Here is a 252,980-nt window from a genome sequence, read left to right on the forward strand (position 1 = left end):
AAACGTCAATTAACGAACATATTTAATGTGTGTAAGAGAGTGGCTGGGGTCCCGTCGTCAGGCCAATGGTGCGGGACATGTCAACATTAGAGCGCCTGTCCAGAATATAACAGTTTGTTATCAATTCGGTCTCACTGTCAATGGGTAAGTGGAAATAGGGACAGTTATAGCTCCACATGCGAACATGAATGGATACATTGCTCAGCATGAGAATGATCGGTCTCCGGGAAGAAAACACGGTGACCAGACTGGGCAAGACCAATTTCTGAACGTTTAGTTACCGAGAAAATATGTTTTTTGTTGTGCTTTGCGCTCGCGGATCTCCAGGGGGCAGCGAATTCGGTGAACCCTACGGGGAGAGTGACATCCTAAACGGAACGCACAGATTATCCCCCCTCCTCCACGTCCCTCATACACACTCCAACCCCCCACACATAGACACACCCACATAGACCCTCCTCAAACCATCTTAATGATATTGGTGCCACCATGTGAAACGTCCTCTCTAAAAAAAATTGCCTCATTACAACTTTCAGGAGGGAATACCCCGATCATCGCTCTGCCCCTTTGACCATTCTGTCCATACGTTTTCATACAGATGCTGCGGGGAGCTGCAAAGTCGAGAACAAGTCAAACATTCCATCATATGCCTTTGCGCTGGCGGCGGTGGTACCTCTCCTGATCATTGCTGTAGTGATAGCTGTTGTGAGGCGGCGCCAAAAGTCAGGTAACCAGGCTCACCCTGCGTTTGGCGAATTCTTTGATAACTGTGCGACAAACGAGGGCGGAAAAGTGGGGTTTAAGCTCCCCTCTGTCGCTGAAGTAATTGGGCGTTGAACTGGGCACAGCGTGAAATTAGTGGTGCAGCCCACATCGTCGGCTCGCCCACAGCGAGTGGGTTGGGATAAAGATTAAGAAGCAAATTAAGCCATTCGTTCAGCTCGTTAATGCGTCTGTTCTCACCTTACTTTCCTCACAGCCGCTCCAGAGCAGCCCGCCAGGTAAGTGGCTAACAGAGAACTACATACTTAATATCAGGAAAGCAATTTTATTGGCCCTTGCTGTTGCGTTGAATGTCTAAATTTACTGATGTTCCCTTTTGCTTCAGGTCAGATCGACTATACGCAGAGGTCAAAGGTGCAGGTGGGTTACAGAATGAGTCACTTTTAATAAACCACACACATTGATACTTTGACATTACTTTGACTTCTGATCGGTAGTTTGGCTAAGTCAATTATCTACCATTTGTAATCTGGCACTCCACCAGTAACTAGAGAATAAAAGCTTAAAATGACTTGGAAGAAAATCCAGGAAGGAAATGTGGAGTTTATTTTTTAACTCACTAAGATGGTGTGATCTGATAGGTATTGTCTGATGAAATGATGGAAGCGGAATTAGGACCAATTTTCAAAAGGAAATTGGATATGTGCTTAAAAACGGACAAGTTGAGGTTAGGTAGAACTAGTAGGGAAAGAGCAATAATTTGGCAGCACTTTCAGACTCAGAAAAAACAACTTGGACCAAATGGCCTCTATCTTTCCGAAATGACTTTACGTTTCAGTAACTCCACTTTCCAGAACAGATTTAATTGAAATATGAAATACACCTTGGTTACAAAGTCACAGAATCACAGAACTGTTAAGGCGCAGAAGGGGGCCATTCAGCCCCTCATGTCTGGACCGGCTTTCCAAACGGGCAAGATCACCTAGTGCTACGCACCAGTATTTTAATCCCTCTTGAATGCCTCGATTGACCCTGCCTCCACCACACTTCAAGGTAGTGCATTCCAGACCCCAACCACTCGCATTAGCTTATTCAGCAAATAATTTTAAATCTGTATCCTCTCTCTTGATCCTTTGATGAGCAGGTACAGTTTCTCTCTATCTACTCTGTCCAGCCCCCTCATGATTTTGAGCATCTCCATCAAATCTTCTCTCAGCCTTCTTCTCACCAAGGAGAACAGTCCCAAACTCTCCAATATATCCTCATAACTGAAGTTTCTCATCCCTGAAACCATTCTTGTAAACCTCTTCTACACTCCCTCCAATACGTTCACATCCTTCCCATAGTGTGGCGTCCAGAACTGTACACAATACCGAGCTGAGGTCTAATTAGTGCCTTGTATACGTTCAGCATAACATCCTTCCTCTTGTACTCTACGACTTTATTAATAAAGCTCAGAATAGTACATAATTTCATTAAGTCAAGTGAAAGTATTAATGGGCTAATATTATGGCTCATGATATATTTTTAAAAGATCTTCTCACTCATTTCTATGGTGAAATATGTGAAGTATTGTAATAGCGCTGCAATGTTGAGAACCATGTTGTAATGTAAGAAAATGTCCCAGACATCACTCTATTCAAATAAGAGTGTTTCATGCACCCAAATCAAACAGTTTTGTCCACACATTTAAAGTCAGCGATTAAACTGGGCATATAATTGGCATATGAACACGCTACCTCTATATTGTACAAACAAAACGGGCGTTCTTTCATTTTTATTGTATTCATTCATGGGGATATGGACTTCGCTGGTTGGCCCAGCATTTATTGTTCATCCCTAATTGCCCTGAATGGCTTGATAGGCCATTGCAGAGCATATTTAAGAGTCCACCTGCAGTCACATATAGGCCAATCCCAGTAAGTATTTCAGTTTTCCTTCCCTAAAGGGCCATTACAAAGAGAACAAAGAATATTACAGCACAGGAATAGGCCCTTTGGCCCACCAAGCCTGCGGCGATCCAGATTCCTTATTTAGACCCACAACTTATTGCCCAGATGATCTGTATCGCTCCATTCCCTGCCCGTTCATGTGTCTCAAGATACATCTTCAATGTTGCTAGCCTGCCTGCACCCATCACCTCCACTGGCAATGCGCAATAGGCACCCACCACCCTCTGCATGAAACAAAAATCCCCGCACATCTCCCCTAAACTTTCCCTTCTCACCTAGATCCCGAGCCCCTTGTAATTGAGCCTTCCACCCTCGGAAAAAGCTTCAGACTATTCACCCTGTCTATACCTCTCGTAGTTTTGTGGAGCTCAAATAGATCTCCCCTCAGCCTCCATCTTTCCAACGAAAACAGTCCGAGTTTATTCAACCACACCTCATAGCTGACGCCCTCCTGACAAGGCAACATCCTGATGAACTTCCTTTTCACGATCTCCAAAGATTCCACGTCCTTCTGGTAGCATGGCGACCAGAACTGCACGCAATATTCCAAATGTGGGCGAACTAAAATTTTGTACAATTGTAACATGACCTGCTAACACTTTATTCAATGCCCAGACTGATTAAGCCAAATGTGCCGTATGCCTTCTTGACCACCTTATCCAGCTGCATTGCCACTTTCATGGAACTATGGACCTGGATGACAAGAACCCCCTGAATGCTCCTAAGGGTTCTGCCATTTACTGTACAATTCATACCTGAATTTGATCTTCCAAAATGCATCACCTCGCATTTGTCTGGATGGAACTCCATCTGCCATTTCTCTGCCCAACTCTCTAGTCTATCGATACTCTGCTGTATTCTCTGAAAGTCCCCCCTCACTGTCTGCAACTCCACCTATCTTAGCGTCATCTGCAAACTTGCTAATCAGACCATCTACATTTTCCTCCAGATCATTTATATATGTTACAAATAACACTGGTCCCAGCAGTGATCCATGTGTAACCACTAGTTACAGATCTGCATTCTGATAATTTCCCTTCCATGCTACTCTCTGTCTCCTGTTGCCAAGCTAGTTCTTTATCCATCAAGCTAGCACACCCCGAATCCATGCTACTTTACCTTTTGTACCTGTCTGTCACGAGGGACCTTGTCAAACGCCTTACTAAAGTCCATGTAAACAATATCTATAGCCTTTCCCTCATCAATTAATTTTGTCACCTCCTCAAAAAGCACTATCACGTTGGGAACATATCATTCCACACAAAACCATGTTGCCTATCACTAACAAGTCGATTCACTTCCAAATGTGAATACATTCTGCCCATCAGTATCTTTAAAAACAGCTTCCCCACGACTGAAGTCAAACTCACCGGTCTATATTTACCTGGATTATCCTGGCTTTCCTTCGTAAACAAAAAGAAGAATTGGCTATTCTCCTTTGTTCTGGAATCTCACCTGTGGTCTAGGATGATGTAAATGTATCTGTTAAGGCCCCAGCTATTTTCTCTCTTGCCTCCCACAGTAACCTGAGATATTCCCCATCCGGCCCAGTACATTTGTCTACCTTAATGCATTTTAAATCCTTCATTATGTTGACATGTCACAAACCCATCCCTAACCTCAACATGCGTTGTGTCCCTTCCCTTGATGAATACCGATGCAAAGTACACAAAAAGGATTTCACCCACTTCCTCTGACTCCACGTATAACTTTCCTCCTTTGTCCTTGTGTGGGCGCTTCTTGTGTATGTATAAAAAGCCTTAGGAGTTTCCTTGACCCTACTTTCCAATTACATTTCATGGCCCCTTTTAGCCGTCCTAACTGCCCGTTTGAGTTTGTTCCTACTTTTCCTATATTCTTCAATAACTTTGTCTGTTTTTAGTTGCCTGGACCTAATGTATGCTTCCATTTTTTTAAACTTGTGTCACAATTTCCTCTGTCATCAATGGTTTCCTAATCTTCCCATTCCTAACCTTCATTTTCGAAGGGCCATGCCTGTCCTGCACTCTAATCAACTGCTCTTTAAAAGACTCCCACGTATCAAATGCAGATTTGCCCTCAGACAGCCACTCCTAATCCGCATACTTCAGCTCTTGCCGAATTTTGTTATGGTTGGCTTTACCCCAAATTAGCACCCTCAGTCGAAGGCCACACTTGTCCTTATCCATGACTATTCAAAAACGTACAGAATTCTGATCACTATTCCCAATATGTTCCCCTACTGAAACATTGATCACCTGACGGGGCTCATTCCCCAATACCAGGTCCAGTGAGCCACCCCCCCCCCCCCCCAACACCCCCGGTTGGACTAGCAACATACTGTTTCAAAAAAAAAACTCCTGGACACAGCTAACAAACTGCTCTCGATCCAAACCCTTGGCACTAAGGGAGTCCTAGTTAATATATTATAAATTAAAATTGCCGACCACAACATCTTTACAGAATCTGACTACATATCTACTCCTCTGTATCTTGCTGTTGGGAGGCCTATGATCCAACACCAACATTGTGATTGCATCCTTCCTATTTGTGAGCTCTGCCCATAATAGCTCACTACAGGATCCCTCGAAGATGTCTTCCCACATCACAGCTTTGTTATGTTCCCTAACCAATAATGCAACTCCTTCATCCTTTCTGCTGCCTCCTCTGTCTCATATAAAACATCAATATCCAGGAATGTGAAGCTGCTAGTCTTGTCCCTCCTTTAAACATGTCTCCATAATAGTAACAATGTCATGATTTCCCACATTAATGCAGGCTCATCCATCTTACCGTTTATTCTTGATTCGTTGAAGTAAACTCATGTTGGACCTCCAACTGAGTTCAGCGACCTCTCCCTGCTTGCTGTCCCTCTTAGCTATATTTTTATTAGTCTATAGCTCATTCGCAGACGCCACACTGGATAGCCTGCTGCTCCGGTTCCCACTCACCTGCCATACCAGTTTAAGCTCTCCCTCGAATCATATTCGCAAACCTCCCATCCAGGATATTGCTGACCCTCCAGCTTAGGTGCAACCCGTCCTTCTTTTACAGGTCCCGCCTTGCATGGAAGGCATCCCAATGAGCCACATATTTGACGTGCTCCCCCTACATCTGCTACTTCGCCACGTGTTCAACTGTAGTTTCTCTCTGCTCCTAGATTCACTCACACGTGGTATGGGGAGTAATCCTGAAATTACTACCGTAGATCTCCTGCATTTTCGTTTACTATCTAACTCCCTCTAGTGTCTTTTAAGGACCTTGCTGCACTTCCAGTCATTTGGACAATGGCATCTTGCTGTCTGTCCTCTCGTTCCAGCATGCCCTATACACGCTCAGAGGCATTCATTAACCTGGCACCAGGGAAACATCACGCCATTCTGGGATCTCCTTCACGACCTCAGAAGCCCCCATACTTGCCCTTGAATATCGAATCCCCAATGTTTGCACGCCCCCCACCCCCAAACCCACGTATAGCAGGGCTAGCCGTAGTGCCACAGCTCTGGCTACTGCTGCTGCTGTCACCTGATGGGCCACCCATTCATCAGTATCCAAAACGGAATACTTGTTAGAGAGGGGTTCAGTCACAAGGGGCTCCTGCACTGACTGCCTGCCCCGTCTAGATTTCAACCATCTATCCTCCTGAACCTTAGGTGTTACCTCGTCTCTATGCCTTCTATCTATTATGCTTTTACCATTTCATTGCTCCTAAGTATCTCCAGCTGCTGCTCAAACCAATCCTTTCAGTCAGCAAGTGCAGCTAGATACACTTCCCGCAAATGTAATTGCCAGGGATGCTGTTAGCATCCATAATTGGCCAGATGTCACAGGCGGAATACCCCACCAACTGCCAAGACCAACCCTCTATTAAATACTAAATTACTTTAATAGATTGAAAATACTCCTGAGGACGTACTCACCAATCAGCTGCCTTCTTAACTCCACACTCAGAAGAGTATTCCTTGCAGGTCTGGTGCACTCGTAAAGAGCAGTCCTTCTCCCACATTTTTTTTTGGGGGGGGGCGGGGTTTGAGGAGGAGGGAGGGATAGAAACACTACAGCGATGTAATGTTTGGCGCTATTCCGTTATTTTGCAGTGGATCCTCCTCAATCTCCTTCCAAGTTGTGGTGACTGCGCTGATTTCTCCCAAAATTCTCTTAGTACCACCATCTAGTGGACGTTGTTTCTCCTGTTGAGCGCAAGGGTCCTTCTCCTCAGTTCCCTTCCAAATTGCGGTGACTGCACTGATTTCTCCCTGAATGCTTCTCAGTACCACCCTCTGTTGGAACCGGGTGCGTTTTCAGGACAATGGTTTAATTGTCCTCATTCGATATTTATTTATTGAAATCAAATTTCAGGATCTGCTGTGCCGGGGATTCGACCCTGTGTCCCTAAAGTATTACCCCGGGTCTCTGGACAAAAACAATCCACTCCGCTACTGCCTCCCCATTGCCTCATTGCATATTTAAAAAAAAGTATTTTCCATTGTCCATGATGTTAAATCCTATCATATATTGCAAAAACATAACGGCCGTGGAGCCTTGGAGAGAAAGAGATAACAGAGCTCTGAAGAACTCAACAGGACTCGATTTTCATTCATTCTGTTTCTCTCCCCACGGATGCTGCCACAACTGCTGGATTCTTTCAACATTTTTTGTTTATGTCGCAGATTTCCAGCATCCGCACTATTTTGCTTTATACCTATCATTGCATTGTGTTCTACCAATTAGGTTCTGTTAAACGTTATAATATTATGTTACAATGTATCGTATTGCATTTGATTGTATTGTCTATTCAAATACAATATATACCTCTGCTTACTCCTCTGTTTTACAGAGACCAATTGTGTCAGCTTCGAGCGCAGCACAAATCAGGTATGTTGGGTTATTCATGTCTTCGCTAAACCTCGTTAATTGTTACTTCAGCTAAATTATAATGCAAAAACTATTCTCTTCATTAACTCTGCAAAACTAAAACAACTAAAATTGAAACGCGGTTTGAGGACTTCAGCTGTTCCTTTCGAGGATGTAAGTCAGATGCCCTGCTTGCCACGCAGGCGCAGAGCTTGCATTACGGCTCGTCCCAAAGTCAACTCTCACGCACAGTGGCGGCAAATTGAAAAATAAGAGAAATGGGGAATAAGATAGCAGAATTCCAGAGACAGTCATTAAGGGGTTGGGACACAATATGATCAGGGATAGTCAGCATGGCTTTGTGAAGGGTAGGTCATGCCTCACAAACCTTATTGAATTCTTTGAGAAGGTGACTTAACAGGTAGACGAGGGTAGAGCAGCTGATGTGGTGTATGTGGATTTCAGCAAAGCGTTTGATAAGGTTCCCCACGGTAGGCTATTGCAGAAAATACGGAGGCTGGGGATTGAGGGTGATTTAGAGATGTGGATCAGAAATTGGCTAGCTGAAAGAAGACAGAGGATGGTGGTTGATGGGAAATGTTCAGAATGGAGTTCAGTTACAAGTGGAGTACCACAAGGATCTGTTCTGGGGCCGTTGCTGTTTGTCATTTTTATCAATGACCGAGAGGAAGGCGCAGAAGGGTGGGTGAGTAAATTTGCAGACGATACTAAAGTCGGTGGTGTTGTCGATAGTGTGGAAGGATGTAGCAGGTTACAGAGGGATATAGATAAGATGCAGAGCTGGGCTGAGAGGTGGCAAATGGAGTTTAATGTAGAGAAGTGTGAGGTGATTCACTTTGGAAGGAATAACAGGAATGCGGAATATTTGGCTAATGGTAAAGTTCTTGAAAGTGTGGATGAGCAGAGGGATCTAGGTGTCCATGTACATCGATTCCTGAAAGTTGCCACCCAGGTTGATAGGGTTGTGAAGAAGGCCTATGGAGTGTTGGCCTTTATTGGTAGAGGGATTGAGTTCCGGAGTCGGGAGGTCATGTTGCAGCTGTACAGAACTCTGGTACGGCCGCATTTGGAGTATTGCGTACAGTTCTGGTCACCGCATTATAGGAAGGACGTGGAGGCTTTGGAGCGGGTGCAGAGGAGATTTACCAGGATTTTGCCTGGTATGGAGGGAAAATCTTATGAGGAAAGGCTGATGGACTTGAGGTTGTTTTCGTTGGAGAGAAGAAGGTTAAGAGGAGACTTAATAGAGGCATACAAAATGATCAGGGGGTTGGATAGGGTGGACAGTGAGAGCCTTCTCCCGCGGATGGATATGGCTGGCACGAGGGGACATAACTTTAAACTGAGGGGTAATAGATATAGGACGGAGGTCAGAGGTAGGTTCTTTACGCAAAGAGTAGTGAGGCCGTGGAATGCCCTACCTGCTACAGTAGTGAACTCGCCAACATTGAGGGCATTTAAAAGTTTATTGGATAAACATATGGATGATAATGGCATAGTGTAGGTTAGATGGCTTTTGTTTCGGTGCAACATCGTGGGCCGAAGGGCCTGTACTGCGCTGTATTGTTCTATGTTCTATGTTCTATGTATTGGGCTGCGGATCGAGGGTTCCCATCGTTGTGTGCCTCTTCCTCCTCGCTGCTCTCCTCCTGGTGTTGAGGCTGTGGTCAGGGGCGGGCGGCACCAGAGGGACGCGCATCATCGCCAGGACATCGTGCAAGACACAAGACAAGATGCATTATTGGACCCTGGGTTAGGTTGGTGGGTAGTGATGGTAGAGGGGGATGGGTGGTGGTGGTGTGGGAGGCTGGTTGTGGGTGATGCTGTTGGAGGGGCAGGTGAGGGTGGGGTTGTTAAGGGAGCAGTGTGTGCGTGTGCTGAGCGGCAATGGAGGTGGTTGCGGGAGTAGTGCCATGTGTGCCATGGGGAACTACAACCCAGTGGGGTCTCACTTGCTCGCCCGATGCCATCTTCTGCTTCGTTGATTGCCCTCTTCCTGGGCCCACTGACCATGTCCAGTGCTCTCTGCGCTGCTGCGGTAAGGGGCCAGAGGTCTAGTGGTCCCAATCCAGTATTTTCCCTCTCACGGCGGTTGTGGGCCAACATCTGCTAGAGGTGGGGGGTGCGGGGGTGGGGGGTGGGGGGGGGGACAGTAAATGCACAGTGTTACACAGTCAGACGCATGCAGAACAGGTTGTGTTCATCTGGGGGCCTTGTTGGCCAGGGAACATGGCCATGGCAGCCTGTTTGTGTGCTGGCAGGTGCTGCAGGATGGTGGTTTGTGTGCCCGCTGGATGGTGGGGGGTGGGTGGGTTGGTGTTAAGGGTGTTTGGGGCAGTGGGTAGTGCCAGCTGCAGAGCGCTGTCTACTTACCGGGATCGCGCTGAGTTCATGCAGTTTCTTACGGCACTGTTGGCCAGTCCATGTGGTCTTGCCCACATCACAAATAGCGAGCTGGATTCTCCGCCCTGCCGTGCCAGATTTCAGGTTCAGCACGCCGGCAGGGTGCTCTGTTTCGCCGGCTGGTCAATGGGATTTTCCATTGTGGGGTAGCCTCACACCGTTGGGAAACCCCCGGGCTGGCAGCAAAACGGAGCATCCCGACACCGGACAATCCAGCAGTATCTCCCCCCTGTGCCCAGGCCCGGTTTACGACAGCGTGTCCCTTCCATCCTGGGCTACAGAGTAGCCCGCCTCTTCTCCATGGCGTCCAGTAGTGTCTCCAGTTCTGCATCGGTGAAATGGGTGTCGCTCTTCTTGCTGCGATCTTGTTGGTTGGGATGAATGTGTGTGGGGAGTGGAGTGCTTATATGCGGCTGCACCTTTTCAGCCTCTCGTGTATCAATCCCAACTCAGGAAAATTAGACACTGATTTTCATTGGAATAGGTCGAGATCCACGTGGCGCTTCTGCAGCCCATTAATGGTTGAGGAATTGTTTTGGGAATGGCGCCAATTTTCCTGTCACAGAAGACCACTGATTCAGTCCCGGCAACAACACTTATTTTCTGAAATGAGGGTCCTGCTGAACGTTTTTCCAAGCATTGATCTATCGATGCCAGATACAAGGGTTGTGGTTCTGAGAGGGTCTAACAGGAGAGACTTTGTTTCCTTAGACTGCTGCGAATCATCGGGCGTATCTAGCCCAGCATGTTCAGTCATTGAGTATATTGAAGACTGAGATGGGGGAGATTATCCAAGGGGAAATCAAGGGTTATGGGGAGTGGGCTGCAATGTGGAGCTGAACATAAGCTATGATCTTATTAAATAGCAAGGCATGCGTGCCGGAATGTATGTCCCTACCATGGGGCCACTGTTCATACGTTTGGAGTGTGACTTGCTTGTATATACATACGTTTTTACAACATGTTTCCAAGTATTTTCTATCAACGCAGACTAATTCCTTATTTATTTTCGTTATAAATTTTATTTAATGCTGCAATCTTTGGCGCAATTAAGTATATCCAAAAGAGCAGAAATACTTTGTGGTGCCGCCTACTTCACTATACCAGGTGTAGTAGGTGTCATAGGCAATCTTCGACGCTGTTTATTGAGAATGCTTGAAGGGTTGAATTGTAGTTGATTGAGACTGCACAGTATGCCTTAGTCTGTGAAAGAGTTGTTGCACTGTCATTAATTCACAACGTTGTGTCCACTTTGAAATATTCCATCCATAACTGATACATTTTACGCACAATAGAGGGAGGGAGGTGATAAGATGCAATACGCCCAGCTGAATCTGCAGAAGAGCCGCCGAACAGCAGAGTACCGCCTGAACCAACAAGCTGTGCTATATGCCATGGTCAAGTAAGCAGAACGGCTGCAACTAGCCCGTGATTGTTCCACCTGATCTTCAGTTGTTGATTGGGGGAAGCCGCTATTGAAGAACCAGACGAATTTTTGTCCTTCCACCTTACTGAGCGGGATTCATCCACGTGGAGCACAAGTTACGAGAATGTGGATTGTCCAATGTTATAGCACAAAGATCGTTGGAAATAATTTTGGACATTGTGGCACATTTGTATGAAATGTATTTTCCCCCTGTATTCGGCATTGCTATCCTATCTGAATAAACAGGTTCATAGCTCTTTCAAAATTGATGTCAACAACATAACCACTTTGCTGCCCCCACCACCACCAGCACCACCACCCACCTTCACCTCCCAGGTCGAAGGACATGTCAGTTGAATGTTTTTTTAAAAACCTAATATGAATTACTGTCCCCGTCAACAAGCTTTCGTCGACCCCATGAGTGTTATCATAATTTTAAACTGCATTTAAAATTTTCGTGATCGAAGTTCTCGCCAGTCGACATATCCTGTTGATTTTTCATTTGACCTTTTTCTCCCGATTTAAAATATATGTTCTATATTAAGTTTAAGAGAAGAGTAATTTCTGCGAGGAATATCTCCCTATTTCTCTGATGACGTTGGCGCAAGATCAGTGTAACTGTGAATAAATATGTAATTCCTAATGTTAAGGGCTGCCTGGTAGCACAAGTGGATAGCACTATCGCTTCACAGCGCCAGGGTCCCAGGCTCTATTCCCCGCTGGGTCACTGTCTGAGCGGAGTCTGCACGTTCTCCCCGTGTCTGCGTGGGTTTCCTCCGGGTGCTCCAGTTTCCTGCCACAGTCCAAAGGCGTGCAGGTTAGGTGGATTGGCCATGCTAAATTCCCTTAGTGTCCAAAAAGGTTAGGAGCGGTTTTCCAGTTACGGGAATAGGAAGGAATTGAGGGCTTAAGTGGGTCGGTGCACTCTTGGTGGACGAACTGCCTCCTTCTGCACTGTATGTTCTATGTTGAGTTCCATTGAAAGTCCACCAAAGTCAAGGTGGGAAATTGGAGAGGAGGGGGTAGTATCGCCCTGACAACTATTTCCTGTTGCATGTGTACTACAGTTCATTTTGTAGAAGGCCACAATATGTCACAGATATAGGTTGAAAGGTAGTAGGTTTTGGACTGAGATGAGGAAGAACTACTTCCTGCAGAGGGTGGTCAACTTGTGGAACTCGCTGCCCCATTGCGTGGTAGAATCACAGCCATTAAATGATTTCAAAAAGGAGGTAGATGCATTTCTGATTTAAAAAACGGGTTAAATGGATATAGGGAACAGATGGGGAGAAGACGAGGAAGCGATTAGCCATGACCTGATTGAATGGCAGAGCAGGCTTGAAGGGCTGAGTCGCCTTTTTCTGCTCCTAATTCCTGTATTCGTATGTTCCTAAAACTCTTCCTATCCAACACCACCTCAGATAAAAGATAGATGCCAGCTTTCAATATCCAGATGTTACTCTTATGGGAAGCCCCAACCCCTCCAAAATAATTTGCCGCTGTTCCTTCTATTTATCATCATGGAAATGAAGTCCAGCGCTTCATGTTTCTCCGGTGTGAAAAATCCAATCTTTACCCCCTCCTTTCCTCCTCTTCTCAGATTTAATGCTCATACTGTGAAAGCCAAGATGTACCCAATGCTCGCCGCTACCTCGCGACAAAACAATGCAACAAATATGCAACAAACATGGTTTCTCAAACAATAAATGAGCATATCGTCATCTTTTGGTTCGGAGTGGGTCGCTTGAGGAGGAAATTGTGCTGAACTGTATAATCATAGAATAGAATAACAGAAACCCAACAGTGCCATTCGGCCTCTCCAATCTTCACCGACCTTCTGAAAGAGCACCCTACCCATATCCAATCACTGGTCCACCCTGCCCTATTCCCATAACCGAACCTGAACACTGAGGCTTAATTTAGCATGTTTAGTCCAGAGCTTGGGACTGTGGGAGGAAACAGAAGCACCCGGAGGAAACCCACGCAGACCTGGCGAGATTGCAAATTCCACGCAAATGGTCACCCATGGACGGAATTGAACCCTGGTGCTGTGAGCCAGTACCACTGTGCTGCCACGCCGCCCCATCGGTGGGACATTTTCCATCCATTTTAAATGGGTCTACGGCATGTCAGAGTCTAGGAGCCACTTACATTGAGATATTGAGAGAACAAATTCAGGGACCACTTACACTGGGACACAGAATCCAGGGGCTCTTACACTGAGAGCCAAAATCCAGGGACCACTTTCAACGAGAGAGAAAATCAAGGGACTATTTATACTGAGTAACAAAACCCAACGGGCACATTCACTGATAGATCAAATCCAACACTGCTTACACTGAGGCACAGAATGCATGGATCACTTACATTTAGAGACAGATCCACAGACCAGTTAAACTGAGACACCTAATCCAGTGACCACATACACTGACACACCAAATCCAGGGGCCACTTACACCGAGAGATCAAATCCAGGGGCGAATTAAATTGAGAGACAAAATCCAGGGACCAGCTACACTGAGAGACGGAATTAAAGGACCACTTAGACTGACGGGCAGAATCCAGAGACTACTAAAAAGGAGGTACGAAATGCAGGGACTACTTACTTTGAGACCTTACATTAAGCTTTCTCAAGTTGAGCTTGTAACCTGTGAAAAGGCACCGAACTCCCAAAGGAGGCCAGTTCTCTTTCCCCTGCAGGCTAGGGGTTCAACACGTATAGGGGCACTTAGAGTAAGAATCAATGTGCTCCGGCCCCACTCCTGATGCCCATCCACCAATCTGCCAATCTCTGGGTAATGGCCAGTTGTTCGATTGTCAGTGCAAACAAGGGCGCAGATAGCAGGAACACCTGACATTCCACTGTGCAGCTGGAAGTATTTGGATCTGGTGGCGTTCGCCTCAATGCTCACTGTCGGAGCACTGGACAGGAGCTTCACCCACATGGTGAACCGTACTCCGCACCTAAACACTTCAAGCACCTCCATGAGATACCTCCAATCTACTCAATCAAAGGCTTTCTCAGCAGCCAGGGAGACGATCGCCTCTGGTGTCCTCACCCGGATGTGGCCCATTATTACATTCAGCAGGTGTCTGATGTTCACTGTTAGTTGCCTTCCCGCTAAGATCTTCTTTGATCACTTCTGGCAGACAGCTCTTCAGGCGCCTTGCCACTGCTTTTGCTCGGTAATTTGCATCAGCACTTAGGATAGAGATGAGCCTATATTGTTCACACTCTGCCGGGTGTTTGTCCCTTTTGAAGATCAATGATATCGAGGGCTGGACATCTCCTGTAGGTGCGGGGCCAGCGTTGCTCGGAAATTGTTGTAAATATCTGTCGGAATACACCTGGTCCTGGTACTTTCCCTGACTGCATGGAATTGATATATTCCACTATTTCAGCCGCCCTAGCGGTTCTTCCAGCCTTTCCTTCCTGTCTTCCCCTGCCATCGGGAGGTCCAGTCTGTCGAGAAACTATTCCATCCGTGAGACATCTAGGAGGTGTATAGCCCTTGGTAAAAGTTTGTAAAGGCCTCGTTAACCTCTATTGGGTCAGCTACCATCTTACCCTTTCTGTCCCTAACTTGTAATTTCTCTTTCATTGCTGCCTGTTTTCTCATCTGATATGCCAGCATGCGGCTGGTGTGTCTTCTTGTTCGTCGAAGGCGCCCCAGTGTCTAATGGAGCTGGCGGACTTTCCTCCATGTGGAAAGCAGCTTTTTCCTTTCCGCCAGCAGCTCCATGGTTGGGGCCGCGGAGTACCGCCGATCCACCTCCAGTAATAAAGTCGGTCAACTGCTGTCCTTTCTTTCTTGTCCCTAACGGCCCTATAGGCTATGATTTCACCCCTGATCACCACCCTGGTCATTCACCCTGATCAGTGCCTCCGAGAACGTGGAGGGTGAGACCTCCCCATTTTGGTTGCAGGATACATCACTAGCTTGGCATATTTTGGCACAGAATTCTTCATTGACGATTAGCTCTATCCAGGCTATGTGGGGCTGTGGGGCGGTGCTGGGCCTTTCTCCCACCTCACGCTTATGTGATGCAGTAACACGGTCGCAGGTTATAATTGAGGATTATTCTGCCTTTGTTGCCGCTTGAATCACACTTTTTCTTACAACAAAGACATCTATCAATGAGTAGGCCTCGCGCATGTGGGAGAGGAAGGAGAATTATTTTTTTCTCAGGTGGTGAAACCTTCAGGGATCTACCAGCAACCCTCCTGCCAAATCTGCTCCATGAAGATGCTCATGTCTCGTGCGTGACATGGTTCCTGTCCTGGAGTTGGATCTGTCCAGTGTCGGGGCTGGTACACAGTTAAAGCACCGCCCCCCATAAATCGGTGGGTGTCCAGGTCTGGTGTTGCGGCCATCACTTTGTTAATGAATTCTCCGTCATCCAAGTTCAGGGTGTATTTTCCCAGACTACCGGGGTCCCTTCCAGGGCACCGTTAACCATCACATGATGCCGCATTGGGTCCGTCGCTGTGCTCATTGTTGTGAATGACACTGTCCTGTTGAATAGTATGGCCAACTCCCTTGTCCTGGTATCGGAACATGAATGAGATGTTTGTCCCACCCAGCCCTTCCTTACCCGCTGTCAGTCTCTCTTAGGCGTGTTTCCTGGAGGGAAGCTACGTCCACCCTTAGACTCTTGAGATGGGCGAAGACTCTGGATCTCTTTACCGGCCTGTTACCGTTCCATGTTACTATCTGGATGGGTGGGGGGGGGGCTGCCGCCCTCTTGTGGGGTCGACCATACTGACCCTGCGGGTCTGGTCCTGTTCGGGTGGACCTGCCCTCCCTCACGGGCCATTCAAGATGGCCACTGGCTACTTCCTCTTTTTCTCTATCTCTACGTGTTGTCTGCTGCAACCACGTTCTATCCCCCTTCCCCTTACCCGAACGCCTCTCAGTTTCTCCCTTCATATCCCCTGCCCACCTAGGACACTCTCTTCCTTGGTTTAACTCCCTTCTCTGCAACCCCGGTCCCCCGTTCTTTGCCCATTCTTTCCCATGCATTTCTGACATTTCCCTCTATTCTTCCAGGTACTCCCTCCCTCCCGGTAGGTGGGCCGCGGCCTCCTCCTTTTATGTTCTCCCGTACACCACCTTATTCGTTGTTGTCGAGGCTTTCATACTAGGCAGGTTCATCAATTTAACCCCCGCCGACCACTCCCGGGATGTCGCAGTAATGTTCCTTCTCCTGGTATGTTAGCAGTAGCTTGGCAAAGTACAGAACTCCTAACTGCACCCCACTTTTGTACCGGGTGGATTTGGCACTATTGAATTCGACACGACGCTTGGCCGGGTCTGGCCCAATATCCGTTCATATCCCCTCCCCTCCTACCCCATAGAGGCTGCTTTAGCACAGTGGGCTAAACAGCTGGCTTTTAATGCAGAACGTGGCCAGCAGTGTGGGTTTAATTCCCGTACCGGTCTCCCCGAACAGGCGCTGGAATGTGGCGGCGGGCTTTTCACAGTAACTTCATTGAAGCCTACTTGTGTCAATAAGTGATTATTATTATTCTATCTTGGTACAATGGTTGGAATGTCCTTACATTTGCACCCTCTCATGCTTCCCACCCTCCTCAAGATCCGCTCTTCACCTGGCACCTGTGGAGCCCCATGACTATCGCCCGTGGTGGTTCTCTCTGGTCCGTGCCGAAACAACTTGAGAGTGCGGTCTACCTCCAGGGGCTTGACGAAACCCTCTTCGGTAACCAACTTCGGCGTTAGTTACTCCGTTGCCTTCCTCGCCTCCATTCCTTCCAGGAGGCCAAGATTTTCAAATTCTTTCGACACGATCTGTTCTCTTGTTGACTTTGTCCTTTAGCACCATCTGAGTTCTGGCCAGTCTCATCACCTGAGCCGTGTGTGCTGCAATTCGGTCCCCATGGTCCGTGGTGGCCTTCTCGAGGCCGCTGATCGCTGTCTCTTGGGTCTCTAGGCTGCGCTCCATGTTGGCCATTGCCTCCGCCATGGGGACCGTCGCGGCTTCCACTGCCATTTCCGCGGCTGCCAGGAGGTCTCTTCTACTCTCCTCCCTGTGTATCTGGAAATCGGAGGTGATGAAGCACTCAAGCTTTTCCATCAGAGCCGGGTCGCTTCCATTGCCACCTCGTGCGGCTGCCGGTACTTTTGGTGCTCGTATGATGGGGTTAAAAGGCCGTAGTTGAGGACAGAGCGCTTTTCGTGCGACTGCTCAGATGTTGGCTGCCACCAGAAGTCTCCTGTCTGAACTACTTACCATATTTATAGCTATGCTTCCCTGAAAACCTGCTCCTTTACCAATTTCAGCATGTTTGTTAATAGCGATCACCAAAATGTCCTGCTCCGCAAGGCATCCTCATCGGAGCCTATTTCAGGAAGAGCTAAAAATGAAGTGTACAAAATATAAGACGGTGGATTGATCCAACCTACCCCCCCCCCCCCCCTCGCCCCTCGCACCCCCGCCCCCCCCCCCCCCCCCACGCCAAACCCGCCCCGCCTCGCAACCGATAGAAGATTTGCACTGCTGGTGTTCCAATGTAATATCAATGGCCCTCCCTCACGGGCCATTCAAGATGGCCACTGGCTACTTCCTCTTTTTCTCTATCTCTACGTGTTGTCTGCTGCAACCACGTTCTATCCCCCTTCCCCTTACCCGAACGCCTCTCAGTTTCTCCCTTCATATCCCCTGCCCACCTAGGACACTCTCTTCCTTGGTTTAACTCCCTTCTCTGCAACCCCGGTCCCCCGTTCTTTGCCCATTCTTTCCCATGCATTTCTGACATTTCCCTCTATTCTTCCAGGTACTCCCTCCCTCCCGGTAGGTGGGCCGCGGCCTCCTCCTTTTATGTTCTCCCGTACACCACCTTATTCGTTGTTGTCGAGGCTTTCATACTAGGCAGGTTCATCAATTTAACCCCCGCCGACCACTCCCGGGATGTCGCAGTAATGTTCCTTCTCCTGGTATGTTAGCAGTAGCTTGGCAAAGTACAGAACTCCTAACTGCACCCCACTTTTGTACCGGGTGGATTTGGCACTATTGAATTCGACACGACGCTTGGCCGGGTCTGGCCCAATATCCGTTCATATCCCCTCCCCTCCTACCCCATAGAGGCTGCTTTAGCACAGTGGGCTAAACAGCTGGCTTTTAATGCAGAACGTGGCCAGCAGTGTGGGTTTAATTCCCGTACCGGTCTCCCCGAACAGGCGCTGGAATGTGGCGGCGGGCTTTTCACAGTAACTTCATTGAAGCCTACTTGTGTCAATAAGTGATTATTATTATTCTATCTTGGTACAATGGTTGGAATGTCCTTACATTTGCACCCTCTCATGCTTCCCACCCTCCTCAAGATCCGCTCTTCACCTGGCACCTGTGGAGCCCCATGACTATCGCCCGTGGTGGTTCTCTCTGGTCCGTGCCGAAACAACTTGAGAGTGCGGTCTACCTCCAGGGGCTTGACGAAACCCTCTTCGGTAACCAACTTCGGCGTTAGTTACTCCGTTGCCTTCCTCGCCTCCATTCCTTCCAGGAGGCCAAGATTTTCAAATTCTTTCGACACGATCTGTTCTCTTGTTGACTTTGTCCTTTAGCACCATCTGAGTTCTGGCCAGTCTCATCACCTGAGCCGTGTGTGCTGCAATTCGGTCCCCATGGTCCGTGGTGGCCTTCTCGAGGCCGCTGATCGCTGTCTCTTGGGTCTCTAGGCTGCGCTCCATGTTGGCCATTGCCTCCGCCATGGGGACCGTCGCGGCTTCCACTGCCATTTCCGCGGCTGCCAGGAGGTCTCTTCTACTCTCCTCCCTGTGTATCTGGAAATCGGAGGTGATGAAGCACTCAAGCTTTTCCATCAGAGCCGGGTCGCTTCCATTGCCACCTCGTGCGGCTGCCGGTACTTTTGGTGCTCGTATGATGGGGTTAAAAGGCCGTAGTTGAGGACAGAGCGCTTTTCGTGCGACTGCTCAGATGTTGGCTGCCACCAGAAGTCTCCTGTCTGAACTACTTACCATATTTATAGCTATGCTTCCCTGAAAACCTGCTCCTTTACCAATTTCAGCATGTTTGTTAATAGCGATCACCAAAATGTCCTGCTCCGCAAGGCATCCTCATCGGAGCCTATTTCAGGAAGAGCTAAAAATGAAGTGTACAAAATATAAGACGGTGGATTGATCCAACCTACCCCCCCCCCCCTCGCCCCTCGCACCCCCGCCCCCCCCCCCCCCCCCCCACGCCAAACCCGCCCCGCCTCGCAACCGATAGAAGATTTGCACTGCTGGTGTTCCAATGTAATCGACTATGCTCTCCATTTCCCCCCTAATTTTATTTCAATTGTTGATGCATTTTCCGAGGGCGGCACAGTGGTTAGCACTACTGACTCACAGCGCCAGAGACCTGGGTTCGATTCTGGCCGTGGGTGACTATGTGGGTTTTCTCCATGTGCTCCGGCATCTTCTCACAGTCCAAAGATGTATAGGTTAGTGGTAATGGTCATGATCAATTGTCCCTTTGTGCCCAAGGATGTGCAGGTCAGGTGGGATTACGGCGATAACGCGGGGTGTGGGGTGGGGGAGAGTACCCTGGCCAGGGGAGCGTCTATTGGCCGAATGGCCTCTTTCTGCACTGTAGGAATTCTATTGTTCTATGGCTTAGGTCACTTGGCCCCTCGAGTCTGCTCTGCCATTCAATGTCTTCATGGCCGATCATCTATCTCAACACCGTACTCCACGCACTCTGCCCATACCTCTTGACACCTTTGGAGTCCAAAAATAGATCTATGTTCTATCTTAAATACGTTGAGTGACTTGGTGAATTCCATAGGTTCACCGCCCTCTGCGTGAAGAGGTTTCTAAATGGCCTACCTCGAGACTGTGATCCTTTCTTCTAGATTCCCTCAGTGAATAGCGAACTTCAATCCTGCATCCTGTCTGTTCAACTCAAGTCGAAATTTTATATATTCGACATAAGCAATATTTGGATTTTCTTTGAACAGACATGATACACTCTGTTCCCTTGATTTACCTTATTTGTCACCGAAAGAGCAAACAACACTAGATGGCGCTATTTGCTCCATTGCCAACCCCGCCATCAATTAATCGGTGTGGGAACAGCAGCTCTTTGCTTCAGATGAAGCACTCAGAGCCCTGGGTGGGGGGGTGGGGGGGGGGGGGGGCAAAGGATACAGAGTGGTCCGGTAGTGCAGCTTTGCAATGGGTTGGAGGGAATATACTACTGCACTGCGCTTGAAATGTTCCATCTATGTTTAAGGGGCATCTTGACAAATACATGAATAGGATGGGAATAGAGGGATACGGACCCAGGAAGTGTAGAAAATTGTAGTTTAGTCGGGCAGCATGGTCGGCACGGGCTTGGAGGGCCGAAGGGCCTGTTCCTTTGCTGTACATTTCTTTGTTCTTTGTTCTTTATCTGTGCACTTCCAGAGAAAAGGCGACTGTCAAAAGTTGTTTGACAAATATTCTTGGAACAACCTTGGGAAATTTTATTAGCCAAGACCAATTTCAGCCAAATTGTCTTGAAAATATCACGAGCACACGGATACAATTCCAAAAACTGAATTAGAATCGCGGATTGCATTACATGCACAGCGGTACAAATGTCAGCTATTAGGAGAACATTAGCGTAAGCCTTTCTCTGTTCTACTCACTGATAGTTGTGTTTCATTTTCCCAGTCCCTGGAATCATCAACAGAAAATACTTGACGTCAAAGTCATCCAGACTCGAAACGTTACCTCCATTCTCTCTCCACAGACGCTGTCAGACCTGCTGCGATTCCCCAATATTCATATACCAGCACCCGCAGTAATTTTGTTTTAACCTGGAATCATTATCTCCACCACACTCCCTAAGTCCAGAAGATATACGAGCAGAATTAGGCCATTCTGCCCATCGAATCTTCTCCACCATTCCATCATGCCTGATATGTTTCTCATCCTCATTTTCCTGCCTTCTCCCCATAATCGCTGATCCCCATATTAATTAAGAAATTCCCTTATTGATCAAGAACACCAGATTTGTGTTTGAAGTGCTACTACCTACAGGGCTACAGACGAAGAGTTGGAAGGTGGAATTAGATAGAATAGTTATTTCATAGAATATAAGAACATAATACCTAGGAGCAGGAGTAGGCAATGTAGCCTCTCTAGCCTGCCCCGCAGTTCAATACGATGATGGTTGATCTCATCACGATAGCGGATTCCAGACCCCAAACAACGGCTGTGTGAAAAACTTTTTTAACACATCCCATTTGGTTCTTTTGCAAATCACTTCACATCTGCGCCCTCGCGCTCTGGACCCGTTGACGAGCGAGAACTGCTTCAGTCACTATTATTTTCAATGCAGAAGACCACAATCACAGGAGGTAGATAGCGTGTGCGTTTTTATGCACAGATCTGCTGTGTTTGTTTCACCTGCCTTTGCACAAACACTTTGGAATTTACCGGCAGAGGAAGGCAGAGGGCAGTCGCTGAGAATTTATTTTGTCAATCTTGCAGCCGGGATGCTATAAATACTTTGCAACGATTTCTAATTCTGAAGGGAGAAAGCGTACAGGCACAAAACTTGCCTTGGAAACTCGTGTCTTGTACGTTGCATTCAGTTCATTCTACCTGCCAAAAATAACAGCGCTGGCTTGCAGCTAATTGCACAAGGTACAAATAACGCAATTTCTGCGGGGGTCGGTGAGGGCAGGTTGAGGAGTGGCCCCCGCCTCGAGCGAGACCGGCAGAAACGGGGTAAAGTGAGAGAGAGTGGACTTGTTTCATAACAAGCGGATTGCAAAACATAGCAACACAATTATCCCGGAGGGTGAATTGGTTAACGCCAGCGCGAGAAATTCCAAAATGTATTCATATTGCCATAGGATCGACCTCGAATATCAGTACGAAATATCTGTGCGGTGGTCTATTTTATACGGAGTGGCACAGGGGGCTAATACTGCGCGTCCTCACCAGCACGAACTTTACCAATTTCGGTGTCATATTTCGTCTGAAATAGTTCTCAGGATCTGCAATGGCTCACAGAGTTTCTCTTCATACATTTACGACGTCTGGAGGCGCAGAAAGCCATGGGAGGAAAAAAATAACCATTTGTGGAGCACGGATACTCCATGTGCTCACCAAGGGGAGGATAAAGAGCGAGCTGACCTTCGCACTCTCAACTGCGTTTCCGAGGGTGCCGCCTCCGCGATGATCGAAAGAATGATGTTTAACAAACGCCAACATCTGGATCTTTGTAATTCGCTCAAAGGGCAGCTGAATTCTAGGCGTATATTGTGGGCACTCACCCTTTGCTCTGGTAGGTGGTTTCAGCCAGCGAATAACATCCAATTTGAGATAGAGATGAGGATGGAGCAATGTATTCGCTCAGAGAGTAGGACATTTGTGGAATTCTTTACCGTAGACATCTGTAAAAGCTGCGTCCTTAAGTACGTTCCAAGCTGAGATAGACAGTACGGGAATCAAGGGTTATGGGGATAAGTCGGAAAAGTGGAGATGAAGATTCTCATATCAGAACAGTCATGCTTTCATTTAATGGGGCAGCAGAGTCGATGGGCCCAATGGCAAACTTCTGCTACAACATGCTGTTGTCTTACGGTCTAAACCGTGCCTGGGAAATGCATCATAACTCAATGAGTATCACAGGGAATAGCGCTACTTCGGAATCCACGCCGGTAAATCTCGCGTGAAAGAAAAGTGATTTTTTAAATATTAATTAATTTGTGCAATGCTAGCTAGGACAACTGTTCTTGCCTATCCCTAATAGCCCGTTCAGAGGGTGGTGGTGAGCTGCCTTCTTGATCCACTGCAATCCATGTATTGTAGGCACATCCACCGTGCTGTTAGTGAGGGAGTTCCAAGATTTTGACTCCAGGCAGTTTCGCTGGAGTTAATTGGGAATGAATGTTGGGTCAAGGCACTAGACACTGCTCCGGTCTTCGTAGAATGGCATTGTAACACCAACTTCAACTGGCTGGACACACAGAGAGCTATCAACTCCCTGATGGACAGAACAGTATCTCTAGCTCTCATCACTCCTCTGGAACAACACATGGGATAGGAACCTAAATTACAGTTCTGCAGAAATGTCATTCAGATCTAAAACATTAACAAAGCTTGTCTCACCTCAAATGCTGCCAGATATGCTGAGTTTATTCAGCATATTCTGTTGTCATTTGATAAATAATATGTTGTTGTAGTGAGGCTCCAATGTTAATGGATTAGCGTATAAAAGTAACGAAGTGCTGTTGCAACTGTTTTGGGCATTAGTCAGATCACGTCTGGAGTACTGTGTACAGTTTGGGTGCCCTTACTTGAGGAAGGACATTAGAGACAGTTCAGAGAAGGTTCACTACATTGATTCCAGGAATGAAGGACTTGTTGTATGAAGAGAGATTACGCAGTTTAGGTCTATGTTCACTCGAACTGACGAGAAGAAGATATCTAATCGGGGTATATAAAATGCTAAAGGGGGTTGACAATGTAGACGTAGATGTTTCCCCTTGTTTGACATTTTAGGAGAAGAGGCCATAGTTTTATGCTGAGGGGTGACAGATTTACAACCGAAATTAGGACGAATTACTTCACTCAAAGGGTCGTGAATCAATGGATTATGTACCCCAGGATGCAGTGGAAGCCGGGGCATTAGACACATTTCAGGTGGAGATAACTGGGTTTTTAATTAGTAGCGGTATGAAGGATTAAGGCGAGTGGGCAGGCATGGACAAGGGATCAGCCATGATCGTATTAAATGGTGGAGCAGCTTCAAGGGACAGATTTGTCTTCCCCTGCTTCTAGTTCTTATGTGAGGTTTGTGATCTCTGTTCCATTTGATGAATAACTGGGTTGCAAACATGCAATACCAATGAAATCGGATGCCATTGTTCTTTTATTTTTTTATTTATGGTGCCGGAGTTTTCAATTGTGATTAATGAACGAGGGTATTGGACCAGAATGGTGAGAATGTTCTCCTTCAACGTCTGTACGAAAAATAACACGTCAGAGGGAGACATAAAAAAGCTAACGTGAAAAATTGCAAGTTATTCGAAGCTTCATTCAAATAACAGAAGTAAATTGGATGGAGCCTATAAGGCGTCTGGGAATTTGCTGCTAGTTGTACTGTTGTTTCAGATGCACGGATGCATAAGGTCGATTGTCGGAAGGTTGTGATTGTATTGGAGAGATAGAGGATGAGATTTACCAGGGTGATGCCTGTGCTGTTGGGTTGGAGCTATGAGAAATGATTGTATGGACTGCTCTCTTTAAATTAAGCTCTGTAGAAGGGTGATTTGGACCCAGAAAGTTAAGTTTATCTCTCTCCACAGACGCTGTCAGACCTGTTGAGTTTGGCCACCAGTTTAGTTTTTATTTGAGATTTTGAGCATCTGTAGTCATTGCTTTTCTTTGAATAGGCTGGGGCTGATTTCCTCGGAGCAGCGAAGGTTATGAAGGAACCTGATAAAGGGCTAGATGGCTTAGATAGGGTAGATAGGAAAGGGGTCTTTCCCCCTTTAATAACATAGGGCCATAGATTTAAGGGAAGAGGTAGAAGGCCAAGAGGGAAGTTAAAGAGAAATGTATTCACCCAGAGGGTGAAGGGAGTCTGGAACTCACTGCCGCAAAGGGTAGTTGAGTCAAGAATTCTCGGAACAGTTATGAAGTATTTAGATATTCACTTGCACTACCATAACCTCCACGGTTATGGACAATGCGCCGGAAAATATGAGAAATGTAGAGCGGCAAGGGCATGACGCAACGAATGACATCCATCCGTGTTGTGAAAGTCTTTGAATTAGCGACTTAAATTGACCCCAGTTGGAGAAGTCCCCGCTCCCCGCCACCAATCCTACCGTGGCGGATTTTATGAGGACATTATATGGGCGAGATTCCCCAGTTTCCCAGTTCGCTGGCAGCGGGATTCGAAACTCCCGCCGTTTGAAAATGAGATTTCCGATTGAAGGCACTCCAATCCGGCGGGAAGCCCGCGGCCGGGGGCGTGCTGCTGGCGGGAAAATTGAATCGCAATTGACGGGACCGGTTTTCCCCGCCGGCGGAGCGGCTGTAGAATTGCGCGGTTCGCTGCAAATACAGCCAACATGGCCATCTTTACTCGGCTTAGAAACTACCTTCGCACCTGCACCCTCCCACGGTCTTTGGAATAATGTCCATAGGGGCCTTCTTCACACAGGGCTTCCAGGATGTCAACTGGTTTATCATGTTCTTTGTACCCCAACCGTTCATTTTCATGGGCTGAAACAAGGTTTCACGCTTCCATGTGCTTCAGATATTGTCTTATTCATATATTAACAGGAATGGTTGCAGGAAACATCACAGTCGCCCAAAACCCAATCTTCAGTCATGCCACTGAGGGGCAGTCTGTACTGCTGAACTGCACGTAAGACGGGCCCTCGGGAGTCGGTGTCTTCAAATGGTACAAAAACACCAAAGACGTACCGGAAATCAGCGAGCAATCTGTGGAATTCAGAGGGCGAATGTCTCGAGCAAGTGCAGAGGTCTTCAGAGCAAAGAGGGAGGCTTTTATTACTATGCCAGACTCAATGCCTTACGATTCAGGGATATACTACTGCCACGTGAAGGTGCTGGTGAGCTGCCTTCTTCAACCGTTACAGTCTAAGGAGCTTTGGGAGTTATTAAGATCATGATCCCAATTAATAGGCGTAGGTAATATTATTGACAAAGTAACTAAAACGCCATAATCTGTAGTTCTCTTCACCCATTAAAATGGCTTGGAATGCAATTACATGAAACGTTTAAGGAGGTGCGTGAGGTAACCATCAAGTGGCCTGCTTTAATCTGCATGGTGTGGCTTTCTAAGTGGTGGTGGAGTTGCATTGTCCAGGTAACCGGAGTGTATACCATCCCACCCTTGACTTGTTCCTTTTAGATGGTAGGCAGCCTTTGGGAGTCAGGAGTAGAATTAATTGCGGCAACATTTCTATCCTGTGACTTGCTCTTTTATCCATTGCATTTATATTGCTGATCAACTTCAATTTCAGATCAATGCTAACCCCCAGGATATTTGATAACGGGAGGGTTTTGCGATGGTAATTCCATTGAATGTTAAGGGGAGGAGACGACATTCCTTTTTGTTGGAAATGAACATTGTTTCACAGTTATGTAAATAATTAAGATCACGATCCCAATTCATAGACATAGGTAATATTATTGATAACGTGATTAATCAGCACAAACCAGGATGCCATCTAGGTCTTTTTGTGTATGGACACAGATTGATCTGTGTCTAAGGAGATGCGCTTGGCACTGAAGATCAAACAATCATCTGCAATTATCTCAATTTCTAACTTTGTAACAGAGGAAAGGCCAATGATGAAGGAGCTGAAAATAGTTCTTTGCACGCTAGAGGTATCATCATAGATTTAAAAGAAGGTTTTTAAATTTACCAATTTCTGGCATTGGAGACAACGAATTGTAGAGAAAAAGAAAATGATCGAGCAAGATAAGAGCTGGTGTATATAGGGGCTGTTCAGCACAGGGCAAAATCGCTGGCTTTGAAAGCAGACCTAGGCAGGCCAGCAGCACGGTTCGATCCCCGTACCAGACTCCCCGAACAGGAGCCGGAGTGTGGCGACTAGGGGCTTTTCACAGTAACTTCATTGAAGCCTACTCGTGACAATAAGCGATTTTCATTTCATTTTTCATTCATGTATGGCCGCATGGAAAAGTTTCATGTAAGTCCAAATTGCATTGCTTTAATACTATCAGCCAGTTTGCATGTTAGGCCATGAAGTCATTTAGGTGATATTAGCCAAGGAAAATTTCAAGGATGAGTGCATTGACGTTTCTGCATTATTGATGGGGGATCACACTTTGAATCCGAACAACTCCAAATCCTAGTACAGGAAATATAACGAGAAGAATTTTTTAGGAAATTATATTTACATTAGTAGCATGAAACAAGACTTTTGTAGATTGTTTATAAGACCATATACATTCGTGTACATTGACTAGTTACATAGTTAATACTAGGCATTTGCAGGTTGACAGAGGTTGGGTTGGTTGATTATATAAGCCAGGCTGGTAATGTTAGACGTTTTAGTTGCTGTGATATGAAGAGTCTAAAGTTCTGTGCCTTTTACACAAACACACATTTATTTCATTCCAACAGCCTTTGCACAAATCTCTAACTATAAAGCACCTGACAGAGGCCACCTGAAGCCCCTTTACATATCAGTGTCAATTAATGGATACTTAACATAAATTAGACAACTAATTGCAATGTCTCTTAACCCATTACTTAACAGTCTCCCCTTCCTTGGAGAAAAAAATAATTAGGTGAAAACAAAATATCAAGAAACTCAAAAACACACACATGATCCCCCCCCCCCTTTTTTTTGTTTGGACGATAAAGGAAAAAAACAGTCACAGAAACTTCATTCACAATATCCAAACGTTTCTGTGAACTTGCCCCTCTTTTCGTAAAACAGTCTGACAGTTGATAGCTCCTGTCGACCCATTTAATTTTTGTTGTTTCCCCTCTCTCCAACATCTGCTTCAAACTTGCGATGTCTATCCGTAACCTCATTTCATTGACACTTTTGTAGAGTGCATATTTTCCCACAGGGATTTATTGTCAATGTGACAGTCAATGTTATCAATGTGGTTTATTACCCAAATCCCAAAATTTCTGTCAATATCATACTTATATAAAAGGCCATATCCACCGCCTCTACAAGGCTTAACGTCTCAGCAGCCAAAGTGCTTTTTTAACCACTCTCCTTATTTTCTTTGCTTCCCACACAAGCAGGCAACATTTACCATGTTCCCCAAAAGGAAAATTATAAAACCTCCTGCGCTTGAAACCCCATCACATAAATTTGCATAGGACGCATCACTATAAACTATGAGTTTCAAGTGCCTAAGGTCACCTAAAACCGGGAACTTCAAAACACACTCCTGCATTTTTAGTTTGGCAAACGCTTTATTTGCTCTTATTATGTCTTCCACTTTGGGATCATTCATTTTTGTACTCAACTCTAAGACATTAAAACTCACATCCGGTCTAGTCTGTCTACCTAACCAGGTCAGTTGCCCAATTAAACTTCGCAGTTGCTCTTTTTCTGTCTTTGACACCATTGCATCTTTTTGTGCAACTTGGCCACGACTAATTGCTATTGGGCTGATGCTTTCCAAATAAGATTGTTGACGTAAAGTTACCCCTAACGTAGTCTGTCCAATTTCCAGTCCAATATATTTAAATGCACCGGAAGCCTGACTTCCAACCCTGAATTCTTTCCTCAAACCAGAGGTTCCAATAGTTTCAAAATCACTAGTCCCACCCCACAAAAAATCATCGACATGCATCATAAAAATGCCAGAAAGATTTCCTTTATAGTGCCAGTAAAACATTGGAGGATCTGCTTTCAAATGGCAACAGCCTAACTTTAACAAAACTGACCTTACCGAAAAATACCAGACTCTAGAGGCATCATTTAATCCATTTCCACATTTGTTCAACTTCCAGAGTACCCCTTCTGTGTTAGCTGCTTCTTTAGGAGGATGGAGAAAAATGTTACTCTGGAGCTGATGTCGCTGTAAAAAGGCAGCTTTTATATCTATAGATTTGCATTCCCATGCCTTTGTGGCTAATAGAGCCAAGAACATCTTTATAATAACCTTTCCTGCTGTACGTGAATCTACCCTTAAATCCTGACCTTCTAAGTTTTTTTCAAATCTCCTTGCCACAAGCCTGGCCTTTGCCTTATAAGTTGCATCCATAGAACATAGAACAGGCCCTTCGGCCCTCGATGTTGCGCCGACCTGTGAAACCACTCTAAAGCCCATCTACACTATTCCCTTATCGTTCATATGTCTATCCAATGACCATTTGGATGCCCTTAGTGTTGGCGAGTCCACTATTGTTGCAGGCAGGGCATTCCACGCCCTTACTACTCTCTGAGTAAAGAACCTCTGATATCTGTCTTATATCTATCTCCCCTCAATTTAAAGGTATGCCGCCTCGTGCTGGACCACCATCTGAGGAAAAAGGCTATCACTGTCCACCTTATCCAATCCTCTAATCATCTTGCATGCCTCAATTAAGTCACCTCTTAACCTTCTTCTCTCTGACGAAAACGGCCTCAGGTCCCTCAGCCTTTCCTCATAAGATGTTCCCTCCATACCAGGCAACATTCTGGTAAATCTCCTCTGCACCCTTTCCAATGCTTCCACATCCTTCCTATAATGCGGTGACCAGAATTGCACGCAATACTCCGAATGCGGTCGCACCGGAGTTTTGTACAGCTGCAACATGACCTCATGGCTCCGAAACTCAATCCCTCTACCAATAAAGGCTAACACACCGTACACCTTCTTAACAACCCTCTCAACCTGGGTGGCAACTTTCAGGGATCTATGTACATGGACAGCGAGATCTCTCTGTTCATCCACACTGCCAAGAATCTTACCATTAGCCCAGTACTCTGTCTTCCTGTTAATCCTTCCAAAATGAATCACCTCCCACTTTTTTGCATTAAACTCCATTTGCCACCTCTCAGCCCAGCGCTGCAGCTTATCTATGTCCCTCTGTAACTTGTAACATCCTTCCGCACTGTCCACAACTCCACCGACTTTAGTGTCATCTGCAAATTTACACACCCATCCTTCTAAGCCCTCCTCCAGGTCATTTAAAAAACTGACAAGCAGCAGTGGCCCCAAAACTAATTCTTGTGGTACACCACTAGTAACTGGACACCAGTCTGGACATTTCCCATCAACCACCACCCTTTGTCTTCTTCCAGCTAGCTAATTTCTGATCCAAACTGCTAAATCACCCTGAATCCCATGCCTCCGTACTTTCTGAAGTAGCCTACCGTGAGGAACCTCATCAAATGCTTTACTGAAATCCATATACACCACATCAACTGCTTTACCCTCATCCACCTGTTTGGTCACCTTCTCAAATAACTCAATAAGGTTTGTGAGGCACGACCTACCCTTCACAAAACCGTGTTGACTATCTCTAATCAAATTATTCTTTCCAGGTGATTATACATCCTATCTCTCATAAACATTTCCAAGATTTTGCCCGCAACAGAAGTAAGGCTCACTGGTCTATAGTTACTGGGGTTGTCTCTACTCCCCTTCTTGAACAAGGGGACACTATTTGCTATCCTCCAGTCTTCTGGCACCACTCCTGTAGACAAAGATGACTTAAAGATCAAAGGCTCAGCAATTTCCTCCCTAGCTTCCCCGAGAATCCTAGGATAAATCTCATCCGGCCCAGGGGACTTACCTATTTTCACACTTTCCAGAATTGCTAACACCTCGTCCTTATGAACCTCAAGCCCTTCTAGTCTTGTAGCCTGAATCTCAATATTCTCCTCGACAACATTGTCTTTTTCCTGTGTGAATACTGACGAACCTCTCCTACCTGCTCGGACTCCAATCACAACTTCCCGCTACTGTCCTTGACTGGCCCGAGTCTTACCCTAGTTATTCGTTTATTCCTGACATATCTATAGAAAGCTTTAGGGTTATCCTTGATCCTACCTGCCAAAGACTTCTCATTTCCCCTCCTGGCTCTTCTTGGCTCTCTCTTTAGGACCTTCCTAGCTAACTTGTAACTCTCGAGCGCCCTAACTGAACCTTCTTGTCTCATCTTTACATAAGCCTCCTTCTTCCTCTTCACAAGTGTTTCGACTGCTTTAGTAAACCACGGTTCCCTTGCTTGACCACTTCCCCCCTGCCTGACAGGCACATACTTGTCAAGGACATGCAGTAGCTGTTCCTTGAACAAGCTCCACATTTCCATTGTGCCCATTCCCAGCACTTTTCCTCTCCATCCGATGCATCCTAAGTGTTTCCTCATCGCATCATAATTGCCTTACCCCCCGATATAGCACTTGCCCTGCGGTATATACTTATCCCTTTCCATCACTAAAGTGAACGGAATGGAATTGTGGTCACTATCACCAAAGTGCTCACCTACCTCCAAATGTAACACCTGTCCTGGTTTATTACCCAGTACCAAATCCAATATGGCCTCACCTCTCGTTGGCCTATCTACATACTGTGTCAGGAAACCCTCTTGCACACATTGGACAAAAACAGACCCATCTAAAGTACTCGAACTATAGCGTTTTCAGTCAGTATTTGGAAAGTTAATGTCCAAGAGCTGGTGCAAACTCGATGGGCCGAATGGCCTCCTTCTGCACTGTGAATTCTATGATCTAAAGTAATCGAACTATAGTGTTTCCCGTCAATATTTGGAAAGTTAAAGTCCCCCATAACAACTATCCTGTTGTTTTCGCTCCTATCCAGAATCATCTTTGCAATCCTTTCCTCTACATCTCTGGAACTTTTCGGAGGCCTATAGAAAACCCCTAACAGGGCGACCTCTCCTTTCATGTTTCTAACCTCAGCCCATACTACCTCAGTAGACGAGTCCTCATCAAACGTCCTTTCTGCCACCGTAATACTGTCCTTGACTAACAATGCCACCCCTCCCCCTCTTTTACCACCTTCCCTAAGCTAACTGAAATATCTAAACCCCGGCATCTGCAACAACCATTCCTGTCCCTGCTCTTTCCATGTCTCCGAAATGGCCACAACATCGAAGTCCTAGGTACCAACCCATGCAGCAAGTTCACCCACCTTATTCCGGGTGCTCCTGGCATTGAAGAAGACACACTTTAAACCACCTTCCTGCCTGCTGGTACACTCCTGCAACTTTGAAACCTTACTCATGACCTCACTACTCTCAATCTCCTGTATACTGGAGCTACAATTTTGGTTCCCATGCCCCTGCTGAACGAGTTTAAACACTCCCGAAGAGCATTAGCAAATTCCCCTCCCCCCTCCTCCCCAAGATATTGGTACCCCTCTGGTCCAGGTGTAGAGCATCCCGTTTGTAGAGGTCCCACGGACCCCAGAATGAGCCCCAATTATCCTGAAATCTGAAACCCTCCCTCCTGCACCATCCCTGTAGCCACGTGTTCAATGCCTCTCTCGCCCTATTCCTCATCTCGCTATCAAGCGGCACCGGTAGCAACCCAGAGATAATAACTCTGTTTGTCCTAGATCTAAGTTTCCACCCTAGCTCCCTGAATTCCTGCCTTACATCCCTATCCCTTTTGCTACCTATGTCGTTGGTACCTATGTGGACCACGACTTTGGGCTGCTCCCCCTCTCCCCCTTAAGGATCCCGAAAACACGATCTGAGACATCACTCACCCTGGCACCTGGGAGGCAACACACCAACCGCGAGTCTCTCTCGTTCCCACAGAATCTATCCCCCTAACTATAGAGTTGCCAATGGCTAATGCTCTACTGCTCTCCCCCCTTTCCTTCTGAGCAACAGGGACAGACACCGTGCCAGAGACCTGTACCCCATGGTTTACCCCTGGTAAGTCCCGCCCCCCCCCAACAGTATCCAAAGGGGTATACTTGTTACTAAGGGGAATGACCACAGGGGATCCCTGTACTGACTGCTTCCTCCCAGCCTCTCTCACCGTCACCCATCTATCTTTATTCTTCGGAGTAACTACATCCCTGAAGCTTCTATCTATGACCATCTTTGCTTCCCGAATGATCCAAAGTTCATCCAGCTCCAGCTCCAGTTCCCTAACGCGGTTTCTGAGGAGCTGGAGATGGGTGCACTTTCCACAGATGAAATCAGCAGGGACAGTGACGGCGTCCCTCACCTCAAACATTCTGCAGGAGGAACATTGCACTACCTTCCCTGCCAACCCCTCTAGATAAAACAAGGAAAAAGAAAGAAAGAGCTTACCTGTTATTCACTCCCCTTCTCAGCAAGCACTCACTCAGCAACCTCTGCGCCTCGCACGATAACACCAGCCAATGGACTTATTATTTTGCTGTGATGTCACTTCTGAATTGTTTTTTAATTTCAGCCTGCTGTCCAGAGGTGTCCCTCGCAGTGCCCGCTCTTTTCAAATCTCCGTGACTCTCAGCTCCCGCACTTTTTAAATCTCTGCGACTCACAGTTCCTGCTCTTTTCAAATCTCCAATGTGTTCCATTGTGTGCAGTGTTACTCTCCTTATCTATGAAAGGAGCGAATACAGTGAAGATTCGCGAGGCTGATTGGTGGGTTGACATTGTGGTGTGACCAAAAGAACTAGGAGCAGGAGAAGGCAATTCAGTCCCTGGAGCCGGCTCCGCCGTTCAGTACTATCATGGTCGATTCGCTCTCAGCCTCAACCCCACTGTCCTGTCCGTTCTCCATAACCCTTCAACCCATTTCGAATGTTAAAAGTGTTTATCTCCTCCTTCAACTTTCTCAGTGATCAGGCATCCACCGCACACTGGGGTAGTGAATTCCACAGGTTTACGGCCCTTTAACAGAAATAATTTTTCCTAATGTATGTTTTAAATCTGATACCCTTTACTCTTATGCGCTGGAATATGGCATTGAAATCGAGGATCAGCCATGATCATGTCGAATGGAGGCCTAGGCTCGAAGGGCCGAACAGCCTACTCCTGTTTCTTTATGTTTTAATGCGAAAGAATAAAAATAATTGTCTTTCAAATAACTCAAAACAATATCACTGAGGCTCCAACCAATATATTATAAAGATAAATGTATTGACTCAGATTTGACCGGAGTTTAACTGGTACTTTGAATGAATTTCCTATTATTTTCAAATAAATTGATGAAGTAAATACCGAAGACATGTTTCACTGGAAGAAGGCTGCGTCAAGAAGTGGGTTTAAAATCCCGAAGTAAGAGCCTCAACATTCATAAAAGGTTAGATAAATCTTCGTAATCAAATGGCATCCTTCTGCACTGTAAATTCTATGATTCTATGAAATGGCATTAGAGGTGTGAAACTCCCGTTAAAACAAAAGTGGTGCGAGTGCATTTAACAATTTTTAATCTAAGACGGAAACATTTCTGTTAGTCCAGGATGGAAAGGGACTCACATTCAAAGCATGTAAATGAAGGCAGGTTGCCGATCAGCCATTGTGTAATTCAAAGAATAAACATACTTAAGGGGCTGCATGGTGTCATGCTGATCTTATGTAGCATCCTGGAGACGAAATTCATCATCGGCTGCAGCACAAAGCAATTCCCGTTGTACTGTCTGCTTGACATGTGTGTAACTTGAATTCCTGCTGTAGCCTTAAACCGCTTACAGTAATGCGCTCAGCCAAATTTTCCTTTCTATTGAAGTCAGTGGAATTGGCTACTATAGTGTCATTTTAAAACATGACGCTTATTTCATGACACTGCAATTTTTGGTAACATATCTCGCAAGCATCGTCCTACTTACAATGAATCTTGATTTAACCCTGAAGTAACTTAATGCAATACTTTATTTTTAAACGAATGCCATCAGATCACATTCATGGTGTTATTCTTTGCAGTTCCAATGCTTTTCTCTACCCGATAAATAAACTACATAGGGACTATTTTATCTTAAATGCATGGCATGAAACCACTCCAGTGCAAATGCCAGCCATTTTAGAAAACGCCTGATATGATGTTCACAACGTTCAATGTTATTGAATCCAGACTGCTTTTATTGTGGGAGACCAGTTCACGACTCACATACATATTTTGACAGCATGAAAGAAACACATCCGAACCAGGAGCAGAAGTAGTCCAGTCTGCATTACCATTTAAACAGTTCATGATTGACTTGAACGTAACCTCAAATCTGCACCCTGCCTACTTCCGATAAACTGTCACCACATTGCTTAATACGAATCTATCCACCTCTGCCTTAAAGATATCCAAATACTCTGCTTGCAATACCTTTTCGGGAAGATAGTTCCAGAGGCTCACGACCCTTCGAGTGAAATAAATTATCCTTATATCCATATCAAATAGGCAACGCCTTATTTTGAAAATGTGACAAATGATTCTAGATCATCCCACAAGAGGAGAAGATGCCGGCATTGGACTGGGGTGAGCACAGTAAGAGGTCTTATAACCAGAACAAAGTCCAACTTGTTTGCTTGGAATCACTAGCTTTCGGAGCGTAGCTCCTTCATCAGAAGACTAACGTTCCTTAACTATCCATGGTCAAAATCCAGGAATTCCCTCCCTAACAGCACTGTGGGTGTACCTACACCACATGGGCTTAAGCCGTTGAAGAAGACCAGCTTCCGAAGGGGAATGATGGATGAGCATAAATGTTGGGCCTAGCCAGTGACGCCCACATCCCGTAAATGAATTTGGTAGACCTCTGCACCTTGCTCCTTGCGGTTAACTGGGAACCAAATCAAATATGTGAATTTTCCAACCACCAGACCAGGTTGCAGCCAGTGAAGCACTTTTGAAGCTCAGTTACTGTGGAAAAGTGGGGAAGGTCGCAGCAAGTTTGCAAACAAGAGCAGGTCATCTGTTTTAGTGATGGTGCTTGCCCAACGACGATTGCTCAGAGAGCAGAGGATAACAGTTCCGCTTTGCTTTGAAGCATTATGGTGGGTTCCTTCACAACTTCCTGAAAGGCCATATGAAGCCTTTTTGTTACATGTTATCCAATAATGCGCACCCCTATTATCCAATAATGCACACCTCCATATTATCCAATAATGCGCACCTCCATATTATCCAATAATGCGCACCTCCGAGCGTACATGGCTCCCAAAGTACAAGACTGGAGTGAATTTTGAACTCCAACGCACGAACAAACGAGATACGAGCTCAGGTAGACCATTCGGCACCTCAAAACCTGTTCTTGCTTTTGGAAACACAGTGTTTGATCTTTTGTGTTTCAAGTTCTTAATTCCCCAAATACCTCCAAAAGCATTTGATTCCATCCTCCAACCACAATCTATCTACCTCCGCCTTAACAATATTCAGTGACCCCGCTTCCACCGTCTTCTGAGGCAGCGAGTTCCAACGTCGCACAGCCCTTTAAGAGACAGTTCCCCTTAACTCTGTCCGTAATGGACGGCCCCTAATTTTAAAATAGCGTGCTCTTATTATGGACTCCAACATCTACCAGCATCTACCTTGTGAAGACAATTTTGAGATCTTTGAAACTTCAAACAAAACACTCACACTCTTCTAAACTCTACGTTCCAAAAGTCCCTTCACGGGGCTTTGCAAAGCATTACAATTAAGAGGCAATATTTCTACTACCTCGCCAAGGATAATACACACACGGATCTAATGAGCGCTACAAAATAGTTGATGTAAATGTCTAATCTCTCAAAATGAAATAACAATATTGGCACCCGATTGGAATTCAGTCAGCAAGCTCATTGATCACAATACATAGTGTTGTTTCTATTCTTACAGGGAAATGGCATAAGGTACCAACACTGTGCATCATATTGAATTGACACTGCACTTGGCCGGTTCGACCGCCCGGTTTCTGCCGGCCAATGGTCCGATCCGCCCCCACCGTGTCCGATTACACACCCCCGCCCTCCACCAGGTTCCATCACCACCCCAACCGGGTGTGCCTCCCACCACTCCCCCACCGTACCGCCTCTCTCGAATCCGGTGCGACCCGCGACCCCCAATTTCGTCGGAGATTGCCCCCCTGCGGAAGTACTGTCTTAGTACTGTCTTAAATACAGACCCACCTGAAATGTTGGCCCGAATTGAAAAGTGAACAGTTGGGAACTCACGTGTCAGTCTACATGGGCCCTGACCACCTGCATCTGCTGAAAAAACACATTTCCCTCTCTACAGCTGGTAAATTACATTCTTCACATTAATTATTTAGGGAGGGAATGGGGGCGGGTAAAATCGATATTTTCGCAGATGACACAAGAATTATTGGTGTGCTAAGTACCAAGGGTAAAAGCTCTCGACTACAGAGCGATACAGACGGGCTGTTCAGGTGGGCAGAACACTGGCAAATAGAATGTAACCATGAAAAGAGTGAGGTGATGCATTTTGGGAGGACCAATAAGGAAAGGGAATGGATTATGAACGGTAGGAGACTGGGATGTACAGACGAGCAGAGGGACCTCGGGGTGCATGTCCACAGGTTGCTGAAGTCAGCAGATCAGGTAGATAAATGGGTTAAGTAAGAAGGCATATGGGAAACTTACCTTTATTAGCTAAGGCAGAGAATATAAGAGCAATGAGATTATGATAAAACCCGTTTCTCCTTAGTGGAGCAGTCAATAAGTTGTCATACCCCTATGGCAAGGTGCAAGATATTTAGAGAGTATTTGAGGAAAACCGTTTTAGGGTAGTGGGAATCTGGAACTCAACCTGAAAGGGTGGCAGAGGGATGCGAAACACTATAACATTCAAAACTACGGACCAAGTGTTGGGAAAATGGATTTGATCAGCAAGCTGCTCGGTGGTGAATATAGACACAATGGGGCTGAAGGATCGCTTTATGTATGACCTGCTGCCTTATTGCAGGATGTGCTTTTTCAGAATAGAATCGTAGAATTATAGAAATGTTGCAGCACAAAAGGAGACTAATCTGCTTATCTAGTCAATGCCAGCTCGAAGGCACGAAGTTTCCCTTTCTAATCTCACCTCTCTGCACCCAGTCCATAGTCCTGTAGCATAGAGCACTTAAGATGCAGATCTAGGTACATTTTAAAAGAGTTTAGGCTCTCTGCCTCCACCGCAACTCGGGCAGCGAATTCTAGACTCGCATTACCCAATGCGTAAAACATGTTCTTTCTCATCACCTCTCTACACCTTCTGTCACTTATCTTGAATCATGTGCCCTGGTTCGAGAATTGTTCACCAAGGGAAATAATTTTATCCTACCCTCCCAAATTTTTCCGGCATAATTTCAATTAATTCACCACTCAGCCTTGTTTTTTTTACAAGGAATATAGGGCAGCACGGTAGCACAGTGGACAGCACTGTTGCTTCATAGCTCCAGGATTCCTGGTTCAATTCCCGGCTTGGGTCACTGTCTGTGCGGAGTCTGCACGTTCTCCCCTTGTCTGTGTGGGTTTCCTCCGGGTCCTCTGGTTTCCTCCCACAAGTCCAGAAAGACGTCTGATAGGTAATTTGGACATTGTGAATTCTTCCTCTGTGTACCCAAACAGGTGCCGGAATGTGGCGACTTGGGGCTTTACACAGTAACTTCATTGTAGTGTTAATGTAAGGCTACTTGTGGCAATAAATATTATTATTTTAACCCTAATGTAACGAATCTCTACTCGTAGTCGCGCTTTTCTAGCCCTGCCAACATTTTTGAAAACCTACTCTGCACTGTGGCCAGACCAATAACCTCGTTCTTGTAATGTGGCGACCAGAACTGCACACAATATTCCAGTGCGGCCTCACCAGTGTTCCATACAATTCTAACATTATATCCTTACTTTTATACTCTGTACCTCTGTCAATGAAGGAGAGCAGTCCATATGCTTACTTAAAAAAACTGTCTACTTGAACTGCTGCCTTTAGGGATCTGTGTACCTCTTACACCAATATCTCTTACTTCGTCTGCCCTCTTAGTATATTCCCATTTATTGTGTACTCCCTTCAACTGTTTGACCTCCCTAAATGCATGACCGCACATTTCTCTGTCTTATATTCCATCTGCCACTTTATTACCCCCTCCGCCAGTCCATCGATATCAATTTGAAGAATATAGCTAACAAACTGTCTAACACTCAGTAAATCACGGTCTCATCTAACGAGCCAATCATGCTCGTTAATATATAAGAAAAATCGTTAATATATAACACAAATAGTAAGTGTCCCAACACTGAGCCCTGTGGAACACCATTTGAAACAACTTTCCAATTGCAAGGGTACCCATCGACCTTTGTTTCCTGTTACTAAGCCAACTTTTTATCAAGTTGACCATATTGACCTGTATCCCATGGGCTTTCACTTTCTTGACCAACCTGCCATGTGGAACCTTTTCAAACGACTTGCTAAAATCTGTGTATACTGCATCCAATGCATCAACTCTACTTGTCACTTCCTCAAATAATTCACTGAAATTTGTGAGGCAAGACCTTCCTTTGTCAAATCCATGCCTACTAACTCTGACCAGTCCATGCCGTTCTGTGTGACAGTTAACCCTGTCTCTCAGGATTTATTCAACTAATTTGCCAACCACTGATATAAGATTAACTGGCCTATAATTGTTTGGCATTTCCTTCGATACTTTTTAAACAATGCTACCAGATTTGCATATTTCCACTCCTTCGGTACCTCCCCTGTGCCTGGTGAAGATTGGAAAATCAACCGCAGAGCATCTGCTATTCTCCATGAGCTCCTTCAGTAGCCTCAGAAATAATCCTTCTGGTCGTAACGAGTCATCAACATTCAAGGATTTTAATTATTTGAGTGCTTCCTCTCTCTTCATGATTATCCCATCCAGTAACTCATAGTGTTCCTCTTCGACTACTTTATCTGCATCATCCATTTCCTTTATAAACAAGGAGACAAAATATTCATTACATACATTCCCACAGCCCCTGCATGTACATACAAGTTCCATTCTTCACCTCTTCGTTTTCCTCAACTAACCTTTTACCATTAATATGTTGGTCAAACACGTTTGGGTTTTCTTTAACTTTATTTGTTAATCTGTTTTCATGCCTTCTATTTCATTTCCTAATTTTCTTTACGGCTTCGTCCCTGCACTTTCTATACTCGTGTAGACTACCTGCAATGCTCAGTTCTATACGCCTATTGTACACTTCCTTTTTCTATTTGATCTTCCCCTATATTGCTGTAGACAAGTAGGGGATGGGGGGGGGGGGGGGGGGGGGGTTCTAGATTTGGCAGTAGGGCTGTTATTTTTCGAGAGGACATGTCTCCTTTGAACATTTAGGATCTCTCCTTTTAGTGCTTCCCACTGGTTCTCCACAGATGTATCCTCTAGTCATGCTGGCCAGTCCACCTCAGCCAAGTCCCTCTCGTTTCTACAAAACTTTACTTCCCCCAGTTCAAAATTGTTACTCCTGCTTTATGTCTGTCCTTTTACATGGTGATACTGCATCAATCTGAATTGTGATATGGTCGGCAACTGTCACTTTATCCACTTGTCCTCCTTCGTTCCCGAAAATTAGGTCTAGAATTGCATCTCCTTTCGGTGGCTTTGTCACGAATTAGATAAAATTAGATGTGACTCTGAATACAGTGTATGAATCTTTCTCCCTCAGTTCCCCTTATATTGTTTGATTCCCAATTGATATTGGGATAGTTAAAGTATCTTACTATTACTGACCTTTTGTTCTTAAGGCAGAAATTTGCCTACATTTTTGCTCTTCGAAATCCATTTCACAATTTGGGGTCTTTTCTCCTGCTGTTTGTTGGCCAACGGCTACGTGAAGGACATCGCTATCGTGGTATGAATCTTCCTGACAGTATCTAATTACAATCGCAGATAAAGAGAGTCGACAATGAATAGTTAAAACAGGATTCAGTCACTTCTAGGAATGAGGTTTGAGAGTGGGAATTCAGAAAATGGACGGTTCAGAGAATAAATTAGTTTGTTTAAGCAATAGAGAGAATTTGACAATGCCAATGTTGAATAGAATAAAATATCAGGCTCCAACATACCATAAGTTCATGAATTTAGGGAACTCAAAGTTAACCTTAATCATATTTAACAGGATGGTGACAGAGCCCAGAACCAGGATTCACAGTCTGAGTATAGGGGGGGAAGGCCATTTAGTACTGAGATGAGGAGCAATTCCTTCACCCAGAGAGTGGTGAGCCTGACGAATTCGCTACCAAGGAAAGCGTGAGGGGAGGGGGGGGGGGGGATGGGCATTTTGAAGCGGAGTTAGGTATAGCTCTTGAGGTTAATGGGATCAAAGGTTGGGCGGGATCAGGTCACTAAGTGGAATGGCCGAGCACGTTCGAGGGGCTCGAATGGCCTACTCTTGCTCCTAGTTTCGTTTTTATGTTTCCATGTAATTCAATGAAGGGAGGATGAACTCTCGTTTTGTGGAATTTCCACGTCAATCACTGAAAAGTTTCTTTCCCGAAATCCCACTTTCCCGGTTCTTGTTTAAAGAAATATATTTCGTATCCCTCCCAAGCCTTCCTGTTCTGCTAAAATATAATCGATGTGAAATGTCCTCTCTGCAGGGGCTGTTTGACCTTTGCTGCCATTTCTCAACTGTTGGCCCATTGTCATCATCCGCCGTGTTTGGTTATGGTTCTGTTACAAATGCAGCTGCTATTTGACATTCCAAATCATGATTCAGAGCATTCTTATGATGACAGAACTAACGTCCAGTGAATCTGCACTTGGATTTGACTTTATGACTGGTGAAGATTTGCAGTCCTCTGAGGCGAATTGCTAACCTTGTACTAAGCTTAGCACATCTCCTGCACGCGTGTTGTGTGACACGCAGTGTCACTATTTTGATATACGCCATCGTTTGACAAGTGCGGCGCGTGAGCAGCACTGACTTTTTTTCCAGGATATAAGCACATCATGGATCGATGATTAACTTAATTAAGTCCAAAGGCCACAGCAATTACAGAAAAGGTTTGTAACTGGTGGCATTTCCAGGCTATCCATTCCACTTGTAACTGAGCTTCTCTGCTGTGTCAGGTAATTAAAGTAGTCCAGCCCGCATCACGTGGCAATGGAATTCGCAATGTTACCCACAGGTAAACCCAACAGATGTCCATGCAAACCCGGGTGTTAATCGCACCGCAACCTTGTCTATCCCCGGCGTGGGTACTTTATTCCTTAGTCATCGAGGTGCTTAACTCTTCCTTCCGGACAATTTTCAATCATCCCCGAACTATCTTTATACACATCAATTAGGTTCATTCCTACACTGTTATAACAAATAATATAATGTATATTATAATATATAACATATTAGAAATTTCAACGAATCTACAGCATCACTCATTTCTACTTTTAACATAAAGCGGGAATAAGCATCACCTAACTTAGGTCCATTGTTTTTCCTGCCCTATGTGGCCGGGGGCGATTCGTTATTATTGTTATTATTACTCATTATACATGAATGATACATTATACATTTCTGATTGGAGGGCTGTGACTAGTGGTGTTCCGCAGGGATCAGTGCTGGTACCTTTGCTGTTCGTAGTATATATAAATGATTTGGAGGAAAATGTAACTGGTCTGATTTGTAAGTTTGCGGACGACGCAAAGCTTGGTGGAATTACAGATAGCGATGAGGACTGTCAGAGGATACAGCAGGATTCAGATCGTTTGGAGACTTGGGCGGCGAGATGGGAAATGGAGCTTAATCCGGACAAATGTGAAGTAATGCATTATGGAAGATCTGATACAGGTAGGGAATAGACAGTGAATGGTAGAACCCTTAAGAGTATTAACAGTCAGAGATATTTTGGTGTACAGGTCCACAGGTTACTGAAAGGGGCAACAGAGGTGGAGAAGGTAGTCAAGAATGCATTCGTTATGCTTGCCTTCATTGGCCCGGTGCATTGAGTATAAAAATGAGCAAGTCACGTTGTCGTTGTATAGAACCTTATTTTGGCCACACTTGGAGTATAGTGTCCAATTCTGACTGCCATACTACCAGAAGGATGTGGAGTCTATGGAGAGGGTGCAGACGAGATTTACCAGGATGTTGCCTGTTATGGAGGGCTTTAGCTATGAGGAGAGTTTGAATAAACTTGGTTTGTTCTCACTGGAACGAAGGAGGTTGAGGGGCGACCTGATAGAGGTCTACAAAATTGTGGAGGGGCATAGACTGAGTGGATTGTCAGAGACTTTTCCCCAGGGTAGAGGGGCCCCAGGAATGGTAGGCCTAACATACGATGAACGTCTGAGGATCCTGGGATTATATTCATTGGAGTTTAGGAGGTTGAGGGGAGATCTAATAGAAACTTACAAGATAATGAATGGCTTAGAGAAGGTGGATGTAGGGAAGTTGTTTCCATTAGCAGGGGAGTCTAGGACCCGGGGGCACAGCCTTACAATAAAAGGGAGTCACTTTAGAACAGAGATGAGGAGAAATTTCTTCAGCCAGAGAGTGGTGGGTATGTGGAATTTATTGCTACAGAGGGCGGTGGAGGCCGGGACGTTGAGTGTCTTTAAGACAGAAGTTGATAAATTCTTGATTTCTCGAGGAATTAAGGGCTATGGAGAGAGAGCGGGTAAATGGAGTTGAAATCAGCAATGATTGAATGGTGGAGTGGACTCGATGGGCCGAATGGCCTTACTTCCACTCCTATGTCTTATGGTCTTATGGTCAATTACTGGGGGACATAGGTTTAAGGTGCGAGGGGCAAGGTTTAGAGGAGATGTACGAGGTAGTTTTTTACACTGAGGGTAGGGTGCCTAGAACTCGCTGCCGGAGGAGGTGGTGGAAGCAGGGACCATACTGACAAATAAGGGGCATCTTGACAAATACATGAATAGGATGGGAATAGAGTGATACTGACCCCGGAAGTGTAGAAGATTATAGTTTAGACGGACAGCATGGTTGGCGCATGCTTGGCGGGCCAAAGGGCCTGTTCCTGTGCTGTACCTTTCTTTGTTCTTTGCCCTAAGGAGGAAGTGAGGGCATTTTTGCTAAGTTTGCAGATCGTACAAAGATATGTATAGGGACAGGTTGTGTTGAGAAAGCATAGAGGCTGCAGAAGGAATTGTACAAACTAGAACAGGGGCAACGAAGTTGCAGATAGAGTGAACGTGGAGAGGATATTTGCACCATTAGAAGAACCTAGAACCCGAGGGCTCAGCCTCAGACTGCAGGGACGATCCATAAAGCAAAAATGAGGGGGAATTTCTTCAACCAGAGGGCGGTGAATCTGTGGAACTCTTTGCTGCAGAAGGCTGTGGAGGCCCCATCACTGCCTTTAAGACAGAGATGGATATGTTCTTGATTAATAAGGCGATCAGGGGTTACGGGGGAAAGGCAGGAGACTGGGTCGAGGAGCATGTCATCCATGATTGAAAGGCAGAGCATGCTCGAAGGGTCGAATGTCCAAATACTTCTCCTTTGACGTATGGTCTTATTCATCCTGTTACACCAGATGTAACCCCTCCCCACCCCCTTCTGATGTCTCAATGTGTGTTAACTGTGCCATCATCCTCCATGATCTGCTAAAGTTACCACAATATTCATCTTTGGATAAGAAATGCACGTTGTGATATGGTGTAAAAAGTAACTGGGGAAAAATACCAATCGTGCATTGCTTAAAATATCAATTATGTGCAATGCCAAGCAACATTCAGCAGAATATTACTGATTGAAATTGAACTGCCACAACCAAAGATAATACTGATTAGCCGTGTCCGAGGCCCATTCTTCAACTCTCATTCCACAAACTGTCTCGTGTGTTTGTATCACATTTGTTGAAGCATCCAGCAGCAAGCCACACGTGACATCTGCTGAGAGCCATTCCAGTACTTTGGGGTTATCTTATCCAAAGATGTGGACTTGTCTGGAAGTCTTCGTTTATCTTGCTGGATGGTGCTGATATGTGGGGTACAGATCTACTGATCAAGTGTGCACGTTTTTTCATTGTTGAACAAGGGCAAATAATAACAATAATAATCGCTTATTGTCACAAGTAGGCTTTAATGAAGTTACTGTGAAAAGCCCGTAGTCACCACATTCCGGCGCCTGTTCGGGGAGGCTTGTCCGGGAATTGAACCCGCGCTGCTGGCGTTGTTCTCCATTACAAACCAGCTATTTCGCCCACTGGGCTAAACTAGCCCCAAATGCACAATCGCATCCAAGATAAGGTTTTTCTTTATCTAATTGTTTCTGACTTTTATTTGACTCTACATTCACACCTGCTTCTTTGTTGAAGAATTATGTCCAGATGGGGCATTACTCTTGTGGCTGTCCTCACAAGTTATTGACCTGAGTCCTAACTCGATGGCTGGAGATCACTCAAAAATGCTTAGATTATCACTAATTTCCTGCCGGCAGCTCCACCCTCAAACAATCGAATAATGTTACCATCAGCCGAATATCCATATTTGTGCCAACCAGCGTTCTCATCGGATTAGTTTCAGTTCAAGCGGAGAAGGGGAGAATCGGGGTTGAGGGGGGCATGTGCAATAAGCAATGTATTCGACAGCGTCCATTGTACAATAAACTCTGAAGTTAACATTAACCTCGCTCCCTAATCAACATTCCTCTTCCGAAGAGGGAACTATGCTTTGTTTGTGTTCCTTTCACTCCCTGATGTCAATTGGAGAGCTGTCTGGCAGATCATGCAACCAAACCTTATCATTGTGCCTATTTAGTCATTGCATTTTCTTTCTTCTGCACTTCAGGCAGAGGTCAACAGCCAAGATTGCGAACATGAGGCTGAGGCTGAGCCTCATTTTTTGAAAATTAATAGCGAAATAAGAACTGGCTTAGACGTTCACGATTTCCGAAAGTGAAAAGGTATTTGGGATTCTCTACCAAGCTACATGGGCACCAGACCTCGACATCATTGTTTTGTCCATCTCTGCACAGGATTACCATTGAGCTAAGTGAATCATTTCGTAATTTGATCCATGACAGAAGAATGCCTTTGATACGGGTCGAAATTAATCTCTTTTGATGGAGCATTTCTTGTTTCAACCCAAACCTCCGTAGTGAACTGGATTTATAATGGGCTGCGAGAAATGTTTTTCTTAAAGTTGGTTGTGATGTGCAATCCGGCGTTTTGGAATAGTTAAGTAACAGTCAAGGATTTTTAAGCAAACGATAATTTACGATCAGTCAAATGATTTCGGGAAAGTGCCTTCCACAGACTGGCACCAATCCACGTTCAATACCAAGTTACTTATTAACACCACTCGACCTCGAACACGCGAGAGAGAAAACGTTTGTTTTCCTCGTGTACTGCTAAAAAATGTTTCTCCCGGTGAATGTGCAGTGCATTGCAACCTTCGATGTTTTTTCGCCTATTACTTTGAGCATTTTAACAAAATCAGAGTCAAAATTACATGGCTAGCCTCGCCCTGATGATTGGTCCAATATTTAAACGATTCCGAAGAAAACATAGTATCAGGCATTTTAATCAAAATGGCCTTCTCAAAGTGGCAGTTTGTACAAATGGGAGATCGAGTCGGAGAGGTTTACAGCACAGAAAAAAACCCCATTCTGTTCATCGCGTCTGCGTCGGTCAAAATCAACCAACCAACTATTCTAATGCTGCTTGCCTGCACTTGGCTGATCGTCTTGTATACTCGGCATCGGAAGTGCCCATCTAAATACTTCTTAATGTTATATGGGTCCACCATCCTTTCAGGCAGCGAGTTACAGTCTTCCACCACCATCTGGGTGAAAAGGTTTTTCCTCACATCCCCTCTAAATCTACTCCCCCTTACCTAAAAGCTATCTCCCTGATCATTAATCACTCCATCAAGGGGAATGGTTTCTTGCTGTCAGCTCTATCTATGCCATCATAATTTTATCTGTCTCAAACATATTCTCTCCCCCACCCCCACCTCAGTCTCTTCTGCTTTAAGGAAAGCTACTCTAGTTTATCCAATATCTCTTGATTACTAGAACTGTCCATCCCAGGCAACATCCCGGCGGATCTCCTCTGCACCCTATCCAGTGCAATCACATCCCTTATATAATATGGATTCCAGAACCGCACACAATACTCTAACTGTAGCTGACTGACGTTTTATACAGTTACAGCATGACCTCCATACTTTTAAACCCTATGCCTCGGCTAATAAAGGTTTGTACCAAATGCTTTTTAACCAATTTATCCACCTGCTCTGCTATCTTAAGGGACCGTACATTCACACCGAGGTCCCTCTGATCCACAGTGTTTCCCAATGTCCCGCCGTTCATCATCCCTTATTGGTCCTGCCCAAGTGAATCACCTCACACTTATCCTAATTGAATTCTATTTGCTACTGATCAGCCCATTTGACCAGCCGATCAATATCATCCTGTAATATAAGGCTATCCTCACTATTTACCACGCAACATATTTTCGTATCATCCGTGAATTTACTGATCAATAGTCCGACATTCAAGTCTTAATTACTTATATAAACCATAAACAGCAAGGTCCTCAACTCATTCCTGCTGGACTCCCTGGACTCCGTCTTCCCGTCAGGAAAACAACCCTTGACCGTCATCCTCTGCTTCCTGCCTGCCAGTCAATTCTGGATCCAATCTGCCAAACTTCCTTGGATCTCATGGGCTCTTCGCTATCAGTCTACATGTGAGATCTTATCAAAAGCTTTGCTGAAGTCCAAGTCGACTACGGCAAATGCATTGCCCTTATCGACACACATGGTCGCCTGGAAAGATTCAGTCAAGGTGGTCATATTGGACCTCACCTTAACAGAATCATGCTGACTGTTCTTGATTAATCCTTGCATCTCCAAATGAAGATTAATTCTGTCTCTCAGAATTGCTTCCAATAGTTTGCCCACAGCTGAGGTTAGCCCGACTGGCCTCTAGTTTTTTGGATTGTACCTTCCTCCCATGTAGAATAATGGTACCGCATGGGCTATCCTCAGGTCTTCTGCTTCTCTCCTGTGGTCAGAATAATGAGCAATTATTGCCTGAGCCACTGCTCTTACCGCTCTTGCCTCATTCTACAGCTTGGGATACATCTCATTTAGCCTTGGAGATGTATTTACATTTAAGCCTGCCAGACGTCTCGGAACCGTCTCTCTGTCTGCGTTAATTTCTTTAATTTTAACATAGTCCTTCTCCCTGGTCTCTATACCCACATCCTCTTCCTCACGAGTTCACACCGTCACGAAGTATTAATTTAGAACCATGTATACATCCTCCGCCTCCACACGCAAATTGCCGCTGTTGTCCGGAATGGGGGCTACTCTTTCATTCGTTATCTTTTTACTATAATTTAGTTTCAAAACAACTAGGATTTTCCTTTACTTTACCTGCCAGTATCCTTTTATGTCCCGTTTGTGCTCCCCTAAGTTCGTTTTTATGTTCCATCTTTCACATTCTATACGCTTGTAGGACTTCTGTGTGTTGAGTCCTGGATGTCAGGCATAAGTCTCCCTTTTTCCCTTGTATCCAATTCTGTATATCCCTCAATATCCAAGGTTGACTGGATTTGTTAGTTCCACCCGTTGGTACATGTTGACCTTGTACTCTCCTTGTTCCCTTCTTCAATGCGTCCCACAGTTCATTTACAAATTTACCTAAGACACTCTTCCCAGTCGCAGAATCATTGATATGAATCATAGAATTCTTGCAGTGCAGAAAGAGGCCATTCGGCCTATCTAGTCTGCACCGACCCTTTGAAAGAGTACTTCATCCAAGCTCACTCCCCCTCCCTATCCCATTAACCCTAAATCCAACCTACACATCTTTTTGGACACAAAGGGACAATTTAGCTTGGCCAATCAAACTTACCTGCACGTCTTTGGACTGTGAGAGGAAACAGGAGCACCCGGAGTAAACCCACGCGAACAGGAGGAGAAAGTGCAAACTCCACACAGACAGTGATCGAAGGCCGGTATTGAACCCGAGTCAGCATTGCTAACAACTATGTCAACTCTGGCCGAATCATATCTGACATTATTAAAATCGGCCTTCCCCCAGTTTAGACCTTTGATTTTGGCCCACTCCGGCCTTTTCCAAAACAATCTTGAATCGAACGGAGCTATGACCACTGTCTGCAAAATGTTCTCCAATTGATACTTCAACTACGTGCCCAAAATCGTGACCTAAACTTAGGTCCAAGACTCTCTTCTAGAACCTTCTGCGGCTGGCTTGAAACATTCTCCTGAATACATTTTAAGAATTGTCTCCCTCTTAATCTTTCACACAATGACTACCCCTGCTAATATTGACTAGCAATCTACGAGCATTTACATAATATGCAAACATTCTGTTTCTCCTTGAGAAGTGCATAACTTCACATGTATGCATATGATACGGCATCTGCCATATATTTTTTCACTCACTCAACTTGTCTAAATCACTTTGAAACCTCTGATCATGCTTCTCACCATAGATATTCCCACCAGGTTTCTTTGTCATCAGCAAACTTGGAAATGTTATCTTTGGTTCCTTCATCTGAATCATTAATGTATATTCTGAATAGTTGGAGACCAAGCATTGATCTCTGCTAGACCCCACTATTCACTGTCTGTCAGTTCTAAAAGTACCCATGTATTCTTACTCTCTGTCTCCAGTGCTCTAATCAATTTTCCATCTCTTCAATATACCAATGCATTCTCCACAATGCAATGAACTTTAATGCTGCACACTGGCTTCTTATGTGGGACTTTATCAAAAGTTTTCTGAAGATCCAAAATATACTGACTCACCCGGAGCTATCCTACGAGTTAAATCCTCAAAAGTCTCCAGTGCTTTTGTTATGGGCCAGGGTTTCGAGAATCCCAAAGTGTATCATGGAGTTCACCTGACTCACAACTTTTAATAGATTGTGGTATGGGGAGCACACGGCTCACTCTACCGGTATGTTATAGCAGAAAATGGACCAGTGTTTTTTTAAAACAAAACAATGTTTATTCTATGAACTAAAGTTAACCTTTTTAAAACAAACAGTGAATATCTCAGCAACCATTAATTCAACCCCCCCCCCCCCCCCAAAGAATGCAACATTAAGTAGTCTGTATGCTGTTCTTTTAACATCCAAAAGACTTAACAAACCTTCAAACAGAAGCACATTAGGGTTTACATTTAAGACTGAAAACATTTATAATTCCTCTGAATGCACCAAATGATCCATAGATAGTCTTTGGATGGCAGGGATCAACAGCAGTGCAGCACAGTTTTAACTTCAGATTCAGCTCACTGAAAACACACACACACCCAAGCTTTCTCAAACTGAAACTAAAAAAGCAGAAGTAGATCTTAGCTCCACCCACACTCTGACATCACTCCAGTAACATGAGCAGCTCAATGTCTTAAAGGCACATTTCTTAAACACCCATTTCTTAAAGGGTACTCTCACGTGACACCTCCCCGCCAAGAAAATAAATAAACCATCAACTTCAAGATGGCTTCATTTTTCACCTTTTCACCATCTTTTAAGAAATGCACACAGTAGATATATTTTATCGTTTAAAAAAAAAACACACGCAAACAGGTACAATAATATAGTCCACTTTTTTCGTTTTTCTTACTCCAACTGAAATCCTTCTCAATTAACAGTCTCTTTGAACAAGTAGGTCTCTGCACGATCCGTCCATTTCTCTATGCCTCGGCATTTCTCTTTAAAGTCAGGTATTTTAGTTCAATCTGATCATAGAGTCCCTTGCAATTCTCCAACTCGGGTGCATTGGTTATCACAGTTTTCAGGCAGTCAAATGCCTGTCGAAAGTCCGCTGTCCATTGAAATTTTCGACGTGTCTTCAGCAAGTCCATCAGTGGAGCTATCACGCGACAAAGCTTTTGCGCAAATGTTCGATCAAATCCACTCATGCCGAGAAATCGTAATATTTCCCTTTGTCTCGAGGGTATCTACAACTCCTCAAGGAAAGTGATTCGGGCTTTTCCAAAATCACTTTTGCTCAGTATATCACCAAACTCGCCTCCAGAAGTCGACCGAATAACTCCAGCAGATGTTTCAAATGTTCTGTCCATGTCTGGCTGAAAATTACCAGATCGTCGATGTATACCGCACAATTGGGTAATCCTGAAACAACTTTGTTAGTTAACCGTTGAAATGTGGCTGGGGCATTTTTCATGCCAAATGGCATAACTTTGAATTGATATATACCATCTGGAGTTACAAAAGCTGAAATTTCCTTCGCCCTTTCGGATAAAGGTACCTGCCAGTAACCTTTAAGTAAATCCAATTTCGAAATAAAAGCGGACTGTCCCACTCTCTCAATGCAATCCTCCAAACGTGGGATAGTATAATAGTTCGTTCTTGTAACTGCATTAATCTTTCTATAGTCCACATACGACCGTTGGGTACCGTTTGGTTTGGTGCCATCACTATGGGTGAGCTCCATTGGCTGCAGCCCTCCTCAATTATACAATTTTTAAGCATACACTCCATCTCTTTGTTAACCTGTGCCAATTTTCAAGGGTTACGTCTGTATGGATGTTGTTAGATTGGAACAGCATTTCCCACATCTACATCATGTATAGCCATCTTAGTGCGTCCCAATTTATCTCCACAAACTTGCCCATGTGATATCAATAACTCTTTCAGGTCAGTTCGTTTTTCCTCTGGAAGGTTACTCAACAATTTATCCCAATTTTTAAGAACATCCTCATTTTCCAATTTAAGTTGAGGTATGTCAAATTCACAGTCATCTGGATTTGGTTCGTCACTTTGAGTTAGAATCATTAAAACCTCCTCCTTTGTCTCTCCTTCCCTTTCAAAGTGTCTTTTAAGCATATTCACATGACACATTCGGTGATTCTGCCTTCTATCTGGTGTTTTTAACCACATAATTCACCTCACTTAATTTCCTTTCAATCTGATAAGCTCCACAGAACCTAGCTTTTAAAGGTTCACCTACCACTGGTAACAACACTAAAACGTTATCTTCACTGGCAAAACTATGAACTTTGGATTTCTTGTCTGCTGCCCGTTTCATCACATTTTGTGCAACTTTCAAATGTTGTCTAGCCAATTCACCTGCTCTCTTTAATCGCTCCCTAAAATTTGACACGTAATCCAATAGTGTAATTCCCGATTTCTCACTCCACCAAATTTTTCCTTAATCAATTTAAGTGGTCCTCTTACCTCATGACCAAAAATTAGTTCAAAAGGACTAAATTTGGTTGACTCATTAGGTGCATCCCTAATTGCAAACAGTACGAATGGAATTCCTTTATCCCAATCCTCTGGATAATCTTGACAATAAGACCTTCAACATTGTCTTTAATGTCTGATGCCGCCTTTCTAATGCTCCCTGCGATTGTGGATGGTACGCAGTTTATTTAAATTGTTTTATTCCTAAGCTATCCATAACTTCTTTGAATAACTTTGAGGTAAAATTTGATCCTTGATCCGATTGTATTTCTGTGGGTAGTCCATATTTCGTAAAGAATTTAAGAACTCCTCCACAATCTTTTTAGCTGTAATATTACGTACTGGAATGACCCCTAGAAACCGAGTAGACACGTCCATTATAGTTAAAAGATGTTGATTCCCACTTTTTGTTTTAGGAAGCGGTCCAACGCAATCAATTAGGACCCTTGTAAAAGGTTCCTGAAATGCTGGAATGGGTATTAAGGGCGCTGGTTTTATCACTGCTTGAGGTTTCCCTATCACTTGACATGTGTGACATAATTGACAAAATGTAACTACATCTTTATGTAGTCCAGGCCAATAAAAATGTTTCTGGATTTTAGCTTGAGATTTCCTTATCCCCAAATGACCTCCCACTGGTACCTCATGTGCAACTCGCAACACCTCCTTTCTCTACCCTACCGGCAATACTACTTGATGAACTTATGCCCACTTTTCATCCGCCTGCATATTAAAGGTCTTCATTTTCTCATCCAGACATCACTTTTACGGTAATAACACTCTGGTGTACACTCAGATTCCTCTTCTGTGTATGCTTTCTAATACATCCGTTTTATTTCTACATCTTTTTGTTGTAACTCCGCCAATTTTCCTGAACTAAAAATACCCGCCTCATCCTCCACCTGTTCTTGTTCTTTTTCAACCACCTAATCAAAAATTGTTTCTGAGAATTGCACGTCAACTTCATCTTCACTCTTTCACTTCTCCTCTTGTCTTAACCTGTGTCTTTGCGACCTTGTTACTACACAATCAGAAAAAATCCCCAGATATTCGTCCTTCAACACTTCAGTTGTCTGATTTTGCACTGACTTATCAACCACAGGAGGCATCACTCCCACTTGCGATCCAGCTATATAATTAGCCAAGATAAACTGTATCCCTGGACAAGATAGTTTCTCTGTTACTCCTACTACCACTTCACCACTCTTCACTGGACTTTCCAACCTTACATTATATAATGGGACGCTACTCCTCTCACCCTGAATTCCACATATTACCACGTTTTCAGGCAACATTCTTCCCCAACTACTTAACTCCTCATCTCTTACCATTAAAGATTGACTAGCTCCCGTATCTCTTAAAATTGTGACTTCTTTACCTGCTCCTCTTGATACACATGAGTAAACTTTACCTAGACAAGTAAATTCTTTAAAGAGACCTGGCACCTTCTGATCAATCACCTCTTGATCAGGCTGTACGATCTTTCGCACCTCTTTCGCTTTACTTGGGCTTTCCGTTACCACTTTAACAAACCCCACTGTCTTATCCTGTTTTACCACATCAGCCTTCCCAGTGCTTTTCTTCAACCAGCAACACTGTGACTTTACATGGCCTAGTTTATTACTGTGAAAACATTTCTAACTTTTCATTTCTTTTCCACCCCCCTGGATTTCTTTTTTAATCTGAGGTACACTCTCCTTATTATCTCCCATCAGATCACCATTATTTTTAACCCTTGAGTATTTCTCATGTCCCCAGTTTCTGTCCCTCACAGGTTGAAACTGATGTCGGAAACCAAGCTTTGATTTATGAACTAATTCATAATCATCTGCCATATCTGCTGCTAATCTCGCAGTTTTAACCCTCTGCTCTTCCACAAGAGTTCTCACTACATCAGGAATTGAATTGTTAAACTCTTCCAAAAGGATAATTTATCTGAGAGCTTCATACGTTTGGTCTAGTTTCAAAGCCCTTATCCACCAATCAAAATTACTCTGTTTGAGCCTTTCAATCTCCACGTATGTTTGACCAAATTCTTTCCTTAAATTTCTAAACCTTTGTCTGTAGGCTTCAGGCACCAGTTCATATGCACCCAAGATGGATTTTTTCACCTCCTCATACGTCCCAGATACCTCCTTCGGTAGTGATGCAAACACCTCACTAGCTCTACCTACCAGCTTTGTTTGATTCAGTAACACCCACATGTCCTGTGACCATTTCATTTGTTTAGCGACCTTCTCAAATTAAATGAAAAAGGCTTCTACCTCCTTCTCATCAAACCTTGGCAATGCTTGGACATATTTAAATAGATCCCCACCAGAGCTTCGACTTTGACGCTCTTTCTCACTATCCTCATCACTATCATCCAACTGTATGTTGCCCTTTACGTCTGCCAGTTTTAACTGACTGTCATGTTTCGTGGCCATTTTCTGAAGTTCAAACTCTCTCTCTTTATCTTTTTCACTTATCTGTATCTCCCTTTCTCTTTCTTTTTATTCTGCTAGGGCTATTTTTCTTAGATCCTTTCCTCTCTATCCTTTTATTTTTCCTCTCTCTCTCTTTCTCTTTCTGCTCTCTCTCTTTCCGCACTCTCTCTTTCATATTCAAGCTGCTTTAATTCTTTCTCATGTTCCATTTGCTTAATTTGCAACTGAACTTTTGTCATTTCCAATGACTCAAACTGTATCTCAGGCAGCTTTAAATGCTTAGCCACCGCCATAATTACCTCATCTTTTCGCATTTTGTCAGGTAATGTTAACTGCAATGTTTTTGCCAAATCTAACAGTTTGCTTTTAGTCTCTGTCCGTAAGGTACTGCGTGTGACCGCCTCTATCCCCCAAAACTTCTGAGCCTCTGAAAGAGCCATTGTCACACAACACAATCCCTACTTTAACTAAAATACCAGACCTGCAAAGCAACCACAATATGCTCACCCCTCACTGTCTTTAAGTTCACTAAACCAATCAATAGATAGACTTTTACACCCCTCGAGCCCCCACTTGTTATGGACCAGGGTTTCGAGAATCTCAAAGTGTATAATGGAGTTCACCTGACCCACAACTTTAAATAGACTGTGGTATGGGGAGCACACGGCTCACTCTACAGGTATGGTGTAGCAGAAAATGGACCGGCGGTTTTCTTAAAACGAAACAATGTTTATTCTATGAGCTCAAGTTAACCTTTTTAAAACAAACAGTTAGCAACCATTAATTCAAATACACCCCCCCCCCCCCCAAGAATACAACACTAAGTAGTCTGTATGCTGTTCTTTGAACATTCAAAAGACATAACAAACCTTCAAGCAGGAGAACATTAGGGTTTGCATTCAAGACTGAAAACATATATAATTTTTCTGAATTCACCAAGTGATCCATAGGTAGTCTTTGGATGGCAGAGATCAACAGCAGTGCAGCACACGTTTAACTTCAGATTCAGCTCACTGAAAACACAGACACACCCAAGCTTTCTCAAACGGAAACTAAAAAAGTAGAGCTCAGCTCCACCCACACTCTGACATCACTCCAGTAACACGAACAGCTCCATTTCTTAAAGGCACATTTCTGAAACACCCATTTCTTAAAGGGTACTCTCACATGACAGTTTGTCAAAACGTTTTTTCCATAACTCCATGTTGACTTTGTTTAATCTCATTGATATTTTGTGTCCCGTTATTGTACCTTTTATTATAGATTCTAGCATTGTTTCTACTACTGCTGTTGGGCTAACCGATCTGTCATTCTCTGTTTCCTCTCTTTTTCCGCCCTCCAATCTTCCGGGACTGTTCCAGAATCTGCAACATTTTGGAAGATGACAACCAACGCATCGACTATTTCCATGGCCACCACCTGTCAGACCTTTGGACGGAGATCACCAGGCTCTGGAAATTAATCAGCTTTCAGTCCCATTAATTTCTTCATTATTATTTTTCCAGTTATACCAATTTCCTTCAGTTGTTCCTTTTCACTAGACCATTGGCTCCTCAGTACTGCTGGAAAAACGGTCTGCTGTTGATTAAGAAATAAATCATTTTTCGAAAACAATAGGAATAACAGATTTATGACAAAAAGAACCTTATGAGTGAACTTCCCTACGATTGTCCTCTGTAACGTTGGTGCAAAATGCGGGGCAATCGCAAAACGACGCCTGGGCAAAAAGAATGAAAATGGGAAGAGAAACTAGAATTAAAGAAGAGTCATCCGAGCTCGAAACGTTAATTTTCTTTCTGTCTCCACAGACGTTGACTGGTCTGTTGAGCTTTTCCAACATTTTCCGCATTGTTTGAAAATAGCATTGACTTTGCTGTCACGCGGTGTCTGAATCATGCAGCAATGTAAATTAGTAACTAAAAATCGATATTATTGCCGAACTGTGTCTACAAATTGTCGCGGAAGGGAATCATGAGGCACAGTCAGGTTGCGACAGAATATCAGTTACTTTACTTTCCCCGATCTGCATGGTGCGCGGTCTCTTCCTACAGCAATGGAGCTGTTGTACTTTCTACTTTCCTGTTCTGTGTTTCTGTCTCCAGCAGAACCAGCACCATCGTAAGTATGCTGTGCAATGTGATTGATTAAATTTGCTTCGAGGCACGAAATGTAAAAATAAATCTGGGTACTATTGTTTTTCGAAAATTAGAAGCGTGTTTATATACTTCCTACCGGTCGCAACATCTTAATTTCTATGTTCCCAGATAAGTCCAAGGTAGTGCGCTGTTTCCCTCTAGGTGAAAGTTAAAACCGAAGATCAGTTTGCCCAGTGAGCCGGATGCAAAATAATTCCAAGTAGTGGTCCAGCAAGACCAGCTGAGTTCTGCACAGTGTACTGACCGGCCAATATTCGTCTCTCAACTAAAGTATTATATTATGTACTCCGCTATTTCATTGGTGCAAATTACCAACTGCAATTATCGTCAACACAGTGGTGACTACACTTGAAAGTATTTTATTAACTATGAATTCCAGAGATCATAAGCAGCAGCATATAAATGTAAGGCGTAATTTGCTTCTTTGATAGCTCTGAGCTTCAACAGAATTTGAACACTGAGTCCCTCTTGTTGTAGATCAGAATAGGTCACTTTCCATTAATAGCGAGAACAGCATAATACAATTTCCAAAAATAATATAATCTTCTCAGTCTTCCAAAGGTTAAGTGGTTGTAACTGCTCTATAGAATCGGTGCAGTGACAATGTGAAATTATTGTAATTGCAATGTGGGTTTATTACAAGTTGCAATGCGGGTTTATAACAATTGCAATGGAAGATTATTAAAATGGAAATATAGGTGTATTGCTATTGCAATGTAGGTTTATTACTATTGCAATGAAAGTTTATTGCAATTACGATGTGGGTTTATAACAATTGTAGTGTACGTTTATTTCAAAAGCAATGTGCGTTTACTTCAATAACTATGCAGGTTTATTACAATTTCATTGTGGTGTATTACAATGGAAATGCAGGTTTCTTACAATTGAAATGTGGGTTTCATTATAATTGAAATATGAGTTAATTGTAATTGCGATCTGGGGATATAAAAATTGAACGTGAAGAGAGCAATTAATAAAGCGTATAGTTTTGTGGACTTTATTAATGGGGCATAGAGTACAAAAACAAGTAGGTTATGCTGAACTTACATAAGACAAGAGTTAGACCACTACTGGAATATTGTGTACCGTTCTGGGTGCCACGTGATAGGAAGAATGTGAACGCATTCGAGACAACGGAAAAGAGGTTTACAAAAATGGTCCCAGAGATGAGAAACCAGTTATGAGGATAGATTGCAGAGATTATAACAGTTCTACTTGGAGAGAAGAAGGATAAGAGGAGATTTGGTAGAGGTGCTCAAAATCTTGAGGGGGTTGGAAAGAGTAGATAGGACAAAAAAATGGATGAAGAATAAAAGGGCACAGAATTAAAGTGATTTGCAACAGAAGAAAATGTGATGTGAGGAAAAATCTTTCCACATAACCAGTGTTGCGATTCTGGAATGCACTGCCTGGAAATGTGGTATATTGAGGTAATATCGAGTCCTTGACGAGGACATTGGAATATTATTTGAACATAACTTGTGTGCAGAGGTAGGGAAAACGTCAAGGGTGGCATTAAGTCATAATGCTCATTTGGAGAGTCGGCGCAGATACAGTTGGTATTTGCATAGTTTATTGTCACTGGGCTGGTAATAAAGAGACACAGGTCAATGGTCTGGTGATTCGCGCGTTGGCACCCAGCCACAGCAGATGTTGAAATTTAAATTCAGTCTGGAATTAATTAAAATTATTATCAATTCTCGTAAAACCGCATTTTGTTCACTAATATCCTTTCAGGAAGCAAACCCGCCGTCCTTAAATGCCTACACCCTAGATGTCACTCCAGATTCGCAGAAATTTGGTTGACTCTTAAAAACCCACTGAGCTGACTGAGCAAGCCACTCAGCAGAAGGGCAATTCGGGATCGGCAATAAATTCCCACATCCCATGAACCGGTAAAATAAAAATGGCCTCCATTTGAGCCGTAACCATTCTGCGATACAGTTTTTTTCCAATTGCAATGCGAGTTTAATTCAATTGCAGTGGGGGTTATTTCATTTGTAATGTAAGTCTCCGACAAATGCGGTATATTGTTTTTTACAATTGCGATGCGGGTCTGCTCATTTCAAATGCAACGTGGGTGCATTAACTTGCAGGGTCGGTTTATTACTATTGCAATCTGGGCTTATTTCAAATTGATTTCGATCCGAACTCATTCAAATACAACGTTAACAAGAAAGGCGTTATCCTGGATTCTGAAGTGCAGCCATTCACTTATACTGCTTATAATTTACCAGTTAATCCTGCAGTTAACAGCCTGAGCTGAACATTTGTATGAGGTACGGGGCATTCAACCGACCCGGGTTTTTACTGAAAACCGAGTTTTGCAAAGACTAATTTTTAGTGAGGAGTGCTTGGAAAATATATGGCTGTGCTTTCGCGGCCGTTTTCCGATTGCAAATCCTAGTCCAGGCGTGCCTGCTATGGAAACCCCAGAAAAGGCTGCAAATTGAGATACGACAGTGCAGAAGGAGGCCATGTGGTCCATCGAGTCCGCACCAACCGTCTAACAGAGCACCCTACCTGTCCCCGTGACGAATGTGATATAAAATAGTTACTTTAGAGATATTAGTTACTGTAATGTAAACAGAAGCTGGTCTCATTCTGGTGAGTTCACAGACAAAGGATTTCAGAACGCATGGCAAAGCAAGGAGGAGGTGTGTCCAGGCAAGGAGGAGAAAAGGATGCTGGGTAATGGGGGGGGGCCAGAGGAAGGGATTGGAAGTGAGCCAATCAGGATGTATGGCCAGGCCAGGAGGGGTATAGGATGGCCTATGGGAATCGTGTATGTGAAACTTGATGCCATTTGTGTGTATCAGTAGGGATTTCTTTGTCTTACACATTCACTTGATTCCAGAGGTATAGAAAGCAAGATGTGTTTTGTACCGCTGTGAATTGAGACAGACTTGCAAGTCAAATAAAATAACTAATGCTGTACCTGCAAATCCATCTCGGCTTTTATTGAGGCCAGACTGACGGGTAAAATATTTTGATTTGTCATTTGGTGCCGGAAACCCGGGATTTCTCAAGACGGTTCTGACCAACCGCGAAATCAGAATTAGACTGATTATGAACAGGAGGATGGGAAAAAAGGGCCCACAGTGTACAGCTGAAAAATGACCGCGCATTGATTTTACCCCTCTTCTTATCGTCTGATAAGTCTGGTCACTCGCGGTTGGTACGGAAAGATCGTCTCGACGAAATCAAAGGTCAGTCTGGGGATTAGAAATTTAATTGATGGGATTTCATATTGTTGATTCGGCTTGGGTTAGGTTATGGGTTGATGTAACATCTAAATGATGATTCAATTCCATGTGTGAGTGTTTTAAACAACTGATGTGACTTCAGCAGATGAAGGTTAAGTTAAATGAGTGTTTTTAAATCTGAAGAGGTTTCAATTCCATGTGTGAGTGTTTTAAACAACTGATGTGACTTCAGCAGATGAAGGTTAAGTTAAATGAGTGTTTTTAAATCTGAAGAGGTTGCAATTCCATATGTGAGTGTTTTAAACAACTGATGTGACTTCAGCAGATGAAGGTTCAGTTAAATGAGTGCTTTTAAATCTGAAGAGGTTGCAATTCCATGTGTGAGTGTTTTAAACAACTTATGTGACTTCAGCAGATGAAGGTTCAGTTCAATGAGTGTTTTTAAATCTGAAGATGATTCAATTCCATGTGTGAGTGTTTTAAAACAATAGTTGATTCAGCTAAAATTGTATCCTTGGACTGAAGTGGCGAGAAATTATGAATTTTAAAAGAAACTGGATGCTGCATGTTAGTTAAAGCAGAAGTCTCTCAAAGGGTTAACAGCAGCAGCCAAAGTTAAAGACGACAGACAGTGCTTCTCACGCAGGCCTTGAGATAACAGCAGCAGCCTGTGGTGTAATCGGATACCTTTCCTTTGAGTCAGTGAACTCCAGCAAAGTTACGATTTGAATTAATTAAAGGAAACCAGTGGGTTTCTCCACCTCTTTGATAAAAGTTATTATTTTCGAAAGCAATTGATTGAAATTGCCAGAATCTTAAGTTTTACTTACTTGAAATAATGTTTATCTCATTTTATTTGTGAATTAATAGAAACTTAAATAAACTCACTGACACCATTTTTAAAAGTGTAAATCTGGAGATGACAGTTGACTTTGCTCCGGTATACATCACCGCAGCTAACTGCTCCCTCATTGATAGCAGCCAACATTTTTGAGAATGTAAGAAAAATTTGTTAAAAGAAAAATTGTTAAGATAAAGAATTAATTAAGTTGTAAATGTTATACAAGTTTGTGTTAAGCAAATCGTAAATTTAGTTCTGAGTTGAGATCAGAGCTAAGCTTGCAAGTTGCAGTAATTCAATTTGAATTTTCAAACATTTTAAGTTTTAAAAGAACACTGTTAGAACCTTTTTAATAATTTTGCCAAGGAGCAAAAAAAAATTGCCATTGGTTATAAATAAGCAAATAATATATATATATATATATATATATATATATATAATTTAAAAAAAGAAAGAGCCAAAGTATGAAAGCTAAAGAGTTAATTAGATTATGGAGACAATATTGTCAACATGAGAGGGATAAGATCATGTTATTAAGTTGGCAAGAAAATGCCCTTAAAATGGGGATTCCAATTAGTGAAGAAAAAAAAACAATGGGCTACGTAGTTCAATGGCTGGCCTTGCATTGAAAGAGACAGAAGATGAAGATTAAGACAATTTGACCAGGTCGGCTAGGATTTTGACTGCACCTGTAGCATTGTCTGCACTAATTCCAGAACCACCAGAGTAAAATAATTTATATCCAGTCACTGCTCCCCAGATTCCAATCATGCCAGTCACTCCAGCCCTTTTCGTTGATAGCGTGGGTCCTAATTTACCATCTTCACGATCTAAGAGGGAAGAGGAGCTCTGTTCCACTAGCCCAGTTAGCTCTAGGACCCGATCTCGGACAGCGAGAGAAGGGCCTGATCCTAATCAGAAACAATCAAGCATACCACCTAAACCCCTTCAGACCAAGGGGAAAGAGCAAACTTCGAGAACAAAGGGGGAGGAAAGGGATGGTTCTGAAGAGAAAGAGCTCCCTCTAGTGACAGGGAGGGACGTCGAAGTCTTGGAAGAACCAGAGGAAATAGCTAGAGTGCCCCCTGGTGAGATTCGGAGACAGTTGCCGATTAGGAAGATACCAAACCTTGATGCAGTGACCGCCGCGGCACAGCCCACGATAGACGTTTATTTCCCACGGACACCCAGTGAGATGATGGCTATTATGGCTACAATCACAGATAGAAAAAAATCTCCTGCTGCTTTTGTGGATTCCCTGAGAACTACCATCTCAATTTATCAAGCTGATTCTAGGGACCTCTGGGCCCTAGTCCAGCAGGTTTTAACCCCAGCAGAGTACCGCAATCATCTTAATCACTTGAATTATGCTAGCCACACCGCACTTCAACAAGCCCATGCGTTGGACGATGATAGACGGACACAAATTCTGAATGCGTTGATTGGCACATTTCAAAAGCCTGTAAATATTTCTGCTATCTTAGACCTCAAACCTAAAAAGATTGAAGAGCCAGAGGAATTTCTGGAACGTTTCAATGAAATCTACCATGGGCAGTCAGGTGACTTGCCATATCAAAATGGTCAGAATTCCCCTCAATATTGTGCTATGTTAATGCATTGCCTACCACCTTCCGTGGCTACTGCTGTGAAATGTAATAACATGAATTGGACAGAGAACGACTCTTCCCAGATGACAAGGGCAGTCAGATTTTATTGGAAGGAGGGTGTAGGCCAGGAAGGAGGCTCAGTTACAAAGGTTAAGACTGAGTATGTAATGAAAAAGGATGATCTGAGACCCCAACAAGCGGCAGAAACGGTAGCTTACCAGCTGGAGCCCCAATATTGTGACTTTGGGTGGGTGGATCAGCGAGGGGGAGGATATCAAATCCACCCAAAAGGACCCTCAGCTCCTTTTTATGGCCCACCGTATGCACCAACAGCTTTACAACCGCCGCCCCCTCTGAGGGTACATTGGTCTACTGGGAGAAGAGGACGGGGCAGATATAGAGGGGCAATGCATGTTTTAATTGCGGCCGTGCAGATTTGGGCAACAGGAATGCCCCTTTAAAAGACAGGCAGCAGAAGGTGACTACCCGACCCAAAGGAAGGGGTACCCACCAAGGGGAGGACAGACGAGATACACTGACTTCTCTCAGGCAAACCCTTTCCCAACACAGGATTGACTAGCTAATTTAGTCATAAGTACTCTCCAATCGGACAGGGAACCTATTATCTCTCTGCAGCTAGGAGATCAACATCACTCATTTGTAATCGACACTGGAGCAGCCATGTCTTCTGTGCAATCAGAACTTCGACTACTACTATCCGACCACACGAAGCATTTGTCGGGGTTCCAAGGACAGGTGTGTGAGTATCCTATTTCTGAATCTGTGACAGTCACTTACGAGAATAAGTCTGCAGATCATCAGTTTGTAGTGACTACTGGATTGGACTGTAACTTGTTGGCCCGAGATTTACTGTGTATCTTCCAGCTACATCTAGAGTGCGGAGACGAAGGGGTAACAGTTTAATCATGGAGGATGAGACAACAGTGCTATATTTCTATCACCCCCCGTGGTGGACGTTACACATTGAACATTCACTGCATCACGTTACCCTGGCCTATGACAGAACTGGACAAAACAGGGAGTTGGAGGACAAATACCGGCCATTAATTGGGACCGAATGGCCAGTCAAAGTTACAGCCATAGTCACGGGAAAAGAAGGTACAGCTGATTTTGTTATAATACCACCACATTTATGGCCACAGTCAGCTTCGGTAAGCCCTCATATTACACGTCAGGTCCACGACCAGTACCATGCCAGGGATCTGGGGCCTATGGTAAGGAGGGCAGTGGATCATTCAGATCCAACAGAGTACGCACTTCAAGTCACGCCCGACGGCACTGCCATAAAATATTTTGAGGTCCCTGAAACGATTAACACTCGACTGCAGCATCACTGGGGACATGATGTTTTGGAATATGTCAATCCACAGGTCTGGGCGGAATACCCATCACAAGTGGGAAAGACAAATGTTTCACCTATTAAGGTAACGATTAAGGACCATGTAAAGCTGCCTTCCATTCAGCAATACCCCCTGAAATCCCAAGCTGCTCCGTCTATAGACAAATTAATCCGAGAGCTGTTGCAACAGGGTATTTTGGTCCCTTGCCAATCAGAATGTAACACCCCCATAGTTGCTGTGCCTAAACTAGCCAAGCCAGACCAGTACTGATTAGTACAGGATTTACGTTCAATCAATGCCATCGCACAGCCATTACATGCTCTCACTCTCCAACAGGATATTACGGTGTATAGCTCCCACTCGTTCATCGCACTACTGAGGCAACTGCAGACTCAGCATCTTACCGCAGCTCGTCAGAATAGGTATGAGATATACCTTTTGAACAATCCACATCTGACATTTAAACACTGTACCACTATCAATCCAGTCTGTTTTCTTAGTGGTCCCCCTGTCCATGAAGACGCACCTGGCCACGACTGTTTAGCCTTGATTCAGGAAACTACCACAATAAGGGACGATTTGAGTGGTATTTCGTCAGAACAACCTGACATGATTATGTGTGGTCAAATATCACACCGGGGATTAGATAATGACCTACTACAGGCCCTCCTTATGCCCGCACATATTTCCATCATTAAACGCGCTGCCCACACAAACGGTAAGACCCCAGTTGACTTTGGTAATGAACAAGCAGATTGTGCAGCGCGGACAGCCGGGCAAATTCAGCAAGTGATGGTGCCTAAAATGTTAAGTCAGACTAAACGTTCTGCAATAAATAGGTCTGCCTCTGACAAGCCAATGCCAACCATCCAAGACGTCATAAGGTTACAGGAGGACGCTCCTGAGAGTGATAAACAAATGTGGAAACGGTTAGGTTGTACATATGATTCTGTTTCCTCTTTATGGACCACGCCTGCACATCAGACTTGTATGTCTGATGTACTGGCTTTATGGGTCACTGAATGTGTACACTTTGCAACTCATTGTGGGGCTCGGGGGACTAGTGATTTGTTGCTGGACACTTGGTGGCACCCTAAAATGCAGGGGTTGGCCCAGAGTATCAGCAATCGGTGGTTGATTTGTCAGCAATATAACACCGGCAAAGGTATCCCTTGTGGTATGAGGCAAACCCCGTTGCCCAGTGGTCCCTTTGAGACGCTCCAAATGGATTACATTGAGTTGGAAAGGTGTCAATGTTGTCAATATTATAAATATGTTTTGGTTAGTGTGGATGTGTTCAGTAGATGTGTCGAGGTGTATCCGACTATCGATAATAAAGCTGCTACTGTGGTTAAAGTTCTGATGCGGGAAATCATTCCCCGGCACAGTATACCAGCTCAGTTGAGTTCTGATAGCAGGCCTCATTTTCTTGGACAGATTAACCTGCCTCGCTTCCCCAGTGCTATTTTACAGGTGTGGAGCATGATGGGGTGGCTACGCACCGCCTGTGTGATATTCGGCCTCACCTTGCTTGGAGTGACATCGGGAACGGACATTGGATAGGGAAATATTATCTACATTTGTAACCCCAACCAAACTACAAGGACATTTCATTTATGCAAAGGCGGTGTTCTTCACTGCCCCCATATGCGAGGACATGGTATCGACTCATGGAAGGTCATCAAGTTCAAGGATAATGCAGGACTCATGAAGCAATTGCACCGGTCCCGGCGATGGGAAGGGAACATTATATGGACATTGCCTTGTTTTTGGAGTACATGTAAATTTGATTTTGGATGTGTTAAGATTGGTGCGATAAAGGTAACATCAGACCGTCAGGAGAGCGTAGGAAGAGGTTGTGAGAGAGAGAGGGGGACTAGAGAGAGGACGGGGCGTGAGAGAAGGGAAGTACAGTTAGAACGTAGCTTATCAGGAGATACACTTAAGTTAGTTAAAGGCCAAACTGAGGAAAACCCGGGTAGTATAAATCTCTTCTACCAGATTTACCACCGCTTGTATGGTCACGGACGGGTTGTCTGCTACCCGAACCCCGCAGCGGTGTCTAGGTTATTTTCTGTTTCACCGCTTTGGGGCACTCCCCAAACGGTGGTTCATTGTCAGCGTTCCGAGCCACAGCCCGAGCAAGTCACTCTTCCTTACGATCCGGGTTCAGCACGACCAGCTATTTGCCTTCCCCTTCCTCGGGATAATTCCCTCTCACAATATGATAGGCTGCAACGGTGGAGGGCGTACATACCTAGCTACTTCACTCCCAATAGAGACTACCAGTCGTACGAGAATTGTTTCAGCAGTGAAGGGTACGGCTGTTTGCTGGTAGAGATGGAAACGAATATAACATGTCTGTTTCTCACCTGTATGGACAGGAGGTGTCATATCACCCAGGCGTCTGGCCAATGCGTTTGTTACAGCACCACTTGCGTCCCATTGAATGCCGGCCTCCAGCTCCTTTGTGGCTGGGCGAATGTCTCTCATATCGCTGTTGGGACTAGGGCTTTCTGCATTGCTAGGCGGCTCGAATGGGCGTTTCGAAGCTGGATAAACTGGGCTACTGGGGGATCCCTACGCAACCGATATACTGATTGTGATGCTAGCCTGCACACGGAGCAAGGATACTACTTTTTATTTAATGGCACAGCGACCAATGTTTTGTCACCCCCATTTCCCCGCCAAATTGCTATTGGGACTCTAGCCCCTACCACAGTCCCCTGCCCCTCGGCGTGGATGCTGCATACTCAGTTAACCCGCCGAGCAGTCTCAGCTGAATTCTGCGAGAACTGGAAAAAACCTCAGGTTCTCGCATCCAACCGGGGCCACTCAGCCGGGTGGGGGATTCTGAGCGTCTTGACACTGGGAAGTGTGGGGGGTTCCTTGGCTGTCAGCGATAGGAATTATTTTATTTGTGGCCTTACCATCTTAGGAAATGAAACCTTGGGAGCTCTTGGGGCATTAACCAAGGAATTGTCTCAGCTGCGGTTGTTTGCAATGCAGAACCGGTATGCTCTTGACTATCTTCTGGCCCGTGAGGGTGGGGTATGTGCCATAGTACAGGGCAAGTGTATCATGGGCGTTCAGGACTTGACCGCTAACATCACTACATTTATGGATCACATACGGGATCACCTGGACGGAATGCAGGATCCTGGCTCTTGGGTTAACTGGGGATTTGGAGGTTGGAAGGACTGGTTGATAAATATGGCCATGTATTTAGTGGTGGCTATCGGCTGCATCTTTGTGGGCCTAGCCATCCTTAAATGTGTGATGGGTAGAATGCAGGGTGCACTGGAACAGATCAATGCCCTTAAAATCTTGGTTGTCAAAATCCATGAGGGTGCAGCAGATGAAGGGGGGCTATGCCAGGAATTGGAAATGCAGCGACGGATCTTTTTAGATGAGGGACCGTAGCTATGGATTGGATAGTTCGGTTATCATGAAATGATAAAAGGAGGGAATGACGAATGTGATATAAAATAGTTACTTTAGAGATATTAGTTACTGTAATGTAAACATAGGCCGGTCTCATTCTGGTGAGTTCACAGACAAACGATTTCAGAACGCATGGCAAAGCAAGGAGGAGGTGTGTCCAGCAAAGGAGGAGAAAGGGATGCTGGGTAATGGGGGGCCAGAGGAAGGGATTGGAAGTGAGCCAATCAGGATGTATGGCCAGGTCAGGAGGGGTATAGGATGACCTATGGGAATCGTGTATGTGAAACTTGATGCCATTTGTGTGTATCAGTAGGGATTTCTTTGTCTTACACATTCACTTGATTCCGGAGGTATAGAAAGCAAGATGTGTTTTGTACCGCTGTGAATTGAGCCAGACTTGCAAGTCAAATAAAATAACTAATGCTGTACCTACAAATCCATCTCGACTTTTATTGAGGCCAGACTGACGGGTAAAATATTTTGATTTGTCACCCGTAGCTACACCTAACCTGCACCTCTTTGGACACTGAGGAGCAATTTAGCGCGGCCAATCCACATAATCTGCACATCTTTGAATTGTGGTATCTAATTAGAGCTCCCGGAGGAAACCCCACAGACAAGGGCAGAATTACGCACAGTCACCAAAGTCAGAATTGAACCAGAGTTCCTGGCGCTATCAGGCAGCTGTACCATCCATTGTGCAAACATGCCGCCCCGAGGAAAATGAGACACTACTTGGGCAAATTTGGCGCCAGAGTTCTCCGCGCGCGTATGTGTCTGGGCGTGTGTGGGTTGTACAGTGAAGAATTACATGGGGCATATTGACTAAAACGTGTACACGTTTCTCTATTTTCCTAGGTACTTAATTACTGCCCCCAACATTGTTCACGTCGGGGTGGAAGAAACTGTCGCAATTCAATTGGACGGGGCACAAGGTTCTGTCTCAGTCACAGTTTACTTGATGGACATGGTTACGTATGAGCATTGTTCAGATAAAGTTACATTTGAGCTAAACGACGCGAATGGGCACCATCAAATAAAAAATATAATTGTAAGTGGCATAAATGTCATGAAAGTAAAGTTTAACCACAGGTTCCATCCGAATATTATCGCCTGCGATTCACAGCGTGACAAAGTCCGAGGCCATTACTACGTCAATGTTACTCTGTCCTCTTACACAATTATGCATCAGATCAGAAAACAAGCAAATGGAAATAGCTACTGATTTGGATAGCTTGATGAGTTGGACAACCATTCGGTTTCTGCCGACCACAGTGGGATGAATTATTTAGTTTCCAAAAACTAAATCACTAATTCCCTCAGAGGGAAACGAGGCTATATGGGTAGAGATCAGGAATAAGAAGGGTGCAGTCACAATGTTGGGGGTTTACGACAGGCCTCCCAAAAGCCAGCGGGAGATAGAAGAGCACATAGGTAGACAGATTTTGGAAAGGAGTAAAAGCAACAGGGTTATTGTGTTGGGAGACTTCAACTTCCCCAATATTGACGGGGACTCACTGAGGGCTTGGACGCGGCAGAGTTTGTAAGGAGCATCCAGGAGGGCTTCTTAAAACAATATGTGGATATTCCAACTAGGGAAGGGGCTGTACTGGACCTGGTATTGGGGAATGAGCCGGCCAGCTGGTAGAAGCTTCAGTAGGGGAGCATTTCGGGAACAGTGACCACAATTCAGTAAGTTTTAAAGTGCTGTTGGACAAGGATAAGAGTGGTCCTAGGGTGAATGTGCTAAATTGGGGGAAGGCTAATTATAACAATATTAGGCGAGAACTGAAGAACCTAGATTGGGGGCGGAAGTTTGAGGGTAAATCAACATCTGACATGTGGGAGGCTTTCAAATGTCAGTTGAAAGGAATTCAGGGCCAGCATGTTCCTGTGCGGAAGAAGGATAAATACGGCAAATTTCGGGAACCTTAGATAACGAGAGATATTGTAGGCCTCGTCAAAAAGAAAAAGGAGGCATTTGTCAGGGCTAGAAAGCTGGGAACAGCTGACGCCTGTGTGGATTATAAGGAAAGTAGGAAGGAACTTAAGCAAGGAGTCAGGAGGGGCTAAAAGGGGTCACGAAAAGTCATTGGCAAATAGGGTTAAGGAAAAGCCCAAGGCTTTTTACACGTACATGAAAAGCAAGAGGGTAGCCAGGGAAAGGGTTGGCCGCCAGAAGGAGAGACAAGGGAACCTATGTGTGGAGCCAGAGGAAATGGGCAGGCTACTAAATGAATACTTTGCATCAGTATTCACCGAAGAGAGGGTATTGGTGGATGTTGAGTCTGGAGACGAGTGTGTAGATAGCCTGGGTCACACTGAGATCCAAAAAGACGAGGTGTTGGCGTCTTGAAAAATATTAAGGTAGATAAGTCCCCAGGGCCTGATGGGATCTATCCCAGAATACTGAAGGAGGCTAGAGAGGAAATTGCTAACGCCTTGACAGAAATCTTTGGATCCTCACTGTCTTCAGGTGATGTCCCGGGGGACTGGAGAATAACCAATATTGTTCCTTTGTTTAAGAAGGATAGCAAGGATAATCCAGGAAAGTACAGGCATGTGAGCCTTACATCAATGGTAGGGAAATTACTGGAGAGAATTCTTCGAGACAGGACCTACTCCCATTTGGAAGCAAATGGACGTATTAGCGAGAGGCAGCATGGTTTTATGAAGGGGAGGTCGTGTCTCACTTGATAGAGTTTTTCGAGGAGGTCACAAAGATGATTGTTGCAGGCAGTGCAGTGGATGCTGTCTATATGGACTTTAGTAAGGCCGTTGACAAGGTCCCTCATGGCAGACAAAAGCGAAGTCACACGGGATCAGGGATGAGCTGGCAAGATGGATACAGAACTCTCTAGGTCATAGAAAGCAGAGAGTAGCAATGGAAGGGTGTTTTTCTGATTGGAGGGCTGTGACTAGTGGTGTTCCACAGGAATCAGTGCTGCGACCTTTGCTGTTCGAAGTATATATAAATGATTTGGAGGAAAATGTAACTGGTCTGATTAGTAAGTTTGCAGGCGACACAAAGTTTGGTGGAATAGCAGATAGCGATGAGGACAGTCAGAGGATACAGCAGGATTTAGATCGTTTGGAGAATTGTGTGGAGAGATGGCAGATGGAGTTTAATCTGGACAAATGTGAGGTAATGCATTTTGGAAGGTCTAATGTAGGTAGGGAATATACGGTGAATGGTAGAACCCTCAAGTGTATTGAAAGTCAGAGAGATCTAGGTGTACAGGTCCACAGGTCACTGAAAGGGGCAACACAGTTGGAGAAGGTAGTCAAGAAGGCATGCTTGCCTTCATTGGCTGGGGCATTGAGTATAAGAATTGGCAAGTCATGTTGCAGCTGTATAGAACCTTAGTTAGGCCACACTTGGGGTATAGTGATCAATTCTGGTCGCCAAACTACCAGAAGGATGTGGAGGCTTTAGAGAGGGTGCAGAAGAGATTTACCAGTGTTATAACCTGCCTGCTTACCATTGGCTGGGGACTAATGACAATCCCACAATCCAGTGGGAGTATGAGCTTCCCCAATGAGGGGGGCGGAGAAATCATTAGCAGACTCCCTGTATAAATAAAGCTGGCCAGTTTGGAACCAGCAGAAAGGAGTGAGCAGCAAGCGAAGTTGCTGCTGCTGTTGTATATATATGTTATTGTAAATAAATGTTATTTCTTTGTATCCTTAAAACTCGTGCTGGATTCTTCGTGGCCCTCACAATAAACAGGATGTTGCCTGGAATGGAAGGCATTAGCTATGAGGGGCGGTTGAATCAACTCGGTTTGTTCTCACTGGAACAACGGAGGTTGAGGGGCGACCTGATAGAGGTCTACAAAATTATGAGGGGCAAAGGCTTTTTCCCAAGGTAGAGGGGTCAATTACTAGGGGGCATAGGTTTAAGGTGCGAGGGGCAAGATTGGAGGAGATGTACGAGGTAAGTTTTTTTACACAGAGGGTAGTGGGTGCCTGGAACTCGCTGACGGAGGAGGTGGTGGAAGCACCGACGATAGTGACATTTAAGGGGCATCTTGACAAATACATGAATAGGATGGGAATGGAAGGATACGGACCCAGGAAATGTAGAAGATTTTAGTTTAGACGGGCAGCATGGTCGGCGCGGGCATGGAGGGCCGAAGGGCCTGTTCCTGTGCTGTACTTTTCTTTGTTCTTTGTTCTTTAACCGGAGAAAACTCTGACTTGCGTTCAAACTGTTTAATAATTATTTTCTGGAAAATAAATCCACGTGGTTAAGGCTGACAAAGTAATTTTCAGCTGTAAAAACTGCCAAAGAACTATGGAAATGTTATGAGACAGATTGGGGCCATTCAGCCCATCATGTCTGCGACGGTCAAATAAGAGAAAAAAGAAACCAGCCACTCATTGTAGTCCCACATTCCAGAACCTGGACAGTAGCCTCACAGGTTACCACACTTCAGATGCAGTCCAGGTTCCTTTTAAATATGTTGAACATTTCAGTCTGAACCACCAGACGCCTGCCACCCCTGGGCAAGAATATTTTCCCTCATGTCCCCGCTATCAATTATCTCAATCTTCTTAAATCTATGTCTCCTAGTAATTGGCCCCTCAGCTAAAGGGGAGTAAGTCTTTCCTGTCCACCCATTCTAGACCCCACATATTTGCTCCCATCTCAATTAGGTATTCCCTGAACCTCCTCTGTTCGAGGGAAAACCAGTCTAGCCTATGCAATCTCTCCTTATAGCTGCAAATTCATACGAATGGCATTGGCAATGCAATTGTTTGTATTTGCTGCCTAATGCTATTGGAGTTGCGAAACGTATAAAGAGCCCACATTCTAAACGTGATAGGAAATGGACATTAGGAGTTAATACCTAATTTGAAAGTAAAGGGACTTTCTATGTCTTAGAACTTGGTGCACCGTATGTGTTGGTGCCTTCTCCCCTGGACAATGTGACATATCGGCTGGCCAAAGTTAGTACATAACAAGGTAATGACCGTAATAAAAGTCAAGGAAAAACTCAGCACTTCTGGTTGCATCTATGAAGAGGAAAACAGAGTTAACATTTCACACCCACGTCACTCTTGTTCAAAGGGAAAGAGAATGAGAACTCTGATGGATTTTATACCGTTTGGGAGGCAGGTGAAGAAGTAATATTGATGGTTAGGTGCAGGTGGGAATTAGAAATTATGTCATGGGCACAATACATAGGGAGTGCTGATGACAGTGTTTAAGGCTAAATAAGGTGCTGATGGAATTAAGGCATGGTAACAGAACGAGGGCCAGTGCTCTGTGAAAGCATAACATAAGAAAAAGTGAATGTTGGCTCACACTGAGGGAGAGAAAGTAAACAAATGGATTTTAAAAGGGGCCCATGATGCAGCAATGAGTTCACGAACCGAAGCTGTTGAACTCACTGTTAACTCCAGAATGCATAAAATGCCTAACCGGTGACGGTTGCTCCTATTAGCTTTGGGCTTCACGGGAACATTGCAGCTGGCGAAGGACGAACACGTGGGCATGAGAGCAACATTGGCCATTGGCCAGTTATGAAACCTCTTGATTCTGGCAGCAAATGTTGCTGTTGTACATTTCCCTTAATGGTGTTACACTGTAAGTGGGGGGTGGGGGGGGGCGGGGGGGGGGGGGAGGGGGGGGTGATGTGAGTCAAATAGATATGCAAAGACGCGGACCAGTCGTACCGCTGTTGACCTTCCCTCTATCAAACCCGCAGGCTCGTCCTGATCTCATCAACAAAGCTAACATTTGGAAACGTAGATCGAAGTACATTAATCTTGCTGCTGAAAGTTCAAAACTGTTTTCAGAAAGGCGAATGGTTCCAATCCTGATCTCGTCCAAAAAGGGTTACATATTCATTCAGACTAACAAACCAATATACACCCCCGATGAATATGGTGAGTAATGCAATGATGCACACGATTAAATATCTACATTCGTTTAACAGTGTTCAAGAGCTAAGAGCCAAACTTGCTCCCCCTGCCGGATGAAAGCGGTTATACACATTAAGTTACGAAAGAAACCCTTTGTTCGTCCAAAGATCAAAACTTTTGCTACTCTCTGGCACATAAATATAACGCAAGGGTTGAAAAGAAGCAATTCTTAATGCCCTTGTCAACGGATGCGTTGCCAACTGACAAGTGGTAAAGCTAACGCTTTTGTGACGGTTTGACTGTTCTTGCACTTGATGTGAGAAATCAGAATAATTGAATAACGACTGTCATATTGCACATCGCAGACGCCCATCACACGGGTGGTGGGTCTGGAATTCACTGCCTAAGTTCGTTATTGAGTGACTTCTGTGCGCGATTTTTGGCCAGACACATTCCACGGTAACTTAGCAGGAACGATGGCGCGCTGGTTGCATTCGCTCTGAACGAATGTAAGGAATACTCAATCGTCCAAAGAGAGGGTGGTTGACGAACGGGCTTAGTTTTAGACGTACAGTGAGGGAACAAGAGAGAAGATTGGGAATAAGGAAAAGGACATAGGGGAAGGCCAGAGTGTTGACAGAGAACAAATAAATGGTCGCCTCCCAAAGGGCAAGAAACAGATAAGGGCAGGGTTAATTTGCATGTATTTAAATGCACGGAGTAAAGTGAATAAAATTGGGGAACTGGAAGCAGGAATTGCTCTAGAGGTATATGACATGGCAGCAGTGACAGAAACGTGGCTCACGCGGAAAAGGACTGGCCACGTAACATCCAGGGTTAAAAGGCTTTTAATAGAAACAGGGTGTGTAAAAAGAGAGGAGGTATAGCAGACTTGGTAGTATCATGGGCCATGAACGAAATGCAGTTCCTGAATGAGAATCTAAATGAATGGAGGTGAGTAAAAAGAATTGTATGTTGGGTAGGTATTATAGAGGACCAAATTGTGGGCAGGAAGTAGAAGGGAGCATGTGTAGGCACATTGTGGATATCTGAAGGACAAGTAGGATTGTTATAGTTGGGTATTTCAAATTTCCCTGAATTACACTGGGAGAACTGTATCATGTGGAGCACGGAAGGGGAGATATTCCTTCAATGTGTGCAGCTGAACGTTCTGGAACAGTACATTTCCAGCCCTACCAGGGAAAAAGCTGTCTTGAATCCAGGTCTAGGAACTCAGGCAGGGAAGGCGGATATCGTCAGAGCCCCGGGGGTGAGGGGGTGAGGGGGTGAGGGGGGGGGGGGGGGGCAGTTGAGAAATAGCGACCATAATATCAGAGGGTTGTATATTAAGTTGGAAAGGGCTAAATATCAGACACCGATTAAGAGCCCAGACTGGAAAATGGCAAATGTTAGGGGTTTAAAAGTTTAACTGGAGCAGATGGATTGGGAACGCATTTTGGTGGATGAAACAGTGGATGAAGAATGGTAGACTTTGAAAGTAGAGATGAACAGGCTGCAAGCTAGGCGAGAAATACATCCATGAGAAATAAAGACGAGATATCCGAATATAGAGTACCCTGAATAAGGTTATTGAGAGAAAATAAGAAAGAAAAAAACAGGCATGAGATACATGCTGAAATAATAACAGCAATGGAAATCAGGACCAGTATCTCAGATGCATTAGAGGGACGAGGGTTGAAATAAGGAAGGCTAAGGGGAAGCTATGACGTCCTTGCATGTGTACCTGTATCCAATCATGACGGTAACAATGTTGTCAGCTTTTTGACAGTTGTCTCAACTTCTTCTTCAACCGCCAAATATTTGTCTATGTTAACTCCTTTACCCGTGCCCACCCCACTCCCCAAGAATCTCTATTCATGCACACCTTTCCACACTGTACCATATAGTTTAGATAGCCTGGCGCTCTTTTTCTTCCAAAGTGCACTGTTTAATACATTTCGCGGGGGGCGGTGGCGCAGTGGCATTGTCACGGGGCTAGTAATGCAGACAGCCAGAGGAATGCCTGGTTTCCAATCTCAGTATTGTAGATGGCAAGATTTTCATTCAACTTTTTTTTAAATCTGGAATTATAAATCTAATAATGACCAAGAAACCATGTCGGTTGATGTAAAAGAAAATCTGTTCAACTGACATCCCTGTAGGGAAGGAAATCTGACTTGCATTGACTCCAGATCTACAGCAATATGATTGACGCTTTCTGAAATGGCCTATCAAGAATTCAGTTCAAGGACAATTAGGGATGAGGAAACAATGCTGGTCCTGACAACGACACAAACATCCTATGAATAGGAATAGATTAAAAAAATGAAATTCTGCACTAAACTTAATCTGCCGCCTTAAAGCCCAGCTCACAGGTCTTCAGGGTTTTCCTCATCCGGTCCATTACAGTATTTGCTGTTCTATTCTCTTCCATAAAGAGGCAGACTTTTGACAGACAGCCTATCACAAATGGCCAGCTTTACATTATTGAAAATAATCCACGATTTCCCGAGTCGGGTCTTGTTATGCTCTCACGATAGCTGACATTTGCTTTCCGCCTATAAGGTCACGTTACGTTCCACAGGGACGTTCTCGACAGTAATTGCAGGAATGCCACCAATGATCAAGAGATCCGTATGGTGGCACAGTGGGCAGCACTGGTGCCTCGCAGCGCCAGGGACCCCTAGTTCAATTTCGGCCTTGGGTGACCGTCTGCCTGGAGTTTGCACGTTCTCCCTGTAGGTTTCCTCTGGAGAGCTGTGCAGGTTAGGTGGATTATCCATGCTACATTGCCCCTTAATGTCCAAAGATGTGCAGGTTAGGCGGGGTTACGGAGTTGGGCGTGGGTGTAGGCCTGGTTAGCGTGCTCTTCCACTCGACGGTGCAGGGTTGTTGGCCCGAACGGCCTCTTCTGCACTGTATTAATTCTATTGTCCTATGGTTCTAAAACAGAAGCGTTTAAAGTGGAAGAGGCAGATATTTAACAAAGAATTTCTCGGGTCGAGAGATATGGTCATCGCTGGTGAAGAGAATAAAATACGGAATCCTCAAGATGAGAAGAATTTTGGGAGCTCAGGCATCTAGGGGTCCAGTCGATCTAGCGAGCTGACGCAAGGACAATGCCGTCACGTTCAAGAAGTATAATAAGTGGCCATGTCATGGTGTGGGTGTATGGAGAGCGCCCTATCCCATCTAATACGAAAATAAATGGTTTCCATGTTAGAATTATAAAGTGATAAGTCTCCAGCCTCAGCACTTGCAAAACGTCACTTCGCAGGTGACAGGGAATACTGAAATTATTTTTCTCTAACTTGACTGATTGTGTGCGACTTGCAGGGGAACATGGTTCATTCAAATGTGCTTTCCTAAATGTTTACGGTCAAGGTATTGAGTTGTGAGAAGTGGAGTCCATTTGCTTTCTTTTGCATTATAGTGAGTTACAGGATCTTTACACTCGATCACTATATGAGACTGGTGGAGGAGACTGTTAAAGTAACGGTATACGTAAGTACATTTGAATATTTGATCACGCACATTCTCTGACTCGGAATAATGGAATAAATACAATTACTTGATCTGTAGTAGCCTTTTTGCCCTATTTACTTCGAGCAGAGAAGGCTTTCGGTAGGCGGAGGGGAGGGGGGAGAGAACCAGATTGAGATGTATAACATTTAGAGGGTCGTAGATAGGATAGACGGGAAGAAACAATTGACCTTTATAGAAGCTTCAGTAACTAAGGGGCAACGATTGAATGCGAAGGCCAGGAGATTTAGAGAGGATTTAATGAAAACCATTTTCACCCAGAGGATGGTGGGAATATGGACTCACTTCCTGAAAGGGTGGGCGAGGCAGGGACCCTGAAAACATTTAAGAAGCATTTGAATGTGCACTTGAAGCACCATAGCATACAAGGCCACTAACGATGCAATGGATAATGGGATTAGAATAGATAGGTGCTGGATGGTCCGCACAGGCACAATGGGCAAAAGGACCTCTCTGTCTAAAACAAAACGTTATGATGCTATGACTCGATGTCATTTGTAAACAGCATCGTTCGACAATGTCGAAAAGAGTAATAATGGGGCAACAAACTTAACCTCCGCCTTTGCAGAAATAGAACTATGTGTCTTAGATCATATGATGTTGGTCTCTTCCTTTTTACGGTTCCTGATTAATTTCGCGATCAATCTGATTTTAAATAACAATGACATCTGAACTATTATAGACTTAAATATATTTACCGTTTCCTTGGGAAATGTCTGTGATTTGGTTGGGGGAATGGTGCTGGGAGGAGGAGGGTGGTTCTGGTTCAACCAACCTAACTGTGGCAGAGGTCGAGGACCGCGGTTTTCACCGTGGCTCCATCTCCTAAAGTGGGAGCATCTGCGTTCCAGCCAGGTATCAGAGCATTCCGCTGAAATTTCTGTGTCAGTGTGACTGAATGCCACTGCTGAACGGACGGTGGCCGCAGTTAAGTCGAAACATGAATGCATTGAATTATCTTCCTTCCCGCTAGAACTCAAGGAATATACAGTTCCCCAGCGAGTTGGTGCAGTCGAAAATCGGGGACACTCGGATAATAAGGATCCCAGATATCGCAAAGTGAGTTTTTACAATATCTCTGAAAAGAAATTTATTTTTTATCCGCATGTTTATTTTTTACACTTTCCCCGACTTTAATTGCCTAAAAGAGAACACGCCATTTTTGCAGATTTGCGGCTCATTGAACTTCGAGGCTATTCCTCTAAAAGGTAATTGGATCCATTCCAGATGGCGATGTGTGGAATAAAGCCCTTTGAAGGGCAAATTCCATCTCCCCTTGCACACAGCTCAACCTAATCCAACACAAGCTGGTACACAGAGCTCATCTAATCAAGTCTAGGATGAGTAGGCTTTTTTTTTTGCGGAAGTAGCGGACAGAAGTGAGCAGTAATCTCGTAGGCCCGCTAGTCACACCAACATTTCTGGTCGTGTCCAAAGATGCTAAGCTTTGGGGTCTCCTCATTTAACACTAAATCAGCGATTCTTAACATCGATCTATTTTCTGTTGGTGGCCTTTTTCGGGGTATCTGACACGCCGAGGCTGCCGTCAACGATAGCCTTGAGGCTAGTTCTACTGGGAAGGAGAGCTTCCGCTCTACCTCATGCCTCGGCCTGGTTGGGTGATCTTATGGAGTTTTCATGTCTGGAAACGGTCAAGTGCACCATCAGGGGGTCGGTGGAGGTGTTCTACCTGAGGTGTCAGTCATTTATCTCATAATTCAAAAATACCATTCGCTGTTGGGGGGAGGAGAGGTAGGGTTTGATCCTGGAACTAGCGGGGTTGTAGGCGGAGTTGGAAATGGCTTATGGTTTTTTTCTGATCGTTTGTATTATTAATATGACAAATATCCAATGCATGACCCATTTTCAGAGTTGTGTTGAATTTGAGACCGTGTGTTATTTATGAGATGTTTAAAAATAGAACATTATTAAAAATATAGAAAGCACAGATAAAGTAGAAAATTGCCTGCAAACAACCGCTTTTCCCTGGACTGCAAGATTGTCGGCCAGTAAAACGCTCACGGTGGTTTCCATCTGCGGATACTGGAAATATATATCAAACGGTTCAAATTGGCATTACCATTGCTCAATCCCACACAATCATCACAATGGGTTACCATTGACCAGAAACTTAGTTTGACTGGTCACATTAAATACTGTGGCTGCAAGAACAGGTCAGAGGCGAGGAATCCTGTGCCGAGTAAATCACTTTCCCAAACTCTGTTAACCATCTACAAGACACAAGTCAGGATTCTGATGGAGTAATCTCAATTTGCCTGGATGAGTGCAGCCCCAACAACACTCAAGAAGCTCGACACCATTCAGAGTAAAGCAGCCCATTTGACTTGCAACCCTTCGACAATCATTCTGCCAATCCACAACCTCTGTAACAGGTGCCTGCACTGTCTAGAAGATGCACTCAGGAACTCACCAAAGTTCCTTAGGCAGCACTTTCCAAACCAACGACCGCTAGCATCTAGACGTACAATGGCAACAGCTATCGAGGAGCATAGCCACCTGAAAGTTCCCCTTCAAGTAACTCAACATCCTGGCTTGGAAATATTTCAACATTCCTTCACTGTCGGTGATCAAAATCCTGGAACTCCTTCCCTAACAGTACTGTGGGTGTATCTACAACACAGGATCTTCAGCAGTTCAGGAATGCAGCTCATCACCACCTTCTGAAGGGCAACTAGCGATGCGAAATAAATACTGAGCATCCCGCAACCTTTATCCCGTAAATAATGTGTTTTAATGGCCAACCATCTTCCGCAACTTCATCAATGGCATCCCCTTCATGATAAGGTCAGGAGTGTGGATGTTTTCTGATAATTGCAGTGTTCAGTTTTTGTTGGACAAAGAAGCTACTTGTGTCAGCCTGCACCAAGGCCTGAACAACCTTCAGGCTTAGGCCACTCAGTGGCAGGTTACAATCACTAGGTAGCGACTATTGCCATCAAGAAATATTGTCTGCATCTCCCCGTCATGTTCAAGCGTATTGTTGTCGCTGAATGTCCCAAACTGCGGCAGACCATTGCCCAGTTACTCACTGATTAACCATATAAAGATTGTGACTACAAGAACAGTTTGTCTCAACAATGCCTTGCATAAACTAAACATAAGATCATTTTCTTTATGCTCAATTATTCTAGTCATAACGGACAGCATTACATTGGCATTCTTAATTGCATGTTGTACCTGCATGCTCGCTTTTTGTGACTCCCGCAAGGAGTCACAAAACACTTCGATCACTCTGGACCTTTGAATTCTGTAATCGGTCTCCGTTGAAGTAATATCCTGCTTTTTAAACAACTACATATTTCCTAACAACATACTTCATCTGCCAAATTTTTGCCCATGCACTCAAACTACCTACATCGATCTGCAGCGACGTCATGTCCCCTTCAAAACATACTTTCCTACCTATCCTTGTGTCGTTTGCAAATTTAGATGCATGCATTCGCTCCCCTCATAAATTGTAAATGGTTACGGCCACAGCAGAGACGTCCCACTGAATCCCATTCATCACATCCTGCCTATCAGCAAAAGACCAGTTTACGCATACTCTGTTAACTTCTCACATTCCATATATCTCATTTTTGCCTTTAAGCATATATCTCTATTCTCATTTCCCTCCTGCACCTTTCTGCACACATATATGTAACACTTAAGTGCTACATATATATAAATGTTCGTGCAATAAGTATTTATATACATATAATGTGTATTTATATGTGTGTGTATGTATGCATAGAGTGAGTAAGTCATCAACCGCTGCACCTAATTTGCTGTGGGTGCATGGGCAATGACGTTAGTCAGGGCCTGCCAGGATTTGGACTCAATGACAATGAAAGAATAGAGATATAGTTCCATGTCTGGATTGTGTGCGACTTGCAGGGGAACATGGTGTTCCCCTGCAAGTCGCACACAATCATGTGGTGTTGAATAACACATAAGTTGCTTAAGGCTCGGTGCATCTTGTAGAATTGAACTACAGTGGCAGTTCACGGCGATAGCTCACGACCACCTTTTCAAGAAACATTAAGGATCAGCAAAAAATGTTGGTCTAGACAGCGAAGCCCACACCTCATAAATTAAAAAACAACACACTACCGGTGCCGGAGGGGGCGAATATCTATCGTGGTGGAAGGGGCGCCAATCAATGGGCTGCTTATTCGAGCTTGTGGAGTGTTGTTGAGAAGTTAGATGAAAGAGTAGGACAGTAGAGAATTAGTGCCGGACAGATAAGGAGAACCTTCAATTCAGTAAAGATATACTCTAACGAGAAATGAAAATTATATGAAAAGGATGCATGGTCCATTTCTAATGAAGGAGGATAAAGATGCATCAAATTGTAAGAAGAGGCGTACAATTCGGCAAAGATTAATGATAGGTCAAAGATTTGGCAGACTTAAAAATCAGCAAATAACAGCAAAAGGGGACTTAAACGATAGAGTATAATAGAAAGCTAGCTAGAACTATGAAAATAGATCGCAAGGGTTTCTACTATTATTTATAAAGAAAATGAGTAATTAAAGAGAGAGTTCATCCTCTAGAACATTATAACGGAGAATTAATAATGGGAAATAAAAGAATAATGGGAGTGTTATCAGCACATTTAGCAACCACGCACGCATTATGTCACCTTCGTCCAAGATGTATAGGTATTGAGTGATATAGATTAAATATAGATTATAGTTCAGGCCCCTGCACTGATCCTCGTGGTACTCCAATGCCAACCAAGACAGATTGCCAACCTGGTAATGACTCATTTAACCCCACTCTATTTTTCTTGTCATCGAACTGATCTCCTGCCCATGCTGACATGTTCTGATATGTTACCAGAGAGCAGTGGAGGCTGGGTTGTTGAATATTTCTGAGGGTTAGATAGATAGATTCGTGGTTTAAAAGGGCGTCAAAGATTACAGCGATTTGGTAGGAAGGTAAAGGTGAGGGAACATCATGTTTGCCATGTCAAGGAGTGGAACCGGCTCGTGGGATCGAAATGACCTACTGCTGCTCCTAATTCGTATGTTCGGAAGTTTATCACACCTCCGCTCATCAATCTTTACCGAAGGAAGTAATGGAAGATTAGTTGTAGTACAAAACGGTCGACCAATAAATGGTCACCTGCTTGTCAGCCGCTGAAGAAAATCAACGTGACCCCAAGTTAGCAAACAGTGGCCGACCCTCCCCCTTCTCTTCCCCCCTTCCCCTTCTCCCCTCCCCCACTCGCCCCATCCCCCACCCCCGCCCTCACTCCTCTCCCCAAACCCCTCCCCCCTGTCCTTTCCCCCTCCCCTCCCCCCTCGCCCCCTCCCTCTTCTTCCCCTCCCCTTCCATCCTCCCTCCCTCCCACCCCCACCAGTCGCCCTCCTCCCTCCTGCCCTCTCTCCCCCTGTTCCCTCTCCCCCTACCGCCCCTCCCGCTCCCCCCTCTCGCCACCTCCCCGCCTCTCCCACTCCCCTCCTCTCCCCCCTTTCCCTCCTCCCCTCCCTTCCCTCCTCTCCCATCCCTCCCCCTCTCGTCTCTCCTTCTCTCCCCTTCCCCATCCGCCAGGTCTCCACCTCCTCTCCTCCCCTCCCCCTCCTCTCCCTCCTCCCCCTCCTCCCCTTCCCCCTCCCCCCTCCCCCACCCCCCACCCCCCCCCGCTCGCCCCCCCCCGCAACATGGTGCATGACAAGCGGTGAGTGCAATACCTCCGTTGAGCATTTCTATCTTATACTCTTAACTTAATTTGTGTCATCGATGCATGACCATTGTAAGATAAAGCCGAGATACACACTGAACAATGTTCCGTGTACCTTTCCTCAACAGGCCTGGAAATTGGAGAATTGAGGTGCAGTTTGATGGTTTCCCAATGTCGATGGTATCTGCACAATTTGAAGTCAAGGAATTCGGTAACCTCTCCACACTTACAATTCAAACCTAAATGCGTGAACCATTTTTAGCTCAAAAGTACTCACGTTACGTTTGGATGGCTTAAAAATACTTATGAACTCAGCAAATGAACCTTTTTTCCCCAGTCATATATACATTTTGTAATCGTTACAGCACAGAAGAAGGCCATTCGGCCCATCATGTGCACGCCGGTCAACAAACATCCGACGACACAAGTCTAATTTTCCAGCGCTTGGCCCACCCCCAGCGCAAGCGAAATAATGCTTGTTAAAGTTTCTCTCAACCACCCTTACAGATAGTGAGTTCTAGACTCCCACCATCGTCTGGGTGACAATCAAATCGCCTGAAATCCCTTCTAAGCCTTCTACCTCTTCCCTTAGATCTATGCTCCAAGTGTTTCACTCCCCCGTCTCCTAATGGAAAAGTGTCCTCTATCCACACTGTCCATAAAGTGAAGGAAGAGTTCCACTAAGCCAAACAATTCTCTGGCTCTCTACGTTGGTGTGTGGAGATGAATGCAGAGTCACTGTTTGGAGTGTAAAATCCCCATATCAATTTCACTTTAGTCCACGAGAAGAAAGAAGGGGACACTGGTTCAGCTATGTACTTACACCTCGCTTGGTTTGCCTTTGCATTGTGGATGGTTGGCCTCCGGAGATGGCTAGCGACCTGGTCCGTCTAGATTACTTTGGGTATGAACACATTAACGCCATAACTGGAGATGCAGGATTAAAAATCAAAAAGCGGGCGAACAGCAAATGGTACCGGCACTGAGATTATACAAATTACATGAATGTAGTGTGCGTTTTAAACAAATTAGGCCTGCTGTGTAGCCTTATGCTTTGTCAATAGTTACTTACCTGTTTTTCAGTCCGCTGAGTCATGATGCCTATAGCAGATATTCTAACACTATTGGGTTTAAATTGGATAAGCTTTGAGACTAGGCTTATCTGTCCCGCATTGGGCGGGACCTGAAATTAAGGGTTTTGTCGTCCATTATCGTTAATGGCTTTGCATCTGCTCGGTTATGTTTGAATGAATCATATTTCTTAGTTCTGCCTAGTTTCAAAGTCGAGGTGAAGGCGGAGGAAATGTTTTATCTGATAACAAGGGATGCGTTCAAATTCGAAATCTCTGCACGGTAAGTCAGGTAGTGTTCTGCAATAAAATAGTACAAATAAAACTGCCGCCATTGTTAGTGATACTATTGGAACCGAAATGGAAGCTGCCTTTATGAGATGCGTCCAATTTTCACCGCTGGGTTTAAACCAGAACAACAAGTTGAAATGCCTTCTGTTAGATTTCTGAACTGTTCTTAGCAAGTGGGAACTTCTGGAAAATTAGCATTCACTGCCGTCACACTTACACGCTCACACTCACAAAATCACACACATATACAAAAACACAGCCACACTCAAAAACAAATACAAACTTACTCAAACACATTCGCAACACACACACATTCAACACATATACAAATATACACACAGTTGCTCTCCTTTGCACTCTTCACCCCACTGATCTCTCTCTTTCGCTTTCTCGTTCTCCCCTTCTACGCCTTCCCCCAAATAACCAGCCTTATGGCGTTGCTTGCACCCTACGTCGTTATCCAACTTTCGTTTCTCATTCCAGCATCGCATTTTATCACTAGTGCCAAATTCTGTCTGAATGGTCTATGAGGAAGCTCCTTTTTACTATATAAATTAGGCGGAATTGTTGTAACCTCTTTTTGTTTTGTTTTACTATGTCTATTTTATCCTGATGGTTTTCCTTTACTTTATAGTGATATTTCGGCGCTTAATCAGGTGGAACAGTGGCAATAGACTAGTGTCTGTCCATGTGAAGAAGATAATGGGGACTATCCTCAGATTTACCTCTACACTGTTCCATATTAAAGTCTAATTATTCTGATATATGGTCTGCTCTCCCAGCCTATCCCTGCTTAAATACATCACAGTAACTTCAAAGAAGCCTACTTGTGACAATAAGCGATTATTATTATTATATGTAATAAGCGATTATTATTATTATATGCAATTAACTTGTTAAAGAATGCGGTGTGCTTGCCCTGACCAATTGTTTTAACCATAGAACTATATTTGTCTTTTTTATTTAAATTCTCCCCAGATTATAAGACACAAAACGTTACTTACTGGACTCCGGTATCAACTGAATGCTTATGCAGCCAGCTGGGGGAAATTGATCGGACCAGAGCTTTTTTTTTTGTCAAATTATAATTGTCTTCTTGGTAACTGATTTAGACGGCACTCAGAACCCCAGAATTGTAACGGTGCAGAAGGCGACCCCTCGGCTCATGGTGTCTGCACCGGCTCTCCCAATGAACATCGTCATTTAGTGCCATTTCCCTGCCTTTTCCACCCTTAACCACTGCACATTGTTTCTCTTGCAATAATCATCGATTGCTCTCTTGAACGATTCGACTGAACCTGCCTCAAATGCACTTCCAGGCGTGTGGAAACGTTTTCCTCGCATTGCATTTGGTTCTTTTGCAAATCATTTTAAGCCTGTCCCCTTTTAAGAGCGGTAACAGTTTCTCCCCATTTAATCTGTCAGCCCCCTCCTGATTTAGAAAAACTCTATCATATCTCCTCTTAAACTTATTCTCTTCAAGGAGAACGCCCCAACCTCTCCGAGCTATCCTCATAACTGACGTTTCTCATACCTGGAACATTCTTGTAAACCTCTTCTGCACTCCCTCCAATACGTTCACATCATTCGTATAGTGTGGCGCCCGGAACTGTACACAATATTCCTGCTGAGGTCTAACTAGTGTCTTTTACAAGTTCGGCATACCTTCCTTGCTCTTGTACTCTATGCCCGTATTAATAAAGATCGGAGTATTAGATGCTATATACCCTCCAAATTATATAATGTGATTTTTCGCAATTCAATTTTCCTTAATGTAACAGATCCGTTCATAGTTGTATAACAACACCATCAGGCAGGAAATGAGGAACCATTTTGCCCTCTTGCTAATCTATTTTGAAAAATAAAGCATCCCACTTACCTGGCGGAGATGAAAGGATTAAGTACAGACTAGGAAGCAAAACTAAACGTTTTGTCGCTGTTGCTCCAATATACGCCCATTATTTAATTGGTCGTTTAACTTTCAGTCAGTATGTCTACTTGTTGATCATTCTTTAAAGGCATACATATGGCAAGAACGTGGAAGGGATGGCTTACCTGCGATTCGGAATTATAGGCGAAAATAACAATCATACCTACATCCGCGGACTGGAACAGCAACTGCAGGTGAGAATATTCACATTTCCCACCTTCAGAATAGGGCCCTGAGCAGCAGTAAGTACTTTATGAGAAATAAAAAATCATTATTACTGGCTTGCCCCAATGGATGAATGTCTTGACTTTGTTACCGAGAGGTTTCTAGGTTTCAAAGCTGGTCCGGTTGAGCTCCCACATTCTACGCTCCACAAGCCTGTGCTGTTGCAAAACTCTGATGCCCATGTCTTAAATCCCGCGAGATCTCGACGTGTGACCCCACGACACACTGACCTACATGGGCTCCCGGTAACAAAAGGCCGCGTTGTGAAAATTCGCATCGTTTTTGCAAATCCTCCTCTCTCTCTAGAATCAGCTCCACTTTCACCACCCCTCGAAATATCTACATTTGTCTGATTCTGGCCTGCTCAGTCTGCTCAATTTTAATCATTCCACCGTTGTTTTCCAGTTGCCTGGGCCTTAAGTTCTGATACATCTCCCTACACATCTCTGCCTCTCTCTCTTGTTTTTCCCCTTTAAGACACGATCCTTTGGTCGTCTGACCTCACATCGGCTTGTATATCTCGTAGGTCAGATTTGGTTCGATAATCCTCCGGCGAAGCGGCTTACATAAATACCTAGATACATGGAAGATGTATAGTATGATCTATTGGCCCTTCCAGCCTACTCGTCATTTATTACGATCATGGCTGATCATCCAATTCAACAGTGTAATACTGCTTTCTCCCATAGCCTTTGATCCCATTCTCCCCAAGTGCTATATCCAGCCGTCTCTTGAATATATTCAATGTTTTAGCATCAACTATTCGCTGTGGTGATGAATTCCACAGGCTCATCACTCTTTGGGTGAAGAAATGTCTCCTCATCTCTGTCGAAACTGTTTACCCTGAATCCTCAGACTGTGATCCCTGGTTCTGGACGCATCTACCACTAGGAACATCTTCCCTGCATCAATCGTGTCCAGCCATGTTAAAATGTTATAAGACACTATGAGATTCCTCCCTCATTCTTCTGAACTCCAGTGAGAACAATCCTAACCTAGTCAATCTCTCCTCATATGACAGTCCCGCCATCTCTGGAATCAGTCTGGTAAAACTCCGCTGTACTCCCTCGAGAGCAAGGACATCCTGCCTCAGAAAACGAGACCAAAACTGCACACCATATTCCAGGTGTGGCCTCACCAAGGCCCTGTAGAATTGCAGCAATGCATCCCTGCTTCTATACTCGAAACCTCTCGCAGTGAAGGCCAACACACCATTAGCCTTCTTCACCGCCTGCTGCACTTGCATGCTTACCTTCAGTGACTGGTGCACTAGGACACCCAGGTCCCGCTGCACACTCCCCTCTCCCAATTTACAACCATTCATGTAATAATCTGCCTTCCCGTTTTTCCTTCCAAAGTGAATAACCTCAAACTTTTCCAAATTATACTGCATCTGCCATTGATTTGCCCACTCGCCTAACCTGTCCAGGTCACTCTGTAGGATCCCTACACCCTCGTCACAGTTCACCCTCCCATCCAACTTGGTATCATCTGCAAACTTTGTGATGTTACATTTTGTTCCCTCATCCAAATCATTTATATTGTGAATAGCTGGTGTCCCAGCACCGATCCCTATGACACCCCACTAGTTACTGCCTGCTAATTTGAAAATGACCCTTTCATTCCTACTCTTTGTTTCCTCTCTTGCAACCAGTTTTCTAACCACCTCAATACACTTCCCCAATCCCATGCTCTTTAATTTTGCACAATAATCTCTTATGTGGGACTTTGTCAAACACCTTCTGAAAGTCCAAATATACCACATCGATGGCTCCCCCTTGCCAACTGTACTGGTGACATCTTCAAAGAATTCCAGCAGATTTGACAAGCATGATGTTCCCTTCATAAATCCATACTGACTCTGACTGTACCTGCTTTCTAAATGTTCTGCTATAAAGTCATTGAGGCTTGAGATGTTTCATTGAGTTAAACAGGCTATACAAATTTTAGCTGCTCTTTACCGAAGGAGGAAGGATTATGAAAACAAACTGCTTTAGCCCTTTCAAATCCGATGATCTCAGACTCAAGGTGCAGGATTATCCCTCCCGACAGGCCAGTTTCCCGGTGCCGTCCCGCCGACAGGGGGAATGCTCCAATCCCTCAGCCGGCCAATGGAGATTCCCATTACCGCCACCCCAAGCATCGTGGAATCTGGCAGAATATTGATTAATAAAAAGTGATGGTGGAGATCGATAATAATATGGAATACGTGAAAATTCTGAAGAAAAATCCCTTTTGTGTTCCAAGCCTTCATCATATGAAATTTATGGACTTGCCGCATCGAGCTTTCAGGTCGCGGGATTGAATGCTCCCCTGATTATACAGACGCGTGATTGTGAAATGAAAGAAGTTATGAATGGAGGTAGTAGACTTATGCGCGCGCACATATATCACACACAAATACGCACATAAAAACACTCACAGACTTATCTCACACACATACACAAACCACACAAACACGACAAACGCAACATACACCCCACACAGTTGCGCGCACGGTCACATGGCACAGTTCGATTCCCGGCTGTCTGTGCGGAATCTGCACATTCTCCCCGTGTCTGCGTAGTTCCTCCGAGTGCTCCGGTTTCCTCCCACAAGTCCCAAAAGACGTGCTGATGGGTGACTTGGACATGCTGAATTCTCCCTCTGCGTACGTGCAGTGTACCGAACAGGCGCTCGTGTGTGGCGCCCAATTGATTTTCACAGTTGCCTTGTGAACGTAAGCCTACTTGTGACACTGATCAAGGTTATTATAGTAAGAAGTCCACGTCAAGGTTATGTGGTGGATGTTTACAGCGTGAAAACAGGCCCGTCGGCCCAGCTTGTCCATGCCGCCCAGTTTCTATCACTGAGCTAGTCCCACTTGCCAGCATTTGGCCCATATCCCTCTATACCCACCCTGCCAATGTAACTGTCTAACTGCTTTTTAAAATACAAGATTGTACCCGCCTCTACTACTGCCTCTGGCAGCACGTTCCAGATGTTCACTACCCGCTGTGTGAAGAAATGTCCCCTTTGGTCTCTTTTGCATCTTTACCCTCGCACCTTAGAACTATGGCCTCTAGTCCTAGTTTCCACTGCCATTGTGAAAAATGTCGACTATCTACCTTATCTATGCACCTCATTATTTTATAGTCCTCTATAATATCGCCCCTATCCCTCCTACGCTTCAGGTGAAAGAAATCCCAGCCTATCCAACCTCTCCTCATAACTCAGATCATAAAGTCCTGGTAGCATCCTCGCAAATCTATTATTACACACACTCTCTCTATCACACACACAGACGCCGCACACGCCACCGAAATGCAGACATCTCACACACACACAGATACCTCACACACGCGACGCAGACATACACTGCACAGTCACTGACACGGCACACACGCTCTCTCGCACAAACACACCACACACATAAGCACCACTCATACTAATACACACACAAAATGCATATAAATCCAACTTGAATGGTGGAACAATATGTACGATTGTCAGCCCGTTATATTCACTGTCTGTAACTTAATTCTATTTGCTGCCATAGATTAGCATATCAAACTGTATATAACGGGTAGCTGATACAAAATCTCCTTTCTCAATCGCAATGCACATTTCCAACCAAATGTCTTTACTTGAGGACACCTTCTTCGACTTTTTCAGGAATGATGTTCGATTATTATGTACATACCTCCCCTAATTTGCACAGTATTAACTGAAATCCTTTGTTCGCCGATTTTACCAAGGACTTCATTCAAGTAGTTTAAGTGTAGTTTATAGTAATCGCCACAGCTGCGTGCCGAAGCACACGGCCCCGTGGCACTCCGCGGGGACAAACAATTTGGAAACATTGAAAGCAGTCAAATACACTGACGTGTAATGGATTCATGTGAACATTGATTCTCGCTTATAGATCAAGTTCGGAGTGGTGGCGTCTTCCCTAAAAAGAGAAATACTATTGGAAAAAATGCAAACATCAGCAGACTTGAGTAGTCTCGTTGGACACTATCTCTACATGGCGGTGACAGTTTTTGAAACATCCAGTAAGTGAACTAATTGCAGTTGTATCAAAATGTGGACGCATTTGTCAAGAGTTATGCCCAAGATGTGGGGAAGACAATGAGGTCACATTCTCTATTGTTCCTTTCACTCATTAGTCGTCGACATTCTGACGTTGCCTCGCCGATCAAAGCGAAACGGTGGCGTGTTAGTATTGTCAATTGGTTAGTAACCCAGAAGGCCCACCCGGAAGGCCCAGGTAATACTTTGGGGACGCGGGTTCGAATCCTATCCCCTCAATTTAATAAAACCTTTAAAGACTTTTTATAAAACCTTAAAAGAACCGGTTCCATTGTTATAAGAGCTCATCCGACTTAGCTGTGATTGCAGATGCAGAATATTGGAGCAAATGGTCTGCCAAGCACTTCGTTCAAGGATACTCAATGCAAGGTCGCCAGAGACGCCCATACGACTGAATTAATATATAACTTCTTATAATCGCTGGCCATTTCTACTCAATCTGACGTTAAGTTGGTCGAAATGCAGCTGCCATAGAAGGTCCGATAGTTAGCGGATCAGCTGCCTCCCTTGCTCGAGTGAAAAAGGCATCACTCTACTGCGACAGAGCGTTTTCCGACGGCACAGGAGCAAGAGCAGGGGTGGGCATAAGTAGAGAAAGATTTGCCGTCCTGCAGATGGCTTTTCCTGATTTAGGGAGGCAATTAAAATGCGGGACATTGGAGGTAACAATATCTGATTGACACTGCCGCATTACATTGCGTAGAATGAGCTGGTGAGACGAGTCAGGTTGATGTATATTCAAATCAATTGCACACGAGGGTGAGTTTCCGATTCCTCCGGCATTCGGGCCGATTCTTGAGCAGGATACATCTCTAAATGGGCTGGAGCAAGTATGTCCACGCGAATACTTTAATTCGTTGTTTAGGGAGGGAGTTAAGCCAGTATGGCAAGAGGTGGCAATGACTTTGAAGCATTCGATAGGATGGAAAGAGGAGGATTCGAGTCAAGCACTAAGGTTAGAGAAGGAAGAGTAGGCACTACACAGGGAGGAAGTCCGAGATCAGCTGCGATGCGTTTGGAGAGCATGAACGTGAATGGAGAGAGGGTGGTCAGTAAATTTTAGTAAGCTATAGATTAGAGTACTCACGTTGAGTAGTGATGCAGCGAGTTCGAGGCGTGGCACAAACAGGAGGTGCAATGTCCATTAAATGACACTTTTCACAATACATTCAGGAAAGCTGAGAACGGAACATAGAACATAGAACATACAGTGCAGAGGGAGGCCATTCGGCCAATCGAGTCTGCACTCACCCACTTAAGCCGTCACTTCCACCCTATACCCGTAACCCAATAACCCCTTCTAACCTTTTTTTGGTCACTGCGGGCAATTTATCATGGCTATTCCACCTAACCTGTACGTCTTTGGACTGTGGGAGGAAACCGGAGCACCCGGAGGAAACCCATGCAGACAACGTGCAGACGCCGAACAGACAGTGACCCAGCCGGGAACCGAACCTGGGTCTGACGCTGTGAAGCCACAGTGCTATCCACTTGTGCTACCGTGCTGCCCACCAGAAATCAATGAGGGGTTGTTAAGAGTCTTCAAAAGTACCATTACAAAACTAGAAAGAGAGGAAGTATCACAGGGTCCGAGAAAAATACATTTGGTTCTCATTAATGAATAACATACAAACTACTGCTGCTTTGGGTGCCAATATAGACCACTAAAGAGTGCGAATAAGATAGAACAAATTTACAGGTAAATTGCTGAAAGACGCAAGAACTTCAGAGTATTGATACTAATGAACATAAAGTATTCAAAATGGATTGGAAAGTTAGCGGTGTGGTGGAAAAGGTGCACAGGATCTCCAAAAGAACCCAGAGGAAAACTTTATTCATAAGTTTGTTTGCAAACAATGGAGGGTTGGGGCTGACTGCAATTCCTTTGGGAATCATTCCGCCATTTCCATCTCCGCAGTTTCCCCAAACGGAAGCCTCTTTTGCAAGATGCTCATGGAAGACTATGCTGAGCGACGCGTTGTTTCGCATACGCGGAAGAGTTTTTTGAAGGACACCTGATGAGCGGTTGCAGTGCAACTTCTAGCTGGTAAACATTGCCGCCACGGCTCACCTGTGGTTCTCAGATGGTGAATGGGCTACCACATCAAGCGGGCTGCTCTGCCTTGTGATGAACTCCACATCCGAATGTTACATTGATATTTTTGACAGAGTTGCATTTGAGTGAAATTAAAAATGACAACGAGGAAGTAGAATATTTAATATTTCATGATGAGGAAAAGGTAACTAAATCTTAGATAATCTGGACAATGAGGAAGGAGAAGTGAAATAGGATTGAGCCACTTGACTACAAATTAAACACTTAAGACAGAATAATATACATATGTGATCCTATCGATCCTATCTATCCCTTCCTAACAGCACACTGGGTTTGCCGACGCCTCAAGGACTGCAACGATTCAAGAAGGCAACTCACCACCACCTTCCGAAGCTCATGTAGGAATCGGCAATAAATGGTGGCCTAACCAGGGACGCCCACATCCCATAAATACATTTTTGGAAATCTATCTATCTATCTGTCTATCTATCTATCTACCTACCTACCTGTCTATCTATCTATCTACCTATCTATCTATCTATCTATCCATCGATCTATCTATATATCTCAGATTTAAAATTAACAACTGTTGTTATCTATCTATCTATCTGTCTGCCTGTCCTTTGGCACGGTAGCACAGTGGTTAGCTCTGTTGCTTCACAGCGCCAGGGTCCCAGGTTCCATTCCCAGCATGCGTCACTGTCTAAGTGGAGTTTGTAGGTTCTCCCCGTGTCTGCGTGGGTGTCCTCCGGGTGCTCCGGTTTCCTCCATCAAGTCCCGAAAGACCTGCTTGTCAGGTGAATGGCTATTCTGAATTCTCCCTCCATACACCGGAACAGGCGCTGGAATGTGGTGACTAGAGGCTTTTCACAGTAAGTTCATTGCAGTGTTAATGTAAGCCTACTTGTGACAATCATAAATATTGTTATGTCTATTTATCACACCCTCTCTCTCTCTCTCTCTATTTTCCTCGCCCTCCCTCCCTCTATCCGTCTATCTAGCTGTCCATCCAACCATGCCTCCTTCCCACTTTCCACCCTCATTTCTTTCATCCCTCACTCCATCCCTCCCTCCTTCCCTCCGACCGTCCAACCATCTATCTATCGATCCAGCTGATGTTCTTCGAATTTAACCTCACTGACATCAATTGTCAGCACTACATTAATGATAATCTCCCACAAAAAGTTGTGGTGCATTATTTCATCTCAAGTTAAATAAAATATAATAAGTTAAATTAAAGCAAAATAAATCCAGAAGAAAAAATGAATTTATCCTTTCATTTCCCTACAGGCGGACAAATGGAGGAAGTCGAACTCAGAAATATTAAGTTTGTCTCCTCACCATATGTGATCGACTTATCCAAGACAAGTGGCTACTTCCTGCCCAAATTTCCATTTACTGTGCTGGTAAATTTCGATACAGTAGGTTGCAACAATGCGTTTATTCGCCCGGGGATGTGTGACTCTTCATTAACCTGTGCGATTTGAGGCAGCAAAATGACCATTATTAACAGGCAGAAAGTAAACGTTTTCAAAAGTCCCATAACGGTTGTCAGCGTGGTCCATATTTGAAGGCATAAAACATGGACCCCCGCCCCACTTGTAATTTTAACAGCACGACGTGTATTATACTATTAACATCCATTTGAGGCGAAGATTTCGACCTGGTATCGCTTTGCCGACCAGTGACCATCTAATATTCCAACCGATTTTGTCGATGTAGCGTTAATTGGTGCTGCATTCTAAACAGGATTGTGCTGTCTGTGGTCCGGGTGCCCACAGTAAACTCATTTAATATTGGGCTTAGAATTCCGACAGGGCTTTAGGAACTCAGAGCTTAAATACAAATGTGAGGTCATGCATTTTGGAAGGTCTAATACAGGTAGGGAATATACAGTGAATGGTAGACCCCTCAAGAGAATTGACAGTCAGAGAGATCTAGGTGTAGATCCACAGGTCACTGAAGGGGACAACACAGGTGGAGAAGGTTGTCAAGAAGGCACACGGCATGCTTGCCTTCAATGGCCGGGACATTGAGTATAAAAATTGGCAAGAAATGTTGCAGCTGTATAGAACTTTAGTTAGGCCACACTTGGAGTATAGTGTTCAATTCTGGTCGCCACATTACCAGAAGTATATTTTACATAGAATTTACAGTGCAGAAGGAGGCCATTCGGCCCATCGAGTCCGCACCGGCTCTTGGAAAGAGCACCATACCCAAGGTCAACACCTCCACCCTATCCCCATAACCCAGCAACCCCACCCAACACTAAGGGCAATTTTGCACACTGAGGGCAATTTAGCATGACCAATCCACCTAACCTGCACATCTTTGGACTGTGGGAGGAAACCGGAGCACCGGGAGGAAACCCACGCACACACGGGGAGGATGTGCAGACTCCGCACAGACAGTGACCCAAGCCGGAATCGAACCTGGGACCCTGGAGCTGTGAAGCAATTGTGCTATCCACAAGGCTACCGTGCTGCCCCTAATGGAGGCTTTAGAGAGGGTGCAGAAGAGATTTAACAGGATGTTTCCTGGTATGGGTGACATTAGTTATGATGAGAGGCTGGATAAACGGGGTTTGTTCTCACTGGAACGATGGGTGTTCAGGGGTGACCTTATAGAGGTCTGCAAAATTATGAGGGGCATAGACAGGGTGCGTAGTCAGAGACTTTTTCCCAGGGTAGAGGGGTCAATTCCTAGGGGCAAAGTTTTTTTTAAATAAATGTTTTTTATTGGATTTTTGAACAAAGTATATTTACCGTTATGCACACAAAATAGAATATATATACACATAGAAGAGAAGGGAACACGCACCAAAAAACAAACAAAAATCATGTTAGAATAAAATAACTGGTAGGGTATTATGCGTTAGCTCAACAACAGTATCTCTGCACAATTGGCAATGTTGTTTGCAGCACATACGTAGGCATCTGTTTGGGGGGGGGGGTGAACTGGGGAGGTACATATACATTTGGATGTCGGAGAAACAATTGCAGAACAATTACAGAGGGCAATAGGCGAATGGATCTGGTGTTGGTGTTGCCGCTCACTTCTCCCGAACGGTTTTCGCTGCCGTGGGGCACAGGTTTAACGTGCGACGGGCAAGGTTTAGAGGAGCTGGACTAGGCAAGTTTTTTTTAAACAGAGGGTAGTGGTTGCCTGGAACTCGCTGCGGGAGGAGGTGGTGGAAGCAGGGACGACAGTGACGTTTAAGGGGCATCTTGACAAATACATGAATAGGATGGGAATAGAGGGATATGGACCCTGGAAGTGTCGAAGATTTTAGTTTAGACGGGCAGCATGGCCGGCGCAGGCTTGGAGGGCGAATGGCCTGTTCCTGTACTGTACATTTCTTTGTTCTTTGTATTCTGTTGAAGTTCAGTGTGAATCTCGGGATCAGGAGCCCTTTTGAACTATTCATCCTGGATTTGTACCCAGTTTCCTTGAAGGTTACAGCGCCACATCGGCAAAACGCCCGAACCTTCCACCTTCACTCCTCTCGAGCTATGAATGTTTCAATTAGACCAAAATGACACTGAAAGGGAAAAGGAAGTGGCATTTTTATATGACGATAGAGGGCAACGGGCAGCGTTTTCTTTAACGACCCAATCATGAAGAAGGCACCATCACTGTATGTAATGTGAGTAGCATTTCGATAGTCTATTGTTTGCAGCTGGTGATTCATTCATAGAACCTTAGTTGTAGAAACTAAGTGCAACGTGATCCATGGAGGGAATTAATTAATCTAAAAATAGGCGAATGTCCCATTCAGATAAATAGAAATAGAGCTATTTCGGTTAGTATACCAGGACAAGAACCGTAATCCTCGTCTCCCGTCTTGCTGCAGAACTTGATGATGTTTGTTCGTTTTTTTTTCCCAGCTATACTTTTGCTTTGCAGGTCCGGGTAACTTATCCTGATGGATCTCCTGCCTCAGGTGTACCTGTTATGTTAGAAGGAACTGAACCACGCAATACGCAAAAAGACGGCCATGTCCAGCTAACAATGCCGTCCCCCGCGAATACGGAGGCTTTTGACATTAAGGTAGGAAGGAATATTTCTAATTGACGACCGCAAAGCTGTCGGTTCATTGGGTTAAATGAGTTAGAATGCGGGAGGAAAAGCATAATGTAAATAGATCGTCGTTTCTCAACCTCTCAGCTGAAAATTTCAAAAGAAAATATTGAACACAATTCAGTAAGTTTTAAAGTACTGGTGGACAAGGATAAGAGTGGTCCGAGGATGAATGTGCTAAATTGGGGGAAGGCTAATTATAACAATATTAGGCGGGAACTGAAGAACATAGATTGGGGGCGGATGTTTGAGGGCAAATCAACATCTGACATGTGGGAGGCTTTCAAGTGTCAGTTGATAGGAATACAGGACAGGCATGTTCCTGTGAGGAAGAAAGATAAATACGGCAATTTTCGGGAACCTTGGATGACGAATGATATTGTAGGCCTCGTCAAAAAGAAAAAGGAGGCATTTGTCAGGGCTAAAAGGCTGGGAACAGACGAAGCCTGTGTGGCATATAAGGAAAGTAGGAAGGAACTTAAGCAGGGAGTCAGGAGGGCTAGAAGGGGTCATGAAAAGTCATTGGCAAATAGGGTTAAGGAAAATCCCAAGGCTTTTTACACTTACATAAAAAGCAAGAGGGTAGCCAGGGAAAGGGTTGGCCCACTGAAGGATAGGCAAGGGAATCTATGTGTGGAGCCAGAGGAAATGGGCGAGGTACTAAATGAATACTTTGCATCAGTATTCACCAAAGAGAAGGAATTGGTAGATGTTGAGTCTGGAGAAGGGGGTGTAGATAGCCTGGGTCACATTGTGATCCAAAAAGATGAGGTGTTGGGTGTCTTAAAAAATATTAAGGTAGATAAGTCCCCAGGGCCGGATGGGATCTACCCCAGAATACTGAAGGAGGCTGGAGAGGAAATTGCTGAGGCCTTGACAGAAATCTTTGGATCCTCGCTGTCTTCAGGGGATGTCCCGGAGGACTGGAGAATAGCCAATGTTGTTCCTCTGTTTAAGAAGGGTGGCAGGGATAATCCCGGGAACTACAGGCCGGTGAGCCTTACTTCAGTGGTAGGGAAATTACTGGAGAGAATTCTTCGAGACAGGATCTACTCCCATTTGGAAGCAAATGGACGTATTAGTGAGAGGCAGCACGGTTTTGTGAAGGGGAGGTCGTGTCTCACTAACTTGATCGAGTTTTTCGAGGAGGTCACTAAGATGATTGATGCAGGTAGGGCAGTAGATGTTGTCTATATGGACTTCAGTAAGGCCTTTGACAAGGTCCCTCATGGTAGACTAGTACAAAAGGTGAAGTCACACGGGATCAGGGGTGAACTGGCAAGGTGGATACAGAACTGGCTAGGCCATAGAAGGCAGAGGGTAGCAATGGAGGGATGCTTTTCTAATTGGAGGGCTGTGACCAGTGGTGTTCCACAGGGATCAGTGCTGGGACCTTTGCTCTTTGTAGTATATATAAATGATTTGGAGGAAAATGTAACTGGTCTGATTAGTAAGTTTGCAGACGACACAAAGGTTGGTGGAATTGCGGATAGCGATGAGGACTGTCTGAGGATACAGCAGGATTTAGATTGTCTGGAGACTTGGGCGGAGAGATGGCAGATGGAGTTTAACCTGGACAAATGTGAGGTAATGCATTTTGGAAGGGCTAATGCAGGTAGGGAATATACAGTGAATGGTAGAACCCTCAAGAGTATTGAAAGTCAAAGAGATCTAGGAGTACAGGTCCACAGATCACTGAAAGGGGCTACACAGGTGGAGAAGGTAGTCAAGAAGGCATACGGCATGCTTGCCTTCATTGGCCGGGGCATTGAGTATAAGAATTGGCAAGTCATGTTGCAGCTGTATAGAACCTTAGTTAGGCCACACTTGGAGTATAGTGTTCAATTCTGGTCGCCACACTACCAGAAGGATGTGGAGGCTTTAGAGAGGGTGCAGAAGAGATTTACCAGAATGTTGCCTGGTATGGATGGCATAAGCTATGAGGAGCGATTGAATAAACTCGGTTTGTTCTCACTGGAACGAAGGAGGTTGAGGGGCGACCTGATAGAGGTATACAAAATTATGAGGGGCATAGACAGAGTGGATAGTCAGAGGCTTTTCCCCAGGGTAGAGGGGTCAATTACTAGGGGGCATAGGTTTAAGGTGAGAGTGGCAAAGTTTAGAGTAGATGTACGAGGCAAGTTTTTTACGCAGAGGGTAGTGGGTGCCTGGAACTCACTACCGGAGGAGGTAGTGGAGGCAGGGACGATAGGGACATTTAAGGGGCATCTTGACAAATATATGAATAGGATGGGAATAGAAGGATACGGACCCAGGAAGTGTAGAAGATTGTAGTTTAGTCGGGCAGTATGGTCGGCACGGGCTTGGAGGGCCGAAGGGCCTGTTCCTGTGCTGTACATTTCTTTGTTCTTTGTTCTTTGAACAGGAAAAGCGCATGGTGCTCAATCACGAATGGACAGTATGATTTATTAGGAACTAAAGGAAAGCCTCAAAGCATTTTTGCTGAAATTAGCATTTTAGCTGCAACAGCATGTACTTCGATACTCTATGCCATTTCATTTGTCCAAGATTTCTTGCATGACGGAATCTAATCTATTGCTTTCATCTTTCTTGTATCATCCCCCGACCATCCCGCCGTCCTGTGCTATGTGTATCCCACAGTTCCAGACGTGATTTTTGAATTAATCTCCTCCCATGGCATAGACTCCATTCTACCACACATGCCTTCTCCATCCATGCTACTAGCCCTCATACGCAGTCCCTCCTCCAGCCAGTATAACTTTGTTGTTGAGCTCTTCTTACCTACAGATCCACCACACACCAGTGGTGAAATTGATATCGGCAGTGCAAACAAATTTCACATTTTAATGTCAAGTCGTCCATTCTTCCAATATCGTCCTGCCCATGCTATTCTCATATTATTCTTTGAAATCTCTCTCACGACTTCTCCATACAACCTCTCAACCACCATTCTCTCTGATACCAACCTCATACTCTATACTCCTGAGACATAACTCCAATACATTTACCTCTCCGACAGCTTCCCCCCAACATCATGTCTCTCCAATGTGCCACCCATTCCCACTCTTTTCCTTTCCCTTTCTGCCTTATTCCTAGTTTCGCCCCTCCTACGCTACATATCCCATGCATGCCCCCATTTATGAAGGTCCAATATCCCAGAGGCCTCACTCCCACTTTGTTCCCCAGCCACATAAGCTCACATGGCATCCCTCTATCCATTCCCATTTCGCCTTCCGATCTGCTATGTGCCCCCTGATTCCCACTTGTCATTACCCGCTCCTTGCCTCCTGAACCCAAGTCTTCGCTCCTCCCCTGCCAATACAGTCACCGGAAAGCTGGCAGTACGAGGTGAACCTCAGACAAGAGGGGCAGAAGAGACCTTCGCTGGTTACAGGGATATTGATCGAGGTTGGAGGGGCTAGCTTTGATTCCAACCCGGTCTATTATCGAGATCACGTCGGCTGGAGACAAAACTGTTTCTGCTCTTCCCGACTCCTAACAATACGTTTGCCATTCTTCACAACCGCCAAATGCCCAACTGGATGAGAAGCAACTCATCTTGGGACTAAGCACGTTACCATCTTCTGGACTCAACAAATTTAGCCTGTGACATTTATCCTCCATCGTGACTTTTTGCCCATTTGTGTCCCGATGCAAGCCCTCCAACACCGAGTCATCTATCACCGGTCCTGATGTTTTGCTTTCACCGAGCACCCTTGTTTCCCTATTAAAACATTCTTCTCTTTTATCTCTATGTGAGTATTAGCACCTTGCGTGGTCTTTATCACGACCATTAACCCCCTTCACACTTCCTCATCTCGTTCCCTACCTTGTTCCAATGGCTCCCATCACCGACCATATACTTTCTTCACTCCGCTCCATCCCTCTTATACTGAATAAAACCCATCTTGTTCCTCCCTCTCTTTAGCTCTAAGAGTCATAAGGAATCGCAACGCTCACCCTGTTTATCTCTCCACAGACCTGCTACATTTTTTTTTAACATTTTGGGTTTTTTTAAATTAGCAATTTATACTGCATGAAGAAAGATCGGAGTGTTGCCACTTTTCCGGCAATGAATTGGTATTTAAGTACATTGATGAAAACGTTCAGCCAAGTTCTTCATGGAGAAATATCCGTTTTTTCTATGTGAATGAAAGCATCCGAGGGAGGAAACCTTGAATAAAACTATATATGCCTTGGTCTGTCAGGTGATCGCTGGAGATGGAACCCCTGGAAGAGAAATCAGTGAAGCAAAGAAGACTGTGCGGATCTACAATTCCAACAGCAAGAGTTACCTCTTTGTCAATGTGCCACATCAGATACTAGATCCAGGTAGCTCGTTTTCTGCAAAAATATATGCTGCCACTCCTGCAGGCAGTGAGAATTTCGCCTTTTATTACTATATGGTGAGTATATTAGTATATTGTAATTTGATCGAGTTCTATTTTTCCCCAAACATAAACTTTATATATATTTTAAATTATAGAATAATGAACTTGTTATTTTTTTGCATTGCTCCTTTCCTGCTTTGGAGGCGATCAGCGTATGCACGCTCACCGACACACACTATTACGGGTAAAATGGACGCACATACAATACACATACACAAATTCATACAAATGGCCTCAATGCATGCACACGCATATCTGCACACGTAAATATTCAGGTCATCTTGCAGTGTACCCACTTTGTGACAATGGATATTCTAATCTCGGATTTCCTGTCCCCTCAACAGATTGTAAGCAAAGGCAAAGTGCTGGACATGGGAAAGATTGCAAAAAGCGAATTCACAGTCCTCCCGATCACAATGAGCACCGCTATGGTTCCAGCGTTCCGGCTAGTCGTCTACTATAACACACATGTCGGAGGAAGCATAGAAATGGTGGCAAATTCGGCGTGGATTGATGTTAAGGATGTCTGTGAAGGAAAGGTATGGATCTGATAGATAATGTGACATTGTCTTTAAATATGTCATGTCTGCATATAACTCGAGGTGTGCAGACGGACAAGATAGAGAACAGAATGTCTCGGACTTTTAATGATCTGGGATATCAAGGCTCAACATCATATGGCCAGGTTTGTCCTGCTTGGGCGCAGCGTAGAAAGAAACTTTACTGTATTTCGAGAATAGCTGAGCAGACCTGAAATAAAACAATGAGTTCACCCTGCAAAGCTGTGATCGCTATACCAAAGTTAAGAACTAGCTCGGGGTGTGGTTTGCTGAGGCGGAGTGCGGGGGTGGGGGAAGGAGTTTGGTGTTGTCTTCGGGAACCTGTTCAATTAAGCAACCTCCTTTACAAACGAATCCACGAAACCATAGAAAAACCACAGCACAGGAGGAGAGCATTCGGCCCACCTTGTCGAGATCAGCTGGAGGACATCCATGTACCCTATCTAGTCCCACCTCCCTGCACCCGGTCCATTGTCTTTCAGCTTACAGGACTTGCGATGCAGATCCAAGAACCTTTCGAAGAGTTTAGGTCTCTGCCTCCACCACCACCTCGGTCAGCGAATTCCAGACACCCACTACCTTCTTCATCAAAAACGTTATTCTGTTGTCACCTGTATAAAGTCTGCTACGTATCTTGAATCTATGACCCTGGTTCTAGAATTCTCCGCCAAGGAAAATACTTTTATTCTGCCAATCTATCGCTTCCGCTCATAAGTTCGTACACGTCAATCAGGTCACCCCCTCAGCCTTCTTTGTTCCAAGGACAATAATCTCAACCTATCCAACCTCTCTTCGTAGCTACGCTGTTCTAGCTCTGACAACGTCCTTGTAAACCTCTTCCGCACTCTCTTCAGAACAATTTTGTCTTCCTTGTAATGTGGTAACCAGAAATGCACACAATTTCAAGTTTTGCCTTATCAATGCAGTGAATGTTGTGTACAAGCATCTTAGCAAGGCATCTGGCAAGGTCCCACATGGCGATTGGTCAAAAACGTAAGTGCCCATGGAATACAGGGTAATGTGGCAAACTGGATAAAAGGTTGGCTCGGTGACAGGAAAAAAAGGGTAATGTCGATGGATTCCCTTGGGAATGGAAAATTGTTTCACAACTCGTCGGTGTTGGGCCCCTTACTGTTTGTGTTATACATTAACAATCTGGACGTGAACGTGGCATGATTGGGAAATTTGCAGATGACACAAAGATTGGTCGTGTAGTGGAAATTGTAAAGGATAACTATAATCTCTCAAATCATATAGATGGGTTGCTGGGGTAAACGCTATATTGGCAGATAGATTTTAACATAGAGAAGTGTGTGGTCACGCATTCAGAGATTTAAAACAGTTTTAGAGAGGACACAAAAACACAGGTCCCTAAAGGCAGCAGTTCAAGTAGACAAGATTGTAAAAAAGACATAATAAATACTGTCCTTCATTGACAGAGGTTTAGAATATAAATGTAAGGATATAATGTGGGACCTTGTCAAACGCTGTACTAAAATGCATGTGCACAACACCCACTGCACTGCCCCCATTAGACCTTCTTTTCACTTCATCAAAGAATTAAATCAAATTTTTGAGGCAAGCCATTCCTTTAACAAATCCGTGCTGACCATCTCTGACTAGTCCATGCCTTTCTATCTCTCAGGGTTGGTTCTAATGAGTATGCCCACCACCGACGTAAGACTAACGAGCCTATACTTGTTTGGAATTCCCTTCGTTCCTTTTTTAAAAAATTGATTTCATATCTACCGCAAGTGCTAAATAGGTAACAAAATAAACAGGGATTGGATGCCTCCCTGGCATCCTAATCGCATGAGGGTGTTTTGCTTGGCTAATAGATCACTTGTTTCCTGGGAGAAGCAAGGTGTTACGATAGGATTTTGTGCAAGTCTCCCATTCAAGGAAATTTATCATCAGTGTTCAAAGTACTCGGGGAATCACATCCATTTGTTTCGCCCGGGACAACTCTTGATTATTTTCGGGCTGTCCCTTGATGTGGGTGGATACTGTTCTTAATGTTTAGACAGAACCGTTAAGAAGTTGGGCATTGCCAGTCAGTGAGCGATCAGAGTATAATGTGCTCCAGAAAATTGTTCAGCACACCAATTGAGAATCTGATGGTACATTGTTCTTTTCTCCAGATTACAATAAAAAAGATGCACAAGGAATATGTCCCAGGACACAAAGCTGACATATTTATTACAATTGAAGACAGTGGAAATCTGTCTCTTGCCATCGTCGATACAGCAATCTATATTCTCAACAACAAGAATAAACTTACACCCAGCAAGGTAAGTGATTCCCAATCCACACTTTGGCAAGGATGAAAGTGTTGTTTCGCAACACACTGCAGTTTCGGGACAGCATCTCAAACACTGATCATATGAACGTGAAATGCCGTACACTGAGCTAAGTGAACATTGTGTTATTTCTGGGTGCGTACAAACATTATATTTTTCCAAGTGGTGCTTCACTCTTTTGACTGCCATCGTGTTAGTTAGTAGGCAGGCTATATTGTAAAATGGGAACCCAGAAACTGGGTTTGTCAAGGCTACTTAACTATGTTCCCTGGTGGATAACATATGCGATTCAGATTCCAGGGGTGGTCCACAGAGCTCCAGACCCACTACTGGCTGTGGCACAGCTTCATAGATCCTGATTGCTAAGCCATTGGAGATGCAAAATATCATTTTATACCTGCAATTTTGACCACTGATATTAAATAATGGGACGCATATTGAGTTACCTGGATGAGGTGTCATAACGTTGTTGACAGTTAACTCGTAACCCACAGACAGTGAACTCGTAACCCACAGGCAATGCTTGGTGACACTGCTACAAATCCCACCAGGGCAGATGATGAAATTAAAATTAAATGACGCCGTCGTTTATTGTTGTAAAAACCCGTAGGACTCAATAATGTCGTTTAGAAAAATAAATCTGCCGTACTCATTTGTCTGGCCTGGTCTACATGTTGCTCCACGTCCTCGGTAATAGTATTGAGCGTGAAATGCCCTCTAAAGTCGCCTAGCAAGTCATCCTGTTGAATGTCAATTAGGAATGGACAATAAGTGCCTAACTAGTGTATCATCTACCATCATGGTAGCCTATCGATATGATAATAATATGGTTACTTGCTAATCAATGCGTCCGAAACAGAACCAGCCATGAGGCGTTGGCAAGCTTTTGCTTGACGTGAGTGTACACGTTCACATTCGAACTTTCCCTCTGAGCAGGTCTTTGAAGAAATGAATGCCTATGACCTCGGATGCACATTCGGAGGTGGTGCTGATAGCGTACGTGTTTTCATGGATGCTGGACTGACATTTATTTCCAACGTTGCTCAGTCAACCATTCGGAATGGTAAGCCAACAGTCTAAAAGAGTACAGGTCTGGATGTGGATGAAACTGAAGGCAGCACGTTGACATAGGGAGGAATTATAGTAAACAGCAACCATCTGTAGACCCGGATTGGTCCAAATTTATACAACGAAGATTAAAGGAAGCTCCATCACGATGACATATTGCTGAGAGGTTCTGCATGGAATGTCAGATCGACAAACAATTGTAGATGGGAGGACAGCTTTATCAGGTTTTAGCAGAACGCTTAAGTCCTGGTTTTACAAGTTAAGCATGGAAGAGCAATGTAAAGTTACCCCAAATGCAGCTCAATCACGACAGTAGTGCACAGAGAGTAAGGAATCTCAGATTCCTCCCTTTAGGGAAGAGAAGGTTCAGAGATTATGAATTAGGGCACACTCCCAATCCTAAAAAGAATACCGCACAATCATTAAGTCAACATTGGCTATTATGGTATTGACCATCCAATGGTGGGTTTGGTTCGTGATATTTCCCCAAATGGGGCTGGTTTCCCAGCTACTCTTTCCCGAAGCCTCGTGACTTTGAAAACATGTTTCAAACCATCTTTTAACCTTTCCTCTCCGAGGAAAGTAACCCCAGCTTATCCCTTCTGTCTCCCCAATTTAAGTGAATGCAGGATTTCCGGTCCCGCCCACGTGTCGCGCGAATTGTCGGTGGCCGGGCGGACGGAAAATCAGATGGGCCACTGAAAGATTCATTGAGGGATGGGAGCATCCGGGCTCGGCAGGCGGGAAAGGATGATTCCCACCCTTAGAATCGATAGTCAGTAACTGTCAACAATGGCAAGAGATAATTTGTCATGTAAACAAAGGATGCAGGTTTAAGAGATTTGGTGGAAGGTGCAGGTGGCGCGAGGCAACGGGAGGAGATTAATCATATGTTCCGGCTTCACCGGTTATTGTGAGTTTGTAATGCATTACCTAAATGGCAGTAAAACAGATTTTATTAAACGTTCAAAAAGGAAATGTATATATTCGTGAATGGAATTTTAAAAGGCTACGGGAAAACAGAAAGGGGGTAACAATCGGATAGTCCTTTTAAAGAGTCTCTTTTTTAAAACCCCTTTGTGTGATGGGGGCATCACTCGCGATGCCAGGATTTGATGTCCAACCCCGAATTGCCCGTGAGTTCAATGGCTTGCCCGGCCTTTGCAGGGAGCAGTGTTTGCAGTCCAGCACATTGCTATGCGTTTGGAATCATATATAGGCCAATCCATGTTAAGGACTGCAAATCCCTTTCCCGGAAGGACAGTCAAATGGACGAAATAGCCTCCATCTGTCTCTGAAAGGTGTTCAATTCTATAAAGCATCATAGGCCAGGCGATAGCATTTTATCAATTATTTTTTTGAACCAATTGTTCAAAATAAAGACACGTGGTCCAGTAATAAGTTACTGTCACTACAAAGAAGAGGATATGACATGGTGTATGCAATTGTACCGGAATTCCATACGGTCTGCAGTTTCATGTTTGGTTCCCCGATTCAGCTCTCAAGCATCGAGTGGACAAGCTAATCCTACTTTGCCAAGTCCAGCCATCCCAATAAATAGCGGTGCTCAATGCCAGGAATAAATTACAGCTCTGAGAGGGTAGCTGAATTTGCACAGGACTGCGAAGGCGGGAAATTAAGCATGGGATCTGTTTTTTCATGTGTTCTCGTCCAGGAGCAATGTCTCCATGCAGGATTGTGAATTACGCTTTGCATATTTAAAGTCAATACTTTTTTCTTTTAATTCTTCCTCAAAGCCAATGCGCCTGGTGAAACGGTTAAGTTCTGGTCCATCTCATTGCTTTCTCCAATAAACTATTCAAATTCAGTCCAGCCCATTGCCCCCAGATAAGGGAGATCCACGCTGACTGGAGCAGCCATTAGGTAACCTCCTACCCAATCAGCCGCTTGATCTTAGCCAAAAGATTCTCTCAACTAGTGTTTGGTCCTGTCGAAGCCGCCCATTTCCCATTGGCGATATGAAGTCCTCAAGGCAAGAGGATTCGCCCACACCACATTTAGCTGAATTCAACTCAGGAAGGCAGCAGAGAACCTTTGAGACTATTATGCATGTTATTCGAATCGATAATGTGCTATCAAAGGTTAAAAAAAGTACACACCTCTGATCACAATAAGATCACAAGCCAAATAAACCTCTCGAACACTATCAGTGTTAACTAATATTGAATCCATTTACAGAATGAGCAACAAAAAAAAAATCAGTATTGAGACGTAACATCAACGAGGGTCTGTTAGTGGTTAGAAACGGGGCTGATTCCGGATATTATTGAAATCAACTAACATTTTATCCTTACAGGATATTCCTGCAAGGCAGATGATAGAAGAACGAAAAGGTCACTGGATCTTCAAGGGCTGCTCATGAGAGAATGTAAGAAAGAATTCGATATCCAACACATTTAACATCAATGCACAAATCGGTTTAGAAAAGCTCACCCTTGTCTTAGATTGTCAAATTACACGGTGTAATCAGGATACATTTTTTGAGTTTAAACATTCAAATTGCCCATTTCAACGTAAGGAAGAAAAAGTCTCACGCCTCCTGTGAATGAAATGCAAAATATGACATTTCATTTCGTGTAGCATTGCACGCGATCTCTCGGCTGCTCACACCGGCGGAATCATCCAGTCTCGCCGACGGCGCGGTACGGCCGCAGGTTTCTCGGCGGCCTGGGGAAGGGGGTTCAATCGGAATTCCAGTGACATCGGCGGGAACAGAGGATCAACCTGCCGCCACCGAGAAACACACCACCGCCGAGAGGCCTCAGAATCTCACCATATAATTATTTCATTGCAGTTGTGTCAATTAGCAGGAGGCAGAGATTTTGGGGGCAGGAGATTTAGATGGGATTTTGGAGAAAACAAAATATTTTCAGCGAGAGGATGGTCGATATCTGGAACTCATCTGGCAGTGGAGGCGGGAACACTCAAACATTAAGAAATATTTATTTAAGTACCTGAAACATCATAGCACACAAGGCTATGGACTGAGTGCTGGGAAATGGGATTCAATGTCAGTGCAGACACTATGGGCCTCTTTCTGTGCTGTCAAGCTCTATAATTCGATGACTGATACAATTGGCATGCGGTGTAAATCTAGTGTTCTGCCAGTTTACTGATGGTCAAGTTGGTTTTAGACTGTCTGTGGCCCCATCTTGAAATTCCGCAATGGGCTCGGCCTTCACACCCTGGGCGGTGAGAAAACGATGCCGTGTCAGAACATAAATTAATTCAGCTTGGATCATAGCTCACCTGCATCTTAACTCCACCTAACCGTATTAGTTCCGTCACCCGTAATACCTGTCCAAACAAAACATTCTTACACTCTTAGTTTGGGTAGTTTGAATTGGCTCCCGTCCTTAATGACATTGTGCAGAGATGTCCACGCGTCTATGTGTGAGGAAATGCTGTGACCGTACATTTAGGCTGATCCAGGCTCAAACGCTTTTGTTCTGCAAACCAGCAGTGATAATATTAGTCCCTGTTGAAGCAAAACGATCAACCTCTACAATCGGAAATTCGCGTGGAAAATTATTACTTTTCCCATAGTGGAACATCTGCGCATTGTGCGCCACTGTCCACCTTCCTTCCCCGTTGATTTTCCAACGAAATATGGGTGTAAACCTTTCCCTCCGTCCGTCAGAAACAGGAGGCCTGCTGTCCATCCTATCATCGATTCTGTGCATTGGCGGCCATGGAATAGAGCATTGGTCAAGATGTGCGATGAACACTTGATCTGTTACCCACACGAGCTGGATTCAAATTCAGTTCAATTTCCATGCATGTTGAAGGAATTGTCTCGAAGGTTACTGTCGCTGCAGCACCTTCTTTCAATCTGGTGTTTCGGGGGATTGGGTTAATCCAATTTTGGTCTTCCACTTTGAAATAGTGAATTCCAGCTTCGTGCTTCAAACAAGCTCTTCCAAACTGAAGGCATGATGGAATTGAACCTCGACTCCTCAGCAACCGATGTGGCTCAGGGTGGTGGTGGTGCGGGGGGAACGGGGTAGTCCTCAGGGGTGAGAATTAACCCTGATTCCCAAATTATGCAACTCATATACTGTTGTTTGCATGAAAGTGGTCTAAAAATATGCTTCGTTTTAATTGCAATCTAATACCGGGGCGCAGTGACATCGTGATAACGCGGTGATATTACTGGATTAGTAATCCAGACGCCCAGGCTAATGCTTTGCGGGACAAAACCCACTGTGGCAGCTGGAGGAACTTGAATTCATTTAGTAGATCGGGAATATAAAGCTAATGTCAGGAACTATAACCAGTTGGTGTAAGAACGTATTTTGTTCACCAAGGGAAGGAAATCCACCGCCTTCACCCGGTCCAGCCTGCACGTGACTCCAGGCACCCAGTGATGTGATTAACTCGTAACGTCCATCTCTGAAATGGCATGAGAGACCTTTCGTTTCGTGAGCAATTCTGGACAGGCAATAAATGCTGGTCGTGACAATATCCCATGCAAGATATTTTTTAAGTATTCCCTGAAAGCTTAAAGCACAGGACATGCTGTTGAAGAAAACATAATTGATGACTCATTTGGCGTTCTTTATGTTGCAGCAAGTCAGTACACCAACAGCAGTCTACAGAGATGCTGCATCGATGGTATGATTGCAATTCCAATGAAGCGTACCTGCAATGATCGGGCAAAGAGAGTCAAAGACAAGGAATGCAGAAAAGTCTTTCTCAATTGCTGCGAGTTTGCTGTGCGATTGAGATCTATGCAGGCGCTGAAGGTCGACGATTTGGGAAGAAGTAAGTGATTTTTGACCGGGGTCAAGGCGCAGAACCCGCTCCTAATTCGATTGGTGAACTGGTAACGCTACACCACTTTGAAACAGAAATACCAACGAAATAAATCAGCTACAACTCAAAAGTCTCGATTTTGACACAAAAACATAGAAAATAGGAGCAGTCGGCTGTTAGGCCCTGCGCACATGCTCCGAATTAAATATGATCATGGCTGAGCCTCTATCTCAGTACTTAATCCTAAACTCTCCCAATGCCCTTTGGCACTTAGAGTCTAGAAATCTATTTCCTTTCAGTATATTCATTGATTTGGTCTTCAAAGCCTTTTGTGTAGAGAATTCCATAGGTTCAGCACCACCTGGCAGAATCACCGCCATCGGAGTGAAGACGGCTCTCCCCATCTAAATCCAAAATGACCGACCCCGTATTGTGAAACTGTGACCCCTAATTTTGACCTCCCACACACCCCAGAGAAAACAACATTGTTCCATCTCGTCTGTCCAACCCTGCGACAGGTTTAGACGTTTCAATGATGTTCACTGGAATTTAGAAACATGAGGGAATATAATGGAATCATAGAATCATAGAATTTGCAGTGCAGAAGGAGGCCATTCGGCCCATCGAGTGCACCGGCCCTTGGAAAGAGCATCCTACCTAAGTCCACTCCCCCATCCTATCATGTAACCCAGCAACCAACTCGCCTTTTTGGACAAGAAGGGCAATTTAGCATGGCCAATCCACCTAACCTGCACATCTCTGGCCTTGTGGGAGGAAACCGGTGCACCCGGAGAAAACCCATGCAGACACGGAGAGAATGTACAGACTCCGTACAGACAGTGACTCAAGCCACAATCGAACCTGGGACTGTAGAGTTGTGAAGCAACAGTGCTAACCACTGTGCTACCGTGCCGCCCTATCTAAGCCTATTCGACCCAATATGTCCTCATATGACAATCCTACCATCCAGGAATCAGCCTAATGACAGTTCCCTGCGTTCCCGCTGTGGTAAGTATATATTTTGTCAGATAGGGAGATCAAAAAACTGCACACAATGCTCTTGATGTGGCCTCACAAAAGACCTGTACAGCTGCTAAGATATTTTTGCTCCTGTACTCAAGCCCTCTTGCAATGAAGGTCAACATATCACTTGCCGGCCTAACTACTAGCTGGACTTGGATTTTGTCATAAGAATCTTTGTCTACTGGTAATGGCCGAGAGAGTGGGCGGGGGGTTAGGGGTCACACCACTACCACAGTGTCATTAGTTTAATAAACGCCCTGAAAATAGAGCGGAAACATGGGGAGGGGATGGAATCAACTTGTCAATTATACATAATCGATAGTATCGAATTGGCCGCTCATTAGACTTTCACCTTAAATTCAGTGACATTAGCTTTCATGGCACAGCCACCATAGACTGGCTTTGCTGTTCGTTGTCTGTAGTCATAATAGCAGGCGGGTCGATTCGGATGTGGCAGGCAATGCACCCGTTCGATATAACCAGCCAACATAAGTATGTGACCAATTTAATTATATTCACACATTCCTAATTCTGTGTTTATTCTTCCAAAAATGAGATAATTAGCTAAATTAGCGTCTTTATTATTTCTTTAGCTATTTGTCTAGGAAAGTCAATGCAAGGTAGGACTGTCATGGTGAATGGTAAGATCTTAGGGACTATCATGGGACAGATGGGCATTGGAGTTCAGAGTTGACATTCTGGCCTTCATCACTCAGGGCATTGAGTATAGAAGTTAGGTGTTATGTCGCAGTTTTACATGACGTTGGTGAGGCTGCACCTGGAGTATTGTGCTCAGTTTTGGTCGCCTTGCTATCGGAAAGGTGTTATTGAACTGGAGAGAATGCAGAAGAGATTTGCAAGGATGTTGCCAGGACTCAAGAAACGGGGGTATCGGGCGAAATTCAACAGGCTAGGGCTTTTTTCTCTGGAGAGTAAGAGACTGAGGGGTGACCCTATTGAAGTGGAAAAGAGCACGAGAAGCATGGTAGGTTGAATGCACATAGTCTTTTTCCGAGGTTTGGGAAGTCGAGAACTGGAGGGCATAGGTTTAAGCTAAAAGAGTCAATTTATCTCGTGCCGTTCAGCAAAGCGAACCTATTTAACCAATGCCCTTCAGCAAACGGAATCTGTTTAAACAGCACCCTACCGAAAATCTGAACAATGGCCAAAGGAAAATATATTTTATTTAAAGTGTTTCATACGGTCTTTTTGAACAGTCCTAATGTAAACAGAATCACTTTGAACTACAGTGCGTTACAGTAAAGCGAGTGCATTTAAACAGTGCCCTACTGCAAGCAGAGTTTATTTAAACATTTGCCTATAGTAAATAGGTGTAATTAAACAGTGCCCTACAGTAAACAATGTTTATCTAAACCGTACACTGCTGTAAACAGTTTATGTAGACAGTGCCATACAGTAAGCAGTGTTTATGTAAATGGGGCACTACTGTAAACAGAGTCTATGTAAGCAGTGCCCTCCAGTAAACAGTGTTTGTCTAAACCGTGTATTGCTGTAAATAGTCTATGGAAACAGTTTTCAGCGAGGCTGACATCATAATTTGCTACTTTTTGCTAGATGCTCATTTTCTAACCACAGTGATTTTCCCATCGAATTTATCATTTTGATCCATTTGCCATTCCTTTTCAGAGATGCTGATGTCATAATTCGCCACTTTGTGCCAGATGATTATTTTGCAGCCAAAGAGATGTTCTCATTAAGTTAAAAGGTGCCCTCCAGTAAACAGTCGAGTTGAACAGTGTCTAACAATAAACAACCAATTTAAATCGTGCATTTGAAGAGAACATATTCTATTTGAACTGTGTGCGAGAGCAGCGCCCTATAATAGTTTATTTAAACAGTGCCCTCCAGTGAAGAGAGTGTACTTAAACAGTACCCTACAGTAAACAGAGCTAACTTATCCAGTGATGTTCAGCAAACGGAATATATTTAACAGTGCCCTACCAAAGTCTAAACAATGACCAGAGGAACACAAATTCTATTTAAAATATCTCATGCAGTCTATTTAAACAGAGTCCTAATGTGAACGGAATCACTTTGAACAGTGCGCTACAGTACCCTACGGTAAATCGAGTGACCTGCTGCAAGCAGAGTTAATTTAAATATTTACCTGAAGCAAATAGATGTAATTAAACAGTGCCCTCCAGTAATTTGACTTGAAAGAATGATAAGGTGGTTAAGAAGACATGAGATCCTTGCCTTTATTGGCCGAGTCATCGAAGAGAAGAGGTTATAATGCAGCTGTATAAAATGTTCGCTGGACCACAGCTAGAGTACTGAATGCAGTTCTGGTCGCCACACTCGAGGAAGGATGTGATTGCTGAGGATGTAAACAGTGACGCACAGGAAACTCAATCTACTGAAACGATGCAGTAAACAGGGTCGTTTTAAACAGATCTCTGCAGTCTTAACAGATCCTAACAGTGCTCTATGGTAAATGGAATAGATTCAAACAGTGCTCCACAGTAAAAATAAAGTACAATTAAACAGTGCCCTCCAGTCGACAGTTCCTATTTAAACATTTTAGCGCATAAACCAATCTTTGTACACAGTGTCGAGGGAATTTACCAGGATGTTACCTGGGATGGAAAATTAAAGTTATGAAGAGAGATTGGGTAGGTTTTTTTTGTTCGCTGGAGCACAAAAGACTGATTGACGATTCGATCGAGGTGCACAAGATTATATGGGCCATGGACAGGGTGGATAGGGAGCAGCTGTTCTCCTTTGATGAAGGGACAGTTACGAGGGTACAGAATATCATGGTCAGGGCAGGAAGTATGGGGATTTGAGTAAAACCTTTTCAAGCAGAGGGTGGTGACGTTCTGGAACGCACTGCCTGCACGGGTGGTAGCGAGAGAACCCTCAGATTTCAGAAGCATTTCGTTGGGCATTTGTAAGGCCATGGCATATCAGATAATGAAACAAATGCTGTAAATGAGATTCGAACAGATAGATGCTTAATGGCTGATAGGATGGGCCGAAGAGCTTCACTCCGTGTTGCAGAAGTATGAGTTTCACAATGCTTAATAATATCGTAATCCCCGTTGAATAATCTGGCTGGCTCATAAAAGCTAGTCACGAAAAAATGAAACGGTTGCAGTTAGACAGAAAATGTCTTTCAGAACAGGTGAGGCCGTTATAACCTCCAGCAAACATTGAGAGTCATTGACTTCAGCGGACCCCAGGAAAATACGATTTCTCGTGTCGTCTGCCCTGTCCATGTTGAGTGGCGCGCCCATTTCTGTGAACAATGTACAGGATTCTAAATCATGGCACTGAACCTTCCTTTCTTCTTTAGCGGCGGGAGGGTTGGAACGACAAATCCTTGATGATACCAATGTCCAAGTTCGCAGTCTCTTTCCACAAAGCTGGCACTGGAGAACGTATGCTGGCTTAGATGCACGTGAGCACAAGTAAGTGACAACTCATATTCAAGTGTGTGTGTGTGCAGGGCGGGGGAGGGGGGGGGGGCGTCACTGTGATTGATCTTGTTTGGCTCCATTTAGGGACTCGTGTGATTTTTCTTTCAACTGAATTATACCAGTTTGTGTAAACGTTTTCCCACGTTAAACAATGGGTAAATCCTATTTATCCCTCGGGGAAACCCATATTGTAACTTGGATCTCCATTTGTTTAAGTCACTGTAAGCTTCTAATTATATCAATGATCCCATTTTGGTGTCAAGTATCTCAAAGCAATTCTCTGGGAAGCATGGTGCACAACGATTTTTAAAAAGGCAGTAGATATATTCTATGTTCACTAATATTAGCATTTCAAGTTGCCTGTTGGAATGCACATATTTCGGTATGAACGACCTCTCACACATCTCAGCCCGCATGCTCCTCACTCCCTCAGTCCACATCACCCTCACCCCCACAGCCCCCTCACCCCTCAGCCCACCTCACCCTCCTTAACCCACACCCTTCACACCTCACCCGCCTCAACCCCCTCAGCCCACACACCCCTCAGCACTCACATCCCTCACCCCGTTCAACCCTGCCTCTCCCACCCACCGCTCCGGCCCGCTGTCTACTCATACATGTTGTGTAGTGTCTAACAGGACCTGCCAGAGATCCGGCGGGTCCATCCAGACATCCTCCCTCCCCCAGCCCCGAGCCAGTGACAGAGCAGGTGCCCGTCAGACAATCAAGCAACCCGAACACCAGCCACCTGCCCGAGCCTCAGAGTGCAGATGCAGTCAGAGACCCAGGGAAAAGAGGGCTTCTGAACTGGCAGCGTCAGGTGACGGGGGAGCTTCAGGAGATGGCTCAGCTCGCATCCCCGACCAATGGAGTAGCCCGGGGCCACCGGTGAGCCCGAGGGAGGAGGCGGTGATGGGGCCCATGCCAGTGACTCCTGCATGGGAGGTGGCGGAACACACAGCACCTCGGACTCCACTCCTCCTGTCCCTGGTGCGTCTGGTGGGCAGCTTGTAGAACAGGGAGGCAGCACACCACCTGGGATGCCCCAGCAGCGGCCGGGCACATCCAGGCTGGGTCACCCCAGGAGATGCGCGCCAACGGACCCTTGTCGCAGGGCAGGAGTCACAGCAGGACAGCTCCAACCTTGCTGTACCATCTAGGGAACCACCGAGGGCCTGTAAGGTCAGAAAGTTAGACACCAGTTAAGTTGGCATGGGTGCAGAGAATATTTAATTTGTAGGGGCTAGGGCACAGACTGTGTATCCTTCCGCACAATAAACACCTGTTAACACCGTGAAACCTTGCCTCGGTGCTCTGTCTGATGGGTGTGGGAGGGCTGCTCCGGGCTGGCCAGGGTGGGGGAGCAAGGGACCAGTGCAGGTCCTGTGGGAGGACTGTGCTCCCTACCCTCTCTCCCCACCTCCCCACTCGTGCCCCGACCGCCCCCAGCACAGCCACACCAGGGATTCGACGGGACCGTGAGATGGACTGCAGGGTTCACCCAGGTGGAGGGTGCTACTGTGGGCATGTGTCAGACATTGTCATAAGATGTGAAACTCCAAGGCTCATCGCAGAGCGGATTGTCATCATCCTCCATCCCATGGACCAGACCCGCTGTTGCTGCCAACCCAGGGCCCCAGCTCTTGGCGCCGCAGGTGTGCTTAAAGGAGGGGTGCACACGTCAGTGGTTTCGAAGTGTGGGAGGGGAGGGGTGTGTGGGTCAGGCATGTGGTGTTCTTGCCATTGGCCAGAAGACCCCCCTTTCCACCACCTCCCTCCTAGTTGGTGAACTTGGAGGCGTTCAGAACGCCCCGGGCGCGCTGGCCCTGGTGATGATATTGTACCACCTGTCATGCTTGCCCGGGCTCCATGTCCTGCTCACCATCCCCCTCCCCAACATCCTGCCCGTCCTCTTCATCCTCCTCCTCCAGCACATCACCCCTCTGCTGCTCGATGTTGTGGAGGATGCAGCAGGCCGCCACGATGCGGGCAACACTCTCAACATCATACTGGAGTTCCCCTCCAAAGTGGTCCAAGCACCTGAGCCGCATCATCGGGAGGCCGATGCACCTCTCGATCACACTCCTGGTCACTGTATTGGGTGTTCACGTCGGCGTGTGACCTCCGGATAGGTGTCATGAGCCACGGCTACAGTGGGACACCCCTTTCGCCAAGGAGCCCAACCCTCAGACGAGGAAGGGCCCCTTGAACATGTCAAGACTGACCGAGTGTGTAAGGATGAAGGCATCATGCACACTGGTGTGTCGGGCGCAGAGTTATACGATGCACAGCTGATAGTCGCAGACCAGTTGCATGTTCGTTGAGTCTGCATCCCGTCTATCACCCCCAGGACCCGGGGCATCCCAGCGATGGCAGCAAACCCCACTGCCCGGGCATCCTGCAGGGCTCGCTCCACGTGGAAATGGATATAATGATCAGCCTCCGTGATGGCGCAGATGCACCTGTGCACTGAGGTCTGTGAGATTGCGGACAGGTCCCCACTCGGTGACTGGAAGGACCCCGTTGTGTAGAAGTTCAGGGCGACCGTCATCTTGATGATGACTGGGAACAGGTGTCCTCACCATACCCCTGCAGTGCCAGGTGTGCCATCATCTGGCATTGTGTCACAGTCTCTCTGTTCATCCGCAGTCCCCGTCTGCATGCCCGGTCTGGCAGATTCTCGAATGATGGGCGGCACCTCCTTGGCAACTCCTCCTCCTCGGCCATTTGGGTATCCAAACCTCCAGCCTGCGCAACCACCACCTGCCTCTCTGCAGCCCGTTCCTCTGCAGCACGTTCCTCTGCAGCTCAGTCATTTGCTGGCCACTCCACTGTTGTCCGCTCCGCTGCTGCCCGCTCCGCTGCTGCAGCTTCACCTTCCTCTCCGAGCAAGGGGCATCTTGACAAAGACATGAATAGGATGGGAATAGAGAGATACGGACCCCGGAAGGGTAGAAGATTTTAGTTAAGATGGGCAGCATGCGCGGCACAGGCGTAGAGGACCAAAGGGCCTGTTCCTGTGCTGTACTGTCCTTTTTTCTTTGTTCTTTGAGCGGCTCCTGCTCATGGAGGCGCAGGGCCATCTCACCGAGCTGCGACCATCACAACGGCGACCAGTATTGCTGGTTGAACGCCAAATGCCATTGTGTGCAGGGGTTAGAAGGCCAACATGTTAGCATGGCACATACTCCCATACCCAGCCATGTTCCCACAACCCCGCAACCATGCCCCTTCGGTATCAGGCACCGTCAGTGCCCCGGTCATAACCCCCACCCCTGCTCACAAGGTTACCATTGGCTGACACTACCCTCACTGGGGAATTCCTTTGGTGTGGCCCTGGGTGGTCCCCCGGTGCGTGGTGTGCAGGGATGGACACACCCATACTTGTCACTGTGTAGAACCAGGGACCTAGGTGGATGGTCAGTGGGTGCGCAGCAAGATGGCCACCATAAATCCGGTTGGTGCCTGAGCACCGCCCCTGTCCTGTTGGCCCGGGCACCCTGTCTGCTCGGCCTGTCCACCTACCTTCCCTAATTCTCCGCCTGCTCGAGCAGGGTCCCCACCGCAGCCAGCGTGGCCAGTGTCCAGGCCGGCAGCCACAGTTAACTGCATCCTATTTCCTACCTCCTCTCTCTCGCTTAGCAGCCACAAAGCCAGGTTCACGATTTTTGAAACCACAAGTGAACTATGCCATCGGGACCTCGGCCCATTCGAGGCAGTGAATCTCGGAGGCCCCGAAGAATCGGGTCTCAGGCCCTCCAATTATATAGAACAAAGAACAAAGAAAAGTACAGCACACGAACAGGCGCTTCGGCCCTTCAAGCCTGCGCCAACCATGCTGCCCGGCTAAACTACAATCTTCTAAACTTCCGGGGTCCGTATCCCTCTATTTCCATCCTATTCATGTATTTGTCAAGATGCCCCTTGAACGTCACTATCATCCCTGCTTCCACCACCTCCTCCGGCAGCGAGTTACAGGCAGCCACTACCCTCTGTGTACAAAACTTACCTCGTACATCTCCTCTAAACCTTGCCGCTCGCACCTTAAACCTATGCCCCTTAGTAATTGACCCCTCTACCCTGGGAAAAAGTCTCTGACTATCCACTCTGTCTATGCCCCTCATAATTTTGTAGACCTCTGTCAGGTCGCCCCTCAACCTCCTTTGTTCCAGTGGGAACAAATCAAGTGTATTTAACCTCTCCTTATAGCTAATGCCCTCCATACCAGGCAACATCCTGGCAAATCTCTTCTGCACCCTCCCTAAAGCCTTCACATCTCTCCGGTAGTGTGGTGACCAGAATTGAACATTATACTCCGTGTGGCCTAACTAAGGTCCTATACAGCTGCAACATGACTGGCCAATTGTTATACTCAATGCCCCGGCCAATGAAGGCAAGCATGCTGTATGCCTTCCTGACTACCTTCTCCACCTGTGTTGCCCTTTCAGAGTCCTGTGGACCTGTACACCAACATCTCTCTGATTGTTATTACTCTTGAGGGTTCTACGATTCTCTGTATATTCCCTACGTGTATTCGACCTTCCAAAATGCATTACCTCACATTTGACTGGATTAAACTCCATCTGCCATCTCTCCGCCCAAGTCTCCAAATGATCTAAATACTGCTCTATCCTCTGACAGTCCTCATCGCTATCCACAATTCCACCAACCTTTGTGTCGTCCGCAAACCTACTAATCAGACCGGTTACATTTTCCTCCAGATCATTTATATATGCTATGAACAGCAAAGGTCCCAGCACTGATCCCCGCAGAACACCACTAGTCACAGCCCTCCAATTGGAAAAGCATCCTTCCATTGCCACTCTCTGCCTCCGATGACCTAGCCAGTTCTGTATCCATCTTGCCAGATCACCTCTGATCCCGTGTGACTTCACCTTTTGTACCAGTCTACCTTGTCCAAGGCCTTACTGAAGTCCATATAGACAACATCCACTGCCCTACCTGCATCAATCATCTTTGTGATCTCCTCGAAAAACTCAAGTTAGTGAGACACGACCTCCCCTTCACAAAACCGTGCTGCCTCTCGCTAATACGACCACTTGCTTCCAAATGGGAGTCGAGCCTGTCTCGAAGAACATATGCCTACTACTGTAAGCCTGCATTATGCCATTTTCGGGGTGCCAGCGCCTACCCCGATTTTGGCGTCGGAAGCTTTTCTCCGCCCTTTCACGTTTCCCAATTCCAGCGCCGGCAAACGGAGAATTCCGCCCAGTGTGTCTACAATTACAGAGTCGGTTAAATAGAGAATAATTGAAATTGGTGCTTATTGCGCCAATCCAACGACAGTGAAAAGGCATTGAAAGAGGATAGTGCGATGAACGTTGTCAATTGCACCAGACTGATTAAAAAGGACGCCCTGGGATAGTTTGCAATTATCGCATTTAGATCGGTTTTAAAGACATTACCTTGACAATAGTCAGTAGTGCAGTATGATTGATATTAACCTGATTGGAAGGAGTTTCGAAACCATGCGCGGTTTTTGCAGGTGTCAACACGCTGAGCGACTTGAAAGATAAAAGGGCTTTTTTGTTTAGACAAGCCGTAGCTTGCGGGGAGGGAGGCGTCAATTTAATCAATTAAATTGTTATGTGTATTGTTATTGATTCTAGGTTTCAGGTTACCGTCCCCGATTCGATCACAACGTGGGAAGTTCAGGCGGTTGGCACGTTTCAGAGTAAAGGTGAAAAACATAGCTCGTCAGAGGCATCCTTGTGTGATGCTAACGACATCAAATTACGCTGCTGATTATAATTCGGGTGAAAGTTTGTTCAGTTGCCCTCAGCGCCGTGTGCACCAACACCCTATTTTGCCAGCCATTTGTGAATGGCAAAGGTTTGTATTAATGAAGAAGCGTGCTAACTCGTTCTTGAACGGGAAGATGAAACAGAAAATGGTGACTTAGCATACCCTCTTTTTACTCCGCCCCATACTGTCGGTACGAATCTTTTCGCTTAAGTTTGAACGCTGTCAAATCAAGTATGTGCACATTTGCGCCTCATGCGCATACTTGCGCAAGCTAGTATCGGAGGCACATCTTGAAATACTTGCCTAATTTTCTTTCGCGATGTGCGAAACAATCATTTTGAAAACTAAAATGCTGCAAACTTGGATTATAGATTCAATGCATCAAAATATTTCCTATATCAAAAATTCCGAACAGGGCTTGTGTGGGAATTTTGTAACTCTTCACAAATCGTTTCATAACCCTGATGTTATGCAATCTGTTACTAAAATACGTACGTAAATTGTTATTTTTACACGAAGGGTTCTGTGTTGCGGAGCCGATAAAGATGAAAGTTTTCAAGGCGTTTTTTTTATATTTGCGATTACCATATTCAGTCAAGAGAAATGAACAACTGGAAGTTAGAGCAATATTATACAATTACCACGAAGAAAATCTGACGGTAAGATCTGGAGTATACTGAATTGCGAGCATGAATGGTCCATTTCAACATGTAAACAGATAAGGGATGAATGAAATAATTTGTTTGCAAAACTAATTTACATTCCCTAATACCATCATTTATTTTCAGTCAAGGCACGTGTAGGAACAACAATTCCTTGTCCTGTTTCTGACCACATACATGTGCACGAAACCCGGATGTTTTCCCCCATAGATACATAGACGTTGACAGCACAGAAGGAAGCCATTTGCCCCATCGTGTTCACGCACGTCAACAAAGATCTGCAACAACAGTGCCATTTTCCAACTCTTAGTCAATAGCCTTGAATGGCAGCACGCTAAATATCTAAATAATTCTTAAATGGTACAAGAGTTGGGCGGCACGGTGATGGAGTGGTAAGCACTGTTGCCACATGGTGCCCAGGACCCCGGTTCGACCCTGGCCCCGGGTTACTCTGTGTGTGGAGTTTGCACATTCTCCCCGTGTCTGCGTGGGTTTCACCCCCACAACGCAAAGATGTGCAGCGTAGGCCATGTTAAATTGCCTCATCATTGGGGGGAAAATGGTACAAGATTTTCTGATTCAACCGCCCTTTCGGGTAGTAAGTTTCAGATTCCCATCACTCTCTGAGTGAAAATGTTTCCCTCAACTCCCCTCTTTGCCTTCCACATCTTTAATTTAAATATATACCCCTGGTGCTAATGGATAAAAAAAATGCCTTCGCATCCACCCTAGAATATGCCCTTCATAATCTTATACATCTCTATCGGGTTTCCTCTCAACCTTCGCTGCTCCAGCGAAAATAGCCCCACCCCATCCAATCTTTCCTCACAGCTCAGGCCCTCCTGCCCAGAAAGCACCCTGTTAAATCTCCACAGTCCCCTCTCCAATACATTCACGCCCTTCCTACAATATGGTGACTCGAACTGGTCTGCTGATTGCAAGTATAATATATGACAGGAATAATAAATACAAGGTTATCATATGATTTCCCATGCAAACATTGATAATTATATATTCATCGAGGTCCAATCCCATTATAATGCTTTGATGTGGAGATGCCGGCGTTGGACTGGGGTGAGCACAGTCCGAAGTCTTACAACACCAGGTTAAAGTCGAACAGGTTTGTTTCGATGTCACTAGCTTTCGGAGCGCTGCTCCTTCCTCAGGTGAATGAAGAGGTATGAAGAGGTATAATGCTTCAAAGCCGCAATTCAAATGAAATATAATGTTAAAGAAAAAAACACCTATTTAGTTGGAGATATTAGCTGTGTTTTGTGTGTGCCAATTTGTTCAGTAGACTGAGGGCGATTTTCTCCACAGTGGACAGAAGCTTGGCACGAATTATTACTTTTACTGCTGAGCCCAAAATAATAGATAAAGAATCCGCTGCCTGTTTTAGCTGAATTGTAAAATATGCAAAAACTGGCCAGTGTGACAAACTCGTGTGTGATCAGTTTGTGGTCTAGTTTGTGTTTTTTTCTAAGGTGAATTGGGAAAGTATATGTAGATTAATGTCAATCTTTTTTCATTCTTTTCCACTTAAAAAATGTCTTTGGACAACGGAACATTCAAATTTGGATCACAATGCAGTGATATTATGTGGTTGATTAGTCTATTGGACTTATTAAACTTTCTCAGACAAAAAATCTGTTTGTATCACGCTCTTCACCACCTCAGATCATCCCAAAGTGCAATGACAACTTTTGCAAGCAGTTTTGAAGTAAGGCCATTGGCTGTAATGTTCAAAACAGTAAATTCGTGCTCTGAAAAGCCCGCATTGAGCAAAGTAAAAATCCAAATGCGAGTTCGGCAATTTTGATTGAGGGATAGATTTTGGCGAGAACACCAGGGACAACTCCCCTCCCCTTCTTCCAAAAGTGCCACGGGATCGTTAATGTTCAAGAGCGCAACACCCGTTAATTTCTCATGCCAACGTACAACACGCCCCAGCACCATGTTTTATTTTTACGGTCAAGCCTTTGCAATATATTTTGGATCCACAACTTCGTTGACAGCTCAGTCTGGGCTTCAATGCTAGGTTCGTCAGAATGCAGACAAATAGTACGGATCCACCAACTGTTGAACCTAATATTCCTTATCGTACGTTTTAATGTGAAGCTGCTGATTTTACAACAGAATCCCTACAGTGCAGAAGGATTCGCCCCATCACGTTTGCACCGACCCTCTGAAAGAACACCTTATCTAGGCCCACTCCCATGCCCTATACTTGTAAACACACGTAACCTGCATATTTTTGAGACTGTGGGAGGAAACCCATGCAGACACGGGGAAAACGTGCAAACTCCACACAATGTCACCCAAGGCCAAAATCGAACTCAGGTCCATGGCAATGTGAGGCAGCAGTGCTAACTACTGTGCCACCGTGTGGCCCCATTTCAGCCTTGTGAGTTTGGAACCAACACATAGCTTGGAAGTTAGACGAGGCGGTGCTGATTGTTTGTATTGAGCTGTTGCCATCATGTGGGAACAGATAAACGAAAAGGGAAAGAGTTCCAGTGGAAACAATCTGTGGCCATAATTTAATTTGTTAGAACCGCGACTCAAGCAATCAAACCAAAATGAATATAATCCAAAGACATATTCACCGGCGAAAGATGCATCAACAGAAATGATCAATTTCACTTTAAATAATTGGTACTAGAAAAGTATCTCTCACAAATTGCATTAAACCTTCCTTCGCCACCTACAGCCTTGACAACCTGAACCATCGCTACAAATTCCAAGACATCGCTCTTTCAGATAGATTATTTGTTCCTTTATACACATTGAGCAGTGCAGGAATCCTATCCAACAACAGTTGTCATGCGTTTGAATGTCATGTGTACGACATACTTTGTGAATGCTTTATCGCTGGACCGATTACATCACTAAAGGGCTTAGCTTTCCAGAATTTATTTTCAGCCAACCAAACACATAGCCTTGTTCAAGGCCTGGACAATTCTGGTAATAATTTTTTATTGAGCTATTCACAAATCTTTCCAGTCTTAGGACTTTTCTTAGTCAACTCGCGTTTCTTGCCTCCAAACAGATAACTAACTTCTTCCTCAGTGACACGTTGGTTTGGGTTAAAGTTGGTACTTCTCCCCACCAACCTTTTCTAGAATGCCGACAGTGCAGGAGGGGGCTAGTCGGCCCATCTAGTCTGCACTGACCCCCAGAAAGTGCACCGTACCTAGGTCCAATCCCAGCCCTATCCCCATAATCCTACCTAATCTGCACATCTTTGGATACTAAGTGGCAATTTTAGCATGACTAGACCACCTAACCTGCACATCTTTGGACTGTGGGTGGAAATTGTTCCTCCCGAAGGAAACGCATGCAGACACAGGGAGAAGTTAGAAATTCCTCACAGTCACCCAAGGCCCGAATTGAATCTTGGTCTCTGACATCTGGATATAAAGCGCAACCTTAATCATAGTGTTCTCCTTTTCACTGAAGTGTGACTCTGGACCTTTTGTACTGTTTAAAATTTGTATTCTAGACTTTTTTCTGCTTTCGGTGGACGTTAAATATTTCAGGTGTGATTTTAGTGGACCATCCCAAAGCGATTTCTTCCTCTCAGTGGTTTCTAACTTTGGAATTCTCTTATTCAAAAGTGATGCAGGCAGAGTCCTTGAATATTCTTGGGGCAGAGGTAGACAGATTCTTGATGCAGAAGAGGGTGAAAGATGATCAAAGCCGGGGTGGGGGGGCGATTTTGAAGCTAAAGTCACATCAGACATGTTCTTATTGAATGGTGCAGCAGGCCCGAGAGGGGTGAGTGGCCTATTCTTGCTCCGAGTTCGTATGTGTGTATATGTCCATGTCATCAGGTCACTCAGTTTACTTTCGTTCTGACTTAATTAATGTCGCAGTGACACTCGGGAGGTTCTACTGCGGGTTTCCCATTTGATTGCTTCGGTTGTTAGCCAGCCACTTTGCTATAATACCTCAGAAGTGAGGGTTTCAAGATCATAACAAGGAGTCTTGCAGAAGGGCAGGTGCACTCCAAGGTGCGTTATTAAGAGCCCATGGCATTCCAGCAAAGAAGAGCAGAGAGGGTGACTTCATTGTCCATCCCTCAAGCAACAACCCCCCCCCCCCCAAAATGTCTTTTTGTCCCTGTTGCTTGTGAGAGATGGTGGCACGAAGTCGGAATGCTGGCTTTGCAAGTTACCATGGTGTCTGAAACAGTACTTCACTGGCTGTTAGACACATTGGGATGGCATGAAGCTGTAAAAGCAGCAACATAAATACAAGGCCTATTTCCCATTACCTGCTGGTACTGCAGCTCGCTCATATTTCAACATTTGCGTTCGGGGTGACGAAGTCAATGCAGCCGTTTACCAGCAGAACAGAAAATGTTGCAGATATAAAGAAAGAACCCCTCTAGAAAGTCGGTTGATAGTGCACAAGGGGTAGGGTAGGCAGTGTGAACTTTGATGTTGAATACAACTAACTGTCAGTTTTGCATGAAATGTGAACTCAGTCGTCTTAAATGCGACTTAACTTAAGGAAGTAACATTGACTCTTAGAACTAGCAGCTTGGAAATATTCTCAGACCTAAAGTGAACTGAGCGGTGATTGATTCTCTGTTCTTGTATGTCAATCCAATTTCTGCCACATGTCGCTGTTTGCTTCGTAAATGCCTGAATTGCCATCCATTGTCATCCATTTTAATCATATGTCTCGTTTTATATTATAACCAGGTGAATGTATCTATGAAGGCCATGGATAATCTTTGTAGTCCGGCCACAAACCAGAAACATGGAAGAACTGTGACTGTTCAAAAAAACTCTGCCTATCCCTTATACTTCTCTGTTGTCCCACTTGCCATTGGCAATATTCCAATTACTGTGATTGCATATAGCATCGGTGATATAATAATAACTGATGCCGTTACCAGGAAACTGAATGTACTGGTGAGTGGAAATTATTCAGCACATTCTTTGGTCTTTTCTGCAGCATATATATGTTTGAAGTACATTTTTATTATTTATATGATCTATTGATACCCCCCACCCCCACCCCCACCCCCCACCCCCACACACACACGTAAATTACATCAGGTTCTAGAGACTTAACCATATGGCAAGAAAGAACACGTTAACCGATGTATTGAGCAAGTTTATTAAACATTCACAAGGCAATACGTCAGAAAGACAAAAAGCAAACTTTCAATTATCAGAAATCTGCATTGATTAACAGTAAGAGGAGAAAGCTTGACTTTAGTAGTTGAGCAAGCTGCGCAGCACCCTTCCCAGACCATCTCGTGAAGTGACAATATCGAAAACAGTTCTCAGCACCACTCCATTATCATCACTCTTTCCACATCTCTACCCACATCTTTCTCTTTCTATCTCTATTCACATCTCTCTCTGCTTCTGTTTGTCCTGACCCCAAATCGCTTCTGGAGACCCTTCTATACCATAAAATATTGATAGCCCACCTCAGTCAATTGTTGGGAAAATAGCCAATTGATCGAAAATGTTTCAAAAACGAAATAATAATTATCCAGATGGTTTCTAGATAATTGCATATGTTGTCTCAGCTTTAACACAATGATTTTACTCAAGCTATATCTATTTTCTTGAGGTAAGCTTGGGTGGCGAGCAATAATCGGTCAATATAGCTTTCTGTAATCTGGACTTGATATCCCTTATTGAAGGGCCTATTCAATCCTGCTCCGAGTCAAGACTAACATTTATGCTTTCTCTTGACTCTGTGGCCAGAAAAGTGAACGGTATTACTTCACTCACGGCATGTTAATAGCCTGTATTAATAATAACAAGTGTTAAGAAGTAATATGCTTGAGATTAAAATGTCATAAATATTTGTCTTCCAAATTATAGTTCAAACCTTTCTAACATATCTATTAATGAATTAATTATTCTATATTTGTCTCACAATTAATGTTGTCTACTTCACTAATCTGCTGGTTTCCAATAACTGGCTTCCATCAATTTTAGCAGAAAATGCTTAAGGACATATTAGTTCAAACTACAGAATTATAGCCAAATTAAAAATGATTTTTGAAAGTATCAACAGTCCTCAGGTTGAGAGTGAAATGCACATCGGCAATATATATTGATCCCTCGCTATTCGTTTTACTTCATGGGGTTCTCACAGGTATCAGAAATTACTTCCAGCCCAAACCAACAGTACAAATCTGACTGCCACCTGGTGACGACAATTCTGATCATCATTTGTAACCTGGGGCTTTAGCTTGCATTGACGACTGTTTTGTTTTTACAACTAACAGTCCTGTCAGAATAGTTACATGAAAATCCAGTGAAATTACCAATATTGGTCCAGTCAGATTGTGCTTTGGCAGGTGGCATTGGTTCCAGGGCTCCATCCCTGTTCGCTGGATCTTGATCTTGAAGAACATTTCTGTAATGTGGTCTATATCAGGATGTACCAGTATATACATCACACGGCGGTACAGTGGTTAGTACTGTTGCCTCACAGCACCAGGAACCCGGATGTCAATTGCGGCCTTGGATGACTGCGTGGAATGTACACTTTCTCCCCATATCTGCCTGGGTTTCCTCCGGGTGCTCCGGTTTCCTCCCACAGTCTACAGGGGTGCAGATTATGCGGATTGGCTCTTAATGTCCAGGGTAGTGCAGTTTAGGTCGTGTTATGGGGATAGGGCGGGGCAGAGGGCCTAGGTAGGGTATCTGTCGGTGCAGAGTTTCTGTACTGTATGGATTCTATGGTTCTATCTGTAGCAAAATAAAGTGTACTATTTATTATTTCACAAAATTACAAAATTATTCCTAATTTGAAGTTTTTACACATCATTATTCATGTCTTAACTGCCAAATCAAACGAAATTAACTGAAAAGATCCTCCAGCTCCGTCTTTCTTTGAAGCTGTATCCAATTTGTGGAGATTTCTTATTCTGCATCATTACATCCTAACCTTCATTTCTCCCAATGCAAAATTATTTTTACTTTAACTTTGATTTCCTTGCCAAGTATCGAGTGTATGAAATCATTCCAATTGTTTTGAATACAGTTTATCTATGGAGAAGTACCTCAATGATTTAAGGACGTTGTCGCACTCTACTGACCATACTTACCATTTCATGCCGTTTGTCACGTTGTTTCACACGACGGAGACCTGTTTTTCAGTGCATTCGACTAAGTATTTGCAGACCTTTGAACCAGTCGATTTTTGAACTGATTTATCTGTTGCTTATTTCACATGTAACACATCTGAACGCTTATGCAGTACCTCAAAATCATGCCAACACATTCCTGACTCTCAGGTGATCATATTAAAACATTTCGAAGCCTTTGTACATCTCACCATTTGTAGTCCCAATATTACAAGTAGTTGGCCAAACAATCAAATTCTCTGTAAAATGGAAAGAGATTCCGAGGCAAGAACGCAAATATCTCCTCGAGGAATCTAAATTTAACTAGAGCCATCTTCGCTTTCCTTTCGCTAGAATTCACATTAATACCAAATTGTTGTACTGAAGTACACCCAATGTGAATGATTACAATTCCATTTGATGTTGCACCTTTCCACCACCTCTATTCCCTCATACTATTTTATACATGAAATAGTTACTATGGTATCTCGTTTGTGAGCCCTGGAGAAGCTTTACAGTTCAAAACATCGTCTGAGCACATATTTAAAACAGGCATCAAATAGTCATAGTTGATTCCAGTTATTCTCATATATTGCTTGCTCATTCACCACAACGTGGCACAGCTGCCTCACAGCACCAGGGACCCGGCTTCAATTCCAGCCTTGGGTGACTGTGTGGAGTTTGTACATTCTCTCCATGTCTGCATGACTTTCCTCCGAATGCTCCAGTTTGCTCCCACAGTCACAATGATATGCAGATTAGGTGGATTGGCCATGCTAAATTGCGCCCTAGTGTCAAAAGGTTAGTTGGGGATGGGGAGGGGGAGTGAGACTAGCTGGGGTGTTCCTTCACAGGGTCGGTGCAGACTCAACGGGTCGAGCAGCCCCCTTCTGCATTGTCGGGATTCTATGATTTGGATGACATTTTCACTGTGAGCTGGGCTTCTCTCGGGTTTCGTTCTCCAAAATAAATGTTTTGCTCAAACATTTTTGAAGTGGGTTTGCATATTTTATTGGCGTTGCTCAACTGAAAATAAAACCCATTAAATATCTTCCCGCGTTCGTTACATCGAATTGCATCTATCGGTACCTGCAAAAATGAATCCAAAAATCCATTGTGGCTCTGGTCAGGAACCCAATGAGTTAACACATATATCATCACATCTGTCTAAAACGTCGTGCATCCTCATCTGTCAGAATTTACAACTAAATGTGCAAAAACTGTGTGGAGGTATTTTTTAAATCAATTGTCCGCTGAAAGGGTTAACTTTCTGCCGAAATTAAAGGGGAAGAGCTAAATAGAACCTCTCCCAGTCTAACTTCGACATGTTTTGTTCCTAGCGAACTAAGCACAAATAATAAACTCTTACCAGACATTAACAGCAAAAATAAAACCATTAACTCATTGTCTACGTTTTAACTTTACCTTTAATTTTAACTCGCTCAATAATAACCTTTAAATCATCATTTTCTAACTCTGCATGGCCCGGTCTAAAATCGCTTCTCAACAACTAAGGCATCATCAATCTTCCCCAGGTCCTTGACACAAGTCTATAATTTAGAACGAGACTCAGGTGTTGATCTTTCTTCCGGCCTTATAGTCTGTCCATCAGGATCCGTATCTGTGTTCTTGCTGATTAATGCAATACGTTTTCTACCTGATTTAGTCGGTGGAGGCAGGTCAGGATGAGCGCATCGCACACAAACTTTAGGGTCTTATGGAAAACCTGGGACTGGATGCTGTGGAAAGGAATTTCCATGACTCATTGCAGTGTTTCAATTATTCCGTCCCTCCAACTCTTCTTCTAACACATATATTTTGGATCCAGAATGGGAATGGCACATCTCTGCTCTCGCTTCCTTCAAGTGTTCCCTAAAAGGGGCCTGAGAGTCATGCTATTTCAGATTAAGACATCCAATCTCTTCCTCAGCTTGTGAAAGTATCCGCTTATGCCCGCCCACTTTCATAAGAACTAGGAGCAGGAGTAGGCGATCTGGCCCCTCGAGCCTGCTCCGCCATTCAATTAGATCATGGCTGATCTTTTGTGGCCTCAGCTCCACTTTCCGGCCCGAACACCATAACCCTTAATCCCTTTATTCTTCAAAAAACTATCTATCTTTATCTTAAAAACATTTAATGAAGGAGCCTCTACTGCTTCACTGGGCAAGGAATTCCATAGATTCACAACCCTTTGGGTGAAGAAATTCCTCCTAAACTCAGTCCTAAATCTACTTCCTCTTATTTTGAGGCTATGCCCCCTAGTTCTGCTTTTACCCACCAGTGGAAACAACCTGCCCGCATCTATCCGATCTATTCCCTTCATAATTTTATATGTTTCTATACGATCCCCCCTCATCCTTCTAAATTCCAACGAGTACAGTCCCAGTCTACTCAACCTCTCCTCATAATCCAACCCCTTCAGCTCTGGGATTAACCTAGTGAATCTCCATTGCACACCCTCCAGTGCCAGTACGTCCTTCCTCAAGTAAGGAGACCAAAGCTGAACACAATACTCCAGGTGTGGCCTCACTAACACCTTATACAATTGCAGCATAACCTCCCTAGTCTTAAACTCCATCCCTTTGGCAATGAAGGACAAATTTCGCAACTGTCTTAGTAGCCGTGGCAATGCTATGACCCTGCTGTTGTAATAATATCCCCTCTCTTGTTCTGGGGGGCTAGAATGGTCTACTACATGCTTTGAATGTAGTTGTTTTCCTTGTTCCAATTCTTGTTCCAAAGAATCTCTTCTTTGTATTGGAGAATAACATCACTTGAGAGAGCACAACGATATGCATCATACCCTGAAAGATCCATGCATTTTGATGGCATTTTAATGACAACCTTGCATTGAGTAAAATCAATGACTTCCTGGAATCAAACTCGTCTGTTTAAAATCAGCATTCAGAACGAAGCAACTCAAACTGCTTTCCAGATAAACAAGCTAGTTGAACTTGGTACTGAGGCGATATGCTTCATCTTAATGCCTGTTATTGTTCATTAGATGTTTTTTTACTAAAGTGCCCAATCTTAGTCACATCTCTGTCGCCGGTTGCCACTTAAACTGTTTTTTAAATCTGTATCTAATTTATTGACCTTGTCTGATTTATTTCTAAAATCTAATATTTATGGGGTTCACTTGTTTGCAATAACCTCCCAATTGTACACCCCATCAGATTTTCGAGACTTAACCATATGGCAAGAAATAATACTTCAAATGATCAATTCAGAAAGTTTAACCATTAAAATGTCATGATGTGGAGATGCCGGCGTTGGACTGGGGTGGGCACAGTAAGAAGTTTTACAATACCAGGTTAAAGTCCAACAGGTTTATTTGGAAACATTAGCTTTCGGAGCTCAGCTCCTTCCTCAGGTGAGTGAAGGAGCTGTGAAACGAAAGCTAGTGATTCCAAAGGAATCTGTTGGAAATTAACCTGGTGTTGTGAGACTTCGTACGGTGCCCATTAAAAAGGTAACAAGTCATAAATATAAAAAATAAAGTTTCATTAACAACAGTCAGCAGAGAAAGCTTAACTTAAACAATTGATCAGGCTTCTCACCACCCTTCTCAGACAAAGTCGTGAAGTGTTCCGACATCGAAAACAGTTTTCAGCACATCACTCTCTTCCCATCTCTACCCATATCTTCCTCTTTACATCTCTCTTCACATCTCTCCCTGCCGTTCTGCCTCTGTGATTCTTCATTGAAAATGGCTTCTCGGGGCTCCTTTTTTAAACCCTAAAATATTGGAGCTCCAACTTAGCCAATTGTTGGAAAAATAGCCGATTGGTCGATAACTTGTTAATAGTCAAATAAGAATTAACCCAGTAGTTTTTATCTAATTATGCATGTTGTCTCAGTTTTAAGACAATGCTATTTGTCAAGCTATATCTCTGATTTTGAGGTGCAATGATTGACCAACATGCCTGTTTCTCATTTGGAGTTGCAGTCCTTTAGACAAGAGCTTATTTAGTCTTTCTCCGAGTCAAGGTTAACATGCATGTTATCCTTCTTCTGTGGCCAGAGAAATGCCCATTAATATTTTTCTCACAGCACTTTCAAAGTCCGTATTAATAATCAAGTGCTATTATGCTAAGAATTAAAATTTCAGAAACATTTTTGTTCCAATGTTCAGTGCCTGCCTTTCTAGCACATCGACGAATGAATTAATTTATTTCTTAATTGTCTCACAATTTAGACTGTCTATTTAACTAAACTGGCAGGTTCACAGTAACACTGGTTTAGCTTTTTTTATTAAAATGGCTCAGATCAATTTCAGCAGAAAATGCTTAAGAACACATTAATTCAAATTACAAAATAATAATCACACCTAAACTGGTGATTTTGAAACTACCAACACATGAGCCCATTTATAATTAAGAATCCTCTATCGAGAGCACAATTCTTACTAGATGCACCCATTTCTTAATGTTTCATTTTGCTTTTCTCATAACATATCTTATTGTAAATGGCTGTATTGTGTCTTCAGTCCTGAGACTTAACTTTTGGAAGTGTAATATTTCCAAGTTCCTGACGACAAAAAGCGAGGTAGAATTGTGAGTGCTGAGGAGGATGTTCAGGGGATTCTTAGCGAATTAGACAAGTTAAGTAACTTGACACATACATGGCAGATACCACGTGGATATGTGTAAAGTTATCCATTTCGGTAGGAGAAACAGAACAGTAGAGTATTATTTTAAAGGTGATACATTGTGAAATGTTGATATTTAAAAAAGGAGCTGGGTGCCCTTGAACACCCGCGATTAAAAGCAAGCATGCAGGTACATCAAGAAGTAAAGAAGGCGAGTGGTATATCTGCCTTCATTGCAAGAGGGTTTGAGTTCAATGACCGTTGAGCGACCACATGTGGAGTATTGTGTTCAGTTTTGCGCTCCTTTCAAAGCGTAATATATACTTGACATAGAGGGACTACAGCGAACCTTCACCAGACTGATTCATGGACTGGCAGGATTGCCGTCTTCGAGTACTGAATCGACTGGACTGATATTCACTGGAGTTTAGAAGAACGAGAGCAGGTCTCAGTGAAACCTGTAAAATTCTGTCTGGGCTGGGCAGGTTTGATACAGGGAGGATGTTGCCGCTGGTTGATGGGGTGGAGGGGGTGCACCGGGGATGTCCAGAGAAAGAGTTCAAAGTCTCAGGATAGGGGCTGGCCATTTAGGATTGAGGTGAGGAGAAGCATCTTCAGTCAGATGATGGTGAACGTGTGGAATTCTCTAGCACTCAAAGCTGCAACAGTAAAGTCATTGGATGCATTTAAGAAATAAATATAGAGATTTCTGGACACTGAATACGGCAAGGGATAATAGGAGAGCGTGTGGTGTTGCGATACAGGATCGGCTATGATCAATTGAATGTCAGAGTAGGCTCGATAGGCCAAATGGTTTACTCCTGCTCTTAGATTTAATATTTTGATGTTGTTTGCCACACTATGTGAAATAGTTGCAGAACCCTGCAAGCTGATCGCACTGTGGCTTGAGGTTCTTGACACCTTTACCCTACGTTTTGGTCAATCAGAGATGGCAGGCAGCCCAATACTGGCTTTATAGCCTGCTATAATGTTCTCTGCATTGACATAAATGGACAGCAATTGAGGCCGTTTCGAAGAGCATCTAGAAGCACATCACATGTAGGTCGGCGGATTCATTCCCTCAAGGACTTCAGTGAACCAGGCAATGGTCATCATTAGATTTAGAATTCCAAATTTTCCTTGAATTTCGATTTCACCATCTGGCGTGGCAGGATTTGAAGCCTGGTCCCTGGATTATTAGTCCAGTCCAGTGATAGTATCACTAGGCCCAAGATGAAAACTCACCAAGGATTAATTACAAATAGAATCATTGGCATGAAAAAATGAGGATCCAGTTTTCAGCGGTCTTTGGCTTCAAAGGCGACGGTACTACTTTTAATGTATTTTTTAAAAGGTGACCAATCAACCGTCTAAACTATTTTTCAGTGCCCTAGTGCTTCTATTATTCAGTGCCATAATGCTTCTCGTTATTTGCTGCTCCATCAATAGTTTCTTTTTGACATTACAGTTGAGCATCTCCTCATTTTTTGATATAGGGAGAAGGAGTCCTGAAGACTGTAGATAAAAGCATTTCCATTGACCCACTTGGCAAGTATCGTTTTGTTTTTAGAACCAATTTTAATGTAAGTGATAGCATAAATATATACTCATAGAGGGTGGCCTGATTGGCTTCATGATAATACTTGAGTTTAATAATTTAACCAACAGGAAACAGACATTCAAAATATTACAGGCTGGATCCTTCGATCCTGCGGCTATGTCCGCAGAATCCGTCTTGGCTTATGACCAGAAAATCAGCGCCACCGCGCACCGCTCCTCCATCCAGTGGGGGACTAACAGCCGGAGAGCTTAAAGGACCCGGCTTTACCTGCGGATACGGCCGGAGAATGGCCGGGTCAGTGGCCATGCATGCGCACGGCGGCGACTGCGCGGTGCAACATGGTGCCCACCTAGCACGGACCCGGCCTGCCAAAAATGTCTCCCCTGTAATCAGCCTCGCCACCCCCGGTCCACCCCCCACCAGTCCCCGCTGAAGTCCCCCATTGCCAGTGGAATGTCTCCCCCCGACTGTGGCGACGCTGCACTCAGTCTGCAGCTGCCACGCGAGGTCCCCGAACGGTGTGAGCACACGCAAATGTTGCCATCGGGAAGTCGGCCCACCGGGGATGGAGCATCGAGGGAGGGCCTCAGGTGACGTCCTGAGGCCGCCCATACGGCATGCAGTGTATCCAGGAGCACGCCGATTTTGAGGCGGCGTAGCATCGCAAAAATGGCACTGCCCCCTACTCAGGCGTAAAGATGTATTCTCCGGCCGATTGCCGAACGCGATTTTGTCGGTGGCGATCAGAGAATCCAGCCCTACATCTGCAATAACAAACACTTTTACCTGCTTCATGAAGGTTTATATTTTTCTTATTAGTGAAACGATCCTATCAAATACTTGGAGACGTTCCTTCCAATATGGTTCCAGACACCAAGTCCTACCTTTATGTTCGCGCAAGAGGTAATTAATACTTTGCTGTTGAAGGAGCAACTCCAATATTAGATATCATTCTGGGTTATCTTTGTTTATCAATGAAACTTGACTAATCTTTCCTAAAATTCTTATTTGTCGTTGCTATTTTCTATAAAATAGAAATTAGTATAAGTTGCTGTTACATTCCAAGTAATATATTGTTACATCATCGATCACCAGAACTTATAGATTTATTTTATGATTATTATTTGTCAATGTTATATGTTACAGAGATTCCCTTCAGGGCCAATTGGGCTCATGTGGCAGATACATTTTTAGTGCGATTAAACATTTAGAAATATTTAGAATGGACCTGTAGCACGGCTCCGCACATCTATACATAAAGTACGTCTCTCTCTGGAAATCCTCTTTTTTTTAAGATAAATTTCGTGTCCCCCATTCATTTTTTCCAATTAAGGGACAAATTAGCGTCGGCAATCAACCTACCCTGCACACCTTTTGGGTTGTGGGGGCGAAACGTGGAGAATTTGCAATCCCCACACGGACAATGACTCAGAGCCGGGATTGAACCTGGGACCTCGGCCCCGTGAGACACGACTCTCTCAATTCTGAATCATTTTATCAGTTTTGATTTTCCGTTCATATTAATAGCTTACTGTACTAAAATAGGCACTAGGATGAAGGATGTCAAACTTATTTAACTCTGATGGATACACTGACTCACCGTTGAGATTAGGCAAAGTCCATGACACTAACTTAGCATTTAACTACATGTGGCATTATAGAGCAATCATAATCAACAAGAATGAGAAGAAGAAAAAATCTCCATTGTTTGTTGCCATGCTAGAAAGGAATCTCAAATTTGCTCTGCAAAGCAGAAGAGGAAGACATGATTCTGGTAGAATGCTATTTGAGGTTGGTAGTGCTGGTGGTCAAAGGAAAACATGTTTCAGAGTCTACCTATATATGTCCCCTGGTTATAGGATTTCAATCAAATCGGGTCCAAGACTGCAGGTTGCCTTGGGGTAAAACGAGACCAAAATATCTCCAGTTGCTTCATCAATGACCTGTCAATCATAAAGTGAGAAGTGGCGTGTTTGTTGATGAACTGAGTCTTCAATACACTTCACACATGCAGTAGGAGTCCGTGTTTACATGGTCAAGACTTGGACAACGTTCAGATGACGGGGATGTGCTCAGCACTCGCACTTCAGGTTGCTATTTCGGCCTAACTTAGCCCAGAAAATCGGACTCATTCATCCCCTCACCCACAACTACAACAGAGAGGAAAATAATGCCTGGAAGTAGTAGCTAGAGAGGCCGCAGGGAAGTCAGAAACTGTGAAAAAGGGCAGGAGCAGCGAGCTGGCGGGTAAGTGGACCCATGAGGCGTGAGGTCCCCAGCCACACCCGAGAGAGGGAGGCCGGCGATCAGGAGAGCGGACTCCCTCCTACCCCCCCCCCCCCCTACCCCCACCACCCTCTCCCCTTCCCCACAGGAGGAGTTGGATGGACGTTTCTAACTAAGGAACTAACGACGGTGAAGGACGAGATTAAACAGGAGATCCAACCAGCAGTCACCCTGCAGCAGCGGTGGCGCTGGCCACCATGCAGATGCTGCTCAACAACATGGGAAGCAGGCTGGACGCCCAGCAGGAAACTATGCAGGCACTCGCAAAGGTATTGCTGGATCAGAGCGAGCGAACCGTTGCCCTGGACGCCGAGATAAAATGGTTGCTGGCGACCCAGGGAGCCTGAAAGGGCAGGTCGAAGACCAGGAGAACCAGTCCGGGCGACAACATATTTCAATAGTTGGCCTACCAGTGGGACTTGAGGGCAGAGACCCAACCAACCACGTGGTCGAGATTCTGGGCCACTTGGTTGGAAGGGACACCTTCACCAAGCCGCCAGTAATCAACAGGGTCCACAGGTCGCTCCGAACAAAGCCCAATGACGGGGAGCAGACTAGCGCGACATTAGCCAAGCTGCACAGATACCAGGATCGGTATAGGATCCTGCTCTGCACTCAGTAGACGAAAGAAAGTCATCGGGGCGGACAGAAGATAAGGATATATATATCAAGACATCGGGGCTGACCTGGAGAAGGGCAGAGCAAAATTTAACCACGCGAATACAGCTCTGCGCAGAAACAATGTTAGATTCGCGATGTTTTCACAGCCAAAACAAAGAGCACAATTTTAGTACCCCCGCAGAGGCGGACGAGTTCGTCCATAAAAACCGACTGCACAAACCGCAAACGAGGCAACAGTGAGGAAGACAGAGAGAAAGTGAAATTAGTTCATAGGAAGGAAGGGGCGAGAGAGCAGAGCGCGGGGGTTGGTGAGGAACAGATAGAGAGTATACCAACGGAGCTGGCACAGCTAAGGAACTCGGGACGTTGATGGAGCAGATGGGGGCAGTGGACCCAGGTGAGAAGGAATTCTTGTTCTTCTCACCAGTACACAAGGTCTATACCCGCATCAACTTCTTTGTAGCGGGGAAATCATTGCTTCCGGAAATAGTCAGAGTCCAATACTCCGTGATTGTAATCTCCGACCACGCTCCACACAACATGGATGAGAGGTTGCAGAGGAGCCCTGCCCAAAGTCCCAAATGGAGGTTGGACACGGCCCTCTTGGCTGACAAGGCCTTCAGTCGGAACACATGATAGACTATAGGTAATATGTTATGAACAACCGGAATGGGGAAGTCTCACCTTTCACGTTCTGCGAGGTACTGAAGGTTGTGATTACAGAAGAAATTATTGCCTACAAAGCTCGTAGAGATACGAAAGAGAGGGTGGCTAGGCAGCAACTTATTTACTCCATACTGGAGGTCGACAGACAGCTCTCCATGGCCCCGACATTAGAGTTTCGGGGGGCGAAGCAAAAACCAGAAATTGACTTTAACCTGCCGTCCTCCAGGAAAGCAGTGTGCCAACTCCATGAGCATGAAGACAAGGCTAGCCGCTTGCTGGCTCACCAGCTGAGAAATTAGGCAGCCACGAAGGAACAGCCCAGATAAAGGACAGCAGAGGCAGACTGTTAGCCGAAAGAAAAATGGTCAAGAAGCATTCAAAGCCTTCTATCAGGGACTATACACCTCTGAGCACCCTGACGGGGGCTCCGATGAAATGGTTCTGCGATGGATTGGACATGCCAATCGTGGGAGATGATAGATGCAGGGAGCTGGAAGCATCACTCGGAATAGGAGAGGTCATGGAGAGTATCAATTTCATGCTGGTGGGGAAGGTGCCGAGACCCAATGGATTCCTGGTAGACCTTTACAAAACATTCATGCCAGCATTCGCCCCGCACCCACGGGAGATGTTAGCAGACTCACTAAAGCGGGGCAGCCTGCCTTCAACAGTAACCACGATATCACTGATTCCCCAAAAAAGACAAAGACCCGATGGAATGCGGAACGTACAGATCAATTTCGCTGCTCAATGTGGACGCAAAAATACTCACAACAGCCCTGGCCAAGAGACTGGAGAGCTGCGTGCCAGAGGTGGACGCAGAAGATCAGACAGGCTTTGTTAACAATAGATAGCTAACTGCGAACATCAGACACTGCATGTGATACTGGTTCCATCCGGTAGAGAACACCAGAGGTGGTCGTCTACCTGGGCGCATAGAATGCCTTCAACAGTGTCGAGTGCAAGTAGCTCATTGAGGTACAAATGCAGTTTGGGCTGGGGACAGAGCTCACCTCATCGGTGAAAATTCTATACAACGGCCCAAGGTGAACGTTCGGACCACCATCTCTGAATACGTCCAGCTGCACTTGTTCGCCCTGGTAATCGAGCCGCTGGTAATCGTCCTGCGAGAGGTGGGAGGCTGGATGGCAATCCAAAGAGGAGGAAGAGAGCACAGACTCCCACTCTATGTGGATGACCGGGTCGTCTACATCTCGGACACACAAAATGGCATGAAAGAAATTACGAAGCTCCTGGGACAGTTTGGAGCCTCCTCAGGCTGGAGCGAAGCACTGATTAGCCCCAATGCCACCTACTCCTGCGCAAGGCTAATTCTCATGAAGCTAAAAGTGGTCCATACAGCCCACTTGACAAGAACCCGAATGAGCAGGTTCTTCTGGGAAGTGGAGGATAAATGTGAACGGTGCATGGGAGGCCTGGCCAACCACGCCCACATGTTCTGTGCCTGCCCCAGACATGTCGGGTTCTGGAAAGCCTTTTTCTAAGCAATGTCTAAGGTTGTAGGTGTGAGGGTGGAGCTGTGAACAAAAGGGGCAGTCTTCAGGGGATCAGACCAGCCAGAACTATATATGGGGAAGAGTACAGTGTACAAAATGTAAAATATTAATAAAAATATATATTGTAAAAATACCTGGACAACAATCAGACTTGGGTTGCAATGTGGCAATCAACATGTGAGCAACACAAGTCATAGCAATGACCGCCTCCAGCAAAAGTGAACAAATAAAAAAACTGTTGGTAAATGTTAAAGAGAAACATTTCTGCAACCGATAGACTCTCAGGCATGCATTGCCTTTCGATTTTATAATGTACTCCAGGGGAGGTGAACTCATGAGAAATGTATTCTAATACTCCACAATAGCTACCAGAAGGTGATGGAACGTGTCCAACATCCCAGTCTTTCATGAGAGTGTATGCAACTGGGGTAGCCTGGCATCATATTTTTCCCCTTTCCTTCACCACGCTGATGCCGCTGTTCAAACAACTTCAAATAGAATTAATGCCCCTCAGATTTAGAAGACCGAACGTTACCTTCACTCCACCTTCCCCCTGCTCCACATATCCGCCTCGATCGTAGGTTCAGTGGAAATGTAACCCCTCAGAGTTGCCAGTAGATTCCATTCAATGTTCTGGTGTTGGTTGCATGGTTTTTACGTGTGCACATTTGTGTGTGCGTGTTTTTTGTGTGCATGTGTGCATTTGTGTGTGTTTGCACCTGCGTGGGTATGTGTATTTGAGTGTGTATATTTGTGTGTCTGTGTGTTTTTATCTGCTTTTATGTGTTTGTGTGTGTGTATGTTTGTGTGTGTTTGTGTGTGTCTGTGTGGTTGTATGTGTGTGATTATGGTTAAGTTTAACACAGTAGCACAGTGCTCAGCACTGTTGTTTCGCAGCGCCAGGGACCCGGGATCGATTCCCGTCTTGGGTTCTGCCTGTGCGGAGTCTGCACGTGCTCCCTCTGTCTGCGTGGGTTTCCTCCGGGTACCCTGTTTTTTACCACAAGTCCCTAAGGGCATGCTGTTAGGTAAATTGGACATTCTGATTTCTCCCTCTGTGTACCCGAAGAGGCGCCGGAATGTGGCGACTCGGGGATTTTCACAGTAACTTTATTGCAGTGTTGATGTAAGCCTACTTGAGACACTAATAAAGAGTTTAATATTAAGTTTAGCTGAATATCCAACAAATATCCAGCCAAATTTCCCAGGAAATCATTACGCTTCACTCCTTAACAATCATCTGGCAATGGTACAGTAATGGGTCTGTGACTGCAGCATTGCTCTCTTCAAAGCGAATGGCTAGCGATTGATTACAATCTTCCGTTTAACACCCTTCCAATTAATTAATTTCAATTTATTAATTAAAACAATTAATTCCTACTTGGTGGCTGTAGTTATCGAAATTTTCAGTTTGATCAATTTGAAACAGTTGCCGAATCCTTTCTTGAAACAATTCCGAGTTGACGAGGGTAGGGCTTCCCCCCAGTATTTTTAATGGTTTAAAAAGATCGCTTTTAGCATTCTCCATTCCTTTCATTGCCTCATTAATTATGCCCTTTATTAGGTGACATTCTGGGAGAATCGGTGCAGAACTGCCTATCGCCGAAAGGAATTGATAGGCTAATTCAATTGCCATCAGGGTGCACCGAACAAACGACATCTCGATTGGCACCAACTGTATTTGCGGTTAATTACCTGGACAAAAGCAACCAATGGATTTTTCTGAAAGCTGAACGGAAAGATGAAGCGCGCGGGCATATTAAAGCAGGTGAAGTATGCATAACTGTCATTCGGCTGCATGTAAACATGTCTTAAATGTTACTCAGAATTAATACAAGGGATATCCTTAATTTGAACAAAGTGACATCAAATTATGAAAGCATTCAAATACACAAAGACTTTGCTTCTTCCAGGTGTTCGAAGTAACTATCCGTTTATTCCATTGCTCTACATTTTACCTCAGTCTTGTAAACTATTTTATTTAAGTATTTATCAAATGCGCTTTTGAATGGTCTTCTTTATTATATTGGTGGCACTTTATCAGACAGTGCCTTCTAGCTCATAACAGCTCCCTTCCCTATCCTTTCTCGTGGTCGTTTGCGAATACATTTCATGTGCGTTCTCGGGTCACCGGCCTTCTGGCACTCGAAAAAGTTTGTCTTTATTTGATCATTAAAACCCTTTTATGGGTTTGAACACCCACTCAGCTGCCCATAAGCCTTTTGCGGCAATAAGTCCCTCCATCCAAGCAACATCCATCTCTGGGCTATCAGGGAGTCAAAGATCAAAACATCCGCCTCTCTCGCCCCTTGAACTTCCGGGTCTTAGGACACCCCGAATATCGCTACCTCTGGATTCATTCAGGGCCAGCTACAAACACCCCCCCCCCCCACCCCCCCCCCCAGACCCCAGCACCTCAGACATTACGTCCGCAAACCCCTGCCAGAACACATTTAGCTTCGGACATGCCCTGAATGTGTGGATGTGATTCAAGGGCCTCCCCGCGCACCGCCACATCTAACCTCTACCCCCTCAAATAAACTCTCTTCCGTCTTACCATCATATGTATCCTGTGAAGTACGTTAAACACCTTCCCTGTTCCCCTCCCTATTACCTCCTTCAACAATACATAACCATGCACCCCATGAGCAGTAGCCCATGAAAAGACGGCATCTCTCCCCTCACGAAATACTGAACCTGTAGATACCTCAAACCATTCCTGCTGGGCGACTCGGTCTCTTCCTCCAGTTCCTCCACCTTCGCGTACTACCCCCATAAACAGGTCTCTGAATCACTCGATTCCAGCCTGCCACCACCCCGAAACCTCACATTCAGCCGCCCCGGGCCAAACCGATCATTGCCACAAATCAATGCCCACATCGAGACACCCTCCAGCCCCAAATGCTGCCTCCACACCCCCACATGCCCTCAAGATTGACACCACTACTGGGCTCACGTAGTACCTGCTGGTGAGAAAGGAAGATACCCTGTTAACAAAACCCTTAAGATCGTTCCCCTTCAAGACGCTGCCTCCATCCACCCTACCCCGACCCTTCCCCTACTACCCATTTCCTAACCATGGTGATGTTCGCTGCCCAGTAGGAGTTCATTATATTCGGTAACGCTAGCTCCCCTCTTGCTCCATGTGACCAGCCTGGTCGGGCGAATCCCTGCCGCCCTTCGCTGTGATCAATCATACCCCTTTTTGGTTCCCCCCCCCTCCCGTCCATGTCACTTGACACTCCAGGCCCACCCTCGGATGTCCACCGTCATTGATCCTTTTACAACTGTGCCACCTCAACCAGACCCTTGTCGGCAATCCTCCCCTCTCCCCTTCTCCCAAAACAAAATATCAACCCCATTCCCCTCCCCTACACCTACCTCCTGACAATCCCCCACTGCACTCCCGTTAACTAACACGCCCAGCTAGCATGGTGGGCCCTCCCAAGCACACCCCAACCGATTCCCCTCCATCCCCATCCACGCTCCCCCAAAAAGCAACAAAAGATGCTCTTACCCTTGATGTTTCCCCATGAAAGGCCGGCCCTCCAAAAGAAACACTTCAAAGGTAAACGTTTTCAGAGAACAAACAAAGAAACACACACACAAACTCCTTCATAGTTCAATGTTCTCTTTCTCCTGACAGTCCATTGTCCCTCATGAACCCCATCGCCTCTTCTGGCTTACCAAAATAATACTCGCGCTTCTGGAAAGCCACCCAAAAGCAGGCTGGGTATAGCACCCCAAGCTTCACCCCCTTCTTGAAGAGGGCAATTTGACCCGATTAAACCCGGCCCTCCTCTTCGCCAGTCCTGCACCCAGGTCCTGGTACACACGCAGCTCTTTCCCTTCCCAGGTGCACTTCCTCATCTGCCTCGGCCACCGAAGGATCCTCTTCTTATCCAGAAAGCGGTGCACCCGCATCACTATCGCCCTGGGTTGCTCGCCCGTTTGTGGCCCCCTCACCAGTACTCTGTGTGTTCGGTTGACTTCCACGGGCCGGTCAACGGTTCCTTCCCATTCAACTGCTCCAACATTTAGGCCACGTACGTGCCTGCCTCCGCACCTTCGATGCCTTTGGGCATCCACGCAATCCTCAAATTTTATCTTCTGGAGCAGTTCTCCAGATCCTCCATCTTCTCCTTCAGCCTCTTCTGGGTCTCCCGCATTAGCCCCACCTCGGCCTCCAACGAGGCCAACTCTTCCTCGTGCTCCTCTGCCACCTCTGAGTAGACTGGCTTTGGGATATCAGCCTTTCCTCCGCTCTCTCGGTCGCTACTTTGATCTGTTCCTCCACTTTGGCCAGGTCTTCTTGGGCCTCCTTCATCGGCAGACTCAACTTGGCGTTCAAAAACTCCACTAGCTGTTCCGTTGAACACTGGGTAGGTAGAACAACTCTTTTCCATTCTCCATCTTATCCTGTGGCGCATCTCAAAGACTCTTCTGTTCCAGCAGCTCTTTTCTTCTCGTCCCACTCCTCGTTCATGGATCCGTCCACCAGCAACACCAGAGGAGTAACATTTTCTCCAGATACTCCTTGAACTCTTTCCATCAACAGAAAATACCACCTTGAGCGGGCGCCACCAAATGTGGGCAGCACAGTAGCACAGTGATTAGTACCATTTCTTCACAGCTCCAGGGTCCCGGGATCGATTCCCTACTTGGGTCGCTGTCTGTGCGGAGTCTGCACGTTCTCCTCGTGTCTGCGTGGGTTTCCTCCGGGTGCTCCGGTTTCCTCTCACAGTCCAAAGATGTGTTGTTAGGTAATTTGGCCATTCAGAATTCTCCGATTTTCATTTCTCATCCCAAACAGTCTCTCGACTGAGTAGTGTGTTCGGCCACTTTATGGGCGGCATATAAGAGCCAACGACATCATTTTGGACTGGAAAACAGGTATCGGCAGACAAGGGATTTCTTGGTGCTTTTTAAATGACCATAGATTTTTAATTCCAGATTTTTAATTAAATCAAATGTCACCATCTATCGTTTGCGTGATTTGAACCAGGGTCTCCAGAGCACTACTCTGGGTCTCTGGATTACTAGCCAAGTGATAACACTGCTACACCACCACGATATCGCATCTGAGCCATGCTTAAGTCCGGTTAGCTTGGTAGAATCATTCCTTGGTATTCTGCTGCCTCTTTATTTCATTGGAAAATATTAGGTCCTGGACAGAAAATCACAAGAGTTTTTAGAGTGAGTCACTATTTATGAAGGCCAGGGTCTAGTACACATAATTTGTCGTTTTGTTTCATCCAACCTTGCCAACGTGAATGATTTTTGGACATACTTGCCCTCGTGTTCCTTTGCTGCTGCAGCCCCTTTTGGGATTGCTCCAATTATTTTACCTTATCTCCTCTCCTATATCCTGCCAAAGTAACTGCATTACATTTCATCCAGCACATGGTCGCACATACCACCAACACCCCCCCCCCCCCCCAGGTGATCTTGTACTCCAGCATTATCCTTTTCACGATTCACAATCCTCCCACCTTCGTATCATCTGAAATTTATAGATTATTCCCTATATTTTATATGTATATTATATATCAAGAAAATCAAGGGTTCGAACAAACACCCAGGGAACCCTACTATATACATTCAGCCATTTAGAAAAACAAATGTTAACCAATTCAGTCTGTTACTCGTCACTCACCCGTGCTGTTATAGGCCCTTTCAATGCACTACCTCGAACTTTGCTGACACCCTATTGTGCAGCAGTTTATCAATTTTGGGGGGGAATTATACGACCACCACAGCATCTGCTCATCAACCCACTATGGGATCAGAGGGGGTTAAATTTCTTGTTAACTTAAATATCTTAATTAATCTAATTTTGGCCAAATGATGGTTGATTTTCTCCTGAATTATCATTCTAAATGCTTCCCCTACACTTCGCTAACCTGCCAGCCTCTTGGCTCACCTTTAAACGTTTAGTTGAACAAAGGTGTAGTGTTTGTTATTCGCTAGTCACCCAGCGCAACCCTGTATCTAAGGACAGTTAGAAGGGCGTGGACAGTACTGTGCCTCGACAATTCCTGCCCCTGTTTCCCTCAATATCCATGGGGTATTAATCTGGTGCCAGTGATTTATATAATACAAGTGCAGGCAATCTAAATAACACCGCGTCGTTTTCGATTTTAGACCATTCAATTTCACAATTACCTCTGCTTTAACTATGACCTTGCAGCAACATTCGTTGGTAAAGTACACATACATTTCTAAAACCATGCACCCTTCTTCGCCTCCATGTTCCAGTCGCCTTTATACATCTTCACCGTCTCTGATGCTAGGATTACTGCCCTTAAATGTTTCCCTTGTGACACTTGGTTCACTTGACCCATCCCATTTAAAGAACCAGATCCTGCTATTCCCCCAATTGTGTTGAACTGTAAGTAACCTGATTTCAACAGACAATTTCCTGACCATACGCTTGCTCCTCGTTTCCATTCACACAATTATTATTCCAGTATCCGTCAAAATAATTAAAATATACCATTAAAACATTTTGATTATTCTAGTAGTACTCATAGCACTATGAGCAAGCAAGTTCCACAAATTTGCCACCCTCTGAAGACGTTGCTCGTCTTCATCTCAGTTCCAAATATACCGCCTCTCTGCAATCCGAGAGGTTGTGTGTGGCAATGTGTGCGACAGCCTGTGTGTGTGTGAAAATGTGTAAGACACTGCACGTGTGTGACATGGAAAGCACATAGGCGTGTGAGGATGCGTGAGATGATACGTGTGAGATTGTGTGTATATGTGATATTCAGATGAGAGAGGCTATTTGTTCAAGCCTATGTATGTGCCTGTGTCGACTAGATTGTGTGGAAATGTGAGTGCAACTGTTGATGTGCATGTGTGAATGTGGGTCTCTATGTGTGCAGGAGGGTATAGGTTTATTCTTATCCCGATTCAGGCCGATATTACTTTTGGAAGAAGGTAAAATGCCACTGGTCTGAAGTGGTAACTCAGTTTCCTTCTCTCTGACTTGCTGAGCACTTTCTGCTTATGTTTCACACCTCCCCCATTGTGCTAGTTACTCTCGCAGGGGGAACCTTGGCTCCACCTTATTAATCTGAAGCCAGTCCAATCTGTAAAGACTGCCGTTTGTATCAAGTCTCAACCCTGGTATCTAAGCACTGCTCACCTGGCATCTCCTGAACAATAAAGATGTATTTGAAAGGGTGGAACGAAACAGCCAACAATACGATTGAGAGAGGTAATGGCAGCAGTAGGGATTCAGCACAATTATCAAATGGTGCATTATTTGTTGCAGGGTACCAGAGGATACTGGAACTCAAAGGGAACGATGGATCATATGGAGGACACAGCCATTACCCCGGCAGTACATGGTGAGATTTTGTTGTACTTCAAGTTTATGCTTGCCCCGTTCACATGTAGTTCACCAGCAAGTTATCCACATCTCAAATGTTGATGCCTAAGTGCCTCAGTTTGCCTGTCCGCTCAGAGGGGTTTAATAGTCAAATGGATCTAATTATGTTGCAGCTACAACATGACTTGCCAATTCTTATACTCAATCCCCTGGCCAATGAAGGCAAGCATGCCGTATGCCTTCTAGACTACCTTCTCTACCTGTGTTGACTTCACCTTTTGTACTAGTCTACCATGAGGGACCTTGTCAAAGGCCTTACTGAAGTCCATATAGACAACATCCACTGGCCTACCTGCATCAATCATCTTTGTGACCTCTTCGAAAAACTCTATCAAGTTAGTGAGACACAACCTCCCCTTCACAAAACCATGCTGCCTCTCACTAATACGTCCATTTGCTTCCAAATGGAAGTAGATCCTGTCTCGAAGAATTCTCTCCAGTAATTTCCCTACCACTGATGTAAGGCTCACCGGCCTGTAGTTCCCTGGATTATCCTTGCTACCCTTCTTAAACAGAGAAACAACATTGGCTATTCTCCAGTCCTCCGGGACATCACCTGAAGACAGTGAGGATCCAAGGATTTCTGTCAAGGCCTCAGCAATTTCCTCTCTAGCCTCCTTCAGTATTCTGGGGCAGATCCCATCAGGCCCTGGGGACTTATCTACCTTAATATTTTTCAAGACACCCAACACCTCGTCTTTTTGGATCTCAATGTGACTCAGGCTAACTCCACACCCTTCTCCAGACTCAACATCCATCAATTCCTTCTCTTGAGTGAATACTGATGCAAAGTATTCATTTAGTACCTCGCCCATTTCCTCTGGCTCCACACATAGATTCCCTTGCCGACCCTTCAGTGGCCAACGCTTTCCCGGGCTACCCTCTTGATTTTTATGTACCTGTAAAAAGCCTTGGGATTTTCCTTAACCCTATTTGCCAATGGCTTTTCGTTCGTGACCCCTTCTAGCCCTCAGGACTCCTTGCTTAAATTCCTTCCTACTTTCCTTATATTCCACACAGGCTTCGTCTGTTCCTAGCCTTTTAGCCCTGGCAAATGCCTCCTTTTTCTTTTTGACGAGGCCTACAATATCTCTCGTTATCCAAGATTCCCGAAATTTGCCGTATTTCTCCTTCTTCCTCACAGGAACATGCCGGTCCTGAATTCCTTTCAGGAATAAATATGGGATATAAGAATAAATATCAGGATATAAAAATGGATAAATAAAATATCTTGAGACCGAAATTGAACTTGTACTTCAGCACAGAATCCGTGGCACCGTATCAAGCGGCACTGCGTCTGATATTCGGTTCGACGGACTTCAAAAAAAGAGAGAAAGTGGGCGACTATTCGACAGGCAGATGATGTGATTCTGCCAAAACCAATTTGGACACAGGGAAAACTACAGGGCAGAAGAAGGCTATTCGGACAATCGTGTCCGTGTTGGAAAACTGTACCAAGAGAGCGTTGGTAGAGCAGTGCTGAGGGAGCACTACACATTTGGAGGGGCAGTACTGGGAGCGCACTGCATTCTCGGAGTGACAGTGCCGAGGTAGTGTTTAACTGCTGAAGGTACCATATTTTGAGGAAGCGCTAAGCTGACGTCTCCTGCGTGTTTGCGCAGAATGAATGTTATTGTTTTCACATCGAGCAAGCAAGTGAGTTCTTCCCAGTGACTTGGCCAATCTATATTTTTCTCGACCAACTTGACTAAAACGGTGATGTATTTTCATCACGGACTGTTCTCCTTGGGATCTTGCTGCGTGCAAAGTGTCAGCAATATGCAACAGTCACTCTGAGCCAAAGTTCCTTCTGTGCTAATGCAACATTGGGATGAGCAGATGAAAAGGAGCATAGAAATTCGACACATATCTCCATATGTGAAAAGTTCGCCACTTCTCCAGGACTCTCAGTTTTGTGATTCCAGTATCTGAATTGCGAGCAGTGTCAGGAATTGGTCATTTCCAGAAACACGTTTCGAATCTTCGATAAAAGGTTTCGGAAAATTCTTCGTATTATGTTGGGCTCACCTGCCGGTTAATCCCCCCGGCATTTGACGTACAGTTCATTTATCATTTCCCAGAATTGTCATGGCGCAGGAGGAAGCCATTTGTGCCATCATGTCTGCACCAGCCCTCCGAATGACCAACTCACCTCGTATCATTTCCCCCATTTTCTCCCCGCAACCCTGCACATTCTTGCTTCTCCAAGCAAAAGTCTTGTTCCTTTTTGAATGCTTCACTTGTATCTCCTTGCACCACACTGTCAGGCAGTGCATTCCAAAGTCTAACCACTCGCTGTGTAAGAAGTTTCTCCTCATGTCACAATTTCTTCTTTTGTTCATTACTGTAAATCTGCCTTCCTCTCCTTCTGGACTATTTCACTCCCGGGAACAGTTTCCTCCGATCCACTCTCTCCAGATCCCTCATAATTTTATGTACTTCTATCAAATCTCCTCAGTCTTCTTCCCTCTTTGGAAAATTCTCTTAACTTATCCAGTCGATGGCCATAACTAACAATTCTCATCGCCGGAACTATTCCCTTGAAACTATTCAGCATAGTCTACAATGACTTCACATCGTTCCTGAAATGTGGCACCCAGAACGTGATGGATGACTCCAGCTAAGGTCAAACCCGTGACTTTCACATGCTCAATTTAACCTCTTCGTTTTTTACTCTATGCCAAGATTTTGAAACCCACGATGCCGTTTGCTTTAATAGTTGCGTCCTCAACTTGCCCTATCACCATCAATGAATTATACACATACACACCCAGAGCCCTCGGCTCCTTCAACCTCTTTAGAGTTGTCACCTTTACTTTATATTGTCTCTCCATGTTCTTCCTACCAAAATGAATTATCACAATTCTTCACACTGAACTTAGTTTGCCACATGCCTGCCAAGTCTACCACGTACTCTATAACATTTGCGTTTCTGCACCATCCTCCTCGCCGTTTACAGCATTTCCACGTTTTGAATCTTCCACAAACTTTGCAATTGCCCGCTATACACCAAGGTTTCAGCCATTACTATACATCAGGAAAAGCAGTAGCTCCAATACTGACCCCTGGGGAGGACCATTACAAATTAACTTGCAGCAAGAAAAACATTCAGTAATCATCATTCTTTAGGTCGTGCTGTTCAGCTAATTCCATCTCTAGGTTGCCACTGTCCACTTTACTCCATGGGATGTCCCTTTTCTTCAAAGTCTTTCTGCAACACCTTTCGGATCTACATGTACACCGCACCAACAGCATTACCCTCATCAACCCTTTCTTTTAACTCCTGAAAAAAACACCAGAAAGTTAGTTAAACTTGATTTTCCCTTAAGAACCGCTTTCTCGATATCCTGAATGAAACCACATTTGTCCATGTAACATAAGAACATAAGAATTAGGAGCAGGATTAGGCCATCTGGCCCCTCGAGCCTGCTCCGCCATTCAATGAGATCATGGCTGATCGTTTGTGGACTCAGCTCCACTTTCCGGCCCGAACACCACAACCCTTAATCGCTTTATTCTTCAAAAAACTATCTATCTTTATCTTAAAACATTGAATGAAGGAGCCTCAACTGCTTCACTGAGCAAGGAATTCAATAGATTCAGAACCCTTTGGGTGAAGAGGTTCCTCCTAAACTCAGTCCTAAATCTACTTCCCCTTATTTTGAGGCTGTGCCCCCTAGTTCTGCTTTCACCCGCCAGTGGAAACAACCTGCCCGCATCTATCCTATCTATGCCCTTCATAATTTTATATGTTTCTATAAGATCCCCTCTCATCCTTCTAAATTACAACGAGTACAGTCCCAGTCTACTCAACCTCTCCTCGTAATCCAACCCCTTCCGTTCTGGGATTAAACTAGTGAATCTCCTCTGCACACCCTCCAGCGCCAGTACGTCCTTTCTCAGGTAAGGAGACCAAAACTGAACACAATACTCCAGGTGTGGCCTCACTAACACCTTATACAATTGCAGCATAACCTCGCTAGTGTTAAACTCCATCCCTCTAGCAATGAAGGACAACATTCCATTTGCCTTCTTAATCACCTGTTGCACATGTAAACCAACTTTTTGCGACTCATGCACTGGCACACCCAGGTCTCTCTGCACAGCAGCATGTTTTAATATTTTATCATTTAAATAATAATCCCTTTTGCTGTTATTGCTACCAAAATGGACACATTGCCCTTGGTCCCCAACTCCAAATCATCTATGTAAATTGTGAACAATTGTGGGCCCAACACTGATCCCTGAGGGACATCACTAGCTACTGATTGCCAACCAGAGAAACACCCATTAAGCCCCACTCTTTGCTTTCTATTAATTAACCAATCCTCTATCCATGCTACTACTTTCCCCTTAATGCCATGCATCTTTATTTATGTAGCAACCTTGTGTGTGGCACCTTGTCAAATGCTTTCTGGAAATCCAGTTATACCACATCCATTGGCTCCCCGTTATCTACCGCACTGGTAATATCCTCAAACAATTTCACTAAATTAGTTAGGCATGATCTGCCCTTTGTGAACCCATGCTGCGCCTGCCCAATGGGACAATTTCCATCCAGGTGCCTCGCTATTTCTTCCTTGATGATAGATTCCAGCATCTTCCCTACTACCGAAGTTAAGCTCACTGGCCTGTAATTACCTGCTTTCTGCCTACCTCCTTTTTTAAACAGTGGTGTCAGGTTTGCTCATTTCCAATCCGCCGGGACCACCCCAGAGTCTAGTGAATTTTGGTAAATTATCACTAGTGCATTTGTATTTTCCCTAGCCATCTCTTTTAGCACTCTGGGGTGCATTCGATCAGGGCCAGGAGACTTGTCTACCTTTAGCCCCATTAGCTTACCCATCACTACCTCCTTAGTGATAACAATCATCTCAAGGTCCTCACCTGTCATAGCCTCATTTCTATCAGTCACTGGCATGTTATTTGTGTCTTCCACTGTGAAGACCGACCCAAAATACCTGTACAGTTCCTCAGCCATTTCCTCATCTCCCATTATTAAATCTCCCTTCTCATCCTCTAAAGGACCAATATTTACCTTAGCCACTGTTTTTTGTTTTATATATTTGTAGAAACTTTTACTATCTGTTTTTATATTCTGAGTAAGTTTACTCTCATAATCTATCTTACTCTTCTTTATAGCTTTTTTGTAGCTTTCTGTTGCCCCCTAAATATTTCCCAGTCCTCTAGTCTCCCACTAACCTGAGCCACTTTGTATGCTTTTTCCTTCAATTTGTTACTCTCCCTTATTTCCTTAGATATCCACGGTCGATTTTCCCTCTTGCTACCGTCCTTCCTTTTTGTTGGTATAAACCTATGCTGAGCACTGTGAAAAATCGCTTGGAAGGTTCTCCACTGTTCCTCAACTGTTTCACCATTAAGTCTTTGCTCCCAGTCTACCTTAGCTAGTTCTTCTCTCATACCATTGTAATCTCGTTTGTTTAAGCACATATAACTAGTGTTTGATTTCACCTTCTCACCCTCCATCTGTATTTTAAATTCCACCATATTGTGATCGCTCCTTCCGTGAGGATCCCTAACTATGAGATCATTATTCAATCCTGTCTCATTACACAGGACCAGATCTAGGACCGTTTCTTCCCTCATAGGTTCCATTACATACTGTTCTAGGAAACTATCGCGGATACATTCTATAAACTCTTCCTCAAGGCTGCCTCGACCGACCTGGTTCAACCAATCGACATGTAGATTGAAATCCCCCATGATAACTGCTGTACCATTTCCACATGCATCAGTTATTTCTATGTTTGTTGCCTACCCACCATAATGTTACTATTTGGTGGCGTATAGACTACTCCTATCAGTGACTTTTTCGCCTTACTATTCCTGATTTCCACCCAAATGGATTCAACCTTATCCTCCATAGCATTGATGTCATTCCTTACTATTGCCCGGATGCCATCCTTAAATAACAGAGCTACACCACCTCTCTTACCATCCACTCTGTCCTTCCAAATAGTTTGATACCCTCGGATATTTAACTCCCAGTCATGACCATCCTTTTACCATGTTTCAGGAATGGCCACTAAATCATAGTCATTCACGATGATTTGCGCCATCAACTCATTTACCTTATTCCGAATACTACGAGCATTCAGGTAAAGTAAATTTATGTTGGCTTTTATACCTCTGTTTTGAATCTTAACACCTCGATCAGTAACCTCTCCTAAGTTATAATTCCTCTTAACATTTCTCCTAATTTTCCTTGTCGTTGAACCCATAATCTTCATGTAACAACCTGCCGCGTTGCTTACCATTAATGTTTTTACTTCCTGTTTTATTCCTTTTAGTATTACTGGAACTATTCACTAAGCTCCCCTCAGTCACTGTACCTTGTACTGTCGCCCTTTTTCATTTTTGACTATGGCTTCTCTGCCTTACACCTTCCACCTTACTGCCTTTTGTTTCTGTCCCTGTTTTACTACCTTCTGACTTCCTGCATCGGTTCCCATCCCACTGCCACATTAGTTTAAACCCGCCCCAACAGCTCTAGCAAACATCCCCCCTAGGACATCGGTTCCAGTCCTGCCCAGATGCAGACCGTCCGGTTTGTACTGGTCCCGCCTCCCCCAGAACCAGTTCCAATGCCAAGGAATTTTACTCCCTCCCTCTTGCACCATCTCTCGAGCCAAGCATTCATCCTATCTATACTGACATTCCTACTCTGACTAGCTCGTAGCATTGGTAGCAATCCTGAGATTACTACCTTTGAGGTCCTACTTTTTAGTTTAACTCCTAACTACCTGAATTCAGCTTGCAGAACGTCGTCCCGTTTTTTACCTATATCGTTGATGCCTATGTGCACCACGACAGCTGGCTGTCCATCCTCTCTCCCCCCCCCCCCTCCCACCTTCAGAATGTCCTGCAGCCGCTCTGAGACATCCTTGACCCTTGCACCAGGGAGGCAACATACCATCCTGGAGTTTCGATTGCGTCCGCAGAACCGCCTGTCTATTCCCCTTACGATTGAGTCCCCTATCACTATAGCCCTGCCATTTGTCTTCCTGCTCTGCTGCACAGCAGAACCAGCCACGGTGCCATGAACCTGGCTGCTGCTGCCTTCCCATGGTGAGCCATCTCCCTCAACAGTATCCAAAGCGGTATATCTGTTTTGCAGGGAGATGCCCGCAGGGGACACCTGCACTGCCTTCCTACACTTGCTCTGTCTTTTGGTCACCCATTTTCTATCTCCCTCAGTACCTTTCACCTGCGGTGTGACCAACTGGCTAAATGTGCTATCCACGACGTCCTCAGCATCGCGGATGCTCCAAAGTGAGTCCATCCACAGCTCCAGAGCCATCAAGCGGTTTAACAGGAGCTGCAACTGAACACACCTCTTGCACGTGAAGGAGCCAGGGACAGTGGACGATTAAGTTTGTTCCGAATTATTGTTTTCAGAGATTTCTCGACACCAAAGTGCAACTGACCGGCCAGTGGCAATTGTGTTTACCTTCGCATCCTTGCATGAACAAGGATGCAATGTTTTAAACTCTCTGAATCCTGACTCTGTGGAAGATTTGTTTTTTAAAATCAGGCCACAATGTCTCCTGTTTAATTTTTAATACTTTTGAATGGTTTCTGATTGAATCTCCAATCATTTCATTTCCCTCATCATTGGACAGATTGCTTAGTTGGTTGCAGAATGGCGGCATTTTCTATTCTTTCCGCTCCATATTATCTTGACTCCATTAACCCACCCCGCCCACCCCCTTTCTGACTGCACATTGCTTTTTCTCCCCGTGTAGCTTTTTTAGGATTGGATCTGAATGAGGCTCTCGGCTGCTGGTGACATTCACATTCAGTATCCGCCCACGGCGCAGGTATCTCCTAGACATTCAAAACTCCTCGAACAGTCATTCTTGCCACTTTCAGAGACCCACGCTCAATGGCATGCGCCGCTTTGCATACAGTATAAAAACCCTCTCTTCCTCCGCTACAATCCAACCTGCCCTAATCAGAATGTATCATTACATATTGCATTTGATCTGACATAATGCCCCGACCTCGCCTCCGTCCCAAACTGTCCTAAAGAAATGACTCTACTTTCTCTTGACAGTCCAGCTCAATGAAGTCCCTTCTCCTGTATGCACGCACTTAATCCAGCAATCCTCCCCTCAATGGTCAGACATTTACATCCATCTCTCATATTCTGCCTCTAACTGGAACCCTTCATTCTGGTTTCGTAACCGTTCTTTCTCTTTTCATTAAGCAATGCCGGTATGCCATTGGCCATCTTAATTTCTCCGCTCCCCTCACGTGACTCCTGCTCAACATTCTGGAATCTATTCCAACAGATGCACCACCGACATATTTAACTCAGCGGCTGCCAAGGGCGATAGTAATGTCGATCATGCCAAGCTCTGTCAATCAGAGGCTGAACATCAACTCTCTGGATCTTCTCCGACTTCCGCCCGTACTGTAAAGTGACCATCAAATATCTTGCATGGTCTCCAGGATTACCACTGAGCGCATCTCTTATGAAGATATTCTCTGTACCACATGCTACCTCTCAGATTTCCAAACATCCCGATTCTGCCTCCTTCCCTACATCCTCCCACCTCTTAGATTTCCAAACATCCCGATTCTGCCTCCTTCCCTACATCCTCCCACCTCTTAGATTTCCAAACATCCCGATTCTGCCTCCTTCCCTACATCCTCCCACATCATTCCTCTGGAAAACCTTTTGCTTTAGTCTGACTTCATCCACAATTGAACTAATTTCTGATTCGCGTGACTTGTTTTCCCGCTCTGTCTGGTTTTCCCCCACTTAGAATCTGGGATGTCACTCATTCCCTCCGTCAATTCAATAGATTCAACTTTCTTAATTGTAACCATCTCGCCTTCACCATGGACAACCCGACACCCGGTACCTCCATCCTTCGCCAGAAAAGCCTGAGGGATCTCAGCTTCTTCCAACCGCGTTCCATTTACCTCTGCTGGGCTTAACCTGAACTCTTTGTGACCAACTTTGACTTTCTCTCACTGCACTCTTCCCAAATCAAATGGGTTGTTATGGTGTCCAGGTGGAGCCCAGCTGAGGTGGCCTTTTTGCACAAGTGGAAGGTTTCTTGCTCTGGTCCTCCACCCGAAACAATTTTTCCAGAACATTGATGATTTTTTCGCTGCAATTCCGTGTTCTTGACCCAGAATGCACATCTTCATCCTGGACACTTCGAATTTCTGCCCTTCTCTGACGGTCACGTAATTTATCCCCAACAGGTACGTTCACTTCCCCAAATTCTCTGTCGCCATGTCTGGCTATAGGCCATAAACCAATTAATACTCGGAGATACCTCAACTACACACATTCACACTGTACTTGATGTCTGAACTCCATTAAATTCCCATAGTTTTTATTTTGCCTGACGATACAAGCTGCTGTGTCCGAAATATCCTCTTTTATTGCTCAACAAAAAAAAGGGTTTCCCACGCTTATCGGCAGGGCTCTCACATGACTGAGCCATTTCCCAGATTTATCGTCTCACCCATTCCCCTGCCTCCGAAAACCACTAGAGGATTCCATGGTGCCCTCCCCTTCTATCCCTCCAGCCTTTATTCGATGGACCACCTCCGCTTTTTTTAGCACCTCCCACATAATGCCAGCGCCAAACATTTCTTCCCCTCTGTTCCACTTCCACTGCCATTCCCTGGAAAATTCCTTGTTCCATTCCTTCTGTGCCACCAAAGCTTCCTACGACATTTTTCATTTGAAGCGCAGTACATGTAATGCCTGCACCTTCACTGCCTCTCTCCTCTGCGATGTGGAGATGTCAGCATTGAAAAACTACGACATCTTCTTCGCTGCCTTCAACACGTCATTGCTGAAGACGAACACCTTGCCAAGGTCATCCCCACACCCCCACTACTTGCCTTCAAACAAACGTGCAAACTCAAACAAACCATTGTTTGCAACAAACTATCAAGCCTTCAGAACAGCAACCCTGCCATGGCAATCTCTGCAAGACGTGTCAGATCATCGACATCGGTACCACCATTACACGTGAGAACACCACCCACAAGGTACGTAGTACATAGTCATGTGACTCGGCCAATGTTGTCTACTCATATGCTGCAGGAAAGGATGTCTCGAAGCGTGGTACGTTGGTAGGATCATGCAGACGCTGCGACAACGGATGAACAGACATCACGTGACAATCGCCAGGCAGGAATGCTCCCTTCCAGTCGGGGAACACTTCAGCAGTCAAGGGCATTCAGCCTCTCATCTTCGGTTAACCGTTCTCCAAGGCAGCCTTCAAGACACGCGACAACGCAGAATTGCAGGGCAGAAACTTATAGCCTGGTTCCGCACACATGAATACGGCGTCAACCGGGACCTTGGATTCATGTCGCCATACATTCGCTCCCCACCATCTGGCCTGGGCTTGCAAAATCCTACCAACTGCCCTGGCTTGAGACAATTCACACCTCTTTAACCTGTGGTTACCCCTCTCTCTGGATCTGAAAAGATGTAATTACCTGAAAATGCTCGCATTCAAAGTATCGTCTTGCATCTTTGACTTTGTCTATATAAATGTTTCTGGAACCCCCCTCTTCATTCGCCTGAGGAAGGAGCAGTGCTCCGAATGCTAGTGATTTGAAACAATATTGGACTTTAAACTGGTGTTGTAAGACTTGTTACTTCCCTCCTCTCTGTGCAGGACTTTAAAAACTCCTTCCAGGCGAAGTAACAATTTGTGTGCACTTCTGTCAATGAACAATGTTGTATTCGTTGTTCGCAATGTGATATCCTGCGCACTGGGGAGCCCAAATGCATAGTGGATGATTGCGTTTTGGAACATTTCTATTCAGTGCACAAACATGACCCAAACAATAAACAGCCAACCAATGTCTTATCTCCACTTTTGACTCGTGCTACCATCTGTAACTTCATCCTCCGGTAATGTCTCAATGAGGCACAACACAAGCTCGAGGAACAACACTTTAGATTTCCATGAGGTACGATATAGCCTTCTGGATTCAATCATTCAAAATTTCAATACTGCAAATTTTATACTGGCAGGTCCCTTGTTCTTTTTGCGTAATCTTGGAATTGTAATCTTGTGGAATTTCTGTTTTCTTTCTGTGTTTCGATCCCGGACAGGACCTGTTCATTATTCTGCCATTGGCGACATCATTTGTTTCTATACTTGTCCCATTACGACTGCCGAAGGTTCCACCCCCCAAGACATTTGTCAATGCATATATCCTGTCTTCCACCCGATTACAGACTTAGAAATATGGAAAACAGTACCAGGAGGAAGCCATTTGGCCTTTCTAGCGTGCTCCGCCATTCATTATGTTCATGGCTGATGATCAAACTCCGTAACCTAATTCCGTCTTCCCCCCGAAATCATTTGCTCACCTTCACGCTAAGTGCTATATCTAGCTTCTTCTTACAAACATACACTTCGAAGTTAGAACATAGAACATAGAACGATACAGTGCAGTACAGGCCCTTCGGCCCACGATGTTGCACCGACATGGGAAGTCAAAAAACAAAAGCCATCTAACCTACACTATGCCATTATCATCCATATCCTTATCCAATAAACTTTTAAATGCCCTCAATGTCGGCGAGTTCACTACTATTGCAGGTAGGGCATTCCACGGCCTCACCACTCTTTGCGTAAAGAACCTACCTCTGACCTCGGTCCTATATCTATTACCCCTCAGTTTAAGGCTATGTCCCCCTCGTGCTAGCCATTTCCATCCGCGGGAGAAGGCTCTCACTGTCCACCCTATCTAACCCTCTGATCATTTTGTATGCCTCTATTAAGTCTCCTCTTAACCTTCTTCTCTCTAACGAAAACAACCTCAAGTCCATCAGCCTTTCCTCTGAAGATTTTCCCTCCATACCAGGCAACATCCTGGTAAATCTCCTCTGCACACGTTCCAAAGCTTCCACGTCCTTCCTATAATGAGGTGACCAGAACTGCACGCAATACTCCAAATGCGGCCGTACCAGAGTTTTGCACAGCTGCAACATGACCTCATGACTCCGGAACTCAATCCCTCTACCAATAAAGGCCAACACACCATAGGCTTTCTTCACAACCCTATCAACCTGGGTGGCAACTTTCAGGGATCTATGTACATGGACACCGAGATCCCTCTGCTCATCCACACTTCCAAGAATTTTACCATTAGCCAAATATTCCGCATTCCTGTTATTCCTTCCAAAGTGAATCACCTCACACTTCTCTACATTAAACTCCATTTGCCACCTCTCAGCCCAGTTCTGCGGCTTATCTATGTCCCTCTGTAACCTGCAACATCCTTCCGCACTGTCGACAACACCACCGACTTTATTGTCGTCTGCAAATTTACTCACCCACCCTTCTGCGCCCTCCTCTAGATCATTTATAAAAATGACAAACAGCAACGGCCCCAGAACAGATCCTTGTGGTACGCCACTTGTAACTGAGCTCCATTCTGAACATATCCCATCAACCACCACCCTCTGTCTTCTTTCAGCGAGCCAATTTCTGATCCACATCTCTAAATCACTCTCAATCCCCAGCCTCCGTATTTTATGCAATAGCCTACCGTGGGGAACCTTATCAAACACATTTGGCAGCACGGTAGCATTGTGGATAGCACAATTGCTTCACAGCTCAATGGTCCCAGGTTCGATTCTGGCTTGAGTCACTGTCTGTGCGGAGTCTGCACATCCTCCACGTGTGTGCATGGGTTTCCTCCGGGTGCTCCAGTTTCCTCCCACAGTCCAAAGATGTGCAGGTTAGTTGGATTGGCTATGATAAATTGCCCTTAGTGTCCAAAATTGCCCTTAGTGTTGGGTGGGGTTACTGGGTTATGGGGATAGGGTGGAGGTGTTGACCTTGGGTAGGATGCTCTTTCCAAGAGCCAGTGCAGACTCGATGGGCCGAATGGCCTCCTTCTGCACTGTAAATTCTATGACTATGATAAACGCTTTACTGAAATCCATATACACCACATCAACTGCTCTACCCTCATCTACTGGTTCAGTCACCTTCTCAAAGAACTCAATAAGGTTTGTGAGGCATGACCTACCCTTCACAAAGCCATGCTGACTATCCCTAATCATATTATTCCTATCTAGATGATTATAAATCTTGTCTCTTATAATCCCCTCCAAGACTTTACCCACAACAGACGTGAGGCTCACCGGTCTAGAGTTGCCGGGGTTGTCTCTACTCCCCTTCTTGAACAAAGGGACCACATTTGCTATCCTCCAGTCCCCTGGCACTATTCCTGTAGCCAATGATGACATAAAAATCAAAGCCAAAGGCTCAGCAATCTCTTGCCTGGCCTCCCAGAGAATCCTAGGATAAATCCCATCAGGCCCCGGGGACTTATCTATTTTCAGCCTGTCCAGAGTTGCCAACACCTCTTCCCTACGTACCTCAATGCCATCTATTCTAAAGCCTGGGTCTCAGCATTCTCCTCCACAACATTCTCTTTTTCCTGAGTGAATACTGACAAAAAAATTAATTTAGTATCTCGCCTATCTCTTCAGACTCCACACACAACTTCCCATCCCTGTCCTTGACTGGCCCTACTCTTACCCTAGTCATTCTTTTATTCCTGACATACCTATAGAAAGCTTTTGGGTTTTCCTTGTTCCTACCTGCCAAATACTTCTTATGTCCCCTCCTTGCTCGTCTTAGCTCTCTCTTTAGATCCTTCCTCGCTACCTTGTAACTATCAAGCGCCCCAACTGAAACTTCACACCTCATCTTCACATAGGCCTCCTTCTTCCTCTTAACAAGAACATAGAACATAGAACATAGAACAATACAGCGCAGTACAGGCCCTTCGGCCCACGATGTTGCACCGAAACAAAAGCCATCTAACCTTCACTATGCCATTATCATCCATATGTTTATCTAATAAACTTTTAAATGCCCTCAATGTTGGCGAGTTCGCTACTGTAGCAGGTAGGGCATTCCACGGCCTCACTACTCTTTGCGTAAAGAACCTACCTCTGACCTCTGTCCTATATCTATTACCCCTCAGTTTAAAGTTATGTCCCCTCGTGCCAGCCATATCCATCCGCGGGAGAAGGCTCTCACTGTCCACCCTATCCAACCCCCTGATCATTTTGTATGCCTCTATTAAGTCCCCTCTTAACCTTCTTCTCTCCAACGAAAACAACCTCAAGTCCATCAGCCTTTCCTCATAAGATTTTCCCTCCATACCAGGCAACATCCTGGTAAATCTCCTCTGCACCCGCTCCAAAGCCTCCACGTCCTTCCTATAATGCGGTGACCAGAACTGTACGCAATACTCCAAATGCGGCCGTACCAGAGTTCTGTACAGCTGCAACATGACCTCCCGACTCCGGAACTCAATCCCTCTACCAATAAAGGCCAACACTCCATAGGCCTTCTTCACAACCCTATCAACCTGGGTGGCAACTTTCAGGGATCTATGTACATGGACACCTAGATCCCTCTGCTCATCCACACTTTCAAGAACTTTACCATTAGCCAAATATTCCGCATTCCTGTTATTCCTTCCAAAGTGAATCACCTCACACTTCTCTACATTAAACTCCATTTGCCACCTCTCAGCCCAGCTCTGCAGCTTATCTATATCCCTCTGTAACCTGCTACATCCTTCCACACTATCGACAACACCACCGACTTTAGTATCGTCTGCAAATTTACTCACCCACCCTTCTGCGTCTTCCTCTAGGTCATTGATAAAAATGACAAACAGCAACGGCCCCAGAACAGATCCTTGTGGTACTCCACTTGTGACTGTACTCCATTCTGAACATTTCCCATCAACCACCACCCTCTGTCTTCTTTCAGCTAGCCAATTTCTGATCCACATCTCTAAATCACCCTCAATCCCCAGCCTCCGTATTTTTTGCAATAGCCTACCGTGGGGAACCTGATCAAATGCTTTGCTGAAATCCATATACACCACATCAACTGCTCTACCCTCGTCTACCTGTTCAGTCACCTTCTCAAAGAACTCAATAAGGTTTGTGAGGCATGACCTACCCTTCACAAAGCCATGCTGACTATCCCTGATCATATTATTCCTATCTAGATGATTATAAATCTTGTCTCTTATAATCCCCTCCAAGACTTTACCCACTACAGATGTGAGGCTCACCGGTCTATAGTTGCCGGGGTTGTCTCTGCTCCCCTTTTTGAACAAAGGGACCACATTTGCTGTCCTCCAGTCCTCTGGCACTATTCCTGTAGCGAATGATGACATAAAAATCAAAGCCAAAGGTCCAGCAATCTCTTCCCTGGCCTCCCAGAGAATCCTAGGATAAATCCCATCAGGTCCCGGGGACTTATCTATTTTCAGCCTGTCCAGAATTGCCAACACCTCTTCCCTACGTACCTCAATGCCATCTATTCTATTAGCCTGGGGCTCAGCATTCTCCTCCACAACATTATCTTTTTCCTGAGTGAATACTGACGAAAAATATTCATTTAGTATCTCGCCTATCTCTTCAGACTCCACACACAATTTCCCATCCCTGTCCTTAACTGGTCCTACTCTTTCCCTAGTCATTCGCTTATTCCTGATATACGTATAGAAAGCTTTTGGGTTTTCCTTGATCCTTCCTGCCAAATACTTCTCATGTCCCCTCCTTGCTCGTCTTAGCTCTCTCTTTAGATCCTTCCTCGCTACCTTGTAAGTATCCATCGCCCCAACCGAAACTTCACACTTCATCTTCACATAGGCCTCCTTCTTCCTCTTAACAAGAGATTCCACTTCCTTGGTAAACCACGGTTCCCTCGCTCGACGCCTTCCTCCCTGTCTGACCGGTACATACTTATCAAGAACACGCAGTAGCTGATCCTTGAACAAGCCCCACTTATCCAGTGTGCCCAACACTTGCAGCCTACTTCTCCACCTTATCCCCCCCAAGTCACGTCTAATGGCATCATAATTGCCCTTCCCCCAGCTATAACTCTTGCCCTGCGGTGTATACTTATCCCTTTCCATCATTAACGTAAACGTCACCGAATTGTGGTCACTGTCCCCAAAGTGCTCTCCTACCTCTAAATCCAACACCTGGCCTGGTTCATTACCCAAAACCAAATCCAACATGGCCTCGCCTCTTGTTGGCCTGTCAACATATTGTTTCAGGAAACCCTCCTGCACACACTGTACAAAAAACGACCCATCTATTGTACTCGAACTATATCTTTTCCAGTCAATATTTGGAAAGTTAAAGTCTCCCATAATAACTACCCTGTTACTTTCGCTCATATCCAGAATCATCTTCGCCATCCTTTCCTCTACATCCCTAGAACTATTAGGAGGCCTATGAAAAACTCCCAACAGGGTGACCTCTCCTTTCCTGTTTCTAACTTCAGCCCATACTACCTCGGAAGAAGGGTCCCCATCTAGCATCCTCTCCGCCACCGTAATACTGCTCTTGACTAGCAGCGCCACACCTCCCCCTCTTTTGCCTCCTTCTCTGAGCTTACTAAAACACCTAAACCCCGGAACCTGCAACATCCATTCCTGTCCCTGCTCTATCCATGTCTCCGAAATGGCCACAACATCGAAGTCCCAGGTACCAACCCATGCTGCCAGTTCCCCTACCTTGTTTCTAATACTCCTGGCATTGAAGTAGACACACTTCAAACCACCTACCTGAACACTGGCCCCCTCCTGCGACGTCAAATCTGTGCTCCTGACCTCTATACTCTCATTCTCACTTACCCTCAAACTACAATCCAGGTTCCCATGCCCCTGCTGCATTAGTTTAAACCCCCCCAAAGAGCACTAACAAATCTCCCCCCCAGGATATTTGTGCCCCTCAGGTTCAGATGTAGACCATCCTGTCTGTAGAGGTCCCACCTTCCCCAGAAAGAGCCCCAGTTATCCAAAAATCTGAATCCCTCCCGCCTGCACCATCCCTGTAGCCACGTGTTTAAATGCTCTCTCTCCCTATTCCTCATCTCACTATCACGTGGCACGGGCAACAATCCAGAGATAACAACTCTGTTTGTTCTAGTTCTGAGCTTCCATCCTAGCTCCCTGAAAGCCTGCCTGACATCCTTGTCCCTTTTCCGACCTATGTCGTTAGTGCCAATGTGGACCACGACCTGGGGCTGCTCCCCCTCCCTTAAGGACCCGGAAAACACGATCTGAGACATCACGTACCCTTGCACCTGGGAGGCAACATACCAAACATGAGTCTCTCTCGCTCCCACAAAATCTCCTATCTGTGCCCCTGACTATCGAGTCCCCAATTACTAATGCTCTGCTCCTCTCCCACCTTCCCTTCTGAGCAACAGGGACAGACTCCGTGCCAGAGGCCCGTACCCCATGGCTTACCCCTGGTATGTCCCCCCCCCACAAGTATCCAAAGCGGTATACTTGTTACTCAGGGGAACGACCGCAGGGGATCCCTGCACTGACTGGTTCTTCCCAGTCCCTCTTACAGTTACCCATCTATCTCCAATCTTTTGTGTAACTAATTACCTGAAGCTGCTACCTATGGCCCCTTCTGCCTCCCGAATGATCCGAAGCTCATCCAACTCCAGCTCCAGTTCCCTAACTCGGTCTTGGAGGAGCTGGAGATGACTGCACTTCCTGCAGGTAAAATCAGCAGGGACACTAACGGCATCCTCTCCTCAAACATCCTGCAGGAGGAACATTCTTCATTCCTTAACTGTTGATGCCGGGCATGTTTCACGGAGTTCTACAACAGCAAAACTGGCGTCGCACCTGGACCAATTTACTGACCGTTATGGGGCTAGCACGGGCCCCATATAATCGATTCGAGAGAATGCAACTCTAGTTTGAGATTATTTACATTTAACAATTCAGTCCACTGGCCACAGTCCACAGACCACAGTCAACATTGCAATTGTGGCTTTGAGTTCAATTGCAAGGCACAATAATTGAATAAAGTAGTGTTCAGACATTATCGGATTTTCTGACAATCCTTTTTTTAATTTCAGGTTAACCGCATATATTGTTAAGATTCTCTCACTAGCAATGAGTCAAACCGATGTAAAGAAAGTTGACATTCAACAATCTGTATCATTTTTGCTGAACAATCAGAAAGCAAATGGAGAGTTTTACGATAATTACCCTGTGTTTTCAAGATTACAGGTAAATGGTTCCATTATTCTAGATCTCCAATACATCAGCATGCATAATCCTCCGTGATAACGCAATCGCCCTCTGGACACCATTGTATTTCTTGGTCTTCCCGCTTAAGAGTAGAGAGATCAAATGGACTTCATGTGATACTGCGGGCTCCATATTCAGTTTGCTTATTTTCAAGGCAACTTAAAAACCAGGTGGAGTGAATGATGTAGACAGGAGATTAAATCGTATCGCTGGTCCGAAATCGCCCAAAACAAATCTCTCTAACTTCCCTCCAATGGACTGGATGAGTGAGTGGGTGGTGAGAAGGACGAAGGGACGGACAGACGGATGTATGGACAGGGTGGCACAATGTGGGTAGGGACAAACAGAGGGAAGGACAAATGAAAATTAAGGGAAGGAAATGCGTGGAGCAATGTGATCGGCTGGCTCGGCAAGGCATTATTGCCATTTTACGCTTTGCACAGCATTCACGTCTATCTCGCGTACTTAGCTTGATAACCCTCTTGCGGTGCTGAAAGAGTTTTATTTTTAAATAAGTTTAAGGCAATGTAGTAAGCTACGTTATTGAGGTAGACAACCCAGCTTTGTTAAAAGCATATTTCCTCTCCGATTGCCCAGGCAGACTCCTTTTCAATTTACTCTGCTCTTTACATGGATACGAATGAATTTCCTCTCTACAAGAGTAGGATGTAACGTCCTCTGCACAAGAATATGAGAGATTCGCCGCTCTACAGAAATACAATTTAACTTCCTCTTAAGATGCATAGAAGTTAACCTACTCTCTATATGAATTCAATATAATTACCTGACTACGTGAATAGAATTCAAACTCCAGTCTACATGAATGGGATTTAAACTCCTCTCAACATGAAGTCGAATTAACCTCCCCTCGAAACGAGGATGATTTAACCTTCTCTGTGCATGAATACGATTTAGCATCTTCCCTGCATAAATATGACTGAACCTCCTCTCTTCATGAATAAGATGCAACCTCCTCTCATATGCATACAAATTAATATCCTCGCTGCATGAATGCAATTTAATCACTTCTCCACATCAATACAATTTAACCTCCTCTCTACTTGCATGCAATTTTATCTCTTTCCACATAAATACAATTTAATCTCCACTCTACATGAATACAATGTAATCTCTTACTGCATAAATACAACTTAATCTCCTCAATTTGAATTCAATTTAATCGACTCTCTATGTCAATGTGATTTACTCTCCTCTCTACCTCAATACAATTTCATCTCCTCTCTACATTAATACAATTTAACCTCCTCTCTACATCAATACGATTTAATCTCCTTACTTGAATATAATTTAATCTCTTTCCACATAAATACAATTTAACCTCCTCTGTACTTGAAGACAATTTAATCCCTTTCTACATCAATACAATTTAATCTCCTCTCCACATCAATACAATTTAAAAAAAATAAATGTTTTTTATTGGGTTTTTGAACAAAGTATATTTACCGTTATGTATACAAAGCAAGATATATATAGAGAGAGAGAGAGAGAAGAGAAGGGCACACACAAACATACCAAAAAATGTTTTAAAAAATAATCAAAAGGAAATAAAAAATAAAATAATATAACTTGTAAGGTATTATGCACCAGTTCAACAGCAGCAACTCTGTACAATTGGCAATATTATTTATAACACATAAGTAGGCATCTGTTTGTGGGAGGGGGGAACTGGGGGGGGAGATTACATTTGGGTGCCGTAGAAACAATTACAGTGGGCAATACGCGAATAGGTCTGGTGTTGGTGTTGTAACTTACTTCTCCTGGACGGATTTCGCTGCCATTGTCATCTCGCGTGCACCTCCGCTTCAGCCATTCGTCTTTCGCCTGGATTTTCCGTGTTCTCTGTTCCTGTAGATGCCAAGTTTGTTATTGTTTCCCATGCCCTCCTTCCGGCTATCATTCCTTTGCCTCCCGGTCTATCCCTCCCTCTCATGCCTTGGCTACTTTCCCCTGATTCTTGGCTACATGGCTATTCTTCTGCTTGTTCGTTGGCCACAAACAGGTCCCGGAGCAATTGGGTGAATGGCTCCCACGTTCCGTGGAAGCCGTCGTCTGACCCTCGGATGGCGAATTTGATTTTCTCCATTCATAGAGATTCTGAGAGGTTGGACAACCAATCTGCAGTTTTGGGGGGATGCTGCTCACCGCCTGCTAAACAGGATTCTATGGCGGGCAATCAGGGAGGCAAAGGCAGTGGCGTCCGCCCTCCTCCCCAGGAATAGATCTGGCTCATCTGATACCCCGAAGACCGCCACGTTCGGGCATGGCTCCACCCTCATCCCCAACACTTTGGACATTGCCTCGAAGAAGGCTGTCCAGTACCCCGCAAATCTGGGGCAAGACCAGAACATGTGGGCATGTTTGGCCGGGCCTCCTTGGCATGGTTCATATATATCCTCCACCTCCAGGAAGAACCTACTCATACGGCTTCTTGTTAAGTGGGCTCTATGTACCACTTTTAGTTGCATCAGGCTGAGCCTTGCGCACGTGGAGGTGGAGTTGACCCTATGCAGTGCTTCGCTCCAGGGTCCCCACCCTATTCCAATCCCCAGGTCTTCCTCCCATTTCTTTCTTGTTGCATCCAGTACGGTGTCGGCCCTTTCTACCAGTCGGTCATACATGTCGCTACAGTTCCCTTTATCTAGGATGCTTGCGTCCAGTAACTCTTCCAGTAATGTCTGTCATGGCTGTTGTGGGTACGTCCTTGTCTCCTTTCGTAGGAAGCTTTTGAGTTGCAGGTACCTTAGTTCATTCACCTGGCTAGCTGGAATTTCTCCATCAGTTTGTCCATTGTTGCGATCCTGCTGCCCGTGTATAGGTCCCTGACTGTCAGTGTCCCTCCTTTCAGTCCACACTTTTTGAAGGTGGCATCAGTCAGCGCTGGTGTGAACCTATGGTTGTTGCAGATGGGAGCTTTGTCCGACATTTTGGTCAGGCCAAATTTCTGCCGCAGTTGATTCCAGGACTGGAGGCTGGCTATCACCACCAGGCTGCTGGAGTGGTTTTTGGGTGGGGATGGGAGTGCCACCATGGCGAGGACCCGGAGGGAGGTCTGCATGTAGGAGGCCTCTTTCGCGCGCATCCACTCGGCTTCGGGCTCCTTGACCCATCCTCTTGTTCACTGGCCATCGACGCCCAGTGGTAGAATTGTAGGTTTGGGAGGGCTAGCCCCCCTGCATTTTGTTTTCTGTCGGACCTTCTTTGGATTCTAGCATTCTTCCCCACCCCAACCCCCCCCACCCCAACCGCGCCCCCCCCTTCCCCCCCCCACCCCCACCCCACCCCCGCCAACGCCATGATTAGTTTGAAGGCCTTGGGGATGTAGATTGGGATGGATCTAAGTAGGAAGAGGTACCTGGGCAGTACATTAATTTTGATCGTGTGGACTCTCCGCACGAGGGAGAGTGGGAGTGTGTTCCATCTTTGCAGGTCCTTTTTTACTTCCTCTGTCAAACTGGTGAGGTTCCACTTGTGGATCCTTTTCCAGTCATGGGCTACTTGGATCCCCAGGTAGCGGAATTTGTGTTGGGCTTGTTTAAACGGCAGTCCTGTTAGTGCTGCCCCCCTACTTGTGGGTGTACTGGGAACATCTCGCTTTTGCTCATGTTGAGTTTGTAGCCCGAGAAGGCGCCAAACTCTTTCAGGAGCGCGATGATTCCGTCCATGCTGCTTTTACCATGCTGGGCAGCACGGTAGCATTGTGGATAGCACAATTGCTTCACAGCTCCAGGGTCTCAGGTTCGATTCTGGCTTGGGTCACTGTCTGTGCGGAGTCTGCACATCCTCCCCGTGTGTGCGTGGGTTTCCTCCGGGTGCTCCGGTTTCCTCCCACAGTCCAAAGATGTGCAAGTTAGGTGGATTGGCCATGATACATTGCCCTTAGTGTCCAAAATTGCCCTTAGTGTTGGGTGGGGTTACTGGGTTATGGGGATAGGGTGGAGGTGTTGACCTTGGGTAGGGTGCTCTTTCCAAGAGCCGGTGCAGACTCGATGGGCCGAATGGCCTCCTTCTGCACTGTAAATTCTATGATTATGGGTCCAAAATGTAGAGGAGCAGGCCATCTGCATAGAGTGAGACTCTGTGCTCTCTGCCGCCCCTTCGGATCCTCCTCCAGCTTTTTGTTGATCTGACCGCAATTGTTACTGGCTCGATCGCTAGAGCGAACAGCAGCGGGGACAGTGTGCATCCATGTCTGATGCCTCTGTGCATCTGGAAGTATCGGGAGTTGTGTTGTTGGTCCGTACACTCACCATGGGAGCGTTATATGGGAGTGTTACCCAGGAGTTGAACACTGTTCCAAGCCCGAACCGCTCCAGTACCTCGATGAAGTATTTCCATTCGATCCTATGGAAGGCCTTTTCTGCATCTAGGGAGATGATCATCTCTGGCATTCTCTCTCCAAATGGGGTCATTTTCACGTTCAGCAGGTGCCTGACGTTCGAGGTAAGCTGTCTACCTTTGACAAAATCCACTGTGCCCACTTATGGTATGCAGTCTTCTAGCCTTTTGGCTAGGATTGTGGCCAGCATTTTGTCATCTGCCTTCAGCAGTGAGATGGGTCTGTATAACCCACATTCTGTTGGGTCGTTATCTTCCTTAGATATCAGCGAGATTGAGGCCTGTGCTAGCGTGGGTGGCAGTGTGCCCCTAGCTAGCGAGTCTGTGAGCATCTCCCGCGTGCGGGGGCCAGTGCTGTCGAAAATTCTTTGTGGAAGTCCGCCGGGAACCCGTCTGGTCCCAGTGCCTTCCCCGCCTAGATGGAGCTAATGCTGTCCATGATCTCTCCCAGTGCTAGAGGTGCTTCCAGGCCCCGTTTTCTGCCCTCCCCCACGACTGGTATGTCCAGTCCATCAAGAAACCATTTATCCCGGACTCCCCCATTGTGGGCTCTGAAGTATACAGCCCTTGGTAGAAGGCCTTGAAGGTTTTGTTGATCTTTTCTGGTTCAAATTTCTAACGTGCCTCTGGTATCCCTGATTTGTGCAATTTCTCTGGTGGCTGCCTGCTTTCTCAGCTGGTGTGCCAGCAGGCGGCTGGCTTTGTATCCGTGTCCGTATAGGGTCCTATGCACCTGGCAGAGTTGGTGCACTGCTCGTCTGGTGGAGAGAAGATCAAAATTCATTTGTAGCTGTTTCCTCTCCGCCAGGAGCTCTACGGTCAGGGCCTCGGAGTATTTACGGTCTACCTCCAGTATGGAGTCGACCAGCTGCTGCCCAGCCACCCGATCCTCCAAATCACTTTGCACTGTTAAAGTGATAATTTCCCCTCTTAGTATGGCCTTTAGTGCTTCCCAGAACTTGGAGGGTGAGACCGCCCATTCTGGGTGTTCTCTCTGTACTCTGCTATTGCCTGCTATATCTTTTCGTTGAAGATTTTGTCAGCTAGTAGGGCAATCTCCAACCTCCATGTGGGACGTCGGGCCCTGCCTGTCTCCAGCCTCACGTGCATGTAGTGTGGAGCGTGGTCGGATATCACAATTGCGGAGTATTCCACTTTGTCTATCCCTTGAAAACCAACAACTAGGGTAGAAATCAGGAGCGCCTGGCAAGGGGCAACAGCACACTGACACTGGTGGGGGGTGGGGGGGGGGGGGGAGGCAACACCAAGCCCTCCCACCCCCACCCCCGCCATGGCAAGCACACCGTTTTCCCCACCACAAAGAAGTCAATTCTGGTGTATACATTGTGTACTGGGGAAATGAAGGAGAATTCCTTCTCCCCTGGGTGGGTGAACCTCCAGGGGTCCACTGCTCCCATCTGTTCCATAAAGTGACTGAGTTCCCTTGCCACGCTTGAGGTTTTCCCCGTTTTGGGGCTTGATCTGTCAGTCGTTGGGTCCTGTACACAGTTGAAGTCCCCCCACCCCCCCACCCATGATTAGTCAGTGCGTCACTATGTCAGGGATTTCTGCCATGGTCTTTTTCATGAAGCTCGTGTCGTCCCAGTTGGGCGCGTATACGATAACTAGTACTCCCGGTGCCCCATCCAAGGCCTGATCATGACGTACCGTCTGTCTGGGTCCGTAAACGTCTTTGTCACCCTAAACATCGTCTTCTTGCTGATCAGTATTGCCACCTCCCTGGCCCTCATCCCATAGCAGGAATGGTAGGTTTGTCCCACCCAGCCCTTTCTTACCCACATCGGTCCTGCTCTCTGAGGTGTGTCGCTTGGAGGAAGACTATGTCGGATTCATATTCCTTACGTGGGTGAGGATTCTGGATTGTTTCACTGGGCTGTTGAGTCCCCTTACATTCCAGGTGACTATCCTGTTGGGGGCTTCTGTCCCCCCACTCCTGTGGGATTAACCATACTTACCTGGTGGACGCACCCCTACCCTCCAGGATTTCCCTTTGTTAGGGGGCCGCCCAGGATGGCCGCTGTCACTGCTCTCTCCATGCAGTCGGGTCCCTGCACTCTGGGGTTTCCTTTTGTCCAAGGGGCAACCCGATATGGCCGCCCAATGTGTGTCCACCGTGCGGGTCGTCCCCTGCACTCTGGAGTCTCCCTTTGCCCAGAGACCGTACTGGGTGGATGCTTGCTGCGATTCCTTGCTCCAAGCCCTTAGTTGTGGCACTTTGTAGCCCTATTGTTATTCCCTTTCTAGCCTTGCTTGTCTCTCCGTCCCTGTGTCTACCCCCCCCCCCCCCGTCCTTTCCTTTCCCCCTTTTTCCTCCCTCTCCCGTATACCCCTCTTTTGACCCTCCTTTCCCTGTTCCAATCCCCGTTTGCTCTCCCGCCTCTGTTGAGTCTCCCCCCACCCCGGGCCTGGCACCTTCCCCCCTGTTGAGGTCATGCTGCGGCTCTGCTTTGTTTCATGGCCCCCGGCGCTCGCTTTCCTGCTAGTGCGGTGGGCCCCCCTGTCAGGAGTTAATGTCTCGCTTCTCCCTTGCCCTGCCTCTGCGGTTTTCTGCCGCTCTTCCCCCATCCTACCCTGCACTCCTCTCACTTGCTCTCCCTTCTCTACTCTCATTCTCTCATGCTGGGGCCTGGTCTCCCACCTGAAGCGATCCCTCGAGTAGTGGTTTACCTTTTGTTCAGGGTGTGCTTGCCATGGCGGGGGTGGGGGTGGGAGGGCTTGGTGTTGCCTCCCCTCCCCACCCCCCACCAGTGTCAGTGTGCTGTTGCCCCTTGCCAGGCGCTCCTGATTTCTACCCTAGTTGTTGGTTTTCCAGCCCTTGTTCCTCGACAAACTTGTTTGCTTCGACGGGGGCTGTGAAAAAGTACTCTCTTTCTTGGTATGTGACCCAGAGTTTCGCTGGGTACAGCATACCAAAACGTACATTGCTCTTGTGAAGAGCTGCTTTCGCTCTATTGAACTCGGCCCGTCTCCTGGCTAGGACTGCCCCAATGTCCTCGTAAACTCTAATGGAGTCTCCTTCCCATTGGCAGGTTCTGTTTTGCCTGGCCCAGCGCAGGATTGTTTCCCTGTCTTGATACTGGTGCAGTTTAGCTATAACTGCCCTCAGGTGGTCCCCTGCCTTGGGCTTCGCGCACAGCGCCTGGTGTGCTCTGTCCATTTCTGGTGGATTGGGGAAAGATTTCCCCCCCACTAAGTTGCCCAGCATCTCGGCCACGTATGCCATGGGGTTTCTGCCCTCGATCCCCTCTGGTAGGTCCACTATCCTTACATTTTGCCTTCTCAAGTGGTTTTCCTGATGGTCCAGCCTGCCATTCAGGCTCCCCTGCATTGTGCCTTATCTGGCCACCTCCTTCTCCAGGACCGTGATCCAGTTGCTCATGTCAGTCGCGGCTTGTTCTAGCAACTTAATGGTCGCCTCGGGATTCCAATTTTTCCTCTTGGGCTTCCAGTTTCTCCTCTGTTCTGACCAGGGCGAACTGCACATCTGCCAAGGCCTTGGCCATTGCTGCCTGCACTGCGGCCTCCATGTCCACTCTGGCCGCTGCCTTGTTTTCCTGCTGATGTTCCCTCAGCGCCTCTTTTCAAAATTTTTTTTTTAAAGTGAAAAAATTCTTTCTCTTTAAAAGTTTTCTCTTCAAAAAGTTTTTTTTAAAAAGGGGAGTTCTTTTTTTCCCCTCACTCACCCAGGGTCGAGAGATAGAAAGACTTCTGGTCGGGCCGGGAGTCACTCCTTGTTCCTCCACCTGCCTCGTGCTGGTCGCCGCGGGTGGGGGTGGGGGGGGGGGCGGGGGGGGGGGGTTGCTGCTGGCTCAGTCCCTGCTCGGTCCACGCTTTGTTCTGGGCCGCTGCTCGTCCTACCCCGCGTTCTCCTGCCATGCGTGGGGGATGGCCTGATCGCTCCTCTCCCAAGTGCCCAGGTCTCCCAGTATTGGAGACCGAGTTCTTCTTGTTCCCCACTCTTGTTGCGGGGGTCCCAAACAGACGAATTTGCCCGCTTGGATGCAAGCTCTCGGCGAGGAGCGTGGCGCAACTTTGTTCCCCCCCCTTCCCACCCAGGAGCTAATCCACCCGCGACTGCTCTCTTCCCCCGCCGGAGGCCGACCCTACATCAATACAATTTAATCACCTCTCTACTTGAATACACTTTCAACTCCTCGCTAATTGAATACAATTTCACTTCTTTCTACATCATCACAATTGAATCTCTTTCTACATCAATAAATTTAATCTCCTCTCTACTTGAATACAATTTAATCTCCCCTCTCCATCAATACAATTTAATCTGCTCTCTACTTTAATACAATTTAGTCTCTTTCCATATCAATGCAATTTAATCTCCTCTCTACTTGAATACAATTTAATCTCTTTGTACATCAATACAATTTAATCTCCTCTATACAGCAATACAATTTAATCTCCTCTCTACATGAAGACAATTTAATCTCCTCTTTACTTGAATACAATTTAAACTCCTCTCTAATTGAAAACAATGTAATCTCTTTCTACATGAATACAATTTAATCTCCTCGATACAGCAATACAATTTAATCTCCTCTCTACATGAATGCAATTTAAACTCCTCGCTAATTGAAAACAACTCAATCACTTTCTTCATCAATACAATTTAGTCTCTTTCTACATCAATACAATGTAATCTCCTCTCTACTTGAATACAATTTAATCTCCCCTCTCCATCAATACAATTTAATCCCCTCTCTACTTGAATGCAATTTTGTCTCTTTCTACATCAATACAATTTAATGTCCTCTGTCCATCAATACAATTTAATCTCCTCTCTGCTTGAATACAGTTTAATCTCCTGTCTATTTGAATACAATTTAATCTCTTTCTACATCAATACAATTTAATCTCCTCTCTATTTGAATACAATTTAATCTCTTTCTACATCAATACAATTTAATCTCCTCTATACAGCAATACAATTTAATCTTCTCTCTACATGAAGACAATTTAATCTCCTCCCTCCATCAAGACAATTCATTCTCCTCTCTACTTGAACACAATGTAATCTCTTTCTACATCAATACAATTTAATGTCCTCTCTACATGAATGCAATTTACTCTCCTCTCTACTTGAATACAATTTTATCTCTTTCTACATCAATACAATTTAATCTCCTCTGTCCATCAATACAATTTAATCTCCTCTCTGCTTGAATACAGTTTAATCTCCTGTCTATTTGAATACAATTTAATCTCTTTCTACATCAATACAATTTAATCTCCTCTCTATTTGAGTACAATTTAATCTTGTCTCTACATCAGTACAATTTAATCTCCTCTATACAGCAATACAAAAACATTTCCTCTCTACTTGAATACAATTTAATCTCCTCTCTACTTGAATACAATTTAGTCCCTTTCTACATCAATACAATTTAATCTCCTCTCTACTTGAATACAATTTAATCTCCTCTCTACATCAATAAAATTTAATCTCGTCTCCACAGTAATACAATTTAATCTCCTTTCTAGATGAAGACAATTTAATCTCTTTTACATCAATACAATTTAATCGCCTCTATACATCGATACTACTTAACCTCATCTGTATATGACCACAACTTAATCTCCTCAACAGCAATAAAATGTAACCTCCTCTGTACATGAATACAATTTAATATTCTCACTGCATTAAAATAATGTGACGCCTCCCTACATCAATATGATTTAATCTCCTTTTGCATGAATACGATTTAACCTCTTCTCCACATTAATACAATTTAATCTCTTCTGTACATGAATATGAGAGTTCACTGCTCCACGTGGATACAATTTAGCTACATCTTCACATGAAAGGATTTAATGTACACTCTATATGGAGACGATCTAAACACCTGACTGCATGAATAGAATTTAAACTCCTGTCTACATGTATAGGCTTTAATCTCCTCTCTATCAAAGACATATTAGCCTTCTGTCTAAATGAGGACGATTTAACGGACTCTGCCAATGAATGTGATTCAAAGTCTTCCCTGCATGAATATGATTGAACATATTGAACATTGAATGGGTTCAGAGCCTGCTTAGGTTACAAATGTAATCGGGGCAAAAGCAAAATCTCTCATGTAAACCTGCAAGGAGGAGGGGTGGAGCTGGGGGGCTGCTGTTTAAACTTTCCCAGGCCAAATTAAGCTACCTGGGAATAAAAGTAGCTCACGACTGGTTATGGATCCACAAAAGGAACCTGATGAGTCTGGTGGAGGGTGACAGCAAGGACGCAGAGATGGGGCTCACGCCCACTCTCCCTCGTGAAAATGAACATACAGCCCGAGATCCTCTTCCTGTTCAGATCTCTCCTGATCTACATCCCAACGCCTTTTTTCAAAACAGTCGATAAACCAATCATGGTGTTTGCATTGGTGGGAAGAGCCGATGCTCCAAAACAGGGTCCTACAAAGGAGAAAAAATGTGGGAGGACAGGCCATCCAGAACCCATAGTTATACCAATCGGTGGACACCGCAGAAAGAATACGTAGATGGTTAAGGACCCGGAAGCAGAGTGGGTAAAGATGGAAGAGTGTTCCTGCATAGGAACGTCCCTCTGAGCCCTAGCCACAGTCACTCTCCCACCCACCTCCCCGGCCAAATACGCGAGTGGTAGTAGCCACGGTCTGGATGTGGTTCTTAATGAGTCAACACTTCAGCCTAACTGGAATGTCCACTATGGCCCCCATCTGCAACAACCATAGGTTCACTATTGCAATAATGGACGCCACCTTCAAAAGGTGGAGACAGGACGAGGGGACTCTGACGGTTAGGGTTTTGTAGGGTTATGATAGAGTAGCGACCCTGGGGGAATTCACGGAGATGTTCCAATTACCAACAGGAAATGACCTGAGATGCATTCAGCTCAAATACGCCCTCACAAGGAAACAATGGCGTACCTGCAGATGCCAGGGCACTCGTTACTGGAACAACTGTTGCAGATAAGTGACCTAGGGAAGGGAAAGCTGTGCAGACATGTCCACATGACTGTTGGAGGAGGTACGCTCCCCACTGCATGAGACAAGGAAAAAATGGAAGGAAGAAATAGGCATTGAGATCGGGTGGAGTACACTGGAACTAAGCACTGCATCGGGCGAACCTCGCCTCAACGTGTGCAGGGTTGAGCCTAATGCAGATGAAGGTGCTGCACAGAGCGCACCAAACCAGAGGTCGAGTGAATGGCTTCTTTCCAAAGGTGGAGGACAAATGTGAATAGTACCAAGAAGGCCCGGCCAACCACACTCACTTGTTCACGACATTCCCTAGACGTGTCTGGTACTGGACGACGTTTGTTGAGGCTATGTCCAGGGGGTTGGGGGTGAGGATGGAATCATGCCGAAAGGTCTTCGAGGCATCAGAGAAGCCATAACTTTTCATGGGAAGTCGGTCGGATGCACTGGATTTTGCATTACTGATCGCCCGCCGGATGGCAATCAGTAACACCAGGCAATGCTGCAGACTGGCTCTTCAACCTGGCGGAATTGCTCAGGCTGGAGAAAATAAAATTCTCCATCCATGGGTTGGGAGAAGTCTTCCACAGGACGTGGAAACCGTTCACTAACTTGTTTCAAAACCTGTTCGTGGGGGGTAAGGGGAGGGGGGGGAGAGGAGGGCAGTGGAAGATGTGGACGAGCTGCGGGACAGAGAGGAAAGGGAAAGAGGATAGGGATGGGGCAAGCAGGGACGAAGGCATGAAAAAAGAATGTGAAGAAAAAGGGCTAAAACCGCAGGGGAATGGTCTGAAGGCAAGCTAAGGCCTAAACAAAACTCTCAATAGACACTTGTCAATATGTGCTTTGGTCGTTTATAAAATATCTGTAAAATATCTGTCAAATATGTATGATGACTAAAGAGGGGGTCGCGGCCACAGTTGCAGTGAAGCCACTTGATTGTAAATATCTGAACAGGCGCCAGAATGTGGCGACTAGGGGCTTTTCACAGTAACTTCCTTGAAGCCTACTTATGACAATAAGCGATTTTCATATGTGTTGAATTTATCTGGCACGATTTTCTAATTTGTAATTTATGAATTGTTGGAGATCAAATATGAAAATTCAGTAAAAACATTTTCCCCCAAAATTACTGTGTTTGCTGGAGTTCAGAAGAAAGAGGAGGACTCATGGAAATCTATAAAATTATAACAGGAGTAGAGAGCGGCACGGTGGTTAGCACTGCTGCCTACGGCACTGAGGACCCAGATTCGAATCCCAGCCCTGAGTCACTGTCCGTGTGGAGTTTGCACATTCTCCCCGTGCCTGCGTGGATTTCACCCTTACAACCCAAAAGATGTGCAGGGTAGGTGGTTTGGCCACTCTAAATTGTCCCTTAATTGGAAATAAAAACTTTGGGTGCTCTAAATTTATTTTTTAAAAACACATTATAACAGGACTAAACAGAGTACATGCAGGAGGGATGTGTCCGATGGTTGGTGTGTCCAGAACCAGTGTCACAGCCTGAGGATACGGAGTAGTCCATTTGGGACAGATATGTGGAGAAATATCTTCACACAGACAATGGTGAGCCTATGGAATTCGATTTCACAGGAATTAGTTGAGGTCAAAACAGTGTATGTATTCAAGAATCAGTTAGATATAGCAGTTAGGGCGAAGGGCATCAAAGAATATGGGGGAGGAAACGGAATTAAGCTATAACATTGAATGATCAGCCATGATCACAATGAATGACGGTGCAGGCTTGAAGGGCCAAATGGTCTCCTTCTGCTCCTATTTTCTATGTTTCTATGACTTAACCTCCTCTCTAGGGGAATACGATTTAATCCCCTCTCGTCATGAAGATGATTTAACCTTCTCTGTACATAAATACGAGTTAGGAACATAGGAATTAGGCAATTCAGCTGTTCGAGACTGCTCTGCCATTCAATCAGATCATGGCTGATCTCGTTCTAGTCTCAAAGCCTCCTCCCTACCTGTTCCCTCTATCCCTTTAACCCGTTCTTTTTTTAGAAATATATCTATGGCCTTCTTGAAACCATTTACTTATTTGGACTCCACTGCACAATGGGGCAGCGAGTTCCACAAATTCACCACCCTCTGTGAGAGGTAGTGCCTCTCATCCCAGGTTTAAATCTACCGCCTCTGAACCTATATATGTGACTTGTTGTTCTAGATCTCCCCACAAGGGGGAAAATTTGGTCTACATTTATTTCATCAATCTGTTTTCGTGTTTTATGTACGTCGATCAGATTCCCGCTCATCCTTTTAAGCGAGTATCAGCCCAAACTCTTTAATCTCTCCGTACGACAACCCTTCATCCCCAGAATCAATCTGGTGAACCACCTCTGAACTGCTTCCAATGCCACTTCCTCAAGTAAGGAGACCAGAACTAGACGCAATACTCCAGATGTGGTCTCACCAACACCTTATACAATTGGAATAATACTTCTCCACTTTAATACTCCAGTCCTTTTGCAATTCCATTAAGCTTTCTTATTGCATTTTGTGCCTCCATACAGACTTTCTGCGATTCATGAACAAAGGCACCCAGATCCCTCTGCCCAGTCACATTTTGAATCTGATTTAACCTTCTCTGTACATTAATATTCTTTAGCCTCCTCTCCACATGAATACGATTCTGTACGATTCTCTGTACATGACTGCGATGTAATCGTCTCTCTACATGAATACTATTTGATCTCCTGTCCACATCAATACTATTTAAACTCCTATCTGCATGAATACTATTTAAACTCCTCTCTACATGAATACTATGGGCTGGTTTAGCACAGTGGGCTAAACAGCTGGCTTGTAATGCAGAATAATGCCAGCAGCGCGGGTTTAATTCCTGTACCGGCCTCCCCGAACAGGCGCCCGGAATGTGGTGACTAGGCTTTTCACAGTAACTTTATTGAAGGCTACTGGTGACAATAAGTGATTATTATTATTATTACTATTTACTCTATACATGAATACTATTTGAATTCCTCTCTAGATGAGTATTATTTAGCCTCCTCTCTACATAAATAAGCTCACGTGTGCGTGAATATAATTTCCGTGGAACATCTGCGGGCGGGTCGGCAAAATACTTTGATATTTTGCTGGATTCTCCGTTCCCGCCACCTGCCAATGAGATTGCCAATGGGGTGGCCACCCGCCGTTGGGTACGCTGCCGGCGCAATGGAGAATCCCGCCATCAGAGTTCGGACTCAACGAAATCCACAATATGTCCGCTGAGTAAATCGGAAATTCTCCACGAATCTAACTTCCTGCCTATAAAAATGCTCACAAGAAACTAGCTCAGAGCCTGCCCGAGAAAGAGGCATGGACTAACAGGGAACATTGCTGCCCATGTCTCATCGCTTACAGGAAATTGACATTTCCCATTGAGTACAGTTTTTTTTAAAAATCTTTTTATTCTCCACATTTTCAACATTTTCATCAAATAAACAACAAAAGAAAAACAAATACGTTAGCAATTCCCCAGAAACAACAACCCCCTCAGTGTAACAATCCAATATTTATCGTTGTCTGGCTGAAGCAAATATCACCTTGGTTATCATGAGGAGATGTAAATAGGGCAGCACGATAGCATTGTGGATAGCACAATTGCTTCACAGCTCCAGGATCCCAGGTTCGATTCCGGTGTGGGTCACTGTCTGTGCGGAGTCTGCACATCCTCCCCGTGTGTGCGTGGGTTTCCTCCGGGTGCTCCGCTTTCCTCCCACAGTCCAAAGATGTGCAGGTTAGGTGGATCAGCCATGATAAATTGCCCTTAGTGTCCAAAATTGCCCTTAGTGTTGGGTTGGGTTATGGGGATAGGGTGGAGGTGTTGACCTTGGGTAGGGTGTGCTTTCCAAGAGCCGGTGCAGACTCGATGGGCCGAATGGCCTCCTTCTGCACTGTAAATTCTATGAGGTGTTAAAACTCACGTGTAAAAGCAATTTCTTTTGACGCATATATGAGTGATTTCTGCGCTGAGGTTAATTAACTGTGCAGAATATGTAATTCTCTGATGGTATTTCGATTTCTTTACTTCAGGGTGGAATTAATAAAGCAGCCATGAAAATTCCGACCACAGCCTTTGTTACCATAGCACTGGTCAATTCCTTACCGGCCTATTACAGTGATCCTGAAAAGAAGGAACAAGTGGTAAGGCTCAATGTTTATTTTGATATTCCACCAGTGTCCGTGCTGCAGGCGTGAGGATGACGGTTAGGGGAAATCAAATGGAGAGGGAGACGTAAAACGGGCGGCCGGCTCGCTATCGTCGGTGTTAAACCTATCACCGGAAGGAAAATGTACCGTCGGAGACACGGGGCAAATTTGTAAACTCTGAATGGGGACTCGGCACGGGAGCTTCCCAGAATCGCAGAGACGGTGCAAGGGGAGACCATTCAACTTCTCGTGTGTGCAACGGCTCTGCAAACGGGCAGTATGGTTGAACGCCACCCCACCCCAACCCACCCCACCTCTCCACCGTACCCCCTGCACATTCTTCCTATTCAAACAATCATGCCTCGTCAAATAATCATGTCTCGATTGAACCTGCCGCCACCACACATAGAATCATATAATTTACAGTGAAGAAGGAGGCTATTCGGCCCATCGAGTCTGCACCGGCCCTTGGAAAGAGCACCCTACCCAACCCCCACCCTATCCCCAATACCACACCCAACCCAACCATTTTTGGACACTGAGGGCAATTTCGCATGGTCAATCTGCCTAAGCTGCACATCTTTGGACCGTGGAAGGAAACTGGAGACCTGGAGGAAACCCACGCTGACACGAGGAGAACGTGCAGACTCCGCACAGACAGTGACCCAAGCTGGGAATCGATCCTGGGACCCTGCAGCTGTGAAGCAACTGTACTACCGTGCTGCCCTAATTGAGGCAGTGTATTCCAGACCCATTGTGAGAAACGTGTTTGAATCCCTGTCATTGTTTCCTTTGCCGTTGGCCTCAAAGATCTTCAATCCCTGCAGTGAATCACATGAGTATCTATGCAACGTATGAAGCATTAATCAGAATGTCTTGTGGAAGTCGAATTCGGTGTTATTATCGCTACGAGATGTACATCTGTATTTACTTACATAATCAGGGAACGCCACAAATCTGAAGCAGCTACTTCTTCATGATCGCGGGCTCTACCTCCAAATTTCGGTTTGAAGATAATTATTCAGAAAGGGGACAGAAATTAGATTAAAGCGCTTGAGAGGTATATAGTCATAGATTCCCTACAGCGCAGTAGGAGGCCATTCGGCTGATCGAGTCTGCAGCGAGCCTCTGACCCTACCTAGCCCATTCCGCCGCCCCAGCCTCGTAACTTCGCAACCCCACACTAAGGAGCAATTTAGCGTGGCCAACCCACCAAAGCTGCACATCTTTGGACTGTTGGAGGAAACCGGAGTGCCAGGAGGAAACCCACGCAGACACGGGGAGATGATTCAAACTCCACACCGATAGCGAGGGAGGTGTGATTCATTCAAAGGATGTTCGCTTCGTTGGTTAGGCCAAATTTCTTTGCCCACCCCTAATTGCCCTTGAAAATGTGATGGTAAGCTGACTTCTTGAACCAATGCAGTCCACGTGATGTAGGTTGTCAGCGCAAAAGTTACAAAGTGTTGCTATTAATTACTTCGGGGAAATGTAACAACGATAGAGAAGGTTTACTAGATGGATACTTGCAATGGGCAGTTGTCTTTTGAGGAGAGATTTGAAAGACTGGGCTTGTTTCCACCGGAGTTTAGAAGACTGAGAGGGTGATTTGAGCGAAGTCTATAAAATCCCTACAAAGTGCATGTGGGAAATTATGCTTCCTATTGTGGGTGATCTCAGAACCAGGGGGCACTTAAAATGAGGAGTCACCCTTTTAGCACAGTGACGAGATGATTTTTATTGACTCAGAGGGTTGTGCAACTTGGGAATTCTCTACCTTAAAAGAAGCTCGAGGCGGGGTCGTTAGAATCATAGAATCATAGAAGTTTACAGCATGGAAACAGGCCCTTTGGCCCAACCAGTCCATGCCGCCCAGTTTTTACCATTAAGCTAGTCCCAGTTGCCCGTACTTGGCCCATAACCCGCTATACCCATCTTACCCATGTAACTATCTAAATGCTTTTTAAAAGACACAATTGTACCCGCCTCTACTACTACCTCTGGCAGCACATTCCAGACACTCACTACCCTCTGAGTGAAGAAATTGCCCCTCTGGGCCCTTCTGAATCTCTCCCCTCTCACCTTAAACCTATGCCCTCTAGTTTTAGACTCCCCTACCTCTGGGAAAAGATGTTGACTATCTACCTTATCTATGCCCCTCATTATTTTATAGACCTCTATAAGATCACCCCTAAGCCTCCTACGCTCCAGGGAAAAATGTCCCAGTCTATCCAGCCTCTCCTTATAACTCAAGCCATCAAGTCCCGGTAACATCCGAGTAAATCTTTTCTGCACTCTTTCTAGTTTAATAATATCCTTTCTATAATAGGGTGACCAGAACTGCACACAGTATTCCAAGTGTGGCCGTACCAATATCTTGTACAACTTCAACAAGACGTCCCAACTCCCGTATTCAATGTTCTGACCAATGAAACCAAGCATGCCGAATGCCTTCTTCACCACCCTGTCCACCTGCGACTCCCCTTCAAGGAGCTATGAACCTGTACTCCTAGATCTCTTTGTTCTATAACTCTCCCCAACGCCATACCATTAACTGAGTAGGTCCTGGCCTGATTCGATCTACCAAAATGCATCACCTCACATTTATCTAAATTAAACTCCACCTGCCATTCGTCGGCCCACTGGCCTAATTGATCAAGATCCCATTGCAATCCTAGATAACCTTCTTCACTACCCACTGTGCCACCAATCTTGGTGTCATCTGCAAACTTACTAACCATGCCTCCTAAATTCTCATCCAAATCATTAATATAAATCACAAATAACAGTGGACCTAGCACCGATCACTGAGGCACACCACTGGTCACAGGCCTCCAGTTTGAAAAACAACCCTCTACAACCACCCTCTGTCTTCTGTCATCCAGCCAATTTTGAATCCAATTGGCAACCTCACCCTGGATCCCGTGAGCTTTAACCTTCTGCAACAACCTACCATGCGGTACCTTGTCAAAGGCTTTGCTAAAGTCCATGTAGACAATGTCTACTGCGCTGCCCTCATCTACCTCCTTGGTCACCCCCTCAAAAAACTCAATCAAATTTGTGAGACATGATTTTCCACGCACAAAGCCATGCTGACTGCCCCGAATCAGTCCTTGCCTCTCTAAATGCTTGTAGATCCTGTCTCTCAGAATACCTTCTAGCAACTTACCTACTACAGACGTTAGGCTCGCCGGTCTGTAGTTCCCAGGTTTTCCCTGCTGCCCTTCTTAAACAAGGGCACAACATTCGCCACTCTCCAATCTTCAGGCACCTCACCTGTGGCTGCCGATGATTCAAATATCTCTGTTAGGGGACCCGCAATTTCCTCCCTAGCCCCCCTCAACATCCTGGGATACATTTCATCAGGTCCCGGGGATTTATCTACCTTGATGCACTTTAAGACTTCCAGCACCTCCTCCTCTGTAATATGCACACTTCTCAAGACATCACTATTTATTTCCCTTAGTTTCCTAACATCCATGCCTTTTTCCACCGTGAATACCGATGAGAAATATTCACTCAGGATCTCACCCAACTCTTGTGGCTCTGCACATAGATGTCCTTATTGATCCTTAAGAGGCCCTACTCTGTCCCTAGTTACTCTTTTTCCCTTTATGTATCTGTAGAAGCTCTTTGGATTTTCCTTTGCATTATTTGCCAAAGCAATTTCATGTCCCCTTTTTGCCCTCCTGATTTCCCTCTTAACTCTATTTCGACAATCTCTATACTCTTCAAGGGATCCACTTGATCCCAGTTGTTTATGTACGTCAAATGCCTCCTTCTTCTTTTTGACCAGAGTCTCAATATCTCGAGTCATCCAGGGTTCCCTACTTTTACCAGCCTTGCCCTTCACTCTAAAGGGAATGTGCTTACCCTGAACCCTGGTTAACACATTTTTAAAAGCCTCCCATTTACCAGCCGTCCCTTTGCCTGCCAACAGTCTCCCCCAATCTACCTCTGAAAGTTCCTGTCTGATACCATCAAAATTGGCCTTGCCCCAATTAAGAATTTTAACTCTTGGGCCAGACCTATCATTCTCCATAGCGATCTTAAAACTAATGGAGTTATGGTCACTTGTCCCAAAGTGATCCCTCACTCACATTTCAGTCACTTGCCCTTCCTTATTTCCCAAGACAAGGTCAGGTTTTGCCCCCTCTCTAGTCGGTCCATCCACATACTGAATGAGAAATTCCTCCTGAATACACTCAACAAATTTCCCTCCATCCAAGCCCCTAATGCTATGGCTGTCCCAGTCAATGTTGGGAAAGTTAAAGTCCCCTACTATTACCACCCTATTATTCTTGCAGCTATCTGTAATCTCCTTACATATTTGCTCCTCAATTTCCCGCTGACTATTTGGGGGCCTGTAGTACAGTCCTATCAAGGTGATCTCTCCCTTCTTATTTTTCAGTTCCACCCACATCGACTCAGTGGGCGAACCCTCGGATATATCCCCTCTAAGTACTGCCGTGATGTTCTCCCTAATCAAAAATGCCACTCCCCCTCCTGTCTTACCTCCTGTTCTATCGTTCTATAGCATCTGTACCCCGGAACATTGAGCTGCCAGTCCTGCCCCTCCCTTAGCCATGTTTCAGGCATAGCTATAATATCCCAGTCCCATGTGCCCATCCATGCCCTGAGTTCATCCGCTTTGCCCGTCAGGCCCCTTGCATTGAAATAAATGCAGTTTAATGTAGACTTTCCTTGCTCTCTGCCCTGCTTTCTCTGGTCATGCTTTACACACTCTCCCTTCCTGCCTTTTGTTTCCGTCCCCACTGACTTCCTACATCGGTTCCCATCCCCCTGCCACATTAGTTTAAACCCTCCCCAACTGCACTAGCAAACACACCCCCGAGAACATTGGTTCCGGTCCCACCCAGATGCAGACCGTCCGATTTGTAGAGGTCCCACCTCCCCCAGAACCGGTCCCAATGTCCCATGAATTTGAAACCCTCCCTCTTGCACCATCTCTCAAGCCACGTATTCATCCTAGCTATCCTGTCATTCCTACTCTGACTATCACGTGGCACTGGTAGCAATCCTGAGATTACTACCTTTGAGGTCCTACTTTTTAGTTTAACTCCTAACTCCCTAAATTCAGCTTGTAGGACCTCATCCCGTTTTTTACCTATATCGTTGGTGCCTATATGCACCACGACAGCTGGCTGTTCACCCTCACTCTCCAGAATGCCCTGCAGCCGCTCCGAGACATCCTTGACCCTTGCACCAGGGAGGCAACATACCAACCTGGATTCTCGTTTGCGTCCGCAGAAACGCCTGTCTATTCCCCTTACAATTGAATCCCCTATCACTATAGCTCTGCCACTCTTCTTCCCGCCCTTCTGTGCAGCAGAGCCAGCCACGGTGCCATGAACCTGGCTGCTGCCACCTTCCCCTGGTGAGCCATCTCCCCCAACAGTTTCCAAAACGGTAAATCTGTTTTGGAGGGAGATGACCGCAGGGGATCCCTGCACTGCCTTCCTACTCTTCCTCTGTCTGTTGGTCACCCATTCCCTATCTGCCTCAGTAATTTTAATCTGCGGTGTGACCAACTCACTGAATGTGCTATCCACAACTTCCTCAGCATCGCGGATGCTCCAAAGTGAGTCCATCCGCAGCTCCAGAGCCATCAAGCGGTCTAACAGGAGCTGCAGTTGGACACACTTCTTGCAGATGAAGGAGTCAGGGACACCAGAAGGGTCCCTGAATTGCCACATCTCACAAGAGGAGCATGACACGGGTCTGAGCTCTCCTGCCATGACTTAAACCTGAAGTTAAATTTGAACTACACTACACAGCTAAGAGAAAGTCAAAGAGAGAAAAGATAAAAAAAATCACTTACCAGTCACAAGCCAATCACTTACCTGCTGGCTGTGATGTAATTGCTCCCGAGACTCCATCACAGGTCTGCTTCTCTGCACCTCCTTGAGGTGAGCACCAAATTCCCTTAACCAGTTAATTAATTTACTTAATCAATTGTTTTTTGGGGGGGAAACTCAACCCCAAACACCAAACTCCAAAAAAACACACAGCCCTCACTCACCTCTTTGCCGAACTCAGCCTTACCCAAACTCAGATACACTCTGTTTGCTTCCAGCACTCCGTTCCTAAAACACCAGGTTAAAGTCCAACAGGTTTGTTTCGATGTCACTAGCTTTCGGAGCGCTGCTCCTTCCTCAGGTGAATGAAGAGGTCTGTTCCAGAAACACATATATAGACAAATTCAAAGATGCCAAACAATGCTTGGAATGCGAGCATTAGCAGGTGATTAAATCTTTACAGATCCAGAGATGGGGTAACCCCAGGTTAAAGAGGTGTGAATTGTCTCAAGCCAGGACAGTTGGTAGGATTTCGCAGGCCAGATGGTGGGGGAATGAATGTAATGTGACATGAATCCCAGGTCCCGGTTGAGGCCGCACTCATGTGTGCGGAACTTAGCTATAAGTTTCTGCTCGGCGATTCTGCGTTGTCGCGGGTCCTGAAGGCCGCCTTGGAGAACGCTTACCCGGAGATCAGAGGCTGAATGCCCTTGACTGCTGAAGTGTTCCCCTACTGGAAGGGAACATTCCTGCCTGGTGATTGTTGCGCGATGTCCGTTCATTCGTTGTCGCAGCGTCTGCATGGTCTCGCCAATGTACCACGCTTCGGGACAGCCTTTCCTGCAGCGTATGAGGTAGACAACGTTGGCCGAGTCGCACGAGTATGTACCGCGTACCTAGTGGGTGGTGTTCTCACGTGTAATAGTGGTATCCATGTCGATGATCTGGCACGTCTTGCAGAGATTACCATGACAGGGTTGTGTGGTGTCGTGGTCACTGTTCTGAAGACTGGGTAGTTTGCTGCAAACAATGGTTCGTTTGAGGTTGCGCGGTTGTTTGAAGGCAAGTAGTGGGGGTGTGGGGATGACCTTGGCAAGATGTCCATCGTCATCAATGACGTGTTGAAGGCTGTGAAGAAGATGACGTAGTTTCTCTGCTCCGGGGAAGTACTGGACGACGAAGGGTATTCTGTCGGTTGTGTCCCATGTTTGTCTTCTGAGGAGGTCGGTCCGGTTTTTCGCTGTGGCGCGTTGGAACTGTCGATCGATGAGTCGAGTGCCATATCCCATTCGTACGAGGGCATCTTTCAACGTCTGTAGATGTCTGTTACGCTCCTCCTCGTCTGAGCAGATCCTGTGTATACGGAGCGCTTGTCCATAGGGGATGGCTTCTTTAATGTGTTTAGGGTGGAAGCTGGAGAAGTGGAGCATCATGAGGTTATCCGTGGGTTTGCGGTAAAGTGAAGTGCTGAGGTGACCGTCCTTGATGGAGACGAGTGTGTCCAAGAATGCAACTGATTTTGGAGAGTAGTCCATGGTGAGCCTGATGGTTGGATGGAACTTATTAATGTCATTGTGTAGTCGTTTCAATGATTCTTCGCCGTGGGTCCAAAGGAAAAAAATGTCATCGATGTATCTGGTCTATAACATCGGTTGAAGGTCCTGTGCGGTGAGTAGGTCCTGTTCAAACTTGTGCATGAAGATGTTGGCGTATTGGGGTGCGAATTTGGTCCCCATGGCTGTTCCGTGCGTCTGAATGAAGAACCTGTTGTCGAAGGTGAAGACGTTGTGATCCAGAATGAAGCGGATGAGTTGCAGAATTGCGTCTGGAGATTGGCAGTTGTCGGTGTTGAGTACTGAGGCTGTTGCAGCAATGCCGTCGTCATGGGGGATGCTGGTGTAGAGTGCCGAGATGTCCATTGTGACGAGGAATGTTCCTGGTTCAACTGGTCCATGGGTGCTGAGTTTCTGTAGGAAGTCCGTCGTGTCGCGACAGAAGCTGGGTGTACCTTGTACGATGGGTTTCAAGATGCCCTCGATGTAGCCAGAGAGGTTCTCACACAGGGTCCCATTGCCTGAAACGATAGGGCGGCCTGGTGTGTTGGCCTTATGTATTTTTGGGAGGCAGTAGAGATCTCCAATGCGGGGAGTACGTGGGATGAGAGCACGTAGGGTGCTCTAAAGATCTGGGTCCAAGGCCTTGATCAGTCTGTTAAGTTGGAGGATGTGTTCCTTGGTCGGCAGAATCGCCGAGCAGAAACTTATAGCCAAGTTCCGCACACATGAGTGCGGCCTCAACCGGGACCTGGGATTCATGTCACATTACATTCATCCCCCACCATCTGGCCTGCGAAATCCTACCAACTGTCCTGGCTTGAGACAATTCACACCTCTTTAACCTGGGGTTACCCCATCTCTGGATCTGTAAAGATTTAATCACCTGCTAATGCTCGCATTCCTAGCATTGTTTGGCATCTTTGAATTTGTCTCTATTTATGTTTCTGGAACAGACCTCTTCATTCACCTGAGGAAGGAGCAGCGCTCCGAAAGCTAGTGACATCGAAACAAACCTGTTGGACTTTAACCTGGTGTTGTAAGACTTCGTACTGTGCCCACCCCAGAGGATGTGTTCCTTGGTTGGATCTGCGGGTAACTGTCTGTAGTGTTCTTGGTTGTTCAGTTGTCGGTATACTTCTTTGCAGTAGTCCGTTCTGTTCAGTACGACAGTGGCCCCCCCCCCTTTGTCTGCTGGTTTGATGACGATGCTGTGGTTGGTCTTGAGAGCGCGGATGGCATTGCGTTGTGCTTGGGTGACATTCGGGGCTGTCTTGTGAATGCGACTGATGAATCTGGCATTGACGCGACTCCTGACGGCTTGAGCATACATGTCGAGTCTAAGGCAACGGCCTTCCGGAGGGGTCCAATTCGACTCTTTCCTCTTCGGTTGCCGCACCGCAGATCTCTTGGTCTGCTGTTCCGGTTCATTGGTAGTCTGCTTGGGTTCGCTGTTGGCCTCTTGGGGTCTGTGGAAGAATTCCCGGAGCCTCATTCGCCTGATGAATTCCTCCGTGTCTGCCGCGAGACTGATGGGGTCCATTTTGGTGGTGGTGCAGAAATTAAGGCCTCTGCTGAGGACTTCGATTTCATCTGGATGAAGGGTGTAGTCTGACAAGTTGACAATAGATTTCCCTGTATTGTTTTCTACTGTGGCACCGGGGGTGGCTTGGTTGCTGCCGGTGGTGATGCCAAGTTTCTCAAGCTTTCTGTTCTTGGTATGCATATAGGTGGCATAGTATTGTTGTCTCATCTGTTTGGCGGTGTTCCGCAGCTGGTCTGCTGCATCCTGAGCGCAAGTTGAGAATATGGCCTCTATCTTGGTTTCCAGGTTGCGTCGTCTGCTGTAGAGCTGGCGGACGAGGTGGTTGAGGAGTGTGAGAGAGGTGCGACGGCAGAGTCTCTCAGCGTAGTCTGTGTTGTAGGTCGACTTGAGTGGGTTTGTGATCTGTAGCCCTTTCGGGATCTTGTCTGCTTTCTTGCATCTTTGTAGAAACGATGTCAGTGTCTATATGCGCGATCTTCCTGGAGATCCTCTCCACTTTGAGCCGGCAGTTTGCGGTGTCGATGGTAGCCATGATGTGGAGATGCCGGCGTTGGACTGGGGTGAGCACAGTACGAAGTCTTACAACACCAGGTTAAAGTCCAACAGGTTTGTTTCGATGTCACTAGCTTTCGGAGCGCTGCTCCTTCCTCAGGTGAATGAAGAGGTCTGTTCCAGAAACACATATATAGACAAATTCAAAGATGCCAAACAATGCTGGGAATGCGAGCATTAGCAGGTGATTAAATCTTTACAGATCCAGAGATGGGGTAACCCCAGGTTAAAGAGGTGTGAATTGTCTCAAGCCAGGACAGTTGGTAGGATTTCGCAGGCCAGATGGTGGGGGATGAATGTAATGCGACATGAATCCCAGGTCCCGGTTGAGGCCGCACTCATGTGTGCGGAACTTGGCTATAAGTTTCTGCTCGGCGATTCTGCCGACCAAGGAACACATCCTCCAACTTAACAGACTGATCAAGGCCTTGGATCCAGATCTTCAGAGCACCCTACGTGCTCTCATCCCACGTACTCCCCGCATTGGAGATCTCTACTGCCTCCCAAAAATACATAAGGCCAACACACCAGGCCGCCCTATCGTTTCAGGCAATGGGACCCTGTGTGAGAACCTCTCTGGCTACATCGAGGGCATCTTGAAACCCATCGTACAAGGTACACCCAGCTTCTGTCGCGACACGACGGACTTCCTACAGAAACTCAGCACCCATGGACCAGTTGAACCAGGAACATTCCTCGTCACAATGGACGTCTCGGCACTCTACACCAGCATCCCCCATGACGACGGCATTGCTGCAACAGCCTCAGTACTCAACACTGACAACTGCCAATCTCCAGACGCAATTCTGCAACTCATCCGCTTCATTCTGGATCACAACGTCTTCACCTTCGACAACAAGTTCTTCATTCAGACGCACGGAACAGCCATGGGGACCAAATTCGCACCCCAATACGCCAACATCTTCATGCACAAGTTTGAACAGGACCTACTCACCGCACAGGACCTTCAACCGATGTTATACACCAGATACATCGATGACATTTTTTTCCTTTGGACCCACGGCGAAGAATCACTGAAACGACTACACAATGACATTAATAAGTTCCATCCAACCATCAGACTCACCATGGACTACTCTCCAAAATCAGTTGCATTCTTCGACACACTCGTCACCATCAAGGACGGTCACCTCAGCACTTCACTTTACCGCAAACCCACGGATAACCTCATGATGCTCCACTTCTCCAGCTTCCACCCTAAACACATTAAAGAAGCCATCCGCTATGGACAAGCGCTCCGTATACACAGGATCTGCTCAGACGAGGAGGAGCGTAACAGACATCTACAGACGTTGAAAGATGCCCTCGTACGAATGGGATATGGCACTCGACTCATCGATCAACAGTTCCAACGCGCCACAGCGAAAAACCGGACCGACCTCCTCAGAAGACAAACATGGGACACAACCGACAGAATACCCTTCGTCATCCAGTACTTCCCCGGAGCAGAGAAACTACGTCATCTTCTTCACAGCCTTCAACACGTCATTGATGACGATGAACATCTTGCCAAGGTCATCCCCACACCCCCACTACTTGCCTTCAAACAACCGCGCAACCTCAAACGAACCATTGTTTGCAGCAAACTACCCAGTCTTCAGAACAGTGACCACGACACCACACAACCCTGTCATGGCAATCTCTGCAAGACGTGCCAGATCATTGACATGGATACCACTATTACACGTGAGAACACCACCCACCAGGTACGCGGTACATACTCGTGCGACTCGGCCAACGTTGTCTACCTCATACGCTGCAGGAAAGGATGTCCCGAAGCGTGGTACATTGGCGAGACCATGCAGACGCTGCGACAACGAATGAACGGACATCGCGTAACAATCACCAGGCAGGAATGTTCCCTTCCAGTAGGGGAACACTTCAGCAGTCAAGGGCATTCAGCCTCTGATCTCCGGGTAAGCGTTCTCCAAGGCGGCCTTCAGGACCCGCGACAACGCAGAATCGCCGAGCAGAAACTTATAGCCAAGTTCCGCACACATGAGTGCGGCCTCAACCGGGACCTGGGATTCATGTCACATTACATTCATCCCCCACCATCTGGCCTGCGAAATCCTACCAACTGTCCTGGCTTGAGACAATTCACACCTCTTTAACCTGGGGTTACCCCATCTCTGGATCTGTAAAGATTTAATCACCTGCTAATGCTCGCATTCCTAGCATTGTTTGGCATCTTTGAATTTGTCTATATATGTGTTTCTGGAACAGACCTCTTCATTCACCTGAGGAAGGAGCAGCGCTCCGAAAGCTAGTGACATCGAAACAAACCTGTTGGACTTTAACCTGGTGTTGTAAGACTTCGTACTGTGCTCACCCCAGTCCAACGCCGGCATCTCCACATCCGTTCCTAAAGGAACTTCAGCCACACCTTTTGTATCCTTCCTGATTTACAGTCAGCCAATAGGCCTGCTCCCGAAACTGATCTCCCGAAACTAACAGCTGACCTGCAAGGTAAGGAGGTTGTTAAACAGTACTTACCTCTCCCAGGCCGCAAACTTTTAAACTCTCCGCTCTGACTCGCAGCTCCCGCGCTTTTTAAATCTCACGCGCTGTTTTCAATGTCCCGGCTCTCTCTCTCTCCCGCTCCCAGCTGATCTGCAAGGTATGGAGGTCGTTCAATATATGTAAGGCAGGGGAGGGTAGACAAGGGTGTCAAAGATTACCGTGGGGTAAATGGGAGTGTAGAATCAGAAACTCAAACAGATCAAACATAAATGGTCTTATTGAATGGTACAACATGCATGAGGGGCTGCAGTGGCTACTTCTGCTCCTAATTCATATGTTCATGTCCGTTATTGGAAATCGCATGTAAATGTTTATTTTGCGTTGATAGCAGAGCTTTCTATCTGAAGATGGCGGTCTCCTGGTGATTTTTGCTATATTGGTCTAAACTATTTCTATTCTGTCATCTCAACCTTTTGTTTTTTCAGAAAGCAAGCATTCAAAGCGCGGTTACTTACCTTTCTCAGGAACTTACCAATATCAAGCAAACCTATACGTTGGCTATCACAGCATATGCCCTCGCCTTGGTCGACCCTGGCAGCTCGATTGCGCAGCAGGCAGATGCTAAATTGAAACAAAGGGCAACTCATGATCAAGGTAGATTATTCTCTAGTCTAGTAGCAGAGCGAACGGAGAATTATTTTCAAAGTTGATATTGCCTTAATTGTTTACTTCTTATCATTATCTATGATGTAATAACAACATTCTAACTTACTTGTTTGTTTGCGCATGTGATAAAGACAGGTTATAAATGCAGATGATACAGGCACAGTGTTAATGTTAATGTTAATGTTAATCGACCTGCAATCCTGTCTCAATTTACCCATCGACATGCTCTCCAATTCCACCACGGCAGTAGGGAAATGTAAACACACGTAATTTAAAAGCCTTTAATATAAAGCTCGTATCAGTAGCAAAATCCCTGAAACATGCTTGTGTGTGCTTGGATTTCCTCCGGGTGCTCCGGTTTCCTCCCACAGTCCAAAGATGTGCAAGTTGGGTGGATTGGCCATGATGAATTGCCCTTAGTGTCCAAAATTGCCCTTAGTGTTGGGTGGGGTTACTGGGTTATGGGGATAGGGTGGAGGTGTTGACCTTGGGTAGGGTGCTCTTTCCGAGAGCCGGTGCAGACTCGATGGGCTGAGCGGCCTCCTTCTGCACTGTAAATTCTATGATAATCTATGATTAATCTAGGACAAAGGTTCAGCACAACATCGTGGGCCGAAGGGCCTGTTCTGTGCTGTATTTTTCTATGGTCTATGTTCTATGCTAGTTCTCTTGAACAAACCGTCAGGTTCACTAAGACATTGGGACAGGAAATCTACCATCGCTGATTGGCTTATATGTGATTGCAGACCGGAAACAAAATTGCCGACTCTGAGCTGTCCTCTGACACAGAGTCATAGAGTTTAACAGCACGAAAAGAGGCCCTTCGCCCCATCGTGTCTGCGCCGATCATCATGCAGCTATCGATTAAATCCCATCTTTCAGCACTTGGCCCGTAACCTTGTAGGCTGTGGCGCTTCAAATGCTCATCTTAAATGCTTCTTAAATGTTGTGAGAGCTCCCACATCGGTCATCATTCAGGCAGTGAGCTACAGATTCCCACCACCTTCTTGCTGAAACAGATTGTCTTCAAATCCTCTCTAAGTCTGCGGGCCCTAACCTTAAATCTATGCCCCTGGTTATTGACCATTCCAATAAGGGGAAAGTGTCTTCCTAACTACCCAATCTATGTCCCACATCATTTTGTACAAGTCAATTAGGTCCACTCTCAATCTTCTCTGCTCTAAGCAAACCAACCCCAGCCTCACGAACCCCTATTCATAGCCCAGATGTAAATGAACGACCCATTTATATTCCATAAGTAGCTAATCAGCATTTTCTCAGGAGTGGTTGGGGATCAACAATAAAAGATGGCCTTACCAGTGATGCCCACATCCCATGAATGAACAGTAAATAATACTTAAATTAGAATTGTGACATTACAAGACAGCAAAGTACATGTACACACATTGATTCTTAACTATCTGTCATTTTTCACAGTGTGGATCATTTTATAAATTCCATCACCCTTCCAGAAATTAATTTCACGGTTCTACCGTGAAAGAAAACATCCTCGGCCTCGGTTGAATTTTCCTTCCCCTGCCCTGAATTTATGTTTAGTGGACTTCTGCCACTCTGCAGATTTAAATAGTCCTCTGATGTGTATTTTTATACCAGTAACTTTTGTTAGGTGCTTTGAAGTGCTTAAACCCATTTTTAAAATGATCTAATGGGATATGGGTGTCGAAGGCCCAGCAGTTATTCTCCATCCCTAACTGCTCCTTGAGAAGGTGGTGGTGAGCTACCTTCATCACTGCAGTCCATGTGGGGTGGGTACACCCACAGTGCTGTTAGGAACATAGCTCCAGGATTCTGACCAAGAGGCAGTGAAGGAGCGGCGATTTATTTCGACCGGGATCCCCCGCCCTGGAACAACAAGTGGTTGAAATGGGGTCCCCGCTCCCGGAGCCCATCAGGAAGACCAGGCTTTACTTGTGTTCCCCCTATGAATTGAGCCCATGCTCACCCCACCCCTCTCAATTACCTCCTCTTTCCATCCCAGCCCTTGCTTGTTACTTGCCAAATCGTGTCGTATTATGTTTGCATTGGTATGTTTGACCGTGTTAGCGATGCTATCTAAACGCAAGCTGTCATTAGGTGCAAAAGCGGCACAGTCATTGAGCGTCCATTTGTCTTCCTTTGGCGAACAGCATCAATATTGTGTTTTATGAAACTCGGTTGCCATGCCAACATACCAAGGTGCACTGAATGGCACGTGACTTATCGAGGCAGCTTGCAGAACACGGTTCTTTTTGAGTTGGATATTGTTGCTGTCATGAGTCGGTGACAATCCGGTTTCTAATTTGAACGCGAAGCTATCATGCGACTAACCTGTCGGTATTTCAAACATGAAATAGAAAACGATGCCCGGTACTGGAATGCCGATGGAACGCAACCTGGGAGTGGCAGGCCAGAAGGAGTACATCAAGCTTCAGCAGTATCAATAGAGACCACTTCATATGCGTTGCTTCAGACCATAGCCATGAAAGATCTCAACTACGCCAAACCAATTGTAAAATGGTTAACTGAGCAACGGGGATACGAGGGAGGATTCCGCTCAACCCAGGTAACGTTTCGCAATCATCGGGTATCGAGCTGTTTGCATTTTGTTTAGGTTCCAGGAGAGCTGAAAGCAGGCATGAGGCTTTGATGCGCTGGAGGTCAGTTTCTGCCTGTAGATTCCCTTCCCTATATATTCCAAATTCGTCAGTGTTGATGGCTTGCATTTTGTGGTACCCAGCTGGACGGTTGTTCCGTTTCTGGTCTGTTGATTTCACTTCAATTTCTGGTGACGCTGGATTTTGCATGGAACAAACACTGGCAGAATCTTGTCCCTTTTTTTGCCATCCATTACAACACACGTGAACTGTTCAGTTCCAGTGCAGGTAGTGAAATTACAATATGCCATAGAGTTTATTAAGACCTTACTCCAAGTCGAATTTCTAAAGATAGGTAAATAAGAACAATCAGTAACTAGATAACTGGTTTGATATGTTATGGTTACTCCTTGTCGCTTCATTATTTCCGATTATGGTATTCAGCTCGCCACTTAGACATTCCACGACGGTACGCCAAGGGCAGTACCGTAGCACAGTGGTTATCACAGTTGCTGCACAGCTCCAGGATTCCAGGTTCGATTCCCGGCTTGGGCCACTGTCTGTGTGGCGTCTGCGCGTTCTCCCCGTGTCTGAGTGGGTTTCCTCCGGGTGCTCCAGTTTCCTCCCACAGTCCAAAGATGTGCAGGTTAGACGGATTGGCCAATCTAAATTGCCCTTATGTTCAAAGAGGTGGGGTGGGGTTAATGGGTTAAGGGGAGAGGGTGTAGGTGTGGGCTTGGGTAGGGTGCTCTTTCCAAGGGCTGGTGCAGACTCGATGGGTCGAATAGCCTCCTTCCACACTGTAAATTCTATGATTCTATGAATGCATAGTTCTGTCTATCACTTGCCATCATTTGTAATGTAATGGTTTGAATCCATCTGAATAAATGCAAAAACTAGGGCAAAACTAGAACATGTAGCACGGTAGCATAATGGCTAGCACGGTGGCTTCACAGCGCCAGTGTCCCAGGTTCGATTCCCCTCTGGCTCACTGTGCGGAGTCTGCATATTCTCCCCGTGTCTGTGTGGATTTCCTCCGGGTGCTCCGGTTTCCAAAGATGTGCAGTTTAGCTGGATAGACCATGGTAAATTGCCCTGAGTAACTAAAACGTTTAGGAGGGGTTATTGGGTTACGGGGATAGGGTGGAAGCGAGGGCTCAAGTGGATTGGTGCAGGCTTGATGGGCCGAATGGCCTCCGTCTCACTGTATGTTCTATGTTCTATGCACATTTCCCCCTTCCACATCTGATACTGGTTGTGGTTTAACTGTTGAATTACCTAACTATAGCTCCCAGGTTAGATTGTTTTGAATGGCATTCCGCCACGTTGGCAGTGCAGGGTTTTAATTGGCATGTGTTCTTCTTGTCGATCCTATAATGTTTCTGAGTGCTCGATTTTCTCAAACGCTATTGTGTTTATAGAATCCGAACATTATCCCATTTACTTTATCAGCATTTAAATCCATGTGTCAGGGTCTTAGCCATTTACCTAATCCATGAACATCTCTTGACTTTGTTAATGTACGTTTCACTGTTTGCAATGTCGCCTATGATGTGTTCTCAGCGAATGTGGGTAATATTCTGGGGACCCGGATTCGAATCATACCACAGCAGGTGGTGAAATTTGAATGCAATCGATAAAAACCTAGAATACTTCAGACAATGGTTAGTTGCAATGAGCCGGAGCAGGTCCGCGTGAGACACGCAACTATGATACTTGCAAATGCAAAAGCGGAAACATCCTAATATTCAGGCAATACGTCATCTGTTTCATTGAACATATCCAAATTCACCAACCAGCGGTTGACATCTAAATGGTATATATATCACTGTGTGCATAGAATTATTTCTTCATGATATAATTTTTGTTACATCATCACTACAATGCAGGTAATTATAAATATTCCATGGACGCTCTCCAATGCTGTCTTTCTCCACAAGGTTTCGAGAAGGCCCTTCGTATTTATGCCAGTGTGCATTATCCATCCATTATTCCAATACATAGTCTCTCTTTCTGCTCTTAAGGACACAATTGTTGCCCTGGAAGCTCTGTCACAGTACAGCATTGCTACATTTGAACCGGAACAATTAGGTTTACATTTCACATTCAGCCACCCGAATAGAAGGAAGATGAAATATTTTGAAATAAACAGGGATAACGCTCTGATACAGGACGAGTTGACGGTAAGAACAGAATCCAATGATACAATTCTATTGTCTGTACTGGCGAGGTTACCAAACGCGGACATCAGTGCTTTTCATTTGTGATACAGTGCGATGCTTGAAGAATATGTAGATCACAACCAATGAAATGAGTTTCCCAAAATACATGCAAATTGTGTTAGACGTTTAGCTGCTGTTATACAAAGAGTCAACGGTTCTTCGCCTTTTCACAAACACCTTTATTTCACTTTAACAGACTCTGCACAAAGCTCTATCTTCACATCACCTAGCACAAAGGCCACCTGAAGCCTCTTTACATATGTGTCAATTATTGGATACTTAACATAAATGAGACAACTAATTGGAATGCCTCTTAACTCATTACTTAACAGTCTCCCCTTCCTTGGAGAAAAAAAATAATTAGGTGAAAACAAAGTTACAAGAAACTCAAAAACACACGTGTAATTTCCCCGCTTCTCTTTTTTTTCAGTTTTTTTTGTAAAAAGGAACAGTCACAGAAACAGGCACCCTTCATTAACAGTATCCAAAGGTTTCTGGGAACTAGCCCCTCTTTTTGTAAAACAGCATGACAATTGATAGCTACTGTCGACCCATTTAATTTTTGCTATTTCTCCCCTGTCCAACATCTGCTTCAAACTTGCGATGTCTATCCTTAACCTTTTTTCATTGACACTTTTTGTAGAGTGCACATTTTCCCACAGGGATTTATTGTCAATGTGACATTCAATAGGTATATTACCCAAATCCCCTAATCCCAAAATTTCTGCCAATATCTGAGATATATAAAAGGCCATATCCACTGCTTCTACAAGGCTTAACGCAGCCAAAGTGCTTTTGACCACTCTCCTTATTTTCTTTGTTTCCCACACAAGAGGGCAACATTTACCATTGTTCCCTAAAAGAAAAATTATAAAACCTCCTGCGCTTGAAACCTCATCATATGAATTTGCAAAGGACGCATCACTATAAACTATCAGTTTCAAGTGCCTAAGGTCACCAAAAACGGGGATCCTCAAAACACACTCCTGCATTTTTAGTTTGACCAACGCTTTATTTGCTCCTATTATAGAAAACAGAACATACAGTGCAGAAGGAGGCCATTCGGCCCATCGAGTCTGCACTGACCCATTTAAGCCCTCACTACCACCCTATCCCCATAACACAATAACCCCTCCTCGCCTTTTTGGACACTAAGGGCAATTTATCATGGCCTATCCACCTGACCTGCACGTCTTTGGACAGTGGGAGGAAACCGGAGCACCCGAAGGAAACCCACGCAGACACGGGGATAACGTGCAGACTCCGCACAGACAGTGACCCAGCATAGAATTGAACCTGGGACCCTGGCGCTGTGAAGCCACAGTGCTAGCCACCGTGCTGCTCAATTATGTCTTCCACTTTGAGATCATTCATGTTTGTACTCAACTCTAAGACATCAAAACTCACGTCCGGTCTAGTCTGTATTTTTCCATCTTTGAAACCACTGTGTCTTTTTGTGAAACCCGGCCACGACTAATTGCTATTGTGCAGATGCTTTCCAAATAGGATTGCTGACGTAAAGTTGCCCCTAATTTAGTCTGTCCGATTTCCAGTCTAATATATTTAAATGCACCAGAAGCCTGACTTCCAACCCTGAATTCTTTCCTCAAACCAGAGATTACAATAGCTTCGAAATCACTAGTCCCACCCCGCAAAAAAATCATCGACCTGCATCATAAAGATGCCAGAAAGATTTCCATTATAGTACCAGTAAAACATTGCCGGATCTGCTTTCAACTGGCAACAGCCTAACTTTAACAAAACTGACCTTACCGAAAAGACTCTAGACGCATCATTCAATCCATATACACATTTGTTCAACTTCCAGAGTACCCCTTCTGTGTTTGCTGCCTCTTTAGGAGGCTGGAGAAAATGTCTCTCTGGGGTTGATGCCCCTGCAAAAAGGCAGCTTTTATATCTATAGATTTGCATTCCCATGCCTTTGTGGCTAATAGAGTCAAGAAGATCTTTAAAATAACCTTTCCTGCCGTAGGTGAATCTACCCTTAAATCCTGATCGAAGTTTTCTTCAAATCCCCTTTGCCTTATAAGTTCAATGCAAATGCATCTGTAGGATAGAACTCTTTGTCCCCTATCCGGTACTTCCGTGTATACCCCAAATTCACTTAAACTATGCAGTTCATGCTGTTTGGAATCTTTGATAACTTTTTCATCTAATTTATTGGAAGCCACCAAAATCTCACGTGCATGTGGGCTTCTACTCCTATTAGTATATGTAGTTTTACTCATGTTCCGAGATCTTGATGAACTACGCCCCCTCTCCCACCTGGTAACTCGTTCTGTAATGCTACTGCTTGATCTATCCCTTCTGCTGTGGGATGTCCTTTCAATAGTTCTCGATCTTTTCCTGCGGACCTGTTCACTATCCAATATACTATCTGAGCTGGCACTGCGTTTCTGTGCCCTCCATTTTTGAACATCGTGTTCCCAATCCATTGTCTTGACTCCCTCCCCTGAATGCTGTACATTCAACCAATGTTTATACTTTCCAGTGGCATTCCCTGCTCTACTAATAACAGTTGCATCCAACCATTGCCCTTCAGGCAAGTATGTGACTTTTGTACCAACTTTTGGCAGTTGTCCTTTCAGAAAAATGGCCTGTTCTAACTCCCCAGAAGTGTTGCGTTCCTCTACAGAAACTCTGTCCATATCAGTTAACTGGTCCTCAAGGCTTTGTAACACTTGCGTACAGATGACTCTGGTTCCTCGTCATGCCTGTCTGCTCTGTCTAAATTTGAAAATTTGTAATCTGTACCCATTATCCTTGATGAATGTACCCTAACAGTTTGATTGCCATGTTGGAAAATAATTGTTTTACCATCTATGCCTATGATCTTCCCTGGGCCTTTCCATTCATTAAAATTGTCTCTCTTATAGTATAGTATACTATGTCTCCTTGCTGAAAAACGGTATCTGATGGCCGTACATTATGTCTTAAAGTTCTGCGAATTCTTTCAGAAAATTCTGCTTCCAAAAAAGCTTTTCTACTGCTATGTAATTCATTAAAATGCTCAGCATAGGCAGAGCTAATTGTAGTCCCTTCCCAAGCTGGAGGCTGGTCATCTAAAATGGACGGAATTTTAGGATATCTACCAAACACTAATTGATAGGGACTATGGCTCCCAACCATCTGTAATGAATTCTTTGCATGTACCGCCCATGCTAAAGCTGAATTTAGCTTGCAGTTTGGTCTATCTGCCAAAATCTTCTGGAGCATGTCATCTATTACCTCATGGTTTCTTTCACACACACCGTTATTAAATGGGCTTTCCACAGCTGTATTCATAACTGTGATGTTCACATTTTCACACATACCCCTAAACTCATCATTAGCAAATTCTCCCCCATTGTCCATAACGAATTTTGCCGGTGGGCCCATTCCTCTCCCTGTCCATTTTTCCACGATTTGATCCAGAATTACTCTTTTTTCATTACGTCAGACAATCGTTGATTGACTAAATCTGGTTGCTAAATCTACAAAATGCAAAATAACTATATTATTGGCTTTATCCCAGATCTTAAGGTCCATGGCCAGAATGTCGTTAAAATCCCTGGCCAAAGTTAGGGTTACTTTCGGCCGTGCTGGTGTCCTTCTGTACTTCCTACAAACTTCACAGCGATCACTAACCTGCTCTAACAGTTTAGTGTAGTCTTCATCTCTTACCCCTGCATCCCTTAATAATTTTTTCAGCCTCCAGGGAGACAGATGTGCAAACTGTCTGTGCAGTTTTAATACAGCAAACTTTTTATCAGCTAAAGTCTCATTTTCAACTGACATCCTTAACAACTGTACTTGAAATATATTTGTCAGTAATGGAACACAATGGTGTCCCGACTGTGTAAATTGTAAGTCCATCATCTTTCCAAAAACTGTTGCCTTATCCTGTTCCATATCCAGTTTCATGTGTGCTTTCTTCATCGTTGGTCTGCTCAGAAGCAAAGGTATCTCACTTGATGCAACATCCGTGCTAATGAAATGATTCACTCCGGCAATATTGCAAGGGATCACCACTTTTTTCAGTGACTTCACAGTATTATCATCCCCAAACCTGAAACTTGTGAAACTTTCAAATTCCTTAACCTTGTTACGATTTTCAGCATTCAAGGAGTCCAGGTAACATTTCAACCAGTCAATGCCACACACCGTAGATGTGCAACCACTGTCCAATACAGCACAATTGAAGGATTCTGCAACCAACACCCTCATTGCCATCGTAAAACTGCTTGTTAATAGGACAATGCCTTCTTTCTGGTCACTATCGTTTTCCTCTTCTGACTCTTCCGTGTCATGTGTCGCTTCAAACACTCTATTATAATGTATTGGACAGTTGAAAGCAGAATGGCATTGAGAGTCACATTGAAAACAGCGATTTATCATGCCCCGCGCATTTCTGGGGTTCATCTTCCTATTGTAGGTTCTAACTGGGTTTCTGACTTCATTATTTCCGGGTCCCGATCTCCTTCTATAGTCTTGGAACCTGTTTGCAGCCATGCGATTTTGCCATCCTGTTAGCAGTGTATCTTCCATATTCTGCTTTATTGCAGACTGACCTATTTGGGTCATCAGAGCCATCAGAATCGAATGTTTCCCCAGAAACCTTTTTTAAGGTTCTGTCATCTGATCGAACAAGGTATCCTGATCCGCAAACTGAACTCCTGTCAAAACCAGGAGCCTATCCATGTTGCTGGCTCTAGCACAGTCAAGTAATTTAAAGGCCAACACAGACTGTGCAAATTCCAGGTTGTGTTTCTGCAGCCTTTTATATAGTCTGCCAAATTCCATTATATAGTCTTCCATGGAGAAGTCTTCTATTTTCTGGAACCTGTCAAAATCCAACCATGCTTCATACGCACTTAGCAAAGTCACCATTTTGATAAATCTTATCTATATAACGTAATAGAGTCTCCAGACCTTCTCCTGAGTCTAACTCTTCCAATTCCAGCTCAGAAAGCACTTTGTTTTGGATTTTACTGTCATAAAGTAGAGAAAGAGCCAATGCCATACTTTGTTTTCTCTTTCCCAAGGCAGTTACCTTATGGTGGACTACACATAACTACTGCACCTCTCCATTGGTCGTATGACCCCTTTCAGAAAACAAGGGGGGGAGGGGGGGAGTCATATCCGGCCATCTTTATCCTAGGTTCAGCCATGTATCTTTTTTTTCTTCTCACTCACTCCTTGGTTTGAGCTGGAAAAGTTGTATCTTTCAACCCTTCACATTTGCACAGCAACCGTCCTCTGCTACCATTTGTTGGATGTTTAACTGCTGTTGTATAAAGAGTCAAAGGTTCTTCTCCTTTTCACAAACACCTTTATTTCACTTTAACAGACTCTACAAACCCCTATCTTCACATCACCTATCACAAAGGACACCTGAAGCCTCTTTACATAATCAGTGTCAATTACTGGATACTTAACATAAATGAGGCAACTAATTGGAATATCTCTTAGCCCATTACTTAACAATTGTACCATCTGCACTCTGCTTAACAATGATGGCAGTCAACGCAAACAGAAGCATGTTATCTAAACTTTTCGCACTAGCGAAAGGATAAAAACGTGGAAGTCAATATCCCTCCAGTTTTTTTAAATTACTTTATCAGAGTTACAAAGCCAGAGCTGAGTGTGGACAGGAGCAACCCCATAATCCAGCTCCTTGCCTGCTCCAATAAACAATTCAAATTGACTCCAACTCATGGTCCCCACAAGAGAGACATACCAGATCCAGGCATTACACCTGACCTCACGCTCACCTTAGCCAAAAGGTCGTCCTCACGGGACCAGAGAAGGCACAAATTCCTTTTTTTCAGCGTTTAATTCGAGCATGTGCAAAAGGCACCGCACATCAGGCCACCCGCGACACCGACTCACTGACCAACCACACACACACAGGATGTATTTATATTGCACTGTGTTGCACATACCGCCATGTCATCAACTGATCAATCACGGAGCTCCGCAACCTGCCCTTGCGATTACACCCGCCCTACTGCATGGTCAACATCTAGTTTCTTTATTTTTCATCAAACTGCTTCATTGAATATAACTGCTTCATTGAAACTGACTCCTGTCGTCAATTGTGTCCATACCATGCACAAAAGGGCTGTGATTGATTCTTAGCAGTAGTCTGTTCGCATTTCATCAACAGAATAAGGACCTTGTGGTTGCCAGCCCTCCGTTTTGAGTACACTTCCTCCATTTTGAGTAATTTGTTCAAGTATGACATATCCCGTTAATGTTTTGTCCCCTTTCAGTGGGAAAACAAGGCGGGTAACCGGGTGCCGGGTGTGCTAAAACCTTTGCCTCTTTTAAATTTGAGCAATGCATCCCACAGGAATGCAGCCAATCCCCGGCTCTCCCCCGGGGAAGAGCACAGTTATGACTTGTGGATTTGCTTTGTACCGTTGGTCAATGGCCAGCAATGACTGTTCCTGTAATCCGGATTGACGGAGATCCACATAGAAAGGCTTCAGATATACCCTGGGTGCTGAACGGACAAGAACAAATAAAATGTGGGAAATGGCTCATTTAGAATGTGGTGTTTTCACTGATTTTATTCAGCACTTCTTCTCAATTTTAACTGAGGGGGTTACAGGCCGACGTGGAACTGAATATCTGCCTCCAAGCGTCGGATTTGAGCGCAGCCAAAAGATGTGCTGTTAAATGCCTCTCGGAAGTTTCCAGGTAAGGGTTTACCCGGAAATTTTCCAGGAGCGCTAACTTCCGTTGGGCAATTGTGCAGTGCTGGGAAGCATCTGACAGAAGCGATTGAAATGACTAACGTCTGATGCTTCAGCCAATTTTACGTTGATAGTTACTCTTCGCCACTCTCCTACCTGACACGACCCAAATCCACTCACTCACCTCCTCTCAAACCAACTCCTCCGATCCGACCGACCAGAGCTCACTGCACCTTCCCCCCCCTGACACGACCCGAACTCCCAACCTGTTGACCTAACCCGTCACCGCATGGCCATCCCAACCCCGCCGAAAAGACAGACCGGTCTATGCCCCCCCGGGTTCGATTCACTTTCAATCAGGTTATTCATGAAGGCCCCGCTCTCAGGTGAAATCATCACCAGTCAGTGTCTCCCCCTCGAAGTGGAAAGTAGTCGATGGTCATCTTGGACTATGGCGACTTTTAACTCATTTCAACCCCACCCCCTCCCACCTGCCGGCTACACACAACCCATCCCCCCACCGCACACCGACAACCCAACCCCTTCACTACTCACCGTGCAAACTACCCAGCCTCTGAAACCTGTCACCCCCTCCCTGGCTGACAGTCCACATCTCCAACCCGTCTACCCACCCAAGACCCAAATTCGTAAAACGCCCTTCACGTCCTCACATTGTCTCCCACTTCTTTACTGCCAGTCAGGCGCGACCGACGAACAAGAACCCGGGGTAAATAGTGATAGATACTTGAACAATAAATGAGATGATTGCTGGTGTCAATCAACAAATCTGTGCAACATTGTAGATACTGAGCATTATGCGCAAGCACACACCACCGCGTGTATTAAAGGAACATAATGCAGATTAAAAGACGCCGTATTAGACAGCAATATTCGTTGCAACATAATGTGTAATGTCTTTTGTCTCATATCAGTTCCCACTTGGACAACACATTAACATCGAAGTTATGGGGAAAGGCACCGGAACAATTACGGTGAGTCAATGTCTTTCTTCCATTTCTACCAGGCTTTTGTGGCACTATGAGTTTCCAAACATAATTAATAATAATCTTTATTAGTGTCACAAGTAGGCTTGCACTAACCCTGCAGTGAAGTTACTGTGAAAAGCCCCTAATCGCCACATTCCGGGTTCAAGGAGGGGGAATTCAGTATGTTCAATTCACCTAACAACATGTCTTTCGGTACTTGTGGGAGGAAACCGGAGCACCCGGAGGAAACCCACCCAGACACAGGGAGAACATGCAGAATCAAATAGTGGGGCCTTCAACTTGGTGGGGATCAGCATGACTTTGTGTACTTGCATCCGTACGAACCTGATGGCAGTGAGCTCTCTATAAATTGCGTGACAGTACTTCCTTGGCGGAGGCAATGGATGTAGATAAGACTATGGCGTTGAAATGCAGGGGGAAATAAATCATCTTTTCACTCACAGGAGGATGTGATTTATGCAAATGTACAGGTCCTTGGGCGCTGAGCAAGGCACATTTGTTTTTTTATTATTTCATAAAATATGTGTGTCACTGGCAAGGGCGGCATTTGTTGCCAATCCCAAATTCATCTTGAACTGAGTGCCCCGCTTGACGATGTCAAAGGGCAGTTAATATTCAACCACGTTCCCGTGGGTCTGGAGTCACACGTAGGCCAGATGTACTTCTCTCAACGAGCTTCCTGAATTCATATTATTTTTTTTACAATAATCAATGCTAATTTCTAATGGTTAAGACATACGATCAGACCAATTATGGGGAGAAACCGTGTCTGTGTTCCCTCCGGATGATCCGGTTTCCTCCCACAGTCCAAAGATGTGCAGGCTAGGTGGATTGGCCATGCTAAAGTTTCTCCTTAGCATCCAAAAGTATAGGTGGGGTTATAGGGTGTCGGCGTGGGCCTAGGTGAGGTGCTCTTTCGGAGGGTCGGTGCCAACTAGATGGACCTAATGACCTCCTTCTGCACTGTAGGATTCTATGATTCTATGAGTGAAAATATAATTTCCGCATCCATCCTGTCAAGGTCCTTGAGGGTCCTATAGGTTTCACATTCAAGATTTATTAATGTAGTTTAAGTTGCATAAACTGCCATGCTGGGATTTGAACACTGGTCTTTAGCCTGCTCCACTGGATTACAGTTTCTGTAAGATCACCATTAAGCCACCACCCTTGCATTTGCAGCATGCAAGAAATTATTAACAGTCGCATATAATGTATTATAAACCTGATTAGAATTCATCCAGCGACGTGTTCGGCTCTACTGCCGATATCTTCATAGATGCATTTAAGACCAAGCTCGGTACGCACACGTGGACGAAAAGAATGGAAGGATCAGGTGACAGAGTGAGGTCACGTAAGGTGGGAGGAATGTAAGGATCAGGTGACAGGGTGAGGTCACGTAAGGTGGGTGAAAGCATTGCGCAGGTCAAGGAGACACAGCCTGAGTGAGTGAGACACAGACAGAGTGAGAATTTGGTAATTTGGTGCAGTGAGGTAACCAGGAAAGGTAAGTGGTTAATCTAAGTTTGCTGTTTTTCAGATAAAAGTGCAGTGTAGATTAGTGTCTGATTGGCTGAAGCTGCCCCCACCCTAATTGCTGAGAGGCAGTTATCTGGCAGTCACCTGAGGCCTGTTAAGCGGCACAAAGGTACACATTGTATTCTTCTCTTTGAAGTTTTAGTGTGAGTTATCCTAAAGTCTGTATAAAAGACAGACAGAAAGCGCACATTAGTAAGCATTGCGCAGGTCAAGGAGACACAGCCTGAGTGAGTGAGACACAGACAGAGTGATAATTTGGTAATTTGGTGCAGTGAGGTAATTCGGTGAAGAGTGGGAGAAGGTGCTTTTTCCCTACTATTTTGTTCTCTCTCTTCGGGCCTAATTTCGGGAGCCATTCGGAGGAGGAGCAGTCTCTGTGAGTATAAAAACCTAACGGTAACTTCCTGTTTTCCATTTTTTTTTCCAAAAGTGATGTCAGAGGGAAGCTGTGATCTGATTGGTTGATAGCAAATCTGCCCCAAATTTTTTAAAAAACACAGCTAAACTCGTAAACTTAAATTAAACTAATTAATTAATTAGTGATGGCTGGTCAGGTGATGTGCTTGAGCTGCTTGATGTGGGAGCTGGCAGATCCCATTGCGAGCTGCAGCGACCACGTCTGCAGTAAGTGTTGGCTGCTCGAAGAGCTCTGGCTCAGAGTTGATGAGCTGGAGTCTGAGCTTCAAACACTGAGGCACATCTGGGAGGGGGAGACTTACCTGGACACTGTGTTTCAGAGTAAGTAGTTTAAATCCTGACAGAGTAAGTAGTTTAAATCCTGCCAGTAGCCAGGGACAGCAGGGTGTGACTGCAAGTCAGGCAGGTAAAGGGAACCAGCAGTCAGGAACTCAGGAGCCTCAGCCCTTGACCCTGTCCAACAGGTATGAGGCACTTGCTCCCTGTGTGGATGGCGAACAGCGCTGCAGGAAGGATGAGTCAGCTGACCAAGGCACCATGGTTCAGCAGGCCATTCAAGGGGAGGGAGTAAATAAGCAAGTTGTAGTTGTAGGGGATTCTATTATCAGGATAGATAGTATCCCTTGTGAGCAGGATAAAGAGTCCCGCATGGTATGTTGCCTGCCCGGTGCTAGGGTGCGGGACATCTCTGACCGGCTTGAAAGGATACTGGAGAGGGAGGGGGAGGATCCAGTTGTTGTGGTCCATGTCGGTACCAACAACATAGGCAAGTCTAGGAAAGAGGACCTGTTTAGAGATTATAAAGAGCTAGGATTCAAATTAAAAAACAGGTCCTCAAGGGTCATAATCTCCGGATTACTGCCCGAGCCACGTGCAAATTGGCATAGGGAGGCAAGAATAAGGGAAGTGGCTGAAAGAGTGGTGTGGGAAAGAGGGGTTCCTTTTCATGGGACACTGGCATCAGTTTTGGGACAGGGGGGACCGATACCGTTGGGATGATCTCCACCTGAACAGAGCTGGGACCAGTGTTCTGGCGAAAAGAGTAAACAGGATGGTCAATAGGACTTTAAACTAAAGATTGGGGGGGAAGGGAAAGTCAAGGAACCAAGAGGTGAAGTAATCAGTGGGCAGCGTAGCTGCTTAGGAATAAAAAAAAGCATGAAAAGACAAAACTCAGGAGAGGTTACGATAGTCCCCATCCCACAAAATATGACACAGTGTATGGAAAGGCTCAGTAAACCAAGGTCCACCACACTAAGAAAACAAAAAGGGACGGTCAATAGAGAATTAAAGGTGCTATATTTAAATGCGCGCAGTGTACGGAACAAGGTAGATGAGCTTGTGGCCCAGATTGTGACTGGCAGGTATGATGTGGTAGGCATTACAGAGACATGGTTGCAGGGGGTTCAGGACTGGCATTTAAACACCCAGGGATTCACAACCTATCGAAAAGACAGAGAGGTGGGCAGAGGGGGTGGGGTTGCCTTGTTAATTAGGAATGAAATTAAATCAATAGCACTAAACGACATAGGGTCAGATGATGTAGAGTCTGTGTGGGTAGAGTTGAGGAACCACAAAGGCAAAAAAACCATAATGGGAGTTATGTACAGGCCTCCTAACAGTGGTCAGGACTGGGGGCACAAAATGCACCACGAAATAGAAAGTGCATGTCAGAAAGGCAAGGTCACAGTGATCATGGGGTCTTCAATATGCAGGTGGACTGGGTAAATAATGCTGCCAGTGGACCCAAGGAAAGGGAATTCATTGAATGTTTACAGGAGGGCTTTTTGGAACAGCTTGTGATGGAGCCCACGAGGGAACAGGCCATTCTGGACTTAGTGTTATGTAATGAGCCAGACTTGATTAAAGATCTTAAAGTAAGGGAGCACTTAGGAGGCAGTGATCATAATATGGCAGAATTCAATCTCCAATTTGAAAGAAAGAAGGTAGAATCAGATGTAAAGGTGTTGAAGTTAAATAAAGGTAACTACAGGGGCATGAGGGAGGAACTGACGAAAATCGACTGGGAGCAGAGCCTAGTGGGAAAGACAGCAGAATAGCAATGGCAGAAGTTTCTGGGAGTAATTGAGGACACCGTACAGAGGTTCATCACAAAGAAAAGAAAGGTTATCAGAGGGGGGATTAGGCAGCCATGGCTGACAAAGGAAGTTAGGGAATGCATCAAAGCAAAAGAGAAAGCCTATAATGTGGCAAAGAGTAGTGGGAAGTCAGAAGATTGGGAAGGCTACAAAAACAAACAGAGGATAACAAAGAGAGAAATAAGGAATGAGAGGATCAAATATGAAGGTAGGCTAGCCAGTAACATTAGGAATGATAGTAAAAGTTTCTTTAAATACATTAAAAACAAACGGGAGGCAAAAGTTGACATTGGGCCGCTCCAAAATTACGCTGGTAATCTAGTGATGGGAGACAAGGAAATAGCTGAGGGACTAAATAAGTTCTTTGCATCAGTCTTCACAGTAGAAGACATGAGTAATATCCCAACAATTCCGGAGAGTCAGGGGGCAGAGTTGAATATGGTAGCCATCACAAAGGAGAAAGTGCTAGAGAAACTAAGAGGTCTAAAAATTGATAAATCTCCGGGCCCAGATGGACTACATCCTAGAGTTCTAAAGGAGATAGCTGAAGAAATAGTGGAGGCGTTAGTTATGATCTTTCAAAAGTCACTGGAGTCAGGAAAAGTCCCAGAGGATTGGAAAATCGCTGTTGTAACCCCCCTGTTCAAGAAGGGAACAAGGAAAAAGATGGAAAATTATAGGCCAATTAGCCTAACCTCGGTTGTTGGCAAGATTCTAGAATCCATTGTTAAGGATGAGATTTCTAAATTCTTGGAAGTGCAGGGTCGGATTAGGACAAGTCAGCATGGATCTAGTAAGGGGAGGTCATGCCTGACAAACCTGTTAGAGTTCTTTGAAGAGATAACAAATAGGTTAGACCAAGGAGAGCCAATGGATGTTATCTATCTTGACTTTCAAAAGGCCTTTGATAAGGTGCCTCACGGGTGACTGCTGAGTAACATGAGGGTCCATGGTATCCGAGGCAAGGTACTAACATGGATTGACGATTGGCTGTCAGGCAGAAGGCAGAGAATTGGAATAAAAGGTTATTTTTCGGCATGGCAACCAGTGACGAGTGGTGTCCTGCAGGGTTCAGTGTTGGGGCCACAGCTGTTCTCTTTATATATTAACGATCTAGATGACGGGACTGGGGGCATTCTGGCTAAGTTTGCCGATGATACAAAGATAGGTGGAGGGGCAGGTAGTATGGAGGAGGTGGGGAGGCTGCAGAAAGATTTAGACAGTTTAGGAGAGTAGTCCAAGAAATGGCTGATGAAATTCAACGTGGGCAAGTGCGAGGTCTTGCACTTTGGAAAAAAGAATGGAGGCATGGACTATTTTCTAAACAGTGACAAAATTCATAATGCTGAAGTGCAAAGGGACTTGGGAGTCCTAGTCCAGGATTCTCTAAAGGTAAACTTGCAGGTTGAGTCTGTAATTAAGAAAGCAAATGCAATGTTGCCATTCATCTCAAGAGGCTTGGAATATAAAAGCAGGGATGTACTTCTGAAGCTTTATAAAGCATTAGTTAGGCCCCATTTAGAATACTGTGAGCAATTTTGGGCCCCACACCTCAGGAAGGACATACTGGCACTGGAGTGGGTCCAGCGGAGATTCACACGGATGATCCCAGGAATGGTAGGCCTAACATACGATGAACGTCTGAGGATCCTGGGATTATATTCATTGGAGTTTAGGAGGTTGAGGGGAGATCTAATAGAAACTTACAAGATAATGAATGGCTTAGATAGGGTGGATGTAGGGAAGTTGTTTCCATTAGCAGGGGAGACTAGGACCCGGGGGCACAGCCTTAGAATAAAAGGGAGTCACTTTAGAACAGAGATGAGGAGAAATTTCTTCAGACAGAGAGTGGTGGGTCTGTGGAATTCATTGCCACAGAGGGCGGTGGAGGCCGGGACGTTGAGTGTCTTTAAGGCAGAAGTTGATAAATTCTTGATTTCTCGAGCAATTAAGGGCTATGGAGAGAGAGCGGGTAAATGGAGTTGAAATCAGCCATGATTGAATGGTGGAGTGGACTCGATGGGCCGAATGGCCTTACTTCCGCTCCTATGTCTTATGGTCTTCTGGATCTTGGAGGACAAGCAGCAACATTAATCTTTTGGGTTGAAAGAGGCTGTGCGATGCTGCACACTCTTGGAATATTCTGTGTGCACAATAAGAAGTCTCATAACACCAGGTTAAAGTCCAACACGAGGCTTATTTGTAATCACAAGCTTTCGGAGCGCTGCTCCTTCATCGGGTCAATATTATGTGTGATCGGTTTTCGACCTGACTCGGGAATCCACTTCAGTTGCTTAATTAGTTGCATGTCAATATGAATAGATCCATTCGCATTTTGACAGTCCTATTCCATTGCCTAAGCATAACTTCAATCTGAAATCACACTTAGAAGTTTACCACCTCCTCTGGTTGCACTGCAGAGCCCAGGGGATTTGCTGATTTAACTGCAGCGCGATTGACCTTACGCATTTGATGCTTACGGTCAAGATGTTATCAGCTGCATGTTGTTCCGTTAAATAGCACCAAATGCCTCATTTCAACTCACTGATTGCATTTCAATTTTGATAATGATGGACAGCAGAATTATTTGGGAGCAGCGACCAATCTGATTGATTGCAATAATGCAATTTGCGAAGTGTAGCCACCGACCGCGTGTCAGCGGCCCACTCACTTGCTTGCTGAGTCATAGAGTGGTGAGTTCAAAACTCGCACGAGAATAAACGAGAACAGATCCGTGGTTCGGTCTTCGGTTCGATGCTCAGGGCGGGCAGCAGTGTCAGATGCGCCGGGTGACCATCCTACCGCATGGTGCACACAATGAAGGGGATCCGGCCCAATACAGAAACTGTGGAACGTCGAGGCGTCTACATTTATGAGGGACATAGATAGGGTAGATAGGAAAGATCTTTTCCCCATGATAGAGGGGTAAATAACCAGGTGCTACAAATTTACGGTAAGGGCAGGATATTTACAGGGGATTTGTGGAAAATCTTTTTCACCCTGAGGGTGGTGGGAACCTGGGACTCACCGCCTGAAGAGGTTTTTCACAGTGACTTCATTACAATGTAAGCCGACATGTGACAATAAAGATTATTATATTATTATGAATGAATGGTAGAGGCGGGAGCTCGCACAACATTTAAATATTTAGATGAAGCATTTGAAGCACCATAGCATACAAGGCTACAGAGCAAGTCTTGAAAAATTGGTTGAGAATAGATAGGTGCTTGATGGCCGACACAGACACGATGGACTGAAGGGCCTCTTTCTGTCCTGTCGAACTCCATGACTATCACTCAATACGGCTTCCTCCTCTTCAGATGAACTGCATTTTGCCGGTGCCTCTATCATTTTGATATCTAGTAGTCTATCTCACAGTTTACAGTGTTTCACCTTTAATTAGGTCAAATGTGGTAGATAATGATCGCTTTCCACAAGTTTCTTTGTTAATAACTGGACGTGAGGTATTCACCAAGCAAAACATTTGGAGGGAGTTTATCCACGTTTACAATGTTTTGTTAAATTTTTCACCTGATTTATTTTTAACATTTGTTTCGTTCGATTTGCTTTATTGTCGCGTATACCGAGGTACAGTGAAAAGTATTGCTCTGCGTACAGTCCATATCGTTCCATACATGAAAAACATAGGCCATGCGATAAATACACAATGTAAATGGACTGATATAGATATCGAGTGAAGCATGCAGTGTGTAGTGTTACAACACTAGAGAAGATGTGTAAAGAGATAATTTCAGTCCCTAAAAGGGTCATTCAGGAGGATGGTAACAGCGGGGAAGAAGCCCTTAGTTTTAACCTGGATTTGTTTCTGAAACTTTCAGCTGCTGAAGTCATACCAACTTATGGCAGAACCCACAAACACCTGTGATTATTTCAAACTTGAAGTTAATGTGAAAGGGAAGGTGGAATACGCAGGTGAGTACTGGTCGACACCACTTTGTTCTTCCTGCATCAAAACTGACGTGATGATAAGGTATTGAGGAGATGCAATCCAATCGTCTCAGGTGCACATTTGAAGGTTTGTAAGTTTTTTTTTGTTCTTTCATGGGATGTGGCCATCGCTGGCTGGGCCAGCATTTATTGCCCAACCCTGATTTCCATTGGCTTTCTCAGCCTTTTCAGAGGGACAGTTAAGAGTCAGCCACATTGCTGTGTGTCCAGGAGTTACGTATAGGTAGACCAGGTAAGGATGGCAGGTTTCCTTCCCTAAAGGGAGATTATTGATGGTCTTTTAGCACAATCAGAAATGGTTTTCAGGTCATAATTAGATTTTTCTTGAATTCAAATGTCACTATCTGCCAGACAAGCTCCCCAGAGCATTACCCTGGGTGCCTTTATTACTAGTCCCATGACAATACAAATAGGCCATAGTTTGTCACTTCAATTAGATTTTGATATGTGCTGCAGTGTTCCACGGGGTGGGGGGGGGGGGGGGCGCGGTGGGGGGGGGGGGGGGGGGGGGGGCGATGTTTGCATTTGTATATTTATAGCCAGTCTATGAGATAAAGCACTGGATAATTTTTTTGAAAATGTTATTATTAGAGTTTTTCATTTTAACCATTGCAAACTAAACAAACCTGTGCAAACCAAGTGCCATTTGTATAGTCCAAACATTGAATAAAAACCAAGGCCCAACCCCTCTTATCCTCCATCCCCCTTATCCTTTTTGAAAATGTTTTTATTGCAGTTATTCACTTTATACACTGTACAATAGACAAAGATGTGTGCATGGCTACCGGACAGACCTTTTCCATTGGTATCGGCCGTAGATGGTGGCCATGGTGAACATTTCAGTCAACTTGTAGTGCTGCCTCATCTGATTCCGGGTTCGGAGAGTGGCTACCACCATTGGGCTTACTGAATGTTTTGCTGGCAGGGATGGGAGCGCTGTCCTGGGAAGGGCCTGGAGGGTCATCCCTGTACAGGAGCTCTCCTCCATCCTCATCCATCCCATGCCTGGTTCCCTTACCCACCCTTTTGCTCGTTCCACCGAGGCTACCCAGTGGCAGTATTGTAGGTTTGGGAGGGCCAGGCTCCCCATGTTTCTTCTCTGTCAAACTTTTTTTGGGTATCCTTGATTTCCCACACACACACACACTCACGCACAAACGGCATAATTATTTTGTCGACCGCATTGAAGAAGGCCTTGGGAATTTAGATTGGTCTGGATCTGAACAGGAAGAGGAAGCTGGGCAGTACATTCATTTTGATCGTGTGTACTGTCCCTGCTCGGGAGAGTGGGAGTGTGCCCATCTCTGTAGCTCCTTTTCTATTTCCTCAGTCAGACTGGTCAGGTTCCACATGTCGGTCAGTAGCCAGTCATGGGTAATCGGAAACCCCCGGTGGTGGAACTTGTTTTGGGCTAGTTTGAACCACAAGCTCTGCCCCTACCCCTCTCGGGTGCACAGGAAAGACTTCACTCTTCCTCAAATTGTGTTTGTAGCCCGAGATAGCTCCAGACTCTCTCAGGAACATCATGATCTCTTCCATGCCGCTTCAGGACCGAGCTGTAAAGGAGCAAGTCATCCGCATAGAGTGAGAGTCTGTGCTCTCTGCCTCCTCTTCAGATTCCGTTCCAGCCTTTTGCTGAGGGTGGTCACCATCGGTTTTATTACCACGGTGGACAAGAGCAGGGATAGCAGACATCCCTGCCATATGCCTCTCTGCAGCTGGAAGTATTCAGAGCTGCTACCATTGGTCCATAAACTCGCCTTGGGGTGTTGTACAGGAGTTTCGACCATGAGGCAAACCCTGTCCCCAGCCCAAACCGCTCCAGTACCTCAAAGAGGTACTTCCACTCAGCTCTGTCCGAAGCCTTCCCTGCATCCAGGGAGATGAATGCCCCTGGTGTTCTCTTCCAGGATGGGGTCATTATCATGGTCAGCATTCCCTGGATGTACGCAGTTAGCTGTCTGCCCTTAACAAAGCCTGTCTGGTCCTCTGCGACCACCTCTAGTTTGCAGTTCTCCAGCCGCTTAGAACATAGAACATAGAACATTACAATGCAGAAAAGGCCCTTCGGACCTCGATGTTGTGCCGACCTGTGAAAACACTCTAAAGCCCATCTACAATATTCCCTTATCGTCCATATGTCTATCCAATGACCATATGAACACCCTTAGTGTTGGCGAATCCACTACTGTTGCAGGCAGGGCATCCCACACCCTTACTATTCTCTGAGTAAAGAACCTACCGCTGACATCTGTCTTATATCTATCTCCCCTCAAATTAAAGCCAGGACTTTTGCGAGTATTTACTTATCTACTTTGAACAGCGAAATGGGTCTGTATGGCCGGTATTCCGTTGAGTCTTTGGCTTTCTTGGGTATCAGCGATATGGTGGTTTGTGTCGCCCGCCCACTCATGCGGGATCAACCATACTTACCTTGTGGATGCACCCCTGCACTCCGGAGTTTCCCTTTCTCCAGGGACCACCCAACATGGCTGCAAACAGCGGGTGCGCCATGTGGGTGACCCCTGCACTCTATGGTTTCCCTTTGTTCAGGGACCCTCCAAAGTAGTTACTTGTGGTGCTATTTTGTTCCATGTCTCCGAGAATGACCTGCTGAAGACAGTCTCGAGCCCATCCCACCTGTCATTTTGTTCCCCCTGTGGATGTGTTGCCCTCTCCTGCTGTATCCCCTAACTCCCCATTGCCCCCTCCCATACCCTCCTTTTGTTCACCCCTCTGTCACGTCCCACCCCCTTTGTGTTGTGCCCCGCCCTTGCCAGGCACTCTCTGCCTAGTGGGAGGTGCGTCGCGGCCCCCCTCACTCATACCTCCTGCCTCCTATGCCCACTCTCCTGGTTTCTCCTCAGTCTCCTCCTCACCCTCCCCTGTGCCCTGCTGCACTCGCCCCATCCTTTCTGCAAGCTGATTCCCCTGTTCATAACAAAATGATGCAGTCCCGCGCAAAATTGTCCTTTAGTACTTCTCTGCTTCCCCTGTGTCTTCGTTATCGCTGTGTCCTTTGCTGTCTGTCTAGGTTGCTCTTTTGGACGAACTTGTCCGCTTCTGCAGGAGCAACAAAACAATGTTCCTTGCCCTGGCGTGTTACCCAGAGCCTGGTTGGCTATAGCATCCCCAATTTAATATTGTTCCTGTACAGGGCCGATTTTACATAATGAAATTCTGCCCTGCGCTTTGCCAGGTCTGCCCCAATGTCCTGGTACATTCTGATTTTGTTTTGCTCCTAGCTGCAAGCCTTATTCTGCCTGACCCAGAGAAGGATCCTTTCCCTGTCTTGGTAGCTATGCAGCGTGGCTATACCTGTCGGCTGTTCCCCCGCCTTGGGTTTCGGTCGGAGCGACCTATTATTCTGTCTTTCCGAAGAGAGCCACTGATGTGCGAGTGCTCAGCACATCCCCGACAGATCGTTCGATTAATAGGTTTAATATTAAATTCAAATGTGGGGTATCGTCATACAATTCTATTTTGAAGATTGTTCGGCCTCATTCAGTTGGGTTTTCTGTTAATCACAAGACGAAATGGATGCTATCCTCTGCTGTTCCAACGTCAAACAAAATATTTAGACTCTGTGAAATTGGTACCTCACGAAATTGACTTAAATTCTAAAACATCATACAGTGCAGGCTTTCAGTTCCCGAAGCCAGTTATATATGGAACAGGTCACTAGTCAGGCACCAGAGGCTTACACCCTGTGAAGGCGCCACGTCGCACTAAGCACGACTGGCCAGGAATCATTCCCCTTCCCTTAACGCCTGTCATTGCTGCGTTGGAATATTTTGCAGGTTGATGCGCAACCTGTCGGCCCGCGTTATGGATGCACTGTCGGGGGAGTCGAATCCAACATTTCTAGGTTTAGAGACAGGAGCGCTACCCACTGCGGCGCAAGAACTCCTTGAGGCAGTGAATGGAATCAGTAAAATTAAAGCATTCAAGTAAAACTGATATCAAATGTGACTTGCATATTGCACGAACGATTGAGCCTTATAGGTCCGGCAAGCAAACGTTACTGTTTCTGAGGTGCAGAGAACTGAAACACTTATTATTTGTTAGAAATGCAACCCAGCTGAGGTAACACCGAATGATACAATGACTACAACAGCGGGCACAGTAAGGGGGATGGTCCACTCGCAAAATTACGGAATATCTTCAAGTAAAACCGATAAGTGAAAAATGTAATTTCCCTCTGCCAAAGCAAGGCGACCATCCAAGGCCCGATGCGCGTGCGCACTGGTTGACAGCCACTGTGGAAGGTGAAGCCGACGGGAAGAAGTGTGCTTTGATACAGAAGGGACAAGGAGAGGCAAGATAAACACAACAGCACACATTTTGTAGGACCGCAGCAACAGCAGGACCTAAGGATGTCTGCATGCCATGTTCGACGGCAGCAGAATAAGTTGAGCAATAAAAACAGAAAATGGTCTTGGGGGGGGGGGGGGGGGGTGGGGGCTGACTCAGAAGCTCTGGCAGCATCTGTGGAGAGATCAACAGAGTTAACGTTCCGAGTCCATATGGCTCTTCTCCAGAGTTAACGAGAGGGAGAAACGTGATGACACTTATACTGGGGAAGAGGGGGTCGAGTAGGTGGAGCAAAATAGGTCAATGATAGGTGTGAGCTAGGAGAGATTTGACAAAGATGTTCAGGACACAAGTCTAAGACGTGTTAATGGCGGAGTGAGGGACTAAAGAAGGTGTTGATGGTGGCAGGTGGCATTAAGGTAAGACAGCGTAATGTGTCAATAGGAGAACAAAGGGCAGTGCTCCGCGGAAACAAAGGAACACGTGGCAGCTGGCCCTGTGGGGGAGGTGAGAATGCGTTGGGATAGGAAACTGTTAAAGAAAGGTTGGGAAAAGAGAGTCAAAATAGAGGAGAAATTTCGCAATCAAAAGGTGTTGAGCTCGATGTTGAGTCCAGAACATTGGGCAGCACGTGACAGCACGTGGGCAACCGTGGGCAGCACGGTAGCATAGTGGTTAGCGCAATTGCTTCACAGCTCCAGGGTCCCAGGTTCGATTCCCGGCTTGGATCACTGTCTGTGCGGAGTCTGCACATTTTCCCTGTCTGTACGTGGGTTTTCTCTGGGTGCTCCGGTTTCCTCCCACAGTCAAAAGATATGCAGGTTAGGTGGATTGGCCATGCTAAATTGCCCTTAGTGTCCAAAATTGCCCTTAATGTTAGGTGGGAGTACTGGGTAATGGAGATAGGGTGGGGATGTGAGCTTGGATAGGGTGCTCTTTCCAAGAGCCGGTGCAGACTGGATGGGCCGAATGGCCTCCTTCTGCACTGTAAATTTTATGAAATAAAGACTGTAACGTGCCTCTCCCGTCCCAGCAGCCGCGATATTTTGCTTTCATGAACAAGTTGAAAAACCTCTTTAAAAACAAAAGCATACGAGGGCCTTCGCCTTATCGACAAAGTGAATCGAGCAGAAAGCAAGGCAGTTATGTCGGATTGTTGATGAAAACGTTGGTTAGACCTCAGACGGGGAATAGTTTCAATTTGCACGTGACGCGTCAGGGAGGAATTTTGGTGCGATAGATGATGCACGAGAGATTTACTAGAACGGGAGTGAAGATGAGGGGTTCCAGTATGTGGATAGATTGGATCGACTGAGGATATTGGAGCAGTTCCTCTTTTAGAATGTCGGAAGGTTTCATCGAGGTGGTCATAGTGTTTTCATTGAGTATATATCACTGTCTGTGTGGAGTTTGCACATTCTCCCCGTGTCTACCTGCGACTCACTCCCACAACCCAAAAATATGTGCAGGGTAGGTGAATTGGCCACACTAAATCATCCATTTAATTGGAAAAAAAGAATTGGGTACTCTAAATTCATATTTAAAAAGATGATTTTCGCAGTGGTAAGAGGCTGATGAACAGCGAACCTGGATGTCAGCAATTAGCAAAACAAAGTCAAAGCAAGATGAGAAATCATTAAGGGAGTTTTGAAGCGTGCTGCCTGGAAGCGTAAATGAAGCATTAAAATAATCACCTTGGAAAAGTATTCAAGCAAAACAGTGCAGAGGCTGGAAATCTGAAATAGATAAAGAATATGCTGCCGAAGATCAGCAGGCCTGACAGCATCTCCGAAGGTGTCTCCTGGCCTTTTGAGTTCCTCCAGCACCTTTTTGTTTTCACATTGAATGAATATTTGAAGGGAGGATATTTCCAGGAGTTATTGGAAAGTACAGGACAAAGGGGCTGACTGACTGGATAGTTATACCAAGGAATTGCGCAGGATGGGACAAATGGCCTTCTTAGGTGCCGCCTCTCATTCTGTTACTCTCTCATGATGTTTCCCATTCTCTCAGCTCTACCGGATTACTCCAACTATGCAGATTACGATGACCATGTACAAGGAGACCAGCCCCTAAGGGAAATCGACTGGTTTGACCTCCGATCCCGGAGAAGGAGAGAAGCCCCGGAAGCTGATGAACAAACAGAAGTTTATTACGAAGTGTGTGCGTGGTAAGTGACGCTCACAAACCATACGGCAAAATTCACTGCATGTGTCAATGAAATTACCCGTCCCCCTCCCCTTCGAATGGAAAAAATAAAGAGGTCCATTTCGAAAGAGCTTTTTCAGGCTCCCATTTGTTCTGGCAACAATTGAACATCATGTAATCCCCTTGTTTTCAAATCAACGATTGCATATTTTAATAAATGATTATTAACGCTTTATTTTTAAAGATATTCTTTTATGGGGGCGTCGCTAGCAAAGCCAGTTTTTGATGCCCAAAGCTGAATTCCCCTAGAACTGTGTGGCTTTGCTCGGCCATGTTAGACAACATGTTAACAGTCAACCACTTTGCTCTGGGTCTTGAGTCACACGGACCCAGACGGCGTGACGACGGCAGGTTTCCTTCCCTCGAGAACATTCGTGAACCGGATGGATTTTTACAATTGATAGTGGTTTTAATTGTCATCATTAGACTTCTAATTCCAGACTTTTATTGAATTAAAACTCCGACATCTATGATGGGTGACTGGCTTCCAAGTCAAGCGAATATACCACTGCGTCACATTCACTCTCACCCTCAATGTTAATATTTCTGTTCACATGGACATTAAAAGAATAGACAGAAGATAAACAAACAGGGATCGAGATGCCATTTAGGTGTAAAGCTGAGTGCCATTGTCATCGCGACAGAACGAGGAGAGGATTGTTGTGTTCTGCAGAATATGTTCTGCGTTGCATGGCCATTGGTCTGTCACTGTATCTTCATCAATTCATCATAATGTCCAGGATTCACTTCCCAATACGTGCCACGACCCCCTGGGCTATTGCACGGTCAACTCCAGCCCGTATTTAACCCGGAGTCGCAACACAAATGAAATTACATGTTGATTCAAAATAAGCCCAATAAGCTGCAGTCGCCAGGTTTGTAAATCCAATACACATATAATTTTTTACTATTTAACAGTAATGCAATTAAACCGACAAAAATGGAACTGACTACCTAATACTCCTTTCACAACCCGTCAAACCCCCTTTCCAACTTGGCCCACACTATACACAGAAACACACAGATAACATAAACAGAAAGGGTGATGGAGATAGATGAACAATGATAAACTAAAAGGATAAACGCTGGTTGATGCACAAGGATGGCTTACAGTTAATGTCTTTCTCGAGTTTAAGCTTTCCTTTCGGTATTTTTTCCTTCAAAGCTTGAGAAAGTTCTCTCTGGTAAATGTGTCTACTTTCTCTGTAGATTCAAGGTCATTTCAAATTTATAGTAAAGAGATGCCATTGACTGGTTTTAGAACAATAAAGCAGTTCTTTACTTCAGCAGCGAGAGAGAGTTGTTTTCCTTCCTTCTGTCCAGCTGTCTGAGAAGCATCACACAGGAACTAATCGCTGATTGTTGTCAGGCAGGACACTGTCCCTGGCCATCGCACAGATTACCAGCCAAGCCACTGGAACCGACTTCCTCCAGAACTGGTTAAGATAAACCCATTGCCACGAGTCTGGTTTCTCCCCTCCAAAATTGGATAACCTGAAAAAGGCTGTCCTGCCTATTGGGCTGCTTCAGCTTGAATTCATTGCTTAAAGGCACATTCAGATGGGTTCAAGGGCCAAAAATAATAAAAGAAAGGAAATGGGAGCAAAGGGAAATCAAAAGGAAGGTCCCAAACAAGTGCTTTAAGCATCTAATCCAAGGGAGTGCTGCACTTTTGGATATGCCACCTTTCAGGTCAAACGTCTGTACTTTGGTGAGCGGATCGGCCAGCCCCGTTGTTTTAATTGAATAAAAGCCTTTGGAAAAGGTACACAAATTAGCCCTGATGCCTCACGGCGCCGAGGTCTCAGGTTCGATCCTGGCTCTAGGTCACTGTCCCTGTGGAGTTTGTGCATTTTCCCCATGTTTGCGTGGGTTTTGTCCCCACAACCCAGAAGATGTGCAGGCTAGGTGGATTGGACTCGCTAAATTGTCCCTTAATTGGCAAAAAAATGAATTGGGTATCTAAATTTGTGAATGAAAAACTAAAGGCAGACGAACAAAATTCTTGGCGTCACTTTGAGGATGCTAATTCCAACATTCTGCCTTTTCTATGTTAAATATTTGGAGCTTTTGTTTTTTCTGTTCGAGTCCACAACACCCAGTGTCCTTCGAATGGCATTATACAACTGCGACACGTTGGCGACCAATTGATCCGAGATTTATTTGTCCATTTCAACAAGGCATATGCCCGATCTTCACCAGAATCAGACATCCTCTGGGATGGCCATTGTGGATATCTCTCTTCTAAGTGGATTTGAGCCCCAACAATCCGATTTAAAAAAGGTTAGTATCACCTTCCAGGACGGGGGGGGGGGGGGGGGGGGGGGGGGTGATGATGCGGATGGGGAGGCGCATTTTAGGAAATGCGTTACTTTGGAAGCGTTGCCCACCTGATGATGTACGGAACCGCCCACAGATGGCTATCAGGCAACATAAACGTTCGGTCTCCAAAGCTTCGGGTCTAAAATGTAAATTTCCACACATTGTCCCAGAATTCGCGCACATCAGCGACAGTGTTATTGACAAAGTAATGTTTCGATCTTCCAGGCGGCTTACACTTTGCAACGTAAGTTCATTCAATTAAAAATAATAGTGCAGAGCAGGTCTAGGGTAGGCAAAAAAAACGCTCCAAATGTGTCAAGTGAAATACGGGAAAATATATTTTGTTCTCTGCTTTGCCTAAAATACTTGCCATAATATTGGTGGATCCTGCAAGAACAGTCAGAGGTGTTACGACACCCAGGGCAAGGGCACAGTCAATTCCAGCCACACAGGCCCCGGAAGTCCCAAACATAAATGAATTATCCAACAGTTTGTTTATTTTCCTGAGATCTTTGACCTTTGCCTGCTCCAATGACTGGCAGGCACCAGATTTGTAAGCAAAGCATTTTTAAACTGCTTATTTATGACAAGAGAAGATAAACATGTAATGGTACTAATAGGAAAAAGGTCCGCTAATCTAATTCTTCCCAATTCCCGTCCCACATTCCACCCTGACACACACAAGACAGACACACGGTGGGAGTCGGGGAAGGATCGAAAATAATTGAGATTAAAAGGATGTGAGATTAATCTTTGCTGCTGAGATTTAAGTCTTTGTAGTCGCAGATCTTCCCAAGGCTTTGAAGTGTAGAAATGATCGGTTGGTTTGCATCTGCCAATGTATCTCTCCAATTAGAGTAGACAGGTTGTATACTCTCTCTGTTGAGTCACTCTCATTTGAACGACCTCCATCGGACTGACTCTCAGCCTCACTAAGATGATATTAGAATTCTTCTCTTGAGGATTTTAAAGAGGTTTTCAAACATCCACCTCTTCCTGCAGGTAGTGCTGGACTGGATCCTCTCACAGATTGAACTGACTGCAGAGAGAAAGGTCTTTAAACACAGGCCATCTGTTGAGAGAAATCAGATTCAGCTCCCCAGCCTTTAAATTAGAAGTGAAACTTTCACAGGGCAGGCTGAAAAGTGTTTAATCGCCAGCCTTAGCTGACAGAAGCTGCTGCTCCCTAGATTTTCACAGAACCTGGACTTAGCTCTGCAAAATGGAGCTTGCCTGTGTTTTCAGAACATTCTAGAATTAGCCTCCTAATCAGAGTTGAGATACTGGATTTCAAAAGAACTGATTTGCTGCTAGCCAAGTCCATCAAAATAACATCATAGGACTCTGTCAGACAGCACACAGCACGGAGGGTAATACTCAGAGTGCAGCGGGGGAGAGGTGGTTCAAACGTCTGTAGTTTAAAAACAATCAGCAAGATAGGAATTAAAAGCAACACAAGTATCAGACAAGGATTTAAAAAAGGTTCTTTACAGAGGCGACTGGGATATTCTGTGCGGGGTGTGACCAGTTTCCTGGGAAGAAGATTGGTTTTATGGTTCAGTGGATGAATATCAATGATTCATTACCGTAGTGTTCAACCGTTCCGAATTGGATTATGTGCGTCTGATTTACTGTTGACTGCTCAGGGTGTGATTACGTAAGCCTGGGTGTGGCGCCTGAGAAAGAGACTGCAAATTGAAGGCAATAAGCTATAAATATGAGAGAGCAGATAATTTAAAACATTGTGCATAAATGTCCTGCACAGGTGAAACTGGTGTATCATCTCAGCATATCTCTGAGGCACAAAACACCACAATTACCTTAATTGTGTCCAAAACTAGATTAACTTCAAATGCTGTCCATAAACATGAAACAATCCCTGACAACTAATGCTGGGCGAAGTGGTCAAGAGAAAGGAAGATGTGACTGTTTTATAAACATCAATGCTCTTGACTTCCGAGGCGCTATGTCATCTATACGTGCATCTGAAGGCAGACATGGACAACGTCTGATAGGAAATCTGACCTATCAACCTTGCACATTGTGATGGGTAGGGGTGAGTTGGTACTTCAACTTCCCAGAGTTCTTTACAACGATCCCATGTTAGATCCCCAAATGTGCCCACAGTCTCGGCCACGGTAAGTCCATCTTTTGGAGTTTTCACATCCCAACTCTAGTTTCATAGAAAGATTCATATTGATTCTCACCTAGGCACAATGATGCAAGCATTTCAGATCAATGTGGTCCCTCGAGTCAAATAGTCTCTATAGATATAAGGGCATTGGAACAATATGGACGAGGAATCATCATTCAGGGTGTTCACATCACGTAATTACTTTACACAGCAAGAAAAGTGTCTCCTTCAGGAAAGAGAGGATGTCAAGACAGCAAAAGTAATTGGAGAAACCTTTATTTTCCAGTTACAAGATCTTGCCGATAGATATATCGATGCATACGAGTTCAAGGAAGGAAGAGTACTGCTCTACCTTGAGACGGTAATGGCAATGTTTGCATAAGTCTTTCGTTCTGTAGCTTATTTGGTCTTATCTCCTGATACTGTCGCGAGTAACCAGACAAACAGGTGGCATGAAGCACTAGAGTTTTGTCAAGCTATTGCGTTGAAAACTTGAGGTAAGCCCGCCATTTTGTACCGCTCTCTCGCCCTTTGCTTACACACACACAAACATAACATTCTCAAGATGTTTGGCTGGATAGTCAGTGGTGGGATAATAATAATTTGCATCTATTTTCTCGGTAAGGATGGCGAGACATTCGCAAAATTTAAAGCCACTTCGAGCTTCCTTCTAAGATCAGGTTTCAAGTGAGAAAATCAGAACATTGTGGAAGTTCCATGGATTATATAACGATATTGTATTTTAGCGATACAATAATAAACGCTCAGAAGATTGAAAATTAAGAAAAATTATCATCATTATTATAATATGCTAAAGGAATTATTTCTTATTTTGACGCCAATACTAATCATTCTGTGCTTAATTTGGAAACATGGTCAAGGAGAATCCGAAGGCTCTTTATGCATATATTTGGAGTAAGAGGGTAGCAAGAGAAAGAGTAGGCACACTCAAAGACAATGGAGGGAAATTATGCGTGGAACCACAGGAAGTGGGTAAAATCCTTAATGAGTACTTTGTATCGATATTCACCAGAGAGAAGGACATGCCGGATGTTGAGATCAGGGATAGTTGTGTGCACGCTCTTGATAACGTCCACATATCAAAGGAGTGAGTGTTGAGTAACCTAAATTGCATTATGGTAGACAAGTCCACGGACCCTGATGGGATCTGTCCCACACTGCTGCGAGAGGCAAGGACAGAAATAGTTGGGGCCTTAACAGATATCTTCACTTCCTCTTTTACCACACACAAGGTCCCAGAGGACTGGAGAATAGGCAATGTTGTTCCCTTGTGTAAGAAAGAAAACAGGGATAATCCAGTAAATTATAGGCTTGTGAGCCAGCTATCCATGATGGGGAGGAACCTTTTGGAAAAGATATTGAGGGACAGGATATCTGCACATTTGGAGGAAAATGGACTAGTTAGTGACAGGCAGCATGGTTTTGTGTGGGGAAGGTCATGTCTCACAAACTTGATTGAGTTTTTTGAACAGGCAACAAAGAAAATTGATTAGGTAAGGGCTGGGGATGTTGTTTATATGGACTCAAGTAAGGCATATGACAAGGTCCCATGTGGCAGACTGGTACAAAAACTAAAGTCACATGGGATTCGGACCAGATGGAGATTTGTAGCTGGGACCTCTGTTATTTATAGTATAGATAAATGATCTGCAGGAAAATGTGGGTGGTCTGATTAGTACGTTTGAAGATGACACAAAGATTGGCGGAGTTGCTGATAGTGCCGTGGATCATCAGTGGATACAGCAGAATATAGATAGATTGGAGATTTCGGCACAGAAATGGTAGATGGAGTTTAATCCGGACAAATGTGAGGTGATGCATTTTGGAGGATCACATCTAGGTATGAATGATACCGTAAATATATCCTGCAGAACCCTGAGGAACATTACCATACAGAGGGATCTTGGGGTGCAGGTCAACAATTCCTTAAAAGTGGCAACACAGGTGACCAAGATGATTAAGAAGTTATCTGGCATGCTTCCTTCATCAGCCGGGGAATTGAGTAGAGGAGTTGGGAAATCATGTTGCATCTATATAAAACCTTGGTTAGGCCGCATTTAGAGTATTGCATGCAGTTCTGGTCACCGCATGATCAGAAGGGCTTGGAAGCTTTGGAGAGAGTGCTAAGAAGATTCACCAGGATTTTGCCTGGCGTCGAGGGTGTTGGCTATGAGGAGAGGTTGAATAAACTAGGACTGTTTTCACTGGAAAAACAGAGGCTGAGGGGAGACCTGATAGAAGTCGACAAAATTATGAGACAGGGTAGATAGTCAAAGGCTTTTTCCAAGGATAAAGTGTCAATTACAAGGGGGCACTGGTTCAAGGTGAGGGGGGGAAAGTTTAAGGGAGATATGCAGGGTAAGTTTTCACGCAAATAGTGGTGGGTACCAGGAACGCGCTGCCAGAGTGTGTGGTAGAAGCAGGCACATTCGCAACATTTAAGGGGTATCTGGATGGATACATGAATAGGGAGAAAATAGAGGGATATGGACCGAGTAAGGGCAAAACGTTTTTATTAGTACGGGCATCATGATGGGCACAGTCTTGGAGGGCCTAAGGGCCTGTTCCTGTGCTGCACTTTTCTTTGTTCTTTGTATTATGTTACACGATGATTATTACATTTGCGAGCTGTACATTTAATTTATATATTTGTTAATGGAATATTTTGTTGTTCCCCGCCCCGTGTAGGTCACTGAAGACAAGGAATGTGTGATGTTTGCTGCAAAGCAAATCTTCCCCATCGGATTAATACAACCGGCAAGCGCGACACTTTACGACTATTACAATCCAAGTGAGTGGAAACTCTGCCTCAAAGCAGTTCCTACTCTGATTTACATAAGTAGCCAGTTGCAAGCCCTAGATACTGATGGTTCAGGGAGTGAGGTACCTTTTTATTTGCTGTGCAGTTTCAATGGCTGACGCTGAGACACACACTTATTGTCCCTGACCATAGTCATAGAGTATTTACAGCACGGAAAGAAGCCCATCGGCCCATCGTGTCCATTAGGGCCATCAAGCACCTATTTACTCTCATCTCATTTTCCAGCACATGACCCGTCGCTCCCTATGCTATTGTATTTCAAGTATTAATCTAAATACTTAAATGTTGTGGAGGTTCCTGCCTCTACCACGCTTTCAGGCAGTGAGTTCCAGATTCCCACCAACCTCTGGGTGAAAAAGATTTTTACTCATATACCCTTTAAACCTCCTGCTCCTTATCTTAAATCTATGCCCCCCGGTTATTGGCCCGCTTGCGAAAAGGAAAAGTTCCTTCATATCCAACCTGACCGTGCCACTCAAAATTTTTTTCACCTCAAACAGGTTCCCCCTGAGCTTTACCTGTTGTTACAACCCCAGCCTATCCAGTCTCTCTTCATAGCAGAAACGCTCCAGCCCAGGCAACATCCTGGTGAATCTCCTCTGCACCCCGTCTTGCTCAAACACATCCTTCCTCTCGTGTAGCGACCAGATCTCCAGCTGTGGCCTAGCCAGCATTTTATTAAGCACCATCTAATCCTCCCTGCTCTTAGAGTCTCTGCTTCGGTTAACAAAGGCAATATTGGATCTGCCTTCTTAACCACGTATGTACCTGGCCTGCTGGCAGCAGGGATCCATAGATATGCTCACTAAGGGCTCTCTGGTCCTCTGTAATTCCGAGGGTCCAACCAATCATTGTATATTTCCTTGCCTTGTTAGCCCTTCCAAAATGCATTACCTCACAGGTTGCAGGGTTAAATTCTATTTGCCTCTGTTCTGCCCATCTAACCAGCCCGGCTATATCGCCCTTCAATCTAACGCTTTCCCCTCACTATTTATCACACCATCAATTATTGTGTCATCATTCCCCAGGTTGAATCGGTCCCTGTCACCCACTGACACAGGGGCTGACACCGCGACACAGGGGCTATTCCACCAAATACTGTACAGAAAATTATTTCAGCTCCAATGTGATCAACTACGATTCTATATTCATCTGTGTACTGACTGGGAGATTGCTCTCTCTCTCTCTCTATCTCTATGTATATATTATTGGCAGAAGTAACAAGTCGGGATGTCCAAATAATACTATTCTACATCCAACAACATTTGCATGAATGCATACCATATGATTCTAATGATGTGCTCCTTGCCCTTTAGGTACTAAATGCAACATATTTTATAATGCACCAAAACAAAGTACCATTATATCAAAGCTCTGTCAGCATGACGTTTGTGAATGTGCCGAAGGTATGGTTTTACCAATATATATACTGAAAATTTCAAAAATAGTCATCACCTGCCTCTCGCCTCCTGGCCCAGACTGGTGTGTGATGTCAGAGCCGTTTCCAGCCTCAGTTTCTTTATTGAGCGTGGTAGAGGAAATGAATTGTACTGACCTTTGACTCTGTGTAGCCAACCGAGATGTGCCCGAGAGTTTATTTTTCCATTTCAGGATCTTGCGCTTTACTTTAATACCCATAATTTACATTAGAGGTGAGAACAAAAGTGATTTTTAAAAATATATTTGTGTTATTTATGTGAGCCTGCACCATCTGTTTCTGTCCCGTTCCCACAGTGTGCAGAGGAGAGCTTTGTCATCAATATTTATGTTATAAGGGTTGCAGTAAATACATTGGAAGAACTCCCACTGATTGACAGAACTGACGAAAGGAACCGCTCCTATTCTTCAAAGCCATTTTTGCTCCCAGAACACATATTTTTATATTCATTTACGGAAATTGGGTTTGATGAATGGGATACCATTTATTGCTCATCCCTAATTCCCCTCGAGAATGTGGCGACGAGCCATTCTTGAATCGCTGCAGGTCTCTGTGCTATAGGTGCACCCAATGTGCTGTCAGAGTGGGACTTCCAGGATTTTGACCCAGCGACGTGGAAGGAACGACCGATATATTTCCAAGTCAGGATGGTGGGTGGCTCGAAGGACAACCTCACGGTGAAGGTGTCCCCAGGTATCTGCTGCTCTTGTACTTCAGGGTGATCGGTTTGGAATCTGATGTCGAAGGAGGCTTGGGGAGTTGCTGCAATGTGTCTTGTAGATGATACACAGAGCTGCCACTGTACTTCGATGACGGAGGGAGTAAATGTTGGTGGAATGGGTACCAGTCAAGCGCATACTAGGTACCGAAACGTTGGCCGCTCCACTGCTAAAATCGTATTACTTTATAATGTATTTTCATATTTATTATTATCAATGTTATTGAGCATAACTACCTTCCAAAGTCTGGCACCCCAACGCACCGCCCCTCCCCCACAGTCCATTCAATAATTCCGATTAGAAGATGTCCAATGACTGATTTTCGATTCCTCGTCACTGTCATGTGGGGAAACGCCTTCATTTCATTCGTTCTCAAACCTCGTAAAGTGAGCGAGCAACAAATAGCTGCTGGGCTGATTTGACGCTCTGCATCAGAACAGCCACTACTTTACTTCCGTTCGCTTCTCTTCACCCATTCGAGCTAAATTCCCACATTTGAAAACTGGAAATCCATTTGCTGAAGAATCTACCCCGATGCACAATAGACTATGGCTTGTATTCATGGGCCTCTGTTCTTTCCCACAGGCCCCTGCCCTCACAAGATGTTTACTTTTGCCCCGCATGTGACTGGAGACGCACGGTTGAGGTTCGCCTGCTACACTCCGATTGCCGACTACGGTAAATATTCCCGATTTCTCACGGGGGGTGGGACGGGGAAGTTGAAAGCTGGGAAAGAACATAAATAGTGCTGCAGGAGCTTTTGAACGAGGATATCCTTAACCTGTCGGCGCTCAGCTATGAAATGTTACATTTGCCAATCGCATTTTACAGAAGCGCATTAATAATTGACACCCAATCGCTGGTAGCTATCATTGGAGTAATTTCATTGAAAGAAATTACGCTAAGGTTTTTAAAAAACTAATTTGCGGTATGTGGGCATCGGTGGCTAAGCCAATATTTATTGCCCATCCCTAATTTCCCCTTGCGAACATGGTGTTGAGCTGCCTTCTTGGACTGCTGCAGTCCATGTGGTGTAGGTACATCCACCATGCTGTTGGAGAGAGAGTTATGGGTCCTGCACCCAGCGACTGTCAAGGAATGGCGATATTTTCCCAGTCAGGATGGTGAGCGACTTGGTGACGAATGTAAAAAATTGTAATATTTCATATTTTTTGCAGTAATGTGATTAAAAGCTAGGTTAAGATGCATTCAACCAGTATGACTGCTGGAGCTGTGATTAAGGTGTCGTAGACGTCAGGTTGTCATTGATTTGGGTGCAATGTTCTGCTAATAGATCTTGCAAATCATTTAATTGTTTACAGATAGCTATCTAATTGAATATTGTTTACGTTTGAAGGACCAGTGAGCTATAGATGAATAATTAGGCGTATTATGTTTGGTCCTGGTTAAACAAGTCAAGGGACATCTTGTAAGAAGAGACAAAAGAATGCCGTATGCTTTGGATACAGATAATGTAGTTAATACAAGGAGCTAGATCTGTCTATAAAGTCAGTTGGTCCTGAAACTCTCATCTGAACAGAGTGTTTCAATTTGGTCCTGAATGATTCTCTCTCTAAAGATTCTGCACGGTGAAAAACAAGTGGAAACCCAGTTGTTAACTCTATTCATGATTGGTAATTGAAATATATTGCTTTGCTTAATTAGAATAGAGTGGCAGGTTTGGGAAGTAAATTCAGGTTTTCGCGCGTTTCCTGAAGAACTTTGCACCTTTTAACTGTCAAGCTATTTTTGTTGCTTATTTAGTTAATTCTGTGTTTAAATTGAAGTTTGTTTAAACATAAAAGATACCTATGGGTCAGTGCTAGAATTCGTTTGGTGCAGTAACATCGCCTCACAGTTTTACAAATTGAAAATAGTTGGGTTCTCGTTCAGGGTCCTAACAACTTAGAGAGGAACCTGCAGGTGGTGGTATTTCCGTGCATCTGTTTTTCGTGTCCTGCAAGAAGATAAAATAGTGAACTCCCACCCAACACCATCTGATGAGTCACTGCAACCAGCACTATTCGAAAAAAAAATGTTTTAATTAATTAATAAACACATCTATTTGAATGAGGCGGCGGACATCTTTTTGGCACCAGCCCGCAATTGACATCAGAAGCAGGTGGAGAAAACTAAGAGATTCAACTGGTGCCACTTTAATTGATGTCCTGGCAACATAATCGGAAATATCCTTTGAACAAACTCCAGTGGAATCTCATCTCCACTGACTAGCGCTCTATGTTCTTGGCATAACGTTCATACTCGAGGCACGTATTCTATTTTTCTTTACTTTGTTCTGGAGATGTGGGCATGGCTGGCATGTATTGTCCATCCCCAATTGCTTGTCCTTGAAGTTAGTGGTTTGCTAGGCCAATTTCGGAAGGCATTTAATTTAAGAGTCAACCATATTGCTGTGGATCTGGAGTCATGTGTAGGCTAAATTCTATAAATTTATACATACATACACATTCCCATTAACATACACCCATATATATGCACACATAACCTTACTCACACACATTCATGTACATATGATACAGGCTAGCTTGGCTTTGGCAGAAGTAATTAAGCTACGTACTAGATACTATTCTATAGGTCCCAGTAAATTCTATTCAACACTTTTTAAAAACCAAGCTCTGACGATAGATTCTCTGAATTCTTCCCAGCATTTATTGTCAATGTGTCAGCCATCAGTCAGACAGGAAGCTTCGACACCTATGCGGTATCCATCACAAAGCGGATCAAATTTGGTGAGTAACTCAAAGCAGGTAACAGTAGTACAATAATTAAGTTTGCTTCCCGCGATGGCACACGCCGATATTTCGCCCAACGGAATTTGGTGGAACTGAATATTAGGCGGATTCTGTAACAGGCAATGAATTAGTCTGGCCGATGGTGGAAACAAGCAACAGGTCAGCTCACGCCTGAAAAGGCTGCAAAGTTGTAAGAAAGAAAGAAACCCTGGGCCGCAACTTCCCCGGAGTGACCAGCAGCGGCGGGTTGCCAACTCCCTGCATAATTATTTGCGGCTGGTTTCTTCCCTGTCCATCTCGCCCAACAGAGCCGGAGTGGGAAAACGCAGCAGGTCTGGCAACAACTATGGGGCGAGCAAACCCGAATTAACGTTTGGGGATATAAATGATCCTTCTGTGGTTACCTAACATTTTCTGTTTTTTAGGATAGTCGAAAGGATCGATTAAACTGAGAGGCCAGGGAGATGGGAAATTGCTATGATTTGGGTGGGGCTGGAGAGATCGCAAGTCTGGCGGAGGGGGAGGGCTGGGTGGTGCTGGCGGGGCGAGGGGAGGCAAGATTGAACACCGTGGGTGTCAGGCAGGGCAGTGAGGCTTCGAATGTGAGGGCGTGGCGGGTAACTGGTGGTTTGGTGGGGGTCCGAAATGGCGGGTAGTTGAGGGCTGGTCCTAGAAGACCATAGAATCATGGAATTATCCGTGCAGAAGGAGGACATTCGGCCCATCGAGTCCGCACCAGCCCTCGCAAAGAGCACCCTACTTTAGCTCACACCTCCACCCTATCCACCTAACCCAGTAACCCTAGTAGGGGATGGGGTGGGGGATAGGATATTGGGGGTGTTTCCAGGGTGTGCCTCAAGCCGGCTAGGGAAGGGGGTACGCGTTCGGGTCTGAGATCGGTGGTTGCGCAGGGTTGGGTGAGGAGGAAGGTGGGATTCAATGGTCCCGTAGGTTGGAGGGGTTGGCGCCTTGTAGGGGGTACAGGTCAGAGCTTTGTCGAGGGGTCGGGTTGGGTCACAAATTAGAGTCGGGCCTATCTATGGGTGGTGCTAGGGGTGAGGGTGGAGTCTCATGTGGATGGGGACAGGACTCTGTGGGGAATACCATGGGGTGTAGTTAGTGGGGGGGGGGGGCGATGGGGCTTGGGAAGAGAGGGGTGGGGGTCAAGGGTGTTGGGGGGAAGACAGGTGGGCGGGGAGACATTTGCAGGGATCAATTTGAGAATTTGAAATAGATATCTAGAAATTAGAAGAAGTTTTATTTCTTGAACGTTTTTTCAAACTAACTATTCGTGTAACCCTTGCGGAACCAACGTATGTTACCGATTTAAATCGCTATTTTCCGGATGTTGCCCAGTGCAGTGCATTGTTGGGGGGGGGTGCGGGGTGCGAATTTAGCGCTTCTAGGCAATAGCCGCGCAAATGCTGACCTGGGAGATTCGGAGAGGGAATTCCCAGCGCATCTTGGGGGTGCCAACCCACAAATCCGATGCTGGGGAGCCCGGAAGCTTAGGCGCAGTTGTAAACAGTGTTTCCTTGTTTCTCTCTGTGCCCTGTCCCGAGACTGGAAATTCCCGCCCCTAGGCCCAAAGAGCTTCAAGTGGTCCGCCAAATCTTCATTCCCGCCCACAGCGATTTCTGCGGATGGTTGGATCGAAAAACTTAAGCCCGCTGTGCAATCTTAGTTTGCTTCAAATGCCCAGCAGACCTCGTTTATTCCATTTGTTTCTTTCAGCGCCGTTTCCGAAGCCCAAAATTAGAATTTAACCTATTGGCTTGAAATGGTTACAAACACTCGAGTCTTGGCGAGCATTTTGACCCAGGATTGCCAAGGACTGCCTAATATTCTTGACAATACACAATTCAAAGTAAACTCAATGAACTACACGTGACCTTTCGGAAACAGTGAGATATAATTATTAAATTCACAAATTAATTTTGCAAGGATAAGGTGCAACAGATAAAGCAATGTGACATGTAGCAATCTAGCGCAATGAACAATTCCTACCTAATGCAATGCAACCTCCTTCAAATTAGAAAGGATGTTGGAAGGGAGAGTTTTGGGATGTGGGGTGGCGTTGGGGGAAGGGATGGGGTGAGGGGTATGGTAGCACATTAAGTTGGTGGGCCCGACAGTACCACATTAAATATGCTTAACGTTTACCTGCTGGGACAGAAGAATAATTCCAATGATCTTCCCGCGTCTAGCGGTCATTCCTAGTACAGGTCACTAATTTGCCGCCTGAGGCTAATGCCTTGAATGCCAGTCCACATCAAACAATGTCTGACCAGCGGTCTCTCTTGCCCTTACCACCAACCATTGGTGTGTTTGGAAGGATTTGCAAGTTGTCACACTCTACCTGTCTGACCGCGTTGTGACCTTTCTTTGGCATCAAGTGCTGGGGTGGGACTCGAACCCGGAAATTCTGGTTCAGAGGCAGGGAGGGCTACCCATTGCGATAGCGCAATAAACTCTCTATGTTGCCTGTCTTTTTTGTATTAAACAAAGCTGACCCACACACACACATATTATGTCTCCCTCTTTCAAACAGCCAGTGACATGAGCGTTGGGGTGAATGACGTCCGCCATTTCCTCAAACGGGACTCTTGCCCGATGAAATTGCAGCTTCACAAATCTTACCTCTTAATGGGAAAGGATGGACAGACCAAAGATAATAACGGAAAGTAAGTTTTTTTTTAAGACCTTACGAAATCGTAAAGGGAAAACTCCTGACATTAAACGTAACGATATGATTACTACCCACGCATTGGACTACAGCTCAATATCACGAATGGCAAGAAGTCTTACAACACCAGGTTAAAGTCCAACAGATTTGTTTCAAATCACTAGCTTTCGGACCACTGCTCCTTCTTCAGGTGAATCAACCTCAGGTGAGGCATTAATCTCAGGAAGGGGCAGTGCTCCGAAAGCTAGTAATTTGAAAAAAACCTGTTGGACTTTAACCTGGTGTTGTAAGACTTCTTACTGTGCTCACCCCAGTCCAACGCCAGCATCTCCACATCACGAATATCAAGGTTATTCCTTCTTCTGGGATCTCGCTGTGCACGAGTTGTGTGCACATTACCAACATCTATTAGTGACCAGGCTTGCGAAGTTGCCAATTGGTCCCCTTGTGTTTAGTTTCTGCGGGGACGGATTGGGAAAGGCACGAAAACTAATGTTCACTTGAACAAATTATACCAGGAAGTACAGGGGACCAGAGGGGCCTTGAGGTGCATATCCATTGGTCCCTGAAGGCAGCAGGGCAGGTAGATAAGGTGGTTAAGAAGGCATGGGCATATGGCATACTTGCTTTTATTCTCAAAGCAGAGAATATAAGAGTAGGGATGTTATGGTGGAGCTATATAAACACTCGCTAGACTGCAGCTTGAGTCCTGTGTGCCGTTCTGGTCGCCACATCATAGGAAGGATGTGATTGCACTAGAGAAGATGCAAAGGATATTCACAAGGATGTATCCTGGGCTGCTGCATTCCAGCTATGACGAAAGGCTGTTTGGGCTGGGATTGATCTCCTTAGAGCAGAGAAGGCTGAGGGAGGAAGTGATTGAGGTCTACAAAGTTGTGACGGACATAGATTGGAAGAAACATTTCACCTTCGTAGTGGGGTAAATAACCAGGAGGCATGGAACAAGAGATTTCGAGGGGATTAGAGGAAAAACAGAGAGTGTTGGGAATCTGGAGCTCACTGTCTGAAAGGGTGTTAGAGGCAGGAACCCTCATAACATTTAAGAAGTATTTAGATGGATGCTTGACATGCCACAGCGTACAAGATTATGGACCACGTGCTAGAAAATGGGATTAGACTAGAAAGGTGTTTGATGGCTAGTGCACAGTACTACGGGCCAGGGTTTAGAGAACCCCAAAGTGTATCATGGAGTTCACCTGACCCATGACATTAAATAGATTTTGATTATGGGGAGCACAAGGGCCCACTTTACAGGTGTGATGCAACAGAGAAATAAAAATATTTTAAAACAAAACACAATGTTTATTCTACGAATCCAGTTAACATTTTTAAACACACACAGTAAACATCTTAGCAACCATCAAATCAAAACTCCCCCCCCAAAGAATACAGTACTCTATAAGCAACCCTTAATCTGTCCTTGCAACATCCATAAGACAAATACCCTCTTCAACACCGAGATCAGATTTAAATTCTCTACTGAGAGCAGTTATCACTGTTAAAGTAGCAAGTGATCTGAAGACATTCCTTTCATACAGAAATAAATCAGAATTACACTTGGTTTTGCTGCATGCAGCTCCAAATCTGCAAAACCAATCTAAACACACCCTGTAGCTGCCAGTCCAAAGCAAAAGTAAAGCAGACAGATGACCCAGCTCCACCCACACTATTGCATCACCACAGTTATTTGACAAACACCCATTTCTTAAAGGTACATCCGCTACAGCTATTTTATAAACTCCTATTTCTTAAAGGGATTCTCACATGAGACCTCCTCCCAAGAAAAAAAATAAACCATCAACTTCAAGATGGTTTCATTTTTCACCTTTTCACTTTCCTTTAAGAAATATGGACAGTGCATCTACGTTTTCTTTTAACAAAACAAAACACGCAAACATTTATAACAACATAGTCCATTTTAGTTCTTCTTCCTCCACCGAACCTGCTTCTTTTCATCGCAGTTGTGACAAAGCATCGGCTATCACGTTTTCTCGTCCTGACACATGTATTATCTTTAAATGAAATGGTGGTTACAATAAACTCCATCGAAACTATCTTGCATTGTTATTCCGGAACCGCTCCAAAAACATCAATGGATTACGATCAGTACATATAATTGTGTCAGGTGGATTGCTGGTCACATAAATGTGAAAATGTTACAAAGCCAGCACAAAGCTCAAAGACTCCTTCTCAATCGTTGAATACTTCTTCTGGTGAGAATTCAATTTCTTTGAAAAATAACCAATAGGCCATTCTCGTCCTTCATCGTCATCTTGTAGAAGCAAGGCACCTATGCCCACATCACTCGAATTAACAGCCACTTTGAATGGTTTGGTATAATTTGGGATGGCAAACACAGGAACAGTGGGTAACACAGCCTTCAGGCTGTTAAATGCCTGTTAACACTCCCTGTCCACTGGAATTTGCTACGCTTCTTAAGCAAGTCCGTCAATGGAGCAACCCCACTGCTACAATTTGGCATAATTTCCGGTAGAATCCACTCATGCCAAGAAATCGCATTATTTCCCTTCGTGTCAAGGGTATCGGAAACTTTCCAATAACTTTTGTTTTCACATCCCGTGGGACCATTCGACCGTGTCCGATTGTATGGCAAAGGAAAGTGACTTCGGCTTTTCCAAATTCACTTTTGGCTAGGTTTACCACCAAACCCGCCTCCTGAAATCGATCGAATAACTCCATCAGATGCTTTAAATGTTCTTTCCATGTCTGGCTGAAAATTACCACATCATCGATGTGTATCGCACAATTTGGTATCCTGAAACAACTTTGTTAGTTAACCATTGAAATGTGGCTGGGGCGTTTTTCATGCCAAATGGGATAACTTTGAATGGTATATACCATCTGGAGTCACAAAAGCTGAAATCTCCTTTGCCCTTTTGGATAAAGGTACCTGCCAGTAACCTTTAAGTAAATCCAGTTTGAAAATTAAAGCTGATTGTCCCACCTTCTCAATGCAATCCTCCAAACTTGGGATAGGATAAGAGTCAGTTCTTGTAGCTGCATTAACATTTCTGTAGTCCACACACAACCATTGGGTACCATCTGGTTTTGGTACCATCACTGTGGGTGAGCTCCATTGGCTGCAACCCAGTTCAATTATGCCATTTATAAGCATACTCTCAATCTCTTTGTTAGCCTGTGCCAATTTTAAAGGGTTAAGTCTATATGGATATTGTTTAATTGGAACAGCATTTCCACATCATGTACAGCCATTTTAGTACTTCCCACATCACATGTTGTGCAATTTTGAAATGCTGTCTAGCCAATTCACCTTAATCGTTCCCTAAAATTTGACACGTAATCCAATAATGTAAGTTCCGATTTCTCACTCACCAATTTTTCCTTAATCAATTTAAGTGCTCCTCTTACCTCATAACCAAAAATTAGTTCAAAAGGACTGAATTTGGTTGACCTATTAGATGCATCCCTAATTGCAAACAGAACGAATGGAATTCCTTTATTCCAATCCTCTGGATAATCTTGACAATAAGCCCTCAACATTATCTTTAATGTCTGATGCCACCTTTCTAACACTCCCTGTGATTCTGGATGGTATGCACTTGATTTAAATTGTTTTATTCCTAAGCTTACCATAACTTCTTTGAATAACCTTGAGGTAAAATTTGATCCTTGATCCGATTGTATTTCTATGGGTAGTCCATATCTAGTAAAGAATTTAAGTAACTCCTCCATAATCTTTTTAGCTGTAATATTATGTACTGGAATGGCCTCTGAAAACCTAGTAGACACATCCATTATAGTCAAAAGATATTAATTCCCACTTTTCGTTTTAGGAAGCGGTCCTACACAATCAATTAAGACTGCTGTAAAAAGCTCCTCAAATGCTGGAATGGGTATTAAGGGTGCTGGTTATATTACTGCTTGAGGTTTCCCTATCACTTGACATGTATGACATGATCAACAAAATTTAACTACATCTTTATGTAGTCCAGGCCAATAAAAATGTTTTTGTATTTTAGCTTGAGTTTTCCTTATTCCCAAATGACCTCCCACTGGTACCCCATGTGCTACTCGCAACACCTCCTTTCTGTACCCTACCGGCAATACTACTTGATGAACGTCTGCCCACTTTTCATCCGTGCCTGCATATGTAAAGGTCTCCATTTTCTCATAAAGACATAATTTTTATGGTAATAACACTCCGGTATACACTCAGATTCCTCTTCCGTGTATGCTTTCTGATACATCTGTTTTATTTCTATATTTTTCTGTTGCAACTCCACCAATTTTCCTGAACTAAAAATATCCACCTCACCCTCCATATGTTCTTGTTCTTTTCCAACCATCTGATGATTGTTTCTGATCGTTTCTGATAATTGCACTTCAACTTCATTTTCACTCTTTGATTTCTCCTCTTGTCTTAACCTGTGACTTCGCGACCTTGTTACTACACATTCCGGAAAAATCGCAGGATATTCGTCCTTCAACACTTCAGTTGTCTGATTTTCCACTGGCTTATCAACCACTGTAGGCATCACTCCCACCTGTGATCCAGCCAAATCATTACCCAATATAAACTGTGTTCCTGGACAAGATAGTTTCGCTATTACTCCCAATACTACTTCATCACTCTTCACTGGACTTTCCAACCTTACCTTATATAATGGAACACTACTCTTCTCACCCTGACTTCCACATATTACCACCTTTTCTGGCAATATTCTTCCCAAACTACAACTACCTTACCTCTACCTCTTGAGTGTTTATCTTTTCCCCAGATTCTATCCCTCACAGGCTGAAACTGATGTCGGAAACCAAGCTTTGATTTATGAACTAATTCATAATCATCTGCCATTTCTGCTGCTAACCTCACAGTTTTAACCCTCTTCTGTTCCACATGAGTTCTCACTACATCAGGGATTGAATTCTTATACTCCTCCAAAAGTATAATTTCTTTCAGAGCTTCAGATGTTTGGTCTATTTTCAAAGCCCTTATCCACCTATCAAAATTACTCTGTTTGATCCTTTCAAACTCCATAGATGTTTGACCAGTTTCTTTCCTTACATTTTTAAACCTTTGTCTGTAGGCTTCAGGCACAAGTTCATACGCAGCTAAGATGCATTTTTTCAGCTTCTCATACGTCCCAGATACCTCCTCATAGTGATGCAAACATGTCACCAGCCCTATCAACCAGCTTTGTTTGAATCAGTAATACCCACATGTCCTGTGGCCATTTCATTTGCTTAGCTACCTTCGCAAATTAAATGAAAAAGCCTTCTACCTCCTTATCATCAAACCTTGGCAATGCTTGGACATATTTAAATAGATCTCCACTAAGCCTTCGATTATGGCACTCTTTCTTTTTATCCTCATCACTATCCTCCAACTGTACGTTTCCCTTTACATCCACCAATTTTAATTGACAATTAAGTTTCATGGCCATTTTCTGAAGTTCAAACTCTCTCTTTTTTCATTTACTCTCTCTCTTTTTCTTTTTCCCAGATCTGTACCTCCCTTTCTCTTTCTTTTTGTTCTGTGAGGGCTATACTTTCTTTGTTTCTTTCTTCTCTCTCCTTTTCTTTGTCCCTGATCTGTTTCTCCCTTTCTCTCTCTTTTTCTCTCATTTCATATTCAAGCTGCTTTAATCATTTTTATTGTTCAAATTGCATAATTTGTAACTGAATTTTTGCCATTTCTAATGAGTCAGACTGTATCTTAGGCAATTTTGAATGCTCAGCGAGCACCATAAGTACCTCGTCTTTTCGGATTCTGTCAGGTAATCTTAACTGCAATGTTTTTGCCAAATCTAAAAGCCTGTTTTTAGTCTCTGTTTGTAAGGTACTGCGTGTGACCATCTCCTCCCGCAAAAACTTCAGAGTCTCTGAAAGAGCCATTGTCCACAACACACTCCCTACTTAAACTGGTATACCACACCTGAAAAGTAACCACAATATGCTCACTCCTCACAGTCTTTATGTTCACAAAGCCAACCCAATAGATAGACTTTTATCCCCCTCGAGCATCCAATTTATTACGCGGCAGAGTTTAGAGAACCCCAAAGTGTATCATGGAGTTCACCTGACCCACAACTTTAAATAGATTTTGGTTATGGGGAGCACACTTTAAAGGTGTGATGCAACAGAGAACTAAAAGTATTTTGAAACAAAACACAATGTTTATTCCATGACTCCAGTTAGGATTTTTAAAAATACACAGTAAACATCTGAGCAACCATCAAATCAAAACTCCCCCCAAAGAATACAGTACTCTATGAACAACCCTTAATCTATCCTTGCAACATCCATAAGACAAATACCCTCTTTAACACAGATATCAGGTTTAAATTCTCTACTGAGAGCAGTTATCACAGTTAAATTAGCAAGTGATCTGAAGACATTCCTTTCATACAGAAATAAATCAGAATTACACCTGGTTTTGCTGCATGCAGCTCCAAATCTGCAAAACTAAATTAAACACACCCTCTAGCTGCCAGTCCAAAGTGAAAGCAAAGCAGACACCCCAGCTCCACTCACACTCTGACATCACTGCAGCTATTTGACAAACACCCATTTCTAAAAGGTACATCCACTACAGCTATTTTATAAACACCCATTTCTTAAAGGTACATCCACTACAGTTATTTGATAAACACCCATTTCTTATAGGTACTCTCACAGGACAAGAGACAATAGGCCGAATCACCTCTTTCTGTGTTGTATGACTCCAATTTTGCTTCTTGATTTTTGTTTCTCTGCACCTATTTCCCCCCCCCTCCCATCCCACCCTCAAATCCCCGCCAACAAACACAGCACGCAGTATGTTCTTGACTCAAAATCTTGGATTGAAGAGATGCCATCAGAAGAAGATTGCCAAGGCACCAAAGCAAGAAGCGTCTGTGCGAAATTAACTAAATTTATCATTGACCTTCGAACAATTGGATGTCAACTGTAGGCTCATTTGAACATGGCACTGCTCATCATTTAACCTCATTCTCGGTTGCAAACTCTACGATCTGCACAGTAATGTCTTTCAGTAAAATTCATTTACATTAATGCTCGTGCAAGGAATAAATATTTCATTCATATGTTGTAATATTTGTAGCTCCAAATTGTTTTGCTTCAATGTATAAGCTTCTCTTGCACAAATATTGAGCTTCAATATGACCACCAATATGACTCCATTTTTGTTTTACCTGTGAGAATCCAATAAGGCAGGCTTGTCCAAAGCACAGCTTTTGGGGTCGTGTCCACACCCATTTTCAAGGTCCTGGTCAACGAGGTGAATTTTAATGAATTCCCCTTTGGAGACAGAGCCTCCTGCGACACACGCTGTCCAGCATCTGTTTGACACACCGGTGATGCCTGTACTCCTCGGGCTGTTGCTAGCCTCCCCCTCTGGATCTCTTCCTGGCCTGATGGGCGGCTGGGTCCTCAGGGTGTGGGACAGGGCCCTCCACATGTGCTTCTGCCCCGAGTCTCTGCCGACACTGCTGCTGCTGCCTTCTCCAGCATCTGGCCACATGGCCTGCCAGCAGCATCCTGAGAACAGCCTCCACAGGGTCCATGATGTCATTCAACCCATGTAATATCTGTAAGGGATTGGAGTGGGTGTGAGGCTGTCAACCAGCTCTGTCTTTCAGCCAGGACCCTCCAATCCCCCATTGCTCCCTTCCTCCCCCCTCCCAATCCCCTGCCATTCAACACGTCCAGCCCACACACCCCCGGCGGCAGTGGGAGCCCGGGTCAGCGGACCCCACACCCTGACCCACTTGTAATGCTACCTGGATGGGTGTTGCTCCCCTTAATAGTGCATAACCCCACCCTCTGGTGGTGGAAATGCCCCTAGTGCTGGGGTTCAGCCCTGGTGTTTGATTGTTGGCTGCTGCAGCCCGTGGTATTACTTCCTGCAGTGTCCAGGCACAATATCCAGGCATCACGGTCTGATTGTGATGCCAGGCAATCACTCCCACATGCTACATGGGCACCTACCCATGGATTCCACTTGGCAGCTGTGAAGTGCTCAACTAACTACGATTCCGTATTAGCAATGACCATCCGCCACATAGCCAGAGGCCTCCCTGGCCATTGTGAGTTATGGGTGGTGGTGGGAGAGACCGGCAGTAATGGGTACACACAATCCATGGGGTGGTAAGGCAGACCCATTGGCACTGTGACACCCACCACCCTCCAGCCTAGGGATGACCCCAGCCCAGGGGCGACTCCCACTCCACCGATGGCAGCCCACACACCTCTGGACCACCGGAGAAGCTACCATAGTGCCCCCAGGCTCATTGCCTTGGAGCAAAGATGGCTGCTCTCCTCCCTGTGTCCCCACAACAGTCGTTCTGCCAGCATCTCATTTTTAAAAAGGTGTACTGATTGGTGCCCATGTGACCACTTGCTTGGGAGGCTGTTAGGCAGGGGGTCTTTCCCATTCTTTGTATGGAAATTGGCCTTAAGTGGTGACTATTGGTTTCTAGCCCCGCCATGGTGGGATCCTGATTTTGCCACCGGCAAGCAGGCTGGTTAGATCGCAAATTGATCAAGACCCAGCACAGTCCTCAATTTGGATCTCTCCCATGATCTAACAGCTGCATCGCGCTCTCGTTCAAGCGAGATGTGGCCATTAAACCGTGCCTCATATGTGATAGCATGCACACCAAAAAAGGGAGCCGATTGAAACCGTATGTTCAGCCTATGTGATGCATAGTATATCCAACAATGGGAAAATGCAAAAGAATGTGTGGGTTGTGTGCAATATCTAGAGAATCTAATGTAAGCAGGGCAGAGGAAGCAAGATATCAAGGACAAAGGGATATAACAAGAAAGTTGTGGATACTGACATGCTCTCCAAGGGGGAAATAACACAAAATCTCAGCACAGTTTGTAAGTGCATGCTGATGACACCAAGTTCGACCTCAACACCAATACCCTTGGCCCCACAACTGTCTCTAAATTGGCAGGCAGACTCTGCAATATCCAGTGCAAGAAAAGCAGCAATTTGCTCCAATTAAACATTGGAAGGACTGAAGTCATGGGGCGTTAATCTCCCAAAAAGGAACAAAGTCCCCTAGTGAGCTTATTCAGCATGTTTCCTGGCACTTCCTGACACATGGCTAACCAACATGACTCATGTTGAATGTGCAGCCAAGGCCCTTTCTGCCAGATGCCCCAGTGTAGCGAGGCCCACTTTCCTCTCCCCCAAGCCTGAGGACACTATGTGAGGGCACTGACTTGGGCAGTACCAGGCTAGCACCAAGGTGGCATTGCTGGGCACCAGGATGGCACTGCCAGTGTACCCACATGGCACCAGAAGTGCCAGGGCATCACCTTGCCCAAAGGGCATACAACAGGGGGGCCTACAATCCCCTGGGAGACCCTGACGAGTCCCATCTGTGGGGACCAGTGCTGAGTAGAAGAGGTTGAATCCCAAAGCCTCAGGAACTTCAAGGATCTGCACACTGCCTCGCTCAAATATGCAGATTCGCAACATCTTGCAAGATCACATTGAATCTCGTGATGGAGGGTGAACCGTAGGCCCCAGGAGTGGGGTCTCATGGCTTGAAATGGTTAAGCTGTGCAGCGGCGAGCTGCTTTTCTGGCACAGCATGACTGTTGGACCGCACCCATTAGCTTACGTATGACATTGTGAAAATTTATTTTTCCTATTGACTTTATTTCTCTCCTTGCCAAACAGGCTGAACAAACTCTGAACTCAGGTCATCATTTTTATAATAATCTTTATTCGTGTCACAAGTAGGCTTAAATTAACACTGCAATGAAATTACTGTGGAAAAGCCCCTAGTCGTCACACTATGGCACCTCTTCAGGTACACAGAGGGAGAATTCCGAATGTCCAAATTACCTAACAAGCACGTCTTTCAGGACTTGTGGGAGGAAACCGGAGCACCCGGAGGAAACCCACGCAGACACGGGGAGAACGTGCAGACTCCGCACAGACAGTGACCCAATCCGGGAATCGAACCTGAGACCCAAGCGCTGTGAATCATCAGTGCTAGCCACTGTGCTACCGTGCCGCCCAACAGTGCCAGAAATATTCTCAGCATGAGATTCCATTCATAAATTCCACATCTATTTCCACCTCTACAACATCAGCTGTCTCCGTTCCTGCCTCAGTTCATATGTGTTTGGAGCCCCCCTCCATGCCTATGTTACCCTGATACGTATCTGCAACGAACTCCAGGCCAACCTTCCACATAAGCCCTGTGGACAAATTTCTCAATCAGAAGAAACAGCAATCATACAAATCTTATCAAAATCATTTACAAATTTAGTATTGTATCTAATTTCTTACAAGCCTGGCTCGTCTTGTCATATATTCAGACACATTTATGTACCTATCATAGAATTTACAGCGCAGAAGGAGGCCATTCGGCCCATCGAGTCTGCACCGGCTCTTGGAAAGAGCACCCTACCCAAGGTCAACACTGCCACCCTATCCCCATAACCCAGTAACCCCACCCAACACTAAGGGCAATTTTGGACACTAAGGGCAATTTATCATGGCCAATCCACCTAACATGCACATCTTTGGACTGTGGGAGGAAACCGGAGCAGAAAGCCACGCACACACGGGGAGGATGTGCAGACTCCGCACAGACAGTGACCCAAGCCGGAATCGAACCTGGGACCCTGGAGTTGTGAAGCAATTGTGCTATCCACAATGCTACCGTGCTGCCCTTAATGTACCACAGAACTAAACATCCCCAGCCAGGGCACACATAGCCACGTTGAATTTGCACTGAATCCCCTCCTCTCCAAGGCGACAATATATTTTCAATGATGGCTCACTTAGACCTTAAATATGCAATACCCCAATAACGAGGCAGAAAGTTTGGAGCGAGAACACTTCTACTACATTTCATGTTTTGTCAAGCAGTCAGGAAATATTTGAATCAAATAAAACTTGCAACATGTTTTTATGTTTGACGCCTGCTCGTGCTACGAGTACATTAACGTGCAGTCATCTTTTCTCACAAAATTAATAAAAGTAATACTTTTTGCTAATATAAATAGAGGTTGACGACATACAAAAATAATTCTCTTTACTTCAACACACATAAATCCACTTTTGATGCTTCAAATGGAAAAATCCTTTTTTATTCAAAACTTAATTCATGAATGTTGTGGAAGTACATTATAAAATATTCCAAATTACATATTACATTCAGTGCAATAAAGCTTAATTTCTTTCAGTACAGCAAGTGGCAGTCTGGCATGTCTCAGTCCTCTTGCAATCACAGTCAACTTTTCCAACATCCTTGTATATTTCCTTCAAAATTTCACTGTTGTGGATTCTGCCAAGAGATTTTGCACAGTGACACCTTTCATATTGTGACGGAGGATGGTAGACTGTTCTTTTCTCACTGAACTTTTATTACAATGTTGCATGCTCAATTTGCTGACCTCACAAAGACAGGAAGGAAAGTAAGTTGTGAAGAGGACATAAGGAGGCTACGAAGGGACAGAGATAGGTTAAGTGAGTGAGAAAAGATCTGACAAATGCAGTATAATGTGGGCAAATGGGAAATTGTCCAACATAGAACATAGAACATACAGTGCAGAAGGAGGCCATTCGGCCCATCGAGTCTGCACTGACCCACTTAAGCCCTCATTTCCACCCTATCCCCGTAACCCAATAACCCTCCTAACCTTTTTCAGCACTCAGGGCAATTTATCATGGCCAATCCACCTAACCTGCACGTCTTTGGACTGTGGGAGGAAACCGGAGCATCCGGAGGAAACCCACGCAGACACGGGGAGAACGTGCAGGCTCCGCACGGACAGTGACCCAGCGGGGAATCAAACCTGAGTCCATGGCGCTGTGAAGCCACAGTGCTATCCACTTGTGCTACCGTGCTGCCCATTTTGGCAAGAAGAACACAAAAGAAGCTTATTATCTAAATGGTGAGAGATTGCAGAGCTCTGACATACAGAGGGATCTGGGTGTCCGCGTGCATAAATCAAAAATGGCAAGAATACAGGTATAGCAAGTAATTAGGAAAGCTCATAGAATGTTATTGTTTATTGTGAGGGGAATTGCTGACAAAGGAGGGAGGTTATACTTTAGTTCTACAGGGCATTATGAGATGCATTCTGAAGTACTGTAGCACAAGTGGCTAGCACTGTGGCTTCACAGTACCAGGGTCCAATGTTCGATTCCCGCTGGGTCACTGTCTGTGCGGAGTCTGCACGTTCTCCCTGTGTCTGCGTGGGTTTCCTCCGGGTGCTCCGGTTTCCTCCCACAGACCAAAGACGTGCAGGTTAGGTGGATTGGCCACGCTAAATTGCCCTTAGTGACCAAAATGATTAGGAGGGCTATTGGGTTATGGGGATAGGGTGGAAGTGAGGGCTTAGTGGGTGGGTGCAGACTCGATGGGCCAAATGGCCTCCTTCTGCACTGTTTGTTCTATGTTTAGACTTTTAATTCTAGATTTTTATGGAATTCAAGTGTCACCATTAGCCGTGGTGGGACTCAAACCATGCACTTCCATCATCGTCCAGCGATATTACCACAATGCCATCGCCTCCCCTATTCAGTATTGTAATTGTGTCCATCTGCAATTAAAATAATGTTAACCAACATAATGCAACTGCTCTATTAATTTGTTCATGCTGTCGTGACCAGAAACACACAAACCTCCAAAGACCTAGGAGAGTCTCAATGGGTCAACTAGCCCCTTTCTGCACAGTCGGGGTTTGAAGACTTTTGGCCTAAATTGGAACTCTCTCGCATATTTAGCACTCATAAATTGAAATTATTGAGCGGAGTACATTGTGGATAAACAATATGGAGCTAAGATTAAAGAAAATTACCGCGGATGCTGGAATCTGAAACAAAAACAGGAAATACTGGACAATCTCAGCAGGTCTGACAGCTTCTATGGAGAGAGAAGGGAGCCAACATTTTAAATCTAGATTATTCTTTGTCAAAGCTAAAGAGCACTGCAAATAGGGTCAGATTTATACTCTTGATGGAGCGGTGGGGCTGGTTAGAGGCCCAGCGATAGGTGGAGATTGACAAAGATGTCATGGACAGAAAGACAAAGGAAATGTAAATTGGGGGGATCAAGGATAAGTATGGTGCTGATCGTGTACCATGAAGAGATATAATGTGTTAAAAGCAGAACAAAGGTAAGCAGTGTGTCAAAGGGCAACTAGGAACAGAGAACAGATTGCCCAAGTGGGGTGGGATGGGGAAAGCGATAGCAATGGGGAGGGGAAAACGGATGGATGGAAGGACTGAAAATAAATTGATAGAAATTAAAATGGGGTGAAGGTGGAAGAGAGACTTCATTGTCTCAAGTTGTTGAACTTGGTGTTAAGTCCGGAAGGCTGTAATGTGCCAAATCGGAAGGTGAGGTGCTCTTCCTCCAGTTTACGCTGGGCTTCACTGGAACATTGCAGCAGACCAAGGACGGACATGTGGACATGAGAGTAGGACAGTGAGTTGAAATGGCAAGTGACGGGAAGGTCTGGGTCCTGCTTGCGGTCAGGCCGGAGGTGTTCTGCATCGTGGTCACCCAGTCTGCATTTAGCCTCTCCAATGGAGGATCCATCACATTGTTAGTAGCAAATGCAATAGACCAGATAGGAGGAGATGCATGTGTTCTATTGTGTATAGTGTTGATCTCCTTATTTAAGAAAGATGTAAATCTGTTAAAACCAGAGAAGGCTTACTGGACCAATACCAGGAAATGGCGGGTTGTCTTACGAAGAAAGATTGGAGAGTTTAGGTTTGCATCTGCTGGAGTTTAGAAGTGTGAGAGGCGGCTTGATCATTACCTTTACGATTCTGAGGGGGATTGACAGGGTGGATGTGGAGCAAGTGCTTCCCCTTGCTGGAGATCTAGAATGAGGGGGTCACCATTTACATATAATGGTCGCTGTTTTAAGATGGAGGTGAGGAGAATTAGTTTTACTCAGAGGGGGAGAAGCACCGGAACTTTCTTCAAAAGCCAGTGGAAGCAGAGTATTTGAATAGTTTTAAGGTAGAACTAGATAGATTAATAAGGGGTGAAAGGTTATTGGGGCAGGCAGGAATGTGGGCTTGAGGTTGCAATTAGATCAGACAAAATGGCGGGAGAGGCCGGGGTCAGCAGGAGTCAGCTGACTTACGGGAGTGTCATGGGGAGCAAAATGGCTAGATGAGGATCTAGGGGGGGGAAGGGAGCGAGGGGGGGTGGGAACTGGGTTGCTGCTGCATTGGCCAAAGGGGAGCTGGAAGTAGGAGAGGTAGTCGGGGTGGGGGTCCGCCACCTGGGGGACTGGGGGTTGCGGGAGGCGCGGGCACATGCACATGGCTGGCCTAGAAAAGGAGATGGCTAGTCGGCAGGTGGGGGGGGGGGGGGGGGGGGGTGCGAGTATCCCCCTGACCCGGCTGATAATGTGGAATGTGAGGGGCCTGAACGGGCCGGTCAAGAGGGCCCGGGTGTTCGTGCACTTAAAGGGACTGAAGGCAGACATGGTTATGCTCCAGGAGACGCAGCTGAAGGTGGCAGATAGGTTAGGCTGAGAAAGGGATGGGGAGGGCAGGTCTTCCATTCAGGGCTGGGTGTGAAGAACAGAGGGTTTGCAATACTGATGGGGAAGCGGTTGTCGTTCGAGGCACTGAATATTGTAGCGGATAATGGAGGTCGATATGTGATGGTGAGTGGTAGGTTGCAGGGCGTGCGGGTGGTACTGGTGAACGTATACGCCCCGAATTGGGATGATGCCGGATTTATGAAACGCAGGCTGGGTCGGATTCCGGATCTGGAAGTAGGAAGCTTGATAATGGGGAGGGGGGGGGCGGACTTCAACACGGTGCTGGACCCAGCACTGGACCGTTCTAGGTCCAGGACTGGTAAGAGGCCGGCTGGGGCCAAGGTGCTCAGGGGGTTTGTGGACCAGATGGGGGGAGTGGATCCATGGAGGTTTGTCAGGCCGCTGGCCAGGAAATTTTCTTTTTTTTCCCACATCCAGGGAGCCTACTCCCGGATAGATTTTTTCATCTTGAGTAGGGCGCGAATCCCAAAAGTGGAGGGAACGGAATATTCGGCCATAGCCATCTCGGACCACGCCCCGCATTGGGTGGAGCTGGAGCTGGGGGAAGAGATGGACCAGCGACTGCTGTGGCGCCTCGATGTGGGACTGTTGGCGGATGAGGGGGTGTGCAGGCGGGTGCGGGGGTGCATTGAAAGATACTTGGAGGCCAACGACAAAGGGGAGGTGCAGGTGGGGGTAGTCTGGGAGGCGTTGAAGGCGGTGGTCAGGGGAGAGCTAATCTCCATTAGGGCCCACAGGGAGAAGAGCGAGAGGAGGGAGAGGGAGAGGTTGGTGGGGGAAATTTTAAGGGTGGACAGGAGTTATGCAGAGGCCCCCGAGGAGGGGCTACTTCGGGTGTGACGGAACCTCCTGACAGTATTCGACCTGATGACCACGGGGGAAGCAGAGGCACAGTGGAGGAAAGCGCAAGGGGCGGAGTATGAGTATTGGGAGAAGGCGAGTCGGATGCTGGCACATCAGCTTTGTAAGAGGGAGGCAGTGAGGAAGATTGGTGGAGTGAGGGATAGAGATGGGAATATGGTGCGGTGAGAATAAACGAGGTATTTAGGGACTTCTATGGGGATCTGTACAGGTCTGAGCCCTCAGCGGGGAGGAGGGGAAGCGACGATTCCTAGATCAGCTGAGGTTCCCAAAGGTGGAGGAGGAGCAGGTGGCTGGTTTGGGGGCGCCGATTGGGCTGGAGGAGCTGGTTAAAGGATTGGGGAGCATGCAGGCGGGGAAGGCCCCGGGGCCGGATGGGTTCCTGGTTGAATTTTACAGGAAATACGTGGACTGCTGGGCCCGTTGCTAGTGAGGATTTTTAATAAGGCGAGGGAGGAGCGGACCTTTCCCCCGACAATGTCCAGGGCGCTGATATCTTTGATTGTGAAGCAGGACAAGGATCCATTGCAATGTAGGTCGAATAGACCAATCTCGCTCCTCAATGTTGACGCTAAGTTGCTGGCGATGGTGCTGGCTACGAGAATTGAGGACTTTGTCCCAGGGGTGATTCATGAGGACCAGACGGGATTGTGAAGGGTAGGCAGCTGAATACTAATGTGCGGAGTCTCCTAAATGTGATTATGATGCCCTCGGTGGAGGGGGAAGCGGACTTAGTGGCAGCTATGGACGCGGAGAAGGCCTTTGATCGGGTGGAGCGGAGGTTTGGGTTCGGGGAGGGGTTAATCAGTTGGGTCAGGCTGCTATATAGGCCCCTGTGGCGAGTGTGGCTACGACCCGGCGGAGGTCGGAGTACTTTCGGCTGTACCGGCTGCACTGGCAATTGAGCTGCTGGCCATGGCACTGAGGGAGTCCAGAAAATGGAGGGGATTGGTTCAGGAGCGGGGAGGAACACCGGGTGTCGTTGTATGCTGATGACATGTTGTTGGATGTTGCGGATCCAGTGGAGGGGATGGCGGAGGTCATGCGGATCCTTAGGGAGTTTGGGGACTTTTTGGGGTATAAACACAACGTGGGGAAGAGTGAGCTCTTTGTGGTGCATTCAGGGGACCAGGGAAGGGGGATAGACGAGCTACCGCTGAAGAGGGCGGAAAGGAGCTTTCGGTACCTGGGGATCCAAGTAGCTAGGAGTTGGGGGGCCCTGCACAAGCTCAATTTGACGCGGTTGGTGGAGCAGATGGAGGAGGATTTTAAAAGATGGGATATGCTGCCACTCTCAATAGCGGGTAGGGTGCAGTCGATCAAAATGACGGTCCTTCCGAGGTTTCTCTTTGTGTTCCAGTGCCTTCCCATTTTGATCCCCAAGGCCTTTTTCAAATGGGTAAGCAGGAGCATCATGGGATTTGTGTGGGCGAATAAGACCCCGAGGGTGAAGAGAGTGTTTCTGGAGTGTAGCAGGGACAGGGGGGGCTGGCGCTGCCGAATTTGTGTGGCTATTATTGGGCAGCTAATATGGCGATGATCCGTAAGTGGGTAATGGAGGGAGAGGGGGCGGCGTGGAAGAGGCTAGAGATGGCGTCCTGTGTGGGCACGAGCCTGAGGGCGCTGGTTATGGCACCGCTGCCGCTCTCGCCGACAAAATACACCACGAGTCCGGTGGTTGCGGCGACGCTGAGGATCTGGGGGCAGTGGAGGTGACACAGGGGTGAAGTGGGGGCCTCGGTTTGGTCCCCGATTCGGGAGAATCATTGGTTCGTCCTGGGAAGGGTGGATGGGGTGTTTCGGTGCTGGCATCGGGCAGGGATTAGAAGAATGGGGGACCTGTTCATCGATGGGACGTTTGCGAGCCTCGGGGCACTGGAGGAGAAGTTTGGGCTACCCCCGGGAAACGCTTTCAGGTACATGAAAGTGATGGTGTTTGTGAGGCAGCAGGTGAGGGAATTCCCACTGCTTCCAGCACTTAGGATTCAGGACGGGGTGATTTTGGGTGTATGGGTTGGAGAAGGCAAGGTTTTGGCGATTTACCAGTTGCTGCAGGAAGAGGAGGAGTCCTCGGTGGAGGAGTGAAATGGCAAGTGGGAGGAGGAGCTTGGGGAGGAGATAGATGAGGGTCTGTGGGCTGATGCCCTGAGTAGGGTTAATTCTTCCTCCTCTTGCGCCAGGCTCAGCCTAATACAGTTTAAAGTTACTCACAGAGCGCATATGACAGGGGTGAGGTTGAGTAGGTTCTTTGGGGTGGAGGACAGATGTGGGAGGTGCTCGGGGAGCCCAGCAAATCATGCCCATATGTTCTGGACGTGCCCGGCGCTGGATGGGTTTTGGAGGGGTTTTGCGAGGACTATATCCAAGGTGGTGAACGCCCGGGTCAAGCCGAGCTGGGTATTGGCATTATTTGGGGTATCGGATGAGCCGGGAGTGCAGGAGGCAAAAGAGGCCGGTATTCTGGCCTTTGCGTCCCTGGTAGCCCGGCGGAGAATTTTGTTACTGTGGAAAGATGTGAAGCCCCCTAGTGTGGAAGCTTGGATCAATGACATGGCAGGGTTCATCAAGCTGGAGAGGATAAAGTTTCCCTTGCGAGGGTCTGTGCAAGGGTTTTTCAGACGGTGGCAACCGTTCCTGGACTATCTCGTGGAGCGTTAGCAAGTCAGCAGCAGCAGCAGCCCAAGGGCAGGGGGTGTGTGGGGGAGGGGTTCTTTTGGGGTGGCATTTGGGTTAAGGTGGGGGGTTTCTCTATTTGTGTTTTCTACTCTTATATGGGGGGGTTATTGTATTTCGGGGAAATCCAATGTATAATTTCTGCTTTTTGTTTCTTTTTCTTGTTGCGGGGGGGGGGGTTTGTTGAAAATATGTTGAAAAATTTGAATAAATATATTTTCCAAAAAAAAAATGATCAGACAAGAACTTGTTGAATGGTGGAACTGGCTCGAAGGGCCCCCCCTGCTCCTAATTCATATGTTCATATGTAGGCAACACAAAGAAAATGTTTTCACGTAACCAGGGTTCGGATCTGGAGTGTGCTGCCTGAGAACTCACTGGTGGGAGGATTATTATCTGAAAAACAAGAATGTGCCGCGTTCTGGAGAGAAGGAAGGAGTGGCATGAGGTCAAGTTCTCCTTCAGAGAGCAAGTACACTCTGTGGGCTAACGAACTTCCTTCTCTGGTGTAAACTTTCTATGATTCTCGGAAGCCTGCATTTCGTATTTTTTATTCATTTATCGGAATGTGGGTGTCTCTGGTTAGCCAACATTTATTGACCATCCCTGGTTGTCCATGAGAGCATGGTGGTGAGCTGCCCTCTTGAACATTTGTGGTCCCTGAGGAATAGGTTAATTCACAGTGCTGTTCGGGAGGGAGTTCCAGGATTTTGACCCAGTGACAGTGAAGGAACGGCATTATATTTCCAAGTCAGTGTGTTGACCTCCAGGTGGTGGGATACCCTGTTAATCTTGTCCTTCTTAGATGGTAGTGGTCAAGGGTTTGGTAATGGGCCTATGGTTCGGGATGAACCTTCACACAAAAGAAACATATTTTTGTCGATGCTCTTAATGGAGGCAGATTTCAGAAGAATTTTAGCAATGGTCTCTTCCCTACCGCAGCCCCCAAATTCAGTGCGGCCATGCAGTACGGCAGGTAGTGCACTTCCTACGATCAGCTAAGACAGGTCACAGAGCTTGTTTCAAAGTGCTCGTGATGTAGGCATTCTGCCAATTGACTTTGACAATTAATGGTTAGCTCAGGGAAGCATCTGTTGGCATCCACCGTCTGCTTTTCCCACAGATGCATGAGAAGGTCACGTCTGGACAGCTGACCAATTGATTTGTAGTTAATGCC

The 252,980-nt window shown here is 45.3% G+C and overlaps 1 protein-coding gene across 2 annotated transcripts; it reads left to right on the forward strand.

Moving 5' to 3' along the window:
• The first annotated feature begins 56,313 nt into the window (after nucleotides 1-56,313).
• LOC140390267 (complement C4-like) lies at nucleotides 56,314-240,794 on the forward strand. 2 transcript variants are annotated; one of them, XM_072475283.1, is made up of 41 exons: nucleotides 56,314-56,460; nucleotides 67,816-68,008; nucleotides 72,672-72,852; nucleotides 76,262-76,332; nucleotides 77,345-77,430; nucleotides 82,189-82,271; nucleotides 83,326-83,413; nucleotides 85,440-85,545; nucleotides 89,481-89,610; nucleotides 92,994-93,109; nucleotides 95,610-95,753; nucleotides 99,974-100,171; nucleotides 100,501-100,695; nucleotides 102,858-103,007; nucleotides 103,953-104,079; nucleotides 106,402-106,473; nucleotides 108,675-108,869; nucleotides 113,200-113,314; nucleotides 118,954-119,024; nucleotides 119,609-119,748; nucleotides 124,461-124,673; nucleotides 132,944-132,995; nucleotides 133,828-133,911; nucleotides 139,663-139,866; nucleotides 145,378-145,453; nucleotides 163,446-163,599; nucleotides 179,001-179,111; nucleotides 191,557-191,725; nucleotides 194,092-194,300; nucleotides 196,356-196,514; nucleotides 204,187-204,246; nucleotides 212,153-212,246; nucleotides 218,610-218,766; nucleotides 220,985-221,087; nucleotides 223,547-223,621; nucleotides 225,970-226,072; nucleotides 227,419-227,508; nucleotides 228,845-228,937; nucleotides 230,926-231,009; nucleotides 233,564-233,696; nucleotides 240,512-240,794. In XM_072475283.1, the coding sequence occupies exons 1-41, from the start codon at nucleotides 56,396-56,398 to the stop codon at nucleotides 240,651-240,653; spliced, it is 5,091 nt and encodes a 1,696-aa protein (XP_072331384.1). In that variant the 5' UTR covers nucleotides 56,314-56,395; the 3' UTR covers nucleotides 240,654-240,794. The 2 variants fall into 2 exon arrangements, with proteins under 2 accessions (XP_072331384.1, XP_072331385.1); XM_072475284.1 differs by lacking the exons at nucleotides 67,816-68,008; nucleotides 72,672-72,852 and having other exon boundaries at nucleotides 56,327-56,460.
• The last annotated feature ends 12,186 nt before the right edge of the window (nucleotides 240,795-252,980 follow it).

The sequence above is a fragment of the Scyliorhinus torazame genome, chromosome 14 (assembly GCF_047496885.1).
Source record: "Scyliorhinus torazame isolate Kashiwa2021f chromosome 14, sScyTor2.1, whole genome shotgun sequence".
Lineage (NCBI taxonomy): Eukaryota > Metazoa > Chordata > Chondrichthyes > Carcharhiniformes > Scyliorhinidae > Scyliorhinus > Scyliorhinus torazame.

Bases quoted from the DNA above. Each gene is read 5' to 3' on its own strand.
- LOC140390267 (XM_072475283.1), top strand. From the start codon at position 56,396: ATGGAGCTGTTGTACTTTCTACTTTCCTGTTCTGTGTTTCTGTCTCCA. The intron at 83,414-85,439 runs GTAAGTCAGGTA...CATTCTTTAAAG, and splicing joins AAATTCGAAATCTCTGCACG to GCATACATATGGCAAGAACG. The intron at 103,008-103,952 runs GTAAGTGATTCC...CCCTCTGAGCAG, and splicing joins ATAAACTTACACCCAGCAAG to GTCTTTGAAGAAATGAATGC.